The sequence below is a fragment of the Neoarius graeffei genome, chromosome 6, assembly GCF_027579695.1.
Source record: "Neoarius graeffei isolate fNeoGra1 chromosome 6, fNeoGra1.pri, whole genome shotgun sequence".
Lineage (NCBI taxonomy): Eukaryota > Metazoa > Chordata > Actinopteri > Siluriformes > Ariidae > Neoarius > Neoarius graeffei.
Window position 1 is genome coordinate 29,961,168 of NC_083574.1, and position 206,630 is coordinate 30,167,797.

At 41.8% G+C, this 206,630-nt stretch overlaps 2 protein-coding genes across 7 annotated transcripts; one reads left to right on the top strand and one right to left on the bottom strand.

Annotated features, from left to right (window-relative positions):
* Positions 1–9,009: 9,009 nt before the first annotated feature.
* fbxo36a (F-box protein 36a) lies at positions 9,010–25,806 on the bottom strand. The gene is made up of 6 exons (XM_060922884.1): positions 25,711–25,806; positions 12,943–13,051; positions 9,982–10,154; positions 9,382–9,523; positions 9,108–9,167; positions 9,010–9,031 (listed from the first exon to the last, which is right to left on the bottom strand). The coding sequence occupies exons 1-4, from the start codon at positions 25,804–25,806 to the stop codon at positions 9,389–9,391; spliced, it is 513 nt and encodes a 170-aa protein (XP_060778867.1). The 3' UTR covers positions 9,010–9,031; positions 9,108–9,167; positions 9,382–9,388.
* Positions 25,807–26,350: 544 nt separating this feature from the next.
* Positions 26,351–194,213, top strand: trip12 (thyroid hormone receptor interactor 12). Of its 6 annotated transcripts, none has more exons than XM_060923554.1 (43): positions 26,351–26,520; positions 35,243–35,284; positions 54,564–54,683; positions 58,202–58,327; positions 58,441–59,309; positions 95,499–95,601; positions 95,759–95,889; positions 101,514–101,597; positions 101,696–101,782; positions 102,103–102,254; positions 103,912–103,947; positions 104,340–104,435; positions 104,923–105,015; positions 105,356–105,517; positions 106,687–106,755; positions 106,871–107,036; positions 107,146–107,263; positions 107,814–107,970; positions 128,532–128,685; positions 130,715–130,940; positions 135,993–136,111; positions 138,012–138,213; positions 138,312–138,412; positions 141,916–142,090; positions 142,495–142,636; positions 145,247–145,438; positions 153,981–154,132; positions 155,444–155,601; positions 155,700–155,773; positions 156,220–156,419; positions 157,221–157,348; positions 160,873–161,024; positions 175,714–175,856; positions 177,172–177,328; positions 177,444–177,542; positions 178,238–178,352; positions 178,465–178,619; positions 179,227–179,391; positions 180,609–180,773; positions 191,836–191,949; positions 192,040–192,134; positions 192,219–192,322; positions 192,744–194,213. In XM_060923554.1, the coding sequence occupies exons 3-43, from the start codon at positions 54,613–54,615 to the stop codon at positions 192,938–192,940; spliced, it is 6,204 nt and encodes a 2,067-aa protein (XP_060779537.1). In that variant the 5' UTR covers positions 26,351–26,520; positions 35,243–35,284; positions 54,564–54,612; the 3' UTR covers positions 192,941–194,213. The 6 variants fall into 6 exon arrangements, with proteins under 6 accessions (XP_060779537.1, XP_060779541.1, XP_060779538.1 ...); XM_060923555.1 differs by lacking the exon at positions 26,351–26,520 and adding an exon at positions 26,590–26,828; XM_060923553.1 differs by lacking the exon at positions 26,351–26,520 and adding an exon at positions 27,276–27,384.
* Positions 194,214–206,630: the final 12,417 nt, after the last annotated feature.

Below are 206,630 nucleotides of genomic sequence, written 5' to 3' on the forward strand. Positions count from 1 at the left end.
ATGAATGTCATAATAGGTTTTATTTACCAATCTTTTGGCCAATTTATCACCCATTTCATTTCCTTTAATACCCACATGAGCTGGAATCCAACCAAAAAACAACCTTACCACCCATAAGATAAAGCCAGTACGTAAGATATCGGACATCTAATAATTCTATGTCATTATCTTCCTTTTGAATTTTTTTGTAAGACAGACAAGGAATCAGAAAATATCACACTTTGAAAGGGAGGTTTGTCAATAAGAAGTTCCAAAGCCTTTGTAATTGCTAGTAACTCAGCTCTAAAAATAGTACCATTTGAGATTTTATAATCTTTTTGAATGTTTAAACTTGGAATTACAATGCCAGATGCACAATCGAAATCTTTTCTTGAACCATCAGTACCATTATATGTAAGTGTTGATTGTATTTGAGTTGAATGTGTTCTAATGCCGATTGTAACATGTAGCAACTGCTATTCTCTTGTTTAGAGATTTTAGGGACTAAATCCAAGTCAACTTTTGGAGGTTGGAATTCCCAGAATAGAAAAGGAACAAACAAAGGATTACAAGCTGGAACCGGAAGACTATTAACCAAATGAACAACTTTAGAAAATATATTTCTAATTTCCTAGAAATACATGCAGTATCAAACTTCACAACCATAATCAAGACATTATAAAATTAAAGATTTATAGAGAATGATCACAGGTGTGCAAATTCAGCTGGCTCCCCCAAACTACTAACAGGAAGTGAACTTTGAACCTGTAACTTCTTATGCAAGATAAACACATTCAAAATAAAAGTCTTTCAAAATAAAAGCACATTCAAATTCAAGTGTATGCCTTAAAGGCAACACAACTCCAGCTCATTGCGAAGTATCGTTCTGCATCTGCGTACCTGATCATACCAAGCCGTTGTTGTTTTGACCTGACTCTTAGTGTTTCTGACCACCACTATGTTGTTCTTTTGACCCTGAGACTGTTATTTCCCTCTGACATCCTGTTTGCTGATCGACCGACCCCTAGCATGAATTTGACTCTGATGCTTGTCTCAAGATTTGAATTTGTTTACCAGTTTGCGATGCACCCGCTCTCCCCTGCATTTGCGTCCATAAGTGCCTGCACCCTGACAAAAATGAGCATATGTTTTTCAAAATTCAATAAAATTTCTCAATAAAATGTTGTCTTTGTACTATTTTCAATGAAATATATGGTTGCCATGATTTGCCATTCTTCACATTCTGTTTTTATGTTTTACCCAGTGTCCCAACTTTTTTGGAATTGGGGTTGTAATAATAAATTTAATTCTGAAAGACTGGAAGCCAAAAGACAGCATCAGGAAAATTTTCAAGAATTCAAATTCAAGACTCAATCAAAATAAAGCAGTTTCTTGATGAAAATTTAGACTTCAGGTGCCAAATGTTTCAGAGAGTGGAGACAGAGATAAATGTTCCTGCCCCAAATTCTCAGGTATCTAAATGCTTCATAGATAACAGTGTGATAATGATCTATAATGATTTATGCATAAGAATCATCATGTTTTTCTTTTGCCTGTTCTCTGTATCATATTCTGTCACATCGACTGTCTTCATGTCCTCCTTCACCACAACCATAAATGTTATCTTTGGTCTTCCACTTTTCCTTCTATCTGGCAACTCCAAGTCAAGCAAAACCCAAAAAATAAACCCCATTTGCCGATCACGGCAAGTGTCCTGATGTGCTCTCCTCTGCACATTTAAATTAAAAATAAAGCATTCTGGTGGGTGTCGTGGCTCAGGTGGATAAGGCGCCATACCATAAATCCGGGGACCCGTGTTCGATTCCGGCCTGAGGCAATTTCCCGATCCCTCCCTGTCTCTCTCTCCCGCTCATTTCCTGTCTCTACACTGTCCTAACCAATAAAGGTGCAAAAAGCCCAAAAAAATATCTTAAAAAAAAAAAAGCATTCTAACAACAATTTATCCATTTTAAAAGTTATGATATTGCTAAATATAGGCTTATCTGGGCACAGCCATTTGCGATGAAATCAGATATCCACTTGTGGCATAACCAGCGGCCATCGAAGAGACCACCCCACTGTCCATAATGGATGAGCTGGACACCCCACCCACCATTGAGGAGCTCAGCAAGGCCATCAACTCGCTAGCCTATGGTAAAGCTCCAGGTAGCGATGGCATCCCACCTGAAGTCATCAAAGCCGGCAAGGAAAGCTCCCTCTTGGGCTACCTACACGAGCTTCTGCTACAGTGCTGGGAAAAAGGGACAGTACCCCAGGACATGCATGATGTCAAGATCATCACACTGTACAAGAACAAAGGGGACCACAGCGATTACAACAACTATAAAGATATCTCGCTCCTCAGCATCGTCAGCAAAGCCTTTGCCTGCATTGTCCTCAACAGACTGCAGCTCCTTGCCAAGCAGGTGTACCCAGAGGCACAGTGCGGCTTTAGAGCGGCCAGATCGACCATCGACATGGTTTTCTCTCTGAGACAGCTACAGGAGAAGTGCCGTGAGCAGAGACGACCCTTGCTCATCGCCTTCATCGACCTGACCAAGGCGTTCGACTTGGTCAGCAGAGAAAGACTCTTCACCCTCCTACACTGGATAGGATGTCCCCCCAAGCTCCTGAGGATGATCACATCCTTCCATGACAACATGAGCAGCACTGTTCAGTATGACGGATCATCCTCGGACCCCTTCCCAATCAAGAGCAGTGTCAAGCAGGGGTGCGTCTTCGCGCCGACTCTCTTCGGTGTGTTCTTCTCCCTCCTGTTGTGCCACACCTTCCGGCAGTCCGAAGACGGCATCTTCCTCCACACCAGGAGTGACAGGGACCTCTTTAACCTGGCATGCCTCCGAGCAAAGACAAAGGTGCAGAAGGTCCTCATCAGAGAGATGCTTTTCGCAGATGATGCTGCCCTCACTGCCCACACCGAGAAAGCGCTACAGCGACTCATCACCTGCTTCGCAGATGCCTGCAACAAATTTGGGCTCACTATAAGCCTGAAGAAGACCAACATCATGGGCCAGGACATCAGCAGAGCTCCCCACATCACCATCGGCAACCACACCCTCAAAGTGGTGGATAGGTTTGTAGGTATCATGCCGCCATCTTGTGTCAGAACTACAATTCCCAGGCAACTTCCGTGTGACCTACATCAGTCGTGGGCGGGATCATCTACGTCAGTCTGCCATGCACGCATAAATCCAAGCGGAAGCTCTGCCATTTTGTCTCTCGCGTCCGGTTTTCAAGGAGTCTGGATGCATAAAGGGATGCTCTCCACCCAAAAAGACATCTTCTTTCTTGCAAGATCCATCACTCAGCGCGATTTTCTTTCTTACCCTTGGCAAAGGTAAACTCTAGAGTCGCGCGATCTTTAAACTCAACCTGAGTTACAACCGGTTTACTTGCATTAGAAGTGACGTCACGACTGCAGCCCAGGCAGTCAAAAGTTAAGAAGCAATTGAATACTTTTTAACTCAAAAGCGCTGTGCATCTTATTCTGATCAGAGACTTTTCCTCACAAACGCTGAGGTTCGGACCAAGAATCCTCTGCTTTCTACGGGAACCACCCAAGTGCTCCGCTGGACCTGAAAGTTTTCTACGCCTCCATCACGAGCAGCTCACGTGTTCCCACGGCGAGGCCCGAAACTACACCGGCGAATAGTTCTTCATATCTTGCTAAAGGCAGGATTAAATAAGATTTTGGCATTTGGGCATAATTAGGATAGTCTTAGGAATTTGCTTTTATTTGAAATAGTGTGAATTTAAACCCAGGTTTATCTGTTACACTGTTAGACACGCAGCGTGTTGATTTATTTTGGTTCTGTGTTCTCTCAATTTGTTTTTAATAGGCTGCGCATGCTTCTCTCTTTCTCTTATTCTGACTAACACTAATTTCCTTATCATACATTTTGACCTTATCAAGGTTTCAGTGAGTTTGGTAACGTTATGAGTGTGGAATCTTTTTGTTACTGAGAAACCACGTGCTCAACAGGCCTGACCAGGCCTGATACACTTTAGATAGCTTCCCTTTGTCTTTAGCAACACGTGCTCAGTAGGCCTCACCAGGCCTAACAAACACACTTTAGCTAGGCCATAGGGCCTTTCACAAACACATACTAGCAACACAAGGCTAATCTAGGCCTCCACCACGTGTAGTTAGCTACACGAGGCTAAACACAGAGCTAATCCTTTGTTCTACTTAGATAACATTCCTTTGTTTAGCTAGCAACAAGCTAGGACACACACACACACACACACACACACACACACACAAGCACACATTAGCAACAGAGCTAATCCTTTGTTCTACTTGGATAACATTCCTTTGTTTTAGCTAGCAACAAGCTAGGCCATATACACACACCACACATGTATATACCCCTCACTGCTTGTATATATTGATTTATTATTTTTCTTTGTATAATAAATTCATTTATTAAACAAACTGTGTCTGTGATTTTTGTCTGCTATTCAGTCATAATGTTTATTTGTATGGCACAGAAGTTAATGTGTATAGTATTTTGACATTTTTTATATCAACCATACTGAGCATAATCTTTATAGATGATTAAAATTCATCATGTTTTCATTATAGACTGGAATCACAGTCTTTAATTTTTATTGTTTACTGCATTATCTCACATGACTTATGTCCTACTTACCCAGTCACTGACTTTTGGATTTTTATAACCAAACCCTGCATGATCCTTTTCCAAAACTTTGTCCCACATTTGTTTTGGTAGGTCCTTGGTCTTCCAGATGCTGTTTGAAGCTGTACTCTATTCAATTAATTATGTGACTTCTGGGGCGACATGGTGGTGTAGTGGTTAGCACTGCTGCCTCACGGCAAGAAGGTTCTGGGTTCGAGCCCAGTGGCTGATGGGGGCCTTTCTGTGTGGAGTTTGCATGTTCTCCCCGTGACTGCATGGGTTTCCTCCGGGTGCTCCGGTTTCCCCCACAGTTCAAAGACATGCAGGTTAGGTTAATTGGTGGCTCTAAATTGACCATAGGTGTGAATGTGAGTGTAGGTACACACACAGTCCCTTTAAGAAACTACATTTGGGGGCGTCGTGGCTTGGGTGGATGGGGCGCCGTGCCATGGACCCGGGTTCAATTCTGACCCGAGGTCATTTCCCGATCCCTCCCCGTCTCTCTCTCCTGCTTGTTTCCTGTCTCTGCACTGTCCTATCCAATAGGGGTGAAAAAAGCCCAAAAAATATCTTTAAAAAAAAAAAGAAACTACATTTCCCATCAGCCAACTTCCGCGTTGACCTACGTCACGCCTGGGCGGGATCACCTACGTCACATCCTCCAGGAAGCCATAAGTAACCCGGAAACTCCCAGCTCGCCCTCTCTCTCGTCTTGGATCTCAAGCTGTCCAGACACAAAGAGATACCCTGTACCAGAAAACCCAAGAAAAGATGTCTTTCTTGCAAGATCCACGATTTAGCGCAATTTCTTTGTTTACCACTGGCCACGGTAAAAATCCAGAATCGCGCGATCTAACTCAGATGAGTTACAGCCGGTTTTTGTTTGTCTATTGTCAGTAACGTTACGAACTGCCGCCAAGCAGTTTAATTAAAAGTTAGAAGCGACTGGATCCCTTCTAACTAAAAGCACTGTGCACATTGTTTGATCAGAGACTTTTTCTTCACGAACTACGAAGCATTCGGACCAAGAAATCCTCTGCTTTCCACAGAAGTGACTCACGTGCTCCTGTGGACTCCAAAAGTCTCGGAACATCTTCTCATAATCTTGCATAGAGGCAAGATACTGAAGTAAGATTAGCATTTTGGGCAATAAAACTAGTCTCAGGAATTAGTTTTATTAAGTAGTGTGAATTTAAACTCAGGAACGGTTTAATTGTGTACACTGTAAACACTTAGGGTGTTGAAGTGATTATTGTTCTATTTGTGTTGATCTCTCAGTTGTTTTAATAGATAGGCTGTTGCATGCTTTCCTCTATTCCTTTCTAACACTTTGATTTCTTTATTACACATATTTTGACCTCATCAAGGTTTCAGTGGATTTAGGAATGTATAAGTTAGTGAATTAGCAATCAGAGCTAATTCTTTTGTTGTAGGCCACAGGCCTCTCACACATGTGGAGTTAGCTACCACGGCTAATGCTTTTGCCTCATTAGCAACACAGAGCTAATTTCTTTGTCTCCACCACGTGGGTTAGCTACCAAAGCTAACTCTTTTGTTCTACTTAGAAACACGTGGTGACCCCCACACCTCAGATAAAACACACACACACACACCTCAGATAAGATTCCAATCACACACACACACACACACACACACACACACACACACACACACACCGTTTAGGCCTGCTTATATGTATATATCTGCTGACTTTATTGAATGTACGTCATTGTTATAATAAATTCAATTATTATTGAAACTGTGTGTTTATTTGTTGTACCGATATTTTTGAAGTACCCAATCTCAAAGAATTCCAAGGTGCATATGAGTTGTGTAATACGGTAAGTGATCATAATAATTTGGAATATACCATAATTTAGCTGTTTGGTAATTTATTATTAAGCACCAAAATTAATGGTATTTAATGAGACTGATTTAATATTTAATGAGACTGATTTAATGAATTAATGAGACTGATTTAATGAGATTGATCACTTAATTACAAATTGCACCCACATGAGTATGAATTGTTGATTTGGTGATGATTTGGTGACTTATCCAGGGTGCACCCTGCCTCTACCCCATAGTCAGCTGAGATAGGCTCCAGCTTGCCTGCAACCCTGCATGTGATAAGCGGTTACAAATAATGGATGGATGTGACTTCTAATGGCAGCTGGTGGCACCAGAAATAATTTAAAGGTTTTTATGTTCTTTTCTTGTAAATAATTTTGTGAAGTACATTGATGTTCCTCTACACTTTGGTATTATAGGCTATTCTGTATTCATTCATGGCATATAATCCAGGTTAAAGTATTTACAGTTTCAAGTTTTAACAGTACAAATTAGTGAAAGTGTAAGCAGGGTGAATACTTATGCAAGACAAGGTATTATTATTTATCATCTGATCTAGTACGTGACCTGTACCTTGCTCTTATTCCCTGGTTCCCAATCACTGGTTCAATAATTTTACACACTGTAAACCTCTGTTCATTATGATATATCACTCTTAGCTTATTGTTAACAAGCCTTTTATATTGAATGCATGCTATTCTGGGTTTGACCCTTCTTCTTTAGTTTATCAAGTTGCCATTGCCTATTCTAACCCATTTGTTGATTCTAAGTCTAAAGTCCTTCCCGCACCGTATGGTGCATTAGGCAGTGCCAATCTCCGTTTCTGTAGCCCTTGGCCTCTCGCCTATTACATAGCTAGGGTTACAGTGGGGGACTGGTCCTCTGGTAACCACAAGTCTGATGATTGCCTTAACTATTTCATGTTGAAGCCTTGGCCTTCGGGTTTCTCTGCTTTTCCATTTGCATTAAAAAAAACAACAAAAATAAACCAACAACCCTACACTTGCATCCAAACCCCTTGTCCATACCTGACACAGATAGCATTAGTAAGTTTAGAAAGTAAAGAAATATATTTGTTTTCTTTTCTTAAAATAGAAGTATTGAAGTATTGACCATAGGTGTGTTGACCATACTGTATTTTATAGAAAAAAAATATTCATTGATTTTAATTTTTGGCTGTTTGCCAGAATTCAAGCGCATATCCAATAGGTTTTCCTATGCTGCCATATACAGGCCTATCTGTTTACATATACAGTATATAAAGTACTGTATGTCAATTAATTATTCTTTTGCCTGACATTTGTTTTCTTCATTTATTTTAGACACTTGTCTATTAGTTATTGTCTATAACAATGTCACCAGTTCATATGACACATGCGTGTGCTATTTGGAACGGAAGCCTATTTTGATTTTAATGTTTTAATTTGAGGAGAGAGTTTTGGTTTCTAAATTATTTTGCTCATTTTATTTTGCTCACATATGGTATGTACATAAGGTTTATATGAATATGTGTAGTTTTGAGAAATATGCAATAATGCTTGGGAGCAAAGACATTGTTTTCCCTAAAGGATGTTCCACACAGCTGGGAAACAAGCATGTCAGAAGAGTTCCTTAATGCTAACACTGCATAACATAACTTACCAGAAGACATCATAAGGACAATAAATTAACAGAGAGATTAGCAAAATGCTTCTAGGAGCAATGTTTAAAGGGATTCATGTGGTTCATCTTTGTCCTCATCCTCATCCATGTTCATGTGTATGTCTGTCTTACTGGGAACCTTAAAATACTAGCTCATGTTCCAGTAGACCATTAAGGAGGCATAAATTTAGTCTAATGTTCCAGTAGACCAATAAGGAGACATACACTTAGCCTTAAAATGGTTGGCAGGTCTGTTGGGAAAAATAAATGTGAATTTTGAGTTTAGATGAAACCGTGAAATTGAACACGAGCCAGACATGAATTATAGTATGTGGGACAGGCCCTTAATGTTCTATTAAGATCACTACAATGTACTATATGGGCCAAATTTACAAATATTGCATATCCCAGAGCCATCTCCATCATGTATATTTTATTTTAATATTTATCCTGAAAATTTCCATAATTCTTAGCAGGCTGTGTTTGTTATAAAACAGAATATCAGCTTTTCATGCTCGTTATTCCAATAATTACTGTATTTACACTGCACTCATGTTTTAAAATCTATGTTAATGCTGTTTTCTTCACTGCCTATTTGCCTGTTGTTTTTTTATTTAACCACTAAAACAATAACTGATCATCATTCAGTAGCCACTTGGTTGTTAGCTGCTGTCAGATGCACCACAATCTTCTTCCCCACCATAAAGATGTAGTTCTGGTTGTCGATGCTGGCAAGCAGAACCTAAATAAAAGACAGCACACAATATAAGTTAAAGCAGAGTGTAATCTACCTGCGCAATAGCAGCAGCTAAACAAAAGTTTTACTCACAGAGAACGCCTGATGGACAGCACACAGCTTCAGGCCAATGTCAGTAAACCCTCTGTCTGAAAGATGGTAGCTAAGAAACAAGAGAAATAAATGGTTGGTATATGTTAAACATACATTGCACCATTAAACAGTGAAGAGGATCATACCTCATAAAGGGCACCTCCATGTCCTCTGGGATAAGGCTGTCCTCACTCTCACTAGCCAGGCTGTGTAATTACACCATGTTCCACACAGGTGGGGAACAAGCATGTCAGAAAAGTTAATTAATGCTTACACTTCATCAGTTACTAGAAGACAACATAAGGACAATACATGAACAGAGACACTGGCAAAATGCTTCAAGGAACAATGTTTAAAGGGATTCATGTGGTTCATCTTTGTCGTCATCCTTATCCATGTCCATGTGTATGTCTGACTTACTGCCATGCTAAGATCTATTGTGACAGAAAGTGATGTAAATCATCTTCCAGCTGAACTTCTTTGCCAGCCTCTGTATTTCGGGTGTGATCTCATTATTGCAACGCCGCACTGCCTCCTCCCATAATTCCAAAGAGTCACACAGCTGGACACATACAGACAAACTTTCTTAGCCACTCAAGTTTCTGTCTTAAGTGAACAGAAAAGCAGCTTTGGATGTGTAGGGGCATTTAAGGGATGGACATAAGATAGATAAGAACTAGACATGAATTCTGCAGTTTGGGATAAAGAGTTAAAACATTTAGTTCTAACATTTGGGATGTAACCTTAAAATAGCTAATTTTCCAGTAGACCACTAAAGAGACATAAATTTAGCCTTAAAATGGTTGGCAGGTCTGTTGGGGAAAAATAAACATGAATTTTGAGTTTAGATGAAGCTGTGAAATTGAACACTATCTAGACATGAATTATAGTGTGTGGGACAGGCCCTTAATGTTCTATTAAGATCACTATGATGGACCCTAATATTTTGGATGAAACCTTAAAATAGCCAAAATTCACCCAGCAACAGTAAACAGAACTCGATTGTTTGGTTTCTCTGACCTTCTTGAAACGATGTGAGGTCTCGCTGAGGTGGCAAATGTCGTGGAAGTTCAGATAGGAAATAATATGCTGCAACAGGTTATCAGACAAACGCTCCAGATAATCAAACCTCCCTTCACAGAGGCCGACTGTGTAGTCCAGGAACTTTGACCCAAACACCAAACCGATTTGTTCTAAACACACACACACACACACACACACACACACACACACACACACACACACACACACAGAGTTTACCTAAAAGGTACATTTTAGCTCCTTAAAATGTAAATGTGACCTCAAAGAGATCTCATGATTCTGAAAGGTTCAATAATAGTTGATAAAGATGTTTCATCAACACGCTCCAGGTAAACTAAAGTTACAAGACGTACTCTTGATGGTCCCATCCCAGTAACAAAGCTTTGTACCCTGTAACTTTCTGAACCATTTTAATATATTATTGTTACCTTGCCTGGGATGGAGTCCACCAGGGGGCGAAGTATTGTTTTTGGTGGGGTTTCTTTGTTAGCAACATTACAGGAAAACAGCTGGACCAATCTTCATGAAACTTTGAGGATAGATGGGCATTGGTCTCAAATAGAACCTCCAACATTTTGAGGGTCATCCGGTCAAGGTCACCAAAAAGGTCAAAATCGTTTTTGGTGCAAATGGTGTCCCAATGTCCCGAATGTGTCCCAAATCACTCCCTACTCACTACATAGTGGATGATATAGTCAGGTCACCATTTTGCAGCGCTGTCCGAATGTATAGTGAGCATTATTACACCCTATATAGTGCACTCAAAGTATCTCACAATGCATCATGAAAAGTAGGGCCACGGCAAAGAAGAAGTTTTATTATTTAATCAATGAGCTCACTATATCGTCTTCTATATAGTAATTCCCTATATAGTGAGTAGGGTGTAGTGAACGAGTGAGTGATTTAGGACACAGTGTTTGTAACCAATCAGCACTTATCCTGATCAAGTTCAATTACCCATTCTATTTCTTGATAAACTTCGGAACTAATCAGAACTAGAAACGAAATAAGAGAAACCTCGTTATAACTTCATAGTATCGGAAGATAATCAGCAGATAAAAAGATAAACGAAATTCACCTCGTGGTTCGCCAAGGCTACCGATTCAATATCAAGTAAGTGGTGTTTATTTTAAGAAAATTTACCTTTTGATTATCACAGCTTTTGTTTGGTCCTTCTGAAAAGTCAAATAAAAAGTTTTGCAAGTTTTTTTTTTTTAGCTTTTTGGCAGATATTTAGGGCGGCACGGTGGTGTAGTGGTTAGCACTGTCGCCTCACAGCAAGAAGGTTCTGGGTTCGAGCCCAGCGGCTGGCGAGGGCCTTTCTGTGTGGAGTTTGCATGTTCTCCCCGTGTCTGTGTGGTTTTCTTCCAGGTGCTCCGGTTTCCCCCACAGTCCAAAGACATGCAGGTTAGGTTAACTGGTGGCTCTAAATTGACCGTAGGTGTGAACGTGAGTGTGAATGGTTGTTTGTCTCTGTGTCAGCCCTGTGATAACCTGGCGACTTGTCCAGGGTGTACCCCGCCTCTTGTTCATAGTCAGCTGGGATAGGCTCCAGCTTGCCTGCGACCCTGTAGAACAGGATAAGCGGCTGCAAATGATGGATGGATGGATGGATGGGCAGATATTTAGAGTGTTGACACTACACTTATGAAACAAAATGTCCTCATTTAGTGTTAGTGACCTTGAAAGAACAGAGACCACACTTGTGAGATTGAATCAGTTGTTATAACACTAAAATAAGTGCTACCAGGTGAGGTTTGTTTTGCCTGGCAATACTTGTTATTATTATTACCTTGCCCAAGACTAAAGAAATTGCTTTCAGACATGTTTATGCTTATTACAGAGGGAAAGTGCGTTCCACTGAGCTCTAGCGCCGGGCCATTTCCAGTAAAGAAGAGTTTCGGTCATAGCGACAGCGTATGTCAACCTTGGTTCGGAGGTTTCAGTTTCAAAAACTGTAAGAGGTAAGAGTAGAATAATATAAAGTACAGACACTTGGTATATTTTACTTCTGTGATTTTTTAATTGTTCATTTTTGGATTACGCTTCATTTTTATGGCTACTGCCTCATAGAGTAAATATGTATGCTATATTTACTGTATGGACATGGGATCAGAAAACAATTTTATTTATAAGCAGTAGCCACATGTACCCATAGGGTACCTTTTTTTCCGCGATATATTCCTTCATATTCATCATAAGTGCTACCAGGCGAGGTTTGTTTTGCCTGGCAACATTAATTATTATTATTATTATTATTATTATTATTATTATTAGTAGTAGTAGTAGTAGTAGTAAAAGATAAATTATAATAGAATATAATGGAACTATAATGGAACAAAAAATTGAACTATAATAGAACAAAACAACAGTTAAAGAAATGAACATTTCTACTGTTAAGCCTACATTATTACTTGCATTATATACAGTTAAGAATGTATACAGTGGGCATGTATGCATTGTTATTGCTGTTTTTTTAACTCATAATACCCCATTCATTAGTCTATTTTATGTAGACTATGCAGATGATATCATCTTGATCCGTATATTCGATTTGGCATAGGTTTTACACTGGATGCCCTTGCTGATGCAACCTTCTCCATTCTATCTGGGCTTGGGACTGGCACTAAGTATACACTGGCTTCTGCAACCCCAGTGGCTAGGTATTTTTACCTAATTTGCATGTCTTTGAACAGTGGGAGGTAACCAGAGCACCCAGAGGAACCCTACACAGACATGGGTAGAACATGCAAACTCCACACAGAATGGGCCCCCTTCAGCCATGAGGTTTGAACCCAGAACCTTCTTGCTGTGAGGCGACAGTGCTAGCCACTGCACCACCATGCGAGATATCTGTGATTTGCCTTAAAGCATGAAGAAAGTATCTATCTATCTGCCTGCCTGTCTGTCTGGCTGTCTGACTGCTTTTCAGAATCTTACGCTGTAGTCTGGTATTTCCTAGAAACTCCTGATGACTCAGTTTCATTTCTCCAGGCCTCAGGTCTTGCGACTTGGCACGCAGAGAAATCTTCCACCACCTCCATATTACCTTCACACACACACACACACACACACACACACACACACACACACACACACACACACAGAGAGTGAGAGAGAGAGTAGATCAGCATACGAGAGTATAGGAGATACTGATTACTTTTAGGTCCGACACTGCCCAAAAGTTCACTCGATCTCATATGATCACTCGTGCCTCATACCACTAACAGGTGCCTAAACACCACACCACTAAAGGGTCCTGGAGAGCATACCCATGAAGAGGTGGGCCTATGTGCAATACAAGCTCCTGCTGAAGATGCAAGGATTACTGACAGCAGCTACAGTGTTGGTTCCCTTCATGGCTGGAAAATACTTGAGTAACTGTACTTTATGATGCTAAATATTATTTTGGAATACTTGCATTTTACTTGAGTGTTACTGAGTGTGAGTACTCATAGTCTTACATTTATCATATTTCCAAGAAAAAGAACTTACTTTTTACTTCTTACATTTTTTCAGATTTTCAAAGTACTTATTACAAAACTCAGATGTCTTTTCTTCTCTCGTCCTACTTGTAGCCCCTGATGGCCAATGAGGAAATAGTTTTATTGCTATTTTTGCTATTGGTTGAAACACCACTGTGGTTTCCTCCTTAAGCAGATCTGCTATCTCTTCTTTTTTTCCGGACCACAATGGAAATAAGTGTTTTACACTTTGTTGTGCTATCCTTGGTTTTAGTTTAATGTATTTAGTTCAATTGTACATTAGTATATTGTCCTACTTGCATGTAATTTTTACCTTAATAAATCTATCTATCTATCTATCTATCTATCTATCTATCTATCTATCTATCTATCTATCTATCTATCTATCTATCTCAAATTAATGGAAGCATTTGAAATTTGAAAGATGAATGGGAAGAGCCTATCAAGGAATCTCTCCCTGTGTGCTGAAGTCCCTTAAAGTGCCATTCCACCATTGGATGTATTCTTTGGCATAAAATACAATATATTTTATGACAACATGACTAGACAGAGAAATCTTTTAGCTTCAAAATGATATATCAAACATAATTTTTTGACAACGACAAGTATATTAATTTTGCGACCAAAGTCACCTACCCTTTTAATTTCCGCGCGGTAGTGAAACGTGATGTCATCGGCAGGTTCCCCTTCTTGTGTACCACGTTGTCGGTCTATTTTTAGACCAGGAAACCCCCAAAGTGAGAGAGTCATTTCTCCTCGTATATGGGGGCCAAAAAAATTGCGAAAAATTTTGAGTTAATCTTTCAGTTAGCTAGATTTATTGGTATTAGCTAGATTTATTGGTATTATTTTTATCGCGTTCTATCCGCCATTGCTGATAATATGTGCCACGTCACACGTCACGTGGTACAGAAGAAGGGGAACCTGCCGATGACATCACGCGCGGAAATTAAAAGGGTAGGTGACTTTGGTCGCAAAATTAATATACTTGTCGCTGTCAAAAAATTATGTTTGATATATCATTTTGAAGCTAAAAGATTTCTCTATCTAGTGATACCATTTATATATGTTGTCAAAATATATTGTATTTTATGCCAAAGAATACATCCAATGGTGGAATGGCACTTTAAGAGTGGAGGCCATGCAGGATGCTGGACTAAAATGGGTACCTCTAAAAACTACCTATTTTTCTAGCAATCTTCTCAGTAAAAAAACAGTTGAAGAACTGCATGCTGGAGGAATAAGTGACCAAATGGCTCAAGGGTGACATTGTGATTAAACGTGGGTTCCACTGTTCTACATAGCCCTAGCCACAGGGAATTTCACTGTGCATCAATGTAAAGAAATTGGTTATAAATAGACTATAGAATACTTTTAATACCGTATCTTGGCCTTAAATAGCTTTCAAAGGTTAAAACTAAACTGATACAAACTATACACACACACACACACACACACACACATGTGTGTGTGCGTGCGTGTGTGTGTGTGTGTGTGTGTGTGTGTGTGTGTGTGTGTGTGTGTGTTATGTGCACAGTATTTGTGTCAGTTTAGTTTTGACTAAACTAAACTCCACAATTATTGGCACCCCTTGTAAAAATGAATAAAAACGGCTAGAAAAAAATCCACCTTTTGGTGAAGTAGCGTCATCTCACACTGAAAAAATGAGAAAAATCCAACCATTAATTGAAGGTTTTCAATGGGGTTCAGGTCAAGGGACTGAGATGGCTCTGGCAGAACTTTGATTCTGTGGTCAGCGAACCATTTTTGTTTTGATTTGGACATATGCATCAGATCATTGTTCTGCTGGAAGATCCATTGATAACCCAGGTTTGGTTCCTGGCAGAGGCAGGGAGATTTTGATTTAAAATGTTCTGGTATTTCATGGAGTCCATTATGCCATGTACCATGCCATGTGTGTGTGTATATATGAGGTCCATTACAACCAAAACCTCACACCATAAAGTGAGCTTTTTCCCCACTGCAGTTCACCTCATCAATAAGGCTAGAGACTCCGCTGACTCTAATCTCTCACTCTCGTTCTGTAACATTAATGCACTTCCTCTCTGAACTGTGATTTTGCACATCCACGGTCATGTCATACATTTTCATTCTGTGAGCTTTACTGCATATTCCTGCACACACTGTATAGCTTGGCTATTTATTTAACCCATTGCATATGTCATCTTTGTCCTGTGACCTATCTTTGCACATTCCAGCACATACTGTACAGCTTGGACTTCAAAACAACCCATGCACATACCCCTTAAATATGTCTATTTTTCAAATGTGTATATTTTAGATTCCTACTTATTTTTTTATTCTATTTATATTACTAGACAGGCAGCTACACTTATCAACAGTCCATAATCATCATCATCATCATCATCAGAAACACTTTATTGCCAGGTATGTGGACACACACGAGGAATTTGACTCCAGTTTCACTTAGCTCTCATAGTACAAAACAGATAAAAAGTGTATACACAAAACAAACAAACAAACAAACAAACAAACAAACAACAACAAAAAAGGGGTGCAATAGGTGCATAGTGCAAAGTAATCCAGGTAAGTCAAGTATGAAATAGATAAATAAATATAAAGTATACAGTGTGCACAGAATGACGGTATGAGTGTTCAGATATTTTACAACTGATATTACTGATATATGAGTCTGGTTTTTAGCTGTTTATCACAGAAAGGATTTTCTGTTTTGGTGCAATATGGTGCATAGTGCAAAGATGAAATAGTAAATATAAATAAGTATAAATATAATATAAGTAACAGTGAGCACAGAATGACAGTATGAGTGTGCAGATATTTTGCAAGTGATATTACTGATATATGAATCTGGATTTTAGCTGTTCATCACAGAGACAGCCTGAGGGAAGAAACTATTCTTGTGTCTATTATCGACATCTTTTCAGATTTACAAATAAAAAACAAATTTTACAAAGGTGAGTTTCAGTTACAACAGTTATTATTGCTTAATTAATCAACTAGAAGACCCCCCCCCCCGCCCTTTGATCTTGTTGTCTGATGACACAGCTCGTTACCTGAGATGGAATTTTTTTTTTTTAGCATTTTAGCACAATCAGCAATTTGAGGAAAACCCGGATGTTATCATCACAGGTAAGCATGGTGGAAAGATCATGGACATGTTTTTACTTATCAAATTCACTGATATTTCATGATATTATTGTTGAAACCTACTTTGTTTCTTCCTCTTTTATTTGACAGTCACCATTTTGTATCTAAATGTGCGTTTGAGAAGTCATGTTCACTTTGTGATCACTTTCACCGATGTCCACCATTATTGACACCCTGTGGAATTAAGTAACATTTACAATTGTTATGTATCAATCTTTGTGTAACATTGGTGAAGTAGATGAAGTACTTTAAAAAAATAAAAGTGCTGTGACATCTAAAGTGCTAATGGTTAATGAACTCATTACTGATCAGAAGTTTAATGTACTTTGTTTAACTGAAACATGGCTTAAGCCAAATGAATATATAGCATTAAATGAAGCGAGTCCTCCTGGATACAGTTATATACACCAGCCTCGTCAAACTGGCAGAGGAGGAGGCGTTGCGGTTATTTATAATGATTATCTATGTGTAACACAAAAACCTGGTTATAAATTTAATACATTTGAAGTTCTTCATACTCATATAATGTATGTAGCCTCGAAAAATAAGTCTACCCAGTTAATTCCATTGCTTATTATTTACAGGCTCCCGGGGCATATTCTGAGTTTCTTTCTGAATTTGCAGATTTTATCTCAGATCTGGTTATTTCCTTAGACAAAGCTTTAGTTCTCTGAGATTTTAATATTCACTTCAATAACCCAGAAGACCCTTTAAAAACAGCATTTGTGTCCATTTTAGATTCAGTAGGGATTAATCAGAATGTCATAGGACCGACCCATAATGGTGGTCACACCCTTGATCTAATACTAACATTCAGGTTAAACGTAGACAATATAGTCATACTTCCACAGTCTGAAGTTATCTCAGATCATTATCTCATCTCATTCAAACTATGTCTGAGTAATAATATATGCACCTCACCACGCTACTGTATTAAACGTACATTCGCGTCAACTACTGCACAAAGCTTTATAAATGATCTCCCAGAGTTATCAACTTTGATTGGGTCACTGTCAGCCCCTGCAGAACTTGATCAGGCAACTGAATGCTTAGAGTCAGCGTTCCGCCATACCTTAATGTAGCTCCTCTTAAAAGGAAAATGGTCAGAGACAAAAAATTAGCACCCTGGGATAATGATGACACTCGCACATTAAAACAGACCACTCAAAAATTGGAACGTAAATGGCGTCAAACAAAATTGGTAGTGTTCAAGTTAGCATGGAAGGAGAGCTTCCTGAAGTATAGAAAAGCTCTTAGTGCTGCGAGATCAACATATCTCTCCTCCCTAATAGAAGATAACAAAAATAATCCTAGATTCCTATTTAATACAGTAGCAAAATTAACCAGGAATAAGTCCACTATAGACACATGCACACCTGCAGTATATAATAGTAACGATTTCATGAATTTTTTTAATGACAAAATTGAGAATATCCGACAAAAAATTCAAACTACTAATTTAAGGTCAGACAATGTAAGTGACCTTGTAGTTAACCATATAACTGTATCAGATCATCAATTAGAATGTTTTACTCCCCTTAAAGAAACTGAATTACTTTCATGAATCTCAGCATCAAAAGCCTCAGCTTGTGTACTAGATCCCTTACCTACATATCTATTCAAACAGATAATACCTGAAGTAATTGAACCGCTTCTAAAAATAATAAATTTTTCTCTCACGATTGGCTATGTACCCAAATCCTTTAAACTATCAGTTATCAAACCCCTGATTAAAAAACTTGACCTTGATCCCTGTCAGCTGTCCAATTATTGGCCAATATCAAACCTCTCCTTTATCTCCAAGATCCTTGAAAAAGCTGTGGCACAGCAGTTATGCTCATATTTACAGAAGAATAACATCCATGAAATGTATCAGTCAGGATTTAGACCTAATCATAGCACAGAGACAGCTTTGGTTAAAGTAGTAAACGACCTACTGTTGGCGTCTGATCAGGGCTGTGTCTCGCTGCTTGTGTTGCTTGACCTTAGTGCAGCATTTGATACCATTGATCATTCCATTCTTCTGGATAGACTAGAAAATATTGTGGGAGTTAAGGGAACGGCCCTCTCCTGGCTCAGCTCTTATTTAACTGATCGTTATCAGTATGTTGATATTAATGGTGATATTTCTAGACGTACTGAGGTAAAGTTTGGTGTTCCACAAGGATCTGTCTTGGGTCCACTGCTTTTTTCTTCATATGTTACCTCTGGGTGATATTATTCGTAAACATTGTATTAGTTTCCACTGTTATGCTGATGACACACAGTTGTATGTTTCTGCAAAACCTGATGAGAGACACCAGCTTAATAGAATTGAGGAATGTGTGAAGGACATTAGACACTGGATGCTTATTAATTTCCTTCTGCTTAACTCTGACAAGACTGAAGTACTTGTACTAGGACCACATCTAGCTAGAAGTAAGTTTTCTGATTACACAGTAACTCTGGATGGCCTTTCTGTTTCTTCACATGCAGCAGTAAAAGACCTCAGAGTGATTATTGACCCCAGTCTTACATTCGAAACTCACATTGATAACATTATCCGGATAGCTTTCTTTCATCTCAGAAATATTGCTAAGATAAGAAATTTAATGTCATTACATGACGCGGAAAAATTGTTAAAAGTGCTATACAAATAAACTTGACTTATAATAATTTTTTTTTCTGATTCACAACAGAATGGAATGCTATTTGGAATCCTATTGCAATAAATAGAATTAGACCAGAATTAAATTCCTAGCATATATAAATTCATGGATTAAAGCAAAAAAAAAAAAAAAAATCATCTGACTGAAAAAAAAAAGCTCCATGTCATTGGCCCCTACCATGTCAGCGATGCGTCAAATTTTAAACGCCATGTTGTCCATTATCCCCTCGGCCCCTACTTATAGTACATTTACATAATTTTAACAAATGACTAAAGCTAAGGCAAGACTTTACCATTGTCATTACTGGCTATTCATGATGAAACATCAAGTTTTCAGCGCAAAGTGCAAATTTATTTCAACAATACTTTAGTAATGCACAATAGTGGTTCAGAGAAAAGTGCAAGTGCAGTCGAACTTGAACCATGCTTTCAGAAGAGTGGAACAGAAAGAAAAATAGGAAAATCTGTTGAAATAAAGCCAGGAAACAAGAAAAGTAAAGTGAAAGTTCACTTTTTCTGCTTCTTCGCAGTGAAGCCAAAGGCATCTACTTTGGCAACACCTGATGCCTGTTTTTGTTTCTTTTTCCTTGGCACAGCAGCAGGAGCTTGCCATTATCGCCCATGTCATTTTGCCAAGCCCATCTCCACTTATTCTTTACCGTTTTGTCGATGTCTGACACATTTGTGCCTTCATTTAAAAGAAGCGCGTCCATGCTGGCAAAACCGAAAGTAATTTGACGCACTCTAGTGATGGAAATCGAAGGGCCTATGTCAGGTGAAATATGGCCTTATACGCAGTACTCGAGTTGAGGGGGGATGTGGGGGGATGGCATCCCCCTTCTGAAATAAAAATCTCAAATCATCCCCCTTATAAAACGGCCATCCCCCCATCACATCCCTTGGGCCATTTTACCAATTAATGTGGAAATTAGCCTACTATTATTTTAACAAATATTACTACCATTTCAACATTAGAGGCTTTGCGCAGTGATAGCCTACATGTAGCCGGATAAAAAAGATGCATATTTATTTATTCGATTGCACCTCTCATTCACACCTATACGGAGGTTTCAGTCACTGAAAACAGCTACTTTTGCAAACTCGGGGCAGAGTGGAGATTTCTGAAAACTCCATCTTCAGACACTCGTGTAAATCGGGAAAACGAAGCAACAGTGGGTGAGAGGGCGCGCGCGAATATAATGAGTCATAGGTGTGAATCTTTCACCGAATGCCAATTGTCCCAGTTCTTCATGAAATCGCATGTGCACGCACAAATTCATTAGGTTAACTTTCAAATAACTGTTCTTGTGCACTTGCGACACCGGAGCCACTTTCCTGAATTTTGAGCTTCGGAGTATTCGCTTCTTTATCTATTTAATCAATGAATTTATTTGTCACATACATTCAATTACTAATGTAAAACATTAGTAGCCTATTTAAGCAATAGCTGTTTTCTCCACTGTTTTCTGACCTTTTGTGCTTAGTGAATGAGACACTTCATTACACTCACTGACCGACTTCCAATTCCGGACTTTTTTGAAAATGTAAAATATAGGCCTACGAGATGTTTTTTTGGGACTTAATTCGTGTTGCTCCTTCACTATTAATTTTTGAGACTGATGAGGCACTAAATACTGTGGAATTATTTTATCCTTACTATGAAGTTTGACATCTTAAACAAGTGTCGGGAAATCTTGCAGCCCGACTCTGCAGCCTCCAATGTTTAAGCGAACTGCTGAAACCATAATGTTTAAAGATTAAATTGTAGGCTAATCAAACCAAAGAAAAACACAGCCTTTCCAGAACGTTCTCTGCCGAAGCCTATTTAACCTACAAAAGGCTTAATAGCATAGATCTTGCTGCGGCTTCAACAGGGCTGTTTAGATTTTTCACCTGATCACCTTTCAATAGGCAAATATCATTATTATTATTATTATTATTATTATTACTACTACTACAATAGGCCTAGTATTAGTAGTAGGCAAGTAGTTGCCTAGTAGTAGGACAGCCAAATTGTTTCATCAGTGGAGCTGCCGTTAAAAGGAAACTGATGCGGAGCGCCGCGCTCGGGGTGAATCGCGTCCCGAGGTGCGGGGCTGGCCCGCCCTGGCAGCACTGGTTCGTTGGGGAGAGGGCAGAGGTCGCTGGCTGCCAAGTTTGGAGAGGCTGGGACCTCCCCTGGCCGAGTTACGAGCGTGCAAAGTCGGGCTGAAGCCGCCGATAGAAATGAAACTCAAGCCGAGCACCGCAGCTCGCTGCCTACGCCGAGCCTCCCCGGGACTAGACAGTAGCGTAGGCTGTATTTATTTATTTAGGCCTATCTAGCGCAACAACTTATTCCTTTACATATACTCAAACATAGCACAAGAAAGGGTTCAACAACAGGCAATCACAGCAGCTTGGTGAAGTTCTAAATCACATCGGTGTCAGACCTATGGGCCTACCCCCCCCCTTTTCCCTCGGATCTGCATCACTCTCATTATTGACCTTTAGCGCTCCCAGTTGACGGAAAGCCGTTGTAGCGACGGAAAACTTTAATCCATGTAAATTTACATGCTTGAAATATTCTGATTTTTTTTTCAGTTTGTTGTAAATACAGTGGTGCTTGAAAGTTTGTGAACCCTTTAGAATTTTCTATATTTCTGCATAAATATGACCTAAAACATCATCAGATTTTCACACAAGTCCTAAAAGTAGATAAAGAGAACCCAGTTAAACAAATGAAACAAAATATTATACTTGGTCATTTATTTAGTGAGGAAAATGATCCAATATTACATATCTGTGAGTGGCAAAAGTATGTGAACCTCTAGGATTACCAGTTAATTTGAAGGTGAAATTAGAGTCAGGTGTTTTCAATCAATGGGATGACAATCAGGTGTGAGTGGGCACCCTGTTTTATTTAAAGAACAGGGATCTATCAAAGTCTGATCTTCACAACACATGTTTGTGGAAGTGTATCATGGCAAGAACAAAGGAGATTTCTGAGGACCTCAGAAAAAGCGTTGTTGATGCTCATCAGGCTGGAAAAGGTTACAAAACCATCTCTAAAGAGTTTGGACTCCACCAATCCACAGTCAGACAGATTGTGTACAAATGGAGGAAATTCAAGACCAGTGTTACCCTCCCCAGGAGTGGTCGACCAACAAAGATCACTCCAAGAGCAAGGCATGTAATGGCCCTTTTCCACTACCCTTTTTCAGCTCACTTCAGCTCGCTTCAGCTCACTTCAGCCCGACACGGCTCGCGTTTCGACTACCAAAAACCAGCACGACTCAGCTCGTTTCAGCCCTGCTTAGCCCCTAAAACTCGCACCGTTTTGGAGTGGGGCTGAAGCGAGCCAAACCGTGCCGACTGAGGCTGGGGGCGTGAGCAGACACTCCCCTGTGCACTGATTGGTGAGGAGGAGTGTCCTCACATGCCCACACACGCCCCGCGAGCGCGCTGGGATCTGTAAACACCGCAAACCCGGAAGGAGAATAATTATGAATTACGAGAATTTCTGAAGCCTTATGCGCCTCGCCTCATCTATACGCTCTTGCCAGTATCTGTCCGCGTTGTCGGTGACAACAAGCCACAGCACCAAGACCAGCAACACTAACGACTCCATGTCCTCCATGTTTATTGTTTACTATTCGGGTCGTGAGACTACTGCTTAAAAGCTCACTGAATCAGTGACATACAGAGCATCGTGGACGAGTTCGCGGAGCGCAAGGCTCGTCGTATGCCCTTCAAATAATGCGCGCAGTAGGCTATTGATGTTTTATTATGAGCCATGTACAGTATGTCGCCTAATGTTTTTTTGTTTCTGAGTTACATGTTCGTTTGAAGGACTTAATGTACAAAATAACATAGTTGCACCCCGGAGTGTTGAAATTGGTAAACACAGTGCATTCAGTGAGGTTTGCACCGCCCTCCTTTTATTTCTGACTCTTCCTGTCACCGTTGCAACCTCTGAGCGCTCATTCGTATGCCCTTCAAATAATGTGCGCAGTATAGGCTATTGAGGTTTTATTATGAGCCATGTACAGTATCCTAATGTTTTTTGTTTCTGAGTTACATGTTCGTTTGAAGGACTTGATGTACTAAATAACATAGTTGCACCCGGTAGTGTTGAAATTGGTAAACACCGCAGTTGCGGACATTTTGTAGCCTAAAATGATGTTATGATAAGCTTTAATAAAGGGCCCGGTCATTTGCCCCGCCCCCGGCCCGGCTCTGACTTGTTCCGCCACTGTCACTGATGTCACTGTTTGCGCTGCTTAACGACATCACATGACGTCCACCCACTTTCGCTAACTCCACCCAATGTGTCCACCCACTTCCAGCCAGCACGGTTCAGCGCGGTTGTAGTCGAAATGCAACTCCAACAGCCCCGCTCAGCCCGACTCAGCTCGACTCGGCACGGCACGGCTCAGCCGCGTTTGTAGTGGAAAAGCGGCATAATAGTCAGTGAGGTCACAAAGGACCCCAGGGTAACTTCTAAGCAGCTGAAGGCCTCTCTCACATTGGCTAATGTTTATGTTCATGAGTCCACCATCAGGAGAACACTGAACAACAATGGTGTGCATGGCAGGGTTGCAAGGAGAAAGCCACTGCTCTCCAAAAAGAACATTGCTGCTCATCTGCAGTTTGCTAAAGATCACTGGGACAAGCCAGAAAGCTATTTGAAAAATGTTTTGTGGACGGATGAGACCAAAATAGAACTTTTTGGTTTAAATTAGAAGCGTTATGTTTGGAGAAAGGAAAACACTGCATTCCAGCATAAGAACCTTATCCCATCTGTGAAACATGGTGGTGGTAGTATCATGGTTTGGCCCTGTTTTGCTGCATCTGGGCCAGGACGGCTTGCCATCATTGATGGAACAATGAATTCTGAATTATACGAGCAAATTCTAAAGGAAAATGTCAGGACATCTGTCCATGAACTGAATCTCAAGAGAAGGTGGGTCATGCAGCAAGACAACGACCCTAAGCACACAAGTCATTCTACCAAAGAATGGTTAAAGAAGAATAAAGTTAATGTTTTGGAATGGCCAAGTCAAAATCCTGACCTTAATCCAATGGAAATGTTGTGGAAGGACCTGAAGTGAGCAGTTCATGTGAGGAAACCCACCAACATCCCAGAGTTGAAGCTGTTCTGTACGGAGGAACGGGCTAAAATTCCTCCAAGCCAGTGTACAGGACTGATCAACAGTTAGCGGAAACGTTTAGTTGCAGTTACTGCTGCACAAGGGGCTCACAGCAGATACTGAAAGCAAAGGTTCACATACTTTTGCCACTCACAGATATGTAATATTGGGTCATTTTCCTCAATAAATAAATGACCAAGTACAATATTTTTGTCTCATTTGTTTAACTGGGTTCTCTTTATCTACTTTTAGGACTTGTGTGAAAATCTGATGATGTTTTAGGTCATATTTATGCAGATATATAGAAAATTCTAAAGGGTTCACAAACTTTCAAGCACCACTGTATCTACCACATATTACAATATCAGTAGAAATTTTATATTTTGGTTCGAGGAATGACATGTGACCTTTGACCTGAATTTTCATGTGGTTACAATGTTAATTGCCTGTTGACATTTATTAGTAAACTACAAAACCAGAAGTTAATACAAACAACAATGAATGATTAACAAAATGTGATCTATGAAAATACTTAGAAAGTGGGTTGAAAGTGGAACAAAAAGATTTTCAGACACAGGTTCAACATTATCAGTTCATTTGTTTACAAACATTAGAATTACTTCCTCATTTACATAAGCACTGACATCGATATATTTATATAAAATATATTTTGTACTAAATATAAGTCTTTGTGAAACAAATTTTAAATAAAAACTATGTTTTGTGAACTTAATACCACATACTGATTATTATTACTACTACTACTATTATTATTATTATTTTAAAAAATAATCATCTGGATGTCAATAATTGTGGAACAGTGTTGATAACTGTGGACAAAGGTGTCGATAATTGTGGAATGGTGTCACATGATCTGATACGCTAAGTAATCGGGAATCAACTCATTTTTTTCCAGTGGAAGTTTGAGTAATTATTTATGCACAATTTACGTATTGAAAGTTTTTTTTTCTAGTTTTGCAATGGCTAAAAGTAAAATAAATAATCCTCTGGATGTCGATAATTGTGGAACGGTGTCGATAAGTGTGGACAAAGGTGTCGATAATTGTGGAATGGTGTCACATGATCTGATACGCTAGTAATCGGGAATCAACTCATTTTTTTTTCCAGTGGAAGTTTGAGTAATTATTTATGCACAATTTGCCTATTGAAAGTTTTTTCTACTTTTGTAATGGCCAAAAGATGGTTACGGTGTCAATAATTGTAGCCGTTGCTCTTTATATATTATGAACAGATTATCAAATTGCTATTCATGTAAGTATGTAAGTTATAATACCTCTGTCTTTGTCACAGCGAGATGATGGAAATCTTTCGAGGGAGGAGGCGCTTGGGTACTGTTCTCAAACAACAGCTCTTTCAACAGGGACGCCATTTTGAATGCTTCAATCCGACACTGGTTACCATGCCAACAAGAGCCCCCGATTTAACTGCTTGCTATCGGAAGTTCTTTATTCCGCAATTCGTTCTTTACGGCGTAATACGCTCGGAACAAACGTTAGTCGTGTCCATAAGGTTGTGTGTTAGTCATTCTGAACGTTACTATTAAACAATTAATGATTAATCATGTTACAAAGGACACAAATGTTATTATGTGTATGGAGCATTAAAGTTCATATTGACGAGTGATATTTTTGAAAAAGAGGGCTAATAAAAATCAGGGTATGTATGCTTTTTCCACTTATAATACAAAACCGCTTTAACTATTTAGGATCGTAAAATTTAATTTGTTTTAAATTCACTGCCACACAGAACACCGGACTGTTTTGGAACAGAATGCAGGTCGCTCAGCTGTTGAAGTGATGTCACTTTCTCCCGTACTGCGCCTGCGTAAAAATTGGGCGCATGCGTAATTTAAATCGTGCGGTGGGGGGGAGGGGGGAAGCTGATCGGATAGTGACAAGGACCGAGTCTCAAATACACTATTTATTCTTCATAAAGGGTCCTACGTAGTTGTAGAAGTCATTATTTCGTACCCTAGGTAGTGTACTTATATAGATAGCAGGGTGTTATTTGAGATTTAGCCTACAGTAATCTTAGTGGAGCTGCTGCAACTGTCTGTAACAGCAACAACACTGCAAAAACATCGGTAATAACACTATTTACCAGCGTCTACAGTGAATGAGTTTATGTGGCAGAAAGTTTCGCGATATGTGTGCTAACAAAGGAAAAACAGTGATGTTTTTGCGGGCAAAACATGATCTCCACTTGTCGAAATCATGTTCCTGGTTTTTATTTTTGTGTGCCTGTGATGCAGTGAAGGTTCAGAGGCCATTTCGCTTTCTGTTTCTGGTAGATATCCAATATGCCACTTGATTCGTTTCTTAACAACAACGTTGATTAGATTTCGAAGTGAATTATAGACCATTTCCCCCCAAAGTAAAATACACATCGCACGTAAGTAACATTTGGTTCTCTAGTAAAGATCATGTCTCTGTAGTCAGCAGTTAGCTATCAGGCACTGCGATAATAAGGTTACGTTTAACGTTACTTGATGTTATTTCAAAAATGTTGCTTCAGTTTGATGGACTGTCGAATAAATGATTGATCGGTTATAACACTAAATCCACACAAGTGTGTACAGTGTTCACTCTTATTCGTGGCCAGCCCTGGCACAACTTGAGTTATTTTGTTGTTAAAAGCAGCGACATTGTCAACGCTAACCAGACTACTGCTAGCTCATCGCCTTAATGCCTGTTTGTTTCCGTAGTTAGCTTTAGCATAATGGGAGCCAGCCAGGGCTGCGCTCCAACATGTATAGTCGGCTTCTAAACAGAACGCGTAATTGTCGGCGTACAGACCGCGCGCTACGCACTAGTTCGGCGCCGTTGGTAGGGAATAATTATGCATATTGGAACACAGCCCTGGTCTTACACGCATACACGTCCACCAGTGTGTGTTTAATGTTAGGTTAGCCTGCTTAAAACCACATAGGCCAACCTCTTCAACAACGGTACGTATATTTACTCTTTATTTACAACTTGAACTGGCCAAGCAGTGCTGTGAAACGACACGTAGTTAAGGTAAAAAAGTAAAAGAATATTGTGCTGTACTCTACAGTAGATCAATTAGCTGATTAGCAAGTAATGTATGTTAGCTCGCGCGATTCCGTAGCCATATAAAAGGGCAGCTAGCGAGCTAACGACTAATGCTAGTTGAGTGTACCTTGCTGACTAGTTAAAATAAAACGTACTGTAATAGAGACCAGCTCGTCGTGTCCTGTTATTCACCCTGTAATCCATGTTTGGAGACATCTTTAGATTTCGGAAGACGTTTTTTTCCCTTTGACGTTTCTATAACGAATATTAGCTGGGAAGTTATTAGCTAGTTTAGCTTAACTGTCTACGCATTTGTGTCTAAACTTTGCTGACTTAATCATAATAACGTAGATCTTTCCTTCGTGAGCCCATGTACTTCGGGAAGAGGCTTTATTTCATTTATTTATCACGAGTCTGTTGACAAGTGTGTTGTCGGTATGCTAACTAGCCAAATACGCCAGAGAGTGGGCCAGTGTAAGAGTAAGTACAATAAACTATACTCAAGCAAACATGATAAATAATGGTTGTAGACCCATTTAACATATTCTCGACTTTTAAGCGCTAAAGTCACTTAGTTCAGTGTTTAGACATGACGAATCGTATATTTCCGAGCTAAAATAAACAAAAGACGACGATAATCGTTCAGGCCTAAAATGGCCTTGATCATTATGTCGCATTTGGTTAAGACGCAGTTACAAGCGGCTCGATATTGTTTATTGAAGTCTGAAGTTAACAACAGACAAGACTTAATTGAACGTACAGGGTTCTTAACTTGTTTAGAATTGTATTTCGCTGTTAAGACACGTTATAGACAATAACTGGAGTTCCAGTGAAACTATAAGGGATGGTGATAGCTTTGATCGGGAGGCAATGGATTTTTTTTTTTTTTTGATAAAAATCGGTGTAGCGGTGTCTGCACTTCCGGGTTGAAACCCGGAAGTAAAGATGGCGAATACGATTTTTATTAAAACGAATTCAGTCTGGTTAGTGAGAACACCACTACTTGGATTTCTGTTGCTCAGTTGCATGAGCTATTATTGCTTCATGTCCTGATAACAGGTTAACCTTTCTATTTAGGTATACAATACTATAAATGTGCTAGCTTGTGATGCGGCTCTGGTCCAGTGAGCAGAACCTTCAGTGAGGGAGACATTTGAGTGAGGTGTTCTGTCAGAGTTATTTCACATAAGCCCTCTTGCACTACGACTGTCTCATAAGCCCGTTTCACATCCCATTATTTTCTGAGGTAAAAACAACATGGGACAGATAACAGTTTATTCCCACTGTCAAAAGGGGTGTTCACACAGCACATATTTGCATCGATGCTGCACCGATGTATTTTGTTGCGATATATCTTACACCGGTGTAAATTCTATGGAGCGTTCACACGTCACAAACCTGCTTACTAGAGAGAAGCGTGTTAGCACCGGTGCGGCCCCACTTGCATTCACACGGCAGTTTTTGCGACCGTGCTATATGATAGTAATAATGCGGAAATGAACTATGTGCATGCGTGAAAATGTACTTCCTTTTCCCGGTTGTCATGGCATCACCAAGTGCTGGAAAAACAACGTGGATGAAGACACCAGTGTTGCCAGATACTGCTGACGTTTTCCAGCCCAAAATATGTTCAAATCCGCCAAAATGCACTTAAAACCGCCCAATCTGGCAACACTGGAAGACACGCAATTCTGTAGTTGTTGATATTCGCCATTTTGGAAGCGCAAAATACCAGGATGCAAATTATGCAATGCCCGTATGTAATCAACTCTCCTCACGCGTAGCGAGTCTACCCCTGTAGCGTTCAGATGTCCCATTTTATATCGGTGCTGCCCCGCAAGCTAGCATTTACTCCGGAGAAAATTTCTTAAACCACCTCCCGAGCAGGGTTAGATTTGCACCGGTTTAAGCAGCTTTCAGGGGCTACACCGGTATAACTTTGTACCATGTGAATGCTCTACCGCCCCGGTGCTACACCGGAGTAAAAGTTGCCGTGTGAACACCCCTAAAGTCGCAGATATGGTCCATTACAACCCGACTGTGTTTTTATGGAATGCTCTGGCAAGCAAACCTCCACGAGACGTGGAAAACATGCGAAATCGGATATGAGGCACGATTCCTGAGGCGGCCAGTCCGTTGCTGTGAAAAGACCAAGTTGAGACGTTGTTCAGATAGAAACATGGCACGAGTCAAACTGCATCACGGCTCTGTTGAGCGGGGTCCCTTCCTGTTTCTGAACATTTGTTCAAGCAAAGACTAGTTATATTTTTGCTTATATGCCGATGTTTTCTTATTTCGAGTTTGCCTCCAGTTACTTTACATCGAAGCAGTATGAATAGTTTGGCGCACTATCAATCCATCAAACTTGACATCGCCAGCAATGTCATGACCGTCACAGCACGTACATCTGATGGTTCTGATTCCATTGGGACTGTAGCAAAAGATTACCGTCCATGTTACTTGGTTGCCAGGGGATAGATTAACGTTTCAGCTTTGCCGTTTTGCTCCCGTTCCCATACGATGCCGTTGTGGCATAATATCAGAAAATGTATACGGACGTTTGAAAGTTTGTGAGCCCTTTAGAATTTGTTGCGACATAAATGAGCTAAAACAGATTTTGCACAAGTCTTAAAAGTAGATAGAGAACCCAATTAAAACGGGTGACAAAATATTATATTTGGTCATTTTTTTTAATGAGGAAAATGATCCAATTTTACATATCTGTGAGTGGCAAAAGTATATGAACCTTTGCTTTCAGTATCTGGTGTGACCCCTTTGTGCAGCAATAACTGTTAGAGGAAATTTAGCCCATTTCTCTGTACAGAGCAGCTTCAACTCTGGGATGCTGGTGGGTCTCCTCACATGACCTGCTTGCGCAACGTTTCTTTTGGATCAAGGTGAGGACTTTGACTTGGCCATTCCAAAATGTTCATTTTATTCTTCTTTAGCCATTCTGTGGTGGAATGCCTTGTGTGCTTGGGGTCATTGTCTTGCTGAATGACACTTTCTCTTGAGATTCAGTTCATGGACAGCTGTCCTGACATTTTCCTTTCGAATATGCTGGAATAATTCAGAATTCATGGTTCTGTCAGTGACTGCAAGCCATCCTGGCTCAGACACAGCAAACCATGATACTACCACCTCCATCTTTCACAGATGGGATAAGGCTGGAATGCAGAGTTTTCTCCAAATGTAATGCTTATCATTTCAACCAAAAAGTTCTATTTTGGTGTCCTCTATCAACATTTTCCCCAATAGCCTTCTGGCTTGTCCACATGATCTTCAGCAAACTGGAGGTGGGCAGCAATGTTCCTTTTAGGCCCTGTCCACACGGCAATGGAGTCAGGTGAATCTGATAAAATTGTTTATCGTTTCGGCCTGGCGTCCACATGGCACCGGTGTTTTGGGTGCCCCAAAATGAAATCTTTTGAGAACGGGTTCCAGAGTGGAAAAATCTGGCAACGGAGCCGTTGCGAAGTCGTCTGGATGAGTAGAACGGATTTGTTTACGATGACGTCACAACCACATGTGCTTCACTCCAGGTAGAAGTGTAACGAACTCGATGCGAGTTGTCAACAAATCCTATAACTTGGTTCATGAAACGCGCTTACAAAATATTTTCACTGTGAATATTTGTGTAATGGTGCAAAGTGAGAGAGAGTGAGTGAGAGAGAATAGCCCTTAGGGCAGAGTCAATCCTGCCAGCAAAAATAGGGAAAAAAAAGGAGTGATCTCACCTCTTCAGATGTTTATTCCGGACCATTAAAGAATCCTGGAGGATATCAGAATGTTGGCGTACTGGCTTCCATCTACCCCCGTTCATTCCTCTTTCCGCGTCTCCATTCAAACAATGAGCACGTGATTTTAAAGGGACTATATCCATAGGATAGGGAGTGAGAAAGTGTGTGCGTGTGACAGTGACAGGGATAGTCACTGTGCTCATGTGCAGTTATGCGCATGCGTCTACTTCTATTGTTCTGGTGTCTCCGATGGGACCGTCTTACAGCGCACGTAGTGGTGTGGCATGTGTATTACATCGTTTTCAGCAAGCGTTGCGTTGCCATATGTACCTGATATTTTACTGATCCGTTGCCCATGTGGACGGGATATTTAAAAAAAAAAAAATCTCGTTGTCGTGTGGATGTAGCCTTAGAGAGTATTGGCTTTCTCCTGGCAACCCTGCCGTGCACATAACTGTTGTTCAGTGTTCTCCTGATGGTGGACTCATGACGACTAACATTAGCCAATATGAGCAAGGCCTTTAGGCTACATCCACACGACAACGGCAACGAGATGTTATTTAAAAAAATATCGCGTCCACATGGGCAACGATCAGTAAAATATCAGGTCCATATGGCAATGCGACGCTTGCTGAAAATGATGCAATACACATGCCACACCTCTAGGGGCGCTGTAAGACGGTCCCTTCGGAGACACCAGAACAATAGAAGTAAGGACGCATGCGCATAAACTATTATGCGCGAGACCTCATATTAGCCACAAAGTCAGAAAAATCTGTTCGTAAAATTACATTATAATGACCAAATACAATGAAAAGTATTTTTCCAGTCTCACCTGTGAAAGGTAATCCCATGTGATCTCGTTTGGACGGTAAACCTGTTGGTAGAGTTAAACGCAGCACATGAATGAGGCATCTTTATTCTCCACTTTGATCCATCCAATATGGCGGCGAGGATGACGTATGATTCTACGCGGAAGGTGGCGTCTTTAATGGTCTGGAATAAATTGAATGCTACACGTTGATGGATTAATTTGTTGTTCTACGCCCTTTTTGAGGAATGTATTGTAGGACTTAAACCAACATCTGAAGAGGTGAGATCGCTCCTTTTTTCCCTATTTTTGCTGGTGGGATTGACTCACTCTCTCTCTCTCTCTCTCTCACTTTGCACCATTACACAATAAATATTCACAGTGAAAATATTTTGTAAGCATGTTTCATGAACCAAGTTATAGGATTTGTTGACAACTCGCATTGAGTTTGTTACACTTCTACCCGGCGTGAAGCACTCTCAGTCATGTGGTTGTGATGTCATCGTAAACAAATCCGTTCTACTCATCCAGACGACTTCGCAACGGCAACGTTGCCAGATCTTTCCACTCTGGAACCCGTTCTCAAAAGATTGCTTTTTGGGGCACCCAAAATGCCGGTGCCGTGTGGACGCCAAGCCGAAACGATAAACAATTGTATCGGATTCACCTGAATCCGTTGCCGTGTGGACAGGGCCTTAGTTGCTTAGACATGACCTTGGGTTACTCTGTGACCTCACAAACTATTACATGCTTTGTTCTTGGAGTGATCTTTGTTGGTTGACCACTCCTGGAGAGGGTAATGGTGATCTTGAATCTCTTCTATCTGTCTGACTGTGACTTGAAGTCCAAACTCTTTGGAGCTGGTTTTGTAACATTTTCCAGTCTAAAGAGCAGCAACAACACTGTCTTTTTTTGAGGTTATCAGAAATCACCTTCGTGTACTGATGCACTTCTCCAAACGTGTTCTGAGGATCCGACTTTGATAGATCTGTTCTTTAAATAAAACAGGGTGCCCACTCTCACCAGAGTGTCATCCCATTGATTGAAAACACATGACTCTAATTTCACCTTCAAATTAACTGATAATCCTAAGTCCCTCTCACATACAAAGCACATTAAAGTATCTGGTAAAAGGAACAAGATGTATGAGGTGATTTTCATTCCGATGCAGTTTTCCATAACAGTAAAGTAATGCGTGTCAAATGTTCCCATCTGACTTTTTATTTAATGGAATGCTCTGGAGCATGACCCTCTGTGTAAAACATGCGAGACAAGATAGGAGACTGCAAGTCCATGTTGTGAAACTCTAAAGCTGAGACATTTAACTAGTAAGCAACATGGCACGAGTCGAGCTACATCACATCTCTGTTGTGAGAGTTCTCTTCCTGTTTCTGAACATTTTTGTTCAAGCAAAGGCTATTTATAATTTTTGCTTTGCAAAAAGTATTTCTGCGATACAGTCGGTGTCAGTATTTTCGTTGCAATATCACTGCATCCTCATTCGTCACCACCAGTGATGTCACGACTGGTCACAGGACGTTAATCCAGTGGTTCCAATTCCTGCTGGAGCTGTGGCAATAGATTACCGTGAATGCTGGGTCACCAGGGGATAGATTTGTTTCTTCGCTGTTTTCGGTGTGAACGGGGTATTAGAGGTTAACATACTTTTGCCACTCATGGATATGTAATATTGGATCATTTTCCTCAATAAATAAATGACCAAGTATATTTTTGTCTCAATTGTTTAATAGCAGCTTTTAGGATTTGTGTGAAAATCTAATGTTTTAGATCATACTTATGCAGAAATATAAGTTCTGAAGGGTTCCCAAACTTTCAAGCACCACTGTACAGTACTGTGCAAAAGTCTTAGGCCCCCTATTTTTTAAATACAAACTTTGGGGATTTTTATTTTATGACTCTTGCGTCAAGTCAGTCCAAAAACATGTTAGATTTCCAACTATTAATTTTCTAGCACAAAATGAAATGTTACAGAAAAATGTTTGTCAGTAAAGAAAGCAGCATATTGCATAAGAGAGCAGATTTCAGACAAAAACGTAATGAATGCTTGGGGGTTGTTGTTGTAAAAATGAGAAGCGAGTGTGATTGTCAAAGTAAAAAATGCTCAGTAAAACTTGGCAGTTAATTTCCTTATAAAACTGCAGGAACTGGACCCGAAATTACAATTATTTAAATGTTTCTGCATTAAAAAAATAAATAAAATAAGGGCATTAAGTTGTAATAAATGAAACAAAGTCGATATTTGGTGTGATGACCCTTTGCTGGGAATTTTTTTTTTTTTTGCTTTGTAGTTTTATAAGGAAATTAGCTGGTAAGTGTTCCTGAGGTTCACATCTTGGAATCGTTTATTGCATGTTACACTCAGTCTCTTCTTTTTAAATAAGTCAGTCAGCAACTAAACACGAAAATGATAAACACACTGGGGTTTAGTTTCAGGGTGCCAGAGATTGTAAAGCAGCGTCCTGGATACTGGAATTTCTGCAGTTAATGTTTAAAATGGAGTTGCAGCCATTTTAAAGCTTCATATTGAATGTGAGGAATTTAGAGTTTGACTTGGTGGTTATTTTAAGTTTGTGTGTTTTCTCATATTTTCACTTTGTTGCTCATGATACACTGGGAGCCTCCGTCAAGTTGAAGACTGTGAAATGGCTTGCTTACGGGATAAAGGGATGGTCGAGGGCTAGACACAATAGTAGCAGCCATCTTGAAGGCTGAATTAGTTTTTCACAGTCTGAAAAAGTATCACTTCATGCACGCACCAAGTTTGGGTAGGAAGTGGAGCTTTTGAAAGTTTGCACCGTGCAGTTGTGCTTCAGATGTTGATTTGGTCCCAAATTGATGTTTAATATTTTGTTTTTGAACACGTGCCATGATGCTTGTGTGAAACTTTATGTACAAATGACAGTGAGCCAGATGATGTCTTGTGGTGGTGAGTTTGGCCTTGTAGCTCCAGTGGAAAGCTTAGTAGTAGCTGCAGCAATAATAATAATAAAAATCCAGCTTCAGACCCAAGCACATCTTGGATTTAAGGTCTCAGTGTTTTGGTTATTAATTTGCCATTCCAAAAGGGCCATCAATTTAGTTAGTGTAATGAAATTGCTTCTTTTGCAACAGCATCATTCATTTTAGTACTTGACCACATTTCATTGGAATCTCCTTTACTTCTCTCTCTCTCATCCCTTCATTTCTGCTCTCTTCCACCAGTTGTCGTTCTAAGCTGCCGGTTGGGGCATTTGCACACGGCTGGTAAGTGCACCCTTCTTCATTTTTACCTCAGTAGACGTGTTCCTTAGTTGGAGGTTTGTTGGCCATGCTCTTCTACACTCCCACAGTGAACAGGATTATGGGATTTACTCAATGTTCCATCACGTTTTTCCAAAATGGCGACCATTAGAAGACCAAAGTCTTCGCACCACCTTCTGAATGGGACAGGCTTTGTCTCGGGAGCACAAACAAAAGTTGCTGTTGTCCAAACATAAATGTCCGATATAAAAATGTTGGTGCAGACAGAGTTCTAGCGCAATATGACCCCAAACTGCATTGTTGGGCAGCTAAAAGTAGCGTCAATGAAACCTGAAGGAAAGGCACAGGAAACGGGTCAAGAGCCTCACCCAGTGGGTAGTGTGTGTTCTGCATTGTTGGGTAGCTAAAAGTAGCGTCAGTGAAGGACTGAAGGAAAGGCACAGGAAATGGATCAAGAGCCTCACCCAGTGGGTAGTGTGCGTGTTCTGTTAAACGGTATCGAGTCAGAGTTTGACCTTAGTGACAGGTGGGTAATGTTCAATCTGGTGTCATTTTTTTTTTGGTTGTGTAGGTACCTAAATCACTAGGCTAAAACTCGGTTGCTAATATAGGATAATGTATGGCGTGCTAGTTACTTGCTTTAAAACTGACAACAGGAAATGAGCTGTTATGTTCTCACAAGATGGAATACGTCATGTTGGTGCCCTTAACAGTAAGTGCTTTCGGACCAAGCGGTTCTCTGGGCTTATTGAGAGGAACTGCCCAGTGGGGAACTCTCCCGACAACTACACACCTTCAAGGTCTTTCTTCTGTTTGCATTCGCACCGCGAGTAGACATGCTGAAGCGACGTAAGCCGGCTTGCCAGTGTGACCTTAGCAACAAATGCTAGCGACTGTTTTTAGATTTCACTTGGACGTGTCAAAATTGTGCTGTATTTCCTCCATCGCATATAGTTAATAAAACCTGGACTTCCGTGTTGTTTACACGGCTAACGTTTTACACAGATTTTTATGCCTCCGCCACCTTAAGGTGCAGGAGGCATTATGTTTTCGGGTTGTCCGTGTGTGCGTGCGTGCGTCCGTCCTGAAACCTTGTGAACACGATATCTCAAAGGCTAATGAAAGGAATTTCACCAAACTTTCACCATTTGTGTGCTTTGGGACAAACACGAACTGATTAGATTTTGAGGTTAAAAGGTCACAGGTCAAGATTACTGTGAGGTCAAATGTCCATCCCCAAACTTTGTGAACACCATATCTCAAAGACTAATGAAAGGAATTTCACCAAACTTTCACCATTTGTGCGCTTTGGGACAAAGATGAAATGATTAGATTTTGAGATCAAAAGGTCTAAGGCAGGGGTGTTCAAATTGATCCATAAAGGGCCGTGTGGCTGCAGGTTTTCATTCCAGCCATGCAGCAGCACCTTGATTTGGCTCATTCAATCAACTGACACACCCACCCTTTAATCAAGGGTGGGTGTGGCTGCAAGTATTTGACTGTGTGAAGACAGTTCAGTTGATTGAATGAGCCAAGTCAGGTGTGCTGCTGCATGGCTGGAATGAAAACCTGCAGCCACACGGCCCTTTATGGATCAATTTGAACACCCCTGGTCTAAGGTCAAGGTCACTGTGAGGTCAAATGTCTGTCCGAAAACCTTGTGAACACAATATCTCCAAGGCAAATGAAAGGAATTTCACCAAACTTTCACCATTTTGTGCATTTGGGGACAAACATGAACTGATTAGATTTTGAGGTTAAAAGGTCACAGGTCAAGATTACTGTGAGGTCAAATGTCCATCCCCAATTCACAACTTAAGGCGTGTAGTCTACCAGGCGGAGGCATCCCCATCGACACTGTTGGCATTGAGTTCTATCTAGTTTTAAATGGCAGTTGCCGGCACTGCATTGGCTCATGTTTGACGAATTGCTGTAGACTTGTCACTCGTGATTCGTCTTGTGCTGGAGGGTACCAACACTGCAGTACGAGCTGAAGCCCTTCAAAATGATCTACAATAAGATCTACAATCGCTCTCGGTTCCTGCAGCGTGGACTCACAAAAACAGAGGAACTTGTCACGATTCTAAGAATTTTGAAAAGGTTCCTCTGGTCCAAAAGTGCCTCAAAAGTCTGCAGAATCTTAGCCAAAAAATGTTCTCTTCTAACATCCTGCATAAAATAGGTTCTTCATATCTGGCTAATGCCTTTATTTCTTCGCAGTAGTTTTTCCAAGTCTGAGGTGAATTTTAAAATGTTGCAGGAGACCTGTAGGTTTGTGCTGAAGTAAAAACCAATAAACTCAAAACGCTTGTATAATAAGTGTGTGGTCATCTAAGCTGATGAACCTTGGAGCTGATGTAATGGTCAGGATGCTTAGTGTTTATCACCGTTTTCTGACTACCTGCTTAAAAAGCAAGATAAGTAAACGCATATTCCAATTTTGCACCTAAAACTCACCTTGTCCACACATGCAGTTTCTGAGAGAATCGCCTGGGAAGGCTGTGTTTGTTTGTGCTCCCAAGTTTGAAATCTCCCAATTATGAAGGCAGCATAAGGACACTGGTTGTGTAGAATAACGTGTGTCTGCAGGACAGTCTGGCTCGGCTCAACAGTTTATCCTCCGCTCAGCATGCTCAGTTTCCACTACCACACAAGTAGTGCCATGGTTTAGTATCAGGCTGGTTCAGGTGATGCTGCCTTTCCAGGTAGTCTGCAAGTCAAGTTTGGATAAATGGGTGACTAGTACAGACCACCACCAACTGATCACAAGTCACTTCTGATGACTGTCTCTGGCGAGAGGAGTTATCGGCTCATCTACAAGCCCAAAAATTCTTTAGTAGCTTGGCTATTTCCTCCTCCTCTGTCCAAAAATCCTTTTTCTGGTGTATTTAAGACATCAATTGTTTAAATATTATAAAACAGCAATTTAATCCATCCATCCATCCATTATCTGTAGCTGCTTATCCTGTGCAGGGTCGCAGGCAAACCGGAGCTTATCCCAGCTGACTGTGGGCGAGAGGCGGGGTACACCCTGGACAAGTCGCCAGGTCATCGCAGGGTTGACACCGAGACAACCATTCACACTCTCTCGTTCACACAAACAGTCAATTTAGAGCCACCAATTAGCCTAACCTGCATGTCTTTGGACTGTGGGGGAAACTGGAGCACCCGGAGGAAACCCACGCAGACACTGGGAGAATGTACAAACTCCACACAGAAAGGCCTGCTGGGTTCGAACCCAGGACCTTCTTGCTGTGAGGCGACAGTGCTAACCACTACATCACCGTGCCGCCCACAGCAATTTAATGTTTCATGTTCTTTGCATTCGTTTATTCACAGTAAGCTTTTTCACCATCTAGTTGAGCCAAATTCCAGATGGCTTCCTCTTCACTTTGTTTGCGTGGGCCATAGAATATAACAGAATGGACATGAAGGCCACAAACAAATGGTGTACAAAACAATTGAGACTCAGCACCAGAAAATGTACAGCTGCTTGCCCCCCCAAATATTGTCAGCCAACTGGGCAGCTCCATTTAAAAATAGTTTCTTTTGAATTTCTAGGATTTTGCAACTTAGAACTATCAGGTGACCACTTGATGATAACCTCTGGATAAATTCCTCCTGCTTTCCCGGGTAGAGTTATATGATGGGAAAGCGATACACGCACTTGGCTATGACATAGATAGTCCCGGGCATTCGTTTGATCCCAAGCTGTGGTGCTGTTTGCAGGAGAAGTGCAATAAAACCTTCGTTTAGTGGAAACGCTGCACGATGATGTCTGATATTTTAAGTCCGTATTCGTAGCTTCTTGGTTAGATGTGCAATGCTTCCTGAGGGTTTAAGGGATTTTGTTCTGCTTAAAGCTGTACTGCCTTTCAGATTTTTCAAGTGCAGGTCATAAAAAGAATTTTCCCTGACAATGACCAAATTTCAGAGGGAACCAAAAAGCTGTCTACTTTTCAGGGAAGGGTCGAAGGTACATTGTGCAGTGTTAGAAAAATCACAGGTTTGCACACAAGAGCTTGATGAGTCACAGCTCATGCTTTCTGTAGCAAAACCTGCAGCTTCGGAATTGATATGTTGCATTGTGGGATCGAGTCGCCATGTCAGCACGGACTCGGTGTTCAGATTTCACTGGACATGACCTGATGAGGGAGAACATGGAAAAATTTTATTTTTGGAATGAAAGATGCCAATCTTTATGAAGCTCTAAACACTTAGCAGACAAGGATGACTTCCTCATGCCGCCCTCTCCAATTTCTGGATTTTCTCTGTGGCTTAAGCAGTAAAGCATATCAAGTTATGTTCTGTTTTTCATAAATGGATGGTTAAATGTGTAATGTATAATCATTACATCTTGCATGTTCTTCAGGCAACCCATAGTCACCTGACTGACTAGAGAATGAATTCGGCTCAGTAAATGAGGCTAATGAAGCTTTGAAAGTGATGGTGTGCTTGTTCAGACCTGTGTGACGTGATTAACACAAACACCAAAAGGCCTCTGCATGCTCTTGCGACAAGGCTTTCGCAGATAGCTTTTCGCAGACAGTTGTAATTTATCGTTGAGCAGGGAGTAATAGGCGTGCGCGATGTTATTCACCGGCACAACGCAAGGGGGCGCGAACTCGCTAGGAGTAGTTGGTGGGTGTGGTTAGTGGAGTGTTTATCCTCCGGTTACTTATAATGACGAACTTTTTTTTAAATGACTAGAACTGGAGTTGTATAGATGTACGTACTTCCTCAATCAACTGCTCTTCATGCTGCTCCATCTTCGCTCGTGTTTTTAAAAATGCCGGTCGTGAAACCAAACCAAACCGGGAAAGTAGGGAAGCGGAAGTGCGCGTACAGCGGATGTAGAGTGGACCAATCAGAGCCCTCTTGTCTGCGGCGCTGTCTGCGAGGCTTCTGCGGTGGTCACAATTTTTGGGAGGTGCGCGCAGAGCGTCTGCGAAGGTGGGGGAGCTACGCAGACATTGTCTGCGACGCTATCTACGAGGACTGGGTTGTCAGCATAAATTGGCCTTAAACATACACGATCTTTGCTCATCTGTTAAAGCTTGTGGTACGCTCAGGCTGTGTTTAAAAAAAAACAAAAAACCTATGTAATAATGTAAACAGACATGGTGACTAAGAACGAACTTGTGTATGAGAGAATAGGCCATGGTGTGCAACATGCTCACAAACAAATTTTTCATTTCAAGTAAATGGCAGTGAAGGATAATACTGTGAGCAAAACCAATTTTTTATGAAGCAGTTAAAAACAAAACATTTTACAATCTTGTTGCTGAAAACCAAGCCATTCGTATACAGGAAGCTACAGGAATGTGTAGGTAATGGAGCTTATACGAAAATACAATAAACACAGTGTACCATGATAACTGTGTATGTGGACAACAGGCTTGTAGTACTCGAGTCCGACTCGTGCTCTAATTTTAAGGACTTGTGATTTGACTTGGAATTGAGCATTGATTACTCGGACTCATGCATTAATTGTGCACTCGCACTCATAAATTGGAGACGAGGACTCATTTTTTTTTTCTTTATTTTTTGCAACATGTCTTAATTTGGCATAAGATATTTGCATTAATTTTTTTCTAATTTCATGCGCGAGTGTCACACCTGTGTGCCTTGGTGCGTGCATCAGATAGACCCTCAAGCATGCTAAGCGCACACCCGTGCGCACCATAAACGACTTGCACCTGCACAGGATTAAGGTGCAATCAGTGCACCTATATAAAAACTGTGAAAACACACTTTGCGAAGTATTGAGTTGCGTTGCTGACACGTTACTGAGCCTTATTTCCTTATTCCCCCCCCACCCTCACCCCCAAAGTGACTTGGACTTGACTCGATTCGGACTTGAACACCGGGGGCTCGAGATTGGACTCGGACTCGAGGTTTAGTGACTCGACTACAAAACTGGTGGACAAGTCAAGAGAGAGAGCATTGTCCTTATTTCCTTTATAATATTTCTGAACTCGGTGCTTTTCATATTCTTGCCATCTAGTAACCGAAATTTTCTTTTAGCTATCTCTCTCTCCTCCATCTCTGCGCTCCACTTTCTTTTGTTTGTTTATTTATTGTATGGTTATACTTCCACTTGGAGCTTTATTTCCCTGCCAATCCCATGCACTCAGGTTTTAGACTGGAGAGGTGCAGGCTTACATACTGTTTTTATGAACAGCCTTCAAGGGAAAATGGCATTGAGCTGTTTTTTTTTTTTTTTTTTTCCCCCCTCCCCCAGATTTCATCATAACTCGGTGTTTTAGAGAAAAATGCTCTGCTCTGTGGAAACAAGTCAGAGAGCTTGAAATTGGGGAGAACTTGGAGTCTGGTAGCCTGAAACGGCTCCTTTCAGGAAGTTCTTTGAAGAAACCGTGACCACCCTGGTTCCTGATGTATTGCACGCAGTGCTTGACTGTAGTGTTATGGCCCTTTTCCACTACCCTTTTTCAGCTCACTTCAGCTCGCTTCAGCTCACTTCGGCCCGACACGGCTCGCGTTTCGACTACCAAAAACCAGCACGACTCAGCTCGTTTCAGCCCTGCTTAGCCCCTAAAACTCGCACCGTTTTGGAGTGGGGCTGAAGCGAGCCAAGCCGTGCTGACTGAGGCTGGGGGCGTGAGCAGACACTCCCCTGTGCACTGATTGGTGAGGAGGAGTGTCCTCACATGCCCACACACGCCCCGCTAGCGCGCTGGGATCTGTAAACACCGCAAACCCGGAAGAAGAATAATTACGAGAATTTCTGAAGCCTTATGCGCCTCGCCTCATCTATACGCTCTTGCCAGTATCTGTTGGCGTTGTCAAGCCACAGCACCAAGACCAGCAACACTAACGACTCCATGTCCTCCATGTTTATTGTTTACTATTCGGGTCGTGAGACTACCGCTTAAAAGCTCACTGAATCAGTGACATACAGAGCATCGTGGACGAGTTCGCGGAGCGCAAGGCTCGTCGTATGCCCTTCAAATAATGCGCGCAGTAGGCTATTGATGTTTTATTATGAGCCATGTACAGTATGTCGCCGAATGTTTTTTTGTTTCTGAGTTACATGCTCGTTTGAAGGACTTAATGTACAAAATAACCCCGTAGTGTTGAAATTGGTAAACACAGTGCATTCAGTGAGGTTTGCACCGCCCTCCTTTTATTTCTGACTCTTCCTGTCACCACTCTGAGCGCTCATTCGTATGCCCTTCAAATAATGTGCGCAGTATAGGCTATTGAGGTTTTATTATGAGCCATGTACAGTATCCTAATGTTTTTTGTTTCTGAGTTACATGTTCGTTTGAAGGACTTGATGTACTAAATAACATAGTTGCACCCGGTAGTGTTGAAATTGGTAAACACCGCAGTTGCGGACATTTTGTAGCCTAAAATGATGTTATGATAAGCTTTAATAAAGGGCCCGGTCATTTGCCCCGCCCCCGGCCCGGCTCTGACTTGTTCCGCCACTGTCACTGATGTCACTGTTTGCGCTGCTTAACGACATCACATGACGTCCACCCACTTTCGCTAACTCCACCCAATGTGTCCACCCACTTCCAGCCAGCACGGTTCAGCGCGGTTGTAGTCGAAATGCAACTCCAACAGCCCCGCTCAGCCCGACTCAGCTCGACTCGGCACGGCACGGCTCAGCCGCGTTTGTAGTGGAAAAGCGGCATTAGAGATGGCCCTATAGGTTTAAAGGACATTGTATGAACTGCGGTTGCAGAAAAGTTATTTTTGGTCATTTTTGCTTAATGTTAAATACAGATGAAGAACGAGCCTTCTGTCTGTTCTTTGCATTCATATCTGTATTTGTGCACGTCTTTTGAAAGCTTAGAGATGGGGATGAAACAAAGCAGTACCAACTGCAAATCATGGGGACAGTGGAGCAAATGGTTTAAGCAAGACATGATGAAGAGAAAAATCACACAACCTCTCGTCAAAAAGTTTCTCATGTTAGGAAGTAAATTTAGCTGTCTTCAGCCCTGCCTCCGCTTTTACCTCTTTCCTAACAGGTGTGTTTATTCCGACCTATGGGCACTTTCAGATGGGAGGAACTTTTTCATGATTCTTTGAACTGTTAGAGGATGTTCCTCTGTTTTTGTGTCTCCGCCCTACAGGAACTGAGAAGGATCATAAACCTTAAAATGCCATTTTGAGGGACTTTTAGATTGTAATTCAGGGTAAGTATTCTCCAGCATAAGTGATGCAAGAGTAGAGTGATTGGTCCAGATGCAAGAGTACATTGGTTGAACACGAGCCACTGCAGCACCGACAACTGGCATTTTTAAAAAAATCTGTAAAACAGCGATGGTAAACAGCTCTTATCATTTGGTGTTAAAAATGGGATGGGAGGGCAGGGGAAACGCAGATAAATGGACCTACAGTGATGTCTAGATGTGATTGACGTGTCAAAGTGGAATATGAAAGTCTTTAACATTTGCTGCTAAGGGCATACTAGCAAGCCGGCTTGTGTCACGTCAGCGTTCCTACTTGTGATGCGAATGCAAAAAAAAAAAAAAGGGTGGGGGTGAAGAAAGCCCTTGAAGGTTAGTAGTTCTTGGAGAGCTCCCCATTGGGTAGCTCTTCTCAAAGTCCCTATAAATATTTGGTCCAGAAGCATCTAGAAATTATTTAACCTATTTAGTATTGGTCAGATGGGGACATCATTGTCTCTCTGTTTAGCATTTGTTTGTTTTCCCTGTTTATACAGTGGCTGTGAAAACTGCTTGGGCTTCTTGGCTTATTCTTAGCTACTCAATCCTTTATTTGACTTGGATTGAGTAGGGTTACAGTGAAACAGTTTTTGTTTTACTTTGGAAACAAACTTCTCTATAGCTGTAAGTAAAGTGGTTTTTTATTTATTTTTTATTTTTTTAAATAAATTGTGCCAGAGGCGGCACGGTGGTGTAGTGGTTAGCACTGTCGCCTCACAGCAAGAAGGTCCGGGTTCGAGCCCCGTGGCTGGCGAGGGCCTTTCTGTGCGGAGTTTGCATGTTCTCCCCGTGTCCGCGTGGGTTTCCTCCGGGTGCTCCGGTTTCCCCCACAGTCCAAAGACATGCAGGTTAGGTTAACTGGTGACTCTAAATTGACCGTAGATGTGAGTGTGAATGGTTGTCTGTGTCTATGTGTCAGCCCTGTGATGACCTGACGACTTGTCCAGGGTGTACCCTGCCTTTCACCCGTAGTCAGCTGGGATAGGCTCCAGCTTGCCTGCGACCCTGTAGAACAGGATAAAGCGGCTAAAGATGATATGAGATGAAATTGTGCCAGAGTCCATCGTGGTCAGTTAGCCGTAGTGACTGATTTGTCAAGAATAACCTACTGGATGATAGATTTTTCACCCCCATTTGCATTGTCTGTAGATGTTGTTTCTCGCTTAGCCAGTGTTTGATTTGCCAGCAGTTGCTGATTTGTGCTGCTACTCCTTGGGTTAGTTTTCTGTTTAAAATGTTTTCACAGGTTAGTTGTATTGTAGGAAGATGCCGTATTTTCACCCAACACCATTTGCAGTCTGCTTTGCAGTCATCATTAATGATTAAATATGTCCAGAGTGCTGTCATTTCATGTCTTCTGTTTGTCAATGTTGACGGTGTAAGTGTACGTCACACATGACCATGGTATAGGAGCATTTTTTTAGGAGTATCAGACCAGTCCCCTATACCAGTGTTGGTATCTGTGGAGCCATAGTATAATGGCAGCACTGTGGTATGGTTCCCTTGGTCCCCCCCCCCCCCCCCCCCCCCATCTCCAAATCATAGCATCCTTTTCTGTTCTTACTGTAGCTGACATGATCTCAACCCTGATCAAGACCTGCTGTTTTGCTCCCAACACCTGATTGAGCCTGTTGGCTAATTAAAAGCCCTTTGTACCCTCTCCCATTCAGAATGTGTAGCTCATGAGGAGAGCCAGTTGTGGAAGGCAATTCAGACAAAGGTTTTGAGCTGGTCACATCTGATATGCCGAGTAGACAATGATGTGAAAGCTGTTAAATGCATCACTGAGAATATGACTACATAACCCAAGCCTCTTCTGAAATCCCTCTCATGTCTGCCTGTTACAAATGGAAAGTAGTTTATTAGCAGCAAGGTATTTGGCATGAGACGAGGACATCAATGGCATTTCTGAAGTTTCATGTTCAGACCCTGGCATTTTTAATGATAAACGTGGATATCACTAATGCCCCTTTTCCACCAAAGCAGTTCCAGGGCTGGTTCGGGGCCAGTGCTTAGTTTGGAACCGGGTTTTCTGTTTCCACTGACAAAGAACTGGCTCTGGGGCCAGAAAAACCAGTTCCAGGCTAGCACCAACTCTCTGCTGGGCCAGAGGAAAGAACCGCTTATGTCAGCAGGGGGGCGGAGTTGTTAAGACCAACAACAATAACAAGACCGCGAAAGATGGCCATTTTTGAGCGACGAGAAGCAGCAGCTGTACAAACGCGAAGTCATTTATTATTGTTGCTGCTCCTTCTTCCGTGTTGTTTTTGCTTCGATATTTGCGCCAAGGTTTATGCAAACGTAGCGACGTAACTGACGTATACAGCGACGTAATGACATGGGTTCCCTTAGCACCGCGAGCTATGGAAAAGCAAACTGGTTCTCAGCTGGCTCGCAAGTTGAACGAGTTGTGAACCAGCACTGGCCCTGAACCAGCCCTGGAACTGATTTGGTGGAAAAGGGGTATAATAGGGCTATGCCTTCTGCCTAATTCTTATACTGAAACTCCTACAAGAGTTAATAAAACATCACAAAACTTAGTGCTTTAAATGGCCTATAACCAAGTAATATATGCGATGATGGATGTTTGTGAATCGGTTAATACTGATATGTAACATGCAAGTTTACTAAACGAGTGAATGAAAACACAATTGAATGCTGAACCTAAGAGCAATCAAAGTCCTTCCCATGCCTCAAAGCACAAAGAGCGGCGCCGATCTCTGTTTCAGTAGCCCTTGGCCTCTCGCCGATAGGGTTACAGTTGGGGGCTGGTCCCCTGGGTAACTGCGAGAGTTTGACTCTCTACTCACATCTGTGTTGCAGCATGCCTCACCAAATGGCAATGGGTACCATTTTTGATGGCCTTTGGTTTGACCCAACTACGAGAACTCGTGCTCTCCCGGTCGAGAGGTGGGGACATTAGCCCCTAGGCCAACCCGCGATACCCAAGAGCAGTGTAAAATGAAATGAAAACCGGAGAAAACTGGATTAATATGTAAAAGCAGCATAAGAGTTGGAGAGCGCTCTCTCCACAAAAAAATCAGATTTTCAATTTTAATCGACACCCCCCCCACCCCCCCACCCCACACACACACACACGCACTAAAAATCAAACTACAGATGACAAAGAAATGGTTCAAAATAAGTTTTACCTTTGTTTTCACTTAAATTTCCCCTTTGGGGTTAAAGTGCAACCAGAAACCAAAAAACAAGCTTGTAGATGAGATGGCAAACCATGCCATTGTAAATAGTGAGAACAGACAGTAAGGCCCTGGTCACACCGCCCAAACTTTGCTGGAGCGTTCCTGGAGCGGTGAAAAAAATTAATCACCGCTTGTAACCGTTCACCACCGTTTAACAAAAGTTGGCCCCCGTTAAAGCAACGCCGTATACGCTCGGCCACCGCTGATGTTTCTCGAGGGGCCCTCCTACCGCTCCGAAAGTTTTGAGCTGCACAAAATATTGCGAGCGGTGAGGAGGGGGCAATTTTCCGCCCCGGCAAAGTTCACCCCCGCTCCATCAACGCCCAGTCGAAGTTTGGCACCGCTAGACGCAAGTTCGTGGACGCTTGGGTCCGCTAGGCCAACGCAGAAATCTTGAACGCTGGACCACCGCTGCTTCGCCAGCGTTGCCCGGGCGGCGATTAAACGTTGCACAAACTTCGGTGGAGCGGTTGTAAGCGTTTTACGAGTAGACACGGGGTTGCTGGAACGGTGTCGGGCGTTGAAGCAGCTATCCATGGCGGCGATGAACTTTGGTTTGGCGTTGGTATAGAGGTGTCGGAGCGGGACCAGAATTTGGCTATAAATACGGGGAGAAATGGACCAGGAGCTCATTTGGAATCGAGCTGCCGTTGAGTTCAGACCTCATCTATATCGAATTTGCTCAAAGTTACAGTAAAACTGTATTACCATGGATGCTGAGAGACTTGCTATGATTGGTGCTAAACCAACTTTATACCCCCGCCGAGCCAAAGCCCGCATGCGCAGAACGCCGCTATACCAACGCTCGCGTCACCGCTAAACCAACGCTCGCTACCGCTAAACCAACGCTAAAGCAATGCCGGCTTCAGCAGTGCACCGCTAAGCCAACGCCCGTGTTTTCGATTTTTTTCCCATTTTGTGCGCGGTGACGAGCGTTGTCGAAATTCGGCCCCCCCTCCCTACCGTTGAAGGAACGCTCCAGCAAAGTTCGGGCGGTGTGACCGGGGCCTAACTTTTAGAAAGCTTTCTCCAACATAGCTTAGTTTCAAACTGGCACTGACACAATGCACCCTCAAACTTATAATAATAAATGCCCCCTCAAAAAAATAAATACAATTGTGTCCTTTTTGATAAAACTGACAAAATAGGAAAAAAAAAATCCCGACTTTTCCACCGTATGTATAGGCACCATGTCTTTTGCAATAAACATCATGATAGCATCTGTGATTGCCTTCCACCGCGACCCATTCTTATCATAAGGCACACAGTTCGAAAATGTGTCCGGGACGGTTGCTTGCTTTACTTTGGATGGTGCGCTCACGCTGCGGCTGTTTTCATTCCTCTGGGAGCAGCACTTCTCCCACTCTGTTGCATGCTTCTGTTTAAGGTGTTGGAATAAATTCGTTGTGCTGCTTCCTTTGGAAGCAACCGTTTTCAACCACTCCTTACAACGAGGACTTGTTTGGTCTGTGTCTGATGCCACAAAACCGAACCAATTCCAGATCACGAAGGAGGTTACTCCTTTCTTGGGCACAAGTTGCGGCTTTCCCCCAATTGCTGTCATGTTTGTGTGTCTCTATGGCAAGCGCATGGGAGGAGGGCTATAGTGTCCGTGCCCGATCCGTCCCTGCTGCCCGATCCGTTCTGCACATGCACAGAGGGGAGCGTCGGTGGCGGAAATTAAAACTGAGAACCGATTTTCATAAAAACAGTCCTTAACTGTAAATTCGAATTAATCAATAAAATCGATTTATTGCCCAGCTCATTCATTTATTTATATATATATATATATATATATATATATATATATATATATATATATATATATATATATATATATATATCTCCCCCTCCCTGAGCCATATTGAAGATGTGCTTTGTCCTGCAAGCTGACCACCTGCCCCACCTTTAACTTGCACATCACGAGAGTGCTGCTGTCTGCATCGAATTACTGCTATGCACAACTCCCTTCTTTTTCTTATGTCACTGACTACATAGGGATGCAGAGCAGAACAAATGGCCAAATAACACACAGGGTTTAAATACAGACATGTTAAAAGGTTGCTCAGCTGTTTGAGTACATGTGTGCATTCATACTTGGCAACAATTTGTCAACCTGAATGTGCACTCAACTCTGTGCATTGTTCCCACTCACCCCCTGGCGGTCCTTTTAGTAAGGCCATTAAAAAATGTTCTGTCTCCGGTCCACCGGCCGGGTGAGTGACGTTTGTGCGGGTGAAATTTTTTTTTTTTTTAACGCCAGTTTTTCGACATTTTTTTCGGGTTCGTAAATCTAAAATCGAACTTGGCATTTCCGCATTCCCAGGGCTTTCCACTAAGGCTCATACTAGCCAGCCATGACAAATAAGTAGCCGGGGGGGGGGGGTAAACACAAAATAAACTCCTGTGCACGCAGTTCCCAGGGTTAAATGTATTTTCCACAGACCATTTATTTATTCACTTTACTCAAATACAAAGTAAAATGGCAGTAAATCTTCTTTCTTTTCTTGCGTATTGCATCATGAGGCGTTCCTGGCTTGTAAATCTCTTATTTTTGGTGCATGACACATTCACGCAGCTGAGTGCGCGCGCACACCGCATGTCGGGGCGCGGATGAGTTACTCTCCCTTGATCAACGGTTCAGTTTGACATTTATTGTCAGTCCGTTAGATAAACAATTTTATTAAAATCGAAAATTAATATTTAGAGCCTGTGCGCTACAAAAATAGTCATTAAAGTAGCCGGCTAGACTTAATTGTGTGGCCGGCAGCCGGCGCTTGTGGAAAGCACTGTCGAATCAGCTCTGCGCATGCGCCGTGCGGCACAAAAAAATAGCAGCCACCATGAAGGAAGGAGATCCGGAGTTTTCAAACATTTGCTTAAGTGTGAAATCGCAAAATGGTATTCTAGCGAACAACAAAATGGTAAGGATTTAGAAAAACAAATCATTCATTTTAATAGTGTAATTTCATCCGAACTAGGCCTAACGGTCGATTCAGAACTACAAAAAGTCCGTGTGTCGGACATTTTAAGTACCTTTGTAAAAGTTTTGCAAATGTTGCAGTCAGCATTTAAAATGCTAACTTAAAGTTTTTGTACAAGTTTCAGTTGATTTAACTGTCATATTTTATTAAATGTGTCTCTGCTTTTGTAATAAAAAAAAAAGTACTGAAAAAAAGCAAACACAGCATTGCAATTTCTTATCCATCCATATATAATAAAAATAAATAAATAAATCCCTCCCTCCCGACTGAAATTTTTTTTTGCCCACCCGGTGGACAGGAAACGGATTTTTTTTTTTAAGGATGGCCTAAGCTTCATGTGGTATCACAGATGTACGTTATTTGAGCGATGGCAGACGTATGAGTTATAATTAATCTCATCAAGTTCCAGGAAAATTGCATATGGACCATTTATAACCAAGTGATGCATGTAATATATTGTGCCATGACAAATTGATAGAAATTATTTGAAATTTTAAAAAACGTGATCAAGCTGTGTAATCTTTAGTTTTTATTCTCCGCTGGCCGAAAGGCCTGAAGGGGGATTATGTCGTGGCGATGTCAGTCTGTGCATCCCGGGAAGGGTACTCGCCTTCTGAAATCAACTCCTCATGATTTTTGGAGGAATTCTTTGTCGGTAATACGCATGTTGTAATTTTGTTAAATTCGGTCACGTTTTACCAGAGTTACAGCCCTTGATTAACAAAATTTATACTTTGACAATTTCATGAGTGTTTTTTTCCATCTGACATCAACTCCTCTCTGAATTTTTGGAGGAATTTCTCGAAGCTTGGCAAAAGGCTTTGTTATATGACGGTAATACACGTATTGCGATTTTAATTTTGTTTGTGAAAATTTTACCAGAGTTTTGACCCTTGATTAAATAACTTGTACTTTGACAATTTCATGAGGGTGTGCGTTCTTCTGAAATCAACTCCTCTCACAGTTTGTGGAGGAATTTCACCAAACTTGGCAAAAGGCTTTGTTATATGACAATTATGCGTATATTGAAATTTAGTTTAATTTGGGCAGATATTTCCAGAGTTATGCTCTTGATGATTAACAAACTTTGGCAATTTCATCAAGGTGTGCTTTCTTTCTGAAATCAATTTCCCTCACAGTTTTTATTATCCCCGGCTGGCTGGAAGGGGGATTATGTCGTGGTGATGTCAGTCTGTCTCGGGAAGGGTACTCACCTTGTGAAATGAACTCCTCTCTCAATTTTTGGAGGAATTTCATGAAATTTGACAGGATTCTTTGTTACATGTTTGTAATACGCATATTGCAATTTTGTTCAATTCAGTCATGTTTTACCAGATTTATGGAATAGTTGCCAGCTGGGGATATTGTGCTCTCAGAGCACTCTTGTTCCTTGCTGTGATTGTGTTTAGACAGCAGAGTGCGCAATAAAACACCCTACATGAAGGCACATGCAGGAAGGCACGTGACTTCACTGTAGGTGGAAGTAACACAGCTCAAATGCCATGAAAACATACCCACAAGATAAAATGAGAAATGTGCTGTTGTGTGATCGTGCAAATGGATTTAACAAGAAATCAGAGCTCTGTTTACAGGCTGCTGAAAGCTAAAAAGAAGCAAATACAGGGAGTAGAAATGTTCATAAGTTGAAGAAAAGGCATATTTATTAGTGTCTTCATTTTTTATAAAAGGAGTATTTTAGTTAATGGGCTACATTTTACTCTAGCCTTTACAAATGTGAATAGAGTTATTGATTTATAATTAAGAAAATCAAGGTTTTTTTTTAATTTAACAAAAGGTGTGCATATTTTACATATACGCACAGACAGTGGTGCTTGAAAGTTTGTGAGCCCTTTAGAATTCTCGATATTTCTGCATAAATGACCTAATCCATCAGATTTTCACATAAGTCCTAAAAGTAGATAGAGAACCCAGTTAAACAAACGAGACAAAAATATTATACTTGGTCATTTTATTTATTGAGAAAAAATTATCCAATATTACGTGTGTGTGTGAGTGGCAAAAGTATGTGAACCTCTAGGATTAGCAGTTAATTTGAAGGTGAAATTGGTGTCAGGTGTTTTCAATCAATGGGATGACGATCAGGTGAGAGTGGGCACCGTTTTATTTAAAGAACAGGGCTCTATCAAAGTCTGATCTTCACAACACGTTTGTGGAAGTGTATCATGGCACGAACAAAGGAGATTTCTGAGGACCTCAGAAAAAGCATTGTTGATGCTCGTCAGGCTGGAAAAGGTTACAAAACCATCTCTAAAGAGTTTGGGCTCCACCAATCCACAGTCAGACAGATTGTGTACAAATGGAGGAAATTCAAGACCATTGTTACCCTCCCCAGGAGTGGTCGACCAACAAAAATCACTCCAAGAGCAAGGTGTGTAATAGTCGGTGAGGTCACAAAGGACCCCAGGGTAAATTCTAAGCAACTGAAGGCCTCTCTCACATTTGGTTAATGTTCATGAGTCCACCATCAGGGCAACACTGAACAACAATGGTGTGCATGGCAGGGTTGTAAGGAGAAAGCCACTGCTCTCGAAAAAGAACATTGCTGCTTGTCTGTAGTTTGCTAATGATCACATGGACAAGCCAGAAGGCTATTGGAAAAATGTTTTGTGGATGGATGAGATCAAACTAGAATTTTTTTGGTTTGAATGAGAAGCATTATGTTTGGAGAAAGGAAAACACTGCATTCCAGCATAAGAATCTTATTCCATCTGTGAAATGTGGTGATGGTAGTATCATGTTTTGGGCCTGTTTTGTTGCACCTGGGCCAGGACGGCTTGCTGTCATGGATGGAACAATGAATTCTGAATTATACCAGCGAATTCTAAAGGAAAATGTCAGGGTATCTGTCCATGAACTGAATCTCAAGAGAAGGTGGGTCATGCAGCAAGACAACGACCCTAAGCACGCAATTCATTCTACCAAAGAATGGTTAAAGGAGAATAAAGTTAATGTTTTGGAATGGCCAAGTCAAAGTCCTGACCTTTAATCCAATCGAAATGTTGTGGAAGGACCTGAAGCGAGCAGTTCATGTGAGGAAACCCACCAACATCCCAGAGTTGAAGCTATTCTGTAGGGAGGAATGGGTTAAAATTCCTCCAAGCTGGTGTGCAGGACTGATCAACAGTTACCGGAAACGTTTACAGTGGTGCTTGAAAGTTTGTGAACCCTTTAGAATTTTCTATATTTCTGCATAAATATGACCTAAAACATCAGATTTTCACAAGTCCTAAAAGTAGATAAAGAGAACCCAGTTAAACAAATGAGACAAAAATATTATACTTGGTCATTTATTTATTGAGGAAAACGATCCAATATTACATATCTGTCAGTGGTAAAAGTATGTGAACCTCTAGGGTTAGCAGTAAATTTGAAGGTGAAATTAGAGTCAGGTGTTTTCAATCAATGGGATGACAATCAGGTGTGAGTGGGCACCCTGTTTTATTTAAAGAACAGGGCTCTATCAAAGTCTGATCTTCAACACATGGATGTGGAAGTGTATCATGGTGCGAACAAAGGAGATTTCTGAGGACCTCTGAAAAAGTGTTGTTGATGCTCATCAGGCTGGAAAAGGTGACAAAACCATCTCTAAAGAGTTTGGACTCCACCAATCCACAGTCAGACAGATTGTGTACAAATGGAGGAAATTCAAGCCCATTGTTACCCTCCCCAGGAGTGGTCAAGCAACAAAGATCACTCCAAGAGCAAGGTGTGTAATAGTCGGTGAGGTCACAAAGGACCCCAGGGTAACTTCTAAGCAACTGAAGGCCTCTCTCACATTGGCTAATGTTCATGAGTCCACCATCAGGAGAACACTGAACAACAATGGTGTGCATGGCAGGGTTGCAAGGAGAAAGCCACTGCTCTCCACAAAGAACATTGCTGCTCATCTGCAGTTTGCTAAAGATCACGTGGACAAGCCAGAAGGCTATTGGAAAAAAAATGTTTTGTGGACAGATGAGACCAAAATAGAGCTTTTTGGTTTAAATGAGAAGCGTTATGTTTTGGAAAAAGGAAAACACTGCATTCCAGCATAAGAACCTTATCCCATCTGTGAAACGTGGTGGCGGTAGTATCATGGTTTGGGCCTGTTTTGCTGCATCTGGGCCAGGACGGCTTGCCATCATTGATGGAACAATGAATTCTGAATTATACCAGCAAATTCTAAAGGAAAATGTCAGGACATCTGTCCATGAACTGAATCTCAAGAGAAGGTGGGTCATGCAGCAAGACAACGACCCTAAGCACACACGTCATTCTACCAAAGAATGGTTAAAGAAGAATAAAGTGAATGTTTTGGAATGGCCAAGTCAAAGTCCTGACCTTAATCCAATCGAAATGTTGTGGAAGGACCTGAAGCGAGCAGTTCATGTGAGGAAACCCACCAACATCCCAGAGTTGAAGCTGTTCTGTACGGAGGAATGGGCTAAAATTCCTCCAAGCCGGTGTGCAGGACTGATAAACAGTTACGGGAAATGTTTAGTTGCAGTTATTGCTGCACAAGGGGGTCACACCAGATACTGAAAGCAAAGGTTCACATACTTTTGCCACTCACAGATATGTAATATTGGGTCATTTTCCTCAATAAATAAATGACCAAGTACAATATTTTTGTCTCATTTGTTTAACTGGGTTCTCTTTATCTACTTTTAGGACTTGTGTGAAAATCTGATGATGTTTTAGGTCATATTTATGCAGAAATATAGAACATTCTAAAGGGTTCACAAACTTTCGTGTGTGTGTGAAATAAAATGTTCATTTTTTCAAAAAAAGGGGGAAAATCAAATTGTGAATGACTGTGAACTGGCTGAATTGTTGCATGCCTATTTATGATGCTTATCTTTGCCTTTTTCTTCCCTGTCTGTCTCTGCAGTGAATGGTAGTGTCTATAAAGGGTATGTCCCTTCAGGAGAGAGGTGCCAATGTCCATCAGGATTAATCACACTGCAGGGGGGTCACTGCGCCGATCACAGAGGAACACACTCGCCACCAGGTCTGTATAGATGACTTGCAACCACATGATCAGAATGTGCTATGTCATGAGCGTCCACCATGATGGTGGATATACAAAGCAACTCGGATGGCAGCTGCTGAAAGTGTGTCTGTAAATAATGCTGAATTTTCTCAGTATTACCGCGATTTGAATGATCAAGCAAAGATTCAAAGCAAAGAGAAGATGGATGTGTGGTTTTGATCCATATTATTTAAAGAAAGTTAGACTTTTCTGAAGATTAGATGCTTCTGCTGACCATTGAGTACCCCGATATCGCATTCTATCTGGTTCGGCTGCTGAAGAATCAGGTCTGACCTTGGATGAAACATCGCCCGTTTTCTGAGTGGGTGCCCAGTCTGGATTGTTTCTATCGTATAATTTTGCTGGTGCTCCTAGAAGCGAAATGGTAATACACGTGTTAAAATTATAATGACTGAGTTAACTACGGCAAGAGAACGCTCATTTTATTGCAAAATTCTAGCAACACAAAATTCTTTCATGATATTGAAAGCTTTTGAATCTCACCTGAGATAAAATGATTACTGTGAACACGAGCTGTTTTGGTTTAAGCCTCTGTTAGATCTGCCCTGCCAGTGTTCAGCCGTGCTCGTCTCCTCTCTGTACTAAGCCTCAGTTTCCTCAGCCTCTTTCCAAATCATGGACGGAATTCTAAAAAAAAAATTGGAATGTGCTCTGGTCACGAGTACTGTTGTGACCACAACCATATACAGCACAAAGATATGGCATAGCTAAAAGAATGCTTAAAGCAGTGGAAAAACGAAGTTGTGCACGTGTGACTGTTTTGTATGGAATGTCGCTTGACCCCACATTTGTATATCCACCAACATGGCTGACATCCGGGTTTCTATTTTGCTTTGATGTCACTTGCAAGTCAAGGATACCCACAACACTATGTGAGAGTATTTTCTAATCTTTTGAATGGCGGAATATTTTCCTTTTAATATTATTCCTTTTTGGAAAGAGAATGGTGCGTAATAAGGTTTGTCACAAAATCAGAGTTTTGACTTTGATGCTGGTTAGGGATGTTAACCGATGACCGTTTGACCAGTGGTTGACCGAATCAACGTCAACCGGTTAATTTCTTTTTGGTTGTCGGTTAAAAAAAAAAAATCAATCGTTTTGAAGCTGCCAATTTTGGAGCGGACCACCTGGAATTCTGTGTTGTAAACGCTTGGGCCATGCCATGTGGTGTAAGGACGACAGCTGACAAATCAGAAACACCCATTCAGTCATGTCCCGCCCTCTCGCCCCAGTTAAAGACAGCTGACAAATCAGAAACACCCATTCAGTCATGTCCCGCCCTCCCGCCCCAGTTGAACACAGCTGCCACTCGGCGAAAGAATAAGTGTGTAGACACAGGCTTTTTAGCTTACAAATTACTTTTTTTTTTTTTTTAATTATTATTAGAAGGCACATCGAGTTTAGTTCTGCCTTGGGCAGTGCATTCTGAAAGTATGTTTCGGTCTGTAGCCAACAATGCGTGTTATTGCAGATCATATCTCTCCACACAAACTAAAGGCTCAGATGCCGACTTTTTCACGGCTTTTTCATGGACTGTAACGGCATTTGCTTATGTAGTAATTTTAATACAGAATTTACTCTGATGAAATTATTCAGACACGCCAACGCCCCCCCCCCCCAAAAAAAAAATCGGATCTGCACGAGCCGTGAAAAAGGCGTGCCGTTTGCATCCCTGTTTAAACTCATAGGTTAACCGACTTTAACCGGCGCATGAGGCTCGGTGGCCGGTCAAGATTTTTTTTTAGTTTTCGCCATCCCTAATGCTGGTGCCAAGGTGTAGTATTGTAATCTTTGATACTGAAAGGATACTTTGGCCAAGAATGAAATAAAGAAATGATGAAGGCAAAATACAGGCACTTGTTATAAAACATTCAAAGTTCAGGTTGTTGACCCTACGTTATTTCCTTTTAATTACCATAAGGTGCTTATGGTCAGTAAAGGAGATAAGAAAATCAAAAATGTTGAATAGATTAGAGCCACATAGGGCTGACCAAATGGAGGAAGCTGTTATTGGCCTGGCTTAATAAATTCTCCTCAAATATGCACAGAAATATTGATCTAGTTGTAGTTATAGCTCAGTACTGTCCAATGCCAAATTGTACCATTTTATGACACTAAAAGTCACGTCCCTGAAATGGTGTTTAAAGGCATGGGGTACCTGTACTTTTAAACAGCATCAGTTCCTTATTAAGGTGAGTGTTTAACACCCCTATTTTTAACATTTTTTTTTTTTTTATGCTTTAAAATTGGTTGATTTATTTTACAGTACCCATTCTTAAGTCACGTATAGCACTAAAGTGCAAAGCCGGGGGTACTTGTCAATCACTTTTTTTTTTTTTTTTTTATTGTCATAAATAACAACGAAATTCCGTTGGAGCAACCCAGCCATACATAGTAGGTGTAAAAGTGCATAATGTAAAAAGTGCATAGTAGTGCAAAGTCCCATAATACCCATTATAAATAGAGTACAGTGCAGGCACGAACTGTAAACTGTCATAGTCGTAGCAGCAAGAGGTATATCAGAAAACAGATTAAGAACAGGGGCACCCAAAACAGAGCATGGTCAGATGTGGAGTTAATGTAATGTTGCAGCAATGCAGAGTTCAGTTCACAGTTATTGTAGTAGGGTGAGGTGTGGTTTACTGTCCATGGGAGGAGGGGAGTGGGGCACTGTTCAGCAGCCTCACTGCCTGAGGGTACAGGCTTTGGGCCGTTCTGGCTGGTAAGGCCCTGTACCTTCTGTTTGAGGGCAGCAGGTGGAACAGGTAATGGGCCGGGTGGTGTTGGTCACAGAGGATGTTACGCGCACTCTTCAGACAGCGGGAGGTGTAGATGGTCCTGATCTCTGGTAGAGTAGTCCCCATGATTTTCCCCGCTGTTTTTATCACCCGCTGGAGTGCCTGCTGTTCGGCCTTCGTGCAGCTGGAGAACCACACAAGGAAACCATACGTGAGAACACTGCTGATGGCACAGTTGTAAAAGTTCACCATCAGCTGTTTCTGGATCCCGGCATTCTTCAGTTGCCTCAGGTAGTAGAGCCGTTGCTGGGCCTTTCCTACCACTGAGGTGCTGTTGATGCCCCAGGACAGGTCCTCAGTGATAGTCACTCCCAAGAATTTGAAGTACATCACCCTCTCCTACATGTTTTACAGTACAAAGGTTTATAGCTCCCCCCCTCCCCCCCCCCAGTACTGGTTTTCTTTTGTGTATTGGCTGCCTGATTCAACAGCAAGATCAGTCCGAACATGCCCAAAACTCAGTAGTTCAAGTTGTGAAAGCTAGGCTGGGGGCATGAATCAACTTTTCTCTTGCTGTCTGTCGGGAACGATTTTTGATTTGTTGCTGTGCAGGTTATTAAATGTTGTGGGTTTTTTTTTTTTTTTTTTTTGTAGACGTGTAAATCTGGTGTTAATGTTCTAATACATGTCTTTATTTTTTTATTATTATTTTTTAAATATTCTGTAACTCTTCTCCAGGTTGCAGTCAGAACAAAGCAAACAAAAAACACATTCCCCTCCTGAAAGCAGAAGATCATATACTAAAGCTTCCAAAGCCCCGCCCACACCTGCAGCTGGCTCCTCGTGTGGCCACGCCCCTCGAAGGTATTGTCAGCATCAAGTGACCCAAAGAAAAGATGAATCTTCAAATGATTTTGCTTACTCTATTGTTTCCAGAACTTCCCCTAATCTGTCTGTCTGTCTGTCTGTCCGTCCAGAAACAGTCTTGCTCTCTCTTCATTAAGTCACTCTGTGTCTGACCCGGATTCAGAGGCAGCAGGAAGCTCAGACCAACACGAAGTCAGCAACAGTCGTGCCCTCAAACGTAGCTCTGCACCTGATCACAACACCACCTTCTCACCCAGCCCGGCCAAGCGGCCCAAAGCTCCGCCCTTTGAGAGCTCTGAGCAGTCTGAACCTGCTGACCCGACTGCTGACTCCGCCCCTGACCTCCCGCCCACAGCCAGGTCTAAAAAGCGACGTTTGGCATCTGAACATCCTACTAGCAGGACACTAAACAGGAAGAGTGGGACGTGCCCTGCCACCAGCTCCTCTCACAAACGCAAAAAGGCAGACACCCCATTTTGTTCCTCTTCTTCCTCCTCATTCTCTTCCTCCTCTTCTTTTTTATCCGGCTCGAGCAGCGAGCAGGCCGGCCGCTCATCCAAACCCTCCAAACTGGCGTCCAAATCGGCTGCCTCGGCCAAATCCGTGACCGACTCTGCCTCTTCCTCTTCTGCTTCTTCTTCCTCCTTTACTTCCTCTTCATCCTCCTCTTCATCCGTAGTGGTTGCAGGTGCCAGCGGCTGTGCCCCGCCCTCACAGGGCGCCCGGCTCAAGCAGGGTAAAGATCAGAGCAAGTCGCGGCGCTCTCGCTCTGCCTCTTCGCCTTCTCCTCGCCGCAGCAGTCGTGATAAAGAGCACAGCAAATCCAGCACAGCTGCCTCTAAATTCGATTGGACGAGCCGCTTCAGTCCCAGAGTGAACTTGCCGAAGCCCAGACTCGCCCTGCCTGGATCCTCCAAACCCGAAACTCCATCAGGGTCCAGCAAACCCGGCCCGAGCGGACTGCAGGCCAAACTTGCCAGTGAGTGTCTCTCTCTCTCTCTCTCGCACACACGCACGCACGCGCCAAGGAGTTTCATCCTCAGTAACCCTTCACTTTTGTAGATTCCTTCTAAACTCGATGCTATCGTGTTTATATAGCATGCCGTCACTGCGCTGCTGTTCTACATATCTGAGTGGAGAACAGAATGAGTGATTTTCGAGATGGCAAGTCTCACACGGTGATGGAAATGAGCATGTATGGTGAAGCTGAATCCTGAATGAGAGGCGGTCAAGTTATATGCCCTTTACCTCCTAAGGCCCAAGCTGTTTTTTTAACATGCATTTTTTATTTCTCTTTGCTATTTGGGCTTATTAGAACCTGATTAGAATAAAAACTAAGCATCATCTTTTGATAGGATGTACTTTTAGAGAAAAAGTATGTCCACATATGTGGATTCTTGTTCCGAATTTCCATAAAGTGCTGTCCACGCATGTGACTGCTAAGCCCTAGGAGGTTAAAGTCAACTTAAACTCTGCTTTCTGATGTTAATCTCAATACACAATACACAGTGGGAACAACTAGTTTTTCCGGTGTCTGTCAGAGCCACGTTACCAGAATTTTTTCAGAAGTGATTGGAGTAAATCCTGATGTAAAACTTTCAGGGTGACTCAAGAGAAGGCATTCAGGCTAAATGTCAGACATGCTCATTAGAATATTAGCCCACACCCAGACAGCTTAGGTTTGTCTATTCAGTGTACGCAGTGATAAATGCCATATATACACACACACATGCGCGCGTGCACACGTGTGTGTGTGTGTGTATATATATATATATATATATATATATATATATATATATATATATATATATATATATATATATATATTTTTTTATTTTATGTAATATAGGATTTTTTTTTTAATTATTTGCGCCATAATATTGAGATGTAAAGGAATAAAACACCACAGGGGCTGCTGTTCTAGGTAAATAATCAGCGATGGGGAGGTGTGATGCATGGCTGCCACCACAAAGTTGATTATGTTCCTCTAACAGCAGACCCTGTGGTGTTTTGTTCCTTACATAGCTCTATATGATGGCTTGCAAAATTTGTTGGAGCTACGTTCTGAATTGTTCCATTTAAATCTCAGCAACTTCTCAGTGATTCATGAATAAATTAAAAATGAAATGACACATTGTTCTTTTAACCATCTATAGGTACATCAGATAATGTTCAGGAGACAAGTTAGGTCCTGGTGTTGCTTTTATATTTATTGCAGGTGGGCGATCTGGTAAAAAAAATCATGCAGTATCATTTTATTTATTTTCAGGCTGGATCACGATCCACAATCTTATTGTGATTATTTTTCATGTTTAAGAATGATTTGCATGTTGATGAATAGTAACGCCAACCTAATTCCCCTTAAAAAGGATATTTCCCTTATACAACTGTAGAGAAAGAACGACACTAGGTCAAAGTAGCGTTTCAAACAAATTTGGTTAAAGTGCGCTTCCAAATTGGGTTGGGAACCGAAACTCGGTTGCAAATTAGAACTGTATCCAAAATGCCAAGTAGTGGTTACCTGTTTTTTTAAAAAAAAAAAAAAAATGTTCTGCAATTAAAATTTAACTATTGAAAACAAAGGTTACATATCTACAAAGATGTCTGCAGCTATCCAAATGTATACACAGGGTTCCCCCGTGTTCTGAAAAATATTCTCCCCTTTTTTTCCTTGAAAAATAAAGTCCAATAAGTATTCTTGTCTTTTTTCTTAGGACCCCCCCCAAGTTACCGGCTTATCAAAGTGGACTGAATGCAGGTTTATACCAACCAAACTGGCACAATTCAAATATTTGTACAGATACAGCTAAGCCTCTCCATTACATATAAAATTTGGTCTCCACTCCAGCCTCTAATAAGAGAGACTTGATTTTGGGCACCCTGTGCACCATCAAGCTAAAATAAACCTCTTTTTAGTTTGAGCTTATTTCAGGTTATTTTAGCATGGAATTATTTGAAAGATGTATTAGGACTTCCTTTAGCCTTTACTTCAACACACAACTTGATTTACAGTTGGACACAGTTGAGAAGAATCTGGGAACAAACAGCAGTGAAGGAATGTGAATTTCCCATCGCTTTACAAACTGAACACACTGCGTTTTTCATCATACGTTGGTTAGCCCGGGGCGTTTCTATTCTAGCTGTTGAAGACACCAGGGGTTAAGTCTGGTTTTCCTGGGGCTTGTTTGTTTGTTTGTTTATTTATTTATTTTTTATTTTAAGGGAAATTGGTATTGACAGGTTGGGGTGGTTATATCGCATTCAAAGGTTATGGTATCTTTATTACTGACTTGCACTGCTCTGGTAATTCACTTCAGTTTCTGTCTCATTATTAACACCCATAATGTCTCAGGAAACTGAGGCATGTGTCAGTTGACTTAAAGATCACTAATAAAATTTATCAGTTTAATGAAATATGTAATTTCTCCCTCGTGCATCTTGCAGGACCAGAAAAAGACAGATTCTAAGCGACATTATGTTGCACCATTCAAAATCCCAGATGACATCCAAGTCGGTTGTTTTTGATTAATCTTATTTATTTAATTTAATTTTATTTTTTTTAAAGGGCAAAAATACCCAGGGCTATAGCCCTGAGTGACGGGGCCTAATGACTATGCCGCCCAAAACATGGCTCCTTCCAGTTGCTTGCTGCAGCTGACAGCACTTGCACTTTGGCAGGTTTTTTTTTTTTTTTTTTTTTTTACATTTTTTAACTTTTTTAAACTGACCTCTGTATTCCTGACGCTGTCTGATGTGCTGGGGGGCGGTAGAGGCTCTGTGTGCCTCCCCCGTGGCTATTTCGACCCTTAAATCATCTTCAGTGCTTGAAGAAGCTCGCCCCAAAAACTTCCTTGGTTTATTCCATTTGAGCCACGGTGTACCTCACTGCGTTTAACTTGTACCCTCAGAAATGGATTAATCAACATTTAATTCTATGGAATTGTATTGTCCATTTGAGCCACGGAACCATTTGCTCGGTTCACGCAGAGATTACACCACCACACCAGGCCGATTTTAAGACGCATTGCGATTGGTTAAAAGCTTGGTGCTCATTCGGTCATTGTGTAGTTGATTTTTATTGGTTGCAAACACATGCTCACTGTTTGTTTACACTCTGGCTTCCTGCCATCTCTTCACTGGGGTTGTAGGGATTTGTGGAGGGATTTCTAGAAAAGTTGACTTATGATAAGTATCTTCGTAACTGCTAGTAATTTTCTCTTCGTCACTGATGGGTTGTTCGTCAATGACTATTGTGACAAGCGCCAGTGGGAACTCTGTATACAGCATGAGAACAGGAGATTCTGTCGTGGTGGCTGCTTCGCAGTGGCTCCAATGGGATTTCAGAATAAAAGTCCCTGTGACACTTGATTTGTACCTTCAAGCGGGATTTCAGATTAATGGGGCTAAAAAGTAACTTCAGTCCTCGGTTGCTACTTGGGTCAGTATCCCTGAATTCTTAGTGGTCCAGGCCAAAATAGTGGCCCTTAAATTTCCTCTAGTCGAACATAAAAATTTAAAACCATTTTTACTTTAACACCCCACTGTGTAACTTGTACGCCCAGAAATGGATTAAAGGGGAACTGAAGGCAAATTTTTTAAAGATCAAAATTCTGTCTCATTTTATTAAATATAGGAATGCATTTTTGATCGCTATTTTGTCACTGTTATGAGTGTTTGAAATGTGCTATGTAATATATCCGTCTGTCAATGCAATGGTCGTAAGCAAGATTCTTTGAGACCTGTGCGAGACATTGTAGGGTGGAAATAAAACACAGTGGAAATTGGATTAGATTCACTTTATTCATCTCACATCGGGGAAATTCACGTGTTACAGCAGCAAGAAAATGTCAAACAGATAACAAATAAAACTGAAATAAAAATTAGACAAACGAAGGATTAAATACAGAGGGCTATTTGCATCATCTACCGTGAAAAAGTATAGAAAAATTGCCTTATTGAGAGGCTTGGAAAAATTGCACATTACAGGTAGACTCACATATATATACATTTTATATATATATATATATATATATAAAATCATTATGCATAAAAATAATTTAGGGCCTATATTAATTGCATCGATGAGAGATGGCAGAGGTAGTAGTGGTGAAGTAGTGCAAATATAACGACAAACAGGTTATTGGTGCTATGTTAGAAGTTGTGGGTGTTATACAGTCTGACAGCAGCAGGTATGAATGACCTGCGGTACCTCTCCTTACACCGTGGGTGTAGCAGTCTACTACTAAACGAGCTGCTTAAAGCCCCCGCAGCCTCATGTAGGGGGTGAGAGGGGTTATCCATGATTTGAGGTCAGCTTGGCTAACATCCTCCTCTCACCCACCACCTCAATGGAGTCCAGAGGACAGTCCAAGACTGAGCCAGCCCTTCTGACCAGTTGAAGTTTCTTCCTGTCCCTCTCTGAACTTCCACAGCCCCAGCAGACCACAGCATAGAAAATCGCTGATGCTACCGCAGTCATAAAAAGTCCTAAGCAGTGTCCTGCACACACCAAAAGACCTCAGTCTTCTCAAGAAGTGGAGACGACTTTGGCCCTTCTTGTACAGGACATCTGTGGTGTTAGTCCAGTCCAGTTTGTTGTTGAGGTGAACACCCAGGTATTTGTACTCCTCCACGATCTCAATGTCCAAACCCTGGATGCTCACTGGTGCAATTTGAGGAACCGTCCTTCTGAAATTGATCACCACCTCCTTTGTCTTGCTGGCGTTGATGCGCAGGTGGTTCAGTTCGCACTAGGCGACAAAGTTGGTGATGATCTCTCTCTACTCCAGATTGTCCCCCTCTGACACATGTCCAAATCAAACCGTGTCCGAAATCGCTCACTCGTTCACTCCTCCCTATATAGGGAATTACTATATAGAGGACTATATAACGAGCTCGGTGGTAAAATGAAAAAACGCTTTTGGACACTAGTCCGTTGTGCTGGTATTTACGTCATTACTGTCGCACAATTAAAACGTGCCAGATCAGCCGGCTGGTGGGTTTTGAAAATAATAAATAAATGCGTGCGTTTTTGTGATACATACTATACTGAGCGCATTTCCCACATTTAATCAATGCAAAGTCCCTGCATCTTTCAGTTCTTTTAAATCAAGGCTGAATACTTTCTTCTTTGCTGCTGCCTTTTATTAAATCAAATCTGAGACTTTGGTTTTCTTTGTGTTACCACAATGCATGATGGGATATATTGAAGAAAGAAAGCACAACTTTTATTCATCATACTTGTGAAATTTCCTCTCTGCATTTAACCCGTCTGAAGCAGTGAACACACATGCGTGCACACGTGAGCAGTGAGCGCGCACACATACCCAGAGCAGTGGGCAGCCATGCTAACAGCGCCTGGGGAGCAGTTGGGAGTTAGGTGCCTCGCTCAGTGACATCTCAGCCCAAGGCCGTCCCATGTTAACCTAACCACATGGCTTTAGACCGTAGGGGAAACCGGAGCACCCGGAGGAAACCCACGCAGACACAGGGAGAACATGCAAACTCCACACAGAAAGGCCCCTGCCGGCCGCTGGGTTCAAACCTTCTTGCTGTGAGGTGACTGTACTAACCACTACACCACCGTGCCGCCCTGGTTAGTAACCATCGTTGTATACTATTTTTTGTGATGCATTGTGGGCTACTTTGAATGCACTATATAGGGTGTGAATAATCCTCACTAAGGTTTTGGACAGCACTACAAAATGGCGTCCCCACTATATAGTGCCCTATATAGTGACTAGGGAGCGATTTTGGACCCAGGGAAAGTGACCAATATCTTCCAACGTTGTCAAAAGACGCACGCGCCCTCTTTCGAATGCTGATGTAATCAAGCCGGAAGTTTTGTTTTGTTTTTGATAGCAATCAGGAAAATTTGAAAAAAGTAGGCAGTAATCGTCATTTAAACTCGTTTTTGTGCAGTATTTTGTTTGGAAAACAGTTTTAAAAATGGCGGCACTGACACCGGCCATCTCGCGTTTCGAAGTCTTGCACAGGTCTCGTGAAGATCGTGCGGATAAGCGACGCCTGCTGTGGACCAAACGAACTAAATTCAACATGGCTAAAAACGGAACAGGCCAATAATCATAATATTTAATTGCAATTAGTTGCCAATACGAGTCACGATGTAAGGTTACTAAAACTGAAAACGTAATTGAATAACATGTTAATTAAGAAATAAAGCAAGTTTAAAAATGACTTCAGTTCTCCTTTAATCAGCATTAATTCTATGCAATTGTTTAGATATTGTACATTATTCAAACATTACACTCCATTAGTCAATTAGCTGACTCTTTTTTTATTCAAAGTGACGAGCAATAAGTTCATGCAGCCGAGAGAATCCAAGAGCAACCAGGGCTGAAATACTAGTGTAAACAAATGCCGTCCATTATCTGGAGTGATCAGGGTAGTTCAGAAGTGGAAGAAGCTCAGACAAATACATAGACAAGGAATTATTTAAGTATGGTATGTTTTTATTGTTACCGTATTTTCTGGACTATAGAGCGCACCTGTATATAAGCCGCATCCGCTCTATTTTAAAAAATAAAAATAAAAAAAAAGATATACAAGCCGCACCGGGCTATAAGCCGCAGATATCTCATCTCATCTCATTATCTCTAGCCGCTTTATCCTTCTACAGGGTCGCAGGCAAGCTGGAGCCTATCCCAGCTGACTACGGGCGAAAGGCGGGGTACACCCTGGACAAGTCGCCAGGTCATCACAGGGCTGACACATAGACACAGACAACCATTCACACTCACATTCACACCTACGGTCAATTTAGAGTCACCAGTTAACCTAACCTGCATGTCTTTGGACTGTGGGGGAAACCGGAGCACCCGGAGGAAACCCACGCGGACACGGGGAGAACATGCAAACTCCACACAGAAAGGCCCTCGCCGGCCCCGGGGCTCAAACCCAGGACCTTCTTGCTGTGAGGCGACAGCGCTAACCACTACACCACCGTGCCGCCCGCCGCAGATATCTATGTTGAAAAATTAGATATTTACTGCATGTACAGAACAATTTTGTACTGTAAATGTACATGTATGTACCTGAACAGATTCTTTCCGAACAGTGCCTTTTAACACGGCAGCAACTTTGCTGATTAAAACGGCACAGAACCAAGAGAAAATAACCGGTATTTATTTACCTTCATTTCTCCTGTGTTTGAAACCACAAGTCACTTTAATCATCTTCGCTGGATTTGAAAATAATTACCAGTTAGTAATTTGTTGTGCGTGTTCTATCTGCTAAAGATCTGCTAATTCTTCTTTGCATTGATTTTTCGTCTATCTTATTTTTGATTCTACTTCCGGTTAGAGCGCCCCTAGCGGTGGAAGAAAAATCCACAGAATAGCCGCACCTTTGTATAAGCCGCATGGTTCAAAACCTAGGAAAAAAGTAGCGGCTTATAGTCCAGAAAATACGGTACTTGTCCAGGGTGTACCCCGCCTTTCGCCCGTAGTCAGCTGGGATAGGCTCCAGCTTGCCTGCGACCCGTAGAACAGGATAAAGCGGCTAGAGATAATGAGATGAGATATCTGTTTCCAAAATTTGACAGCGTTTGCATTAAAATGGTTAGCCTACGCTTCTCTGACTTGGCTTTTGTTTCTTGAGCCTATCCTTGACTTGCAAATGACGTCAAAGCAAAATAGAAACCCAGATGTCGGCCATGTTGCTGGATATACAAATGTGGGCTCAAGCAACATTCCATACAAAACGTAGTCACGCGTGTGCAACTCTGTTTTTCCACTGCTTTAAGCATTCTTTTAGCTATGCCATATCTTTGTGCTGTATATGGTTGTGGTCACAACAGTACTTGTGACCATGGCACGTTCTGAATTTTTTTTATTTAAAAATTTTTAATTTATTTTTAATTCCGTCTGTGATTCGGAAAGAGGGCAAGGAAACGCTGAGGCTTAGTACGGACAGGAGACGAGGGGATCAGGACACTTTGTCCAATGAGGATTTCATCCAATAGCTAAGGCATTCCGTCCAAAGCCTTTTTCATACGCACTATCAATTATTTTATATTTCAGGTATTCTGGTGTTCGCGAATGAAAGCCCTGTGAGAGCGCTGCTTCACGCCTAAAGATTTAATATTATCCAGCTGGCTTTAAAAATTGAATAACTCTGCCAACAGAGCTCGCAGCGAAGCCAAATTTGACTGGCACCTCCCTCCAAGCCTCCCCCTTGGAAAGCGCATGGTCTCGGGTTGGTAGGACTGCGCCTCGGCCCAGGATTCGCAAACGAAGCCCCTGCAAGAGCGCTGCTCGGCGCCTAAAGATTTAATATGATCCATACTATGACGCTCATTTGCTTTACAAAAATGTGTTTTGCTTCGGTCAAATTCCATTGAGAATGCCTCCTTTTTTTTTTTTTTTTTTTTCGAACAAACAAATACCTGAAATATAAAATAACTGATGGTGCGTATGAAAAAGGCTTTGGACGAAGTGGTCATGGGACAAAATAACCTGTATTTGTACTCAGTGGTCAGTAGAAGTGTCTTCTCTTCAGAAAAGCCTGACTTTTTTTTTTTTTTTAAATAATGTGGGTCAAAACCACACAGCTATCTTTGCTCGATCGTTTGAATTGTGGTAATAATACTGAGAAAATTCAGCATTGCTTAGACACACTTTCAGCAGCTGCCATCCTAGTTGCTTTGTATATCCACCATCATGGCGGACGCTCATGACGTGGCACGTTTTGATCACGTGGTTGCAAGTCCTCTATACGTCTCATCTCATTATCTCTAGCCGCTTTATCCTGTTCTACAGGGTCGCAGGCGAGCTGGAGCCTATCCCAGCTGACTACGGGCGAAAGGCGGGGTACACCCTGGACAAGTCGCCAGGTCATCACAGGGCTGACACATGGACACAGACAACCATTCACACTCACATTCACACCTACGGTCAATTTAGAGTCACCAGTTAACCTAACCTGCATGTCTTTGGACTGTGGGGGAAACCGGAGCACCCAGAGGAAACCCACGCGGACATGGGGAGAACATGCAAACTCCGCACAGAAAGGCCCTTGCCAGCCATGGGGCTCAAACCCAGGACCTTCTTGCTGTGAGGCGACAGCGCTAACCAATACACCACCGTGCCGCCCTCATCTATACGTATTGAGCCTATATGGTATTTGGCAGATGCTTTCGTCCAAAGTGACTTGCAATATATAAACATTACATTATTAGTAAACTAATACAATCGCTCGACTCTGAGAGAGCCTACATTCCGGATGATAGCTGCTGCAGGATTGATCCCCCCCCCCCCCCCCCCCTTTTTTTTTTTTTTTTTGTTCTGGCTAGGCTCAGCCTTTAAGCAAACAAACTCGCCCTCTCTTTCACACAATTTTGCCAATTTTATTACTGTGTAGATAATTGTACACCTCCGTGCTTTTGTAGTTCTTTAGCTCCTCGTCATCAACACTCACTAAGAATAAAATAATTGACAATGCCAACGTAGCTGGCATTGGACCACAACTTCACGTCGTCTACCCATTCCGTGACGGTAGACAGATAGGGCACTTTGATCATATCCCCAGAGCACGTCAGAAAATCGGACCTGTGTAACTATCTTTGAGCTTACCTACGTAGTAGTTGGCGCGAGTTACAGACACACAATGGAGCGGAAGAAAGATCCTGGCTTTTGCTATGATGCAGCAATGAATCATGGGAAAGGTCAGAGTTTGGGAAAGTCGTGTGCTGTGTCGGAAATCGCTCGCTCATTCACTACTCGCTATCTAGGGAATCCTCTATAGAGGACTATATAGTGAGCTCATCGGTAAAATGGAGAAAAAAAAACACCCCTAAACTTTTGGACACTACTCCACCGCACCGTTATTTACATCATTACTGTCGCACAATTAAAACGTGACCGATCAGTTGGCTGGTGGGTTTATCAAAATGATAAATGCAAAGTACTTTGCGTCTTTCAAGAATCTTTCAGTTCTTGTAAATCAAGGCTGAATGCTTTTTTTTTTTTTTTTTTTTTTTTCTTTGCTGCTGCCTTTTATTAAATCAAATTTGAGGCTTTTTGATTACTTCGCTCTGCACTGTAACTTTTATTCTTGTATTTTGTCTTATTTTAGCTTATTTCTATTCTCTTACTATTTTTAATTGTACTTGAGTGTCCATTTGTGTTTCTTCCGCCATCCATTCACCCCAACACGCGCGCTTATTGCCATTTTTGCACCACAACTTATAAATTTGTCTCATGCCTATTGTCGTAGGGGAAAAACAAATTACTGCTATACTCAGTCTAAAATACATAACGCTCCGTATGAAACCACTTTTGGGCAATTCCATGTAAATGTCAACCTCACCATGCAAAAATAAAGCAACATGTAATACATCAAAACCACTCCCAGAGATATCACCTAGGCCTGTATTTTACAGATGTGAACAAGTTGAACCAATTTGTCACAAGAATTGTTCCCTTTGCCTTCAGTCTTTCTTATAATGTAAACCCCAAGCTAAAATCAACTTTGATCATGTACAATTCTATATTATTGCCACAAGCCACAGAAATGTATGCTAAAATCCACAAAACAGCAAAACAATAGCCATCCTAAATATTATTTAAGAACTTTGATAGTTTTAGCTGATATTTAGAGAGTTTTTCAAAGGGTTATGGTGGTTAAATTGCTGATTTTTCTAAACATATGCCATGTCTATTTCAGACGCGTCACATCCATAACGGAATTTTGTCACATCCATAACGCTGACTTTTCCTTCTGAAACTCTGCATGAAATACAAAATATTTTAAACAAAGATTTTTTTTTTTTAATATTCACCTTGGACCCCTCTATCAAATGGATATCTCCATTTCGACATTAGGTTTACAATTTCAGAGTTTGATAAAAATGTACAGTCACCCAAGAAAAGTGATACTTTTTCTGTCACATCCATAACGCATCTTTTATTGGCATTTTCTGGCATGCCCTAGATGTACTATGGGAATTGTTCTTGTTCTATCACTTCTCCAGTATGGTACAGCCTTAAAATACGCAACACCTGTTTAAATACTGGGAGACAATAAAACATGCGCTGGGTCTTTTTTTTTTTTTTTTTTGCCATTTTGAGTTCAAGTGTCGCGTCCATAACGCTGGAATTGCTCTTTTACAGCTTTTCTTTCAGCTTGACTGCAATGCATGATATTTTGTTTGGTTAGTGACCATCAGTTCTACACTACTTTTCATGGTGCGTTGTGGGATACTATGACTGCACTATATAGGATGTAATAATTCTCACTATACATTCGGACAGCACTACAAAATGGCGAACTCGCTATATAGTCCACTGTATAGTGAGCAGAGAGTGATTTCAGCCGCAGCAGTAGAGATCATGGAGCATTCTGAAAAACTCCAGAACGGCTTTGAATTGTACACTTTAGAACTCAACTTTTACTAGTATTCACAAACTTAGTTGAGGAAAGAAAAGAAAGGTCCTCCAAGGAAGGAAGATTTTTTTTTTTTATATAATTTGATTGCAATTATTTTATTTATTTTTTTGTACTTCTCAAAACATGGTCGCCTTTTGGGCAATCGAACCTCAACTTGTGGTGGCCCTTGTCAGTTTTTAGTTGCCACTAGAGACCATGCGACTGCCAAATTTCAACCCTGAATTAAAGGTGTTTTTTGTGTTTTTATTTATTTTTTTAATTTGCAGTAATTTTTAAATTGCATTAATTTTAAAGGCCACCTGTGGGTTTTTATTTATTTTTTATTTTTTTTTTTTTAAATATGGACACAAGAGTTTTAGTGGGAAATACACCACTCATTTTTCATACGATCTGCATCCAGGACATTGAGTAACACTTTTTTTTCAATATTTTACTTGTGAGGAAATCGATGAATTGTTTTGATAAATGTGGATACTTTTTAAATTATTTTTATTTGTGAATGTGTCCAATATAATTAAAAAGGAAATCGCACACTGACTTGAAAATATTAAGTTTATCGTCTCGTGGGGGAAAAACTTTTATTTTTCCATATGAAATGCATCACCAATCTGAGTGACATTTAAATAATATTGGCTGGCTTTTTCTCGTGGTCTGTCAGATATATTCCATTCAGCTAGCATGATACTGAACGAGTCAAAGACTAGTAGCTGAATGGAATATATCTGACAGACCAAGAAAAAAAAAAGCTATTGTTATAATACGTATACATGCACTCTTCATATCAGTATTCTCGAAGGCCAACGCTAGCATACCCGTGACTTGGTGCTGTTAGCACGGCAGTGCAGTTACCTTCCAGCCGGTGTAGTGATCATCAGTTGTGTTAGCGAAAGCTAATAAAGCAGTGCTATCGAGAGCAAGTAGCACAGGCTCACGACCGAGAAACTAAGATTTCTGTCTCCAGACTCCTCTTCCATGTGCACTCGCCACAGTATTTTTATTTTTCATTCAGACGCAAGTATTCATTTCCCTGTGTAATTCACTTGGTTACTTTTAAAATAAACAACTACACACAATGGAGCAACCTGGCAGCCAAAATTCTCTCAAAATCTTCAGTTTTTAAAGAAGCAAACCTGGCAGCCATGTTTGTTTGCAAATTGTCACTGTTGCTTGCTAGCGCAGAAGTTTTATGTCTCCGTGTGTCTCTTCCAGCACGTCTTTCTCTTTCCTGGCAAACACAAATGCTTCAAAACATGCGCAGCTGAAAAGTTTTCTCATTGGATATTTGCATTAGCTCTGTGTGACGTGTCTTGACCTACATGCAATATCGTAACAATATTGCACGCTCATTCTCCATTGGGTAGAGTGGCATAATATGAGGGTAAGTCAAAAAGTTCTAAGACAGGTGTTATGATTTCAAAAGGTGTGAAAGACATCCCCCAGAATTCTACAAAGAAGGAATTCTCTGATGGAAACACCGATTGCAGAAGTGTTTAGACTTAAATGAAGGATATGTAGAGAAATAGCTTTTATTTTCATAAAGATTTTTTCATTTTGTCTTAGAACTTTTTGACTTGCCCTCGTATATGTAGGATAAGTGATAGGATATTATTGCATGCTGTCAAACCAAATGAATAAAACCTGCTAGAAGAATAGAGTACATGGTTTTTATTCTATGGAAAAAGTGTCCTGTATGTATAATTAAATAATTGGCTTTTTTTTTCATGGTAGATCAGATATAATCCATTCAGCTAGCATGATATTGAACGAGTCAAAGATGAGTAGATGAATGGAACATATCTGATATCTCATCTCATTATCTCGAGCCACTTTATCCTGTTCTACAGGGTCGCAGGCAAGCTGGAGCCTATCCCAGCTGACTACGGGCGAAAGGCAGGGTACACCCTGGACAAGTCGCCAGGTCATCACAGGGCTGACACATAGACAACCCTTCACATTCACACCTACGGTCAATTTGGTCACCAGTTAACCTAAACTGCATGTCTTTGGACTGTGGGGGGGGAAACCGGAGCACCCGGAAGAAACCCACGGGGAGAACATGCAAACTCGGCACAGAAAGCCCCTCGCCGGCCGCTGGGCTCAAACCCGGACCTTCTTGCTGTGAGGCGACAGCGCTAACCACTACACCACCGTGCCGCCCCCACATATGATATACCACGAAAAAAGCCTTTATTATACATCCACATTCGATGGAACAATTATACATTTTACAAAAAAGGTGTGGGGGGGGGTAACTTGTCAATATTGAATGCTGAATCTGATTGAATGTAATTCAGTGTTCTGTCAATCCAATGTACAAAGTCAAAGTTCTAACAGTAAAAAGGGTACAAGTCCAAAAAGCCTGAACAACTCCTCCACTTATATACAAGCTATACACAGGTTGACAGTTCAAGTTCAGAGTTAGTTTTGGTAGCAGTTAATTGCAAGATTGCAGTTTAAAACAAAAGGGCTTTGCTGAGTGAAGTCTACGAGTGAAGTCCTTTTGTAAAAGTCTCCGTCACTTTTCCTCACCTCCAAGTAGAACTTTGACAATATTTCCACTATTGCTCTCTTTTCCAGTTTTTCGATCTCCTCCGTTGGTATGTTTTTCCTCTTGTAAATATGCATGAAGAATATCCAGTGAAGTTTTGGTAGCCTTTTGGGTGTCCAGCACATCTGTCTCTGTAAATCTTCCACTTTTAATGAGGGAAACCTCGTGGCCATGTTTGTGTACAAACTGTCAGTCACTCACTAGCGCAGAAGTTTTACATCTCCAATGTGTGTCTTTTCCAGTTTTTTGTCGTCCATTGGTATGTTTTTCTCTTGTAAATGTATTTGAAGAATATATAACGAAGTTTTGGTAGCCTTTTGGGTGTTCAGCGCGTCTTTAGTTTGTTTATTTATTTAGTGCTTAACCCGAGCACTGAATTAGCCCCATCTTCTCTCTCTCCCGGCTGACAAAGGAATGTTTGTGTGCATGTGCAGCAGAACTTTGTCATTTGGATATTTGCATGAGCTATGTGATGTGTTGTCTTGGCAACGTGTAATATTATAACAATATTGCACACTCATTCTCCATTGGGGAGCGTGGTGTGATAGTCAAGCCGGAAAGTCTGCACACCCCTTTCACCTTCTCCACGTTTTATTACGTTACAGACTTATTCTACAATAGAGTGAGTTAATTTTTTTTCGTCTCATAATTCTACACAAAATAGCCCATAATGACAAAGTGAAGGCAGGTTTTTAGAAAATATGCAATTTTATTTTAGTGACCAAAATGGGTTATTTTAGGGTTACATATCTGTACACGCCCTTAGCCTAATACTTGGTTGATGCACCTTTTGGCAGCAATTACAGCCTCAAGGTGTCTTGGGAAAGAAGCTACAAGCTTGGCACATTTGTTTATGGACATTTTTGCCCATTCCTCTTGGCATATCCGTGCAAGCTCTGTCAGATTGGATGGGGAGCATCAGTACACAGCCATTTTCAGCTCCTTCCACAGATGTTCAATTGGATTCAGGTCTGGGCTCTGGCTGGGCCACTCAAGGACATTCACAGACTTTCTCCGAAGCCACTCCTTTGTTCTCTTGGCTGTGGGCTTCAGGTTGTTATGTTTTGAAGGTAAACCTTCGCCCCAGTCTGAGGTCCAGAGCACTCTGGAGCAGGTTTTCTTCAAGGATCTCCATGTACTTGGCTGCATTCATCTTTCCCTCTATCAGGACTAGTCGCCCCATTCCCGCTGCTGAAAAACATCCCCACATCATGATGATGCCACAGTCATGCTTCACTGTAGGGATGGCATTAGCCAGGTGATGAGTGGTGCCTGGTTTCCTCCAGACATGATGCTTGGTATTCAGGTAAAAAAGTTCAATTTTGGTTTCATCAGACCAGAGAATCTTGTTTCTCATGGTTTGAGAGTCCTTGAGGTGCCTTTTGACAAACTCCAAGCGGGCGGCCATGTGCCTTTTTTTTTTTTTTTTTTTTTTTTTTTAAACTAAGGAGTGGCTTCTGTCTGGCCACTCTACCATAAAGGCCTGATTTGTGGAATGCTGCCTGGATGGTTGATCATCTGAAAGGTTCTCCCATCTCCACAAGGATATGCTGGAGCTCTGGTCAGAGTGACCCTCGGGTTCCTGGCCAAGGTCCATCTTCCCCAATCGCTCAGTTTGGCCGGGCGGCCAGGTCCAGGAAGATTCTTGGTGGTTCCAAACTTCTTTCATTTACAAGTGATGGTGGCCACTGTGCTCTTTGGGACCTGTAAAGCTGCAGCAATTTTTCCGTACCCTTCTCCAGATCTATGCCTTGACACAATCCTGTTTCTGAGGTCTGCAGATAATCCCTTTGACCCCATGGCTTGGAGTTTGCTCTGACATGCATTTTCAACTGTGGGACCTTTTTAAATAGGCCGATGTTGGCAATCCCCAATCATGTCCAGTCAATAGAATTTACCACAGGTGGACTCCAGTTAAGTTGTAGAAACATCTCAAGCAGTGTCAGTGGAAACAAAATATACCTCAGCTCACTTTTGGGTGTTCTATCAAAGGGTGTGCACTTGTGTACATATATTTTGATTTTTAATTAATTCGCACAAATGTCTAAAAACCTGCTTTCACTTTTGTCATTGGCTATTTTGTGTAGAATTTTGTGACAAAAATGAATCCATTGTAGAAAGTCTGTCATGTAATAAAATGTGGTGAAAGGGGTGTGCAGACTTTCCGGCTTGACTGTACATGTGGGATAAGTCAAGTTTATTTGTATAGCGCTTTTAACAATAAACATTGTCGCAAAGCAGCTTTACAGAATTTGAACGACTTAAAACATGAGCTAATTTTATCCCTAATCTATCCCCAATGAGCAAGCCTGTGGTGACAGTGCCAAGGAAAAACTCCCTCAGATGACATGAGGAAGAAACCTCGAGAGGAACCAGACTCAAAAGGGAACCCATTCTCATTTGGGCAACAACAGACAGCATGACTATAATATTAAGTTTTAACATGTCAGTTTCATTGATGTTATAAACTCTTCATTGATGGAAACTTGAGTGCAAAACTGTTCATGACAACTGCAGTCCTAAAGTTAGCAAGTCAACTGTAGTCCTCAGCCATAAAAGCATTACTGTAAGAGTCCAGAGCATCCTCCAGGTGTGACTTTCAACTGTCCTCATGGGGCCGTCCTCCACAGGAGCGATGCGATGAGACTCCAACCAGACACAGGGCACCAGGATGGATCAAGCAGGTCCGAGGAGCAGAAGAGGTCAGCATCTCGATCCCAGGACCAACATGTAATTCAGAGGGACAGATTTGGGGAGGAGAGAGGGAGAGAAAACACAGGTTGTTAGGTATGCCCAGTGTCACCTGAATAAGTAGGAACAGTATACATATTGCACGGAGTACAAGCAGGGACTCCGGCAAATAACCATGACAACATAACTAAAAGGGGAGAGCCAGAAGGTTGCACAGGCATGAGGGAGCCCCGGGACATAAAGCAGCCAGCCACCACACCGTCAACAAACTCGAGTGAGCAAGCGAGTGGGGACTGACAGCATCCATACATCCCAGTTTACCAAAACACTCTGTCTGAGGACCCTCCAGATCTACACCTTTACCTCATAAACACCATTAACAAAAGGCTTTACTAAACAGAGAGGTTTTCAGCCTAGACTTAAACACTGAGACTGTGTCTGATTCCCAAACACTACTTGGAAGGCTGTTCCATAACTGTGGGGCTTTGTAAGAAAAGGCTCTGCCCCCTGATGTAGCCTTCAGTATATGAGGTACCAGCAGATAGCCTGCAGCTTTTGATCCAAGTAGGCGTGGCAGGTCATAGAGGAGCAGAAGTTCACTCAGGTACTGTGGCGCGAGACCATTCAGTGCTTTTAAAGGTCAATAGTAGTATTTTATAATCAATACAAAATTTGATTGGGAGCCAATGCAGTGTGGATAAGACAGGTGTGATGTCATATTTTCTAGTTCTAGTAAGGACTCTTGCTGCTGCATTTTGAATTAACTGGAGCTTGTTTATGCATTTATTGGAACATCCAGACAGTAAGGCATTACAATAATCCAACCTGGAGGTAACGAAAGCATGAACTAGTTTTTCCGCATCACATAGTGACATTAAATTTCTTATCTTAGCAATGTTTCTGAGATGAAAGAAAGCTATCTGGGTAATGTTATCAATGTGAGTTTTGAATGAAAGACTGGGGTCAATAATCACTCCAAGGTCTTTTACTGCTGCACGTGAAGAAGCAGAAAGGCCATCCAGAGTTACTGTGTAATCCGAAAACTTACTTCTAGCTGCATGTGGTCCGAGTGCAAGTAATAAGCATCCAGTGTCTAATGTCCTTCACACATTCTTCAATTCTATTAAGCTGGTGTCTCTCATCAGGTTTTGCAGAAACGTACAACTGTCATCAGCATAACAGTGGAAACTAATGCAACCTCAATTCCAAAAAAGTTGTGACACCGTATAAAACGTAAATAAAAACAATGTGAAGACTTGCAAATCATGGAAACCCTAGATTTCATTGAAAATAGTACAAAAACAACATATCAAATGTTGAAACTGAGATTTTATTTATTTTTTATTTTTTTAAATATATGCTCATTTTGAATTTGATGTCAACAACATGTTTCAGAAAAGTTGGGACAGGGGCAACAAAAGACTGAAAGTTGCATAATGCTGAAAAAAAATTTGGTTAATTGGCAACAGGTCAGTAACATGACTGGGTACAAAAAGAGCATCCCAGAGAGGCGGAGTCTCTCAGAAGTAAAGATGGGGAGGGGTTCACCGCTCTGTGAAAGACTGCGTGGGCAAACAGTGCAACAATTTAAGAATAACAAACAACAATGTAAAATTACAAAGAATTTGGGGATCACATCTACGGTACATAATATGAAAAGACTCGGAGAATCTGGAGAAATCTCTGTATGCAAGAGACAAGGCTGAAAACTGACGTTGGATGCCTGTGATCTTCAGGCCCTCAGGAGACACTGCATTAAAAGCAGACACGTGTCTGTAGTGGAAATCACTGTATGGGCTCAGGAACACCTTTAGAAAACCATCATCTGTGAAAACAGTTCATTCCTGCATCCACAAATGCAAGTTAAAACCAGATATAAACAATATCCAGAAACACTGCCGCCACCTCTGGGCCCGAGCTCTTTTATGATGGACTGAGGCGAAATGAAAAATTGTCCCGAAATTTTTAGAAATTCTTTCTAAAAATCATGGACACCACGTCCTCCAGGCTAAAGAGGAGAGGGACCATCCGGCTCATCAGTGCACAGTTCAAAAGCCACCATCTGTGATGGTATGAGGGTGCATTAGTGCACATAGTAGCTTGTACATCTGGGAAGGCACCATTAATGCTGAATGATGTATACACGTTTCAGAGCAATATGCTGCCATCCAGACAAAATCTTTTTCAATGAAGGCCTTCCTTCTTTCAGCAAGACAAACCGCTTCCTGACAATGTTAAAACTGCATGGCTTTGTAGGAAGAGAGTCCGGGTGCTAAACTGGTCTGCCTGTAGTCTAGACCTGTCTTCCGTTTAAAACATTTGGTGCATTATGAAGTGCAAAATATGACAAAGGAGACCCCGAACTGTTGAGCAACTGAAATTGTATATCGGGCAAGAATGGGACAACATTTTTCTTTCAGAACTACAGCAATTGGTCTCCTCAGTTCCCAAACGTTTACAGTGTTGTTACAAGTAGAGGTGATGCAACGCAGTGGTAAACATGCCCCAGTCCCAGCTTTTTTGAAATGTGTTGCTGACCTCAAATTCAAAATGAGCATATATTTTTCAAAAAACAATAAAATTTTTCAGTTTCAACATTTGATTTGTCTTTGTACTATTTTCAATGAACTATTGTTTCCATGACTTGCAAATTATCGCATTCTGTTTTTATTTACATTTTACACAGCATCCCAACTTTTTTGGAATTGGGGTTGTACAATGTTTATGAAAAAAAAAAATATATATATATATATAAACAAACCCCGATTCCAAAAAAGTTGGGACAAAGTACAAATTGTAAATAAAAACGGAATGCAATATTTACAAATCTCAAAAACTGATACTGTATTCACAGTAGAACATAGACAACATATCAAATGTCGAAAGTGAGACATTTTGAAATTTCATGCCAAATATTGGCTCATTTGAAATTTCATGACAGCAACACATCTCAAAAAAGTTGGGACAGGGGCAATAAGAGGCTGGAAAAGTTAAAGGTACAAAAAAGGAACAGCTGAAGGACCAAATTGCAACTCATCAGGTCAATTGGCAATAGGTCATTAACATGACTGGGTATAAAAAGAGCATCTTGGAGTGGCAGCGGCTCTCAGAAGTAAAGATGGGAAGAGGATCACCAATCCCCCTAATTCTGCGCCGACAAATAGTGGAGCAATATCAGAAAGGAGTTCGACAGTGTAAAATTGCAAAGAGTTTGAACATATCATCGACAGTCCATAATATCATCAAAAGATTCAGAGAATCTGGAAGAATCTCTGTGCATAAGGGTCAAGGCCAGAAAACCATACTGGGTGCCCGTGATCTTCGGGCCCTTAGATGGCACTGCATCACATACAGGCATGCTTCTGTATTGGAAATCACAAAATGGGCTCAGGAATATTTCCAGAGAACATTATCTGTGAACACAATTCACCGTGCCATCCGCCGTTGCCAGCTAAAACTCTGTAGTTCAAAGAAGAAGCCGTATCTAAACATGATCCAGAAGCGCAGACGCCTTCTCTGGGCCAAGGCTCATTTAAAATCGACTGTGACAAAGTGGAAAACTGTTCTGTGGTCAGACAAATCAAAGTTTGAAGTTCTTTATGGAAATCAGGGACGCTGTGTCATTCGGACTAAAGAGGAGAAGGACGACCCAAGTTATCAGCGCTCAGTTCAGAAGCCTGCATCTCTGATGGTATGGGGTTGCATTAGTGCGTGTGGCATGGGCAGCTTACACATCTGGAAAGACACCATCAATGCTGAAAGGTATATCCAGGTTCTAGAGCAACATATGCTCCCATCCAGACGACGTCTCTTTCAGGGAAGACCTTGAATTTTCCAACATGACAATGCCAAACCACATACTGCATCAATTACAGCATCATGGCTGCGTAGAAGAAGGGTCCGGGTACTGAACTGGCCAGCCTGCAGTCCAGATCTTTCACCCATAGAAAACATTTGGCGCATCATAAAACGGAAGATACAACAAAAAAGACCTAAGACAGTTGAGCAACTAGAATCCTACATTAGACAAGAATTGGTTAACGTTCCTATCCCTAAACTTGAGCAACTTGTCTCCTCAGTCCCCAGACGTTTACAGACTGTTGTAAAGAGAAAAGGGAATGTCTCACAGTGGTAAACATGGCCTTGTCCCAACTTTTTTGATATATATATATATAAAAGAAAAAAGCATTTGACCCAAGACAGAACCTTGTGGAACACCAAACTTTACCTCAGTACGTCTAGAAATATCACCATTTATATCAACATACTGATAGCGATCAGCGAGATAAGAGCTGAGCCAGGAGAGGGCTGTTCCCTTAACTCCCACAACATTTTCTAGTCTATCCAGAAGAATGGAATGATTAATGCTGCACTAATGGCCCTTTTCCACTACCCTTTTTCAGCTCACTTCAGCCCAACATGGCTCGCGTTTCGACTACCTTAGAGCAGCACGACTCAGCTCGCTTCAGCCCTGCTTAGCACCCAAAACTCGCACAGTTTTGGAGTAGGGCTGAAGCGAGCCAAACCGAGCCGAGTGGGGCTAGGGGCGTGAGGAGACACTCCCCTGTGCACTGATTGGTGAGGAGGAGTGTCCTCACATGCCCACACAAGCCCCGCGAGCATGCTGGGATCTGTAAACACCGTAAACCCGGAAGAATTACGAATTACGAGAATTTCTGAAGCCTTATGCGCCTCGCCTCATCTATACACTCTTGCCAGTATCTGTTGGCGTTGTCGGTGACAACAAGCCACAGCACCAAGACCAGCAACACTAACGACTCCATGTTTATTGTTTACTATCCGGGTCGTGAGACTACCGCTTAAAAGATCACTGATGTCACTGTTTGCGCCGCCTAACGACATCACGTGACGTTCACCCACTTTCGCTAACTCCACCCAATATGTCAGCGCGGTTGTAGTCGAAATGCAACTCCAACAGCCCCGCTCAGCCCGACTCAGCACGGCACAGCTCAGCCCAACTCAGCCGCGTTGGTAGTGGAAAAGCGGCATTAGGTCAAGCAACACAAGTAGCGAGACACAGCCCTGATCAGACGCCAACAGTAGGTTGTTTACTACTTTAACCAGAGCTGTCTCTGTGTTATGATTTAGATCTAAATCCTGACTGATACATTTCATGGATGTTATTCCTTTGTAAATATGAGCATAACTGCTGTGCCATAGCTTTTTCAAGGATCTTTGAGAGAAAGGGGAGGTTTGATATTGGACAGCTGACAGGGATCAAGGTCAAGTTTTTTAATCAGGGGTTTGGTAACTGCTAGTTTAAAGGATTTGGGTACATGGCCAATCGTAAGAGAAGAATTTATTATTTTTAGAAGTGGTTCAATTACTTCAGGTATCTGTTTGAATAGATGTGTAGGTAAGGGATCTAGTACACAAGCTGAGGCTTTTGATGCTGAGATTAATGAAAGTAATTCAGTTTCTTTTCAGGGAGTAAAACATACTAATTGCTGATCTGATAGTTATATTGTTAACTACAGGGTCACTTACAGTGGTGCTTGAACGTTTGTGAACTCTTTTTAGAATTTTCTATATTTCTGCATGAATATGACCTAAAACCGCATCAGATTTTCACACGAGTCCAAAAAGTAGATAAAGAGAACCCATTTAAACAAATGAGGCAAAAATATTATACTTGGTCATTTATTTATTGAGGGAAATGATCCAATATTGCGTATCTGTGAGTGGCAAAAGTATGTGAACCTTTGCTTTCAGTATCTGGTGTGGCACGCTTGTGCAGCAATAACTGCAACTAAATGTTTCCAGTAACTGTTGATCAGTCCTGCACACCAGCTTGGAGAAATTTTAGCCCATTCCTCTGTACAGAACAGCTTCAACTCTGGGATGTTGGTGGGTTTCCTCACATGAACTGCTCGCTTCAGGTCCTTCCATAACATTTCGATTGGATTAAGGTCAGGACTTTGACTTGGCCATTCCAAAACATTAGCTTTATTCTTCTTTAACCATTTTTTGGTAGAATGACTTGTGTGCTTAGGGTCGTTGTCTTGCTGCATGACCCACCTTCTCTTGAGATTCAGTTCATAAACCGATGTCCTGACATTTTCCTTTAGAATTCGCTGGTATAATTCAGAATTCATTGTTCCATCAATGATGGCAAGCGGTCATGGCCCAGATGCAGCAAAATGGGCCCAAACCATGATACTATCACCACCAAGTTTCACAGATGGGATCAGGTTCTTATGCTGGAATGCAGCGTTTTCCTTTCTCCAAACATAATGCTTCTCATTTAAACCAAAAAGTTCTATTTTGGTCTCATCTGTCCCCAAAACATTTTTCCAATAGTCTTCTGGCTTGTCCACATGATCTTTAGCAAACTGCAGACGAGCAGCAGTGTTCTTTTTGGAGAGCAGTGGCTTTCTCCTTGCAACCCTGCCATGCACACCATTTGTTGTTCAGTGTTCTCCTGATGGACTCATGAACATTAACATTAGCCAATGTGAGAGAGGCCTTCAGTTGCTTAGAAGTTACCCTGGGGTCCTTTGTGACCTCGCCGACTATTACATGCCTTGCTCTTGGAGTAATCTTTGTTGGTCGACCACTCTTGGGGAGGGTTACAGTGGTCTTGAATTTCCTCCATTTGTACACAATCTGTCTGACTGTGGATTGGTGGAGTCCAAACTCTTTAGAGATGGTTTTGTCACCTTTTCCAGCCTGATGAGCCTCAGCAATGCTTTTTCTGAGGTCCTCAGAAATCTCCTTTGTTCGTGCCATGATGCACTTCCACAAACGTGTTGTGAAGATCAGACTTTGATAGATCCCTGTTCTTTAAATAAAACAGGGTGCCCACTCGCACCTGATTGTCATCCCGTTGATTGAAAACACCTGACTCTAATTTCACCTTCAAATTTACTGCTAATCCTAGAGGTTCACATACTTTTTTGCCACTCATGGATATATAATATTGGATCATTTTCCTCAATAAATAAATGACCAAGTATAATATTTTTGTCTCATTTGTTTAACTGGATTCTCTTTGTGCTTTTAGGACTTGTGTGAAAATCTGATGTTGTTTTAGGTCATATTTATGGAGAAATATAGAAAAATTTAAAGGGTTCACAAACTTTCAAGCACCACTGTACATTGTCTGACCTTAAATTAATAGTTTGAATTTTTTGTCGGATATTCTCAATTTTGTCATTAAAAAAATTCACGAAATAGTTGCTATTACATACTACAGGTATGCATGTGTCTATAGTGGACTTATTCCTGGTTAATTTTGCTACTGTATTAAATAGGAATCTAGGATTATTTTTATCTTCTATTAGGGAGGAGAGATATGTTGATCTAGCAGCACTAAGAGCTTTTCTGTACTTCGGGAAGCTCTCCTTCCACGCTAATTTGAACACTACCAATTTTGTTTGACGCCATTTACGTTCCAATTTTTGAGTGGTCTGTTTTAATGTGCGAGTGTCATTATCCCAGGGTGCTAATTTTTTGTCTCTGACCATTTTCCTTTTTAGAGGAGCTACATTATCTCAAGTATGGCAGAATGTTGACTCTACGCATTCAGTTGCCTGATCAAGTTCTGCAGGGGCTGACAGTGACCCAATCAAAGTTGATAACTCTGGGAGATCATTTATAAAGCTCTGTGCAGTAGTTGATGTGAATGTATGTTTAATACAGTAGCGTGGTGAGGTGCATATATTATTACTCAGACATAGTTTGAATGAGATGAGATAATGATCTGAGATAACTTCAGACTGTGGAAGTATGACTCTTTTCTACGTTTAACCCGAATGTTAGTATTAGATCAAGGGTGTGACCACAATTATGGGTCGGTCCTGTGACATTCTGATTAATCCCTACTGAATCTAAAATGGACACGCGCTGTTTTTAAAGGGTCTTCTAGGTTATTGAAGTGAATATTAAAATCTCCAACTAAAGCTTTGTCTAAGGAAATAACCAGATCTGAGATGAAAATCTGCAAATTCAGAAAGAAACTCAGAATATGGCCCCGGGGGCCTGTAAATAATAAGTAACGGAATTAACTGGGTAGACTTATTTTTCGAGGCTACATACATTTATATTAGTATGAGGAACTTCAAATGTATTAAATTTATAACCAGGTTTTTGTGTTACACCTAGATAATCACTATAAATAACCGCAACGCCACCTCCTCTACCAGTTAGACGAGGCTGGTGTATATAACTGCATCCAGGAGGACTCGCTTCATTTGATGCTATATATTAATTTGGCTTAAGCCATGTTGCAGTTAAACAAAGTACATTAAACTCCTGATCAGTAATGAGTTCATTAACCATTAGCGCTTTAGATGTAAGAGATCTAATATTTAATAGCCCCACCTTTAGATCAAAGGTGCTGGCAGCAGCTGTACAGTCAGTATGATCTAATTTTATATTGATTAGGTTACTGGAACAAAAACTCTGAATATTTCTACCTTTTTGTTGAGCTCGGGGAGCAGACAGTCTCAATGTCGTGGACCCTGAGTGACGACTCTGTGCAGCTAGCAGTCAGTCAGTTTAGCCTGTTTGTCTGCTCCCTGGCCTTGGCTCTGGATTGTCAGAAATTAACTAGGCCTGTTCTGAGACTGTGACCTATGCTGCAGGAAATGAGAGCAGCACCTTCCTGAGTGGGATGGATAAGTGATATGGTAATATTGCATGCCATCAATTGACCCGCTCGAAGGAAACAGGACACGTTTTTATTCCATGGAAAGTGTCCTGTATGCAGCATAACTTCCGATATTTCACTCCGATGGGGTCACTCAGTGTTTTCCTACTGACTGGATGCGTGTTGCCAAAATGGTACCCGGGTAAAAATTTTAATTCTTTTGATTAACTTGCAAAGGGTGTGTGGTTTTTATTTATTTATTTATTTATTTATTTTGTGTGTGGATGTGACCATGTATCAAGAACATTACCCGGTTGCATGAAGATATGAAGGTTGTGTTGAAAATATTTTCACTCGTTCGCTTTGCTCACTCATATGTTCACCACTCGTAGATAAACTTATCTTTGTGCAGCCATGTAAAGTTTGTGTGAGAGAGAGGGAGAAATAAAAATAAAATACACATGTGCACTGGGTTTTTTTTTTTTTTTTTTAAACCCAGCCATTATACTTCGGGGGGGCATGCCCCCCTGAAAATTTGGACATGCCTTCTAATGCGCTCGGGTTTTTATTTAAATTTTTTTTATCATGTGTTAAAGTAATGATGGCCTGTCCTCTCGCTTTACTTAGTTGAGGTTCTTGACATAATCTGGATTACTGCAGTTGTGGAATTGGGTTATTTACTGTATTTTTATTCTCTATTGTTTGAACCACCTGTGTGACAGTGCTTCTGTATGGATGTGAATCCTGGGTACTGTCGGTCAACATGGGAAAACAAGACAAAAGCTTTTGCCACATGCTGTTTTAGAATCATGCTTAACATCAAATGCCTTGACTGTGTGAGCAATGCTCAGATCTACAAAATGACCAACACCCAGCCCCTCATCAACACTGTATGGCGGCATCAGCTACGCTTCCTTGGACACACCCTTAGGATGCCAGAAAAAGAACCATGCAGGAGGTATGCCCTCTGTTCTAGCCCATGGCAAAAGGTGTCCAGGTCGACAGAAGACAAGCTATCTGAACTATTTTCAGAAACTGTTAAGGGGGGACAGAGGGCGATTTGCACCCTGATGCAGTGGCTGTGTTGGCTGCAGATCGAAGGCAATGGATGGGACTCGTGGTCACCTGCAAGAAAAATGCCGCTGGAGGAGGATGGTTTGAACTCAAATACATTAAGAAGGCAAGAAATTGCACAAATTAACTTTTGACGAGGCACAGCTGTTAATTGAAAAGCGTTCTAGGTGACTACCTCATGAAGCAGGTTAAGATGATGCCAATAGTGTATAAAATGTTAAGGTAAACGCTGGCTACTTGGAAGAATCTAAAATATGAAACTTGTTTTTAACCCATGTGATTTTCATCGTTTTGATCTCTTTAATATTGTTGTACAATGTGGGAAATAGTCAAACTACAGAAAAGCATACGAGTATGGGCAGTATGGGGAAATAAGACCAGACGGACATTGACCTTTTAATTTTTGCATTTGTCCGTCTGTATTTCAAAGGCATCAAACCAGATGGCCCATAAAAAATTGTAAAGACATGGGTCTAATCTGCTTCTAATTTTCTTCCAAATGTTACTCTGGACGAATGCGTTGTCATAACGAGGGCCTCCACGGGCTTGACTTGAAAATGTATAACTCGGCCACTGATGGTCCTAGCCTTGCCAAAATTTACAGGCATGCCCCGAGCCCTTTCAAACCAGCCCAGGCACGGCCTGCTACGACCGCAACTCGGGGGCCGCAGCTCAATTCACCCCGGAGCCCCTGAAAAACTTGAACGTGAGCCATGGCTCAAGCCATCCTTTAAAAATCCGTAACTCTGCCGCCCAAAGTCCCAGCCCTGCCAAACTTTACAGGCACCTCCCTATCACCAAGACCTTTTGAATAAGACCAGGCACGGCCCGAGCTGATGTCCGGAGTAAGCGCGGATCATGGAAAGCTTTAGCATGAGCTCTTGCTCTAGCTGCTCGCATGCGCAGAGATTTAGACATTCATAACTTGGCTACCGAAGGTCCTAAATTTAGTGGCACACCAAATATGATGATGCACTCAGTATTCACTGTTTTTATTGCACGATGCAGTTGAATTAGTGTTTTTTTAGGTTGACAGTATGAGTTCAGTTTACATGAAACTTTGCAGTACAGTATTATGTTAAGTGACAAACTGCCAATGGTTATTACTTTTTTTTAAATTCATAATAAGAATGATTGATTGTTATAGTCTTATGTTTTTGTAGGATGTAAATTTATATTTTAAGAGTCTTTATTTTCTTCTTTTTTCTAAGTTCTAGTCTAGCAGATTTTAGTCTGAATGCCAAATATTACCATGTCTAGTTTTGAGTCATTTTAAGTCCTTTTTGTTACAAAGTTACTTGGAATCTTGTACTCAAGTTTAACCCTATTATGTAAGAGTTGTTGTTGTTAATTACTTAATTTCTTATAGATTTATTATAAACATGGTTTAAAAAAAGTCATTGACATAATGGTTCATGAGTGTTATTACAGTACCTATATATGAGTCCCAGTAAGTTGTAACCAACTGGAACATCCTTGCCCCCCATACGTTTTCCTAGACATGGAACCGATCGGTGTGTACTACTGTTTTCTTGGGTATAACTTTAAGCATGCTTTTATTGTAAATTTATATTCAGTTTGTAGTGTAATTAGCAACTTTATGTCAAGTGTAATTTGCCCTTTGAAGATCACAAAAATATGCCTGGAAATAGCTGAGAAGCCATCTCCAGGCATCTAAAGCCCTTCAGCTTCCAGAGCCCTGGGTAACCTGGACCCCTGGCTGCATTGTTCCAGGCCTTTGGCCCGTCATTCGGACAGGCTAAAATTTGGACGGACGGACAACATTTCAGACTTGTCTGTCCTGTGACGGTCTGCTTAAAAGTCCTTATTTCCCCACATTGAGTAGGGATGTACAAACTCTTGACTGGCGCTGTACACTTGTACAGGGAAATTGGGAAAAGTCAAATGACGCCCAAACCTTACTTCACAACAGGATATAAAGAATTATTTTAAAAAAAAAAATCACCTCTGTTGATTTGTTTGGTATTTAAAAGCACAATCAATTGAAGAGTGAGTGATTGACAGGTGAGTGAGTATTTAAATGCTGAAAACATATATTAGGGGAGTTGATTTTACTTTCTAAGTTTTTAAAGAAGTGATTTATAGTTCACTCCTGGTTTTGACTGCATTTCTCTCTGCATTCTGTGTATAGCTGAGGAATGGCAGTGTTAGGAAAAATACCTGTGACTTGGTAAGCCATAATGAGTCTCGATTATTTTTAAGTAGCTTGAAAACCCCTTGATTTGGTTTTAATTGGTTTTGTATCTTTCGTCCAGGTAAAATGTCATGGTATCAGTGTTTTTCTAGCACGGGGTGTGTGCGCGTGTGTTTTTGTGAATACCTTTTTTTTTTTTTTTTCAAACGCATTTGCTCCCAGCATTTCCACACAAGGTGTTGTCGTTGAGTTATGATAGAAATGTTAGCATGAATATAAAACTGATTTGAATTCCAGCCAGTCCTACTCTCGGAGCTGTTATAGAAATGTAATCACCACCTTCTGACCAATCGGAGGAGAGAAATTTGGTGGCATGGTGGTAGAGGAATCTAATAGTTGCAAAAGATGTGAAAGTTTGACATGTACATTGCAGCCTGGAGGTTTCAGAGATTTCCATGCAGGAAGAAGACACGTTCTCGCTCTGTTTCTCTTTGGTTGACTGAATGTTGAATCTGAGTTTGCTGATGTAACCACTCGCTGGCGCTAGACGTGTGCTGGGTGTAAGTGGAGAACTGACTGCCCTCAGCCTTTAGAAGTGCTACATCAGCGTGTTTTTGTAATTTGCATTGGCGATCTTGTGTGCCGTCTCTCCGTATCTGACATTTTTCATGTTTTGTTGCTGTTGAACATTTTCCACCTTGCATGTCATTCGCTTTTGGCTCGGTTTTATTCCTCTGTAGAGGCTTTGGATGCTGCACTGTCCCCTTCTTTTGCAGAGTTCACGCTTGACTCGACTGTTACTGACATGAATTATTAAGTGTGACAGTGAACTGATGATTCTACAGTTGGTGTCATGAGCTGTATTTACATCCGTACTAATTATAATGGTGTAAATGAAGGAAGCTCCTTTATGTGCACACTTGAATCAGAATAAAGTAAAATGGCAGTCGGTGTGGCTCATTTCTGTCTGATTTTAAATTAAAAGGTTAAATAGTTTATTAATGCAGTAACTCGAGACTGACACTGGGGTTGGGAACTGAAACTTGGTTCCAAATTAGAGCTGAATCCAGAATGCCTGGTACCAGGTACTTGTAATTTTGGTTCTGCTTATTGTTTCTTAAACATGGTGACCTTTTATTATTGCAGAGACTCAGATTGTTTTGCAGGTCAAGGGGCCCTGGGCCCCTCCTGGGGGAAAAAAACAGGGGCCCATTTCTACAATGGGGGGGCCCAGTGATTATCCTTCAGTTGAAGCGAGCCTAGAGAGCGAAGCGAGCCCAATGAACAGCTGGGGCAGCCCAGGGGCTGTTTTTTTTTTTTTTTTTTTTTTCCTCAATTCTGGTTTTTTTTTTTTTTTTGTATTAGAAGCCATATGAAGCAATGTAGATGACAAAAATCAATGCTTCAACCAAATATATTGAGATTATTTAATCAGTGGCAATATTTTGGAATTCAATCACAGGCCACTATATATCACATCTATATTATCTCCTCCTTGTAAATTATAATTTATTTTATTAACTTGTTTGGTGTAGGTAGTAGTGGTTGCTGTTGTAGTAGTTGATGTTGTAGTAGTTGTAAATCTAGTATGACTAATTACCTTGGGTATCAGGGGTATCAGTTTCTTCAGGTGAATGTACTCTCTGCCAAAGAATGACAAAATAGATGTATTTTTCTTTTTTTTTCTTATCCATGTTTTCTTGTCTCTTTCGAATATTCATACATAGACCGTAAGACGCCACCTAGCGAAAGACTTGGATCAGGTTTTACTGGCTTGGGACGCTACAAACGGTGCGGCGTATATTCAATATGGCGGTGGTCAAAACAAATTCATCCGATGCTGAAATCTGTTGAATATCCAGATAATTATGTTGGAAGTTGCATATTTGTGCAAGATTTTCGATATTGAGACCATGAAGTCAAGTAATACCAGTCCCCCCAGGATTCCGCGGGCCTTTTTTGATTGTTGCGATTTTCTCTTTTTGTGATTAAAATTGAGTGATATGTTAAATATTAAGTTATTACTGAAAAACTATTCATTAAAAAAACAGCCACTGAGAAATGGTCCTATAAACAACTTTACCAATATAAAAGATTACCAGGACTACAAAAATGCAGAAAAATAGGCTTTACTTATCCAAATGCACTGGTTGGTTCAAAAGTTAAAGTGCATAGAACCTCACAGCACAACATGAAGTTACCTTAAAATATAATATAAATGCCTCAGCTTTCATGTAAGAAAAAAAAAAACTATTAATACTAGTACTGTGTGCAGGCAGTCTCTCCTGAAGACTAAATTAAACAATAATTATAAACTAATAAAATAAATGGCTCAGGCTTCATAGAAGAAAAAAAACAATTTGAACAGAATCTCACAGTATGATGCTGAAACTGCCTAAACAATGGAAAATAAAATACCATTTTGGCAAAAATGTTGGCATCCATTAATTTCTTGTATTAAGTAAAACAATAATGCAAAGTGCACACAGTCCTTCACTGTAAACGTAACACACTTTCAGTAACAGAATTTAAGCCTATATAAACACTGACTCGCACATCATGCAATGTTGCCAGATATTGCTGACGTTTTCCAGCCCAAAATATGTTCAAAACCCGCCAAAATGCACTTAAAACCGCCCAAATGGGAGGGAAACCACCCAATCTGGCAACACTGCGCACATGCTGCTTCTCTTGAACGGAAACACGGAAGTAAGGCGGAAGGTAGTTTGTCGACGTCACCTCAAGACGACGCCAACGATTGGTCAAATTTGCGGGAAAGTTGCGGTGATTGGATATAATTGCGACACCGCCCTGAATTCGCGGGGATTGGTTGAATTTGCGTTGAGGTTGCAAATCACATCGCGAAATCCTGGAGGGCCTGTAATATGCCACGAAACGTTCCAAACAGGGTATAAAATGCTCGCGTCCATATTGGCCCCTGCCCCTCTCGACAATGTGTTCATTATTCGAAATAGTACGTCTTAGACGCGGGCGCGCCAACAATCTGAGTCTCTGTTTATGCGTACAAAGGCTTACATATACCCCTATTCCACCAAATCAGTTCCAGGGCTGGTTCAGGGCCGGTGCTGGTTCACAACTTGTTCAACTTGCGAGCCAGCTGAGAACCAGTTTGCTTTTCCATAGCTCGCGGTGCTAAGGGAAGCCATGTCATTACGTTGCTGTATATGTCAGTTACGTCGCTACATTTGCAGAAACCTTGGCGCGAATATCGAAGCAAAAACAACACGGAAGAAGCAGCAGCAACAACAACAATAATGGATGACTTCGCGTTTGTACAGCTGCTGCTTCTTGTCGCTTAAAAATGGTGACCTTTCGCGGTCTTATTGTTGTTGGTCTTAACAACTCTGCCCCCCTGCTGACATAAGCGGCTCTTTCCTCTGGCCCAGCAGAGAGTTGGTGCTAGCCTGGAACCGGTTTTTCTGGCCCCAGAGCCAGTTCTTTGTCAGTGGAAACAGAAAACCCGGTTCCAAACTAGGCACTGGCCCCGAACCAGCCCTGGAACTGCTTTGGTGGAAAAGGGGCAATACATGATTACGTCACGCATCACTGCAACGGCATGTCCGTTTGTTTAGATAGGAGCTAACAAGCAGGGCTAACATTACAAGTGTGTGAAAGTTCAGTTGATGCTTAAGAATAGGTGGGTTTTTTTTTTTGGATGAAATTTTGAGGAAAGGTGGCCATGGGCCAAGCAACAATTGATTTATATTTTGATGTGGATCTGGGATTATTATTATTATTATTATTATTATTATTATAATAATATATAGTGTCTTGTGAAAGTATTCATCCCTTTTGTGTGTTTCCTGTTTTGTCACATTACAAGCTGGAATTAAAATGGGTTTTTGGGGGTTAACACTTTGATTTACACATGTCTATGACCTTTAAAAGGTGAAAATTGTTTTACTGTGACAAGATGAAACAAAAAAACCAAATCTGGAGTGTGCATGGGTATCTCCCCCCCAGTCAATACTTTGTGGAGCCACCTTTTGCTGCAATTACAGATGCTTAGCTTGGCACCTCTAGCCACTGGGATTTTTGCCCATTCCTCAGGGCAAACCTGCTCCAACTCCTTCAAGTTAGATGGGTTGCGTTGGTGTACAGCAATCTTCAAGTTATGCCACAGATTCTCAATTGGATTGAGGTCTGGGCTTTGACTAGGCCATTCCAAGACATTTAAATGTTTCTCTTTAAATCACTCTTGTGTAGCTTTAGCAGTATGTTTAGGGTCCTTGTCCTAATATCCCCACAGTATGATTCTGCCACCACCATGCTTCACTGTAGGAATGGTGTTCTCAGGGCGTTGGTTTTGCACCACACATGGTGTTTCCCATGATGGCCAAAAAGTTCAATTTTAGTCTCCATTTGACCAAAGAATCTTCTTCCATGTGTTTGGGGAGTCTGCCACATGCTGTTGGGCAAACTCCAAACGTGTGTTCTTAAGCAATGGCATTTTTCTGGCCACTCTTCCATAAAGCCCCACTCTGTGGCGTGAACGGCTTAAAGTGGTCCTATGGACAGATACTCCCATCTCCGCTGTGGATCTTTGCAGCTCCTTCAGTGTTATCTTTGGTGTCTTTGTTGCATCTCTGATTAATGTCCTCCTCGTCCGGTCTGTGAGTTTTGGTGGGCGGCCGCCTCTTGTCACGTTTGTAGTGGTGCCATATTCTTTCCATTTTGCTATAATGGATTTAATGGTGCTCCATGGGATATCCCAAACTTTGACTTTTTTTAATAACCCAACCCTGATCTATACTTCTCCACAACTTTGTCTCTGACCTGTTTGGAGGCTCCTTGGTTCTCATGTTGCTTACTTAGTAGTGTTGCAGAGTCAGGGTCCTTCCAGAACAGGTTGATTTATACAGACGTCATGTGACCCTTTGATTGCACACAAGTGGATCTTAATCACCTAATTATGTGACTTATGAAGTGAATTGGTTGGACCAGCTCTTATTGAGGGGTTTCATATGAAGGGGAGTGAATACCTATGCACACTCCAGATTTGTTTGGGTTTTTTTTCCCATCTTATTGCTTGTCACAATAAAACAATTATTTTCACCTTTTAAAGTGGTAGGCATGTGTAAATCAAGTGGTGCTAACCCCCCAAAAAATCCATTTTAATTCCAGCTTGTAATGTGACAAAACAGGACAAACACCAAGGGGGGAATACTTTTGCAAGACCGGGGGGGGTGTCAAACACCTCCCACCCCAACTTGACTCCAAAAAGTAGTAAACAAATTTTGATGTTCATGTGGCTTGGTGGAGGTATGAACTCTACCAAGTGCCCTTCTGGTGTGGTTTTCTCCCCCCCCAAAATGCCATTTTGGAATTAAATCCTATTATGGATCATAATCAATAAAATTAAAACAATACCAAACCCTAACTGGCATACAGAATAAATAAATAAAATACGAGTTTGCTTTGTTGGTGTTGTTCAAAGCAGCACTGATCCATTTAGTTTCTTAGTTTCCATAAACATTTATTTTCTCCACATATCCACCACAAGCACTGATTTTTAGTGCAATGACACTACAAATCAACAGGAAATCCCCCCCCCCTTTTTTTTCTTCCCTGATCAAATTGAACATCGTTACAGAAAACTACAGTGCACCGATAAGGTCCTTTTCTTGTATTTTTGTGTCGTCGTCTCCCCCCCCCTTAAAATGCATCATTTATCTATCGGCTGTGACCATGATTTCAGTTATTGTGCGGACTGTTCATTTGGAGGGAAATGTTTTGGTTCAGGTTCTGTTGCATCATGCTTGGTCCATTTGTTTGTGACAACGCAGTGGAAAAAGACCCCCTGATCAGCCAAAGTCGAACTGCCTGTATGTCAAGTACAACGTTTAATCCTAGTATAGGTAAACCTTCTTAACCTTCCCTTCAGCGTGCACTGATGAATGGACACTCGTCCACTTTTCTCTCAGGTCATTTGGTGGGGATCGGCTCACGTTTCAGCCGTGCTCTGTGCTAATAATAGGCTAAAAATACACTAAAAATACCCATCGCTCCAGTAACTTGCAGATCGAGACTCTCGCTGGGTGAGTGCAAAGGTAGGACACTGATGTGCGTGTGTGGTGTGTATATATTTTTATTTTTTTTAATCTCCTGTTGATAGTTTGTTGCAGGTTTCAAATGTCCTGGTCCTTAAAATAAAGCGAAACATCAACTTAAACTGGCAGCGTGCACATGGTCAGGACATCTGCAAGGCTGTTGACTGTCCAGTTAGAATTGGAATTGGATTTTGGAATTCAATTTGGAAGTTTGGTCTCTAACGCAGTTACAGAAATGTTATTGGGCACTGAGAAGTCGGAGCTGTATGTCACATACATGGAGAAATATCATGCTTGTGCTGAGTCTTTGCTGCGTAAGTCGGGAACTTTTTAAGATTTTGTGACGTACTGAAAAGCAGAGTATTGGGCTGCACAGGATCATGGGAAATGGTGTGTTCAGACTTACGGAGTGTTCACGAGTGCAGTGGAGCTGGTGACCTTTCCAAAGCCATGCCGATTCATGGGTTGGACTCGTGAAGTCTTGCATAGATTTGTTTTGATGAGGAGACAAAAACTTGCTGCGATTGATTTACTTGTTATTTAAAGCCAGAGTGAACGTGATTATGCAGACTCGGCAGAGGTTTGCTAGTTTTGTTAATGTATTTCTGACCAATGAATAAGTGTGTTAGTTTTGTTCATAGCTGTAAAACTCCTCTAAATTCCTCGCTGTGCCACTTGAGTAGGTCTCGGGGCTTCACAATGAAATGCTTTGAATTATGATCAGGACCTTTTGGCTTCCTTGTGTAAAGCATTTTGAACTTGTCTATTTTCAAACACCGGATTTAGATGTTTGCATTTATTTTAAATTCGCATTCAGTTAATATGATTGAGCTCTGGGATTTTGATTTGAAGGTATAGAAGACTATAATGTACAAGATGATGGGAAAGCAAAGGCCTGTTATTTGAAAATCTCATCTCATTATCTTTAGCCGCTTTATCCTTCTACAGGGTCGCAGGCAAGCTGGAGCCTATCCCAGCTGACTACGGGCGAAAGGCGGGGTACACCCTGGACAAGTCACCAGGTCATCACAGGGCTGACACATAGACACAGACAACCATTCACACTCTCATTCATACCTACGGTCAATTTAGAGTCACCAGTTAACCTAACCTGCATGTCTTTGGACTGTGGGGGAAACCAGAGCACCCAGAGGAAACCCACGCGGACACGGGGAGAACATGCAAACTCCACACAGAAAGGCCGTCGCCGGCCACGGGGCTCGAACCCGGACCTTCTTGCTGTGAGGCGATAGCGCTAACCACTACACCACTGTGCCGCCTTATTTGAAAATTAATAGCAGTAATTTAGGTATTGGTACCGAGCGTGGCTATTAAATATTTGCAAACTAAAATAATTGTCATTGTCGTGCAGTAACCCTTCTAGTCCCTCACATTTACTTGATCATCTAAGGGAGTGCGAGCATCTCTGATTTATAGCAGTCATTTTGTGACATTTGATAAACCAATTAATGAATTGCGTAATTATCCAGCCTGATATTCCTGAAGTAGTTTGAGAATTTGTTGAATGATTGTAATTATTAATTAATATTTCTTGCAGATTAACATTAGTGCTTACACATGTGAACTTGTGTGTGTGTGTGTGTGTGTAGGTCTGAGAAAGTCCAGTAAGAAGCGTAGTGAGTCTCCCCCTGCAGAACTCCCAAGCTTTAGGAGGACACGACAAAACACCACGGGCTCCTGCGCCAGCACCAGGTAACACACTGTGCTCCGTGTGTGAGAGAGAATGCAAGATGCTGCTTTAGATCATGTCTCCATTGTTTTAATTTGGGACAGAGTTCACAATCTCACTCTCTGTAACTCTCTCTCCCTCTCTCTCTCTCTTTCTGTGTGTGTGTGTGTGTGTGTCTAGTCGGCGAGGTTCAGGTTTAGGGAAGCGTGGTGCAGCTGAAACTCGCCGACAGGACAAAATGGCCGAAAACGACAACAATCAGGACGGAGCCAATTCATCACGCACAGAAGAGACCCCACAGGGAGCTTCAGGTGCACACAAACACCCACATACAGTGTGTCATCATATTGGCTTAACTTTTTATCAGCTCCAACGCTGCTCGCATCCCACAGGAGTCCTGAGCATTGTGATTGGCTGTGCTGGAGAATTCGAATTGGCGGTGCTCTCAAGATGATGCGAGGGTGTGCCCACTACCTGATTTGCACGTAGATGAGGCATAACTTGTGTAGTGTGTTTCACCTGTGCATTTGTGATCTATCCAAAATCCTGATATCTTTCACGCACAGAGCTGTCCATTTTGTGATTTTTAAGCACTAGTTTGTACAGAAGAAAGTAAAACTGATCCAACGCCATCCAAGCTGAAATTGGAGTACTCTACCTCTTGCATTTCATCAAACTCTGGTGGCATCCCTAATAACACTATTGTGCCGTTTATGCAATGACTTGTTTCCTCACAGCCCCCCCACTGGCTTCTCCACTTGGATCCAGATTAAGCAGGACTGAAGTGTGTCGCTCTGCTTGTACAGATGGTCAGCTCATTAGTGGGAGCTGCTCTTGTGTAGTTATACCCCCCGCTCCAAAGGAGTGGGGGGTATACTGGTTTACCTCTGTCTGTCCGTATCTCCTTATTTCCATCAGTCCGAAGCACCCTTTTTCTCAGCAACCACAAATCATGGCCACTTGGTACCAAACTTCAGCTTGGGGTTCTATACCATGCATACTTTATGAAACATAGGGTGGATTTTGATGCCATTTCAAGAAGCAAAATGTGATTTCAACATGCCAGTTTACCAGGATGCTATTTGGAATCCCTGGGGAGAGTACACTGCTCTTTACTTGTTTCAGGGTTAATTATTTGTTGAAGTCAACATTCATAATAAGTGTCCTATTCTTTTGATTGCTTGCATTCTGATGTAAGCGAGAGCGGGGGGATATGTAAGTGAGCAGTAGCTCACAGTTGATCGTGTTTGTGTTACAGTGGCTGGATAAATGTATCCTAAATGTAAACCAGCCAACCTCGGCTATCTCTTGCTCCAAACAAAGGACAGGTGTTTATGTTGAATATTGCAGCAAGTGTCGATACGTCTAGAGCAGGGCTTTTCAAAGTCTGGGGGGCGCCAGAGTTCTTCATGGGGGACACAACGTGAGGAAACATAAACCAGAATAAGTTACTATTGCGGACATTTAGCGAACTTCAGCTAGCCTTTGCCAGAGACAAAGTGGATCGATTTTTAGTACCTAAAGCTACAGTGAGTGAGGAAACAGAGTCTGGGCCAAGCAAAAAAACAGACCCTCCAGGATTTCGCGATGTTGTGATTTGCAAATTCAACCAATTCCCGCGAATTCAGGGCGGTGTTGCAATTATATCCAATCACCGCAACCTTCCCGCAAATTTGACCAATCGTTGGCGTCGTCTTGAGGTGACGTCGACAAACTACCTTCCGCCTTACTTCCGTGTATAAGTTCAAGAGAAGCAGCATGCACTCAGTGTTGCCAGATTGGGTGGTTTTAAGTGCATTTTGGTGGGTTTTGAACATATTTTGGACTGGAAAATGTCAGCAGTATCTGGCAACACTGCATGTGCGAGTCAGTGTTTATATAGGCTTAAATTCTGTTACTGAAAGTGTTATGTTTACAGTGAAGGACTGTGTGCACTTTACATTATTGTTTTACTTAATACAAGAAATTAATGGATGCCAACATTTCTGTCAAAATGGTATTTTATTTTCCATTGTTTAGGCAGCTTCAGCATCATACTGTGAGATTCTGTTCCAATTGTTTGTTTTTTTTCTTCTATGAAGCCTGAGCCATTTATTTTATTAGTTTATAATTATTGTTTAATTTAGTCTTCAGGAGAGACTGCCTGCACACAGTACTACACACATGCAAACTCCTCACCTTTCGGCGAAATTCGCCGTTTTGGTCCCAAAATAGGTCACTTGTGTGAATCGTGTAGATCCGAAGAGTTTTTTTTGGGGGGGGGTAGGCAGGCTACAACGCTATTGTTGCCAAACATTTCACTTACAAGGTTACAGCCAATCAAGATAAACAGTTACTAACACGCTTCTTTTCTATTGGAGTTCTGATCAGCTGGTGCACAACCCACTGCTGGTTGCCAGTCCTCGCTTACGAATATTCCACAGATTCAGACCGCAAAGTCACCTTTTTATAGAGAGATCTGGCAACCTCATCTCGCGACTGAATCTGAATACCAATGGAACAGTTTCCAGCGCGCTCGGGGGTGAATAACCATGGGCGGATCTACCGGGGTGGCATATGCCACTCTAAAAGAAAGCCTTGCCACCCCTGCTGCTACCCCAGTTGGCAGCGACGAATTCAGAGAAAAATTACGGCCAATTTGACATTTACGTGCGCGAATTTCCAATGTCCGACTGTGGCGAATGCAGCACGAGATAACGCCAGAGATTGGTTGTTTTGGAAAATTGAGAGGCGCGAAGCGAGGGAGCCAGGAGTCGCGAGGAAAGGGGTAAAAGCTGATTAACTATTTATCAAAAAATGAAATTATAATGAATGAACAGTGCTAGCATAGTTGCGATGCTGACTTTGAGAGGATAAAAATCAGGTTGGAGAAGGTTATTTAGCTAACTATACATGTAAGGCAAAAAAAGTGTGTTTCCGGTAACCCGACCGATCGAGAATTTCCGCGTCGAAATTGCCGACCGTAAAGTTTTTATTACAAATTTCCCTCGATATTTTAGTGTAAGTGGCGTTAGTTTGTCATAATTTTTTGTTTCAACGCATTCAAGTTGTGAAAGAAACGATAAAAAGTAAAATGTTTTGCCACTTCTATCAGCCCTCCTGGCTGTAATGCAAATTGCTTCCTCTTCAGTATACAAGTGCACTTCCATGGCAGGGAAAAACACTACATTTTGCCGCCTATGTAGTCCCCTATTTATACAAATAGGAGTCATTCAGGATTCAGCCATGTTTTTGCTCCGTGTTTTTGCTCGACCCAAGTTCTACAGTAGGCTAGGCGAGGCGAGGCCGTCTGCTTTTAATGGAAGTAGCCTAGCCTAGGACGTTAAACCATATTTTCACGTTATTTCTTGATAAGGTGTTTTCACATTATCACATGAAAATATCATAACGTGATAATTTCGTATCATGAAATTACGTGATGTTATTACATGATAAATATATTGTAAAAACGTGATAACTCTGTTAACAATATCTTTTCACGTAATTACTTGAGTCTAAGCCAATTTTTTTTTTTTTGAGTGTGGCAGCAATACGCTTCCGCAGATCATAACTCGAACTCTTGCGATATTTTTTTTATTCGTTTAAAGATTTAAAACACTTATTTTATTATGATGTGTGGTATAAAGGATTCTGTGCCAAAATACTATTTTGTAAGATGTTTACTTGTGTTAATTTTTTCGAACAAAATAAAACAAATTAAGAAAAAAAATTTCCTACCTACCGACCTTATTTTAGTATTTCATGTTACCTGAAACACACTTTTTTTTTTTTTTTTTTGGCCTAATGTTAGCTAGGTCTGACATTAGTTTTGTGTAAAGTCGGCCACAAAAGTTAATATTGATTCACCGTCTGTCAAGGAAAACATTGCTATTGGCTGAAGCTTATGATTCAAATATTGAGGATCTTAAACATGAGTTACATCACACGAGGAGAGTACTAGACAGAAAAAAGGGGGAACAGGAGAGTCCTACCACTCTCATGGAGTTCACTGTTTTTGGACCCATACCAAGATGTTGTTTTTTTTTTTTGAGTTGTTCAGGTTGTGTAAAATAGCGGTTGTCTTGCCTGTGAGCAGTGCATCCTGTGAACGAAGTTTTTCATCTCTCAGGCTCATAAAGACTTATTTGTGGTTGACTATGACAGAAAAGAGACTATCAAGTTTGGCTGTACTCAGCATTGAATCAAAGCGCACAAAAGCATTAGATCTTGATAAATTTGTGAAGCGTTTTGCTGAGCAACATGGAAATCGCCGCATTCAGCTGTTGTAGGCATGACAAGTTCATGTTATGCTCACTGGTGAGCCTTTACAAAGCGTGAGGAAAAAAAACTATAAAATGTGACACTGGTGTAAATGGTTTAAATCATGCTGAACTTGAAGCAGTGTTGTTATTGTTGTTTTTTAGTGTCTGTTCTTTTGCATATACAGTATAAAACTGTCCAGAAATGGTATAGACCTCATCTGAGAATGTGTGTTCTTCGTGAACAATAAAGGCATGAGATTAAGTTTATCTGTATGAGTTTGTAAATGGCAGTCTGTGCCCTTTTGTAGTGTGTACATACTATTTGTCGTCAAACTGTGATTAAATTCAGTATATATACATGTCTGTAATACGTTGCCACCCCTCAAAAATTCCTGCCCCCCTCTTGCCACCCCATAAATATTTTTCTAGATCCGCCCCTGATTTCACATAGGTGATGTCTAAGAAAATTGACAGACAGGGATTGGCCAGGTGTGTCCTCTGGGGTAGGTCTGTTAGATAGCACAGGCAGTAATATATACCTTTTTGTAAATAGCCCACTGTGTTGTACACAGGGGTGAAAATTAACTTCTCAAAATATCAAACTTTACCGGCCACTGACAAATAAATGGTACAATTTACCGGCCACTCAACAGTAACTTATTAAGACATGTTTATGGAAAGTTATTTTGTACTGTATTAAATTCAAGATGTCACTGGTTGCAATTTTTTTTGTAACGTAGACTACGAAATGTACTTTTGCGCGCGTGCCGTGTCCCCGTGCATCCTTCTCACCTTTTTCACCCCTGACCAGTTTGCATGCCTGGTACTAGTATTAGTGTTTTTTTTTTGTTTTTTTTTTTTTTTCCTTACATGAAAGCTGAGGCATTTATATTATATTTTAAGGTAACTTCATGTTGTGCTGTGAGGTTCTATGCACTTTAACTTTTGAACCAACAGGTGCATTTGGATAAGTAAAGCCTATTTTTCTGCATTTTTGTAGTCCTGGTAATCTTTTATATTGGTAAAGTTGTTTATAGGACCATTTCTCAGTGGCTGTTTTTTTTTAATCAGTAGTTTTTCGGTAATAACTTAATATTTAACATATCACTCAATTTTAATCACAAAAAGAGAAAATTGCAACAATTTCTTGCAACTTTCAGTTCCTCCCGCAATGTAATCGTAACAAAAACCTAAAAAACACCGCAACTTTCATCGCAATTTTTTGGAAAACCCCCACAACATCAGACATTTTAGCCTGCAACAATCACAAAAAAGGCCTGCGGAATCCTGGGGGGACTGAAAAAAGAAGGAAGTATGACCACGATTATTTAAAGTTTGGATTTTCATGGACTGGATCTGAAGATGCTCCACTGCCACAGTGTGTTGTCTGCCAAGAGGTGCTAGCTAACGATGCTATGAGATGTTTAAAATGTGTAAAACAAGAAAAGCACAGATGTTTAAAATGTGTAAAAAAAAAAAAAAGTTTTAAAAAGCACAGATGTTTAAAATGTGTAAAAGAAAAAAATGTGTACAACAACCATTTTTTTTAAAATACGAATGGAACATTAAGTATAGCAACAACAAAAATTGTGGGGGGGGGGCGCTGTTTATTTGCTCTCTGAGGGGGGGCTGACTCTCTCACACTTTGAAAACCCCTGATCTAGAGAATCTGTCTTTATTTTCCCCCTCCCCAGCCTCCAGTTCGGTAGCTGGTGCTGTCGGGATGACCACATCCGGAGAGAGCGAATCAGATGACTCAGAAATGGGCCGATTACAAGGTAACACTTACTTTTAACCAGTTTTCCTTTGTGGGTGTGGGTTTGGGTTTGGACTGTGTGGTGAATTGTGGGTTGTTGTTTTTTTTTTGTGTGTACAGCTCTCCTGGAGGCACGTGGTCTGCCCCCTCACCTTTTTGGACCTCGTATGTCCCAACTGTTCCATCGTACCATCGGCACTGGAGCAAGTGAGCATCTATCTATCTGTCTGGGTGTCATTCATACATGTTAGGGATCCCTTGAAAGAGTAAATATAGATACATATATAGGCTTTTAATAAAGCTCATGTATTCAAACTGAAAACTTCAGAATAAGTGGAAGAAATTTCAGATATCTAGTTGCAAAGTATGTTTGTCTTTCTGTGTTGCATATGTCTTCTTCCTTTTCTGGGCTTTCTGTGCCAAAAGAACCTGTATGCTAGCAGGAAAGCATCATGTTCTCAAACCCTGTGTGTTGTAATTAATATACCATGCCATTTGTCATAATAAGCAGTTTGAGCGTGTTGCAGGTTCGAAGGCTCAGCAGTTGCTGCAGGGTCTGCAGGCGACGGGGGACGAGTCTCAGCAGCTGCAGGCAGCGATAGAAATGTGCCAGCTGTTAGTGATGGGGAACGAGGAGACGCTGGGAGGATTTCCTGTGAAGAGCGTTGTACCTGCTTTGGTCAGTTCGTCTCATCAGTGGACCATTTCACGCAGCTGCTTTGTTAGTTTGGAGTGAACAATGAGATCAACCTGAAATCGGAAGCAGAAATCCATGCAGTGCTTTGCAGTCCTGACAGGATGTCTTACTAGTTAGCTTTGTAGGTGGTGCCACTACTTCAAGTAGTTCTTATAGACGCATAATGACTTCAAAATTTAAGATGACCGATTACAGATAAGCAGTCCATAACACTATAATGCACTTTAGTGTGTAAAACGTAGAGTAAGGAATGAATAAACGTTGTAGTCGAGTCACTAAACCTCAAGTCCAAGTCAGGTCTAAGTTATGAAAGGAAATTCTGAGTTGTGTCCGAGAACAGGACTCCAACTGCATTGTTTCACGGTGGCTGTTGCTGCCTTTGTGAAAGCGTCTATGCTACTGTGTTGGACTAACGTTACTGCTTGACTGCCCCGTTTTAGTTAATAGGCTACAGAGTAAAAAGCTTGATTATTACTCAGCAAACCCCGTTATCAAGGCAAATAACATGAGAGGGTTAACACTAGCTAGTTCATCAGTCAACAAGCAAGTCCCGCTATGAACATAGTGTGTCACTTTCTTCTCTGGGTGTAGTCTTGCCAAATGACAATTGAAGTTCAGGGTTGTCCCTGTCATCTCCTCGACAGTTCCATATGTAGAAGAACACACAGCAATGCGCGCGCACACCTGCACGAGAAGTCTGTATAAGCAAAGCAGCCAATCCTGGGGCATCCTCTACAGGCATTTTAGCGCCATTAACGTTAGTTTGTTCCTGAACATGACATATGAACAGGTGAATGTGCATTCTCTTGCATGAAATTAGTATAAAAATTAATGTAGATATAAATATCTTGGGGCGGCACGGTAGTGTCGTGGTTAGCGCTGTCGCCTCATAGCAAGAAGGTCCGGGTTCGAGCCCCGTGGCCGGCGAGGGCCTTTCTGTGCGGAGTTTGCATGTTCTCCCCGTGTCCGCGTGGGTTTCCTCCGGGTGCTCCAGTTTCCCTCACAGTCCAAAGACATGCAGGTTAGGTTAACTGGTGACTCTAAATTGACCGTAGGTGTGAATGTGAGTGTGAATGGTTGTCTGTGTCTATGTGTCAGCCCTGTGATGACCTGGCGACTTGTCCAGGGTGTACCCCGCCTTTCACCCGTAGTCAGCTGGGATAGGCTCCAGCTTGCCTGCGACCCTGTAGAACAGGATAAAGCGGCTAGAGATAATGAGATGAGATAAAGATCTTATGCCAAATTATTATGGCATGTTACAAAAAAATAAGAAAAAATCCGAGTTTTCGTCTCCAATTTGCGAGCCTGATTGCAGTTAAGTCACAAGCCCTTAAAATTGGGACAGGAGTCGGACTGGAGTCCGAGTCCTGGACTCGAGTACTACAAGCCTGGAAGGAATTAAGCACGAAGGGCTGGTATGATGCTGTTACCACCCTGATTATATTCCTGTACCAGCAAGCCAGTGTTCTTCTACAGGATTTAGTTTTTACTAGTTAATCAAAGAATAATGTGAAGTGGAGTTATATTAGTAGTAGGTTATTGCAAGTGTTTTAGTTTAATCTTTTAAGGAAAGCCAAATGTACTTCACTCGCTATGTGCTCTGTAAATGCCTGTTTTGCGCTGTTCTCTCTCCCCACAGATCACATTGTTACAAATGGAGCATAACTTCGATATTGTGAGTATGAGCAGTGCTTTATTCAACTTTTATGTACATCATATTTCATGTCCTTTGTTGAGCTGTTTGTTTATGCTATGTAGTAAATGTTTCGTTCCAGCCTTTCCATAGAACACCTGCTTATTTAATATATTCTTTTTTTTTTTTTATTTAATACATAGATTTTATAGTCCTTGTAGTGCAGTACCAAATTAGTTATGTTTAATTCAGTGACTGCCCCTTGCTGTAACACTAGCTCGTCAACGTTTCAGTCGGAAATGCAGTAAGTCGGTGTGCACTGATGATTCATGGATACTTCAAGGGTGAAGAGTGACTGGGTACCAAGAGTTCACACTTGGCTTAATGGATCTTGTCAAGGACGGGGAAATGATCTTAGTGTGTGTGCGTTTCAGATGAATCATGCATCTCGTGCTCTAACGTACATGATGGAGGCTCTGCCACGCTCTTCTGCTGTAGTTGTAGACGCCATTCCTGTCTTCCTAGAAAAGGTGAGTGCCTACAGAATCAAAAATTAGAGCGAGTGAGTGTCTAGTCTCATGGTGTTCATTCCAAACCACACTCACACGGTTGTGAATAGTGTCAAAGTTGTACATGGCCACAACGAATGACAACTGGGCATTTAATTACCAAAGTGTTTAGGAGCCACAGTGAGCAGTTAAAGCGATAGAAAGGGGAAAAACTGTGTGTGAAAAGATTCTCCAACCCTGGTGACTGATGGTTGCATAGTACGTATTTAATACGAATTTTCTTGAATGTAGTTTGGCATGTTGCTAAGACTTGTGGATGAAAAGCACCACAGTTATGTGCCAAGCTTTTTGATCAGTTTTCAGATGTTTTCTGAACAGCCAGCTTGCCAATGTGACTTATGACCTTGAAGGTGATGTGTGTAAAAACAATACAAGATGGCAGTGTGTTTTGATAGCTTTGTTTTTTGGTGGAGACGCATCAATCTTGTGTGTGCGCGCGCGTGCGTAGCTTCAGGTGATCCAGTTTATCGATGTGGCCGAGCAGGCTCTCACTGCGCTGGAGATGCTCTCGCGGAGACACAGCAAGGCCATCCTGCAAGCCGTGAGTACACAGCACACACTCCGTCAGCCACGAAGTAGCTGTTGTGGTTTGCTGTTGGTTAATCAGCCCCCTTTCTTGGATTAATGTGTCATACATGAGCGGTCAGAACTCATAAAAAGCTTTTTATACATTTTGCTTACTCATAACTGTGAATATGTAAACATGCACACCAGGGATCCAAGCACAAAGTGGTTAAGGGTTGGGTTGTGGTGTGGGTCCCCCCCCCCCCCCCCCCCCCCTTCTATTTTACTCTAACCCAGAACAAACACACTACAGCCTATGATCGGTCTATTTAACCCTGTGTGTCTGTCTGTCCTGGTCCGACTGTGTCTCTCTGCAGGGTGGGTTGGCCGACTGTTTGCTGTATCTGGAGTTTTTCAGTATTAACGCTCAGAGGAATGCATTAGCCATTGCTGCTAACTGCTGCCAGAGCATCACACCTGATGAGTTTCACTTTGTAGCCGACTCACTGCCTCTACTCACTCAGAGACTCACACACCAGGTACGTGCACGCACCCTTTTTAAACTGGGCATTTGAGAGGGGGTGTTTGACACGTCATGATGCATTAGCATTCTTGTGAGGTACAGAATTCTGGCATAGCCTTATAGTGCATCAAAAGTAAGGCGGCAGTTTTAAAGATGGTTATTCTTGAGGCACCCTAGGTAGGCAGCAGGTGTAGGTGGCATTAGGGTGCTCTGAAGATAAAGGCAGTCGCATGTTGAAAGCAGCTTATGTGGCTAACTTGCTAGCCATTTTCCTCTTACATGTCACATATACAGTGTTCTAGGACTGACACTGAAGGGTGAACGCACACATTGTATAGGGAACTCAAACATACCGTACTCCCTGTGTAGGCAGACTTCCTGAAAGGACCGCGGTAGATGTGCTTCTGTTTTAAATATCTCTGTGCATAGCGTAGTGATGATTGGCACATGCGTACTACACTATATTGTACACTACCATTCAAAAGTTTGGGGTCACCCAGACAATTTTGTGTTTTCCATGAAAAGTCACACTTTTATTTCCCACCATAAGTTGTAAAATGAATAGAAAATATAGTCAAGACATTTTTCTGGCCATTTTGAGCATTTAATCGACCCCACAAATGTGATGCTCCAGAAACTCAATCTGCTCAAAGGAAGGTCAGTTTTATAGCTTCTCTAAAGAGCTAAACTGTTTTCAGCTGTGCTAACATGATTGTACAAGGGTTTTCTAATCATCCATTAGCCTTCTGAGGCAATGAGCAAACACATTGTACCATTAGAACACTGGAGTGAGAGTTGCTGGAAATGGGCCTCTATACACCTATGGAGATATTGCACCAAAAACCAGACATTTGCAGCTAGAATAGTCATTTACCACATTAGCAATGTATAGAGTGTATTTCTGATTAGTTTAAAGTGATTTTCATTGAAAAGAACAGTACTTTTCTTTCAAAAATAAGGAAAATTCAAAGTGACCCCAAACTTTTGAACGGTAGTGTATACTCTGTGATCACTGTGCGTGTCTGTAGAGTCACACAGATCACTTTTTTTATACAATTCTAGATTTTATGTTTAAAAAAATGCTCCTGATGGTAAGGTTTGATGATTGTTAATGTTGCTTCTGTTATCTTATACACTTGCTTCCATTTCTGCCCCCCCCCCCCCCCCCCCCCCCCCCCCAATTAGGACAAAAAGTCAGTTGAGAGCACGTGTCTTTGCTTTGCCCGGCTGGTAGACAACTTTCAGCATGAAGAGGTGAGACGAGTGTTTGTTAGAGGGTCATGTGCGAAATCACTGTACGTTACCTAATGTCATTGAACCGTTATGTAACTCTCTCACTGTGTTAATGTTTGACCTTGGCCCCCTGTAGAATTTGTTGCAGCAGGTGGCATCACGCGATCTGCTAACAAACATCCAGCAGCTTCTGGTGGTAACGCCACCGGTGCTGAGTTCAGGCATGTTCATCATGGTGGTGCGCATGTTCTCACTCATGTGTTCCAACTGCCCCAACCTCGCTGTGCAGCTGATGAAGCAAAGTAGGGATTTCTCTCTCTCTCGTGCGTGCATACGCATATACTAAATAGGCCTTAATAAATGAAATACACTGATGGTGATGGGGCTAATGAGGTGCATGTGTCTGTGAAGACATTGCAGAGACGCTGCGTTTCCTGCTTTGTGGAGCATCAAATGGAAGCTGTCAGGAGCAAATCGACCTCGTTCCCAGAAGTCCCCAGGAACTCTATGAGCTCACTTCCCTTATCTGGTACTTTCTACTTACTAGATAATTGACTTCGTGTTTATTTGAAACTATTTAGAAACAGTCTTTAGCGCTTCTTGGTGAAAAAATGAACTTTCATATTGTTTAGTAATTACTTTAACCTTGAGTGGAATAATATAAAACAAAAGTGGACTTGGTTATGTGCAATGTACTTAGAAAATTGCATGGTGGTTTAATGATGTGTCCCTTTTTTTTTTTTTTTGAATACCCGAGGTTAAACATAATGCAAAACAAAAGGAACACACAGCTGTTTTGCTTCCAGTGTTTTTTTTTTTTTTTTATTGTAGTGAACTGGATTTTGTTTATTCTGTCAACTCGCATGTTTTTCTTGGGTCACATCTTTCTGCATTAACAGCAACCGCAATCTGTTATGTGCACTTAAATGCTTTTTTGAATGTGTTGTTTTTTTCTTTTCTTTTCTTCCCAGTGTACGTTAAATTGAAGCAAATTGCATGTGTACGTGTATTCTACATGCCCATGTATACTTTCAGCTAATAGACTTATCCAGTAATATTCCAGCTTGTTTGTGTTTTAGTGAGCTGATGCCATGCCTGCCTAGAGAAGGCATTTTTGCTGTCGATGCCATGTTGAAAAAGGGTAGTGCGCACACTACAGAGGCTGCAGTGTGGCAGTGGAGGGATGACCGAGGCCTGTGGCATCCATACAACCGTATAGACAGTCGCATCATTGAGGTAACGGTGTGCTGCTTGTAATGTTTGAAACGCTTACGTGGTCACTGCCTTCTGAATGTGTTTCTAAAACAATTAAAAATTGTGTATATAGAATAATACATTATTTTAACTGTTTATAAAGTTGCAAGTGAAGTACCCCTCATCAAAATAGACTATACAGCCAAAAGTGTGTCGACACCTGACCATCACACCGACGTGTTTGTTGAATCCTCATTCCAGATTTCTAATAACCTCCACTCTTTTTGGAAGGTTTTCCACTGGATTTTGGAGCATGGCTGTGGGGATTTGTACTCGTTCCAGGCACAAGTGCATTAGGCTGGCCCCTTACACTAGAGGATAATCGTGCCGATTTTGGGTCCGATTTGCCCTTTCTGATAATTGCAGGGGCATTCCCGATTCGAGGCTGGTCGGAAGTGATCTTAAGGTCACCGACTGGATCAGAGCCTCCCCAATTTAGAAGGTTTGATATTTGATTAGGAATTGTGTTGTGTGGAAGGAACAGCGATGCACTTTTGAGCAGAAATTCCAGCTGCCTGAGAAGCGTTATGTTTAGCAGCATCTCCAAGGCACTGGAAGGTTGGAGAATGTAAACTACCATTCAAAAGTTTGGGGTCACCCAGACAATTTTGTGTTTTCCATGAAAAGTCACACTTTTATTGACCACCATAAGTTGTAAAATGAATAAAAAATATAGTTAAGACATTTTTCTGGCCATTTTCAGCATTTAATCGACCCCACAAATGTGATGCTCGAGAAACTCGGAGGCTGTCCACACGGCAACAGATTCAGGTGAATCTGATAAAATTGTTTATCGTTTCGGCCTGGCGTCCACACGGCACCGGCGTTTTGGGTGCCCCAAAACGATATTTTTTGAGAACAGGTTCCAGAGTGGAAAAATCTGGCAACGGCGCCGTTGCGAAGTCGTCTGGATGAGTAGAACGGATTTGTTTACGATGACGTCACAACCACATGACTAGAACAAGCAGCACTCTCGCTGTTTTGTATGAACCACTGCATTGCATTCACTTTTGTATACAGCTTTTCTTTTAAATAAACAAGTAACTGAACCATTTCTTGAATTTCTTTTTTTTTTTTTATTGGATAAGACTGCGTTTCAAAATGTTCACACACAATATAAAAAGTTATATAAATTTATATAAAAATGCTTTTCAAAATGTTCACACACAATAAGAAAATTAAGTTATATAAAACTAATTTGTACACACAGAAGGCACGATTTCCTCGCGTAGTTGCAGCCATCTTCTTGTTGTTGTTGTGTGTTCCTGTGAGTGCTTCACGCCGGGTAGAAGAAGGGGTTTATGCGCATGCGTCTACTACTTCTATTGTTCTGGTGTCTCCGATGGGACCGTCCTACAGCGCACGTAGAGGTGTGGCATGTGTATTGCATCGTTTTCAGCAAGCGTTGTGTTGCCATATGTACCTGATATTTTACTGATCCGTTGCCCATGTGGACGCGATATTATTTTTTTTTTAATAAAATCTCGTTGCCGTTGTGTGGATGTAGCCTCAATCTGCTCAAAGGAAGGTCAGTTTTATAGCTTCTCTAAAGAGCTAAACTGTTTTCAGCTGTGCTAACATGATTGTACAAGGGTTTTCTAATCATCCATTAGCCTTCTGAGGCAATGAGCAAACACATTGTACCATTAGGGCTACGTTTACATTAGACCGTATCTGTCTCGTTTTCTTCGCGGATGCACTGTCCATTTACATTAAACCGCCTGGAAACGCCGGGAAACGGGAATCCGCCAGCGTCCACATATTCAATCCAGATCGTGTCAGCTCCGGTGCTGTGTAAACATTGAGATACGCGGATACGCTGTGCTGAGCTCTAGCTGGCGTCTCATTGGACAACGTCACTGTGACATCCATCTTCCTGATTCGCTGGCGTTGGTCATGTGACGTGACTGCTGAAAAACGGCGCAGACTTCCGCCTTGCATCACCTTTCATTAAAGAGTATAAAAGTATGAAAATACTGCAAATACTGATGCAAATACTGCCCATTGTGTAGTTATGATTGTCTTTAGGCTTGCCATCCTTCCACTTGCAAGTGGTAAGTGATATGCGCTGGGATCACACACACAGCGGCTCAGTCCCGAATCACAGCTTGTTCACTTCACTCACGCGCTCTGTGAGCTGCGCAAGGCCGGATTGTGCACCCTCCAGAGGGCACTCGCTGTTCAGGGCGGAGTGATTTGGAGCGCAGGATGCCTGCGGAGCCGAGCGTATCCGTGTATTGGCATTGCTGTGTGCACGCAAATCGTGTATTGGTGTTGCTGTGTGCACACTAATCGTTTTAAAAACGTTAATCTGATGATCCGCTGATACGGTCTAATGTAAACATGGGCTCGAACACTGGAGTGATAGTTGCTGGAAATGGGCCTCTATACAGCTATGGAGAGATTGCACCAAAAACCAGACATTTGCAGCTAGAATAGTCATTTACCACATTAGCAATGTATAGAGTGGATTTCTGATTAGTTTAAAGTGATCTTCATTGAAAAGAACAGTGCTTTTCTTTCAAAAATAAGGACATTTCAAAGTGACCCCAAACTTTTGAACGGTAGTATATGTATAAAAATAACATCTAATAATCATTTTGTTTCATTCTCCCCTTCACCTGTGTACATACCTTATACAACCCCTGGCAAAAAGTATGGAATCACCAGTCTTGGATGAGCACTCATTCAGACGTTTTATTCTGTAGAACAAATTGAGATCACAAACATGATACAATAATAGTCATTCCAAAGTGCACCTTCTTGGCCTTCAGAAACACTAAAATAAATGAAGAAAATACATTGTGATAGTCAGCAAATGTTACTGTTATAGACCAAGCACAGGGAAAAAAAAATATGGAATCACAATTCTGAGGAAAAAAATATGGAATCACTCAATTTTCAGGTAGAAAGTAAGGACTCACCCAGTCAATGTCCTTTCCCTAAATTGACACGTGCCTCAGATTAGATCTGCTCGTTAGTCTGCAGTTAGAAACGGCGCAGTTATCACACCTTGGAGGGCTGCAAGAATCATGGCTCCAACAAGAGAGATGTCTCTTGAAACAAAAGAGAGGATTGTCAAACTTCTTAAAGAAGGTAACTCTTCACGCATGGTTGCCAAAGATGTGGGCTGTTCACAGTCAGCTGTATCTAAGATATGGACCAAGTACAAACAGCATGGGAAGGTTTTTAAAGTTAAGCGTACTGGTAGACCAAGGAAGACATCAAAGCGTCAAGACAAAAAACTTAAGGCCATGTGTCTTGAAAACTGAAAAAGTACAACAAAACAAATGAAGCATAAATGGGAGGAAGCTGGAGTCAATGTACAAGTATGTGACTGAACCGTGAGAAATCGCCTAAAGGAAATGGGTTTTTCATATAGGAAAGCTAAAAGAAAACCATCACTGACACCTAAACAGAAAAGAACAAGACTACAATGGGCTAAGGAGAAGCAATCATGGACTGTGGATGACTGGATGAAAGTTATCTTCAGTGATGAATCACGAATCTGCATTGGACAAGGTGATGATGCTGGAACTTTTGTTTGGTGCCGTTCCAGTGAGATTTATGAGGAGGACTGCCTGAAGAAAACATCCAAATTTCCACAATCCTTGATGATGTGTGGCTGCATGTCAGGCAAAGGCACTGGGGAGATGGCTGTGGTTACTTCTTCAATAAATGCACAGGTTTACACTGACATTTTGGACAGTTTTCTTATCCCTTCAATTGAAAAGATGTTTGGGGATGATGAAATAATTTTCCAAGATGACAATGCATCGTGCCATAGAGCAAAAACTGTGAAAGCATTCTTTGGTGAAAGACACGTCCAGTCAATGTCATGGCCTGCAAATAGTCCAGATCTCAACCCAATAGAAAACTTGTGGTGGAAATTGAAAAAAATGGTCCACGACAAGGCTCCGGCCTGCAAAGCTGATCTGGCAACTGCAATCAAAGAGAGTTGGCACCAGATTGATGAAGAATACTGTTTGTCACTCAAGTCCATGGCTAAGAGACTGCAAGCCGTTATAAAAGCCAGAGGTGGTGCAACTAAGTACCGTATTTTTCGGACTATAAGTCGCACTTTTTTTCATGGTTCGGCTGGCCATGCGACTTATACTCCGGTGCGACGTATATATGTTTTTTTTTTTTCCACCGCGGAATAACTGGAGCTGATGCTGAGTCTGACGACAGCCACGCAGAAGAAGAGGAAACGGCGCTTCATCTGCCGCTGGAGGCAGAGTTGTTCAGAAGCGACACCGAGGATGAGGAATTCAATGGATTTGCTGATTTGGAGTGAAATCATCAGCTTGATAAACTTGATTGACCTGTGTTTTATTATTAATGATGGGCCTATAGTTATTTAAATAAGTTATGTAGTGATTTTAGGCAGTGCTTAATTTGTGAAGTGGGAGGTCCCAGAACGCAGGAGGTGGGTGGGTCCGGCGACTCAAAAAAAAAAAAAAAAAGGCGGGGGATGGTTTACTATAACTTTACGCACATGCGCTTATTGTGTGTGTAAAATAATAATAATAATAATCAGACATTATGATCTTAGAAAACGCTTTAGTGACAAACAGTTACAGACAGTAATATGTCGTGATATTATATTATAAAATATAAATTTTTATTAGTCTATATATTAAATTATATATTACATTTATCTTCTAAAATAACAGACTGTACTCATCACAACCGGTTTATTTCACCATTGGAGATCAGATCACACAAGACATGAGTTAAATGACTCATTTTAAGGATTTAAGTAGGGGATTTAAAAGCGTTTTTTTTTTTTTTTTTTCACTAGACGGTTGTTTTTACTACCGTACCTGTCTTTGGAGATGATATACCTATAGCCTACTTGACCTCTGATTTGATGAAATAAAATTCGACAAAAATGAAGAATGACACTCCTCGATTATGACTACAGCTTTAATAACAAAGATGAAAGAGCCATGGGGCGATAATAAGCCCTACCGGTAAAAATATTCTAAAAGCAAACTGATTAATGCATCAGTAATAGGCTACTAATATTAGTTATAATAATAATATAGGCTATTAGTAATAACGATAGTGATAGTATTAAAGATAGTAGTAGATATTTAAAATAATCAGACTAGGCTACTTACAGGGCAAAGGGCGCGTTATCACTGCTCAGCTGTTCGTTTATTAAATAAACAATGCAGTCGCGCAGTAACCACGCGCCGCTTATCAGATACAATCACAGATTCTATGGATAGAATAACCCTTCAAAAAAGTGCGACTTATAGTCCGGTGCGACGTATATATGTTTTTTTTTTTTGTCTTCATAATGCATTTTTTGGCTGATGCGACTTAAACTCCGGAGCGACGTATAGTCCGGAAAATACGGTACTAGTGATGTGTTTTGAATGTTCTTTTGTTTGTTTTTCATGATTCCATATTTTTTTCCTCAGAATTGAGTGATTCCATATTTTTTTCCCTGTGCTTGGTCTATAAAAGTAACATTTACTGACTTCCACAATGCTTTTTCTTCATTTCTTTTAGTGTTTCTGAAGGCCAAGAAGGTGCACTTTGGAATGACTTTATTATTGTATCATGTTTGTGATCTGAGTTTGTTCTACAGAATAAAACGTGTGAATAAGTGCTCATTCAAGACTGGTGATTCCATACCTTTTGCCAGGGGTTGTACTAGCTCACGCTGCATAATCTATCGGGTCGCTTGTCGTGTGTCAGCATCTCAGTTGTTCCTCATAAGGAGGGTGTGTACTGCACACTTATTTCTCTCAGAGCGCTCCACCACTAATTTATTTATTTATTTATTTATTTATTTGTTCAGCACTCCAAGCGCTTCAAACACTGAACTTTATACAGAGCGAGTTTCTGTGAGATCAAGTCCCCAGAATCTCCATTCTGAAATCGTTTTGCATAATGGCCAAGTGCGTGGTGCGGCATCTCTGTTGAATTGTCTGGTGTGTGGGTTCTTGTGACTTAAAATCTTACTTAGTTAAATCTGCAGGGTTCCCACAGGAATTATAAAAATCTTTATTCCAGACATGTAAAATCATGGGATTTGATTATATTTTGGGCCAAGTCATGGAATATCAGGAAATTTTGTTTGTAGCATGCTTAAATTTTAGTTGCAGTTTTTGCAAAATGGCAATATTTTCCATGCAGTTATTTCATTGAGTTTAAGCAGTGAGAACTATTTTTTTGTACTGAAAACATCTGTGAATTAGTAAATAAAGCTCACAAATTGATGGGTATAAAATACTGTGGCTGGTTTTTGCCTGCTCAGCATTAAGGTGGCCTGTTTTTTCCTGTTCATTATAGGTCATGGAAATTGAGCTTTTTCGTCAAGGAACATGACAGTTGACTTAGAGTGGGAACCCTGACTTTATGTCCGTGGTCTCCCACATTTCCAAAATCAATCAAGTTGAAAGTCTTCATATGTATCTGGCCTTAGTGAGGTCAGGCCTTGATTGTTGGGTGAAATGGCTCGGTGTGCAGTCAGCATTCCGATTCATCTCAAAGGTCTTCAATGGGATTGAGGTCCGGGCTCTGTGCAGGTCACTCAAGTTCTTCCACACCAGCCGTATCTTCATGGACCTTGCTTTGTGCAACAAGGGCATTGTCATGCTGAAACACGTTTGTGCTGGACTCTTATTTCCAATGCTGCAGCATACAAAGACATCCAGTACAATTGTGTGCTTCTAACTTTGTGGCGACAGTTTGAGGAAGAACAACATATGGCTGCTGTGATCAGGTGGCCGTAAACTCTGGGCCATATGTATATCTGATTAGTCTGGGAAACCTTAAATGCTGCTCTGACTGAATTCTGGCAAACAGATGATGAATCTAGAACATGCATAGATGCTGCAACTTGAAGAGACCAACACCAAGGTGACACTTCTCCAAATTTATACTCTTGCGTAGCCTTTCAGCAAAGGTCATGTTGGTTAAAGAGCCAGTTTAGTATACAGTTGTGGTCAGAAGTTTACATTCACAGATGTGAATACCATCATGGCTGCATTGGGCTTTCAATGATTTCTTTGAACTGTTCTTTTTCTGGGGAAGAATGATTGTACAGCATCTTTTAATACACCAAAATAAGAATTTGGTGCACTAGTTTTAATTTATTTTGGATTTTCTGAAATCAACACATGATCATAATTATACATGCAGGGTCAAACTATACATACACAGGGGTGATAGCGTTCCGGCGCCGCGCCGGATTTCCGGCGTACTGTGGTTGGGGGAAAAAAAAAAAATCTAGTTCGCCCATTGTCCTGTGTCATTCTGAGATGCGCAGATAGACAGTAAAGGGAATTCGGAATTCCCTTTACTGTCTATCTGCGCATCTCAGAATGACACAGGACAATGGGCGAACTAGATTTTTTTTTTTTTCCCCAGCCACGGTACGCCGGAAATCCGGCGCGGCGCCGGAACGCTATCACCCCTGTGTATGTATAGTTTGACCCTGCATGTATAATTATGATCATGTGTTGATTTCAGAAAATCCAAAATAAATTAAAACTAGTGCACCAAATTCTTTTTTTCCCCCAGCCATGGTACGCCGGAAATCCGGCGCGGCGCCGGAACGCTATCACCCCTGCATACAGCACACTTAATATTTGGTTAAATGTCCCTTAGCGAGTTTCACTTGGACCGGATACTTTTGGCGGCAGTCAACAAGCTTCTGGCAAAATTCTGTTTGGATATTTGAACATGCTACTTGAGTTGGCAGAGTTCAATTAAATTTGTGTTTCCTGGCACAGACCTAACTTTTAAGCAGTCCACATGTTTTGATGGTTGTCTAGCTTAATGTTTGCCTGCTTTATCCAATCCACAACCAGCTTTGATGTGTTTTGTGGTCATTTTCTTGTTGCAACACTCAGCTGAGTCCAAGTTTCAGATGTTTTGAGGTTATGCTGAAGAACTCCAAGGTGGTCTTCTGCCTTTGTTATTCCATACGCTTTTATGCAGGTATGTGAAAATCAGGTCATCCAATCAGAGTTCGCTGCTGCTGATCAGCATTGGATCACACGTGCACTAGTGCTTAGTTTTGAAGCTGTATTTTAGGACTATCCAGAGTACACTGTGTTGATGTGGGATTTTGTGGACTAAATCACTTCGTCCTTTTATTTTTTTTTGGTAAACTGAAGGTGTGTGTGAACAAAGTCACCAAAACTTGGGTTCATCATAGTCATTGAAGCCTTATATGAAGATAAGTATTATCTCAAATCTCATATTGGTTAGTTAATATAGTTGTCTGTACCACTTTTTTTTCAAGTAATTTGAAGCACCATCACATTTTTGAGTTTCATACAAATTGGATTGTCTGGGCAAAAGTTGCAGAAATCTGGCTGGAGTTTGTCACTGAAACTGATCAGTTAAGGTTATATTACTCATGTTTTTGTGGTAGTTTAATATTGAGCTACAGTCAGTTTATAAAAATGATGAGATGATTGATGATTTTTGACAAGGATCATTCATTGATTGGTAAAAACTCAAAGTATTATGGAACCTGGGGGCGGGGCTTTTTTTTTTTTTTTAATCCCCCGCTGTCCGAAAGGCCCGAAGGGGGATTGTCGTGGCAATGTCTGTCCATCTGTCCTGCGAAAGCTACTCACCTTCTGAAATCAACTCCTTTCACAATTTTTGGAGGAATTTCACGAAATTTGACAGGATTCTTTGTTCTATGTTGGCTAATACGCATATTGCAATTTCGTTCATTTCAGTTGCGTTTTTACCAGAGTTATGGCCCTTGATTTACCAAACTTGTACGTTGACAATTTCATGAGGGTGTATTAAGCACTTAGACATAGTTGCCAGCGGGGGATATTGTGCTCTCAGAGCACATTTGTTGAGATTTTAAATTAATTCTTAAGTAACCAATTAGTGATGTACATTATAAATAGGTTGCCATCATTTTCATGGACTTTAAATTACGTGGCACCTCTTTATTTTATTGAGCTATGTCAAAAGATTTAGAAGTTAAAACATTTTAGAAGGGTACCTTTCTAGGAAAGTGGTAAACACCCCCCCCCCCCCCCCCCCCCCAAAAAAAAAAAATCATTTTCCTTTATGTTGAACAGTTGACCAAAATTAGCCAGATTTTTCAACATTCAGTGTGGCATAGCTTTGTCTGTATTTCACAGAGAGGAAATTAAGTTTATTTCAAGCCCTTTTCAGTAGTACCATTTTGATTTGATGCATCAAATTTTATTTTTATTTTTTGGCAACATACCTATTTTTTTGCAATGCACCAGTTCCACTGGCTGCAAAACAGCCCCAGAGGATGCTGCCACCACCATGCTTGGCAGTTGGTACAGTGTACCTTTGCACCCCTGATCATTGTGGCCAAACAACTCGAGCTTTATCTTATCTGCCAATAAAACTTCCCTCCAGAAGACATTTTTTTTTGTCCATGTGGTCAGCTGCAAACTTGGAAGGTGTCAATTTTGGCGGAGGAGCTTCTTTCTCAGATGGCAGCCTCTCAGTCCATAACGATGGAACATGTATGCTTGACTGTAGATGGTGTTCCAGCAGTTTTCAGTTCATGGCAGACTTGGGCTTTAGTGGGTCCTGGGTTGTTCCTGACCATCCAAACCAGTTTCCTCTCAGCTGAGGGTAACCATTTGGGTCTTCCTCCAGCAAAGTGGCTACGCCTCCCAAAAATGTACTGGTATATGATTGATTGTTTGAACTGATGATCTTGGAATTTGCAGTTGTTTAGAAATGGCTTCAAGAGACATTCCTGAGTTGTGTAAATCTATGCTCCTCGTTTTCAGTTTTGCACTGAGCTCCTTGGACTTTGTACTGTGTTGGTGAGTGCTGTCAATCAAACCCTTTATGTTGGCACTGAGAAGCTACCAGCTGTAATCAGTCATGATCACTAACAGGAAGTTAAGAGGCGTTGGCCTTGGCAGGTTAAAACACTTTAGTAGTTTCAGCACCACTGAATTAATAATCCAAGTAGGTGTTGTGGGAACTCTCTCCCAAACAAAAATGATTCAAAGTCAGAGGTTGCAGGAAAGTTTAGACCCTTTATTAAATCAATTAACAAAGGCCGAGTTCGGTCTGTCAAGTGAACCAACTCAAAATCACAAAGTTCTCATTTTATACAGTTTCAAAAAACAGTGTATACAAATTCTCAATGGTTAACATTTCCCGTCTTACCACTTCAGCATTTTCTATTGGGCAGTACATCTCACGCTTCTCATCAAATTTTTCAGTATGAATGGTCAATTCAGGAAGAATCAAACACATGATGATAAATGATGCGTTGTGAACAACACAGCATTCAGAGCATACAATACATGATTCAAAATGACTGGAGTCAAATCCACTCGAAGGTTGATACAGGTTGTTGTGCTTGTTTGCACTTAATGGTACAATCGTGGCCTTGGCCAGTCTACCACAAAAGATTTTTTTTTTTTTTAAATGATGCACTTTGCAGCTGTAGAATTTGTTGTAACAATACCCGATTCAGAATAACTTGATAACGTATTACATTAGCATGCAAAACACTCCAGAACGAACAATTGCTTCATTCAGCGTGGCCTTGGCTCACTCATTACAACATGTAACACTGCAGGCACTGGAATTAGAATAATACACTTTTTTTTTGAATAGGGCTGTGATTTAGCAGAAAACAGCCTTTCAGTATAAACGATCTCAATGTCTTTACTGTATTTTACTGTAATTAAAATTGGGTGGCACGGTGGTGTAGTGGTTAGCATGGTCACCTCACAGCAGGAAGGTTCTGGGTTCCGGCCCAGCGGCTGGCAAGGGCCTTTCTGTGTGGAGTTCGCATGTTCTCCCCGTGTCTGCGTGGGTTTCCTCCGGGTGCTCCGGTTCCCCCCACAGTCCAAAGACATGCAGTTAGGTTGACGTGGGGCGGCCTTGGGCTGAGGTGCCCTTGAGCAAGGTACCTGACCCCTGACTGCTCCCCCAGGCGCTCTGGTGTGGCTGCCCACTGCGCCAGGTGTGTGCGCGCGTGTGTTTACTGCTTCAGATAGGTTAAATGCAGAGGGTGAATTTCACTGTGCTTGAAGTGTGCATGTGACAAAGGTTTCTTCTTTTTAATTATGATCATTCATAAATCAATTATTTTAATAGAATTAACTTTGCTGAAAATCAATATGACTGGCTTTGAATCCAGATATAATCAGCATAAGATGAAATCAGTGCATGTGTGATTACATATGAATCAAAATACAATCATAAACCAAATTATTGTTTTATGATATCAAGGTGTGTGTGTGGGGTTACATTTAGGATATAAAATCACCACAGTATACAGAAACTCATTGTTTTGCAGGTCAAGGGGCCCACAGGGCCCCTCCTGGGGAAAAAACAGGGGCCCATTTCTACAATGGGGGCCCAGTGATTTTATCCTTCAGTTGAAGTGAACCGAGTGAGCGAAGCGAGCCCAATGAACAGCTGGGGCAGCCCAGGGGCTGTTTTTTTTTGTTTGTTTGTTTGTTTGTCCCCCCCCCCCCCCCCCCCCCCCCAAAATTCTGTTTTTTTTTTTGTTTGTTTGTTTTTTTTGGTATTAGAAGCCATATGAAGCAATGTAGATGACAAAAATCAATGCTTCAACCAAATATATTGAGATATTGTTTAATCAATGGCAATATTTTGGAATTCAACCACAGGCCACTATATATCACATCTATGTTATCTCCTCCTTGTAAATTATAATTTATTTTAACTTGTTTTCAGTTTGGTGTAGGTCTATAGTAGTAGTAGTCACCAGTGGCAGTGGTGGTAGTAGTTGATGTTGCAGTAGTAGTTGTTGTTGTAAATCTAGTATGACTACCTTGGGTATCAGTGTTTTCAGGTGAATGTACTCTCTTTCTGCCGAAGAATGACAAAATGGATGTATTTTTTTCTTTTTTTTCTTATCCATGTTTTCTTGTCTCTTTCGAATATTCGTACATGGACCATAAGACACCACCTAGCGAAAGACTTGGATCAGGTTTTACTTGCTTGGGACGCTACAAACGGGGCGGCGTAAATGCACGAACGGGTCCGAAGTATATTCAATATGGCGGCGGTCAAAACAAATTCATCCGATGCTGAAATCTGTTGAATATCCAGATAATTATGTTGGAAGTTGCATATTTGTGCAATATTTTCGATATTGAGACCATGAAGTCAAGTAATACCAGTCCCCCCCAGGATTTCGTGGGCCTTTTTTTTTGGGCAGCTGGACTTGCTTGAAATTCTTGAAGACGTTTCACCTCTCATCCGAAAGGCTTCTTCAGTTCTGTCTGGCTAGTGGGTAGGTCCAGGTATTTATCCTCTAGTGGACCAAAAGCAATCCTAAGGAGAGTGATTGAGGTCACATGGGTTGTTGACCCTCTCGGTCATCCTGTAGGTGTTGGGGTCCCTGGAGACTGGGTGTGAACGGTGTTAGCAGCCTAGAGTCTCGTTTGGGTGATCTGTGGGTTGTTGGCTCTCTTTGCCATCACGTGAGTCATTGAAGTCAGCAGAGTCTTGATGTGGATGTGTTTTCTGGGAAGTGTGCCAGGGACTGCATTGTAGGTGGCTGATAAGTGGCGTCTCAGACCACCTCCTCTGTTCAGTGATGGTCGTTCCAGGTCGATGAAGATGGCTTCTTTTACCCCTCTTTCAAACCACCAGTCTTGTCTGGCTAGAGGGTCATTCCATGCCAAATCAACAAGAGGTTATGCTCGACCATCTCAGATTTCAATGAAATTTGGAGGGCTCAGAGATGCTATTAAAAGAAGTTAATCCCCAAAACTTGAGCTTCCTATCACCAATAGTTTCAGAGATGCAGGCATTTGAATTTTTTGATTTTTTTTGTTTTTTGCTCAAAACATACACATTTCAAAGTGCAATATAATCTTTATTATGCAAGATAGAAACCTAAAATTTTGCACAGAGAGACTCAATGTCTTGTACTACAAGCTTCAACTTAGAATTTCAATGGTCATTGTATATTAGATGGTGATTTTAACAAGGAAATTAAAAAGACAAATTTGCATTTTTTGCATTTTTAACTCCTTCTGGAAGCTTGCCTGTGGCAGTAATGCTTAAACTAAGAATGTTATTCAAATCTACACAGAAATATCTACCAATTTCAGTTTTACCAAGTCTCCACTATTCCTAGTTTGTCTGTAATAGGGTTTTGAAATTCGCCGATTTCTAAAACATGCCATTTTCAGTAGCAAGAAATCCAATGTGGGATAGCAGTGAGGAACTTGTAAATTTTTTTCAGTAATCCCCAAGACCCATATTTTATATTTCCAAATTTTTCTTCTGTGTTTCTCAAGTATTTTTAAACTACAGGGGTTTAAAAAATCCATTTTCACCAAATTTGAATTTTTGATATATTTTCATATAACTGATATTTGAGGGTTAATAAATGCTTCAATAAGGCTCAAGTAGGTTAGGAGACATGTTTCTTCCTCAATTTTAAATAAAATTTCAATTAATGCTGAGTATTAATTATTTGTAAATTTGATTTTAATCTAAGACTGTGTAACATTAGCAATCAATGACCAGCTATTGTGTACCAGTCAACAGCCAGCCTTATCACTATCAACACAGCACAATAGGTGACCTTTGATACCAGAACAGGTGGCTCATATCTTATAGTTTTAGAGTCTGTAAACTGCATACTTGTTCAGATAACATTATATTGCTTGAATTATATTACATTGTAATACAGCGCACTGAGAAAATTTACCAATGTTGTTAACTGAATGTGTTTCTTTGCAAGGATTGGATATTTTGAATAGTTGACTAGGGAATTTAATTGTAGTTGCTTTCAATTTGAGATCAGTATAAATGAGTTTGTTCTTAGACATCTAGAAATGGCTGAACTTCCTCCCTGTTCTATAGGAATTGGACTAAAGAGATTCTGACTGCCATAAACTAACATACAACAGAAATTGTAAGTTAAATACACTCTCTCAGTATAGTTTGGAGCAAATTTCATTAATTAAACAGAGAACTGAACTTGAGAACATTTCAAGCACAGACAGTATGTCTGCATCATGAGAAACTGTTTCTGATGTAATATGAAGAGCTACAGAAAAGTTGTTGTGATCCATATGAAAGGCACAAGAAAAAAGTTAAAACAGAATTACGTTCAATTCTTCCTGAAACAGCAGATTCACTTTCAAAACTGATAAATAAAAATATTAAACCTGGACAAAAATTGTGTTCTAAATGTTCACAGAGTGAAAGAACATTTAAGCCAAGCAGATTCAGCAGGTTCTACAGAATCAGAACAAGAGAGCACGTGTGTAGATGTGGATCCAACATACACTGTCAATTGGTTGCTCTCCACTGAAAATTGCCAAGTATAGCCACAAACAGAAAGCTGCATATGGCAAAGCAAAGCTGCAACGAGTAGAAGGAACTTTACGTTCTAAAATGAAATTTTATTAATTAATGAAATTTGCTCCAAACTAATACTGAGAGTGTGTATTTAACTTAGAATTTCTGTTGTATGTTAGTTTATGGCAGTCAGAATCTTTCTTTAGTCCAATTGCTATAGAACAGGGAGGAAGTTCAGCCATTTCTAGATGTCTAAGAACAAACTCATTTATACTGATCTCAAATTGAAAGCAACTACAATTAAATTCCCTAGTCAACTATTCAAAATATCCAATCCTTGCAAAGAAACACAAATTTGCAAATTTCTTTTTAATTTCCTTGTTAAAATCACCATCTAATATACAATGACCATTAAAATTCTAAGTTGAAGCTTGTAGTACAAGACATTGAGTCTCTCTGTGCAAAATTTTAAGTTTCTATCTTGCATAATAAAGATTATATTACACTTTGAAATATGTATGTTTTGAGCAAAATGCAAAAAAATTGAAATATTCAAATGCCTGTATCTCTGAAACCGTTGGAGATAGGAAGCTCAAATTTTGGGAATTAAGTTCTTTTAATAATATCTCTGAGCCCTCCAAATTTCATTGAAATCTGAGATGGTCGAGCATAAATTTGTCAGATATTTGTTGATTTGGCATGGAATGACCCTAGAATGCATACATTGCAGTCCTGAAATGAGTGTCCTTTGTTATTGAGATGAAGGTAGAGTCCTGGCCTGAGGAACTGGCACCTCATGGCACCTTTTACTTGAGCGCCCAGATGATTGGGAGAAATTTGTGTTGTGGTGAGAGCAGAAGTGATGAGTGTGGAGTGTAAGGCCCTGTCCACACGGCAACAGATTCAGGTGAATCTGATAAAATTGTTTATCGTTTCGGCCTGGCGTCCACACGGCACCGGCGTTTTGGGTACCCCAAAACGAAGTCTTTTGAGAACGGGTTCCAGAGTGGAAAGATCTGGCAACGGCGCTGTTGCGAAGTCGTCTGGATGAGTAGAATGGATTTGTTTACAATGACGTCACAACCACATGTGCTTCACACCAGGTAGAAGTGTAACGAACTCGATGCGAGTTGTCAACAAATCCTGTAACTTGGTTCATGAAACGCGCTTACAAAATATTTTCACTGTGAATATTTATTGTGTAATGGTGCAAAGTGAGAGAGAGAGAGAGAGAGAGTGTGAGTCAATCCCGCCAGCAAAAATAGGGAAAAAAGGAGCGATCTCACCTCTTCAGATGTTGGTTTAAGTCCTACAATACATTCCTCAAAAAGGGTGTAGAAGAACAAATTAATCCATCAACGTGTAGCATTCAATTTATTCCGGACCATTAAAGACGCCGCCTTCCGCGTAGAATCATACGTCATCCTCGCCGCCATATTGGATGGGTCAAAGCGGAGAATAAAGATGCCTCGTTCATGTGCTGCGTTTAACTGTCCCAACAGGTTTGCCGTCCAAACGAGATCACATGGGATTACCTTTCACAGGTGAGACTGGAAAAATACTTTTCATTGTATTTGGTCATTATAATGTAATTTTACGAACAGATTTTTCTGACTTTGTGGCCAGTATGAAGTCTCGCGCATAATAGTTTATGCGCATGCGTCCTTACTACTTCTGTTGTTGTGGTGTCTCCGATGGGACCGTCTTACAGCGCACCTAGAGGTGTGGCATGTGTATTGCATCGTTTTCAGCAAGCGTTGCATTGCCATATGTACCTGATATTTTACTGATCCGTTGCCCATGTGGACGCGATATTTATTTATTTATTTATTTATTTTTAAATCTCGTTGCCGTTGTCGTGTGGATGTAGCCTCAAGCTGTGCGTTTCTGTGGGTTGTTGGCTCTCTCTGCCATCACGTGAGTCATTGAAGTTGGCAGTGTCTTGGTGTGGATGTGTATTCAGTTTTCTTATCTTGGTATTCTGTCCTTAGGGTGGACCAATAACGAGTGTCCTTTGTTATTGAGATGAAGGTAGAGTCCTGGCCTGAGGAACTGGCTCTCCTGTGTTGAGCCATGTGCTTGTGAAGCAGTTGTTTTGTTTCCCCAATGTATAGGTCTGTGCATTCCTCACTGCATTGAATTGCGTACACTACGTTTGTCCTATTTGTGTCTGGGTATCCTGTCCTTCAGGTGGACCAATTTCTGCCTCGGAGTGTTGATGGATCTGAAACACTCCGAGGCAGAAACATCATCCCTGTACACTTCAGACCCAGTAACACTGAGGCAGAAATTGGTCCACCCTAAGGACAGAATACCAAGATAAGAAAACTGAATACACATCCACATCAACATGACCGCAACAACTCTCCTTAGGATTGCTTTTGTAAATAGCTGCCAGATCATAATTACAGTAAACTAGTAAATACAGTAAAGGAAAAACTTGAGACTGAAAGGTTTTAAGTCATCCAAATGACTGAACGTAAACATTGCTACAGTAACATACTAGCTACTATGTTGTTGACATTAGCTAGTGCTAACAGCTAGCTGCTAGTACACTGCTACAACACAGACACTGACCCTAATAATACAGTTCTTGGTCATTGCCTGGTAACAGCAAATTTATAACGGGCCATGTCTCAACAGGCTAAGAAGTTATTTCAATGACATTTTAATAACATTTTGTTTATCCTGAGGACCGAAAGTAAATGAAAATGTGAACAAACCTTAGCTGTAATAAGATGGCGACCACCGGCTCCAGGGACGACCCACTGATGTAGGCATGTTACCCAGCCTGACACAAAATATTTATAGGCATCCAAACTCTTATACGCTTTCAGATCAATACCTGTGTATGGCGATGGGTTTTTAACGACATAGGTATACAGATCATGTGGGCCGAAGTCAGGTAAAGACGAGGGCTTCGTGTACTTCCGTACGTCAGTGAACAATCCTGGTGGAAGCAGGTAAACGTCGTTCTCTAAGCCTGCCAACCTCAATTTTTGCAAATACCTCTCCCTCTGCTCGCCCTGTAAATGCCCTACGTCGCTGAATAGTGAAGGTGTTTTCTGCATCTCGCTCCTTTTTCTTTTATCTTTTTCGTTTGTCGCCTTCCTCGCATTCAAACTGATTCGAGCTGTGACGTCCAAAATGGCAGCCTAACGATGCATCACATGACTTGGTCACGTGGGTGAAAAACCTCAATACCTGGAACTACCCACTAGTCAGACAGAACTGAAGAAGCCTTTCGAATGAGAGGTGAAACATCAAGAATTTCAAGCAAGGACTTTAGGTCCTATTACTGGGCTGCAAATCTTAGGATCGGTCAGTATTGGTTGCGGAGTGGGTTGGTGTCTCCATCCCCAACGTGGCTGGAGATGGAGACTGCCTCATCCAGACCAGTGTCCCTGCCTTGCCTTGTTCACTCCTCCATTGCAGGCCCCCTACTCTTCCTTCACCCAAAATGTATGTGTTAAAACAACATTAAAGATCTGGAATCAATTTAGACGGCATTTCGGATTTCAGACAACCCCTCTCTCTAGTCTGATAGCCACCGCCGCGCCCCCCCCCCCCCCCCCGCCCCCCATGGCTGATTTGGCTTTTTTTTTTTTTTTCAATGTGGTCTAGCCTTGGTGGTATAAACTTTTTAGTGATGCTGCATCAACAATACATTCGCTACATTTGCTCAACTATCAGCTAAATTTGATGTTCCCAGGCGCCCCCCTAGATATTTACCGATCCGGAGTTATGTTCATAGCATAAATCCCAGATTTCCCACCCTTCCTGCTGAAACATAATTTGACACTTTTCTCACCCCACTTCCTACTCTGAAAGGCATTGACAATTTATAGGAAAATTTGTTCTCTAAAAATCCCTTGATTTGTATAATATTAAATCAGCATGGGAGGAGGAATTGGGTGAGGAAATGCAGGATGACCTATGGAAAGAGGCACTCAGGAGGGTACATACATCTTTCATCTGTGCTCGGCATGGTGTTATGCAGTGTAAATTTATCCATAGGGCCCATTAGACCAAAGCAAGGCTATTCTGGATCTGTTATGATGTGAACTCTGTGTAAGATGTAATCAGTCACCTGCAAGTCATGTGCATGTGTTTTGGGGTTGTCCATCTCTGGTTGACTTCTGGGAAGATATTTTTAATACACTTTCAGAAACGAGTGGCACACAGATTGAACCGGAGCCCATAACAGCATTATTCGGGGTTCCTCCAACTGCACTACATCTGACCAAAATTAAAAAGGATGTGATCGCCTTTGTTACTTTGTTGACGAGACGACAAATTTTGCTCAGATGGAAATCTCCTGCACCTCCATCCCATGCCATTTGGGTTAAAGACATTTTAAACTGCATCAAGTTGGAAAAAAAATCAAATGCACAATGAATAAGTTCTGGGCAATATGGACCTCTTTTTTCTCTTATGTTAAGTGACTGGATTTCTGTGCAATTCCAAGTTGGCTGGTTTTTTTTTTTTTTTTTAATTGCCATTCTCTTATCTGTATTCTTGGTGTATGGAAGTGAGGAGACACTGTACTTTTGACAGTGTAAAAAGCCTTAGGCTACATCCACACGACAACGGCAACGAGATGTTATTTAAAAATATATCGCATCCAAATGGGCAACAATCAGTAAAATATCAGGTCCATATGGCAACGCAACGCTTGCTGAAAACGATGCAATACACATGCCACACCTCTAGGGGCGCTGTAAGACGGTCCCTTCGGAGACACCAGAACAATAGAAGAAGTAACGACGCATGCGCATAAACTATTATGCGCAAGACTTCATATTAGCCACAAAGTCAGGAAAATCTGTTTGTAAAATTACATTATAATGACCAAATACAATGAAAAGTATTTTTCCAGTCTCACCTGTGAAAGGTAATCCCATGTGATCTCGTTTGGACAGAAAACCTGTTGGTACAGTTAAACGCAGCTAATCTTTATTCTCCGCTTTGACCTTTCCAAAATGGCGGCGAGGATGACGTATGATTCTACGTGGAAGGCGGCGTCTTCAATGGTCCGGAATAAAGTGAATGATACACGTTGATGGAATTAATTTGTTGTTTCTCACCTGTGAAAGGTAATCCCATATGATCTCGTTTGGACGGTAAACCTGTTGGTACAGTTAAACGCAGCTAATCTTTATTCTCCGCTTTGACCTCTCCAATATGGCGGCTAGGATGACGTATGATTCTACGCGGAAGGCGGCGTCTTTAATGGTCCAGAATAAATTGGATTAATTTGCTCCTCTACGCCCTTTTTAAGGAATGTATTGTCAGACTTAAATCAACATCTGAAGAGGTGAGATCGCTCCTTTTTTCCCCTATTTTTGCTGGTGGGATTGCACCATTACACAATAAATATTCACAGTGAAAATATTTTGTAAGCGTGTTTCATGAACCAAGTTATAGGATTTGTTGACAACTCGCATCGCAATGAGAAGATCATTGGCACTACTGGTGTTCAGAATCAGACCATTTCATAAATGAATATTTTGCTGTAGAGCTGCAGTGTTTGTACAATTGCATGTTTTTGCTTCACTATTACTGTCACTATTCTGCTTCTTGCATTACTACTGTGAACTAACACTGAACATAATAATAATAATAATAATAATAATATCCAAGCTCGTGTTTCACTCTCACTAGTGCTCTGTAAGGCTTTTTCCTGGTGATATTCGTTACACTTCTACCCAGCGTGAAGCGCTCAGTCATGTGGTTGTGACGTCATCGTAAACACATCCGTTCTACTCATCCAGACGACTTCACAACGGCAACGTTGCCAGATCTTTCCACTCTGGAACCCGTTCTCAAAAAGATTGCGTTTTGGGCACCCAAAACACCGGTGCCATGTGGACGCCAGGCCTAAACGATAAGCAGTTGTATCGGAATCACCTGAATCCGTTGCCGTGTGGACAGGGCCTTAGAATGTGGACTACACTGTTCGTTTGATCTGGTTGCCCCCCCCCCCCCCCACATTGTCATTTGTTTGTTTTACACTCTGTCTCATTGTTATTTCATACACCTAATGTATAATTTACGAGTGCAGTTATTTTGTAATGCAGATTATTCTAAAACTCAAAGTTAAGAATTTCAAGCGAGTCCAGTTGCCTTCTTTAGCTCCTACGGCTGCTTTTTTTTTTTTTTTTTGGATCACCTCTTGTTATTGCTCTGAAAACAGTTGCTTAACGGGAGCACATTGTTTTCTGTGTGTGCGTATTTGTCTACATCAGACGGCCCATCAGAACGGTGAGGACGAGATCAGCCTCTCAACGCTTGGCCGAGTTTACACCATTGACTTCAACTCTATGCAGCAGATCAATGAGGACACGGGAACGGCACGGGGAATTCAGAGGAAACCCAACCCCCTGATCAACCCCAACACTGGTACTTTCTCTCACACACACGTGCACAGGAGGAGACAGAGCCACTTGTCTGATCAGTGTTGCGTCCTTTTTACAAAAGGACTCTTGAACTTGCCCAAGTAAAAAAAAAAAAAAATGTTACGCTAGCTGCTTTATATCAATAACTTAGAAAAAAAAATTGCTACAATGGGTTAGCTAGCTTTAGTTGAACATTTAACCCAGTGCCATCATCAGCCCTATGCTATTTGCAAAAGAAAAGAAATAAACCAGCATTGAGAGCATGATGAATTCATAAATAGCCAAGTACAACACTAGAATCCTTTATGCTGATTAGTCCAAATAAATGTGACCATAACCACATGATTATTGTTAACATCACAAGCACCTTTTATTTATTTATAAAGAGAAAATTGTAAGGGAATGACTTTGTTTATAGAACAGGAACTAACTTATTTTGTTGCAGTTTCTCATGTTATAAATTGTTAAAATGGTATGTTCTGTAATTTAAAAAAAGTCCCCAAATCCCCCCGGCCTCCACATGAAACCCCACTCCAAATTTTCCTAAGTTGAATTGGTTGCCATAGAAATACGGAGAAAATAAAAATCACAGAAATCCCAAAATGTCAAAAGGCACAACTCCTCCAGTCACTTAACATAACTGTCAGGTTTCATGAAAATTCCTAATGGTTTGAGTTATGCTCCGGAAACTAAAATGTTTACGGACGGATGGACAGAGCGATAGTTATTTTTCCCCCCCTGCATTATATGCTGGGGGATTTAAAAAAAAAAAAAAAGACTTGTTAGCAACTTGCTGTGGTTTAAGAGGAATAAACTCTTCAGGATGTGTTATTCAGGGTGGTAATAGCAACTCCGCTTCATGTTGTTCTCCCACTACACCACCCTATCATGTTGTTTTTCTTATGTTCATGGCAGTCAAGTGTTTCCTACCTTTAATTCATATTAATCATAGAACTGATTTGTAAATAATCTCAAAGAATCTGGCTGGTGTCAGTGTTTCAAATTTTTCAGCCCCAGCCAGAACATTGCTGCTTAACTGCTTCATGTTTTCATTGCAGTTTATCTCCAAGCCAGGAGAGGGCTCTGAAACATTGCAGTTTGCACCTTGTAAATACACAGATTAGCCGTAATGTTAAAACCACTGACAAGTGAAATTAATTACATGGATTATGCTGTTACAATGGCACCTGTCAAGGGGTGGGATGTATTAGGCAGCGAGAGAACAGTTAGTTCTTGAAGTTGATGTGTTGGAAGCAGGAAAAATGGGCAAGTGTAAGGATCTGAGTGACTTTAACGAGGGTCGAATTGTGATGGCGAGATGACTGGGGCTGAGCATCTCCAAAAGGGCACATCTTGTGGGGTGTTCCTGGTATGCGGTGGTTAGTACCTACCATAAGTGGTCCAAGGAAGGAGAACCAGTGACAGGGTCATGGGTGTCAAAGGCTCATTGATTCGCATGAAGCACGAAGGCTAGCTCATACGATCCAATCCCACAGAGGAGCTGCTGGAGCATAAACTGCTGAAAAAGTTAATGTTGGATAAAACAAAGGTGTCAACATTAACTTTTTTTTAGCAGTTTGTGCTCCAGTAGCTTTTCTGTGGGATTGGATCGTATGAGCTAGCCTTCGTGCCCCATGCGAATCAATGAGCCTTCGACACCCATGACCCTGTCACTGGTTGTCCTTCCTTGGACCACTTTTGGTAGGTACTAACCACTGCATACCGGGAACACCCTACAAGATGTGCCATTTTGGAGATGATCAGATCCTTACGTTTGCTCATTTTTCCTGCTTCCAATAAATCAACTTCAAGAACTGACTGTTCTCTCGCTGCCTAATATATCCCACCCCTCGACAGGTGCCAATGTAATGAGATAATCAAGGACATTCATGTCACTGGTCATAATGTTATGACTGATCGGTGTTATATCCTATTTGTAATAATTGCCGTGATTTCTTACAAAATCATCAGTTACGTAATTGTCCTTTGATTCACTGTTCCGCTCTTTTTCTCATTCTCTACTTCACTCTTAGGTCACGTGGAGGTGCGTGGTGAGGATGCGCGTGCAGAGCTGATGCGGGAGGAGGCAGAGCTAGCACGCTGCTTTATTAAGACTCTGTTCGGTGTGCTATATGAGGTGTACAGCTCCTCAGCCGGTCCCGCCGTCAGACACAAGTGCCTCAGAGCCATCCTGCGCATCATCTACTTCTCTGACTCCGAGCTGCTCAAGGATGTGCTGCGCAACCACGCCGTCTCCAGGTAAGTGTCTGACACCTTAGCATGTGTGTGTAATAAGATGCAAGAAAGATGCAGTGGTTCATGTTTGTACATGGCACTGACCTGACTTGCAAACAGAACTCAACGTCTATTACTCTGTATTTCTCCTTTTAGGGTTGCCAGGTTCATAACAACCTGCAATGAGTTCAAAACAAGTTTGAGTATTTTTTTTTTTTTCAAGCACCACAAAAGCAACATATTTTACTAATTTTACATATTTTAGACAGTACATTTTACTAAGGCAGGATTAGTTTCCCCTGCCTGGTTCAATTCCCTAAAATAGCCCAGAATTTTGAACAAACAGGTGTAAGAATTAGCCTAATCAGTTTACTAACACACACTGATCATAGATTTCATACAGTTTTTATATGCAGTATGTGTGTATGCATGCATGCCAGCCAATGTGGCAAGTGGGATCAATTGCATGCTTGCAAACTCCATACAAAATTTCCTCACAGTAGTAGTTCAAAAGTATTTGCCAGCAAACTGTAAACCTGGCAACCCTGTGATGCAATATGTATCGTAGACATTATGTATAATATGATAAGACTGCTGCCGCAGAGCATTCTGTGTGCCTGAGGGTGTCTGGAAAGCCATGTATCATCTCATCTCATATTATCTCTAGCCGCTTTATCCTGTTCTACAGGGTCGCAGGCAAGTTGGAGCCTATCCCAGCTGACTACGGGCGAGAGGCGGGGTACACCCTGGACAAGTCGCCAGGTCATCACAGGGCTGACACACAGACACAGACAACCATTCACACTCACATTTCACACCTACGGTCAATTTGGAGTCACCAGTTAACCTAACCTGCATGTCTTTGGACTGTGGGGGAAACCGGAGCACCCGGAGGAAACCCACGCGGACACGGGGAGAACATGCAAACTCCGCACAGAAAGGCCCTTGCCAGCTATGGGGCTCGAACCTGGACCTTCTTGCTGTGAGGCGACAGCGCTAACCACTACACCACCGTGCCGCCCCCAGCCATGTATCAATTAATTATTATTTATTTACTTTTTGAGCATTCCAACAACTGTGTTCTCAGCAGTGGTTTACTTTTTTGTTTTTATACCCCACTGGCCAAAAGGCCCGAAGGGTGATTGTCATGGTGATGTGGCCATGACTGATCTGGCACGCTTTAATTGTTAGACAGTAATGATGTAAATAACGGCGTGGCGGAGTAGTGTCCGAAAGTGGTGTTTTGTGTGTTGTCGTCGCTTTTTACCAAAGAGCTCACTAGCTAGTCGTCTATATATAGAATTCCCTAGGTAGGGAGTAGTGAATGAGTGCTTTCGGACACAGCAATCGTTCCACAATGCAATGAATGATGAGATGCATTTTGTGCAGCACTGGGGACAATTGGCCTCATTTATCAAGCTAGATACAAACGGAGTCGTTCTTAATCATTCAGATCAGGATGTATATAAGGAAATTGGTGTTGATGAAACGCCTCTAAACTCAGGAAAAAAATAAATAAAATTGCTCCGGATTGTGTGAATTTTAATGCATGAGAGGACCGTCAGCCTAAACTTAGGCCCTGTCCACATGGCAACGGATTCAGGTGAATCTGATAAAATTGTTTATCGTTTCGGCCTGGCGTCCACACGGCACCGGCGTTTTGGGTGCCCCAAAACGAAATCTTTTGAGAACGGGTTCCAGAGTGAAAAAAATCTGGCAACGGCGCCGTTGCGAAGTAGTCTGGATGAGTAGAACGGATTTGTTTACGATGACGTCACAACCACATGACTGTCAGTGCTTCACGCCGGGTAGAAGTGTAACGAACTCGATGCGAGTTGTCAACAAATCCTATAACTTGGTTCATGAAACGCGCTTACAAAATATTTTCACTGTGAATATTGTGTAATGGTGCAAAGTGAGAGAGAGAATAGCCCTTAGGGCAGAGTCTTTAGTCCAAACACTGCGGAAGCAGTACCAAACCGCGCCCCGCCCGTGCGCTTTCCAAAAACAAAAACAATCCCGCCAGCAAACATAGGAAAAAAAAAAAGGAGCGATCTCACCTCTTCAGATGTTGGTTTAAGTCCGACAATACATTCCTCAAAAAGGGCGTAGAAGAACAAAGTAATCCATCAACATGTAGCATTCAATTTATTCCGGACCATTAAAGAATTCTGGAGGATATCAGAATGTTGGCGTATCGGCTTCCATCTACCCCCCGTTCATTCCTCTTTCCGCGTCTTTCGTTTTACGCTACTGATTAATAATCAAAACTTTGTGGCTGATGCTACAGAAGAAGGGGTTTATGCGCATGCGTCTACTTCTATTGTTCTGGTGTCTCCGATGGGACAGTCTTACAGCGCACGTAGTGGTGTGGCATGTGTATTGCATTGTTTTCAGCAAGCGCTGCGTTGCCTTATGTACCTGAAATTTTACTGATCTGTTGCCCATGTGGACGCGATATTTAAAAAAAAAAAAAAAACCTCGTTGTCGTGTGAATGTAGCCTTGATCGACTTCAAGCCAAGTTACATGGATTGGTAGTCTGGCTAATGCGACTTCAAAGCTCTGCGAGCATTTGGTCTGGCAAAGATATTAAGCCCAAACGTTTCCCAAAGGCGTGGTTGACCCGCCTCCCTGAAATGCCTCAGTTTGCTACTGGTCGAAGCCAGAAAAGGCTGTGACGAAGCTTAAACCAATCACATCACTCTTTCCTCTGACGTATGTGACGCGACGGAAACTGCTTGAGTAACAGGAAGAAGATAAATACCTCCAGGGCTGCTCTTTGCTCCGTTTTCAATGAGAACTTCCCGTTGAATGCTTTCAATACAGCATCTACCGCTGTGTCAAAGGCTTGCCGCTGCTCCATGTTCGTAATGTTTCTAGTGAATGAAGCGCTTCCGGCATAGATTCTGTAAAGAATCTATGGCTTCCGGTCGCAGTTCTACTACGTCACTGCCTTGAACACGCCTCTACCCAGGGCCGTTGGAGATGCTCAAAGTTGATTGGCTCCCGATTTTTCGGGAGCTTGGAAGAGCTGGAGATAGCTTGCCTGGCCAGACTAAGCTCGCAACAGGCCCTCGTGTTGCGTCACACTTAAGATGGGCAGGCCCAGGCTAATGGATTGGTGCTTTTTGTTATATGTATGAAATGTACAATGGAGTTTATATAGCTTATTTTTTATTATGTTTACAGCATTTGAGACACCTTTATCCAGAGCAACTTACAGAAGTGCTTTGTCATCTCTGTCAAAAACTCCTCATGCTAGTTCACTAGGTAAAGTCATAAGAATACCGCTTAAAAAAAATTTGTGAAAACTAGTGGCTTTATATTATTGGTTTTAGTTATATAATATAAATAATGATGAAAGCATCCCAACAAACCCATAAATTAAGACAAAATTCATATCTTTTTAAATTATGGAAAAAGAAATGCCACTCTACAGAGTCACTCTCCCTGCACAAAGCCATAAACGAACGCCTCAGCTGCTGGAAGAGTTTGGCTCTTGCTTATTATTTTTAATAGAAAACGTCATTAAATATTTAATTAGCATAGAATTGAGTTCAAATAATTTCCACTTCTTCTGCCTTTCACACTCATTATTCGTCTCATGGTCCCAGGTGCTCCCAGACTTTTGTCTGTTCACTTGATTTTTTATGGGGTTTTGTGGGTGTCACTAAATGCCAATGAGATGTGTATGTGCACATTTTTAGAAAACTGACGTAATATGTTTTTGGATAACATGGTCCAAAATGGGCCTCATCATTAACAAAAGAGATTAAATGTTTTTTTCTTAACTTTTCTCTTTTTCCAAGATATTCCCATGGAAATTGGCAGGCACATAGACTGTTGTATACGGAGTTTGAAAAATCATGCAAATTAGTATGTATTATGCTAATTGGGTAAAAAACGTTAAATCGGTGCACTCAATAAAAAGTAATACATCATTTCTAATATCCTCGTTGTGCTCTGTAGGCCTTTGTATTTCTCAAAAGTAGGGCCAACTAGTGTTTATATGAAAGAATATAAATGATTATTTTGATTAATATTCATAGCTTTCAAGGCGAACCTCGAAAAAACTGTGAGCCACATCCAGGAAACAGTTCCATTTAAGTGACTTGAAATTGACACTCGGGTTTCTGACTTCCAGTTTTTATCCCCCACTGGCCGAAAGGCCCGAAGGTGAATTACGTTGTGGCAATTTCCGTCCGTCCATCCATTTCGGGAAAGGTGCTCACCTTCTGAAATCAACTCCTTGCTCAATTTTTGGAGGAATTTCACAAAACTTGGCAGGATTCTTTGTTTTATGTCTCCTGTGAAATCATATCAAAACTAGCTGATGGAAGATTTTTGCTGAATACTTCATCAGAAACAGTGACCGCTAGAGAACATCCCTATAAAAGTTATCTGATTATTGTTCACGAGTAATCCAGTCAGAAACCGATCAGAAGAGAGAGCGCCTGACCACTTTCCCGTGACTCAAAAAGCACCGGCAGTTTCCCGATGTCCCGCGAGCACTGTGTGTGTACTCTGTTGTACCAACTTCAACCTGCCGCTACTCCCAAAGTACTGAACAGATCTTAAGATAAATTTCTATGAAAAGCAGAGATTGTAAGATTTTTAATGATCTTATTCATGATAGAAAATATTCAAGAGTTAAACAATGACAGATTTGGAAACCTAGATGAGCGTCTGCATGCGCAATTTTCACAGCCCGGCCAGCGAACGTCTGATGTGCCTACTATGAGAGATCGAGCACAATGACTTTGGTGGTATTAGCTTGAATTTGAATCGAGTTTATTAATCCAAAAACATCAACTCGCTTTCATTCTAAAATAAATCCTGAGTGCCACTGAACATCACATCGGTGTTGGTGAAATAATATACAGGTTGCTCAGGGTGGATTATTCCTTGCAGTGTCCTGTGTAAGCAGACACTGAAAACCACAACCCTGGTTTGTACAGTGATTAGACCAAATTCATCCAGTTGTCATACTTGCGTATGTCCAGGACGTACTGCACGTTTCTTTTGTGCTGTACATCAACGCCAGGTATGGAAGTGTTTTTTTTTTGCATCCACAGTCACATAGCCTCGATGCTATCCAGTCAGGACCTGAAGATTGTGGTCGGCTCTCTGCAGATGGCGGAGATCCTCATGCAGAAGCTACCTGACGTGTTCAGTGTGTACTTCAGGAGAGAAGGTAAAGATGTTCACACAGTTGTTACTTAAACCTGCTTTCTGACGTTTAGCTGTGGGTTAGATTTGCTTCATTAGCATGGAACTGAGCAATGTTTGCTGAAAAGGCTATTTATTATACCTGGAGGAAACGATCCTGTTGTAAACTATTCTTTGCAGTGGGGTCTGTGACATAAGTGAGGCAGATTCCAGTCAAAGCAGGGTACATCCTCATGCTCCTCCTGTTCATTACATTTCACTGGAGAACTGTTCAGGATTTATGTGCTACATGATGGTTAAGACGACAAAATCTGTCTTACTCTGTCTGTCTGACTAATGTGTACTGTCTCGTTTATGACCGTGTTTAAATCAGACGTTTTTTGGAAATTACTGCAACATGCCCATGCAGGAAGAGATTTTAATGGGGTTTTTTTGTTTGTTTTTACACACACCGAAATAATGGTGTTAGAACATTTGAATGAGATCATTGTATGTTAATGTTTTCATTATTTGCATGAAGTAGTAATGCCAGTAGTGTTTGCAGTGTGGGAAGTGCCTATCTGTTGACATAGTAAATTGCAAGTTTTTGATAGCAGTGTTCCAACATTTAAAAAAAAAAAAAAAATGCATGTTCAGCTTCAGAAGAGTTGGGTATTTTATAGAAACACCCCCCCCCCCCCCCCCCCCCCGGAATTTTCAGAATATGCACTCAGATTTGCACGATACAGCTTACTTTTGACACGGCGATCGTTTTTCTGAATGTTGATGGTGAAACCTCTGGGCGCAGTAGTGTTGGATTTTGGTTGAAAGCAGAGACGTGTCACCCCTGTAACATTAGACTCTACCTCGCTTTCTATTGGTCAACATTGGCCGAAATCGATACCAGAGGTTGGGAACAATCGTAACCCCTGGTGGGGCTTTTCACAGTAATTTTAGTCAAACCGGAAGCCAGCCAGAGACGGTGGAAGTTCTTTTCATGGTCAACAGATATGTATCCTTCTATGGAAAACAATAAAAATGTTGGGTTCTGTCGGATAGAGAAAAAAAAAAAGAGAAGGTTCAGGGATGTTAATCGTGTTAAGTCACATTTGATTACAAGCAAGGAATACATAGCGCTTTTGAGCACCACCGTCTGAAAAGTAATGTGTGGAACTGTGCTGCCACCTTTTGCCTTGTTGTGTCATCACATGCAATAGGCAAGTTATAGAGAAGAGCATACAATCAGAGAGGACCGATTTAATACTTTTTAAAAGGAATCTATGTAGATTAAGGGTAATAACAATGATCTTTTAGTTAGGTTTGAATGATTCGGTGCAATGGCCAGCAAAGTACCTACAATCAACGGTTCTGGTCATGCCATGGCTCAGTTGTTGAAATTGATTTGAGTAGTTTACACCATCTCACTATGCAAATAATGCAGTTAACTTTCAAAAGAAATAAATACTGGAGCAAAAGGTTATTTTTAAACTCTGAGCAATTGATAGATGTTCTGGGCACAAGAATTGCTCCTGAAGGTGCTTTGCTTTACTTTCTCAAGATGGCTGCATATTGCTGGAACTGGCCAAATAAGGCTGACTGGGGGGGATTCAAACAGCTGTAACTTCTGTTCTATTTAACCTAGGGGGAAAATAAAACCAGTTTTGAGTTCAGAACTTCATACTCTCTTTTGAAATGCTACACTCCTTGATCGCAACTAGATTTAAAAATGGCCTGTCATTGCTACTTGAAGGCTGATTGCCAGTAAGATCAGTAATTCTCTCTTAAACACAATTGACAACGTTTTATTGGCCCTTATTGATGCTTATATCCATATAATGAGGTTAACATTTGTACGTTCATTCAGAAAGGAAAAGGGGATAAAGGGCCCATAATGATGCTGCAAGTCACTCAGTGTGTGAAGCTGCCTATAATTTGTGTGCGCGCAGGTGTGATGCACCAGGTGAAGAACCTGGCTGAGAGTGAGTCGTTCCTCCCCAGTCCGCCCAAGGCGTGCACGAGCGGCATCACTGCAGCAACCACCACAATCACCACGGCAACCCCACCTGCCGCCTCCAGCGTCACATCAGATTTGGGTTCGCCAAGTTTCCATAACAACATGGAGGACTCGCTGGACCTCAGCCCACAGGGGTGGGTACACACCCTCTTTGCCACAACACTCGCCCACCCCACACACACTTGGTTAAAGCCCACTGTGTTCACTTTACGAATAACTTTGTGCTTTACAGTCGTTTGAGTGATGTTCTGAAGAGGAAGCGTCTTCCTCGCAGAGTGCCACGGCGTCCCAAGTATTCTCCACCCAGGGATGATGACAAAGTGGACAATCAGGGTGAGACACACACACACACACACACACACACACACACACACTTGCTGCATACCACTGTCTGCCTACCTGTACAGGGCTCGACGTTAACTTGTTAGTCCACTTGTCCAGTCAGACAAGCAGCAAGATTTTTCACTTGTCCTGACCATAACCTTTGTATGATATTGAACTAGTTTAATGAAAGTGGTTGTCATACCCACGTGCACTCTGAACAGCACGTGCTTCTAACGACAAGCACCTGCCCTGGATTAAGCTCTATCAGCATGCGCATAAAAGAATACTGCACACACCTACACGGTGCGAAATATTGCGTTGTTCATCACCATTCGAGCCACTGTTATTGTATTGTCTTCCTGGTTATTGGCTCTTTTCTGTGTTTTGGTTTCCGATCTTGTCCTGTCCAGTTTAGTCTGCTTGTGCCTCGCTCGACCCTTTTGTCTGTTTATCGTTATTGATTCAGCCTGCTGTTTTGGACTATATGCCCGTTTTGTTTCTTTTATAATAGACACTCTTCCTGCACATACATCCATCTCCATACATCTGCGCTTACTGACGGTGGTTAACAAAGTTTATCAAAAAGCAGGTATAGTTATTATATGCTTTAATGATATTCCAATAAACTCACTGTAACAAACACAAACTATCCAAAGCCCCATTATGGTGCATGTATTGTGTTAACCCATTACCTAGTCTACAGTTTTAAGTCAGACTCACCCAAATTCAAAGTTTCTGGAGGAAATCAAGTTAAATCTTGATTATACTTCAGGTTGTACTGGATTAAACTAATTTAAAGAAATGAAACCGAAAAGAAAAGTCGGATATAAGGGTGACCAGAATCATGTCGTGAATGAAACCATACCATAAATGAGTTCAGCACTGTCGTAAAATCCACACGAAATATTTTACAATAATGTGTTGGTGTACCATACAAAAGAACAATCCAATAAAAATTCCGAATGAAATGATTCACCACCGATGATTATTTATTAATTAAGTAATTGATTGCCATTTCGATGAATTTAGAGTCTAATAATCTATAATCTGATATTACAACATGGTTATTTTTACGTACGCACCTGCTGTACTCAACGGCATGTAATCAATAACATGACCAGATCACTTTATTGATGTAACGCTTGAATAATTACTGTAAAAATGATGATTTTCAACAATCCCTAAAAGATAAATAAAAGCATAAGGTATCATTACTACGTTGTCTGGGGCAGCTATATGTAGTACTCTGAGTAATTTTCTCTAGTCTGTAAACTAAATTGGATCGGCCTATATGTAGAAAATGTTACAAAATATGTGGCCTATTTGTACTGTTTATATAAACTGCTTATTGCTGCTATTCAACTTGTGTGTGTGTGTGTATATAAAATATATATATACTCTATATATGTGTGTGTATTGTGTGTGTGTGTGTGTGTGTGTGTATATATATATACACACACACACACTATATTCGATTGCAAATTTAAGCAAGTCTTCAAGGAGTTTGGCCTGATCATGTAGTCTTAGCAGTGAGTATAAATAATATACACATGAACAAATGACACTGTTAAACTCACCTCAGCATGTCTTTTACAATCATTTACATCACCATGGGCAATGCTAAAGTCACTGTACTGTTAGTAACAGTGCACAACACCATCATTATTATACCCCTATTAGGCAAGGGGACGTTGTTGGATTGCCATAGTGATGGATAGCTTGACAGATGAAGTGAGGCAAGAGTCACCATGGAACACGTTTTGTGGATGATATTGTGATGTGTGGTGAAAGTAGAAAGGAGGTTGAGCTGGGCTTGGAGAGATGGAGGTATGCATTGGAACGAAGAGGAACTAGAAAAGCACTCGGAGAGCGCAGACCTCCGTCAAGAATCCTTTAAAAAAAATCCAGGATCCAGAAGGTGATCCAGATCACCGCCAAAATTTAATGGATTGTTACTTGTGCCCAGTCACACCTCTGGAAAAAAATTCAGAGCAGTCTGTTCATAACTTTCCATAATGTTGCTAACAGACAAACAAACCAACGCTACCGAAAACATAACCTCCTTGGCGGAGGTAATGAAGGTGAACAGTAGCAAAACAGAATACATGTGCATCAGTGAGAACGGGGATGAGAGTGTAGTGAAGATGCAAGGAGTAGATGTAAAGAAAGTTGGTGAATTCAAGTACCTGGGGTCGACTGTGCAGGAAAATGGGGGCTGCGATAGTGAGGTGAGAGAGTGAGTGCAGGCAGGGGGGAGCAGTTGGAGAAGGATTTTGGGAGTCATTTGTGATAGGAAAGTCCCAGCAAGAGTGAAAGGTAAGCTGTATAAGACAGTAGAGAGACCAGCTGTGATGTATGGATTGGAGACCGTACCCTTAATGAAGAGGCAGGAGGCAGAGTTGGAGGTGGCGGAGTTGAGGATGTTAAGGTTTGTGATGGGAGGTTGGACAGGATAAGGAACGAGAACATCAGAGGGACAGCACATGTGGAGAGCTTGGGAATTAAGCTAAGAGAGATGAGACCGAGATGGTATGGGCACATCCTGAGAAGAGATGCAGAGCATGTTGGAAGGAGAATGTTGAGGATGGAGCTGCCAGGCAAACGAAAACGAGGAAAGCCAAAGAGGAGATACTGTACATGGATGTGGTGAGAGAGGACATGAAAGTGGCAGGTGTGGTAAAGAAGGATGCAGAAGACGGAGCAATGGAGACGAAAGATTTGCTGTGGTGACCCCTAATCGGGGGCAGCCAAAAGAAGGTGTTGGTAAGGGGACACTGTTGTGTAGTCTGAGGTGAAATGTGCTTTGTATTTTGGTTTTTTGGGGCACTCTGCCATGACCCTCCTTGATGCACTGAATTGATGGACTCTCAGTCTGGGAGAGATGACATAAAGCCTGCCCACACAGAAAATTGATTGGTCGGTCTTAAGTAGACCAATCAGGATGCGCATGCGCTCTCCGTCCGTAAGAGACATAAAGCCAGTCCACACAGAACAGATTGGTCTACTTACGACAGACCAATCAGGATATGCGCTGTGTGTGTGTGTCTGGGAGAGAAGACATACAGCCCACCCACACAGAAAACTGATTGGTCTATTTAGCAAGACAGAGCAGTCAGCATGCGCTCATGCTCGCTCTGAGGGAGCTGCTATCAGTATGCAGGAGACTCACGGAACTTCCAGGAGAGTTGGGAATAATTCAACTTGTCTCATTGGACAAGCGGATGTGAATTTGACTTGTCCAGCCCGAACATTTAGTTGTCCTATGCAGTCGGAATGCAGCTAATGTTGAGCTCTGCTGTACTATGGGAGTTCCTTGGAAGGAACCTTAATGACACCATGCATACCAATGACCAGGCTGCATAAGGTTTCTAAACGGAGGATATTATAAGAGAATGCTGTTCAATGTTGTACAACTAAAAACGAAGAAAAAAAAAAAGGCCTGTGTTTGTTAGTATGCTATTCTGTGCTAATTTTGGGGGTTTATCATGATGTGTATCTGTTTCCCCCCCCAGCTAAGAGTCCCACCACCACTGCGTCTCCCAAATCATCCTTCCTGGCGAGTCTTAACCCCAAAACTTGGGGAAAACTTGGTGCTCAGAACAATAGCACTAACTCTGAGCCATCTCGCACAGCCGGGGTCAGTGGCCTGGCACGCACAGCTAACAAAGACTCGGTTTCTAATAACCGGTAAGTACACATTTCTGTTTCAGACATTTTATTAGAATTTGTGAGCTAGTGTGGTTAGACCTAGTCAAGGTCCTTTTTGGGTCCAGGTAGATTGTGAACATGGGCTAGAATTACTACTCCTTTACTTGCTTTATAGTGCGCTATTTGGGATTTAGCTCTGTATAGCCGATATGTACACTACAAGAGTATGAAAAAATGGCTACTACACCCTACATAGTGCAATTTATGGACAATAAGGAGGCACAGTTAAATACCAAATGCTGCTCTACTTAGTTAGCCATACTTGGGCCATGCTCTATGAAATGTGCTGCGTGTTTGCTAGGGTTTAAGCTTCTCTGATGTGTGGTATTTTTAAAAGCCTAGTGGTAAATTTAAGGGTGAAATTTACCCTTTGTGTGTTACAGGGACAAAATTAAAGCATGGATAAAGGAGCAGGCCAGTAAGTTTGTAGAGCGATACTTCAATTCGGAGAATGTGGACGGCAGCAACCCAGCACTGAACGTTTTGCAGAGATTGTGTACTGCTACAGAGCAGCTGAGCCTGCAGGTAACCCCACACACATCTCCACCCACAGCTACAAATCGTCAGGTTCATAAATATTTGGATATTGACCAAGTTGTTGTTTTAGCTGCTTACTCCAGTATATACAGGGATGCAAACGGCGCGCCTTTTGGCGGATGTCGCCTTTTTCATGGCTGAATCGTGCAGATCTGATTTTCTTTTTTGGGGGGGGGGCATTGGAGTGTCTGATTATAATTTCATCAAAGTAAATTCTGTATATAAGCAAATGCCGTTACAGTCCATGAAACATAGGAAGTATAAGTATGAGAAGAAAACAGTAAATCAGAAAGCTGCGCACATAAAGCCAATTGGCTGCGTGCCATTATCTGCTGCTGGCTGCACTTCACTGCACACGCAAGGATTTCCATCAGTCCAATGTAAGTTACGTAATTGGCTTTACGTGCGCAGCTTTCTGATTTACTGTTTTCTTCTCATACTTCCTACGTTTCATGGACTGTAACGGCATTTGCTTATATACAGAATTTACTTTGATGAAATTATAATCAGACACTCCAACGCCCCCCCCCCCCCCCCCCCCAAAAAAAAATCGGATCTGCACGATTCAGCTGTGAAAAAGGCGGCATCCGCCAAAAGGCGTGCTGTTTGCATCCCTGTATATAGGAGTTGAAATATTAAATGATGAATATGAGTCAAAGAGAGAAAACTCAATTCCAGTATCTGACTCACACACACACACACACACACACACACACACACACACACACACACACACACACAATACAACATGCATGCAAGTTTTGTGGAAGATTATGCAAGTCAAAAATCGGCCTCTTTAGTCACAGAAAAAGCTGTTCAAAAAAAGGGCATAAATTCCTCTTGGAAAAGAAGCAAGGCGGTTTGTCATTACCGTTTCGTGGGATTGTAAGAGCTTCTATTTTTGATTGTAAGAATTTCTATTGTTGTATTTTTACTTTTATGGGACCTATCTGGGCACAGTATCCATATTCTTATGAGAATGAAGGAAGCCAACAATAGGAGTTGAAATATTAATTGATGAATATGAGCAAAGTGCAGAATTTCAGCTTCAATTTGAGGGCATTTACATCCAAATTGGGTGAATAGTGTAGCCATCTTTTGCAAGAATTTGGAATTTATTGACGTTAATCAATAGATTTGAAAAATCAAAACAAGCCCATTTGAAAGACAAAAACAGCTGTAGCCAGATCAGCTGTTTTGCTTTTAATTTCTTAAAGAAAAAAAAATGTTCTGGAGCTCAGGAACACCAAAAGAAAGACCTTGCAAAACCCCTTTATCAGTTTGCAAGATCAAGAACATCCTCCAAGAGATGGGCGTATCTGTGTGAGTCAGCAATCAAGAGAAGACTTCACCAGAGTTGATACAAAAGGTTTACCACAAGATTTAAACAATTGGTAAGCCTCAAAAACACCACCAGTTTGGAGTTTGCCAAAAACCATCTACAAAAGCCTGTAAAGTTCTAGAACAACATCCTATGGACTGAAAAGGCAAAGATCAACTTGTACCAGAATGATGACATGGGGACACATGACTACCAGTGGGACTGGTTTCCTTGAATTTATCGATGATGTGACTGCTGATAAAAAGCAGTGTGATGAATTCTGAAGTGTATAGGGCTATACTATCTGCTTAAATTCAGCTAAATGCTTCAGAATTTATTGGATGGTGTTTTGTAAAGCAAATTGGCAAAGGCTTGAAGCATACTTCTAAAGCAACAAAACTTGAGTGGATTTTCTGCTTTGACCAAGTTAATCATCTGACCTGAATTTAATTGAGCATGCCTTTCAGCTTGTGGCTGAAGGCAAAATGCCCAAAGAACAAGCATACCCCTTTTCCACCAAATCAGTTCCAGGGCTGGTTCGGAGCCAGTGCTGGTTCACAACTCGCTCAACTTGTGAGCCAGCTGAGAACCAGTTTGCTTTTCCATAGCTCGCGGTGCTAAGCGGAGCCACGTCATTACGTCGATGTAAACGTCGTTACGTCGCTGTATGTCAGTTACGTCGCTGTATACGTCAGTTACAACGCTACGTTTACATAAACCTTGGCGCGAATATCAAAGCAAAAACAACACAGAAGAAGCAGCAGCGACAACAATAATAATGGATGACTTCGCGTTTGTACAGCTGCTGCTTCTCGTCGCTTAAAAATGGCGATCTTTCGCAGTGTTATTGTTGTTAGTCTTAACAACTCCGCCCCCCCGCTGACGTAAGCGGTTCTTTCCTCTGGCCCAGCAGAGAGTTGGTGCTAGCCTGGAACCGGTTTTTCTGGCCCCAGAGCCAGTTCTTTGTCAGTGGAATCAGAAAACCCGGTTCCAAACTAAGCACTGGCCCCGAACCAGCCCTGGAACTGCTTTGGTGGAAAAGGGGCAGCAGGAACCCCAGCAGATTCCAGATTTCTGGTTGTCCTTGACCGCAAAGGAAAAGTAACAAAGTATCAAGCTCGTTCATTATTTAATTTCCACCCCAATGTACTGTGGTAGACTGCTAAAATGATAACTTTCTCAGTGTCTAAATATTTAAGGATCTGGCTGTAGGTTGTTAATCACAATATACTTCTTTGGGATGTTGGTTAAAATTGATGGGCTTCGTGTGTTTGCAGGTGGATGGCGGTGTGGAGTGTTTAGTGGAGATCTGCAGCATCGTTTCAGAATCGGATGTTTCGTCATTTGAGATTCAGCACAGTGGCCTGGTGAAACAGCTGCTGCTCTATTTAACCTCCAACAGTGAGAGAGACGTCGTCAGCAGGGACGAGAGGATCAAAAGATTCTTGCACATTTTCTACGGCAGTCCTGTGAGTAGTGACAGCACCTCATTACACCTCTAGATAAACCTTCAGTCATTCTGAATTGTCTGGTCATATTCTCCACTCCTCAGCTGTTTTAATTGAGCTCAATAAGCAGTGGGAAATGGGTGGGTTGCATCTGACGTCACATCCGCCTCATTAGATATGCAAGACATGAAGTGGTGGTCAGTTAAGCTGACTCTTCACAAAGCATTACTATTGCTGGTGCGCCTTGCTAGCCATTAAAATGCCCAACGCTTACATTGTTTTGGGCTGCTTGAATCGAACAGAGTGAAACTGAAAGTTTCTTCTGGGTTCCCTGTGAAGTTATTTTTAAAAAAAAAGGGCACCCTATGGGTACATCTGGCTACTGCTTATAAATAAAAAATTTTGATACCATGTCCATACAGTAAATATAGCATACACTGTGTTCCAAATTATTATGCAAATCATATTTTCTCAGATTTTCCTAAATTATCTATATTAATGGCAGTCATCATGATTTTCCAGTCATCAACCATTAGAGTACAATTCAAATGTTTTTGAACGAACCTCCCAATGATAACAGTAAATTTTTAAGAAATAAAAAACACAAATGCACCCAAAATGCATGTTCCAAATTATTACACACAATTGAGTTTCCAAACATTTTATTGTCATAAAGAACAAAAAATGGTCATGTGTGAAATTAGAAACATTAGCAGGTCATGACTAACTGAAATCAAACACTATTTAAATCAAAACATCATCACAAGTGAAGTCACATCTGAACATAGGACCCCTTGTTGAAAAGGACCTTCTCAAGTCTTCCATCCATTGAATTTGTCAGTTTTTGGATAGTATCTGCTGGAACTGCCTTGCATGAGGACAGAATAGCCTCCCAGAGCTGTTGTTGAGATGTGAACTGCCTCCCACCATCATAAACACTTCTCTTGATGATGCTCCAAAGGTTCTCAATAGGGTTGAGGTCAGGGGAGGATGGGGGCCACACCATAAGTTTGTCTCCTTTGATGCCCATTGCAGCCAGAGATGCAGATGTATTCTTTGCAGCATGACATGGTGCATTGTCATGCATGAAAATGATCTTGTTTCGAAAAGCACGATTCTTCCTTTTGAACCATGGCAGAAAGTGTTCTTTGAGGAACTCCACATACGCTATGGATGTCATCTTCACACCGTCAGGGATCCTAAAAGGGCCGACAATCTCTCTCCCCATGATTCCAGCCCAAAACATCACTCTACCACCTCCTTGTTGGCGCCGTAGCCTTGTTTGCATGGGGTGGCCGTCAACCAACCATCCACCACTCCATCCATCTGGACCATCGAGGGTTGCACAACATTCATCGGTGAACAGAACAGTTTTGAAGTCAGTTTTCATGTATTGCCTGGCCCACTGGAGCCGTTTCTGCTTGTGTCCAATGGATAGGGGAGGTCGAAACGATGGCTTATGCACCGCTGCAAACCCCAGGAGGACCCTGCATCTTGTTCAGGGCACATTGGAGGCACCAGCAGCTTCAAAAACTTGTCTGCTGCTATGACAGGGCATTTTTACAGCTGCTCTTTTGATCCAACGTATTTGCCTGTAGGAAAGAGTCCTGGATTTTCCATTATCAGCACGCACACGTGTGTGCTCTGAATCAGCTACATACTTCTTGATAGTGCGATGATCGCGATGAAGTCTCTTGGCAATTTTGATTGTTGCCATGCCTTGACCCAAACATTCAACTATTTGTTGCTTTTCAGCAGCCGACAGGTCCTTTTTCTTACCCATTTTGGTTGAAAATGGTAGCCTGCTTAATAATGTGGGACAGCCTTCTTTAGTAGTTTCCCCTTTAATTGGACTCACCTGCCAAACTAATTAGCACAGGTGTCTTCAATTGGTTTCAGTGATGTACAGAGCCCTGATACACATTACCATTCATGAGTTTAACTGACAAAAAATATCTTACCTTAGGGCCCTGTCACACTATAGCGTTTTGTTCGACGTTTGGTTGCGTTTTTAAAAATTTGAGAAACGCCGGGGAACGTTGACGTTCTTCAAATTAAGTTTCTAGGTCAACGATGTTGTAACGTTCTTGTAACGCTTGGGTAACGCTCAGCCAACGTTCCCTCAGTGTCAGGCGACGTTTGTGGTCCAAAATAGCAGCAAAACCTAGCGTTCTCATAGCGTCCACAGCGCTTTGATAGCGTTATCATAGCATTTGGGTAGCGTCTGCCTTGCGTCCAGGTAATGTTCTGGACGTTACACAGACGCTGGAAAAATTCAGAACGCTGACAGACGTTAGAAAGATGTTGAAAGAGCGTTACATGAGCGTTAAGAACGCTCGGCGAACGCTGACGAACGCTGAAAAACGTTGGCGACACGCTGGACAGACGTTCGATGGACGTTACACAGGCGTTAGGCAAGCGTTACCCAAGCGCTAGGCACGCGCTGGACACTCGACCCTGATGGGCCGGCGTCCGCCTAGCGTCCAGGGAACGTCCTGACTTTCGAGTAACGTTCGAGTAACGCCCGCAAACTTTCGTGTAACGTTCCTCTAACGTGTAAGTAGCGTTTTGATAGAACGTCCTGAATTTTTGTGCACACCCAAAACTATTTTTCACCCTCAGCGTTCGCCGACGTCCCTCGACGTTCCCCAACGTTTGCCGACGCTCGTCTAACTTTCTTGTAACTTTTTTCTAACGTTCTCGACGTTCCTCTGCGTTTCGCAACACGTTACTCGAACGCTGGTGAGAACGTCGTAGTGTGACAGGGCCCTTACCACTCTTAAACACTTGTTGCATAATAATTTGGAACACAGTGTATATACATGTTATCAATTCTACTCGCCTCATCTCTTGCAAGCATCACCAAGCTGTGAGCAGCATCAGGGCTTGGAGTATTTTGGTTATCAATTTTGTTTACTGTGTCTTTTGTTCAAAATACAGTGCTGTGAACTCTATTTTCAGAATAGTAAGAAAGCACTTGTTCATGAATTGTTTTAGAAGCATTATTTAGTACTAATGAGCACATTTTGTTTCACAAGTGTAGCGTAAAGACACTTAAAAAAAAAAATTTAACACGAATAGCAGAAGTTTGACCAATTATACTTTTTCACGAAGGAGCCAATTTATTCCCACATGGGACTTTTGTAATTGCAAACCGAACGGATTGCTCAAAAGATTCCAATGTCTTCGCTGCCTTCTTGAGTTTTTGTTGAATGTCTGTAATTCTTGATGTAAATATCTTCCAAAAATCTTAAAAAAAAAAAACAAAAAAAAAAAAACTTGCCTTTCATTTGACCTTTCAGAAGGACCAAACAAAAGCTGTGATAATCAAAAGGTAAATTTTCTTAAAATAAACACCACTTACTTGATATCAAATGATTAGCCTTGGCAAACCACGAGGCGAATTTTGTTTGTTTTTATCTGCTGATTTATCTTGCGATACTAAAGTTACAGCTTGGTTTCTTTTTTTTTCGTTTCTGGTTCTGATTGATTCCGAAGTTTATCAGGAAGTAGAACGGGTAATCGAACTTGATCAAGATAAGTGCTGATTGGTTGCAAAGTTTCGCTATTGTTACACTCATTCTTACATTCTTAGCACAAGGACATGGTGGCTTCGCCACTCATTCTTGTGTACCTTTTGATAACGCGAGATCAACTGTTTGTCTCGCGAGATCACGAGTCGCCCGTTCTGGTGATTGTAACGCTTATGCGCAGTGCACTATTGTTACACTCATTCTTACAACACAATGACATAGTGGCTCTGCCTCTGAGGCAGTGGCCACAAAAAAAGGGGTGAAAGAGCAGAGGGTTATACTGAAAGACGATGAGAAAGGTGGCTTAGAACCTTTCGCTGTGATGGAAGAGAGCGGAGTCAAAGAATGCTCGAGTTTGCAGTGACCACTTTGTGAAAGGTTTCTAAATTCCTCTGATTTTATTTAGTTTGAATTCACAAAGACGTTTCTCACCACTTTCTGTTCTTTGGAACTGTTTTAAAGTTCAGGAGATGCTCAAGTCCAGAGATGTGCATTTTGTTACAGTTTGATGGTGGTCGCCATATTGTAAACTAACTTGTATGTTTTTCACTTTGTCAGGATGTCCTAGCGATCTTCACAAGGATGATGTAGATTGGGCTCCTAAACTGAATTCGATAGATAAGATCAAGACGATCCACGGAAACATGAAAGCAGAGTTCACAAGTTAACAGCACGAAACTGCTTCCCTGGCCATGCAGTTGCAGTGAGCCGTGATAACTTTGCAGTCCTCTTTCACCAATCCCCAGGTCTTTTAAAGGGGCTTCTGTGAAGGTTTGTGAATGATTTACTTGGAAGAGAAGACCAGGGAGGATTGAGAGGCTCTGGGTTTGTTTACACCTGATACTAAAACTTGTATCGTCCTAGCAACCATTGCAAAGACGCATACAAAAAGCCCAAAAATGCTACTTACCAGGTCATAAGCGATACAGGATTTATCTTGTCTTGATCCCCAGATCTTTAACCAGCCACATATAAAAAGTTGTTCACCTCCACGCCCTTCCAGGTTTTCATTTGTTTGTTCATGTAGAACGATGTCTGCAGCATCAGGTAGTTTGAGATGTCGGGGAACTCAACGGATGGATGATTTTCCAACTCCTAGGAAAAATCCTTCTTTGTTAACATGCAAGGTTTTGTCCCATCGCAAAGAGCAACTTTCTGAAGGCATCTTGACCATGCATTGGTCTCTAAACTGTGAAAATGGTCCGAGACGGTTTTACAAGCTCTCTGCATAATGGCAGCCAAATTGGTTTGCCTGACCACCACTTCATTCATGTAGTGTCATTTAAGATTACTGTAAACAGGATAGGATTTAATAGAGTTAAGCACTGCTCCCTGAAATTTTCGAAAAGCTTTCGAGCAGACAGAGCTTGGTGAAATTGTCTACATGAGACTTGTGCGATATTACAACATTCTCGACCCTACAAAATTACATTGCCACAATATCCAGTGAGGATTATCACCAATTATAATGTATATTCAGACCTTTTGATGGTTCTTTCCAATACTGAAGGGCTAATTTGAAGTAGGAAATCCAGTTTTCACGGAGAGTGAATTCTGAGCCTGAAAATGACCCAAAAAACTGTCTGCAAATTTTCATAAAAATCGTCTTTCCTAATCGTCGACGATCCTGTCCTGTTTACAGTAATCTCAAATGACGTTACACCTCCCAAAAACTGAAAGCATTTAGTCCAGAGAAAAATCAGTTTTGAAATGAGCAGTTCAAGCAACGTTACATTTTTCACTCCAATTCCTCACCTTTGTTAGCCTAGTAAACTAGACCCGACCGCCTAGCGGCCAAAAATATTTTTTGCCTAGCGAATGGGTCTAGCCTCGCACCATATAAACAAAAACACCCCGGGCATCAAATCGTGCCCGCCAATCACAAGGCAAGGTTTTTGTTTGGGTTCTTTGGGCGGGCTTTTGCAGGAGTGACGACAAAGCTGCGCGACGCTGGAGAAAGCGCAACAGGAAAGATGGCTACGGGCTAGTGAACAGCGCGCGTTTGACTCTGCTTTGGAATCAGTTTTAGAAGAATTAGACTTGGAGTTTTCATTGAAACATGAGCAGGAAGAGGCTCTCCGCTCATTCCTTTTCAAGAAGGACGTTTTCGCTGTTTTGCCGACCGGCTATGGCAAAGGTCTGATCTACCAGCTGGCTCCGCTGGTAGCCAAAAGGATGGGGCTAGTTTGTGCAGTACGAAGAATTAATAAACAGCTATGAAACATTACTTTTTGATTATTTATTTTCCCGTTATTTTAAATTTAAGGGAAATTATTTCACCAAACACCACCAAATAAAAACTCTCAAAAACAGTTTAAGCAAACCCTTGAAAAACACTTGGAAAAAAATGTGTATGTGGTACAGACTCCAGACTTGTGGTCATTATCTCCAAACTTCTTAATATCTAGAACCTGTTTCTTAATTAATACGCATTTTGAAAAATTATTTAATTTCAAGGCCTCCCCCATTGCTTTCTGTCGCTCTGACTACGTCACACACTGTTGCGCTGATTGGTCAGAGCGTTGGCCTATACGCACAGACAGTTTGAAAGACAGCGGTTTGTTCCTCCTACCCGCTTCGGAAATGTCTACGGATCAAGGCCAGACTAAATATTCACATTTAGTCTGGCTTGCCAGGCTACACCTTTGTATGTGAACAGTTAAATTTATAGAGTGGAAAAAGACCTCTGATATTACCAATCTTCAATGGCAAACATATTTCATTTCCTTGTTAGTTAGAGCGAATAGTATCCTACTTTTTAAAATTCAATATTTAATCTACTGACAATGGTATAAGCTCAATACACAAAATTACATTGCCACAATATCCAGTGATTTATCACCAATTTTAATGTATAACCAGACCTTTGATGGTTCTTTCCGATATTGAAAGGCTAAATGTGAAGTAGGAAATCCAGTTTTCACCTAGAGTGAATTCTGACCCCGAAAATGACCCAAAAAACTGCCTTTTGAAATTTTTCATAAAAATCGTCTTCTACATCCACCTCTCCCAGTCTCATGCAGAGCTCCCTCACTTTCTTTTAGGACAAATGGGGGAACATTTTAAGTTAATTAAGATGAAATAAATTCAGTACACATTTTAACTTGGCTAACATTGGAGAAGTATATACTTAATATCAATTTAGTATATTTATTAGGGATGTCGCAGAAAACAGTCAAATCAGCTCTTTCGGTGAGAGATGTGGAAAAAAAAATTGACTCAAATATTAAATATAAAAAAAAGGCCTACAATGAATTGTCAAATCCAACACTTATTGTACATAAGTGTTCATAAAGATGTTGTGTTTGGTTTTTTTGGGTGCTCTCCTACTCAACACTGAGCAGTATCAACAGAAAAAGTCAGTTATGTGGACACAAGATACCAGATTTCTAAAAGAATTGTGATTTTTTTTTTTTTTTGTATATAACTGCAGAATCACTTAATTGCGATTGCCACAATTCCTGATGACGCTGTTGATATTCTCCCTCCCCTACCCCTGAAAAGTGAAATGGTGGAAATGCCTTTGTAGCTACTGCCTCATAGAGGCGAAGTAAGGCAGTAGCCACTGTCATCGTGTTGTAAGAATGAGTGAGTGTAACAATAGCAAAACTTTGTAACCGATCAGCACTTATCCTGATCAAGTTCGATTACCCGTTATACTTCTTGATTAAACTTGGGAGCCAATCGGAACCAGAAACAAAATGGAGAAACCTCGTTATAACTTCGTAGTATCGGAAGATAATCAGCAGATAAAAAGAGAAACGAAATTCACCTCGTGGTTTGCCAAGGCTACTGATTTGATATCAAGTAAGTGGTATTTATTTTAAGAAAATTTACATTTTGATTATCACAGCTTTTGTTTGGTCCTTCTGAACGGTCAAATGAATGGTTTTGGAAAATTATTTATTTTAACTTTTTGGCAAATGTATTGAGAAGCCGATATCAAACTTCTGCTATTCGCTTTAATTTTTTTAATGGTTTTTTTTGAGTACTTACAGTACACTTGTGAAACAAAATGTGCTCATTAGTACTAAATAATGCTTCTAAGACAATTCATGAACAAGTGCTTTCTTACTATTTTGAAAATATAGTTCACAGCACTGTATTTTGAACAAAACACAGTCAACAAAATTGGTAACCAAAATACTCCAAGCCCTGATGCTGCTCACAGCTTGGTGATGCTTGCAAGAGATGAGGCGAGTAGAATTGATGTGTATATACGCAATATTTACTGTATGGACATGGTATCAGAAAACAATTTCATTTATAAGCAGTAGCCACATGTACCCATAGGGTACCTATTTTTATCATTTATTGTGAATATTTATTGCAATATACTTTCGATTACCCAATTCAGTCATGCAAATACAGGTCAAGAGCTTTAGATAATGTTCACATCAAAACATCAGAGTGGGGGGGGAGTGTGATCTCTGTGACTTTAATTGTAGCATAGTTGTTGGTGCCAAATGGGATGGTTTGAGTATTTCAGAAACCGCTGATCTCTTCTGGGGATTTTCACGCGCAAGTCTTTCAAGTTGACACTGAAGGGTGTGGAAAGCATCCAAGGAGCAGCAGTTCTTCTGGCAGAAGTACCTTGTTCGATGAGGGAGGTCAGAGAAAAATGGTGACTGGTTTGAGCTCACTGTAAAACTGGACTTGCTGAGCAGAAAAGCCTCTCCGAACACTCATATGGGTGTGTCGTCTTTAGCGTCATTGCCTTGGCAATGTACGTTTTGTGACTTTTGGAGGGCAGCGCTTCTGAAAGAGCTCCAAATTGTGTACGTGTTTGTCTGTTGAGTGGAATGTCAGTAGTCTTTCTCCAGAATCAGTGACTCACCCTTAAACTAAAACTATTGACCTGTATCTGTATGATTTTTATACATTGTGCTGCTACCACATGGTTGGCTGATTTAGATAATTGCATGAATGAGCAGGTGTACAGTGTTAAAATGTCAGGTGAGTGCAGATGCCTTTTTAGAAACACATGCTTTTTATAGTGTGCACATCTTAAGGTGTGCGTGTGCGCGCAGGTTCCAGGGCAGGAGCCACTGTTCCGGCTGGAGCCAACAGAGAATGGGCCACTGCTGGCACTCGTGCACAAAATGAACAGCTGTCTGAGTCAGATGGAGCAGTTTCCTGTTAAAGTGCATGACTTTCCCAGTGGTAATGGCAACGGCAGCAGGTATGGCTTCAACTCGATCAATTTATCTTCCATTTATCACACCCCTATGGCCATGGGGGCAGGGTAAATTCTTATGTTAATAGCATGTTAATTTTTCCGTTTTGGCATGAATATTGGTGTGTGCATGATGGCTGTAAGCAAATACATTATTGAACAGATGTCCTCAACTAAATTTATGAAAGAGTATTCAGGGCTGATTGAGTGGGGTATGGGGTTTTTTTTTTTTTTTCTTCCTTTATAAAAGAGAGCTTTTGGGCTTCGGGCACTGCGATCCTGCCACAATGGTGTAAACGTGAAAATGTGTGAGCATCAGGTTTTTACTTGAATGTCAAGCTTGAAAGTAAAGTTGGCTGAAGTTTGTGTGGCGGGTTACCAGGCTTCTCACTGCAACTGGAAAAAACAAGGTTGAAACTATTCACAAAATGATTTGGAATGGGGGGAAAATGTAGATGTTTTGTCCTTTTTCTCAGAGTTTTTGGGAGAAATATTATGGCTGTTGTCATCTGTACCCTGATTAACATTTTTTTATCCCCCGCCACGGAGTGCGCAGGGGGATATAGGAATGGAGTCTGTCCATCCATTTCAATCTGGGCAAGTTTTCTCAGAAACTACATAAGCTAAATCAGTGAAACTTTGCATGCTTATATTACTATTCATGATCTAAGCTGAGTTCAGAAATAATTTATGAGCACTCATTTTCAGAGTTATAGCCCTTGATTTGTGTTATTGGACTCTGGACAAGTTTTCTCAGAAACGACATAAGCTACATCAATGAAACTTGGTGTGTACTCATACTACTGAAAAAAGCTGGGTAGCGTTTTATGAAGGTGTCCAAGCACTTGTGCTTTTAAGGCTTTCATAAGTGTTAAGAGGTCATCTTAAAATGCTCGTGGTGGGGGATAGTGGTGACCATTTCGTCTTGCGGGTTTTTATTTTTTAATTTTTTTTTTAATTTTGGAAAGACATTTGTTTCAGAACATAGTTAGCTTGCTTACTTTGCCAGAATTGAGGTATAGAAAGTTTCCCAGGAAGTTACTTTTTTCCAGCAGCTGTTTTCCAGGATTTCTAGGGTATAGTTGTAGAGTTAACATAAACAACTTTTAAATGCTAACATGAAAACAAATGAGTATCTTAGTTTAGCTTTCAAAATAATGTCATTAGGTCACATGTCAATGGGGTGTTTGTGTGTCTACAAATGTATGCACGTACTCTAGATATATTCTGTAAATTCATGAGTTTGATTTAATCAAATTATTTTACCAAGAGCGGGAGCTTAAGTGCATGTTTTTTGTTTTTGTTTTTTTCCCCCAGAGGTTCTCAAGCACTGAAATTCTTCAACACACATCAGCTGAAGTGCCAGCTGCAGAGACACCCAGACTGCACAAACGTGAAGCAGTGGAAGGGGGGACCTGTTAAAATTGACCCTCTTGCACTAGTACAGGCCATTGAAAGATACCTTGTTGTTAGAGGTGTGTACGTTTAATTGAACGTGTGTCTTGCTTAAACGTGCATCTTTGAACGACAGTGACGCAACTCAGTTTTGTTTTTTTGGGGGTTCTGTCCTCAGGATATGGCCGAATCAGAGAGGAGGATGAAGACAGCGATGATGACGGATCAGACGATGAAATTGATGAGTCACTTGTATGGGTTTATTCTGAACTTGTCTTTTCTGTTGCACTATGTTGTGCATAAGCTAGAGAAGAAAATATCTTATTCCACCACACCAAACCACCATTGGGATTTCGTAACCTCAGTCCATTTTGGGCATCTCCCAAATCTACTTCCTCTTTCGTAACGATCACAAACACAAGTTCATAAATTCACAAGTTAGACCACATGCTGTTTACCATAACCAAGTTTAAAATGCCAAGAGACTTTAACTATATTCAGTAGACTTGGGAATTCTTAAGTAGATATGGACACTAAACTGTTGCAGTACATTATGGGACTTAAATTGAACACAGTAAGTCTTAGACAAAATATAGTCCACTATATAGTAGCATTGGGTGATAACTATGTGAACCCTTTTCAGTGCATTATGGTAAGTGTTACTGTTTAAACTTCTTGAAATTCTGACCCTCACACAGGCAGCTCAGTTCCTGAACTCGGGCAGCGTGCGCCACCGGCTGCAGTTCTACATTGCTGATCACCTGCTGCCGTACAACATGACTGTGTACCAGGCGGTGCGTCAGTTCAGCCTGCAGCCAGAGGAGGAGCGCGAGAGCACTGACGATGAGGCCAACCCTCTCGGTCGCGCCGGGATCTGGACCAAAACACACACAATATGGTATATGCACACGCCATTTAGTGTAACTGGTTGAGTCCATATATTATAGCCTGTTTTGTCTATAAACATACACCTTTCAAATAGGGCTGGGAATCGATCCAGATTCATAAGGTCACGATCCAATTCGATATCGATTTACTTAGATATTGCTGGATTGTCACTTTAAAGTAAAAACTGTCCCTATTGACAGGAACAGCCCCATATGTGTTTGTGCATGTAATTTAACACCAAATGCCTTCTCCAGTGCAGTTTGATTCGCCGCAGGTTTAGCTGAAACTGTGTCAGCGTGGTGCCTGGATAAGTGGTTGCGGAGATTGGTTGTATTGCCACTATATTTTACCTCTGTGTGGCACAGTTTGCACACTGCTTTTGTTTTGTCGACTTCGTCTCTGTCCTCGTAACGTTTGAATCCAAAGTAATGCCATACATCAGGTATGCCGTTTGCCGGCACCCGCTTTTTATAGCGGTCCTTGCGCGGTCGAGAAAATAGTGCCTATAGCCACCTGGAAGAGATCGATCCACACATTTTTGAATCGATCTCGTATTTTTTGGACGTGAATCGATATCGGATCGTGGATCGATCTTTTGAACCCAGCCCTACTTTCAAAGCCTATGCTAGATAACCGAATACAAGACACCAGAAATACAATTTAAGCTTGGCTTTATAAGTGCTTTCAACTTGAAACATGAGTAACATGAACATGCTGGTCTCTCATGCAGGAGCAGATTTACGGTGCTTATTTACAGCTATGAATGGCACAAAGAGTAATATTTGCACATTGTCTGTCTGTGTGCGTGCAGGTATAAGCCAGTCAGAGAGGACGAGGATGGCTGTAAAGACTCTGTAGGAGGGAAGAGGGGTCGAGCACAAACGGCTCCCACTAAAACCTCACCACGTAACGCTAAGAAACAGGATGAGCTGTGGCACGGTATGGACATTTCATCTGCATTCGCACACCTATACTCAACTGTTCATGGTCTAATGTAATATTAATTTACCCTGCTTTTAAGTGAGTGGCATATGCTCACCTCATAACACCAAAGTAGGTAGTACACGTGATCACCCTTAGATCAAGCACTGGCTGTCTTCACATTTCACATGTCATCTCTTTCTGGACTAGAAGAAACCTTTTATTTCACATGTACATTCGAGCACAAACTTTAGTACACAGTGAAATATTTCCTCTGCATTTAACTCATTTGGAGCAGTGAGCGTGCACACATACCCAGAGCAGTGGGCAGCTATGCTACAGCGCCCGGGTAGCAGTTGGGGGTTGGGTGCCTTGCTCAAGGGCACTTCAGCCCAACCTCAGGCTGTGGCTGCCCCATGTTAACTACATGTCTTCAAACTGTGAGGGGAAGCCAGAGCACCCTGAGGAAACCCATGCAGACACGGGGAGAACATGCAAACACTGCACAGAAAAGCCCCCGTCAGCCGCTGGGCTCTAACCCAGAACCTCCTTGCTGTGAGGTGACCGTGCTAACCACGACACCACCGTGCTCCCCTAGGAATAAATATTGTATAAGATTTTGTGTAGTTGATCATTGCCACGTTGGTTCCCTTTTATATATGCTTGAAGTTAAACTCTTTTCTCATTGTGAGTTTAGACCTGATCCACTTCAAGTTGCCACTGACTGACTGCAGTGCATTGCTACTGGTTTAAATGCAGGCTAATCCAGTGTTCTCCACAGGCATTTTTAAAGTGGCGCACCGCCACTTTATAATTCTGGCCCGCCACCCTTCCCCTGGCCAAAAAAAATACGTAACTTCATCAGCATGGATGCAAACGGCGCACCTTTTGGCGGATGCCGCCTTTTTCACGGCTGTCTGGGGGACTTGTGTGAATCGTGCAGATCCGATGAGGTTTTTTTTTGGGGGGGGCATTGGAGTGTCTGCTGATTATAATTTCATCAAAGTAAATTCTGTATTAAAATTACTAAATAAGCAAATGCCGTTACAGTCCATCAAACATAGGAAGTATGAGAAGAAAACAGTAAATCAGAAAGCTGCGCACGTAAAGCCAATTACGTAACATACGTTGGACTGATGGAAATCCTTGCGCGTGCAGTGAAGTGCAGCCAGCAGCAGATAATGGCACGCAGCCAATAGAGATCTTGCAGTCACGTGACCGGAAAGTACACAGCTGCCATTTTGTCGGTAAAAAACACCGCTGAATATTGCTGCACTCGTGTACAAATGGATCAATTTCAACCGACGGACTACACGGCTCATTTTTCTAATGAACAGATAACTAGATATATGTCTAAAATAAACGACCTACGGATTAGTGACCCTTATGGCTTACCGGACATAGTTTTCACGACCGTGTCAGTGGATATGGAACTGCCAGAGGTGGAATACCCAGACGTGTATAATTGCCTCATAAACTTTCCCTCGCTGTTCAGTGGTGAAGCACTGCGTGCTTATAAATCTCTGGACAGTTATCTTTACAGAAATTCAGGATTTGTCAGCCCCCCTCAGATGTGGCATCTTGTAAACAAGAAAATAACAATCCTCATTGGACGGGTAAGTCACTTAAGTATTGAGTACTAGTACTGATACTAGATATATCAGTAGTATCTAGTATAGCACTGACCAGCCGATAATAGAATAAGGTAATTCCAGCTGTAATTCCAAATCGTCCGTCTTGTTTACCATGGATCTGGTGTTGGAGAGGTAGAGGCTTGGCAGTGGAGGTTTGAGTGGCTGTTTTCTGAGCTTAGTCAACAGGCCGGCTCTGCCTGCAGCCTCGCTTTTGCTTCCTCTCCCGACGCCGCTTCCTTCACCTGCCAGACCCGATAACAATCCACGGAGACCCCGCTGGTCTTGCTATCTCATCCGGAATGTTGTGCATGCGATGGAAATCGCTACAAACCGTCATTTTCTGCTGGAAACCAATGTCCAGTAAGTCCATACGGTTGTAGTGGATATTGAAGTCCGGTACAGACGAACGAGACACAAAAATACACATAAAAAACGTGCACAGATGGGGAGAGCTTGTAGCCGCAGCCGTTGTAGTAGAATTGTATATAGTAGGGTTTTCCAGAAGAAAAGGTAGAAGCAGAAGTAGAACCAGAATGAAGTAGAAGGCGGAAATATGGCGTTTGACCAAGATGGTGTCTGTTACAATCTGGATCGTCTGTGACGTCACATGCAAGATCTCTATTGGCTTTACGTGCACAGCTTTCTGATTTACTGTTTTCTTCTTATACTTGTACTTCCTATGTTTCATGGACTGTAACGGCATTTGCTTATTTAGTAATTTTTAATACAGGATTTACTTTGATGAAATTATAATCAGACATTCCAATGCCTCCCCCCCCCCCCCCCCAAAAAAAAAAAAAAAAAACTCATCAGATCTGCACGATTCACACAAGTCCCCCAGACAGCCATGAAAAAGGCGGCATCCGCCAAAAGGCATGCCGTTTGCATCCATGATCAGTATACACCAAATAAATCATAAACTATTCGCTTTATTATAATTTTGTAACTATTTAACACGCAGAAGACCATTAAATGAATGCATACGGGGCTACCTGAAGTGGCCACGTGATTGCAATAGAAAAACATCCAGCCGGCTGCATACAGATTGTGACACAGAGCTCTGCAGATTGAGGTCTATCCCTGCGTTACACTACACTGCACCACATTACACTATATTGACACAGTAACGTTGGAAGCTGCAGCTAAATAATTTTTCGGGTGCGCACGCTTGTAGCGTTATTGTGCAACAGTTACGCTTATCTGTCGTCTCTTCTGACCATACACAGTCATCATATAACAGCACACACATTAAGTTCAGGTCTTTTATTTTACGTATCTGTGATTGTGTAGGCGAGAGCTGCATTTTCCCGTTACTTCACTGTGGTGGTTTACTGCAGGACTTCTGAGTTCCTGGGTCAAAGGACCTGAACTACGGAGGCCGGGGTGGCTTTGTAGTGCCAGTCTCGGGCACGTGCACCAGCTCGTGCATTGATTGGAGTGGGTTCACCCAATTAACATTGTAAAAAATGTATGCATTTATTGTAACTGGGTATTTTGTGTATGCATGGGAGTTCATTTATTTTTCTCACACAGAAAAAAATATAATTAATTCAGGGATGCACAACAGGCGCATCAGTCTCAACTGAAATGTCAAATGAGTCTCACATTGACAAAGATGTGTACAGTAAGTGTGTTAATTTTTTGTAAAATGATTTTAACAATGATTTAGCATTTCCTATCCATTTAATTGGCCGGTTTCACTATCAGTCAGCTTCGGGGAACTTCGTCCCCCTGGCTCCCCATCGGGGCACCACCCCTGGACCCCAAACCCCCGCCACCATCTTTTATTTTTGAAAAGTGGAGAACCCTGTAATTCTCAATTTGGAATCCAGTTCTCAAATGACAAGAACATTCTCATTGATACAAATGCATTCATTTTATGAATTTGTACGCATGTGTGTGTTGCAGATGGTGTGTGTCCGAGTGTCAGTAACCCATTGGAGTCGTACCTCATATCTGAACCCCCAGAGGGCATTACGTTCGATGACCCCTCCCTGGAGGTCATTCTGCTATTGAGGGTTCTTCACTCCATCAGCAGATACTGGTTCTACCTCTACGATGTGAGTGTATACTGCACAGGGCCCAAGTACTGGTTTTAATACTCTTGCGTGGCTGCCATCTTTGTAGTAAAGGGATACAGTTGATGCCAAAAGCTTATGTACACCTCGGCTAAAGGTATTCAGTCTCAGTTTTTCACAATCTAAAAATTTCATGTTAAATTTCTTCTAGCAAGTCCATTTGAACCTTGAACAAAAATGATTAGACAGATTTATTGCAGCTTTAATTCACTGTTGGTGAATAATTACCTGACACCAAGTTGACTGTCTTGTTACAGTCTGGAAGACTGAAGAAAATGTTTAGAAGCTTAAGATTGGCCAATTGTCATTAGGAGTTAGAGATTGCAGTTGCAGCGGTAAAGTGGCCTTTTGTAAACCTACCTGTCTGCCCTTGATGCCATGGAAATCCAAGCAACTTGGCCAAGACCTCAGGGAATGAAATGTGCACCTTAACAGGTCCGGATTCTTCTTAGGAACTTGGAAAGCACTTGTAGGTATAATGAACATCTGTACGAACAATTGTCTTCGTCAGCTGTCTATCACTAGCGATGATGACTGCTTCATTAGGATGTCCTGTTGCTCTATCTGAGGCATCCCTTTCCTGCATCTGATCAATAATTCCAGCATTCTTCATGTTCCTCTTCAAGACGTTTTTGTACCTCAGTTTTTATCCTCCTTGTCTCCTCTTTTCTCAGCTCAGTTCTCCGTAGAAAATTGCTTTGGGTGGTCGCGTGTCAGGCATGCTCCAGATGTGTCCAGCCCAACGAAGTTGGAAGGCTGTGATCAGGGCTTCCATGCTTACTGTATTGGCTCGCCTGAGGACTTTTACATCGGGGACCTTGTCCTTCCATCTTATTTTGAGGATTTGACGCAGGTGTCAGATTTGTAGCCTGGTCATTTACTTGAAGTGTTTACGGTAGAGTGTCATGCATTTGGTGGTGTAAAGCAGAGATGGTAATACTGCAACGTTGTTTACTTTCAACTTGGTGGTTCTCTTGATGTCATGGCCAGACGAAAGTTGCTTTTGTAATGCACCGAAGGCTTTGGTGGCAGCTTCAATCCCTGCGGTCTACCTCCAAGTCTGATGAGACACAAACGATTGTATGGTAATATGAAAACCTTGGGACCGCACAGACACTGTTAAGTTCAGGAAACTCCCATGGATGAAGGAATTTTGGTCCAAAAGTTAGTGATATCTAAGCAATAAGACTACACCAAAAGGAACTGGGGAAGGAGTTGGAGGCATCAGGTACCAAAATATCGTCGCTGTCAGTTCAAAACCTGCTATGTGACAATTTAGGTCAAATTGGGTTCTCTATGCTGATTGGTCAATTTTGACCTCGTGCTTCCATTTATGCTAATTAGAAAATGGAAGGACCAGTGGATAATCCAGAAGAGACTAGATTCAATCCCTTTCATGTGATGGGTCCAAATAAACTGTGTGCAATATCAACTATGTGCACCTAGTGGCACACATAGCAGATTCTGCACACAATACTCTTAGTCACTCAGATTGCACATGGGAGGTTTTGCATGTCTAAAACCTTATGTGCAAATATCTGACATGCAGAACCTCTGTGTTCTCAAGGATGATTTTTTTGCAATTTACGCTAATATAATGCTGCAATTAGCTATTTTGATGGATATTTAACTGACCAAGCTAATAATAGAACAAGTAAACTTTTACTGGCTTCTCAGCTTATTTTCAGAGCTTTATTCAGTTTTTTACGTCTCCTGTAAAAAAGGAAAAATGTCACACAGCAGGTTTTGACCTGACAGCGACGATATGTATTTCTACCATTGAGAGTAGTTCTTCACCTTGGCATGAAAAGCTGTTTGAAATGAAGCCCCTACTTTAAGACTGGCACAAAAAATAGACTGCCACAATGACCAGCACTGTATCAAAAAAGGAGAGGATTTTATTCAAAGAGCAGCATCTCAAATGTGAAGGGGGTGGATTGCTGGAAAAGGGACTGGTGTACTTGGCAAAATTTAACAATACCAGGGATGAGGATTTCCGACTTTTTCAGACCAAAATGATCGTTTTTGAGATCGATGTAAATCCGTTGAGAAATTTTCGGGGGGGGATGATTAACGATCTGTGGTCACCTTATAACGCAGACATCCCAAGTCTCCCAGAACTTCCGGGAGTCTCCTGCATATTGATAGAAGTGAGCAAGAGCGTGCGCGCGCAACATTTAAGGTATGCATCACGCATCTTAGAATGTGCGCGTGCGAGGGAGACTGTGTGCAGTGTTGCCAGATATTGCTGACGTTTTCCATCCCAAAATATGTTCAAAACCCGCCAAAATGCACTTAAAACCACCCAATGTGGCAACACTGCCTGTGTGCCTGTTCATGTAGCGCATGCCAGACAAAGAGCATCCTGATTGGGTTACTCAGCAAAATAAGCCAATCAGCTTTCAGTGTGGGCGGGCTTTTATCCCTTTTCTCAAGGACTGACCGGCATAGCAAAGAGAGAGCGCGCGCCCCAAAAAACGTAAGTACAAAACCCACTTCAGCTCAGATTACACAAAAGAATCTCCCTGTCTAATAAGGGTAGAAAATAATGACAGTTTTGCGCGATGTACTGTTTGCAGCAGTGATTTCAGCATTGCCCATGGTGGCTTAAATGATTGTAAAGGGCATGTTGAGGTGAGGAGCGTCATTTCATGTGCATTATAGGTCTACAACAGGCTGTCATGAAAAGACCAAACTTACTGAAGATTTCCGTAAAGTAACAGTGTATGAATATACATCATATATATCAAATACACGTCATATACAAGTGTGTATCTTTTTTTATAAATGAGGTTAGCTTATCTAATGTAGCATGTTGGGGAGAATCATAGTATCATATCTATATTTCTGATAAAATTTTAGGTATGATACCGTGTATAACTCTCCTACTTTATTGCTCATTTCATGGGGGGGGAATTGCTGGGATGTGCCGCGCGGGAGCGTCTGCCCACATTTTTTTAGGCCGAGATGAACTTATAGTTTTTGATTTAAAAAAAATTTTCCAATATGTAATGCCTATTGTACATGCCTGTTCTTTAACTCAAAATCATCTCGATCTTCAAATTGACCGTATGGTGTATGCATTACATTACACAACATCCTTTCCAGATAAAACCTAGTTAGTACACACAACAGTTGAAAGGGAAGTGATAAGTGATGTTGAATGTTGCCTGCTTAATATGCAAGAGCTCCTGCTACCATGATAACATCAGAAGAAAGCTTCAGAGAATTATATGACAGAACTTTTTTCTGGTTTGCACTTCATTGTAAAGGATTAGAGTATTCAAAGACATGAATAGCAAAAATGCAGAAATATAATACTGTAGAGCTCGTTTATATTAAAAGGTGCATTGATTTTTTGAAATCATCAAATGTGAATTGATTAAAAACAAGTCTCTTGTACCATATTAATCATTTTCACCTGGTAGTCCACCAAGAAGGGGAATTTATTTCCAAATACATTGCAACTTTTTGCTGATAAAATTAATGGTTTTGGGGTAAAAAAAAAAAAAAAAAGCCAAAAATCATTAGCCCCTGGGCCCCGCCCTGGTTTTTTCAGACTTTTTAAATATTTTTCATTCTCATCCCTGCAATACTCTTTCTTCATGATCTCTGGAAATACTGAAGTAACGCCTCAAGACATCACCCACCAAGTTAAAACTTGGCCAGAATGGAGTCTTCTAGCAGGAAAATGGTCTTAAAGGAGATATGCAGAACTTTGTGTTTAAATAAATTTGAGTGGATAGTATCTCCATCCTTGACTCTTGTATGCTGCATAAATGGGAATAAAAAATATTTTTAATAGTTAAAATCGACCGCAAAGTTAGCATTTGAGCTGCCCCGCTGAGTCAGCCAGCCCTGAGTGCGTGACGTCATAGTGGTAACCGGTTTTAAGGCCGAGGCCTTTGACAACTATAGACCAAAGTCATATAAATAAAAATTTATGGTGAAAGTAAGAAATACCGTTACCGACTTGCTCAACTAAGACTGATTTGACTGTGGGTTGACTCTCATTAAAACAGGATAGGTGTTATAACTTATGCAACATACCTGGATATGCATACATTTTCACTGATAAAACGTAAAAGGCTAATTAAATAATCAGATGAACTGAGATAATCACATTCTGAAGCAAATTAAATAATCTTATACCGGTAACTTAAACACACAATACAAGTTACAAGCATTAATCTAAATGCAGGTAAACAACAAGTGGTGGTGTTTTTGTTGTTTTGTATCCAAATGAGAGTCGCAGCTTACCCGTCTATGTCCTCGCTTCTTGAAGGCTGATCTTGTGGCCGATTGTTTTGAAACGATCTGACTTTCAGTGGTTCGTTCAGTTCTCTGTTCATTTGCTTCCACATAAGGGCGAGATATTGCTGCTGAGGCAAGCATATCCAGCGGAGAAATAAGACTGCTGGTCCACTCATTCTCCATTTTTTCCATACTGAGTACTCCGCCATTACTGCTTGGCTCAGGCAATTACTAAAACCCGGGACGGGATGAGACGTCACCGGATTTAGCAACAACCGCGGGGAGGTCACTGCCCGAGCGATAATGTGTCCCATTCCGTCCCGGGTTTTAGCAACAACCCTCGGCTCACGCTCCAGGAGAACTGGTGCAACTGAACTTACTTTCCTTTTCCTGTAGTTTTGTTTTCCTTTAACTGTTGGTACTGCACCCTCCTTCAGTATGGGTTTATAGCCAACACTCCTCAACAGATCAGAGGTCTCATACGAGTCTTGGGTAAAATATGCAGAGCAGAGGAGAGACCACTTCGTAGGTGCCCAATATGCCCGTGAACAACTTGCAAAAGCATCCAAATCTTTGCAGTTTGAACATTCTTGGGCCATGAATGCAATGTAAATCCACCTTCTCTCGTGTTGCTGCACCCGCCAGCCATCTACGTGGCATGGCGATAAATTAGCTCAAAACGGAGGATTGGAGTTGCATTCGGCTGTGTTTTAGTATAGCAGAAATGGCGATGAGACCGATTAGACTTCCTGCTGTGACGTTACGGATGTCAAGGTCATTCACTCAGACCGCTACCTATATGAGTCACTGTAATTGTAAAAAATTACTATATTAGACTTATTGTTAATGCTTAAAACTATTCCTATGCCATTCTTGAGGTCTCAAGGCATTTATAAACAAAAAGTGAGGCCATGGTTCTGCGAATCTCTTTTAAGCGTTCCTCCAAAGTTGTAACAAAATGGCTGAAAGACAAGGTGAAACTTGGAGTGGCCATCAAAAAATCTTGGTCGGTCTGTCTGAATATTCTCATTCATCCAGGTCATTGTCACCTTAAGAAAATTTAATCAAACACAACTGGACTTGGTTTTAAGTCTCTGAAGACGTTTCACCGCTCATCCAAGAGGCTTCTTCAGTTCATTTCATCAGCTTGTCTGACTAGACTGGGCTAGTCTGACCAGCTGGTGCAAGTACCCGGGTATTTAATATCTGTGGAGTCGTTATCAAGGCCACTGATGTCACTCAGTGCGTTTTACATGCACATAGAGAAAATCGAATTTCTGCCGTAGCTCGACTGAAATCGAAGTTCTAAATGCCATGAAAACACCTTAGCTCGGCTGAAATCGAACCAAACTGGATTTCCCGTAATCGAGCTACGCGACCGAGATTATGCGATTGTAGCGGAGCTACTTAGTGCATGTAAACCCTATCGAGCTATGTAGTCGAGCTACTTACTTCAGCACTGCCCCTTCTGGGAGTGACGAGACCACAAGCGGTTCAACAAGTGCTGAGCTGCTTCATTGTTATCCATCTTCTCTCTCTCGATGTTGCTGTCCTCGTCGTCGTTCTTGTGAACACGGAACTGATAACTTTTGTTTATACTCTTGAATAGCTCTTCTTCATGATGACAACCGGAAGTGTACCAACACGATGGGGCGTGTAGCGCCACCTGTGGCTCGGGTGCACAATGTACCTCACACAATAGCTCGATTTCCTTGTGTGCATGTAGGATTGGATTTCTCTGGCACCCCTGCTGGGACCCTTAGCTCGATTACCGACAGTAGCTCGATTTGGATGTGCATGTAAACGCACTGTTTCTTTAGTGCTCCAGGGTGTGGTAAAGTCTTTGGAATCAACTTTGTGCTCCATTCTGTTTAATGACAGTCATTTGGGGTCGTTAGAGTTGCTAGAGTCACATAAGGCCATTTGTGAACTGTTGTTCTTGGAGGCTAAGGTGTGAAATCTCATGGGTAGGGATGAAAGGACAGCACTGTAAGTGGGAGATAGGTGGTGTCATAGACCTCCTTTGTTGAGGGATGGTTTTTCCAATTTCACATAGATGGCTTCCTTTACTCCTCTTTCAAGCCATCTGTCCTCCCTGTTCAAAATGTGTACGTTGCTATCCTCAAAGGAGTGTGCCTTCTCCTTTAGGTGTAAATGGACAGCAAAGTCTTGGCCTGAAGAGCTGGCCCTCCTGTGTTGGGCCATACCGTAAATCCTCTAATATAGGTCGGGGCCTTTATTTCACTCAAGTGCATCTTGGTCCAGGCCATTATTGGAAGGAGGCCAGAATTAGAGGCAGGCCTCTATTTCTATTTGAGCAAAACAGACTACCAGTGGAATGAATAAAAACGAGATTTTGTGTCTATTTGAACCTATAAAATAGGTTGATGCTTGGTTGCCTGGTTACCACCAGACCTACCGGTAATCACAATCAGGGGCGCCTGCAGGGTTGAACTGTAAGGTACGCACTAGCGGTGTAGCCCCCCCCCCCAAAAAAAAAAAAAGCTTGCGTGCTGCAGTTTCTATGAAGAGTTGATCTATAGGCTTATACACAAAACAACGATAGAACTTTAACTTGAAATTGAACAATAGCCTTCCATGAACACAGGCTGATATTTGAACAACATATGTGAACTACACACGACAATAAACAATAAACTCTTTATAGCCTCGATTAGAATCGAGTGAACTTGCTCAGCACTACTGCACGCACAACTCTGACACGCACTGTAGCGCAACGTGGGGTGCATAGACTCGCTGAAAAACTCCTTGGGTATTTTTCTGAGTTTACCGAAAATCAGAGTAGAAGGAGCCACCCACCCTCTGTCTGGTTTGAAGCGGTTCTGTAGGACATTGAGCTTTACAGAGTCCGGTGCACATTTTAAGGCATCTGGTTGAAGTTTACCTATGTCTGATAAATCTGATGTCAGTGATAGCGGGCTGACTCGTGGCTCATTAGTAAAGCTATCTGATGGCTCATTTGTCAGCAAGGTGGAGCAACCATCTACTTCTGATCGTAAGGGACATGGGGGAGATGTAGGTGTTCTTATATGAAATTCACTGGATGTATGGCTAGTTTCAAACTCAGAGGTAGATGAAGGCAATTCCCTCAAAGGAACTGAGCTAGCATCCAGCTGCAGCGTACTGCTGCTTGGTTGCGGAGGAGTGGAAGCTGCCGGTGCCGTGTTACTAGCTGATACTGGAGAGGACTGGCAAGCAGATGACACCCCTGGATCACTGCTTTTGGACTTTTTCGTAAAAGTCTGAAACAAGCTCGTTTGTTTCAGGGTTCGTTTACTCATTTTTGACTCGCTTCTCAATAAATTCTCGCACAAGCTCTGACTACTGACGATTGTCTGTCTCCGTTTCTCAAAACTGGAGAGAATCTCAGTGGTGCAAGAAAAGTATATCTGCATTGACCAATGAGCTTTCTTGGTCACGCACACCCCGCCCACTCCTGAAGCACACAAATGCGCCGGCACGCACACGTCTCTCTCTCTCTCTCTCTCTCTCTCTCTCTCTCTCTCTCTCTCTCAAATTATGTTGCATTGCCAAAGCATTCAGGTAACAATTATAATTTAAAAAAATATCTCTCTCCCCAAGGTACGCCTAGTGCGTACGGCCATACGCCTGGCGGCGCCACTGATCACAATTGTCTTTCAGATCGGAACGATTGTGTAAGGCTACTATGATCTCAGAAACATCGTTGGTTATAGCCCCGGCCTGTATTAGAGTCCGGCCATTATTTACCTCCTCCGACAGCGAGACCGGCCAATATTAGAGTCCCGGCCAGTAATGGAATACAGGCCAGTATTAGAGGATTTACTGTACGTTTGTTTAGTTTCACTTTTGCTGTGTTCACACTTATACCAGTACGAAAGTGGTATAACTGTATCGATACAAAGTATACCGGTACAGTTTAGTGCATCTGTCCACACTAGCGAGAAATGTTTGCGGTTTTCTTTCACGCAAGTTGAAATGCGTGTGCACGAAATGTTTCCGTGGTTACCGAGTAACTTCCTTCCGAGAATATGGCGGATGAAACAACGTGTGTGTGCTTTTTGTTGTCAGTGTACAGTCTGTATTTCTGGTGGTCGTTTATTCAGTCGAATTGTATAAAATGCGCGAGGCAGTTGAGAAAGAAACAAAGAAAACGAATCTCTCTTTCCCCCTCACTCCCTCCCCCTCTCCCTTTCTCCCCCCTTTCTTTGCTCCATGTAGCTCCATGGTCGTTTTGAGCCATTTTGACGTTTTATTTACAGCTGGAAAGCACGGGCGTATTGTATTGTGTGAATAACCCGGAAGACGTAGGAATGGTTCATTGTGCATGCGCATTATATTTGTATCAATACAGAGCTGCTTCATCTGTCCACACTACAGCAAAGCGCTACAGTACCGATACTGTACCGGTATGAAACCCATACATTTGTGGGTTTCGTACCGATACAGTTATACCGCTACAGTACCGGTATAGTTGCTAGTGTGGACAGGTGTTGCGGTACGAAAGTGGTTTCGTATCTGTACAAAATCCCTGGTGTGGACAGGGTATAATGTACAGGTTCGAGCATTCCTCGCAGCATTGGACAGCATACACCAGGTTGCTTTTCTGGGTGTGTGGTTTCTTTGGAGTGGACTAGTCTTTGGAGTGTATTACTTTTGTTTGAAAAATACAGGGATGCAGTACTTGTTAAAGATCCTCCTGAATTTCTCAGATACTCCAGACACATACGGGATAACAGTGCTCTTGTGCTTATGCTTCTCATCCACTGTGTTGGTGTTCTGTCTGGAACGTGTCGCCGTTTTCATTAGTACACCCCAAAGACCCCTGAGAGTTTGTAGCTGAGTGGAGTGGACAACGAAATTTGTGTCTCCATATAAGCGAGATGGGTTTTTAATCCAGCGCTTACCTTTTTAAAAATAACATGGGATTGTTTATGAACTCGCTTTACACTCCTCATGAGCTCCATCTTTAGGCAGTGCCTGGATTTAAATGTTGTATATTAGATATTAATATCCATTGTATTATGTTGTATGAACATTAACACAGTGTTGGAATATTGTTGGCTCACCATCAGGTTTGCGTCTAACGTGACTTATGTCGCCCAAGAGCTTGGCCTCTAAATTCCTTTCAAAGCAGTCAGGCTCAAAATGGTCCCTGCAAACAACAGGATTTCTTTCAAAGGAGAGCGTTTCTGAAGTGTGACCTGTTCCCAAGTTGTGTAGCCACTGTTTAGCAAGTTGTTTACGTTGCTCAGTTGTCGGTAATAGAACATGGAAAAAAAATGCTTTCCCTTATCACGTGTATTATTTTTGCAACCATAGGCTTTGCACTCTGCTATTTTTCAATTGTTTTGTACATTGCTGTGTCAGGAGCAGCGAGCCAATCAAATGTAAAGTGTGTAATATTTCTAGCCTATGCTTTTTTTTTGCTGCATGGACCCTTTAAAACACACACACACACACACACACACACACACACTCTCTCTCTCTCTGTGTGTGTGTGTGTATGTATATATATATATATATATATATATATATATATATATATATATATATATATAGTTGTGCTCAAAATAATAGCAGTGCCTTTAAAAAGGCGAGTAAATGTCAAAATTCTTCAAATAAATTGTACTTTAATGAACACAAATGCATTGGGCATACTGCACATTCTATTTCAAAGCAAGAAAATTGGAAAAAGTAATTACATTTCATAATATTTCACAGAAAGTCAAGAAATGTAATGTTCATAAAAATAGCAGTGTTGATATCTTTCTTTGGAAACTCAAAAATGTACCATACAAACTAAGAAATTCTTGAAAATTCAACTTTGCTGAGTATCCTAAACTAATATTTTGTTGCATAACCATGGTTTCTGATAACTGCTTCGCATCTGTGGTGCATGGAGTCGACCAGCTTCTGGCAACGGTCAACAGGTATTGCAGCCCAGGTCAATTGTACTATGTTCCACAATTCCTCTGCATTTCTTGCTTTTGCCTCATGAACAGCATTTTTTATGTCAGCCCACAAGTTTTCTATAAGATTGAGGTCCGGGGATTGTGCTGGCCACTCCATTAGTTGGATGCTGTTTGTCTGGAACCATGATTTTGCTCGCTTGCTGGTGTGTTTGGGGTCATTATCTTGTTGAAACACCCACTTCAAAGGCATTTCCTCTTCAGCATATGGCAACATGACTTCTTCCAGTATCCTGATGTACTCAAACTGATCCATGATCCCTGGTATGCGGTAAATAGGACCAACACCGTAGTATGAAAAACATCCCCATATCATGATGCTTGCACCACCATGCTTAACAGTCTTCACTGTGTACTGTGGCTTGAATTCTGTGTTTGCAGGACGTCTGACAAACTGTCTGTGACCCTTAGACCCAAAAAGAACAATCTTACTTTCATCTGTCCACAAAATATTACGCCATTTCTTTTCAGGCCAGTCAATGTGTTTTTTGGCAAATTGTAGCCGCTTCAGCACGTCTTTTCTTTAACAATGGGACTTTGCAGGGGCTTCTTGCTGGTAGATTGGCTTCACGTAGACGTCGTCTGATTGTACCAGTACTCACAGGCAAGTTTAGATCTTCTTTGATCCACCTGGAGCTGATCATTGGCTGAACCTTTGCCAGTTTGGTTATTCTCCGATCCATTTGAGAAGTTGTTTTTCTTTTTCTTCCTCGTCTTTCTGGTTTTGGCTGCCATTTTAAAGCATTTGATATCATTTTAGCTGAACAGCCTGTAAGTTTCTGCACTTCTTTGTAGGTTTTCCCCTCTTTTATCCATTTCTTGATTAAAAGCCGCTCTTCATCAGAACAGTGTCTTGAACGACCCATTTTACTTGGTTTTTCAGGACCAATGCAGGACAGCCAGCATATGCAATGTCAGTTGCCTTGATCCTTAAATAAGGATCACTTGTTAACACCTTTTTTTTTCACAAAATCAATGCCCTCCCTAATTGAACTCACCACTGCTATTTTTTTGAACACACCCCTTTCAGCTAATCATTCAATTTCACAGAATCAGTAGCATGCATGGCAGGCCTGTTGGGTCTGTTGGTTTTCTATACCTTTACTATACCCTCCAGAAACTTGCTTGCGGTGTAAAGGTTGAAATTTTAACAAAAACAGTGATTTATCTTGCTACTGTTGAGGGACTGCTATTATTTTGAACATAACTATAATATATATATAATTATCTCTAGCTGCTTTATCCTGTTCTGCACGGTCGCAGGCAAGCTGGAGCCTATCCCAGCTGACTACGGGTGAAAGGCGGGGTACACCCTGGACAAGTCGCCAGGTCATCTCATGCCCCTTTTCCACCAAAGCAGTTCCAGGGCTGGTTCGGGGCCAGTGCTTAGTTTGGAACTGGGTTTTCTGTTTCCACTGACAAAGAACTGGCTCTGGGGCCAGAAAAACCAGTTCCAGGCTAGCACCAACTCTCTGCTGGGCCAGAGGAAAGAACCGCTTACGTCAGCGGGGGGGCGGAGTTGTTAAGACCAACAACAATAACAAGACCGCGAAAGATCGCCATTTTTAAGCGACGAGAAGCAGCAGCTGTACAAACGTGAAGTCATTTATTATTATTGTTGTTGTTGCTGCTGCTTCTGTGTTGTTTTTGCTTCGATATTCGCGCCAAGGTTTATGCAAACGTAGCGACGTAACTGACGTATACAGCGACATAATGACGTGTCTCCTCTTAGCACCGCAAGCTATGGAAAAGCAAACTGGTTCTCAGCTGGCTTGCGAGTTGAACAAGTTGTGAACCAGCACCAGCACTGGCCCCGAACCAGCCCTGGAACTGATTTGGTGGAAAAGGGGTAACAGGGCTGACACATAGACACAGGCAACCATTCACACCTACGGCCAATTTAGAGTCACCAGTTAACCTAACCTGCATGTCTTTGGACTGTGGGGGAAACTGGAGCACCCGGAGGAAACCCACGTGGACACAGGGAGAACATGCAAACTCCACACAGAAAGGCCCTCGCCAGCCACGGGGCTTGAACCCGGACCTTCTTGCTGTGAGGCGACAGCGCTAACCACTACACCACCGTGCCACCATATATATAAAATTTTATTTATTTATATATACAGTGGTGCTTGAAAGTTTGTGAACCCTTTAGAATTTTTGATATTTCTGCATAAATATGAGCTAAAACATCAGATTTTCACACAAGTCCTGAAAGTAGATAAAGAGAACCCAGTTAAACAAATGAGACAAAAATATTATACTTGGTCATTTATTTATTGAGGAAAATGATCCAATATTACATATCTGTGAGTGGCAAAAGTATGTGAACCTCTAGGATTGGCAGTTAATTTGAAGGTGAAATTAGAGTCCGGTGTTTTCAATCAATTGGTATGACAATCAGGTGTGAGTGGGCACCCTGTTTTATTTAAAGAACAGGGATCGATCAAAGTCTGATCTTCACAACACATGTTTGTGGAAGTGTATCATGGCATGAACAAAGGAGGTTTCTGAGGACCTCAGAAAAAGTGTTGTTGATGCTCATCAGGCTGGAAAAGGTTACAAAACCATCTCTAAAGAGTTTGGACTCCACCAATCCACAGTCAGACAGATTGTGTACAAATGGAAGAAATTCAAGACCATTGTTACCCTCCCCAGGAGTGGTCGACCAACATAGATCACTCCAAGAGCAAGGCGTGTAATAGTCGGCGAGGTGACAAAGGACCCCAGGGTAACTTCTAAGCAACTGAAGGCCTCTCTCACATTGGCTAATGTTAATATTTATGAGTCCACCATCAGGAGAACACTGAACAACAATGGTGTGCATGGCAGGGTTGCAAGGAGAAAGCCACTGCTCTCCAAAAAGAACATTGCTGCTCGTCTGCAGTTTGCTAAAGATCACATGGACAAGCCAGAAGGCTATTGGAAAAATGTTTTGTGGGCGGATGAGACCAAAATAGAACTTTTTGGTTGAAATGAGAAGTGTTATGTTTGGAGAAAGGAAAACACTGTATTCCAGTATAAGAACCTTATCCCACCTGTGAAACATGGTGTTGATCAGTCCTGCACACCGGCTTGGAGGAATTTTAGCCCGTTCCTCCATACAGAACAGCTTCAACTCTGGAATGTTGGTGGGTTTCCTCACATGAACTGCTCGTTTCAGGTCCTTCCACAACATTTCGATTGGATTAAGGTCAGGACTTTGACTTGGCCATTCCAAGCAAAAAGTTCTATTTTGGTCTCATCCGCCCACAAAACATTTTTCCAATAGCCTTCTGGCTTGTCCATGTGATCTTTAGCAAACTGCAGATGAGCAGCAATGTTCTTTTTGGAGAGCAGTGGCTTTCTCCTTGCAACCCTGCCATGCACACCATTGTTGTTCAGTGATCTCCTGATGGTGGACTCATAAATATTAACATTAGCCAATGTGAGAGAGGCCTTCAGTTGCTTAGAAGTTACCCTGGGGTCCTTTGTCACCTCGCCGACTATTACACGCCTTGCTCTTGGAGTGATCTATGTTGGTCGACCACTCCTGGGGAGGGTAACAATGGTCTTGAATTTCTTCCATTTGTACACAATCTGTCTGACTGTGGATTGGTGGAGTCCAAACTCTTTAGAGATGGTTTTGTAACCTTTTCCAGCCTGATGAGCATCAACAACACTTTTTCTGAGGTCCTCAGAAACCTCCTTTGTTCATGCCATGATACACTTCCACAAACGTGTTGTGAAGATCAGACTTTGATCGATCCCTGTTCTTTAAATAAAACAGGGCGCCCACTCACACCTGATTGTCATACCAATTGATTGAAAACACCGGACTCTAATTTCACCTTCAAATTAACTGCTAATCCTAGAGGTTCACATACTTTTGCCACTCACAGATATGTAATATTGGATCATTTTCCTCAATAAATAAATGACCAAGTATAATATTTTTGTCTCATTTGTTTTAACTGGGTTCTCTTTACTTTTAGGACTTGTGTGAAAATCTGATGATGTTTTAGGTCATATTTATGCAGAAATATTGAAAATTCTAAAGGGTTCACAAACTTTCAAGCACCACTCTGTGTGTGTGTATATATATATATATATATATATATATATATATATATATATATATAAATATAAATATAAAAATGAGATTGTTGTAGTAAATCAAGTTTGAATGTCTTTCTAGCCTAGAGGTATAAACTTTTTTGGCCTCAACTGTAAAATGGAATGACCCTTATTAGCTCTGTATTAAATGAGGGATTGCACTAAGATTAATATGAGCTAGCTAATTAATACCGAATCTAGCTTGAATCTTGCCCAGGTGTGCTGTATTCCCACCGCTTAGGAAAAGTGGGCGAGGGTGGAGGCAGTAATGGAGTGCAGGGCTGTATTCAGTGAGCTGCATCATCATTTTAAAGCTTTTTCTCATTCTGATGTTTTGGGATACATTTCAGAATGCTGTGTGTAAGGAGATCATTCCCACTAGTGAGTTCATCAACAGTAAACTTACAGCAAAAGCAAACAGACAGCTGCAGGATCCGCTTGTGATCATGACTGGAAACATCCCACCCTGGCTCACTGAGCTGGGCAAGACCTGGTACGTTCTCTCTCACACACACACACACACACGGGGGGGGGGAGTAAGAATTTGGTGGTTATTATTTAATATACTTCCAGTGCACTTCAAATTTATCCACTTCAAATTTATACACATTCTTTTGACTTTGCACTTAAATATGAAGCAAAAAAAGTATGTGTTCATAAGAATGAACTTTAAAAAAATGAAATTGAGGGGGGGAAAGTAATTGTACACACAATTCCCCTCAAGTAAAAGGCATTGTTGGCAAGTTTAGCTTCATTACATCTGTGGTAAGAAGTCATTGGGTTTTTGCAAGATTGTGGGTCAATTTTGGCCCGTCTCTCTTGGCAAGCGGACTACAATTCCCCAAGGTTACAAGGATCCCTCTTACTTGTGTATGTACTTGCATTTACCTCACAAAATAGAGCTCGATCTTTAAAAGTATACGGCCTTTCGATTTCATAAAATCAGTTAAATTTAGTTCCCTCTGAAATTTGGTCATTGTGATGTTTATTTCTGTAATAGCTTCAAACAAATTTTTGTGGCTGGGAAGTTATTTAATTTGAGGGGATTCCCTAGCAATTAATGCGCATGAAATTGCTCACTTTGCGCAGTCAAGCAGACAGAAGTCGTCCATGTGCACATGCGCAGGTTTACCTTGACTGTGCACTGACAGTTGCATCTTGTCGCTAAACAAACAGCTAATCACACCGAGGTGCTCGCTGACCGCCGATATTTATTAGTTTGATCCTGCGTTTCCTTTCCTTCGTAACATAACGACTTCTCGCTTTCCGTTACTGTAGTTGGTCTTTCACATTTCATTTGCATGCACACATCCTCCATTTCCCGTTCCAACTTTGTATCCCACAATGGCTTGCATGAACGGGGAAAGCCCACCATGTGATGCATGACATAATTTCTTGTTTTGTATCATGGTGAAGCAGGAAAAAAATAGTGGCGAATTTAGGGTCACATGGCCCTAAATTCATTTAATTGTTCTCTTTTAATAATAATAATAATAATTTGGAAGTCTGTGATTTGAGTTCAGTAGCTTTCGGTCCACTCAACAAAAATAATAGGGTGTCAAGGAAAACTTTTTTTTTTTTTTGGATCTACACTTAAAATCTGAAAGGCAGTACAGCTTTAATCTCGATTAGGAACACGGTCAATATTACAGATTTTGATAGGCTTTATTTAAAAAGAGACACCCTTTTTTACACGTTCATACAGTGTATTTCTTGCTCTTAAAATTGAACTCGTTGCTCTTGTACACATTGGTGTTCCTATTTCTTGGCTGCATTGCTTATGTCTCTTGGTGTCTGTCTCTGCCCAGTCCGTTCTTTTTCCCATTTGACACGAGGCAGATGTTGTTCTATGTCACTGCATTTGATCGTGACCGCGCCATGCAGCGTCTACTTGACACCAACCCTGAAATCAACCAGTCAGATTCACAGGACAGCCGCGTAGCACCCCGCCTTGACAGGAAGAAGGTATGTGACTGACTGCCACCTTATTTCTGCCGCTTGTAATGATAACAGCTGAATTAAAAGTATTGCAAACGTGATGCAACTTATTTATTCTCCCTCTGGTTCTGTCTGCTTGTAGCGGACGATAAACAGAGATGAGTTGTTAAAGCAGGCAGAGTCTGTGATGCAGGATCTGGGCAGTTCCAGAGCCATGCTGGAGATTCAGTATGAGAACGAGGTGAGCGCCTCAATTACCCATCATGCTAGCTAGCTAATTATGTTTACTCAATGGCAGGAACTGCATTGTGCTAAGAGTGCTTACTAGACGTTCACAGTAATGTCTGTCCTCCACTGAAAATGGCTCTCTGTATTATGGCTAGTCACAAATTGTCAGCTTTCCAATCACAAAACTGTACTTATAAAAGTAGGATTAAATAAATTTATTTTGAAATATAACCAGGTACATTTGGATTACATGTTCAAAAGTGTGTGGTGGTGGTGGTGCTGCTTTTCTTTCTTAGAGTGAAAATAAGCACAAGACACAGTGGGTTTGTTAGAATTGCAGCACAAACTTTATTAGTGGCTGCCAATTGAGCATTGATGTGTGCCAATACTTTAATGAAAATTTGGAGGAGTTAGAGTGCAAACCAGAGGATGCAAAGACATTCAAAAAAGCAGTTGTGCCTTTTCTGAAGCAGAACCTCAAATGTTATATTGTCAATAGGAAGCCATTTGGTGTTTGGCCCAATTAGAAGATTTGGGGTTTTACTTGAATCGTGGGAAAGAAATGTGAGATTGTGCTAAAAGGCACTGTAGAAAACATTCAGAAATGATATCAGTGATTTAGCTGTAGCATTTATGATTTTTGACCACTTGCTTTGGTGATGCGGGAGACACCCTGGACACTACTCATTCTCTTGCTCTCACACCTAGGTGGGGACAGGTCTTGGTCCAACCCTGGAGTTCTACGCTCTTGTGTCTCAGGAGCTTCAGAGAGCTGATCTGGGTTTATGGCGAGGAGAGGAGGTCACCCTTGCCAACCCAAAAGGTCACTACACTAATTTCCTTACAGTCCACCACAGTTTGGTCATGGGTTTATCCTTAAACTCTGTTCAACGATTGTAATCTTTTGTCTACTACATGTCACCTTCTGTCTGCAGGGAGTCAGGAGGGCACCAAGTACATGTTCAGCTCTAGGGGCCTCTTTGCTGTACCTTTTGGTCGTAGCACCAAGCCAGCTCACATTGCCAAGATCAAGATGAAATTCCGCTTTTTAGGAAAACTCATGGCTAAAGCCATCATGGACTTCAGACTGGTAGGAGATCTCTCTTACACTTTGACACCAATGCACCTGTAATACGGTCAAATTAAAGTTTGAATATTTTCGAGAATTATGTGCCACAGCACCTGTGATGATAAAATCCTGGCTTTATTTCCCCCCACTTCTGTGATAAGGTCTTTTAAATTTGTTGCAGATTGCAGTTGTTCAATTACAAGGCGTTAGCAGGACTGCAGTTTCTGACCCCAAATACTACTGGGACTAATCAGACAGTGGCTTCTGCCCCTGATTCCACCGTCACAGATTATCCTATAATTCCTTTATAACCAATCAGACTGTGGCACCTGCCTCCAGTACCACTGTAACTAGTCCGATCAAAGCACGTACCTGCAGTGCCACTGTAACCAAATGGACTGCAGTTTGTACCTTAGTTTCACCGTAACAAATACACAATTTTAAATGATTACAGCTTCATGTTCGTGGTCCACTTCAGTATTCATATATGACATGACCAGTCACTGTAGTCGCTTGGAAATACTTATGTGGGGCTCAGCATTGATTATTGATTCTGGCTGACAAATCTGAAAGCATAAGTGTGAATTGTACTCGGTGCGAATTGATTTGGACTATTGTGTGTGTGCAGCTGGATCTGCCCCTGGGCCTGCCCTTTTACAAGTGGATGTTGAGAAATGAGTCGTCAATCAGCTCCCACGATTTGGTCAACATCGACCCTGGCGTGGCCAAATCCATCCAGCACCTGGAGGACATCATTAGGCAGAAGAGGAGACTAGAGCAGGACAAATCCTATGTATGGACACACACACTCTCTCGCTCTTCATGCACAGTTTTCATTCCTGTCTGAATGTGTACAGATCAATGTAGAGTGAAATGGGTTCATTAGCAGTTAGGGTGTGACATGGCAGTCCCTATAAATCAACACACTGGCACTCTAATGGGGCTTTTCCACTACCAATGCAGCTGAGTTGGGCTGAGTCGAGCTGAGTGGGGCTGTTGGGGTTGCATTTCGACTACAACCGCACTGAACCGTGCTGGCTGGAAGTGGGTGGACACATTGGGTGGAGTTAGCGAAAGTGGCTGAACATCACGTGATGTCGTTAGGTGACATCAGTGATCTTTTAAGCGGTAGTCTCACGACCCGGATAGTAAACAATAAACATGGAGGACATGGAGTCGTTAGTGTTGCTGGAGACGTTAGTTTGTCGTAATTCTTCTTCCGGGTTTACGGTGTTTACAGATCCCAGCGTGCTCGCGGGGCGTGTGTGGGCATGTGAGGACACTCCTCCTCACCAATCAGTGCACAGGGGATTGTCTTCTCACGCCCCTAGCCCCACTCGGCTCAGTTGGGCTCACTTCAGCCCCACTCCAAAACCGTGCGAGTTTTGGGTGCTGAGTAAGGCTGAAGTGAGCTCAGTCGTGCTGCTCTGAGGTAGTCGAAACGCAAGCCATGTTGGGCTGAAGTGAGCTGAAAAAGGGTAGTGGAAAAGGCCCATAAATGGCTGACTTTCAAGTAAGAGCACTAAAGCCTGGCTTACACTGTATTATTTTGGCTTGATTTAGGTATACTCTTTGTCAGCAGCATTTAAAAAAAAAAATCATGGCTAAATTGCATGTGAATCATGCACAGGATTCTATAGGATGCTTGATAAATGCATTCCACTGAACTTTTGAGGTCACAGTGAACCTGGAATTGATTTCAGCTTCAGCTTGTTGTAGTGCAGCAATCCAGTATGCATATCAGAAGACTACGGTCTGTTTGATGGTGATTAGTTTGATGTATTCATGCATTGTAGGCTGCATATGAGTGAGGTGTCTTGTTTCAGGAGATGAGCAGTAGTCTGATGACAAGATTTCTCTTGTAGAGTGTTCGTCCAGCTTAAGTAAATATTATTTCTTGCATTTGGAATGCCACCTTAGTAAGATGTAGATTCTTAGAAATAACCCCCCCCCCCCCCCCAAAAAAAAAAACAGTCTCTGAATGTCCCTCTGTTCATTTGTCTTTCTCAGACAAGAGAGACACTACAGCAGGCTCTGGAAAGTTTAAATATGAATGGCTGTTCAGTGGAGGATTTAGGGCTGGACTTCACACTGCCAGGATTCCCAAACATTGAGCTGAAGAAGGGAGGCAAAGATGTCCCGGTCACAATCCACAACCTGGAGGAGTACCTCAGGGTGAGTTCCACACCATACACCCAACATCCCATACCCTACATACAGTATAGACCCCTTTCACATGACGTCACCGCGCCGCGAGATTTTGTTAGGCGCCATATTGGAAGACCAAGTACATGCACTCACAATATAAAACAAAGTACGAGCGAGAGTAAAGTGACATGATGGATGATAATTCTGGTTATGTGAGTACATTACCAGTTGCAGAAAGGGCACGGTATGTGGAGAAACTGGCTGTGATTGATGGGTTTGACCCATATGATAAGACTCAGAAAAAATTATGTGAATCCAAGCACACAGTTTAACGCAAAAGTTCGTTTATATCCCGACCTTGTCAGCTGTCAGATTTATGTTAATGGACCTGGTAAGCTGGTAAATAATATATATATATTTTTTTTCTTTACCAAATTCTAACAGAAAACGAGAGCGCCCGAAAGGGAAAACCGAGCCGAGCCGCCTCACGGCTGTAATGCAAATTGCTTTCCTCCTCGGTAGACAAGTGCGCTTCCATGGCAGGGAAAAAGAAACTACATTCTGCCACCTATGTAGTCCCCTATTTAAACAAATAGGAGTCATTCAGGATTCAGCCATGTTTTTGCTCCGTGTTTTTACTCGACCAAAGTTGTACAGTATTATGAGCTTTAAATTGCATAAATAAAACCATTTGGTGAAACTTTGAAGAAGAGATTATACTGGTTTAAAGTTTTTACCGAACGTTTTCATGTCGACTCCAATTAATACACTAGTAGAATCGATGACTAGTTTAGTAGGCCAAAACTTTTTTTAATTTTTGACTGTACCAGCCTGAAAAAACTTGCGACAGTCAAATGGAAAAAAAACAAGCTGGTCATGTTGTACTGGACTAATCTATGACTGAGTATAGTAAGTGATACTAGTACTGATACAATAAAACAGACGACTGTAATCTGGTAGGCAGCACGATTTATATTATTTCTCAGTGTCCGATACCTAAGGAGGACTGGACACCAATTCTGCCATCTGTTTGCTACCCAGACATTGTAAACTATTTGTTGTTTACACCCAGTGCCTACACTGCTGATGACTTGAAAGCCTACAAAGGGCTACAGGCTTACAATTATGTTGTTAGTGGCTTGGTTCGTGATATTACAGCTGTTATTAAGAATAACCTACACATAGTTATGGCCAAGGTAATCTTGTTGATATTTATCTTTTAATAATATATCTTTTCAGTTGAAAAATTAATACTTTTTGTTACTGTTAAGGTATCCATAATTTAGGTTAATTTATCCAAATTATACATATGTATTTATGATATATGCCTACACAACAACTATGTTTTATTTATATAATAGGAGGGAGAGCAAGCCCCAAACTATCCTTTATTATTATTATTATTATTATTATTATTATTATTATTATTAAATTGTAGAAGTCTGGGAGGCTTGCTCCTCATACAGTTATCAACTTGAGGGCAATTTAGCATGTTTTAAATCTGAATTTCTTGCGTTTGCTTACCTCAAAGTGTCCACAGATCATGCACAGACTTATCCATTATATCCACAGTTTTTTGCCAAGTCTCACACAGGTTTCTTTCAAGTCTACTGTTGGGCCAATAAAACAGCTCAGATTTGTTTAAGTCGTTTGCCACTCCACTTTATTCTCGTGGGTTCACATACCGCTGCTATTTCCCCCTAATCACGAGTTTGTTGGTCTTCCAAAATGGCGCAGGGTCTGTTTACTTCCGGTTTCGGGTGATGTCAGTGAAAGGGGTCTATACATAGCCTGGAGCAGCAACTATGGATGAATTACCTACCAGGTGCCCGATACCCTACACACAATTTATACAATCTGCTATCATGGTTGCTCCTTTAAGACTTTGCTGCTTTTTTTTTTTTCTTCTCTCTCCTCCCCTGAAAATTTGGAATGCTATGTAAATAAAAACAGAATGCAATGATTGCAAATTTTTTTGTGACCCATATTCAGATAATTCAGTACAAAGACGAGCTATTTAATGTTCACACTGAAACTTTGCTTTTTGTACATGGACACTCATTTTGAATTTGATGACTGCAACATGTTCCAAAAAAATTTGGGACAAACTTGAACAATTTATCCATTCTAAAAGTTATGGTATTGCTAAAAATGGGCTTACCTGGACGCAGCCATTTGCACTGAAACCGGATAGTCGTCTGTGACATTTAACAGCACACCAAAGCACCATTTACCTTTATTACACAGAGCCATCAAATAAATGCTCCTAATTCTTAAAAATCATCGCCCGGAGCCTCTTTCTCTGTACGTGCATGTGTTTTCACTGCTTCAGATGGATTAAATAGAACTTGACTGTGCTGTAATATGTGACAAAGGCTTCCATTTCTAAAAATCTAATCAGAAAGTTTCTGTAACCATGTGATTTTTAAACTGGCAACAAAATACACAAATCAACAGACTTCTCTTTTATGAAGTCTGAACCTCACTCAACTAGATGATGCCTACACGGTACTGACATACTAGTAAACAATCCTGTTGCCAGAGCAATGTGATTTATTGCTGTCTCAAAAAAAATCACTTTTCTCGGAGCATAGAAGCAAACAAAAGCATGACGCATTAAATGATCGGGCTTATTTTTACATCCAAACACTGGACACTCGGGCATCTTTTATGGTTGTTTACAACAATTTAGAAGTGATCTATCCACGAGATTCACTAGTCTCGGTAAGTTATGTAGTGTGTAGGTGACGTCACGATTTGTACTCAGAGAGCGATATTCGAACCTCGGAGAGAGTAAGATGGCAGCACTGGGGAACATTGTTTTTCTTTTAAAATGAAATCTGTACACAGTATACAGGTACAAATATGAACAAGTGAACACTCAAACATGTCTTGTATGGATATTATCTGTCCGTATAAAGGAGTTTATTTTTGGGTTTTGTTCATTTTTAAATATTGTCTTTTGTATTCAGTTGAACATGGGTTGAAAAGGACTTGCAAATCATTATATTTGCATTTTACATAGCGTCCCAACATTTTTGTAATTGGACTTTGCTTGCACCCACTTCCTTGGCACTCATCACCCATGACCACAGCATGCTTTTAAATATAGAATATAAGTTCACCCACCACTTATCAGCAACCCCTCTTGGCCGAAAGACATAGGCAAAGATACTAACAGAGAACGCATCCCGGTGGAGAAACAGTGGGAATCTCATCTCAGCATGGGAAGGAGGAACTCTGTGACCGCTCTTTGTTGATTTACAGTTTAGCCTTTAACACCATAGTGGTCCTCACTCTGTAATTGGGTTGTGGAAATTATAATTATATATATATATATATATAAAATAAATTTTTTTTTGGGGGGTGACACAAATAAGATTTGGGGGGGGGGGGGGCAGAAATTGAGTGTGCATAGATATTCACCCCCACCCAAAGTAAATACTTTGTAGAGCCACCTTTTGCTGCAATTACAGTTGCAAGTCTCTCGGGGTATGTCTTTATTAGCTTCGCATATCTAGCCACTGGGATTTTTGCCCATTCCTCAAAGCAAAACTGCTCCAACTCCAAGTTAGATGGGTTGCATTGGTGTACAGCAATCTTCAAGTTATGCCACAGATTCTCAATTGGATTGAGGTCTGGGCTTTGACGAGGCCATTCCAAGACATTTAAATGTTTCCCTTTAAACCACTCCAGTGTAGCTTTAGCAACATGTTTAAGGTCTACAATACTCCTCTATCTAACACAGTTAATACTTTCGCTCCCCTTAAAACTAGACAGGTCTCTGCAAATTGTGCCTCTCCTTTGTTCACCTCTGAGCTTAGGGCCATGAAGGCCAAGGGAAGGCGGCTAGAGTGCCTTTATAAGAAAACTGGCCTTACTATTCATCTTTCACTCTTCTCTGAACACATCGTAAAGTATAAGGATGCTCTTAATGCTGCCCGATCTTCCTACTATGCTAACATTAAGAGTGGCAACCATAGACCCAAAACTCTGTTTAATACAATAAATAAACTTCTTCAGCCTCCTTCCTCAATCACTCCCAGTTCCTCTGCTCAGTGTCAGGCTTTTTTGGATTTTTTCAAGGATAAAATTGACAGTATTTACCAACACTTTCATTCTGAAATTCATTATTCTGTCTTGCAAGTAGCGCTTTCTCATAAAGCTGACTGCTGTCTCCCTGCTTTCTCTCCTGTTGATTTCTTCTAAAGTATCAGAAATTATGACTAAGTCGTCCTCCTCCTCATGTCTGCTGGACCCTGCACCCACTGCACTTCTTAAATCCTGTGTATCTGCTATCTCCCCTTATATTATGCATATGATTTAATCAGTGGCTTAATCAGCTTGAGGCACTGTTCCCATCTCCCTCAAAATTGCTTCTGTTACACCAATACTAAAGAAACCTGGTCTGGATTCTCTTTCACTGTCCAATTACAGACCCATTTAAAATCTCTGTTTCCAAGCTAAAGTAATGGAGAGAGTTGTAACCTCTCAGCTTCATGCTTTCCTTGCTCATAATGATCTCTATGAACCCTTTCAGTCAGGCTTTCGCAATCTGCACAGCACTGAATCTGCTCTCTTAAGAGATGTTAATGACCTCCTGTTCTCAACTGATGCTGGTCATCTCAATGTCCTTGTTCTCTTGGACTTCTCAGCTGCCTTTGACACTGTACATCATGAGACTCATTTCCAGACTATCTTCTTTTGGTATTACTGGCTTAGCTTTAGCCTGGTTTCAGTCATATCTAGCAAACAGGCGACAGTTTATCTCTATTGGTGTTCATAAATCATCCACTGCTCCTGTTGCTCAAGGTGTGCCTCAGGGTTCTGTCCTTGGTCCCCTTCTTTTTATGTTTCTCCTATAGGCCGGATTATTTGTAACCATGGCCTTAACTTTCATTGTTATGCTGATGACATTCAAATCTACATCACTGTCACCCCTTCCATAGCCTCTGTTCAGCTGTTAAGGACTTGCATCACTGACCTTAAGCAATGGTTGCATAAGAACTGCCTTAAACTTTACGCTAGCAAAATGGAGGTTCTATTAGTAGGTACCAAAAGACAGGTTCTGAACTTCTCCAGTTTTACTATTGATGTTGGTGTGTCTATTAGTCCTTCCAAAGTTATGAAATACCTTGGAGTTCTCTTTGACTCCACCCTTGCGTTTGAACCCCATCTTAAACTAATTACTAAGAATGCTTTCTTTCACTGCCGCAATATTGCACGTCGCCACCTTTTTCTCTTGGAAACTGATGCCAAAATGTTGGTCAATGCGGTTTTTTTCTCGTCTTGACTATTGCAATTCTCTTTTTTTGGTCTCCCTGCCACATTGCTCAATCGCCTGCAGTACATCCAAAACTCAGCAGCTAGAGTCCTCACACTCACCAAGCGCACTGCTCATATTACTCCTGTTTTACAGCAACTGCATTGGTTGCCAGTTATTTCTCGGATCAAATACAAAATCTTGCTTTTAACCTATAAGGCTCTTCATGGTTTCGTCCCTTCCTATCTCTGAGTTAATTCATTTGTACTGTCCCTCCCGCTGTCTGTGGACTTCTGACTGTTCCACGTTTTAAACTGGCATCTATGGGTGGCAGATCTTTCATTGTTGCTGCTCCTAAACTTTGGAATTCGTTACCACAATCGCTTCATGACTGTTCCACTCTCTCTTCCTTCAAAGCTAACTTGAAAACTTTTCTCTTTACCTCACACTACTCTTCCTAGTGTGGCTTTTTTTTAATTTTTTTGGTAACTCCTGTCTCTCTAGCCGCTTTATCCTGTTCTACAGGGTCGCAGGCAAGCTGGAGCCTATCCCAGCTGACTGTGGGCGAAAGGTGGGGTACACCCTGGACAAGGCACCAGGTCATCACGGGGCTGACACATAGACACAATCATTCACACTCTCATTCACCCCTATGGTCAATTTAGAGTCACCAGTTAACCTAACCTGCATGTCTTTGGACTGTGGGGGAAACCGGAGCACCTGGAGGAAACCCACGGGGAGAACATGCAAACTCCACACAGAAAGGCCCTCGCCGGCAATGGGGCTTCAACCTGGACCTTCTTGCTGTGAGGCGACGGCGCTAACCACTACACCAGCGTGCCACCTTATTATTAAGAAGATCATTGTCCTGCTGTAATGTGAGCCTTCGTCATGGTCTCAAACCTCTGGCTGACTCAAACAGGTTTTCCTCCAGAATTGCCCTGTATTTAGTGCCATCCATCTTTCCTTCAGTCCTGATCAGCTTTTTTTTTTTTAGTTTTTTCTGGGGGTTTTTTTGGTCCCTGCAGATGAAAAATATCCCCACAGCATGATTCTGCCACCACTATACTTCACTGTAGGAATGGTGTTCTCAGGGTGTTGGGTTTGCACCACACATGGCATTTCTCCTGATGGCCAAAAAGATCAATTTTAGTCTCATTTGACCAGAGAATCTTCCATGTGTTTGGGGAGTCTGCCACATGCTGTTGGGCAAACTCCAAACATGTCTTCTTAAACAATGACTTTTCTGGCCACTCTTCCATAAAGCTCCACTCTGTGGAGTGTATGGCTTAGTGTACCAGTACTGGTCATGCTAACAACAATAATCGTGCTTTATGTATTACTTGTAGGCAAAAGACATGCACATTTGGTAAAAAAAAAAAACACCGTAAAAGCACTTTTGTGGGCAATTTTATTCTGTGAATTTCCTGCAGAGCCAGAACCTTGGGGACCAGCCATTGCTGACCAGAAGTGGCGTACAGTCGTTGATTCCAGGTTATTGGGTGCAAGTAAACAAGCAGTGTTCTGTGGGTCGAGGTTCCCAGTCAAGTAACTTCAGAACACGTTGAATAAATATAGATTTAATACTTCTAATAGATCTTTATGGCACACATCTATTATTTCATGGCATTGTGTAAGTAGATTTGGTTGTACTTTGGGGTCGAGAGTTTCACCGGCGAAGCTTGACCGGTTTAGAATGAGTAGGTCGTGTATTGAGAGAAATATCTTTGAGGGTTATTTATTTTAAATCATTCAAGCATGATAAGCATATTGACAAACTTTACACTTTCCTATGTGCCCCCTGCCAAATATTATAGTTTTTAAGTTACTTAAATTAGATGAAACATAAAACTTGTCACCTTACTCAGCCACACCAGAGCACGCACTTCCACATTCATAAGACTATTCATAGGCTGTGTCCAAAATCGCTCCCTACTCACTATATAGGGCACTATATAGCGAGGATGCCATTTTGTAGTGCTGTCCAAAACGATAGTGAGGATTACTACATCCTATATAATGCACTCAAAGTAGTCAATGCACCACAAACAGTAGTGTACAACCGATGGTCACTAACCAATTGTGGTCAAGCTGAAAGAAATCAAATTAAAAGTCTCAAATTTGATTTAATAAAAGACAGCAGCAAAGAAGAAAGTATTCAGCCTTGATTTAAAAAAAAAAAACCTGAAAGATGCAGGTACTTTGTATTGATTAATGTGGGAAATGCACTCAGTATAATATGTATTTATTATTTTGAAAACCCACCAGCTGGCTGATATGGCATGTTTTAATTGTGCGACAGTAATGACGTAAATGCCAGCACAACGGACTAGTGTCCAAAAGCGTTTTGTGTGTTGTTTTTTTTTTAACCAATGAGCTCGTTATATAGTCCTATGTAGGGAGTAGTGAACGAGTGAGCGATTTCGGACACAGGGATGGTCACGGCATGATAATCACTTTCCCTCTTTCAGTTTTCGATTGGTTTCTCTTTTGCAGTGGGAGCGCCAACCGCAAACAGGATAAAATCTGTCTGACATCCCATTTCGGAATTTAGGGATACAGTGGAGGAAATAATTATTTGATCCCTTGCTGATTTTGTAAGTTTGTCCACTGACAAAGAAATGAACATTTTTATAATTTTAATGGTAGGTTTATTTTAACTGTGAGAGACAAAACATTAAAAAGAAAATCCAGAAAATAACTTCATATAAAAGATGTAAACTGATTTGCATTTCTTTGAGTGAAATAAGTATTTGAACCCTCTAGCAAACAAGACTTAGTATTTGGTGGCAAAACCCTTGTTGGCAAGCACAGCGGTCAGATGTTTCTTGTAGTTGATGACCAGGTTTGTGCACATGTCAGGAGGAATTTTGGTCCACTCCTCTTTGCAGATCATCTCTAGATCATTAAGGTTTTGAGGCTGTCGCGTCGCAACTCGGAGCTTCAGCTTCCTCCATAGGTTTTCTATGGGATTAAGGTCTGGAGACTGGCTAGGCCACTCCATGACCTTAATGTGCTTCTTCTTTAGCCACTCCTTTGTTGCCTTGGCTGTATGTTTTGGGTCATTGTCGTGCTGGAAGACCCATCCACGACCCATTTTCGGTGTCCTGGCAGAGGGAAGGAGGTTGTCACTCAGGATTTTACAGTACATGGCCGCGTCCATTCTTCTGTTGATGCGGTGAAGTAGTCCTGTGCCCTTAGCAGAGAAACACCCCCAAAGCATAATGTTTCCACCTCCATGCTTGACAGGGGGGATGGTGTTCTTCGGGTCATAGTCAGCATTTTTCTTCCTCCAAACACAGCGAGTTGAGTTAATGCCAAAGAGCTCGATTTTGGTCTCATCTCACCACAGCACCTTCTCCCAATCACTCTCAGAATCATTCAGGTGTTCATTAGCAAACTTCAGACGGGCCTGCACATGTGCCTTCTTGAGCAGGGGGACCTTGCGGGCACTGCAGGATTTTAATCCATTACGGTGTAATGTGTTACCAATGGTTTTCTTGGTGACTGTGGTCCAAGCTGCCTTAAGATCATTCACAAGCTCCTCCCGTGTAGTTCTAGGCTGATGTCTCACCTTTCTCATTGTCCTTGATACCCCACGAGGTGAGATCTTGCGTGCGGCCCCAGACCGGGGTCAATTGGTCATTTTGTATTTCTTCCATTTTCGAATTATTGCACCAACAGCTGTCTCCTTCTCACCCAGCTTCTTGCTTATGGTTTTGTAGCCCAGTCCAGCCTTGTGCAGCTCTACAATCTTGTCCCTGACATCCTTAGACAGCTCTTTGGTCTTGTCTTGCCCATGTTAGAGAGGTTGGAGTCTGATTGATTGATTCTGTGGACAGGTGTCTTTTATACAGGTGTCAATTTAAGACGGCTGTCTTTAATGCAGGTAATGAGTTGATTAGGAGTGTCTAACTGGTCTGTGGGAGCCAGAACTCTTAATGGGTGGTAGGGGATCAAATACTTATTTCACTCAACGAAATGCAAATCAATTTATATATTTTATAAAATGTGATTTTCTGGATTTTCTTTTTGATATTCTATATCTCACTGTTAAAATAAACCTACCCTTAAAATTAGACTGTTCATATCTTTGCCAGTGGGCAAACTTACAAAATCAGCAAGGGATCAAATAATTATTTCCTCCACTGCATATTTGGGCTATAGTTTGGGCTATTTGGAGGTAAAACTTGTTGCAAGATGGTACGTGGATTTGATGCACTTCGGATGATTGATTTTATGATTCAGGGCAGTGATTCGGTTCAATCTTAAGAACTGCAACACTGACGAATGGTGTTTTTTTTTTTTTTTTTTTTTTTTTTTTTTAAATTTTTTTTATTATACTACATTTTTAAAAAATTTTTTAAATATTAATTAAAAACTTTGACTCGATCCAGCCAAAAATCAGTGAGAGTAAGTGGTAAATATTTCTGCTATTTCTTGAGTAGATTGATTGTGTTATCTTAGATTGGTGTTTGCAACACAGGGTCAGTGACCAGTCCACTGCAGCCCAGACAATCAGACAAACCAACAACTGTGCGTCACTACCGGTGTCGGAACAGCCCATGAAGGAGGCAACATGTTGCTGACCATGCCTGAGTGTCGGAGCAGTGACTTAACTCACGTGTACTTGACGAGTTTATGACGAACGTTACGTGACGGAACCACTGGTATCATACGTGATCTTTTGAAATAGCTAGTAATTAAAATTCACTACAAGTACACTTTAAAGTGGCCCTATGGACAGATCCTCCCATCTCTGCTGTGGCTCTTTGCAGCTCCTTCAGTGTTCTCTTTGGTGTCTTTGTTGAATCTCTGATTAATGCCCTCCTTGCCTGGTCTGAGAGATTTGGTGGGCGGCCTTCTCTTGTCAGGTTTGTGGTGGTGCCATATTCTTTCCATTTTGCTATAATGGATTTAATGGCGCTCTGTGGGATATTCAAAGTTTGGGATATTTTTTATAACCCAACCCTGATCTATACTTCTCCACAACTTTGTCTCTGACCTGTTTGAAGGCTCCTTGGTTTTCATGTTGCTTGCTTAGTAGTGTTGCAGAGTCAGGGTCCTTCCAGAACAGGTTGATTTATACAGACATCATGTGACACTTTGATTGCACACAGGTGAACCTTAATCAACTAATTATGTGACTTATGAAGTGAATTGGTTGGACCAGCTCTTATTTAGGGGTTTCATACGAAAGGGGGTGAATACCTATGCACACTCCAAATAGTGCTAACCCCCCAAAAATCCATTTTAATTCCAGCTTGTAATACACCAAAAGAGGACAAACACCAAGGGGGATGAATACTTTTGCAAGACACTGTGTGTATACACAGCTGGGGGGGGGCATTTTTTTTTTTAAATGGTAACCGCCATTAAGTGGTCTTGTGGGGTTTTTTTGTTTGTTTGTTTGTTTGTTTGTTTTTTGTGTGAGAGATCTCAATTTTTGTATGCTCTTGTTTTGTCTGCACTATTCCTTACCCTTATAACCATTGTCTGTATAATCTGTTTATTTTTACATGCACAGTCTTTGGAGTAACTGCATCTTATTTCACTGCACTGTGTACCTGCTACAAATGCCCAAGCGACAGACAAATCTTGACCCTATTCCACATCACCCTGTACCCCTATACCTTATACATAGTATACACAAACTTAAGGATGACCTATACCTGTACCTCCACCCACTACACTCTGTACCTCCTCTACCACACACTAAATAATGGTGGAAAAGAAATGTCAGTCTCTCTACTAGAGGATCACCAGAGAGAGAGAAAGATGCACACCATACATGCATTGGAAATTTTTTTTTGTGTGTGTGTGCAGTTGGTGGTGTACTGGACCTTAAATGAGGGTGTGTCCCGACAGTTCGAGTCTTTTAGGGAAGGGTTCGAGTCAGTTTTCCCCCTCCACCACCTACAGTACTTCTACCCAGAAGAGGTGAGCTGCACTCGTCCTTTAACTTGTTCCCGTCTTGTTTCTCTGTCTGCGTTTTCATCTGTTAATCATCTGTGTGTCTGCCTGTCTCAGCTGGACCAGTTATTGTGTGGCAGCAAATCAGAGACGTGGGATGTCAAAACTCTGATGGAATGCTGCAGACCGGACCACGGGTATACACATGACAGGTACACCATAAGTTTTTATTCCATAAAAAATGATCACTTGATTTTGTATTTGTATCCAGCATATAAAATTGTGTCTGTGTGTAGCCGGGCGGTGCGATTCCTCTTTGAGGTGCTGAGTAGTTTTGATGCAGAGCAGCAGAGACTCTTCCTGCAGTTTGTGACTGGGAGCCCGAGACTGCCGGTAGGAGGTGAGAAATGCTGGCTGTTCCACTTTCTTATATAGCATCTCATCTTGAAGCAGGGAAAGCTTGGTTATATGTGGTTAGTGTCGTAACCTTACTTTTGCTCACTCAGTTTGTGCTCTACCTTTCATTAGCACAAGCACCAAAGCTTTCCAGGGTTTGTGAAGATGTCTTCATATTTATAATTGCAGTTGTCTGTTAACTTTGAGTTATAAACATTGGCTAATTTAAACTTTAGAGCAGTATTGATGTATTTCAGTGCTGGCATGGCAGTTAGGATATGTTTTAACTCCAGGTATACTACACCTTGGTTTTGGTTGCATCCCCTTTTACTGGACAAATAAAAAATAAAATACAGTAGTTTACTTTTTGTTTCATGTTACTGCTGTTGTGAAGCACTTTTTTTTTTTTTTTTTTCCATTGCTAGGTTTCCGGAGTTTAAATCCTCCTCTGACAATTGTGCGCAAGACATTTGAATCAACGGAGAACCCAGACGACTTTTTGCCATCGGTGATGACGTGTGTAAACTACCTGAAGCTTCCGGATTATTCCAGCATTGAGATCATGAGGGAAAAACTGTTAATGGCGGCACGGGAGGGCCAGCAGTCTTTTCACCTCTCCTGATCTCTCACATACACACCCACACACACGCGCGCACACAGACACAAAGCAAAATGCCTTCTACCAACTTACACACATGTCGTCATGACTTCCTCCCTTCTTTTGCTTTAGGTCTCACTTTGTTTTCTTTTTGTTGTTGGTACAGCTGCCTCATAAAGCAGCTGCTCCCAGAGGGAAAAGAGACTCCTGAAGTTGTATGTGTGCTACGGGGGAAAATTAAAATGAGATGTTACAAGACTTGGAAATAAAATGGCTGCCTCTTCACAGCAAATCTTGTTGAAAATGGCTGCCTTTTGAGCACAGATCTTGGAAATAAAATGACCTCCTCTTCAGAGCCAATCTTGGCAATGAAGTGGCCTCCTCTTGAGCAGATCTAATCAGTAATATCAGTAGCCAATTTGTGTGTGAGGATATCAAATGTGATATTTAAAGAAAATGAGGATGTGTGTTTTGCTGTCATGGTGGTGATGTCATCACTGTGTTTCCATCCAGCAGACGGGTGTGCGTGCACGTGTGTTCTCTTACAGCTCCAAAGATCATTTGTACAGACCAACGTTTTGCTCATTCTTTGTGTTACATCTTTCTTTTCCCCCCTGTATGTAAGTTGCAGTTGGTTAAATGCAGGTAGTGATGAAAGTGTAGGATCTATAATTGTATTATTATAATTATTGTTTTTTTTTTTTTTGGGTTTTTTTTTTTTTTTTTTTTTTTAAATCATCAGAGTGAAATGGATTTCTGGCCAACATTTAAAAGCTGCAAATGTCTACTCTGCATTGAAGTTGAATAGAGTAGACAATTCTTTTTCTTGCTCTTATGTGGTTAGGTCATATGACTTGCAGGGTTATAACTAATCCTGCCATGTAGCTGGGCGCTTAAAAAGGAAAATATTAGAAAATTGGCTGGTCTCATTTTAGTGTTTCATGGCCAGATGACATTTCCAAAAAAAAAACAAACAAAAAAAAAAACACTTATGGAATAAAATTTATATGCAGTTCTCACACCTGGTTTGAGGTGCGACTGTGCTTTTTTTTTTATTTTCTATATTTTTTCTCCTCTTGCTGTAGTTTATTTTTTGTTTGCACTGCTGGCTTGGATTGGAGCGTGGTGGTGTGGTGTGTGCGCGCTGCAGTGTGTTGCCTGCCTGGGGGGGTGGCGTGCTCGCGTTCACTCTCCTCACCCTGAACCTTCATCTGCTGGTTTCTAAGATCTGCAATAATTTACTGCATCAGGTTCTTGTTTTTACCTGGACACATAAATAAAGCAACTGTTTGACTCAGTGTGCAGCCTGTCTGCCCTTCTTCACCCACAACACCAAATGCTCTTAAGACCTGCTTTGGTCTTTTCAGTTGGAACTCATGGATTCAGTCAACAGGTGTAGTCTAACATGTCAGGCCACTGGCTGATGATATGGAGGTAGACATGCTGCTTCCGCTTACTGGGAATGAGACAAACAATTCCGGTAACTCTAGCACTAAGCCGTTTATTATAGGGAAGACATAAAGGCAAAATAACGAAAAGAAGACCAACAAAGCTTCTGTGGGTTCAGTTATATCAACAATGACAAATATTTTATATCGGTGTCTATGAGGTGTCAGTATTTTATGAGTGTCGTTGCAATTGCTGCTGGTTTTAAAAGTGATGTGTTAACATCAAATTCGCAAATTCCTCTCCATCTTTACCTGGATTAATTATGAGAAAAAGATGGAATCCATGTTGACACAGCTGACTGAAAAATGTTTTCTGTTTCAATTAGAGCCCACCAGGTGATGCCCAACACAACCCAAACAAAAGATAGAAAAAACTTTTTAATACCAAGGTAACCATGTTCTTTCCAATAGCATTAGTGTCTGCTATCTCCAAACACTTTTTCAGCGAGCCCTAAGGTATATTGGATACACCTACTCGTTCCCTGTCATTCAGAACCAGCTTTGACCTTGTGTAAAATTTGTGACCATTCCAGGGAGCAAAGTCCTTCTGACAACGGTACTTGTATCAAATAGTATGTCATACAATCATGCAGTTTGTGGAAGGTCCAAGTTTAAGAAGCCTAGTTTTTTTTTTTTTTTATGTCAAACAGCGATATGTTACAAAAAGCAATTCAATAAAATGTATATTAATAAACACTGGTGGTCTGTTTTTATAAATGTTAATGACTAGTTGGGGTGTGTCAGGGAACCTGTGAGGATGAAAAAAGTAAATGCATTCTGTAACAAGTTAAAAAAATTAAGTGAAATAGAAAAAGTTCAGGTGTTTCAGCCACACCCATTGCAAGCAAGTGCATAAAATCAAGTACATAGCTGCGCTATCTTCATAGACAAACATTGGCAGTAGAATGGGCCTTACTGAAGAACTTGGTGACTTTAAATGTGTCATAATATGCAGTCTTTGCCGCAAGTTAGTTTGTGAAATTGCTACTCTGTCAGATCTGACCCCGGTCAACAGTGTTATTGTGAAATGTAAGCATCTAGGGGTAACAGCTCACGAAGCAGTAGACCATGTAAACTTGCTGTTGCAGCATTCACTATGGGGTTCCAAATGGTCTCTGGAAACAACATTGGTGCAAGAATTATGCATTAGGAGCTTTATGAAATGGGTTTTCATGGCTGAGCAGCTGCACACAAGCTCAAAATGGCTGTACGGTGGTAAGTGTCGGCTGCAGTGCTGTAAATCACGCTGCCACTGGAGTCGTGGAAGTGTTTTCTGGAGTTATGAATCATGCTTCACTATCTGGCAGTCTGATGGACAGATCTGGGTTTGGTGGATGCCAGGAGAGTACTAATCTCCCATGATGGGTAGGGTAATGGTCTGTGGCTGTTTTTCAGAGTTTAGGCTTAGGTCTCTTGGGTCTGCTTAATGAGAATATTAATGCCACGAACTTAGTGTGAAGGAACAGTGGCCTGCACAGAGCCATTAACTAAAATCTCCCGTTTAGCTAGGTATTCAGATCCTTGGTTAAGGTCCTCCAGCTCAAGGACATTCTGTGTGGATTATCGAGATGTCTCCAGAACTTGACTGAGTCCACCTATGGCAAATTCAACTGATTGGGTGTGATTTAGAAAGGCACAAGCATGTGTGTGTGTGTATATAAGGTCCCACAATTCAGTGAATGTAAGACCAAATACCAAGCCATGATGTCTATGGAGAGTTCATTGGACCTCTGCAGTCAAATTGTGTTGATCTGGACAGGAGTATAAAACCAGTTCTTAAGCTTTGGATGTTTCTGGGTCCATCTTTGTGAAATGGAAGAAATTTGGAACCAGCAGGACTCTTCCTAGAGTTGGCCAAACTCAAACTTGAAGGGCCTTAGTCAGACAGGTGACCAGCTTCAGAATTCCTCCACAGAAATGGGAGAACCTACTGGAAGGGCATTCATGTCAGAAATGCATCATCATTCAGGCCTTTATGACAAAGTGACTATAGGGAAGACTTGAGTAAAATGCATACTGGAGGGACTCGGAGTATGAGAGAAAATACAGTAGTCTGTGGTCTGGTAAGAGAAAAATTTAACTCTTGCTGGTGATCTCCAAGCACTATGTCTGGTGAAAACCAGGTAGTGCTCATCAACTGGCTAGAAGTAGGGCATTGGCATCATGCTATGGGGTCTCGTCTCGTCTTCTTCCGCTTTATCCGGGACCGGGTCGCGGAGGCAGCAGTCTAAGCAGGGAAGCCCAAACTTCCCTTTCCCCAGACACCTCGGCCAGCTCCTCGGGAAGAACACCGAGGCGTTCCCAGGCCAGCCGAGAGACATAGTCCCTCCAGCGTGTCCTGGGTCTTTCCCGGGGGGACATGCCTGGAACACCTCCCCAGGGAGGCATCCAGGAGGCATCCGAAAAAGATGCCCGAGCCACCTCAGCTGATTCCTCTCGATGTGGAGCAGCAGCGGCTCTACTCCGAGCTCCTCCCGAGTGACTGTGCTTCTCACCCTATCTCTAAGGGAGCGCCCAGCCACCCTGCGAAGGAAACTCATTTCGGCCGCTTGTATCCACGATCTTGTCCTTTTGGTCATTACCCAAAGCTCATGACCATAGGTGAGAGTCGGAACGTAGATCGACCGGTAAATTGAGAGCTTCGCCTTTTGGCTCAGCTCCTCCTTCACCACGACGGACCGGTAAAGCGACCGCATCACTGCGGAGGCTGCACCGATCCGCCTGTCGATCTCACGCTCCATCCTTCCCTCACTCGTGAACAAGATCCCGAGATACTTAAACTCCTCCACTTGAGGCAGAACTTCTCCACCAACCTGGAGAGGGCAAGCCACCCTTTTCCAGTCGAGAACCATGGCCTCGGACTTGGAGGTGCTGATTCTCATCCCAGCCGCTTCACACTCGACTGCAAACCGCCCCAGTGCATGCTGAAGGTCCTGGTTTGAAGAAGCCAACAGGACAACATCATCCGCAAAAAGCAGAGATGAAATCCTGTGGTTCCCAAACAGGATTCCTTCTGGCCCCTGGCTGCACCTAGAAATTCTGTCCATAAAAATTATGAACAGAACTGGTGACAAAGGGCAGCCCTGCCGGAGTCCAACATGCACTGGGAACAGGTCTGACTTACTGCCGGCAATGCGAACCAGACTCCTGCTCCGTTCGTACAGGGACCGGACAGCCCTTAGCAAAGAGCCCCGAACCCCATACTCCCGAAGCACCCCCCACAGAATACTACGGGGGACACGGTCGAATGCCTTCTCCAGATCCACAAAGCACATGTGGACTGGTTGGGCAAACTCCCATGAACCCTCGAGCACCCTATGAAGGGTATAGAGCTGGTCCAGTGTTCCGCAACCAGGACGAAAACCGCATTGTTCCTCCTGGATCCGAGGTTCGACTATTGGTCGAATTCTCCTCTCCAGTACCCTGGAGTAAACCTTCCCTGGGAGGCTGAGAAGTGTGATTCCCCTATAATTGGAGCACACTCTCCGGTCCCCTTTCTTAAAAAGAGGGACCACCACCCCAGTCTGCCACTCCAGAGGCACTGTCCCTGACTGCCACGCGATGTTACAGAGGCGTGTCAACCAAGACAGCCCCACAACATCCAGAGACTTGAGATACTCAGGGCGGATCTCATCCACCCCCGGTGCCTTGCCACCGAGGAGCTTGCAAACCACCTCAGTGACTTCAGCTTGGGTAATGGACGAGTCCACCTCCGAGTCATCAGCCTCAGTCTCCTCAGTGGAAGACATGACGGTGGGATTGAGGAGATCCTCAAAGTATTCCTTCCACTGCCCGACAATGTCCCCAGTCGAGGTCAACAGCTCCCCACCCGCACTGTAAACAGTGTTGGCAGAGTACTGCTTCCCCCTCCTGAGGCGCCGGACGGTTTGCCAGAATTTCTTCGAGGCCGACCGATAGTCCTTCTCCATGGCCTCCCCGAACTCCTCCCAGTTCCGAGTTTTTGCCTCTGCAACTGCCCGAGCTGCAGCACGCCTGGCCTGCCGATACCCGTCAGCTGCCTCGGGAGTCCTGGAGGTTAACATGGCCCGATAGGACTCCTTCAGCTTGACGGCATCCCTTACTTCTGGTGTCCACCACCGGGTTCGGGGATTGCCGCCACGACAGGCACCGGAGACCTTGCGGCCACAGCTCCGAACAGCTGCATCCACAATGGAGGTAGAGAACATGGTCCACTCAGACTCAATGTCCCCCGCCTCCCTCGGAAGCTGGGAAAAGCTCTCCCGGAGGTGGGAGTTAAAGACCTCCCCAACAGAGTGCTCGGCCAGATGTTCCCAGCAGACCCTCACCATACGTTTGGGCCTGCCAGGTCTGTCCAGCTTCCTCCTCTGCCAGCGGATCCAACTCACCACCAGGTGGTGATCAGTTGACAGCTCAGCCCCTCTCTTCACCCGAGTGTCCAAGACATAGGGCCGGAGATCAGATGAAACGACTACAAAGTCGATCATCGACCTCCGACCTAAGGTGTCCTGGTGCCACGTGCACTTATGGACACCCCTATGCTCGAACATGGTGTTCGTTATGGACAAACCGTGACTAGCACAGAAGTCCAATAACAAAACACCACTCGGGTTCAGATCGGGGAGGCTGTTCCTCCCAACCACGCCCCTCCAGGTGTCACTGTCATCGCCCACGTGAGCATTGAAGTCCCCCAGTAGCACAATGGAGTCCCCAGTCTGAGCACTCCTCAGTACCTCTCCCAGGGACTCCAAGAAGGCCGGATACTCTATACTGCTATTTGGGCCGTAGGCACAAACAACAGCAAGAGCCCTCTCCCCAATCCGAAGGCGCAGAGAGGCGACCCTCTCGTTCACTGGGGTAAACTCCAACACATGGCGGCTGAGCTGGGGAGCTATAAGCAAGCCCACTCCAGCTCGCCGCCGCTCACCACGGGCGACTCCAGAGAAGTGGAGAGTCCAGCCCCTCTCGAGGAGCTGGGTTCCAGAGCCCAAGCTGTGCGTGGAGGTGAGCCCGACTATCTCTAGCCGGTACCTCTCAATCTCCCGCTCAGGCTCTTTCCCCCCCCAGCGAAGTGACATTCCATGTCCCAACAGCCAGCCGCTGTGTCCGGGGATCAGGTCGTCGAGGCCCCTGCCTTCGACTGCCACCCAGTCCACATTGCACCAGTCCCCTACTGCTACCTCTGTGGGTGGTGAACCCACAGGAGGTTGGGCCCACGTCACCTCTTCGGGCTGAGCCCGGCCGGGCCCCATGGGCAAAGGCCCGGCCACCAAGCGCTTGCATATGAGCCCCAACCCTGGGCCTGGCTCCAGGGTGGGGCCCCGGCTGCGTCATCCCGGGCGACGTCACGGTCCTCAGATTTTTCTCCATAGGGGTTTTGGTGAACTGCTCTTAGTCTGGCCTGTCACCTAGGACCTGTCTGCCTTGGGAAACCCTGACAGGGGCATAATGCCCCTGACAACATAGCTCCTAGGATCATTCAAGCACACACACCCCTCCACCACAATAAGGTGGCAGTTCTAGGAGGGGATGCTATGGGGTGCTTATTATAATTAGATTTCAGTTTTGGTAAATTTTCAAACATTTGCTCTGACTTGGGGCGGTACGGTGGTGGTGTGGTTAGCGCTGTCGCTTCACAGCAAGAAGGTCCGGGTTCAAGACCCATGGCCGGCGAGGGCCTTTCTGTGCGGAGTTTGCATGTTGTCCGCATGGGTTTCCTCCGGGTGCTCCGGTTTCCCCCACAGTCCAAAGACATGCAGGTTAGGTTAACTGGTGACTCTAAATTGACCGTAGGTGTGAATGGTTATCTGTGTCTATGTGTCAGCCCTGTGATGACCTGGCGACTTGTCCAGGGTGTACCCCGCCTTTCGCCCGTAGTCAGCTGGGATAGGCTCCAGCTTGCCTGCGACCCTGTAGAACAGGATAAAGCGGCTAGAGATGATATGAGATTTTTTTTGTTTTTGTTTGTTTTTCAAAATGAGCACGTTTCAAGCTGCCATTCCTTCTCACGACACTTAAAAGATGTTTAGGGACTGATGACACCAAGTGATGAAGCATTTCAGGTGTTATTTTGTCCCATTCTTGCTGCAACCAGGTTTTAAGGTGGGCAACAGTATAGGAACATCATAGTTTTCATATCAAAATTCACCACTCACTCTCTATTGGGGACAGAGGAGACAGGCACCCTCTTCATCCACAGCCATGCCTTTGTGATGTAGGCAGAATGTGATTTTGCATTGTCTTGTTGAAATATCCCTGGAAAATATGTTGTCTTGAAGGCCGCACATGTTGCTTTAAAACCTTAATGTACTTTTTTGCATTAATGCTGCCATCACAGAAGTGCATGTTACCTTTACCAAGAGCACTGACACAACTGCTACCCATGACAGACCTTGGCTTTTGGATGTCTTGCTGGTAACAGTCTCGATGGTCCTTTTTCTTCTTTGGTCAATTGCTTTCCATTTTGGTCCGTAGAATCTTTTTCTTACACACACACAAAAAAAACACACCCCAGAATACTGATTCATTTGACCCCAATACACATTTTCACTGTGTGATGTTCCATCCCAAATGCCTCCGAACCCCGAGAAGTTGATGGCACTTCTGGACTAGTGGCGGCTGCTGGTTTTTAAAACAGGGGAAGCCCATTTTACGCATTCATCGTAAAACCTGTACGCCGGATATCAAAGCATAGAAAGGTGTGCCCCATTAGCATAGTGAACTAGACAACCCTACCTAGTGGCAGAAAGTATTTTTGCTTGTACATTTCATGTTATAGTCTGGCTTGCCAGGCTAGTGCCTCATATCCTTAATCAAAAATATCAAACATCCAAAAATCACTGGCTATTCAACGAAGAGCCTTGAACATCATACCCTGATATGCAACACAGAGTCTTTAACACAACACCCAGCTGTGCAACACATCCTTGAACATCATCTGCAACACAGTCTGGAAATTCATAACCAGGTAGGCTATGCAACACACAGAACCTTGAATATTATACCCAGGTATAACCTATAACACAGAGCCCACCATTCTCTTAACATTACTGAACGATATACACACTTCAGATTCATGAACATGAACACTATTTGTACACAAATTCTGCCCTCCGCTCCTTTTCCAGCAAATGGTCTGTGACCCTGTCATACCAGCTGGTTGTGCTTTCCAGAGACTTCACCAATTTCTGTTAGCAGCTAGCACTGCAGATCCCAATAAGGCTCAAGCTAGTCTACAACCAGATTGAACTACAAATGAAATAAACGAGTGAATTCACAAATGATCAAACTGATAGAATGGATGAAAGTTAACAGAGCACAACGAGTAATATTTACATTTATTTACAGAGTAATGTACAGAGACATCAATGAGAAGAACCGTTTATATGAAAAGAAATTCGGACAGCACTTTGGCACATGACTACACTTTCTCGACATCCGCTGGGGACTGACTGATCATACTTCTGTGTTCCTCGCCGAAGTACCGCCCTCCTCATGTCTTTCAAACACTACCTCCAATAATCCTTTATCAGCCCGGCTTCTTGTCCCTCCCACTGTCTCGTTTAGTCCCAGAGAAGCCCGGCTTCCCTGGAAGTGACGATTTTGTTGATTTTAACCAATAACAACTAGCCGAAATTGGCTGTTCAGAGCCGTCTTGTAGACTGCAACGGATACCCGGCTGCCAGTCAGTGTTGCCAGATACTGCTGACGTTTTCCATCCCAAAATATGTTCAAAACCCGCCAAAATGCACTTAAAACCGCCCAATCTGGCAACACTGCTGCCAGTCCACAGAGCCCATTGAAATAAGAAAGGTTACAGCCTGGCAGCAAAGGTGATTCTCGTAGCGAACTGCAAGTTCGTCAGACATCACTCAAATAAGTTACAGGATAGTTATGAACATAAATACAATCTTGGGCATATATTATGTTATGCAAGTTATTGTTTTAATGAGAATTCAACGTCGTAGATGCCGCAGTTTGGGGAGAGAATTTTAGGGGAAGCTCGGCTTCCCTTGTTGTCTCTGAGAAATCGCCCCTGTTCTGGACACAGATAACATAAGGCTTCCTTTTTGCACAGTAAAGTTTTAACTGGCATTTCTGGATGTAACGCCGTATTGTAATGCTTGACAAAGGTTTGCCAAAGTAACCTAGAAGAAGAATTATTTGTCACACATGCACTCAAGCACAGACTGAAGAGCACAGTGAAATTTCTCCTCTGCATTTAACCCATCTGAAGCAGTGAACACACACATGCACACACACATACCCAGAGCAGTGGGCAGCTATGCTACAGTGCCCGGGGAGCAGTTGGGGGTGAGGTGCCTTGCTCAAGGGCACTTCAGTCCAACCTCAGGCCATGGCTGCCCCATGTTAACCTAGCCACATGTCTTTGAACTATGGGAGAAACCAGAGCACCCGGAGGAAACCCACACAGACACAGGGAGAACATGCAAAAACTCTCTGAGGCCATGTGGTTATATCCACTATAGATGTATGACGGTTCTTAATGCAGTGCTGTCTGAGGGATCGGCAATCACGGATGTTCAGCTTAGGTTTGTGCCCTTGACCTTTACACACTGAAATTCCTCCAGGTTCCTTGAATCATTTAATGATGTGCAACATAGAGGGTGAAATATCCAAATATGTTCATACAGGGGCGGCACGGTGGTGTAGTGGTTAGTGCTGTCGCCTCACAGCAAGAAGGTCCTGGGTTCGAGCCCCGGGGCCGGCGAGGGCCTTTCTGTGTGGAGTTTGCATGTTCTCCCCGTGTCCGCGTGGGTTTCCTCCGGGTGCTCCGGTTTCCCCCACAGTCCAAAGACATGCAGGTTAGGTTAACTGGTGACTCTAAATTGACCGTAGGTGTGAATGGGAGTGTGAATGGTTGTCTGTGTCTATGTGTCAGCCCTGTGATGACCTGGCGACTTGTCCAGGGTGTACCCCGCCTTTCGCCCGTAGTCAGCTGGGATAGGCTCCAGCTTGCCTGCGACCCTGTAGAAGGATAAAGCGGCTAGAGATAATGAGATGAGATGAGATGTTCATACAGTGGTGCTTGAAAGTTTGTGAACCCTTTAGAATTTTCTATATTTCTGAATAAATATGACCTAAAACGTCATCAGATATTCACACAAGTCCTAAAAGTAGATAAAGAGAACCCAGTTAAACAAATGAGACAAAAATATGATACTTGATTGTTTATTTATTGAGGAAAATGATCCAATATTACATATATGTGAGTGGCAAAAGTATGTGAACCTCTAGGATTAGCAGTTAATTTGAAGGTGAAATTAGAGTCAGGTGTTTTCAATCAATGGGATGGCAATCAGGTGTGAGTGGGCACCCTGTTTTATTTCAAGAACAGGGATCTATCAAAGTCTGATCTTCACAACACATGTTTGTGGAAGTGTATCATGGCACGAACAAAGGAGATTTCTGAGGACCTCAGGAAAAGCATTGTTGATGCTCATCAGGCTGGAAAAGGTTACAAAACCATCTCTAAAGAGTTTGGACTCCACCAATCCACAGTCAGACAGATTGTGTACAAATGGAGGACATTCGAGACCACTGTTACCCTCCCCAGGAGTGCTCGACCAACAAAGATCACTCCAAGAGCAAGGCGGGTAATAGTCGGCAAGGTCACAAAGGACCCCAGGGTAACTTCTAAGCAACTGAAGGCCTCTCTCACACTGGCTAATGTCAATGTTCATGAGTCCACCATCAGGAGAACACTGAACAACAATGGTGTGCATGGCAGGGTTGCAAGGAGAAAGCCACTGCTCTCCAAAAAGAACATTGCTGCCCATATGCAGTTTGCTAAAGATCACGTGGACAAGCCAGAAGGCAATTGGAAAAATGTTTTGTGGATGGATGAGACCAAAATAGAACTTTTTGGTTTAAATGAGAAGCATTATGTTTGGAGAAAGGAAAACACTGCATTCCAGCATAAGAACCTTATCCCAACTGTGAAACATGGTGATGGCAGTATCATGGTTTGGGCCTGTTTTGCTGCATCTGGGCCAGGACGGCTTGCCATCACTGATGGAACAATGAATTCTGAATTATACCAGCAAATTCTAAAGAAAAATGTCAGGACATCTGTCCATGAACTGTATCTCAAGAGAAGGTGGGTCATACAGCAAGACAACAACCCTAAGCACACAAGTCATTTTACCAAAGAATGGTTAAAGAAGAATACAGTTAATGTTTTGGAATGGCCAAGTCAATGTCCTGACCTTAATCCAATCGAAATGTTGTGGAAGGACCTGAAGCGAGCAGTTCATGTGAGGAAACCCACCAACATCCCAGAGTTGAAGCTGTTCTGTATGGAGGAATGGGCTAAAATTCCTCCAAGCTGGTGTGCAGGACTGATCAACAGTTACCGGAAACATTTAGTTGCAGTTATTGCTGCACAAGGGGGTCACACCAGATACTGAAAGCAAAGGTTCACATACTTTTGCCACTCACAGATATGTAATATTGGATCATTTTCCTCGATAAATAAATGACCAAGTATAATATTTTTGTCTCATTTGTTTAACTGGCTTCCCTTTATCTACTTTTAGGACTTGTGTGAAAATCTGATGATGTTTTAGGTCATATTGATGCAGAAATAGAGAAAATTCTAAAGGGTTCACAAACTTTCAAGCACCACTGTATCTTTCTTTGAGGAGCATTGTTTTTAAACATTTCAATAATTTTCTCACACATTTGTTGACAAACTGGAGATTCTTAGCCCATCTTTGCTCCTCAAAGACTAGGCCTTTCCTGGATACTGATTTTGCACCAAATCATGATTACAATCACCTGTTGACATCACCTGTTTCAAATCACATAATTATTTTATTGTTTAACCTCATTACTCGCCTTAAATTGTCCCAATTCCCAGCTTTTTTTGGAATGGGTTGCAGACCTGAAATGCAGGAATGGATGTATATTAACAAATGAAATGAAGTTGACCAGACAAAACATGAAATATCTTGGGTTCATACTGTCTGAAATGAAATACAAGTGAAAGGAAATTTAGAAATCACTGCTTTCTTTTTTTTATTTGCATTTTCCATACATCCCAACTTTTTTGATTCCTTGTTGGGAAAATGGGGCATCAGAGTACTAGGTTACAGAATATGAAGTTCGGTTCACACTTTATTGAAGCATTTCTTCAACATGCATGGGGTGTACCTCACCATTTTTTGTTCATTTGCACACATAAAGGATGTATAACCACCACTGAATCACAAAATCGCTGTATACCATCAATACATTCTCTATGCTGCTTATCCGTCAGAGGTACAGAGGAAGCTGGAGCTAATCCCAGCTGACATTGGATGAGAAGCAGGGTATATCCTGGGCAGGTCGCCAATCAATTGCAAGGCTAATGCAGACACAAACAACCATTTACACTCACGCCTAGAAGAAGAAGAACAACTTTATCACACGTTCACTTACGCACAGTGAAATTCCTCTCTGCATTTAACCCATGTGAAGCAGTGAACACACATGCACACACACACACACATACCCAGACCAGTGGGCAGCTATGTTACAGCACCTGGGGAGCAGTTGGGAGATAGGTGTGTTGCTCAAGGCCACTTCAGCCCAAGGCTGCCCCTATGGTGACCTAACCGCATGTCTTTGGACTGTGGAGGAAACTGGAGCACCCAGAGGAAACCCACACAGACACAAGGAGAACATGCAAACTCCACACAGAAAGGCCCCTGTCGGCTGCTTTGCTCAAACCCAGAACCTTCTTGCTGTGAGGAGACAGTGATACTACACCACTGTGCCACCTGGTAGGCAATTTAGAGTAGCTAATTGACCAAATCAGCATGTTTATGGACTGTGGAAGGAAACCCATGCAGACACAGGGAGAACATGCAAACTCCACACAGAAAGTCCCCGTCAGCTGCTGGGCTTGAACCCAGAACCTTCTTGCTGTGAGGCGACAGTGCTACTACACCACCGTGCCACCTGGTAGGTAATTTAGAGTAGCTAATTGACCAAATCAGCATGTTTATGGACTGTGGGAGGAAACCCATGCAGGCATGGGGAGAACATGCAAGCTCCACACAAAAAGGTGACCGTTCAAACCTAGAACCTTCTTATTGTGAGGCGACAGTACTAATTACTGCACCACCCTCATGACATTTCACTTTACACTTAATGTAATGTTTAACATTTAACCTAGATATGGTTAAATGTGGGCAGCATGGTGGTGTAGTGGTTAGCGCTGTCGCCTCACAGCAAGAAGGTCTGGGTTCGAGCCCCATGGCCGGCAAGGGCCTTTCTGTGCG

Coding starts and splice junctions, on each gene's coding strand:
- fbxo36a (XM_060922884.1), bottom strand. CDS start 25,806: ATGGCGTCCCTGTTGAAAGAGCTGTTGTTTGAGAACAGTACCCAAGCG. Junction 13,052..25,710: donor TCGCTGTGACAAAGACAGAG/GTATTATAACTT, acceptor GTGTGTGTGAAG/GTAATATGGAGGTGGTGGAA. Junction 10,155..12,942: donor AGGAAATACCAGACTACAGC/GTAAGATTCTGA, acceptor GTGTGTGTTTAG/AACAAATCGGTTTGGTGTTT.
- trip12 (XM_060923554.1), top strand. CDS start 54,613: ATGTCCATCAGGATTAATCACACTGCAGGGGGGTCACTGCGCCGATCA. Junction 107,037..107,145: donor TGTGCAGCTGATGAAGCAAA/GTAGGGATTTCT, acceptor GTGTCTGTGAAG/ACATTGCAGAGACGCTGCGT. Junction 192,323..192,743: donor CCCGAGACTGCCGGTAGGAG/GTGAGAAATGCT, acceptor TTCCATTGCTAG/GTTTCCGGAGTTTAAATCCT.